The sequence below is a fragment of the Chamaea fasciata genome, unplaced genomic scaffold (genome assembly GCF_029207755.1).
Source record: "Chamaea fasciata isolate MVZ Bird 193981 ecotype frontalis unplaced genomic scaffold, bChaFas1.0.hap1 SCAF_2, whole genome shotgun sequence".
In the NCBI taxonomy this organism is placed as follows: Eukaryota; Metazoa; Chordata; class Aves; order Passeriformes; family Sylviidae; genus Chamaea; species Chamaea fasciata.
The window spans coordinates 29,582,466-29,868,016 of record NW_027094087.1 but is presented as its reverse complement, the minus strand read 5'-3'; the positions used below and the strand labels follow the sequence as shown (position 1 = coordinate 29,868,016).

Genomic DNA, 285,551 nt, shown 5'->3' with positions numbered 1-285,551 from the left:
AAATGTCCCCTGGAAGAGGAGTATTCCTCTCGGTACTAGTGTATAATGAGCTTCTGGAAACAAGGCTGTCAAATTAAACACTCAGATGTTGATGCCGAAATAAATACATGTATAAATCTCTCATCCGGTGTTATGAGACTCTTTCCTGCCAGCTCTATTATTGACTATCTAAACCTGCAACATCATGTATTCCACTAATGCCAGTGCCAGAGACATCAGATTTCACAGGCTACAAAATCTGTTTCCAAGAAATCAAATAAATCTAGCCATTTTGGAAAAGAAGTGGACTCACTTGAACTTGACTCTGTGGGACTCAGGGATGACCTGCTGGTGTTCTCTGATGCAAACCAGATAACCTGGAGAAAAAGGGTTTCCAAATGCTTGACTGCATCTTGCAAGCAGGGTAATATGCTACAGCAAGACAATTCTTACCAAAAATTCCAGTCCCACCAAAACCATGAGATATCAGATACTCTCATGCTGCAGAGTCAAGAAAGTGAGTTCAAGTTGGGTTGACATCATGCAAACTCAATGTCATGGAAAGGACAAAGTGGAGAGGAACTTCTAAAGAATGAAAGGGTGAAGGTTTACTAATGCCAGATCATGAGGCTGCACTGAAAATAAATCTTGTCTGTCAGATTTTATATAACTTCTGTGGTTAAGTCACAATTCTGGCATGTCAATTCAAATGGTGATGCTGTCTTCCCAAATACCTACAAACTGTCATCATACTGAAACGTGATATTGAAGAGAAAATTAGTGTTACACAGTCAATGTGTCTGCATCATAGAAAAAAATTTAAAAAAAGATGAATTGCTATTTTGACATAAAATAGTAGATGAGGACTCTCATTTGTTAGTGTTTTCTAGCAGAGCCTCTGGGATGTGATTTTTTTTCCCCCCAGTGCTGCTCAATAACTCTACCATATTACCTGGAAGAGAGGGAAAAATCACTATTCATATAACTTGCAAATAGGTCTGGACCTCTGATTAAATGGAAATATTGAAAAGCACCTACTAAACCTAAACTAACTAAATGGGTTTGTAAACATCTGGGAAGAATAATTTATACCACACTTCCAAGGCAGATGTTTGTGCTAAGGAGAGCAGAGAAGGGCTTAAAAACAGTGGTTTTGGAACTGTATTCATCCAAGCTATAGAATTAAAGTGGAGAATAATCAAATAGGTGATAAAGGATGCCATGACTCCTATATTCAGCATTAAGGACTGAGGCTTACTAATTGATACTGTTTTTAATTTAGCCAAAAAAAAAAGAAAATTAAAAATGAATGTTAAAAGAACATTGCAAGGATGGAATCCTGAAAGCATGCTCTGTGGCAAAAGTCTTAACGAGCTGTTTATTTATTTTGCCCAGAGAATGACTAGAATGTGAGCCAATTATGGTGTGCAAATGTCTAGAGGGAGGTGATATTTATCATTTTTTCCTGTTTTGTTTTTTTTTCTCAGGCAAAGACAGAGTGAGAGCCAGTTGCAGGAAGCTGAAGCCAGACACCCTAGATATTAAGTGGGTGTTTTTAATGTTGAGGGTAATTAGCTCTTGGAATAACAGACGTAGGAACCTGGTAGATCCTCCAAGGTTGTAGTTTTTAATTAGGGCTCAGAGGACGTGAAGAAAGCCTCATGTGAGTGTTGCTGTACTGCTCTCCCTCAAATTTCTCTATAATCAGTTGAGATATGAGACTTTTCTTTAGGGAGAGCAGAACATGAATCAAATCTTTTCCCTGTCTCTCTCTGCTGACAGTAGAGATTTTCCAGAGAAATCAGCTTTATTCAGCGGCACCCTCTGGCATAATTCATTACAAAGCACGTTTTGTATCCAGAATGCTGGAAGAGCTCAGAGCAGCAGCATCTCCTGAGAGGCTGCTTGGCCAGGCTGATGGAGGAGGTCAGACTGAGAGATTAGAGCACCCTCTCCTGCTCTAAAAATTAAAAGCAAAGCGATACAGCTGTGGCTTAACCATCCCATGGGAAATGTTGTGTCACTTACACACTTCAGTGAGCGACAAAGAGTGTTGGGAATTAATCTGATGGTAAGCAAACAGCTCAGCATTGCAAAGAAATCTTTGCTTTCTAGTGTGGTTGTGGCACTAATGATAAGCTGTAGGTGTGAGGAAAAAAAGCAAGGTTTGGAGATAAAGGCAGGGTTTTAAACTTCAATGTTTATTTCAGCCAGATGGGTTACATAAATAGTTGGGGGCTTTTTTCTTAGCTGCTTGATTTACCTTGTTTGTTTTTTAGTGAAACTAATCAGGCAGTGCCAAGACCTGAGCTTGTTTTGCAAAAGTAGGAGTATTATCCCTAGTCTTGAATACCTTGAGCATGGGGCAGATGTGCTGGAACCATTTAGAAGAACCAGCTTTTCCTGTGGAGGATGGATTACTGCCAGAGTTATTACCTAATGGAAGGAGGATTTTTACATCTGCAAACAAAAGTAGAAGAAAATGGAGACAGTGATAAAGTTCTCAACCTACTTTGCTATGGAAAGGTATGAATTGTTAAAGGCAGAGTAATTATGCTAATGAATAGATTGCCAAGATTATTTTTTCATCTTTCATTGCTGAGATCTGAATGCTATAAACAAACATCCACTAGAAGTGAGTCACTGGAGTTTTGCAGCTTCTCCTGGAGGCTTTGAGTCTGCTGACCTGAAGTGGAATTGAACTGTGCAGCCCCATTGCTGATACATAAAGATATGAGATAGCACTGAGCATATGACATATGAATAGAGATATGGGTTTATCTGTATGTGAATAAATCAGATTTATAAGTTCAAATTAAATAAATAAGACTCCCAACTGAAAAAAACTTTAATGTCATTTTTTGAGTCAAACCTAGTGTCAAAACCTAATGCACTGGTAGCATACAAAGCTGTGTTCTGAGTTCAGGCTTGACATTAGAATGTGTCTTAGGCACTTTCCAAATATGAAGCTATTTTAAAATCCCTGATAACTATCTTGAGATGTAACAGCTTTCAATGAAGTACATGCCCAGGAACTTCCCTGGATCTGGACTGTGCAAGGAAATGAATGAAAGGGAGCAAATGAATGAAAATGAAAAATGAATGAAATTAACAGAGGGAGCTGCTCTCCCCACTGCATCTGAATGACTCTGTGGCTTCCCTCAGTCATTAGTCATGAGGAGCTGCTCCTGAACTCATGCCAGTGAGATGTGTATAATTTATATGATGTAGTTGGAAGTTAATAGTGCTAAAAGGTTGAATTATAAATTATTCCCTCTAGACCACAACTGCTGGGCCTCTGACCGCGGCTAAATTATTGCAAGGGTCTTCCTAGCTAGGACAGGCATGGAGACATTTGAGGCTTTTCCAGGATGATAATTGTATTGCCAGGTCCAGGGGAAGGTGCCTGGGAATGGTTTATTGGAGAGCTCAGCTCTAGAGAGGCACATGCAGGACCCAGAGAAATAACCAAGAATCATTAAATAATGGAATAATTTGTATTGGAAGAAACCATTAAAGGTCATCTAGTACAAGCCCCAAGAAGATTTTGATGCAAGTGTAAAAAGGTCTGTGTGTGCCATGATGAAAAAAAAAAAAAAGAAAAAAAAAGAAAAAAAAGAAAAAAGAAAAAAAAAAGAAAAAAAAAAAGAAAAAAAGAAAAAAGAAAAAAAAAGAAAAAAGAAAAAAAGAGGAAAAAAAAGAAAAAAGAAAAAAAAAGAAAAAAAAAGAAAAAAAAAAAAAAAAAAAAAAAAAAAAAAAAAAGAGGACGAACTGTGAAAAGGGGAACTGAAGCCAAAACTCAAATATTCTGCATACCCCAAACCTAAATCGCTCAAGAAGAGGAGCCATCTCTGCTGTGGTCCAGAGAGATTTAAAGAGCTGTTCTGCAGGGGCTGATCCCAGGAGCTAAATCCCACTAATCCAAGGGCAGATCTTTAGGATGCTATCCCTACAATTACTGGGTTAGATTGGAGTACAGCCTGTACTGAGACAGTTCACTGTGAGGCAGACTTGGACCTTGGCAAGACCTTCAAGGAAATAAGGGCTTGGGAGGTTATAGCCCAAGCTGTGAAACCCTCAGGAGAGGAATGGGTCTCACCAAAAGGGACACAGGAAGCTTTTGACAAGGCACAGAGGATCACAGAGCACCCACCTGGCTGGAATGGCCTGTGCACACAAGAGTTTGAAGGAGGTGGGCACCAAAGCAGGAGAAGCTGACCGTGCATTCCCTATCGTCGTGGTGGTACCCACATCCGAGGACAGTCACTGACACTGGAGAAAGGCTGCTCTGCTGTGGATGGCTCCTTCTGGAGGTGTCCCTCCATCAGGCAGAGGAGCTGCAGGTGCATTTACAGCACCTGCTGCACTGCAGTGCTCTGTGTTGCATGTCCCGGGACCTGAGCATCCTGGATAAAAATGCTTTTCCAGTAATGAACAGGTAAGCTGGAGTAAGGGGCTGCTATTTTTAGAGCACAGACTTGCTGGGGTCAGCAAAGTTTTCTAAGCCATGAGGTGATACTGCAGATGGAGAGGTGCCTGCTATGGCTTTGCTGTTTCTATGTTTGGCTGTGAAGGGGGAGACTGTTATTAAAAAAAAAAAAAAAAAAAACAACAAACAAACCAACAACCAACCAGAAAGCCCTATGGCTCCTAGTACTTAACCAAGAATATTTGAAGTCAAGAGTGTACATAAAGTACGCTTCTTGACCTGACAGATATTTAGCAGTTCTTTATCTAAATTCAAATCATAATCCTCCTTTTCCCTCATTTTCTGATTATCTGTTTATCTACCTTTCAATCTGCCAGATTTAAGAGACTCTGAGTTGCCCTTGAAAAAATTGTCCAGAAAATTTTAAAATTGTATGCACATACATACATACATATCCCTAACTATATGAATATATGGGTCTATATATATGTGTGTGTAGTTTTGTTTTGTATGGGCTCTGATTCATATTTACAACTCTGTGAGGATTTTTGAGGGAAGCTGATGGCCTAGTGCATTTCACCTTTTAATTTTCTTATATGGGTGTTTGTCTGTGTGACATTGAAACTATCTTTCTTAGAAACCAGAGGTACGGTGTATCCATAGGTTGTACTTACTGCTGCAGACCAAGCAGACTCATTCTTCACTGCCTGGTTTCAGAGTATGTTGCAAAGCATATTAAAATGTTAATGTAAGTGTGCATTTAAGGGTTATGGCATGTCTGCCACCGGTTGGGCACTTTTCTGTGTGGTGAGGTGGCTTGTGTGGTGCATGTCCATGTGTCTGTGTGTGGGTTTGGGTCCTCAGAGATTTGTGCCTTGAGAGCTGTTGTGAAGCTTGGGCTGACTCAGCGGTACCTGCATGCACAGAACCAATACATATGGTGAAAGGCAGACATAATCTACTTTCCTTCCAGCATGTGGTAACGCTCTACCTGGCTCCTGAAGAACTTGGTGCAGATCTACCCACCTGCAAAACAATGTCATTTGTCCTGTGGTGTCCTAGCAGCCTCTTCTGGGTGCTGTTGAGGCACATCAGAGTGCATCACTTTAATGCTGGAAATTCGTTCAAGACATTTTTCCAGGCTCCCTGGTGTCTGGTCTTTGGAATAATCCTACTTTGTTCCCCAGCACATTGCTCTGTCTTTAAAATTGGACTGCTTGGACCCTGGAACTGTGACCCCTTCTTTTCCAAAGCCTTTCCCCATGTGGCTGCCAGGTTAGCTGTGGGACGAATAAGCAGAGACCCTTCACTAGATCTTGGCCACCGGCTAGATTATGTGATCCTGCAAGAAGAATGTGAGACACCAAGAGCCCTGCTTAGATTTGTTGACTTTGGAAAGCTTTCCTCAGCATTTATAGGCCCTCTAAACCCTGGCTTCTGTGAAGTGGCTGCACATTTAGGGGAAAACTGGAATAAAGCTATCTTCTCATGGATGTGCATCAATTATAAGCTGGATTCCACCATCCACCATAACACATTTGCAAGAACTCTGCCCTCTCCAACCCAAGTTTTGCTTACAATAATGAAATATTTTAAGTGGGCTCATGTTGGCATCATTGCATCCAGTGAGGATATTTGGATGTACACAGCCAAGGAGTCAGCAACTGCTCTCAGGAACCACGGGCTACCTGTAGCCATTGTTACATCTGTGCATAAGGGAGAAAAAGGCATTGAAGACACTTGGAACAAGATTAAAGAAGTTAATAACATTAAAAGTAAGTGCTTTGAGTCTCAGTCCTTTTTTAATTTTTTTTTCCATGGGGTAGGACTGCATTGTTACCCAATGGACATACTTTAGAGAATGAAAGCTTAAAGCGATTTAAGTCAAGCAGAATTTTCTCTCTGATCTTAATGCAGACAGGGTTTCACATAAAGGAATGTTGGACATTTTGTATGTGATGAAGATAGACCAAAATTGTCTACTACAACCTGAAAGATTGGGTCCAGCTTGTCTGAAAAAAATAGTATTTCATAGATGGTTCTCTGTGCTTGGCTCATATAAAGAAGAGTTTATAGGAAGGTTTTATATTAATGGTGATTTGTATTGTGGAATATCAAAAATCAGTATCAATATCAAAAATCTTGCTTTGATGGTGTGTCCTGTATTTCAGAACTCCCCACCCGACATTAGCCCCATGGCATTTTGCAGGAAAAGGCACAGACTCTGGGACAGTCAAGCATGAACCTGTTGTTTAAACACAGCACAGTGTCCAACCTAAAATCTGTGTATTTGGTGGCAGGGTGAGCGTGTGGAGGTTGGGCACTGCTTACAGCTGTGTGTTGTCTGTCAGCTCAGAGCACACAGAGGGAAAGCTCAAGTCTTGGTCAGTGACAACAATGACCACAACTGCCCATCATCTTGAGCTGTGCCTCGCTTGTGTCAAAACTCCTCTCCATTCCTTCTTTACAGCCCAGAAATGGTTAATACTCACAACATCTTTTATTAGGGGTTACAGACCTCCAGATGTTGAACAAAACGGGTGTAACTTTCAGTTTCCTCAGCACATAACATCAGAATCTGACCTGATAGAGTAGTTCAGGCAGCTCTTTTATTGGGGGGGGAGTGGGGGGGTGGGGGGGTGGGAAGAACCATTTTGTGTTGAAAACCCGAAACAGATTACTAACACTCTCCACTGTCCTTGTGTTCCAGTTATACTCCTGTGCATGCATTCTGTACTCATCGGAGGGCAGGAGCAGGCTGACTTACTCACAAAAGCTCTGGAAATGGGACTAGCAGATGGAAGATATGTCTTTGTTCCATATGACACTTTGCTGTACAGTCTTCCTTACCAAAACAACTCATTCAGTGTCTTTGATAATGACAGCAAGCTCCGGGAAGCTTATGATGCTGTGCTGACCATCACACTGGAGTCTGGAGAAAGGACTTTCTATGATGCGTTCAGGGAAGCTAAAGAAAGTGGTGAAATAATCAGGGATTTAGAAGCCACACAGGTAAATATTCTTTCTCTTGGACTTTTCTGGGATCTGTCAATAGGAAACATGAGCAATAGTTACAGGAATAGTACAGGGAAGAGTCAATCAGGCCTGTACACTTTCATTTTGAGAAAAATACAGAGAAATTTGAATGTAGTCTGCACCCATCTGGAAAGATTACTTTTCCTAGATGTCTAGTAGTATAACTTGCTTAGTACGACTGTAAGACCATGATGGGAATTCAAGAGAAAGGGGCTGTGTCTGAGGCTCTCAGATTTGCTATGTGTTAGCTGCAGTGGACTTGAATTGTAGCAATATCACTTAAGGTGGGTGAAGTCCATGGAGTTTGTAGTGAATCAAAATAAGATGTCCCTACGACTTAGAATTCGAGGGGATGAGACAGACTAAAGAAATACTGGATGCTTCTAGAGGGAAACGTTTAAGACCATTGCTGTTGCATTCTTCTTAGCAGTGTCATCAAAGTTATTCTTTGTCAGCATGATTATCTAAAAGTCCCTGGTAGCCTATGAAAAATCAAATCAGTTTTTACCTTGAGGACATTTACAAGAATTGGAGAATCTTATACTGGTGAAGAGATACAGGATTCAGCTGAGCTATTTTTCAAATCTCTCTATGACATTTAAAAAAATGGCAAGTACTTTTAAGGCATAATTTAACAGATCTGCAGGAGATGAATCATATCTTGAAAGCATTAGTTTCTTTCCCTTCAGTTTAATGAGAGCCCAGGTTAACTGTACTGAGTGTCAGGTTCTTCATTGCAGATATCCACATCTGACCAATTAATCCCACAAATGTCAGATTCTGTGGCTCCCAAGAGCACTCCCCATGTTTCTCACAGGTGTATGGCTGTAATCTCTCTTCACCTACCAGCTGTGAATGACCACGTGATTGCAAAAGTCATCATTTGTGTTAAAGGTTCCTAAATCAAGTCTGGTATGGAAGGGAGCAATTCAAACAGAAAAAGGTGTTGCCCCACAGAACAAGTTTGCTGTGGCTTTGCTGTGGGATTTTTGCATCTTCGGGATAAATAATATTCTGACAGAGAAGACCAATTCTTTGGGCATGACACTTTTCCTCTCTTGGTATGGAGCCTCTGACTTTGATCTTCTATTTGTAGAAGATGTCTTAGTGTAATGTTTTAAGGCAGGATAAATTTCAGCCAAACATCAGGCTCAGAATTTAGGCATTTCCCATCATAATGGAATTTTGTGTGGTTTTAAAAATATTTTGAAATTTTGGGAATCCACCATAAGAAAAGACAGCTATTCAAAGTCATGCATATATCTGGTCTACCTTCAACCTAAGATTCTTTAAACTCATTACTCTGTGAGCCTTATTGTTCCGGTGTCTCAGTGTTTAAATTCACAACATAACCAGGGGGAAAATATTTTTCGCCACCACTCTCAAACTGAAGGTTAGGAGCAGTTTATCCTCAATTTCTCCTGTTTTTTTAGGTGTCTCCACTCTTTGGAACAATCTATGATGCCATTTACTTCATGGCAATGGCAATGGACAGTGCACGGAGGAAAGGAGTAAGAGCATCAGGAGCCAACATGGCTGAACACACAAAAAACTTTAGCTTCCCTGGATTTAGTCACCGGGTAGAGACAGACAGCTGTGGGAAGGGGCTGAACAACTATGTGATACTGGACACAGATGGTCATGGGAACCAACTTTTCCCAACCCACCTGCTGGACATGTCTTCAGGCTCTGTGTTGTCCCTAGGCCAGGCCATCCACTTTCCCAATGAAGTTCCACCCAAACCAGACTCCAGCTGTTGGTTTGATCCAGATGTTCTCTGCACTGAAGGTAAGAAAGAAAAAAAAAAAAGAACCAAAAATAGGGTGAAATGGCATTGAGTTCATGCTTATGTCTTTCATCTTTTCTCTCACTCCAAGTGAGGGGTGAGAAGCTCCCTTTAAATTAGAACTCCCCAGCCAGAAAAGTCTAAATTCAAGAATCTAATATAAAAATGCCCAGTCATCATGCTGTTTGTAATGGGAATCCTGTGCAGGGGTAACACCATCCACCCACAACACTCTTTTATTGCTTGTTATGTCATGGAATAATAGAATCGTTATGGTTGGAAAAGACATGTAGGATCATTGAACCCTTAACCTACCATTGCCAGGCCCACCACTAAACATCACATCTACACAATTTTTTCAAAACTTCCAGAGCCATCAATCCCACTACTCTCCTGGGCCAATGAGGTTGTTCCCACTGTTATGTACTCGAAAAAGTTTTATGAGTCTAACACTCAACGCCTGCCAATATTAATAGTAACCATTTTATAACAGAGGCTCCACCCAGCACTGTGTCCTTCTGGAGGACAGGACAATAAGAAGATTTAACTTGAAGGCAGGCTAAGAGAGCTGCACAAGAGCAGATCCTCTCAGCTTCCTGCCTGTTAACTCCTGCTTCTTTATCCAGGTAGTAACGAGGAGTGAAGGACCATCAGAGCTCCCCTCATTGACAAAAATGATAATCATTACTCAAGATAATTTGAGTTATTGTAGATAACAGAGGTAGTAATCAAAGGCCTGGGGGCAGAGATATCTGCGCTGATTCCTAGGTTTGTCAGACTGGGCACTGGGTTTACCTATTGTTTTTAATTTGGGGCAACTGTGGTGCAGTTCTAAATTTCACAGGGAAGCCAAAACCTCAGGGCAGTGTACTTAAGCTCTTCTTGGCATATTTACTTATAATGCTAAGCATATACACCTATTGCTCCAGGATATGACTTAAACAGATGAAATTAACCACATCTATGGAATATTTTATTCGGTAGCTGAGAAAACCTTTCTTGGCTTAGCCATAACTGACCTGACCCATAATCAGTATCACTCTATGAAAACTGGAGATGTACTGATCTTATAGCAACTGGCAAGCAATAGAAGAGTATAATACTATCATAGATCTAATTTTGCACTGCCCCCAGGAACAATGTAACAATTTAGCATCTCATTGCAGTCTGTGGAAAAATCCCACTGATTTTCTGAGAGATCAGATTTTATGTACATACCTTTATGAAAGCATAAAGCTCTAGGCATCTGTCAATTAAACAGTAATTTATTATGATTGCTAGAATTTCAGAGAGTGAACTTTATGGCTAGAATTAAATACAAGACTCACTCTAGCTTTTGTATGAAGTTAGGCTTGGAAGGGGTGTTGGATGTGAAGTTGTCAGGCTGGTGTGCTTCCTAGCTCCAGGTTCACCAGGAACAGGCTGAGCTGGTGTTCCCAGGACACACACACTCTGCAGACACAGCCAGAGTAACACATATAGTAGAGTTATGGCTTTACAGGCACCACTACCCACAACCAGCACTGCTGGGACATGGACATCAGAAATGGCCTGGTGCTGCTCTTATGCACCTCATAATTAGGCTCCAAGCTTGTTACCAGATCTTACAGCCTCAACTCCAACAGACTCCTAAATGCATCCTCTGGTAGATGGTCCAAACCTAAATTTCCCCATAACCATTCCTCAAACTCTTCAGTCTCTGCAGGAGCTGACTCCGAACTTGTGGTCTCTCATGGGTTACAGGCTCCAGGACTTACCTTCCCTGTTAGTTAGATTGATGTTAAGTCTGTAAATATCATACATAGTCAGAGAGCAAAGTTGCCCAGAAAAAAAATGTAAATGAGGTTAAGAAGGTGGGAATGACGGCACCGATCAAGTGCAGGGTTTGCCTGGAAAAAATGCACAACATGGTTACATGAGACCAGCATCCCCATCCTCTCACGTACTTGAGCATTCCTGACCCATTCTATCTCTCCCTTTACCCATGTTAGCCCTTTGCCCTAAAGATCCTGTAAGAAGTTTCATGTAGCCCCACAGTTCCCTTAAAGCATTCCCTAATGACTTTAACTCAATCCCGTAAGTTGTCTCAAGCATGCCGTAAATTTGCTCTTTCCCATAAGCTCATAATTAGCTTACTTTCACTTCTGGTTAGTTGTGAAGTATGGGATGGGTTGGCAGGGACCTTTCAAGGCCATCCATTCCAATCCCACACTAGAGCAGGTTGTGTAATGTCCCATGGAGCCTGATTTGAGCACTGCCAGGGATGGGGCAGCCACAACTTCCATGGGCGACCTCTTCCTGTGTATGTGTGAGGACAGTCAGGACCTGGGACCCTAGACTGAAGCAGTAAAATTTCAGCTAAAATGCTCTGTATTTTCCTGAAACAAATACCAATTTTCAAAAATGCCTTCAACTTTCACTGGAAAGCTCTAGGTCTCAGTGCTTGCAGATGGGTGCCAGTGTGACATAGAGTCATGAACTTTTTGTCAACCCGAATTTCTGCATGTTTGTTTGTGTTTGTAGATCTCTGGATACAAACAGAATAAAATTTAAAAAATCAGAAAACAGAAGGTACAAACACAGCAAAGAGTTCCCACTGGAATTTAGCTTATGCAGTCACGTCAGCTTCTCTTAGTTCTCTAGTAAACACACTCATGAGCAAAGTATCTGTCTCCAGTACTTTCAGCTGATGGATGTGTTGAGGAGAACATCAACCTTCAGCTGCTCCTCCTCTTCTTCTCTTTTCAGAGTTAGAAATTTGCAGCAGAGAGTGAAAAAGCCCAGATGGGCCAGTGACTCACCCTGGCCATCAGTTTGGTACCACACGATAAAATAAAGATTTTTCAGAATTTTTATTCCTCAAGAGTAAGGGGTCAAATGTTAAAAAGTTATGAACTTTGCTGAAGCTTCCTCTAAAACTTAATACTTTCCTGTGAGTCTATTTCTTTACTTGAAGAAAAACCATTTTTCCACTGGTCTGGAGCTCTAAGTCTGGTTTAGAGAGAAAAAAAAAAAAAGTGCACAGAAAAAAATAATCAGTATAGCTGAAGTCTTAGGTATGTCAAGTTAGTATTTGTGTATTCATAAAAGAACATTGCATTAAAATTGTCTTCTGGCATGCTCCTGGCTGAATATTTGACTTTTTAATCCAATGGCCTAATATTGATGTTTTAATATTATTGCGTAAATCAAAATGATTTTCTCATTCACTGGTTCTTTTCCCATCTTTGTACAGGGATTGAGCCTGCAGTCATTTCATTGGGTGTAATGCTGTTATTTGTCCTGGTGTTGTGTGCTGTGGGCCTGGCTTCTCTCATCAGGTGAGAATTGCAACATATACTTGAGTTGGTGCCTCTTTTAGTTTCTGTGTGAGGCTTGTGCTTAAGCCAGCAGTTTAGACTATGCACAAGGTCTGATTTTGCCCTTGACTCTCCAGCTACATATCGCTTCACATTTGTGGTGTGTTGGCCCTGGCAGCATGCCAGGCATCCACTAAAGCCGTTTTATCTCTCCCTTCCTCAGCTAGACAGGGGAGAGAAAATACAACAAAAGGCTCTTGGGTCAAGATGGGGTCAGGAAGAGGTCATTCACCAATTACCATAACAGCCAAAATGGACTTGACGTAGGGAAATTAAAATTATTACCAATCAAATCAGAGTAAGATAATCAGAAATAAAATCTTAAAAACACTTTATTCCCATCTCTCCCTTCTTCCCAGGCTTACCTTACTCCTAAATTCTCTGCTTCCTCTCCACCAATGGCATCAGGGTCTGAGAATGGGGACTGCAGTCAGTTCATCCCACATTGCCTCTGCTGCCCCTTCCTCCTGAAGCAAAGGGATCCTCACACCCTTCCCCTGCTCCAGTAGTCTGTTGCTGGATGTTTCTGAAGCATTAGGATGGTGGTTATCCCTTTGGAAGTGCAAAGAGTGACATATAAACCAAAGACAGGAATCTGTTATGAGAACATGAGGGTTGAAACTAAGTATTTTTCTTACTCCAGATAATTCTTGCCTGGATTTCTGTCCTTAATATAACCATGTTTCCTGTGAAACACGTGAGGCTGATCCTCTGTATTTTCTCCATGTACTAAAGAGAAAAAAAATACCTCTGGAGAGAATTTAGAGCAAATATTTAGGATACATCTTTTTTATCAAGTTGATTCACTCCCTGTTTTAAACTGGAGTTCAGCTCCCTGGTTATTCCCATTTTATATGTATTGGCCTGGGCATGAGATCTTTGGAGCAAAGGCAGTAGTCTTCTGGGGAAGGAATGATTTCCCATAATTGCATGTCACCTCTGTATCCCAACTCTATAGCCATGGTAGAAATGTGCCTGAATGGATTGGTTGGTCCAAGAGCTATGGATTGCTCTTGGCAAGGTGTCTTGGTTTGGGACCTAACCCCCAACACAAGGTCACTATAGCACCTGTAGTAGTTGGTCTCTAATTATTGATGTCCACATAACTGAATTTAGAGTGAAAATAGACTGAAATTAGAAGGCATATTTACTGAGCAGCAATGAGTTCAGCAGAGTGGAGTTCCTAGATCGTTTCCTCCAGCTTTTCCTCTCAAATAATTCCCAGATGTGTTTTGTCTCCACTCCCAAATCATTCCTCCAGGCCCAGATATAAGGCCACCCAGCAAGCAGCATCCCAAACATCTCCCCCACTTTCAGCACACAGCTGCTTCTTTTAGAACTGCAGACACTGATGAAGTTGCCTCCATTCACCCACACTTTGAAATCCTGCTCTGTTCCCTGGCCACCAGCCTCTACAATTCAGTAAATAAAAGACAATCTTTCTGCCTACTCTATTTGTAAGCTCTTCCACAAGCACCAGGCTGTGCTTGGAAAGGTTTGGTCATGAGAAAAGATGTATGGCCATCTGCAAGAGAAGAAAAATTCCAGCATGACTCAGACAACGATTTATATTAGAAAGGGGCATGTCTGGAACTAAATTTAAACCTCAGCATGGTCTGAGCTGAAATGTGGAAACTCTGGTCTTAGCTTTTTCAGGGATCTGCCGCATGACCCTAAATGAGTCACTCCACTCTCTCTGCTTAGCTTTTGGCAGAAGGTTGCTTTCTTCCCTGCTTAGAGACAGGATGTGATTTATCAAACAAGGTTTTTCAGATGGACTTGTGAGAAGTACATAAGTGATGATTTTTTTCATGAAGATGAGTTGGGTGGCTTGGGATGGTGTGTTTAGTGAAATATTGCAAAATATCATCCTGAGTAAAGCCGGTGGTTATGTGGCCAAGGCTTTGGCTCAGCTTCAAGAAGCTGTCTGTGCTCTTCCAAAATGTCCAGAATGATACATGGAGAGGAAAAGTGAATTGAGGTGATTTGGGGTTGTTTTATGTGGTGGTGTCCTTCTACAGTAGCGTTAGCAAAAGTCATCCTATTGTCCACCTCATCAAGGAAACACTTAGGAGAGTGCAAATCAGTTATCTGCTGTAGTGTTAACAAAGTTCCTTAAGCAAAAGAAGTGACACTGAGGGCAATGGGGGAGCTTTCCTTTCTGTTTTTTGCTCCTGGTTGAGGAGGTTTTGACTGTCTAATAGATACTGCTGCTTTGTGCTCAGTGTTAGACCCTGATGTCCATTGAAACAATGGGATCAAAATTATGAGGTGTGATGTGAGATGTGCCATACTGCTCATCCCATGTAGCTTTTCCCTCTGTATAAACCTGTGACCACAGGGGCACATCTTGCTCTGTGCTTCATAACACACCATGCTACAATATAGACACTTGTGTCCAGGCAGCTCTTATAAATTAACTACAGTTCAGCTTCAGTCCCTAAGAGAGTCTGAAGTGCTTAAATGTGGTTTGCTCATGACCAGACCAGCTGGACTAATGAAATTTGTTTCTGTCTCCTAATGGAGAATGATTTGGGATATGACAAATAAAAGCAAGCAAAACAAAATATGCCTTACATACACACTCAATTAATATTTGTAAGCAGATTAAACCCAATTGTCTATTTGTGATAAGACCCTTTGAGATGATAGCTCTTCTTGCTATCCATGTTGAAATGCGTTATTCATAACTTGGGATTTGAGTCCAAGCCAAGGAATTGTGATTGTCTACTGTTTTCACCAATGCCCATCCTCACTCCCACACCATTTAAGACATTTAAGATCATATAGTTCCAAGAACCCTGCCAGGGGCGAGGACACTTTCAACAACACCAGGCTGCTCAGACCCCCATTCAACCTGGCTTTGAACACTTCCATGAGTGGGGCTGCCACAGCTTCTCTGGGTGACCTGTGCCAGTGCCTCAGCACCTTCACAGAAAATAATTGCTTCCCAATATCTACTCTAAACCTGCACTCTTTCAGCTGGAAGCCATTCCCCCTTGTCTTGTTACTCCATGCCCCTGTCAAAAGTCCCTCTCCAGGTCTCTTGTAGCCCCTCTCCTTAGGCACTGGAAGGTGCTCTAAGGAAACCCCCAAAGCCTTCTCTTCTCCAGGCTGAACAGCCCCACCTCTCTCATCCTGTCTCCATAGCAGAAGTGCTCCAGCTCCCTGATCATCTTCATGGCCTTCTCTGGATCTGCTCCAAACAGGTCCACAACTTTTGTAAGTCTGGGGCCCCAGAGTTGGATGCAGCACTACAGGCAGGGTCTAATACTGCAGGGAAGCCAGATGTGGGGAATTCAGAGGAGGTGTAAACTGGCTACCTACCTGTAGTGGGTTGACTCCTGCTGTCTGCCAGGTGCCCACTCAGTTGCCCCATCACTCCCTTTCCCACTGGGACAGGGGAGGGAATAAGATGGAGAATGACCAGCAGGGTGAGATAAGGCAGTTTTATTCCAGTAAAAAGAAAGAAACAAGCTAAGATCTGTGCATTCAAGAGCTAAAGAGGAAAAAAGGTGAGTCTCTACTTCCCATCAGCAGTGATGTTCAGGCACTTCCTGGGAAGCAGAACTTCAACACACATGACAGTCCCTCCTCCCAGGATCTTGCCCACTCCATTCCCTTTTGGTGAGGAGAAGGAATGTCAGAAGGACACTGCTGCTCAGCAGCAGCCAAAGCACTGGTCTGTTATCAACACCTGCTTAGCTAACAATGCAAAGCACAGCACTGTAAGGGCTGTGAACTTTACCTCGGTCAGACCTAATACACTGCCTAAAATTGATAACCATGACTCTCCAACTCTTGCAGGCAGAGTATCTTGAACAACCAGCTTTTCAGGGGTCCAAACAAGATAATACTGACCTTGGATGACCTCGTCTTCATCAACCCAGAGCTACATAGAAAGGTGACTCCTTCTACTCATGAAAGAAATCTGGTGGAACAGTCTAGAACAGATTTGCTGTGTGGTATTTTCATACTCATGAATGTCGGGAAGGGTCATTTCACTTCTTCATGTCATTTTTCCCTGTATATTAGAAAATGTCCCATATGCTCAGTGCTTTTGAGTCTCAGATGAGATGCCTGAGCTTTTATGATAATGTAAAATCCTAGCCTTGATTGTGTTTCTTCTAGCTGCCAGGGATTATTCCTTGTTCTTGAGGTTGGATGGTGGACCATAGGGCATGTCTGAAAAGGTAAACCATCTTACCCTCTAAAATAAAGTGCCTGCATTCAAATATATTGGAAACCATTCCTGGTTCATTCTGGCTCATACCCAGAGCTGTTGATCTGCTGGGGGCTGATTCCATGATTTCCTTACCTGGAAATCCATGATGCAAGACACAGCTGGAGTGGAGGTTTACACCCAAAGATAGTAGCTGCCTAGCACCTGCTTTCCTTGCCTTCCAGAGGCTGACCTTGGACAGTCTGACTGATGCAAACAGCATAGCAGTCAAGAGCAGAAGCCTGAAATCCGTAACCCGCTCCGCTTCCTTGAAAAGCACAGTTGCCACCCATGAAACCTCCAATGTGGCTTTGTTTGAGGTAGGTAGGGACCTCATGCAGCCTTCTGTCACTGCTTCCATTTACTGGACTGCTCCAGGGGGAAAAGTATTTGGCTGCAGTACTCTAGGTCCCGGGATGGAGATAGTTTGAACTAACACTAAGTATGAAAATAAGTCACTCCCAAGCATGGACTTAGCAGTGTTTAAGGTGACTCTGTGCCAGCCCTCACCCTGACACTTGGATTCATGTGGGATGAGAATATTCAACATACATATGTAACACTGGTCCTGTCAGAGAAGGTAGTGGCACCATGAAAAACCTTTCTTACAAGACAATCTTTATTTGGTGACATCTCAAATAAGGATTTGAATGAATGAATGAACAAGACAGGATCCAAATACACAAATGGAAGCTCAAATTCCTCTTTGTGGCAATAGGACTGTATGGAGCTTAAACAGAGGCAATGACCAAGAAAACTCATCCCATCCATCAGCTCTTTCCTGAAAATGCAGCTTTTGAAAAAAAAGAGCTTCATTTTCAGGAATGCATTTTTTTTTTCCTGTAGAGGAGCAAAATAAATTAAATCAATCATTAATGCCAGAGAGAGCTCTGGCCAGAGTTATTTTCCTTTTTGATCAATTTATTGCTCTTTATCAGGCATTAAGACACTTTCCAGGTATGAAGTTGGGATCCAGGTGAAGGTCCTGCCTCACCCCTTTTTTTGAGAGTTTGCTATGGATATTCATATTTGGGTTCAGCACATAAATAATCTGTTGCCAAGAACACTAAAAATTCCCAGCCACTTTGAAAGTCAAGGATCTGAAATTCAGATCTGGACCCCAATGTTAACTGTTGCTCAGAGATTTGCTCAGTCAGTCACCCACCAAACACTATTGAGATTAGGGGACTGGAGCTTCTCTCTTAAGAGGAAAGTTTGAGGGAGTTGGGCCTTTTCAGCCTCAAGAAGAGACAACTGAGAGAGCACCTCACTGATGTCTATAAATATGTGAAGGGAGAGTGTCAAGAGGACAGAGCCTGGCTCTTCTCAGTGGACAAGAGGCAAAAGGCAGAAACAGATGCACAGGAAGTTCCACTTGAACATGAAGAAGAACCTTGCTGGGCAGGTGACCAAGCACTGAAACAGATTGTCCAGGAAGGATTGTGAAGTCTCCCTCACTGGAGATATTCAAGAACTGCCTGGACACAATTCTGTGCAATGTGCTCTAGGATAACCTTTCTTAAGTAGGGAGGTTGGACTAGATGGTCCGTCACTGGTTTCTTCCAACCTTAACTGTTCTCTGATTCTGTGATTGTGGACAGGGAGACAGGGTGTGGCTGAAAAAATTTGAGACGGGAACAGTCCACAATCTGCGGCAAAGCTCCACCAGCATCTTAAGGAAGGTAGGAATATGGGATGGTGACATGTGGAGGGAAGGTTTCTCAGGGGAGGTTTTTGGCTTCACGGTGTGTTTGTTGTCCTTGTCTCATGTTTGTCCATTAGATCATGCACTGTGGTTGTCAATGAGTCTTGTCTGGTGAAATGTGGTATAGTGGACCATGCATGACTGCATCTGACAAATTTACCATAGATCCATATGTATTCAGCAGCTTGTAAAACCACACCCTGGACCTGCCACTTCCAAGCTGGTGCAGCGTTAAGTGTAAAACCAATCCTTCAAGTGATCTTGCCTGCAAAGGCAGAGTGGTTTGGGGAACTCATCCCTGCACACTGCGAGACACTGGCAGATATTTTCATGTATTATATGCTGACAATGTGACACAGACACAGTCGTGCATTTCTCCAGGGTTTACTTTGTGTCTTCACCTAAGATGCCTCTCAAATGCTTAAGTTTTGTCTTCAATTTTATTGCTACAAATGGCAAGAAAACATACTTGTTTCCAAATTCAAGGCCATTAGTTGCTGACAGCTATTGCTAACATAGCAGTGGCATTTTTATGCATGTAAAAGCAACAGATTTACTAGGACATGTCTCCAAAGACACCATTGATGGATGACTTTGGACTCTCTAGGTATGGTATTGCTTTCCAGTTCAGAGCAAGGTCCTCATGCTGAACTCATTCTACCCCAGCAAGGCTATTCTGGCCTAGTGAAAGATTCTATCCAGTTTGTCTAAACAAAACACAAACTTTTGTTTAGTTTGCTTTTGCTATCTTGCTTTCTTTGTCTTAATGGATAGACAAAGGAAAATAAATCTTGAAAAGAGTGTTGAGTAGCCAAAACTAAGCACTAGAGAGATTGTTTGCATCCTCATCCTTCTGTGGAAGGCTGTTTGTGAGTACAAGTGTGAAAAGGGCTTCTAGTGATACAAAGAAGCTACTAAGCAGATGTCTGGCTGACCTGGTCTGTGATTCACTGTCTTGTTTCAGATGAAAGATCTCCGCCATGAAAATGTGAATCTGTTCCTGGGCTTTTTCTCGGACTGTGGCATCTTTGCCATAGTGACCGAGTACTGCTCACGAGGCAGCCTGGAGGACTTGCTGAGAAATGAGGATATGAAACTGGACTGGATGTTCAAGTCCTCTCTTGTCATGGATCTAATTAAAGTAAATCCATTGCTTCTGCTGAGGCATGATCTGAATGGGACTTTTATGATAACTGAGCTATTTCAATCAGAATATTGGGGTTTTTATAATAACACAGGGAAAACAAATCTGGATATAATTGTATCAGTCTTTAAAGGAGACCTCTTATCCTTATTTTTTTGGCATCTGAGAGAAGCACCCTTTGGGGCAATAGAGCTGCAACCACACAGCAGGACAAGAGGCTAAAACTACAAATCAGGCTGCAACTGTCCACCTAGAACAACAGAATTTTGTGACAAATTTATTTGTTGCAAAGGCCCTTTTTTGTCATAAATCAGAAATGTATCCACCATAGAACCAAACAGTATCCATCCCCTGCCACAGGATGGATGCAATATAGTCCCTTTAGCAGCATTCATACTTACAGTCATGTCCCTTGTTTTTTTGTCTTAATGGTGAACTACTTATCTGGGACAGGTGGATTCCAGAGAGTAAACTGCCAGAACCATTCTTGCAGCCTGTGATCTGCCTTCTGAATCGGCTTGAGGGAGATGGGTAGGGGCACCCAGCTCTTCATTACTTCCTTTGACCTAAGTACTTGGTAGCATTTCTGTCCACTTTCTTATCCGTACCTAAAAGCAGAACTTCCCAGTGCAGTGAGACATAGGGCTACAGAAGAAGTCATCTGACTCTTTCTAAAGTTGTCAGACCTTTCCAATATTACTTGAGTCTCCAGATAAACCTATTTCATGTTCCTAATCCATTTCTAAACTTCTTCCATAGTTATTGCTTCGATCATTACTGCATTTGACATAGAGTCAATGCTGCATTTGATGCCATTTGGGGTGACAAATTGGCTTGGTGTCTCTGAGTGCTGATGGATCAGAAAATTCTTAAGGATCAAGCTGGATTTTGTTCTGTGTTTCATAGGGAATCAGATATTTGCACCACCGAGATTTTGCCCATGGACGTCTCAAGTCTCGTAACTGTGTTGTGGATGGCCGGTTTGTCCTGAAGATCACTGACTATGGTTACAATGAGATCTTAGAGGCACAAAAATGCCCCTATGTTCATCCATCCCCAGAAGGTAGGTGTGATGAGGATTGTTTTTTTTTTTTTTTTTTTTTTTTTTTTTTTTTTTTTATATTTGTCCATTGATTCAACAGATATTTGTCCTAAAATAATTTCCGGCCAGTGGCCACACAAGGATTTTCGTGCTCAATCTCACTACATCTTGTTTCCTCCATATCATGCATTGTTATAAGAAAGGTTTTTTTCAGACTTCCTGAAAGTGAAGTGAATACCAGAGCAACATGGTAAAGAAAACACATTTTACTGTATGCAGGGACAGAACTTCAGCATGTTGCACTTGGAGAAGGACTGAATTGCCCCAGAAATCTTATCAGTACTTAATTTCTGTGACTGGTGGAATGGCTTCACATCCTTAGATCCAATCCTACATTTAGAGTTTTATGTTAGCCCAAATGCAAAGACACTTTTTTTCATTGTTAAAATAAGTCATTTAAACACAAAATTATGTAGGTCTCTTTGACATAGATCCTCTTTACGCCAATCACCAAAGGCTGCCACATGAGTTTCCCACCAAGGAATTAAGGACAGCCCTCATGGGACCAGGTTTAGAGACTTTGACAGGATTTCTTCAGCCATTGCTTTGGGATTCCTCTGGTGTCCCAATTCATTCTTGAAACCTGTTTCCAAGTAGTATGTAGTGTTTTCATCCCTCTGTCGGGGGATTTGATGCCTACCAAGACTTCCAGTGTCTCAAATAGGGCAGTTCTCAGACAGAAAACTTTCTTCTCCTCCCTTACAGAAAATAAACACATTTGCAGTGGCAGAAATGTTCTGTATCCCCATTACTCAGAATGCACAGTTACCACGGTAACAATATCTCAGTTTGAAGATTCATTTCTTGATGAAGCTGGATATGTTTTACAACTGTGTCTTTTGTCACTTGAACTATTGGTTTATAAAGATTGTGCATCAGATTGTCGCAAACTGCTTTTACAGAAACTATTTTCATCTCAAAAGAACTACAGAAAACATGTTGTTAATTGTTGCTTTCTGAAAGAGCAACAACTGTAACAAGAAATTCAAGATTCGTTGCCAACATTTTGACTCAGGAACATTTTAAATCAAAAAAAGGTGTTAAAACTTCTGGCAGTGCTGAGATGACTCCTTATGTTGAAGTTCATGGTTGGTGTTATATGATACAAATTGTTGGTATGGCAATTAAAAAAAAAAGAGTAAAACCTGGAAAACTTTTTTTTTTTTTTTTTGGTCAACATAGAAGTTTAGTATTTCTAACCCACCACAAGAACTAAAAGATTTGATTCTGTAAATAATGTAGTATTTTCCAATCTTTCCTCAAATGACTGAAATAAGGTATTCATTTAAGCACTTACTTTGCAATAGTCTGAGTTCAAGTGTAAGAAGTGTGATGTTCTGGAATTTTTTTAGAATTGTTCTGGACAGCTCCTGAGTTGCTGAGGGACCCAGACATGTGCAGAAAAGGCACAATCAAAGGGGATGTTTACAGCTTTGCAATCATCCTACAAGAAGTGGTTGCTCGGGGTCCACCTTACTGCACAACAGAACTCTCAGCTGAAGGTAGGCAACTATTACAGTATTTTTTTAAGGCTTTGTGCAGAGCACTCATAAAAGGTCTGGCCAAGTCCCCTTACTAATAAGGCAATAATGTATCAGTCTCATGACCTTTCTCAGTGGCACAAGTCTGTTTCCAACAAAACATTCATAATAAGCATTAAAATGTGTAGTTCTCATCACAGCCTTGGTATGTGTGTCATCACTGCTTTCACTAGGATCGGGGTTCTGAGTGCTCCCCAGGATGCTCAGGCCACTGCAGCACCTCCAGTTCCCTGTCCAAACTTGGACTTTTCATCACAGTATGGGGTGAAATCTGATGGCAGAATTTCCCATAGCTTAGAAACTCCTTTGATTCCCATTCATCATCCCTTTTTTATGCATTGTGGTGGCTGAAATTTTTGAGCTGGACCCCTTCCCAGCATCCTATTTTGTCCATCTCCCCATCTATTTTTTCCTTAATCCTTTCCTTTTTAAAGAGACTTTCTCTTCAACAGAGGTCGAAGTGATGCATCATTTTGCTCATGTATATTGGAAACAGGATCTGCTTATGGTGAAACCGTGTTGTGCATCCATGGGAAGACCAAACTCACTGCAGTCAGGGTCAGGTCACAAGCACTTGAACAGGGAGGGCTGACAACAATCTAAAATTAGCTGATTTCAGTGACAGCCCATTCTCAATGCATTTTAAGCTGGACAATCATCAGGTGGGGTATGACAATGCAGTATCTGCCAGTTCAGCTGGAAAAATGGGGCCATGACCATTCTGTGCCTGAAGCTGCTGTCCCAATGCAATGACAATGATGATGACGATGTATCCCACTGTGTAAATCAGAGCTGGACTTATGATGTAGACTATGATGCAATTAGCAGGTTTCTGCAATCTCATCCGCCTGCAGAACCTTCAACAAATGTTGAACACAGTTCAGTCCTGTTTTCTAACTTGATAAAGTGATGAATTTCTACTCATTGTGGCTCAGTCCTAAGGAGCTTTCACTTGCCGTGTGAACTTTAAAACAATCTGGGGAAGGCATTTCCCCTTGGCTGCCCCTGGAAATATTGGGGCCAGATGTTTTTATTAGTTCGTTTGACAGTCTGGGGTGATGAGCCAAAGATCTTTAAAGTAAGCTGTCAGTGCTGAAAAGCTTTGGGTACTCACAGCAACAGCAGGACTCCTGTCAGAGAAAGATGTCTTCACTCCATTTGACTGCTCTGCACTGGGCAAAATAAGATTTCAAATATAATAACTTTGGTGGGTGTTAAAGGACTGACTTCTGAGGGCTTGAAAATCCAAGCCCAGTTCTTTACAAGCCCCATTTCTAGAAAGAGAACTCTAGACAGGGAGTCATTTCCCAGAAATTGTTTTGAACTCAACCTCTCCCCCTTAACATACTTTCCACTGTCACCACTCCCACCAACCTCCTACGTCCTGGCTCCCAGTTAACGATGAAGCATCAGAGGCTGCTATCCTTCCTGTCTGGGCTCAGCCATAAACCTCTGCTGCCTTAGAAGACTGCAAGTCCTAGTGAAGAGAGTCAGAGTCAATTTCATTAAATACAAGCCTGCAGGCTCACACACCCATCTGTCACACATCCTTCCCCCACCCAGCCACTTTATTACTCATAACCTGGTTCTCTAGGGACAAGAAGGCAGATGAATCTTCTTTAAATCCTTCAAGAGACTCCTGGCAGAGAAAAGCAGAAAGCTCTTCATTTGGCACAGATACTGGGTGCTGAGGACTAAGAGGGACAGCTGAAGAAGCAAGCCAGGAGCACATGAAAAGGTCCATGTCCTTTGTCCCTATCAAGGCCCTCCATTTTACAGTGTCCTTCCCATTCTTCTCTTTGCCGCAGAAATTATAAAGAAAGTAAAGAAGCCCCCTCCCCTATGCCGCCCAAACATAGCTCCTGAAGCAGCCCCCTTTACGTGCATCCAGGTAATGAAGCAATGCTGGGCTGAAGCCCCTGAACGACGTCCAACCTTTGAGGAGGTATTTCATAAGGTCAGTAAATAAAGAAGCTGGTGTAATCCCTTTATTTGTTTTGGCAGGGAAGTGTTTTGTTGTTTGGGGTTTGGTGTTTTTGGGTTTTTTGTTTGTTTGTTTGTTGGTTTTTGTTGGGTTTTTTTTTGCTTTAACTCATTTATTAAAGAATGAAGAAGTTGCAGAGCCTAAAGCATGTTCTGACTTAGGGGTGATGAAGCAGCTTGGAACTTGCCTTGATGTCTTCACATTTACAGTGTACCTGCACAGATGGTCTCATGGAGATAAAGGATTTGAAAATTAGGCACCTTTAGATTTTTTTTTTTAATCTTCCAAAGTGTTTAAATGGTGACGATAAGGAAAATTCACCAAAGACTGTTAAAGACAAAGATACAACATTTGGCAGAGGAGGTCTCTCAGTTCCAGATTGGTGGAAGCTTGGAGAATATCCCAGGGAAATGTGACTGTACCTGAGGCCTGTTTAAACAGCTTTCCCAGATATCTGTTACTGATATCTGCGAGTCTCATGGACAGGTACTGGCAAAATATCTCCCCTTTCTGATCAAGCAATGTAGTTCCTGTGTTCTTATAAGGTCATTGAATCATAGACTCAATAAGGTTGGAAAAGATTTTTAAGATCATCAATCATCAACACTGCACCACCACTATGTGCACTGTTAAACTATGTCCTCAAGTGCCACATCCACATGTTTCTTGAGCACTTCAAGGGATGGTGACTCCACCATTATCCTGAGTAGTCTCTTCCAAACAGGCTTTAAAAACCCTTTCTGTGAAAAAAATTCTCAATATGCAATCTAAACCTTCCCTGACACAACTCTAGGGCATTTCCTCAAACCAGGTAAATAAATATCCATAATTTTTACCTTTTGGTTATATGAAGCTGTGAATAATTTTGAACCTGGTGACTGCTGTTGAGTCTAAGGTTGCCTCTGAAGCCACAAATTATCTGAAAATTCCAGTGGTTCAACTTCAGGACAGAAGGAGAAAGCACAACTCAATGAAGAACTGGGAATAGAGTTGGCAGTACACATGCATGTCAATGTGCAAAGATGGATTTAAGTAAAATGTAAAAAGGTTGTTAAGTGTTGCTAACACCCTGAACTTCGTGCCTCTGAATGCAAAATTTTGCCAGTTATCCTAAAGATTGTTCCTGGGATAAATGGGGTTGCAAACCTGCAGCCTGACGAGACTCCATAATATGTACATGTTGACAATTACTATTAGGCTATATTTCATCTAACTCTCACTGATTGATGGAAATTCACCCTCTAATTCACCTTTTCCTTTATCTTTGAACTCTTGCCATTGAAAAAACCAGTCTTTAGCCTTGACACTTCAGAAGAAATGCTTGCTTAACCCCTTTCCAAACTCAGAGTGCTACAGTGCTATAAAGAGACAGACAAGTAACTCTCCAGTTTGATTTTCCAGTTCAGAACTATCAACAAAGGGAAAAAGACCAATATCATTGACTCAATGCTCAGGATGCTTGAGCAGTACTCAAGCAACCTGGAAGATTTAATCAGCGAGCGGACTGAAGAGCTAGAGGTTGAAAAACAGAAGACAGAAAAACTGCTGTCACAAATGCTTCCACCGTAAGTGCTGGTACTCTACATGGCAAAAAATCCCCAGGAAACTAAACCAAAACCACCCCAAAACAAACCCATAGCTAGTGCAGACAAAACTCTTCCCCAGAAGTGAGCAACCTTGTAGACCTGACCATCAGTTTGGAAAAGCACCTTCAAATCAAAGTAGGAAACTCTAACCAATGCTGGTTACAGCCATATAGAACTTTCTATTTAGTGAAAGATCTGAACACAGAAAAACAAGAGTCTGAGCACTTCAGCATGCACTAGAAAAGGGTTTGTTCCCTGTCATCTTTTTTGTGTTGCTATTTCAGATCAGTGGCAGAAGCCCTCAAGACTGGTGGCACTGTGGAACCGGAGTATTTTGACCAGGTGACCATCTACTTCAATGACATTGTGGGCTTCACATCCATTTCTGCCCTCAGTGAACCTATTGAAGTAGTTGACCTTCTGAATGATCTTTACTCTCTGTTTGATGCCGTTCTTGGAAACCATGATGTTTACAAGGTGAGAAGTAGTTATATTCTGTGTTTCCTTTCCATCTTTTCAATTTCTTTATTTATTTCTTAATGTAATGATATTTTCTAGGTGGAGACAATTGGTGATGCCTACATGGTTGCTTCAGGGCTCCCAAAACGGAATGGAAACAAGCACGCAGCTGAAATAGCCAACATGTCCTTGGACATCCTCAGCTCCGTGGGAACATTCAAAATGAGGCACATGCCAGACATTCCCCTCAGGATACGCATTGGGCTGCACACAGGTAGGCAGCAGCACCCACCTGTACCTGAACATCAGAAAACTCCTCAACTCTATTTCCAATTCTGAATACTCTCTTCATGCCTGTCCCACAAAAATATCCTTACAAGACATTTTAAAATCTTCCACATCAACAAGGGAGTTAAAATGAAAAAAACCCAAAACCCCAGAGAGGGTTTGTGGAGGGAAGCGGCTTAGTATCATTTTAAGGAGAGATTTTGTATCCTGTCCCAGCCGGGAACTACACCTGGCATGTTAGTCACAAGGGTTTCACTGCATGGATAGCTCTTTAATGTACCATAGGACTTTCAGAGATGGGATATCGAGACACACAGTGATGTCTTTGCATCTCCATTCTGAAATGAAAAAGCACAGAAACACTGACATATAAAGTGAAAGAATAAAAAGGTTGGAGATATTTATTACAGGTAGGATATACTGGAAGAAAAATGTGATACAGATCTAAAGAAAAAGTTATGTTAGAAAGAAAACATTATCTCTGATGTAGAAGGCATAATATATTCAATCAACAGAAAAGTTGCTCATTTAAAATGAAATGAGGAAGTTCCTTTTATATATATATATATACAAAATGTAATTAAACTCCAAAGTAAAACAAAAAAAGTCCCAAAACAGTAGAACTACATTTATGTAGATGACAGTATTTTAAATGTAGGAAAATACATCTGCTGTTATCATGAATCAGTATTTGTATAGCATGTATAAATCTTCATAATTTTATACATTTTTTTAGTCAACCATAAATATTTTTTTCCCAGCTGTTTGTCACCAGATTTCCTGCCTCTTCCTCTAAAGTACCAGATGTTGCCCACAGGGGGAAGCCAAACAATGACTGAGGATGCCTAGGAGTCTGACCAAATATTACTGGGGTTTTATCCTTCTGCTTATCTGATAATATGCACACTTTTGCTGCTTTAGCATGCAAGCGTTTTGCAGATGTCAGTATCCCGGTCCTTGATGTAAATGTTGGGAGACAGAGGCAGAGTAAAGGAAGTATCTCAGTCAGAATACCCCAAGAACAGAGCTGTGGCTTTAGCAGAGTTAAAATCAATATTATGAATCCTAGACCTTATAAGATCCTCTTTTGGAATTATCTCTAAAACACATCTCCCTACTGTTTTCTTTGAAGTTTGTGATTCTTAGTTGACCCTTCACAGAAGTGTAAAGCATTAAGGAATGATTGCAGGAGCACTGTGGGTTTGTACTCTGTCAGAAATTAGATGAGACTATGGCTGCAGATTGTCTTGCCCAGAGTAAGAGTCTCTGGAGCACCAGAAGCATATTTTCAACATGGAAAGAGTGGAAATTGCTGTGCAACATCTGCTGCTGCCAGTTGACAGCAGTTCTGCGATGTATCTCCCATGCAGTTTGCCAAAAAATACCTCCCTAGGTGATGTCTACAGGGGGTAGTAACCTTTTTTGTTTTGTTTTTATGAACTCTGGATATCTGGAAAGCAGAATTGCTATGAACCATTGTATTGGGTGTGAGAGGAAGAGGGGGAAGGACTCTGTAGGTCTTGTTTTGCACAGATCTGGCAGCGTCATGCTGTCATGGGAGCAGCCACAAACACATGTTCCAAAGCAAAACAGCTCTCTGAGCCATGGAGCTGACAGCAGAGTTTGATTAACCCTAGACCTGAGTTCTCCTGAGAAAAGATGCATGAAGAGGGAATGATCCAGCATCATGAAAGCCTCGGGGAAGCTCTTGAGGAAGAGGAGAACTTGGCTGACACTTTCACTGTACTGGAAAGGAGGGAGAAAGGGTGTGCCCCACAGTCACATACCTCAGCTGCTCTCTGGAAACTGGTGCCAAGAAGAGCTCATGATGCCCTGCCAGAAAAAGCAGTAAATGCATTTTGGACATAGACTGCTCATGTCTTTTCAGTGCCAAGGGAAAACTGCATCTCTGGGAGCTTCTGATGGCCCATGGCCACGGTCTGCTTGTGGCAATGCATGGGTAAGGCAAAGAGGACAAGAAGACCAGTGTTTGGTCTGCACTTTCTCCCCTGCTTTAAACACATCCTGGAATCTTGGCTGTCCTCTCTTGACTTCACTGCAGGTCCAAGATAACCCAGCTGACTCAGCTGTTTCCCTGCTCTCCATGCCTGGGCTGGAGCAGGACAGTCAGCGAGAGCAGTGGTGAGAAGATAAGCTTTTCCACGGAGGCTGAAGATGATTTGTGTATCAGTCAGGCTCTCTGGCAGCCAGCCCTGCACTTTGATCTTGACTTTTAAACTGCAGAACTGCTGATGGTCCTTGCAGAGTCTTAGCCAGAGCCTCTCATGAACTGACCCTTGCATGCCCTGGCAAAGGCACACTTCAAAGCAAACCTATGAACCTGTGTAATTAAACAACTAGGCCATAATGTCCTCATCACAGGGTGTCTGGTTTCCTCTGAAACTTGTAACTGTGGAGGATTTACCATGGGAAATTTTTCTTAGCCTTCTGCTGAAACTGTTTGGAAAAGGGGGAACACACACAGGAGGTGAAGGCAGTGAGCAAATTAAGTCTTAGATGCTTTCAACACAGAGAACGTGTAATTTTGGGAATGCTTATATGGTGGGGTTGGTTTTGAGCTGAGAACTTTCTGCAATGGGACAGGCTTAAAAGCAGTATTCTAGAAAGATAACACCTTGCCCTAAAAATCTTCCTCTCCTATGTCGTGAGTTTTGCAGAAATGGCTGGGTGATTGCATCGACTGAGTAGGGAACCTGAATTCAGGCACCCGCATAGAGGTGTTTGCAGGACTTTTAGGGAGCCTGCACTCATTTTGAGTTCATGTAAATGAACCCTGTAAAGCTGTTCATGTGCAGGAGTGGAAAAGCTCTTACAGCTCAGTTGACCACATTGACTTGGTCTCCACTGACTACAGTAGAAGATCATCTGTCTTTATTTGTGGAATCACAGAATCATGGCATACTCTGAGTTGCAAGGGACCCACAAGGATCATGGAGTCCAATTCTCAAGTGGATGGCCCATACAGGGACCAACCCCACGACCCTGGTGTTATTAGCACCATGCTCTAACCTATGGAGCTCAAATCCACCTCAGTGAGGGCTGTTTTTTCAATAGGAACATACTTTTTGTCTCTTGAAACACCTACTACAGAAGGAGCTTTGGTCCTTAGTCTAGATTTCAGACTGCTGCTGTCAAGCTATCACCACAAAAAGAAGAGAGACAGTGTTTTGTGAGATAGTGTCTGCTCTGGGAAATCTCTTACTGAAGAATGAATAAGAAGTCTCCAACAAGACCTTTTGGTGTATATGTCACATTAGCATGCCCACAATAAAGACCAGTTAGGGAACCATGAGGTCTTCGTTCAAGACTATTAACAGTGCCTTTACAGTTGTGTACAAAAGTGCCTCTACATGAAAACCTGAATTAAACTTCCTCTAGTGGATATAGTTCCCCTCCTGAAAAGCTTGAAACAAATTAGAGGGTACTGATAAGGATGAGAAGTGACTTGTAAGAGATTCTGAGGAACATTTTGTCTGAGGTACATTGACAGTTGGAAAGAAACACCCTTAAATCAGATTTTCATCATCTCCAGCTGTCGCTGCCTGCTGTGTTTTATCCAGTTTGATCCATGCTGTTCAAGTCCTTGTAATATTTTTTGTATGAACCATTCTTCCTCTCTCTTTTTTAAAAACCTTTTATCAAGCAAGGCTTCATCAGGCAGGAATTAATATCTGTCTTACCTCTGAGTTTGCAACCTCATGAACTATTTTAAAATCTGGCAACTTTGGGCAGCAACAACTTCTCAGAGGTCACAGCAAGAGGGGTTCTTGTGAAGTTCCCCCTAGCTTTCAACTATGGACTTTCATTTCCTTGAAATAGATCTGAAAAATGTATGAAGGATTGATTTTTTAAATTAAGGCTATAATCAGCATAAAATTGTATCAGTCCTAAACTAAGTAACTGATCACTTCCAAATTAGGCTACAAATGCTACTATGTATATTATTACTGTTTTAAAACCAACATTTTAACCTATAACTGTTTATATTATGAAAACCCTAATCTATAGCATCATTTCAGGTACTGTTGATGATGTACAATGTTCACATCGCTTGTAAATCTAGCATGGGAAAAGATTTCCTAGATATCAGTTATACTAAATCTTAACTCAGAAGGATCATGACATTGAAAAAGCAGGCAAAGCCTGAAAAGACATATCTCATAAATCCATCTGACGGAAAATACAAAGAGCCCTGCCTTTTGTCTGCAGTAAGCCCCATACTTTATCACATTGCTTTTTATTTTTATTTTTGCACTTATTTTGCAGGCCCAATATTTTCTGTTGTAGGCAATAAAATTTAGCATCTCGTCTTTCAGAGTGCAGTCTAAACATTAACTAAGCCAAATACCCCAGATGAAAATTGTCTGTGCTGCTTGGCTTCCACACATTTTATCTCCCAGTCTGTGCATGTTCATGTGGATCCTGCACATGTATCTCTCCCTGATAACTTGGCAACCATTCTTTGGAAGATACTTAGGAAGTGAATGGATCTTGTATAAATAAGGGGAAAGAGGGAAAAAGCAGGTCTTGACTAGACAGGCTGACTAACAGTGTCTTCTTTTCCAAGGAGGGGACACAGGGTGGTCCAAAGTGCTGCCAGCACCTCTGGACTCCCAAGGCTGATTTTTAATCCTGTTTCAGTGGGTTACAGGGTATGTTACAGTATCTGAAATTTAGTTTTCTCACATGGAAAAAGACCTTTTTAAACTGAAATTATGGTAGTCTTTGAGTTTCCATGAATTATGAACAGATTTCTCCCAGATGATGGTGAACTGAAGGCCTGCCACGCATGACCGTTTTTCAGACATGAAATACCAGCATGAAATCCAGAGCAATGCTTAACTTTTGACAGCTTGTAGCAAGCACCAAGACCAATGAGATCTTTAGAAAACTCGCCTCTGTGTTCCCAGTAGGTTTTTTGAGTATCAGAGGAGAAGATGAGGTTTGTTTGTCAGTGAAGCCCTAGATTTGTGCAGGACCATCCGGGTGATGCAGCTGATGTGTTTTTCAGGGCCTTGCGTGGCCGGCGTGGTGGGCCTGACCATGCCACGGTACTGCCTCTTTGGAGACACAGTGAACACGGCATCAAGGATGGAGTCCACAGGCCTGCGTGAGTATTTGGGACAGCCTAAGAAAGGGGAAAAGTCAAATGACAGAATTCAAAGCAGCCTGAAGGAGATGGCACCAGTCTTGCCATTGTAGGTCGGCCTTTAGGACCCTGCCCTCCAGCTGCAGTCCTCTGACTCCAATCCCATCAACCAAAATCAACATGAATCTTGCCCTACTTTCCTCCAATATGGTTTGGATCTTGCTTTCAGTCAGTGCTAATAGCCCCCAATTCAGAGCTGTTCTTGCACAGTAAAATAATGCATTTACCTTTCATGACCAGTAGAAAGCAAGGGTTGAAGCACATCTAGGCACTGCTTCCATCATACCCATAGAAAGTCCCACTGAGCCTGGAGACAGCAGGAGCACTGCAAGTACAAGAACATTGTTACACATTAATAGAATTGCATATAGATAAATAGGAAAATTGTAGGTTAGTCTCTCAGGATCACTCATAGCTGTGTGATCTTCCTCTACCTATTCAAACTGATGTTTTTCTTTCTTATTATTTTGGGGAAAAAATTAATCAGCTCATACCCCATCCTTCAAAGGGGAAGGCAATGTGATTGACAAAATTGAAATAAAAGCTTAACAACACAAAACAACAACAAAAGCTATTTGTGGGGAAATGTTTTAGAAATATTTCCTGTCTTGTTCAAGCAAGCGGAGCAATAACAAATTTCAGTGAGTTCCAGCAGTGGCTGTAAAACAATCTGGGGAAGATGGGAACTCTATTGAGTTCTCCACCTTTGCCCTTTTTGTTCATAGACTAAATGGCAGCTCTGGGTGGAGTAAATTACTAAAAATTCAGACATATCTACATGCATAGCCACATTTTTTTTATGTTCCCTTGCAAACTTCATCTCTCTGCTCTTCATCCCAGCTTTCAAATTATGTTGGGTGTCTGGAGCAGGACAGTTGGCTATTTTTCATTTCTTTCTCATTCCCTAGTTATACTGTGGCAATAGATAAAACAGCAATCTAGCTGACAATGTTACTGGAAAGCCACTTACCATCTTGATGAAGAGATGGACTTCTACAATGAGTGTGTTTGGTATCCCTCTCCAGGAAGACCCCAGAGTAGATCACCTCTTCCCCTGTGCTCTTTACAGCCCTGCCTGGAAGAATCCATCAGTCAGCATTAAACCCTACACAAAGGAGCACTGCACAGCTACACCAGCCACACACCTGAATTGGAGCACTCCTGCCTTGGAGCACTTTTCCTTGTCAGGATGAAGCAATGGGGAACTCGCAGCATGTGTGCAGTACAGTGATACAGCTGCTTTTCTTTCTGTTCCCAGCTTACAGAATTCATGTCAGCCAAAGTACAGTGGATACACTTCGGAGTCTGAATGAAGGCTATGAAATCATACCCAGGGGAAAAACAGAACTGAGGGTAAGAAGGTCAGGGCTGTGTGAATCACTTCACAGAGGAGTCATCTTGCTTAAGGAATTTTCATATTAGGACCTTTTTTGGCCTTCATGCATCAATCTTCAGCTGAATCCTTCCAAAACTGTCCCTTTCATTTGTTTCAATACATTAGGTGGTTATTGAAGGACTGTGGGATCAAGCAATTGGCTGTATGTGGTCGATATAAGTATTTATATAGTCTATTTAGTCCACCCTTAACAGAAGCTGCTACTTTTCAACATCTGAACAAGACAGTCCTAAATAATTCAAACATCATTTCTATCCTTTCATAGTCAATAGACAGAAGTAGGAGCTTTGATTGCCTTAAGTACCTAGAATAAAGTGTCTGAATATGGCCTCAGGTCCCTCAACAATCTAGCAGGACAAGTGGAATCATCCAAGTTCATATGTCTGCAAGTGGAGATCTGTGGTAAAAATTCCAGGTGTAGTCAATGGAACGAAATCTTTACATAGTTAGTGAAGATAAATTGGCCCTCTAGGAAATTATTGACCTGAAGTGCTTTTAGGGTCTGGTTTATGTGAAGATGAATGTCAGTTTTCCTCCCCTTCTTCAGTCAAGGGTGATTGACTCTCATATAGGTGCTTACTGTTCATCAGATGCATTGCACTTTAAAAACTAAATCATCGGTGGTGGAAGAGGAAGTTATTATTCTGATACTCAGTTCAGAATGAGTTTTAAAATCTCTCAATTAATAATGCTAGTGCTGCCAAATAAGATGATTAGTGATCCTGCAGTTTCCAGTTTCTGTTCAGCTGTGTAGTTTCAATGACCCAGATCAATGAGGGTAATTTGTAAATGACAGTTGGAACAAGGATAATGAATATCCTCTTTCAGGAAAATGAAACTCAAATAATCCCTGAGCTGTTCTGAAGGACAGCCCAAGACTCCCAGGCATGGTCTGCCTCTGGATATGTATGAAGCCAGAGAAATATAGTGAGGAACATTATGTATCAAGCAAAGGCCAGTCAGAAAGCTGCTTTTTATTTGGTTTTTTGTTTTTATTTTAGGGTAAAGGAGTAGAAGAAACATATTGGCTGGTTGGGAAAAAAGGGTTCCAGAAGCCCTTACCTAAACCTCCTGAAATAAAATCAGGGTAAGTGTGACTTCATCACTGCCCAAGACATTCATTAAAAGGTCTTTTTTGGAGCTCACAGGCTGGATATCTGACTGTCCATGTTATCTGTTTGCAAAGTCTGTATCACGTTCCTTAGATGACTTACACATTCAGGCATTGTACTGGGACTCAGAATTTATGTGGTTTCTTCAGCACCTCTCCTTATTCACAGTTCCCAAGAATTGACATGGAAACTTCCTGCTTCTCCCCTATACTCCCTTGGAGACTGAACACCAGGGAGTTCCTCCCTGGATCTCCTTCCTGCTCTGTGTGCACATAGGAGACACACAGGTAGGGACACTTTCACGCCTCTGGTGTCATCAGTGTATGGGAGACACGCAAGATTTTCCTCCCCTTTCATCAAATTCCTGCTGAAAGCATCAACCTCATTCAACATATAAATGCATTTCTTCCCTTTCGTTCTAACAGAAGAATAAGAAAGCTTTGTGCTACAAATCTATGGCACTGTTTTGTAATAGAAGATTTAATGATGTTGCCTCCATACAGATGGTGGTGAGCAAAGACTGAGCACTTGAAATTCATTAAGTCCTTTACTAGCTTTGTAATACCTGACTTTGCAAACAGAGTACTCCCTGTTCAGCTGTCACCTGCTGTATGCCTGGCAAGGATGTTGTTGTCAGGACATAAAAACCAGGAGTTGGATTTGTTTGACAAGAACAGCACGGTCACTGACATTAAAAGCAGTCAGCCTTGACTCCCTTTATAGAAAATAAAGAGAAATACTTGCTAAGGGGTCTGATTCGATTGGCCCTTTCAAGATGCCTGTTTTGTTGAGGTCCTAAAGTAACTACCTTAGAGATCGATGTCTGACAGCAAACAAGGTCTGTTTTAATGTAGCTCTGACTTCTCCTGGTCAATATTGTTCTACCTATGGCCTCATTCCCTCTTAGGGAATAAAAGAAATAAAAAAAAAATCCCCATTTCCCCACATACTCAGGATTAGAGGACCTTGAGCATCCGTGTGCAGCCTCTGAAGAGTCCACCCATAACACTGCAGAGACAGAAGTGATCTGCTCTTGTCCCAAGGCCCAGACCTTCATTGTTCTTTTGCAGTATCTCTGCCCCCACAGGGCATGCAGCAGCTGAGTGATTTTGACAGTAATCAGAGGAAAAAAGTAAAGTTACACAAAACCATATTTGTCCTAGCAACGGGGCAAAATGAAACTTATATGCCATAGAAATCAAATGTCAAGTTACAGAAAGAAGTAACTGGATGTTGAAGCAAAGCAAATATTTGGAGAACTGCCTCATGCATATGCTGTGCTGATACCAGATTGATATCAGACACTATGTCTTGTTTTCCAGCTTTATCTTGATGATTCATGTTTTGGCACAAAATCAAGAGGCTGAAAGTTGTTTCTCCCTAGTTGGCCAATATGGTAGTTTCAGGTCACTGCCTCATATAATTCCATAGGGATTTCCTCATTTGTAGGCTTTTGAGCTGAAGAAGGAAATACTGAATCAATTCCTCTTCTACTCATTTTTTTCACTCTGTTCTGAGGCAACTTGTCTTCTCTCGGCTATTTCCTTGCTATGAGGTCTATGAACACTTTTTTTTATCTCGTGCTTTGTATTGTGACTTGGGTAGCCTAAACATCTACAGCTGGGCAATTGTGGTGGCCATACTGAGAGGTGTTTCCTACTAAGTAAAGGTTAGTGCATCATACTTGGTGTTATGTTCATGCTATGGAATTGCAAACCTGTGGGTCATGGATTTAAGGGTCAGATCCTACGGATGGAAGTTTTTGAAGTTCCTATTCAAAGGATAAGTCCTTTCTTGGTTGGGTCAAATCTCAGTTTTACCTGTTTTTTTTTGTCGGAACTTTGGGTTAACTTTGTATGACATAGAGCAGTGCAGGACAGTTCTATAGCCTCCCTAGACCTTCTCTTGCTTCAAGGCAGATTTCTACACATACACATGGTACTGCCACAGGAAATAATGGCAGATTGGACATAGAGAAGGTGTAACAAAATGAAGAGACAGCAAAACCAAGCATGCCAAGCAGTCAAGCAGCAAACTACCTTTAGGTTAGATACTCTTTTGAGATTTCAGTCAGATAGGTTTTAAAGAAGACTGTGAAGTTTCTTTGAGGGTACACCAGGTGACTATCTGGGGGGTGAATTATCAGACAAGGAAAAAGCACAAAGTTGTGAGTATATAAACATGGGATATTTGAAATTGGCATCCTGTGATGCTTTGGGACAGGCAGCATCTTTCCAACTCCAGTGGTGCATTCATCTGGTCCAAAAAAAAGCAGAAAAGATATGAGGGTATACAAAACTACCAGACACAACCCTTATCTGGACTAAATCTCAGATGCATTTTGGAAAGCACTGAAAAAATATCTAACACTAGGCAAAATTCAATGGCTAATGAAATTCAGAAAGAAAAAAAACCCAACCAAACCAAACCAAACCAAACCAAACCAAACCAAACCAAACCAAATAAAACTCCCAAACTAGAACAAAACCGAGAGCCAGGATGATTGTCATTTGCCATTCCAAGGAGATGAGTGACATTCCTGATCTTCTGAATTTCCAACTTTTACCATCCTGGTTCAGAAATTCTTTTCTCTGGTACTGAATACAGTGTTTGAAAGCATCAGAAGTCCTCTATCCCAGCAGGTAGTTTTATTCAGAAACTTTCCCTTTTAAATATTTATGGAAAGTTAACTGGAGGAAAAAAAATAATACATTTCAGCAAAGATACATATTGTCAATCCTCTAAAAGGCTTTTAACCATTAGCCCAATGCCCAGGTAAAGAGCATTTGAGAGTTTTCGATTTTTGATATAAAACCAGATCCCTTATCTTGTATGAATTCATGCGGTAAGTCTTAACTCCAGAAGGGTTGATAAGTCTTCTAGCCTACTACCACTCACTGTGATAAGTGCAACCTGATATGTGACATCACTGAAAACTGAAGATGCAGCCAGGAATAGGTGAGAGTTTTGGGGCCCTCTCATCCTCACATGCATGAGGATCAGCCCTGGAGGAAGCACTGAGATCCTTGTTTGAGGACAAATGGATGAGAAACGGTGAAGGATGCTCAAAGAATCCATCTCCCAACCCCAAGAGAGAAACACCTTTTTATGAGCCAGGAAAAAGACACTCCTTAGGACAAAATGGTTTTTTCTTCTACCCAGTACAAGGTTGTCTGCTTTGTCTGTGTTCGACCACCCTGGTAGGACAGATCCACAGAGAGTCTCTAGTGTTGCTGTTGCTGCTTATGTCTTTCTGAGGAGAAAAGGGAAAGCATTTCTACTTGGGCTCATATTTGAAGTCTGTTAAATGCACTTTTAAATCAAAAATAAAAGAGCTTGTGGACCAAACAGCAGTGAAAAACTCTTGTTGTCCTCCCATAGCTGGAATTATACAACAGCATAAAAATATTTCCTAAATAAATTTTATGTAACATTTAACAAGAGCTGTTCAGGGAAATCAAAGCATCCTCTGTCTCATAGGCTTGATCATGCAATGTCAGGACAAATGTGTTTTTCTTCACACTCAATCCCTTCTTTAAACATTATTTCTGACCACCTAGCACAACAGCAAAATGAAGACAAAGAACTATTCTGATCATGGCTGTGGCATAATGACAGCGAGAAAGAAGACTTTTTCTCTGAAATCTGATGGAGGATGAGAAGGGGAATGAAAGTTGATGACTCATCTCCCTTTTAACAAGACTGTTTGACTTGTGATGTGATTGCATCAGCTTTTATATTTAAATAAGCTCTTCCTGAGCAAGCTGAAGTTTCTGGGAGAGTTGACTGGAATATTGTACAGAGTTTGTGCTAATAGGAAGAAACAGATGCAGTGTTCAGAAAGGAAGCAAAGTCAGAAGAACTTCACAGATTTGCTCCTGCTGGTTTTGCAAACAAGGTGACAGGAAGAGAGGACCTTGGAAAAATAACAGCTGTCTCCAAAAAGATGGGTTTTGCTCAAGGTTGGGATGGATAATGCAGAACCAGACCACTCCAGTTGCTCAGACATTTGTCAGTTCAGGAGATGTGCAGGCTCTGTTTACACTGGATCTTTCTTTTTGCTGTTGTGCAGTGGATGTCAACTGCATTGTTGGCAAGTCACTGCCAAACTGTTATTTGATACTTGTGTGAGCAGTGTCTGCAGGTGGACCTCAGGCAGTCTAACACCATGCTTGATCACCAAATACCCTGGTCAGGCCTTCACCGTCTGTGGGTCACAACCTGCCGCACTGTTGTGCAGACACAGGCAGCAACCTCCTCCACTCCCCTGTGGGTGAAGTCCTGCTGGGTGGACTCAGAAACCAAACCCCTGATGCTCAGCCATGTATGGCTGAATTTTGTTACTTCTTTCATAACAGGTCTGGACACAAAGATTCCTTTTCTCCCTCCAACAAGCAGGATTTCATCCTATTAGAAGTTATTTACCCCAATCTGATCTGGTCACCTTGTGTGTCTTTTAAGAGTCAATGCAGAGTAACAGACATTTCTTGGTGTTGATCTTCTTCTGCTTCGGGAAAAACTCCTGCTGTGGTCCAGCAACACCAACTTCCCTCCACCGGCTCAGAATAGAACCAGTATTCGGCTGAGAGGGAGACGTCTCTTCTGCAGATAAAAGAACACCAGGGAGCTAAATCTCACCTGAGTTGTAGGTTCCTAGAAGAAGTCATTCCTCATTGAACCCATCAGGATTATATCCTCCTGGCTTCCCTGTCGTTGGGACACGGTGCTAAAGACACCATCACTCATGAGGAAGTTTATAAACAGAAATCAATGTTTCTAAAAGGGAAAAATATGTTCCCAGAGCTGAGGATTTAGATAAGGCATTGGAGGACAACTTGTCTAGGCATTTCCATTTGTAGAGCAGAACTGGCCAAAGACCTGAAACTCGACCCTAATCTCCCTTAGGAAAGGCTGTTAAATTTATGTTCAGCTTTCAGAGACAACTGGCTCTCTCTAGGGACTCTTAAATAAGATTTCTACCAGGAAATGTGCCCACAGATTAGTGAGCTGAGAGCTTCTGAAAGCAACATCCCTGGAAGATCAAAAGGCACTGAAGCAGGAACTGAACTCACCAAATGCAAGGTCTTCACTGCTGTTTTGGTCTATTCCTTCCTTTAATGAATGTGGGGAAGGATCAGTGGAATAATGGAATCATTCTCCCAGGATTCATCTTATTTAATAGATTCTGGAAACAGCCTTGATAAAGATATAGTTTGTACTTCTCAATCAACAAAGTCATTCATCTTGTCCTGGCAGAAGTGTCTAAGAGCGCCAAGAACTCTCTGGACACTTAAAATTTATTTAGCTGACCTCATCCTTTGCAGTAACTTGCGTGGTATAAGAGAAGAGTTAGTAAAGCCAGAACCAGAACCTATATCCGTTTTCCTTTCTCTCACCAGAAGACACCTTTCCCTCGGTCTCCATTACAGTCTGTTTTTTATTTCAGATAAAATTGAACTGATTCTTTCTCTAATGGCCTGCCTGTTCACTGCAGGTATAGAGCTCATGGGTTACTCCCGGAAGAAATTGCAGAATTCAAAAGGAGGAAAGCTGAAAAACTCCTTGGCAAAAGGGCCTAGATCTGAGGTAGTAGCTGAAGGACAGTCCCGATGTAGCTCTGCTCTTTAGTGTCTGCTTGTGTGTTATTTGTCTGCACTTTATTGTTTTTAGTGTCTTTTTTTTTCTTCCTTCTATTTTTCTCCTTTTTTAATTCCTTTTTTTTTTTTTTTTAAATAACATGTGCTATTATTCTAACATGTCTCATTCAAGAGGTGCTTGGAACAGCAGCAAAGCTGCAGCCTTGTTGGGTGATTTCCTAGTGAATTTATAACCTACTATCCTATTAGTTCCTGAAAGACATGGAATATTATTATGTTTATCTGCAGTGTATTATCAATCCACTCTATGTTGATGTTCACAGTGCCAGGAAAAGCCCAGTACATGGTAAACACAGAGATAAAACTGGAGTTCAAGCCTGGAAAAATCCAAATTGCCTACTGTTGTTTTTATGTAATGTATATCTCCTGCCTAGTGTAATTCCATCCCTCATGACAGAAACAGGATGCAGCTTTGGTATTTATTATTATGGTACTGATGGGTACAAGAGATAATGGATCTATGGTTTGGGTGGAATTTGGAAGTCACATGGAATATGACAGCATGACCTGATTAAGTAGGGGTTATCAGAGCAAGGCTGGCATAGAAGCATGCACAGCCACACTTGCACAGGTGTGATGTCCCCTGACAATGATATATGAGCAGGGATTTTTAATAAAATCTCTAAAAACAGAGGTAATGCCTCTGCTCAAGTCCTCTGGACTTAATGTGTATTTCATTTCCACTTCCCTAAACAAGGAGGGGTGGATGAAAGCTCAGAGTGCCCAGATATAGGCTGGTTACAAACCCCTAAGACATGCCATATCAGGCTGATAGATTGCTATGAAGACTAAAGCTCCATCCAATTTTCTCACAAGGATAAAACTCAGCAGGTAACTGTTGGCTGTGTTCCTTTTTCCCAAACACATCTTTTAAAGATTCATGGTGTGTTACCAGGCTGGTTTATCTCTCTTAACTGATATTTAAATTTTTGTCTGAAGTTCTCACTATTGAGGATCTAAGGGCAGAAAATCCTCCTTAAAAAAATAAAATTATTTGACCATGGGACACAATATGAAGAGATCTGCATCAGCACTACCATATGTGAACACCCACTGCTAAATACAAGCTCTGAGGCACAGAAGACCACCCTGCTGGTTTACACCTAGGAGTACCAGCTAATCCTCCGAGGCCACAGACAAAGAGGATCTCACACTTGGGTTAGCCCTGCTTGACGAAAGCTGCACATATACTGATATATAAGTATTTAGTACATATATCACACACAGACACAGACTTCCTCACTGACGCAGACTGATCAGCAGTATATTATGGAGAACAGAAGGTCCTCAGTAGTCCGCTTGGCTTAATCCATTGGAAATAGCAAAAAAATCAATAAAACATTCATACCTGGATCTTTTCAATGGTCCTAGTTCAGTTCTTCTTGTGTGAAGGAAGCTTTCAATGGAGGCAATTAAGTCCTCTACAGCCACTTATTCCCCCATGCCTGCTTGGTGGTTTGGTGATGTTTCCTGTTAATCTATCTTAGATGCTTCTGATGAAAGGGACTATGCTGCAAATAACATTTTTTTTTTCCTAGACGGCAATAAAGGAACATTATAGAAGGATCTCAGTGTAGTGATCTATAGTCCACTCACCCAATTTATGGTCCTATTAGTCTGGGACACTAAAATGCTAACAGTCCCACATGGTACTTGTTGCAGTACAATAGGGATCCCCATCTTGGAGTAATGATATATTTTAGAGTATTCATCTGGCCTGGAGTCTAGAGGAAGGTCAAGACTCTGCTTCTTCTGCTCAGGAGTCAATCCTTTAACCTTGAAAGGGTGGCTGTGGACTGTGCTGGTGTACTCTTGATTTCAGAGAGAAGTGATGGTTCTGACTGGATCTTGATAAAAACACTCAGCAAAGCATGAGGAACACCAGAATGCACCTCCAGTTACTTGAAGATAAACCTCTGGGCTATATCATTAGTGATCCTTATCTTTTGTACCGTGGTGGGGTCCGTGACCTTAACATGGACCTTCTAATCTGCTCATGCAAGTAGGATTCAGCCCAGAGCACCATGGCTGTCACAGATACTTGCGTAAAGGCTTGTAGATGAAACAACAGCTGAAGAAAATGTGGGTTAAACCATAGCATCAAATGCTGCTGGACAATATCCTCAGGCAGATGAATCCCATCTATAGCATCTTAGAATACTTCTGAAAAGGAGAAAGGGATTTCTCTCTTTAGCTTCAAAACACAGACAAGAACTGTGTCGTACAGAGGGCAGTGACTCCCTAGGATCCATGGATAGGTCTCAGTTTGTAGATGAGACTTATACCCCGTGCAAGTCTGTCAGAATTCATTGTGGAGTTCTCAGGGGTGAGATTTCACCCCAGTGTGATCGGGAGGGGCTGTATTTATGGAGGGACCCACTGTATGAGAATCTTAGTACAATCTGTACTGCTCTCTACTGACTTTTAGGTGTGTAAGCATACAGGTGGTGTATCCTGCACAGACAAAAGCACCAGCCTGAGATTACCCAAAAGTACTCAGGTTCAATTTTTCAAGTTGTCTCTGATTTTTCTGCCTTTTTTTTTTTTTTCTCTCTCAAGTATTTCACTCTCCTTGCATTTTATCCCCTCATCCTATGAACTCAACTTAGTGACAAGAGGTCCTTTGACATTCTTTCTTGTTCAGGAAATACAGTAAATACCCAAATAATTGCAGCTTGCTGGACAAACCGTTGGCTAGCAAGGTGCAGCTGACCAGCAGATAAGATCATATAATCAGAGGATAGCTTGGGTAGGAAGGGACCTTTCAAGGTCATTTAGTCCACTCCCCTTTGCAATGAGAACCCTCATCATAAAAACTTTCTTCGTTATATCTAGTCCAAATCTATTCTGTTTAAGTTTAAAAACATTACTCTTTGTATTATTTCTACAGGATTCCTGCTTCACGTAGTTGATTTGTAACATGTATTTCTATTCTAAATTCTAATTCTATTCTTATTTCTATTCTAAAGTAATTGCACATTCATTGCACACAATGATGGTGTGTGCAGTTTAAACCATACATTTATGTATATATACAACTATTTATTAACTATTTCTTTCTAATCTCTATATAATAGCAATGGTGTTATTAGTAGGGATTAGCATTTAGCTCTCTCGGGTTTACAATAGTTGGAATGATATTTTCTTCTATTATACACAGTAAATCTTATTCCATATGATGCTTTATCCATGACAAGGCAGTTGTAGATTTGAGACCTTCCTGAAGCCCTGCTGTTCACTGAGCTTCTGTCCTCTTACAAGTACTCAATATTAATTTTTTCGCTGAGAACTCCATTATGTTGTAGTGAATTTGCACCCACCAACAGATGGTGGCCCAGAACCTGGGCTTGAGGAAAACTTGAAGTATTGCAGAAAAAGGTCCACTTCAACTCCACCATCTAACACTTTTGCTTTGGCTGACACAAAATGATGCTAAATGAAAAGTCATGCCTTGGTGAGCAGAGCTGCTAACTCTTCTTCTCTGTTTTGCAGCCACAACTGGCCAGATGTACTGACCAGGAAATTGAAAAATGTCCTAAGGGACACAAAGATGACACTAAGAAAAGCAAACTCTAAAGAGCTGGGAAGCATGAAGGAGGCTGGAATAAGTTTTGGAGAGGATGAAATCTGAGAAGAACACAGTAAAGAACTAGTAAGATCAGGAGGGACACCTTGAAGCCAATTCAACAGAGCTCACACTTCTCTATTTAGTTCCCAGCCAGCCCAAAGCAGTATAATTAATCAAGCCTCTTAGCATTTGAAGAGTGAAGCTGAGCAGGCAGGTGAATCCTGACCATCATCTCTTGTGAAACTGGGCACCAGCTTAGAGCTGTATATGTGTGTGTTTTTGGGAGGGGTGCACTGGGGAGGAAAGTGAGGGTGATAATGATGGCAGCTCCTGCTCTTCATGATCAATGTCACAAGGATGAACTCACAGAATATTTTAACTAGGTCTGCATGGCAGCACTAACAAGTCCAGCTGCCCTTGGGCCTGGATTCAAACAAAAATGCCAAGTGTTAAAAGGTTCAACTGTTTTATGTTAAGTAGTTGTTTTCCTGTTGTTATTGCGGGAAGGTCTAGTTTCATGAAAATGAGTGCAATTGAGAAGAAAATGTTTTGGACAACAACAAAGAATATTTTTACTCCCCCACAGAAATTTTGAATCAAAATGTTCTGTTCTTCTATGTCAACTTAAGCCGAAATATTTTCTTTCAAATTGACATTTCAGCTGCAAATGCCAGTTTAATGCTATTTTCCAAATGAAATAACAGTTTTGAATTGAAACAGTTTGGTATGAATCAATATTTGTTTCAAATGCCAAAATGAGATTCTGCTCAAAATGTCAAAATATGTCATATTCGCAAATCTAGATCAAAATTGCAAGAACTTATTTTTGCTTTATACACACACATATACAGGATATATAAAACATTTTATGCTTTTCATCCCAAAGTAGGATGAAAATGGAATGCCAGGATATTGCAAAACTGAGATGCAGTTCCATTAGCTGAGTAGTACTAATATAATATGAACCTTTTCCCCTGCAAAAGTGGGGCTGAGGGAATGAAGAGAACATAATTAAAGCAGTGCAAAGCCTAAAACCCATGACTCTTTTTCCCTTCCAATCTCCAAGTGGTCTCTAAGGCACTTGTCTATAAAGTAAGCCTCCCTACGGGTAAAAAGTTTTCAGTAAACGGTCAAAATTTGGCCTCTAGGTACTTCCACCAGAGCACACTTCCTCAAAGTAAAATAATTTTGGTGTTGGGCTCTTCTTCTTCCAAGTTTTTTACTCCTGTTCAACATCTGGCTCCTAACAACCTTCTGGAAATTGTTGTTCTCTCTTCTGCAAGGCTGAAGAGAAGAATGGTGTTGGGGGTTGGGTTTGTTCCTTCTTTCTCTGGGGAATTTTTTTCCCCACGGGTTGCCAAGGGGACCGGGTGTTGGATACTTGAGAGTGCTTGGCTGAAACAAAGAGATGGACAAAAGGTGGAAGGGGGAGATAACGCAGGTAAAAGACACAGCTTGAGGCAGCTGCGTGCTTTTCTGCTTCCGGCGTTCGGGAGACGCGTGTCGGCCGCTCCTCGAGGATCTCAGCCGCCGCAAAGCACGCCGAGCAGAAGCTGGGCCGCTTTTCTGCCTCGCCTTCGGCTCCTTCGGCGCTGCTCCTCTTGCTGCAGCGTGACCCTGCACCCCCTGCGCTGCCGGGACATCCTGCCCCTGCCTGCCGGGACACCCTGCCATCCCAGCTACCAGCCCGGGACTTTTCCACTGTTCCAGCTTGGTGCTCTGAGGATCCTGCAGGGACACCGAAACCAAACTGCCCTGGGTTTTGTGAAACAAAGCCCTCAAGGTTCTTGGTACTGTTGTCGTTTGTCATTAATGCTGTAGTTGTTTGGTGGGGGGGGGAGGTTTTTTTTGTGTTTGTTTGCTTTGTATTACATACTAGTAAAGAACTGCTATTCCTATTTCCCAAATCTTTGCCAAAGAGCCTCTGATTGTAATTTTACCTAGCAGATACCTGTCTTCCTAAACCAAGACAAATGGGTATGGTAATTTAATCAATATTAGCACCAGAAGGTGTTAACTGAGAACACGGAGACCTTTCTCAAGCTCAATTTGAACTCTTCTCATCAGACCAATCAAAACAAATTTTCACCATTCAGACAATAAATAAGAATCCACAAACCCTTGGCAAACTTTCATTAGATAAGGAAAATATGAAACAAGGTGAGTCTGACTTCACAGACTTAAGGGACACAAAATTTTCACAACAAATTCACTGTGTCAAGTATAAAACATGCACTGTCAAAGTAAGATCTGTTTGAAGTATAAATATCTAAAAAGCAAAAACAGAAGGGAAATTCATTAATGCTCTTTAATATGACTTTTTACTCTGTGGCACCTGGTTTTGTAAAAGAAGCTTTTGGTTTTTTAGTGGTGAGTTAATACTCCATGTGGGAGAAGTTGGCCCTTGAAGGACATCTGTCAAAAGGCTCATACAACACTCAAGCTGTCTAACAGGGATTAGGAAAGCCTTCACATTCTGCCCTGAGCTCACCTTATGTTTGAAAATTTATTCAGAAAAAAAGTTCTGTGGAAGAGACATGGGGTAGGTAATTCTGACGCTTTGCACCTCAAAGTACATCTCCAGAGAGGAATGTTATCTGCATTGGTTTGTGCAAACATGGCTTTAAAGTCAAACAACTTCCACATAATTCATGTCTTTTCCATTACTTTCCCATGTTAAAAACTGCCCACCATTGCTATCCTCTTACATGGCAGAGTGGGTTATATCAACCTGAATTTTCCATGAAAATGGTTGAAAGATTTCAACCCACACTTCTGCACACAGTTTTGAATTCTTTCTTCAGCCTGTAGTCTTCTAAAATAAACAACATTCTTTGAATTCCTTTTAAAAATTAAGATAGTAAATCTGTGGGAAAGGATAACAGAGAAGCAAAGTTCTAGTCACGGACGACTTTAGTAATCCCAGGGTAATTCTTTATTCTCTTTGAAACCAGTGGTAATTTTTGCTCTTAGTTTCAACAGGAAGAGACCAAGGATTCATCGCTGAATGTGATTACCTCTGCTGTTAGAAATAAATAAAACATTTTATTATATTATTACTTTGCTCATAAAACTAGTGTTAGGATGTTGTAATGAGGAAGATGTGGGCTGGAAACAGCAAATGGAAATTTTTGTTACTCCACATCAAACTTCTTGGGTGACTGGGGACAAGGCACTTGGACGGATTCTTGGATAGGGAAGCACACATTGAAGTAACCATTATCAACAAGAACCTACCACATGATTGCTAGATGTTTTACCAGTAATGTTATAGAGTGAATTTTAATGTAATCAGGCAAACCCACTGAGAGCTGTAGAAGATGTATTTACATACAATAAACAATATTTGAATATAGTTTGTATTTCATATGGTATTTTTAGCAGTCAATTTATAGCATATGACAATAAAGATCCTTGAAGACCTATCCCTCCACCTGAAAGTCTCATTCTAGTTTGTATATTAACCTTCAGCTGACTTAGCTTACTTTTCATCTCCCTGTGAAGATAAGGCACCTATGGAGACCCCTTTCCACTTACTCACTGGATTATACAGTAACTTAAAAGCAGGTCTCAAGATATACAAACCAGTGGCAGGACAGTCAGACAGAGAAGGTGTGAGATGTAAAAGAATCCAAGGAAAATATGGAGCAGCCACAGCATGGGTGAGTGCCCAAACAGCTGCAATAGCCCAAGTCTGGGAAAATTTCCCTTGACAGGGCATGTAAATGTGAGAAGTGGTCAATACCACTCCCTACAGCACATTTCTCATTTAAAAAAATGTGAAGATGCTCCTCTGGAGTTTGGAAATATAGCCATGTGAATGCAGGAGTAGTGCTGAGGGTAAGTAATCCCGGGATAATTCTATGACTCTGCGATTCCATCCTCCCACCAGCAATGAATCTGTCAAATAGATGCATGAGAGACATCACATCCACTGGTTCCTTTAAATCCAATGGACATGGTCTGGCAAGGACCTGTGCACAGGCAGACTCTTACCTGCCTTTACCTACCCATTCACACAGCAGTCATCAGATGGATGCATCACTGGTGCAGGTGAGGTGGGCTAAGGATTACCTGCTGCTGTAGCCACACATCCTTTCATTCCCCTTCAGCCATGCCTGAAAACCCTAGGTGTGGCGCTCATCATCAGCCTCATCTGTGTTAAAAAATAACAACTTGCATCATATCATGGAATTATGTCATAGAACCATTTAGGTCAGAAAAGACCTCTAATGTCATCAAATCCACCCATTAACCCAACACTGCCCAATCCACCACTGAACCATGTCCCCAAGAGCCACATCTGCGTGTCTTTTAAACACCTCCAGAGATGGTGACTCCACCACTTCCCTGTTCCAATGCTTGACAACCCTTTCAATGAAGCAATATTTCCTAATACCCTAACTGAACCTCTCCTAGTGCAACTTGAGGCCATTTCCTCTTGTCTATTGCTTTCTATCTGGGAGAAAAGGCTGGCCCCCAGCCAGATACACCCTCCTTTGAAGCAGTTGTAAAGAGTGATCAGAATAAAAGAATACGTGGGAGAAGGCAAACTACAGCTCACCACCACAAACTGAAGTTGTGTGAAATGGTAGTGTTAGGGAAAACTCTTACAGGTAAAATCCAGCCTGATGAAGAGCTATGAGATTGCTAGGTCAGCTGTAGGATACAGGGAGTTTTATGTACAGGGAGGTTGGGTTAGCACATAGACAGACCTCCCAAAATGCAGAGAACCATTGCACTAAGGATTATTTCCAGACCCTGGATGACTGCAATCCTCTCCTGCAGCTGCAGTGTGAGCAGCAACACAAAGTGGTCCTAGGCTAGCAACTACCGAGACAAGTGAGCAAGGGGAGCTTTTCTGTATTCATCCCACACCAGGGTACTCCTCCAGCCTTCCTAAAATGACCGCAGGAGAGAGCTCTCTGAAGCAATTGAAACAGATTCCATGTTTTGTGCAGTGCAAGAAGCACATAATGATTTTCCTCTGATGCTTGTTACTTTACAGCTGTTGGTATTAAATTTCATACACCAGCTTTTTCCTTATTCACTAGAATTTCTCACAATCCTTCCCAAGCCTGACTTCACAGTATTTGCAGATGTCAGCATCCCATGGTTCTCCTTCCTTCCCTGAACATCCCTAAATGCTGCTGCACAGCCAGGACCCAGTGGAGGGACTGCGAGGACCACCCACAAAAGTTGTCAGATGATGCATCCTGATAATGCAATTCTCTGCTTTGCTTCCTGACTCCACATCTATCCTGACCCATAATATTTCCCCTTCATTTGTTATTACTTGGTGCAAAGTGTCATCCTTTCCTGCACAGGACCTGTTTAGTCAAGAAAATTTTATCAGATTGTTCTCTTTTATTGAGTGCTTTCACTGAGACATTACAATTCTTTTATTCAAAGGAATTAACCCTCCTTTTGCCATTTTCTGTTCTCAACTTGGAGCCATCCTGGAGCCGGACTTGACAGCACGAACTTCAGACACAGTTGAAAAAACAACAGATGATGAAAGTAAACACATTAATTTTCACTAATCTAGGTTTCTGAATCATGTTCATTAACAGATACAGAGAAGCTCAGGAAAAATTGATCCAGAGCCAAGGACCAGTGCTGAAATATGTTATATCCACATAGGCCCAATGCCCAGATGAAAACTGCAAAACCATGCACGTAATCCCAGTTGGTCTTGAACAGAAGGCATTTATTAAGTGCTGGAGCCTTTTTATTTTCTATTGTTGTTAAAATTTGTCAAATTGAAAACATTCTGCAGTTTTCAAGTGGAAAGTGGCCTGGTTTTCAGAGTTTGTTTGCCAGACACCTCAGCTGCCCATCTGCTGGGCTATTGCAGTCACTGATTCCAAAGCAACCCTGGAGGCAGACATGTCTCAGCTCCATACTCTACATACAATTTCCGCCTTTGTTTTTGTTGGGGTTTTGTTTTGTTTTGTTTTGTTTTTTTCATTCAAAAGCTGGAACTGAAATAGCATTTCAAAATATTGAAATCCTGCAGGAAGCCAACTGACCTTTCTAGTCAGAAAAACGTGGGCAGGAAGAGTAGGCAGCAAAAAGACTCTGCAGGAATAAATGTCCGGCCTCGAGGTCTTTTCTCACCAGAAGAAATGCACTGTCCAAACATCACACAATAATATCTGATGGCAGATGTGCTGCAATTAACTGCTTTAATGCTTTTTGTGTCTCAGGGCTGTTTGCAATAAAAAGCATGACAGGGGCACAGCATTCCCTTCTATTCCTTGTTTTGAGCTGTCTGTGATATCTTGGCACTGTGTCCCAAGAACAAAGTGTGGAAATAAAGCTTTTGTTTAACCTACTTGTGTGGGCTCCCTGAGGAGGTGACTGCCTGCCCAGCCAAATCTGTAACTCTTAGCTTCCCAAACACCATCAGCAAATACAAAGCACTGGAGGGAACAACTGTGGCTTGTTATCCAAATAAAGTGCCAAAGTTTATTCATGGATTCTAAGTGGATTCAAAGTTTATTCATTTATTCATGTAGTCAAGGTTTCTCTGCCTGACTGCACCTGTCAGGACTGCAACACATTCAGAACAAAAGGCAAATACAACCTGATATCCATGGTGGGTCCAAGACTTCAGTCCAATCTGCAGAGTGACCCAGGGAGCTCCATTTCTCGAGCTATGGAAGGATCAGCCCGAAATTCTTCTCCTCTCTATCCCTGTACTTATGTCCTTGTGTTTCATACTGGGATGGATGCGGACTGTCCAGCACTGGTGTGTGGAGAGGAACCAGCCAGCAGAAGGTGGGCAAAAGGAAAGGAACTGAGTGAAGAATCTCCCCAGATGGGGATTCCTCCAGCTCTAGTGGGACAATAGCTTCCATATCCTGTGAAATCACCAAATCATTCCCCATATCTGGAAAAACAGGAAGCCTAAGCATTGAGAAGAACCAGCTATGCACCATCTATCTAGATTTCTGTAAATCTTTTGAAACTGTTTCCCAGAGCATTTCCCTGGAGAAACTGCTCATGGCTTGGACAGGTGTACTCTTCTCTGTGTAGAAAACTGGCTGGACGACCAAGCCCAGAGCGTGGTGGTGAATGGAGTAAAATCCAGTCTGTCACAGGTGTAATTTCCCAGAGCTTGGTATTGTGGCTAGTCCTGCTTAATACCTATGTCAGTGATCTGGACAAGGGGATGGAGGGCACCCTCAGTAAACTCACAGATGGTGCCAAGTTGGATGGGAGTGCTGATCTGCTGGAGGGCAAGAAGGATCTGAACAGGCTGGATCAATGAGTTGAGACCAACTGTTTGAAGTTCAGCTAGGCCAAGTTCTGGGTCCAGAATTTTCGTTGCAGCAACTCCAGGCAGTGCTAAAGGCCAGGGGAAGAGTGGCTGAAAAGCTGCCCAGCAGAAAAAGGTCTGGAGGGGCTGTGGCCACATCCCTGGGGAGCCTGTAACTGCGGACAACATACCCATGCTGCCTAATGCTACAGGGACCCAGAGACACAGTGTGCCCATCCCTGTGCATAGCATCAAAACAAATTCCATGGCAAATGTGTAATTAGGGTAATAATCTATAGAAGGGCTTGCAGATCTCAATGGCTCCAAGGACTGAAGGCTGTTCTCCCTTCCCCTGAGGGAAAATCTGTCATTTCACTTGGAAGCACTGGGTGGTGAATTAAAGTGTCGATGGAAAGTTTTTCTGTTTCACTTCACTCTGGACATAAACAAAGCCCATCAAATGTGAGGATCACCTGTGCTGCCCTTCCCACTGCAATAGGTCATCCAAGGAGACAATGCTGGAACACTATGTTCAGCCAATACCTCTTATATTTTTGTGAGTCCTGAAAGCTGCAGTGCTGAATGCTTTTATCCTCACTATCTTGTGCCCAGGTGCTGGAGTTTTCTAGGAGTTGTGAAGGGCAGCATGGCAAATCCTTCTGCTCTTTGCAGCTACAAGGGAAAATGAGTGGAAATATGATACTGAATCCTTGCTAAACTCAAAAAAACCTCACCAAGGGTGAAGGAATACCGAGATTAGCTCAGTGGGTTAGTGCATGGTGCTAAAAATGCCAAGGCTGTGGATTTGATCCCTGAGTTGTACCAAATGACTTTGTGGATCCTTTCCAACTCTGAATATTTTGTGATTCAGTGAGGATACGTCTTCCAAGTTTTCTCATTTCTCTCTGTGGCCTCCTGCTATCCCAGATTGTCACTGTGTAGGGAAAGGAGCATCCATGCTGCAGCAATTATCTTTTTTGCTGTCCTTTATTTGCTATAAGAACTGGTCCTGGAAAAACCTTTTGCTCTTGATTTTGTACAGCTCACCCAGTTTCTGCAGAGTTTATTTATAGAGAGGAAAAGACCTTGCTTGTCTCTCAAGCTGGAGCAACTATTTCACTATAACTCCTATTATTGTCATTCTGAAATATTTAACTGAACTAAATTTTAACACAATCACAGGAAAATCTTCAGTATTAAAAAGACAAACCACAGCCACTGAGGGCAGTTAACCACTGCTCCCACCTGTAATATTCACATTCAAGGTTCAATTCAGATGTAAGCATTTTATGCTGTATATGTCAATGAATTTGTTCCTACCTGTATACATACATATACGTATGTGTACATATAAATGTATTTGCATGCATTCAATTAAGCAGCATCCATTCACCACCAGAGGGCAGGCAGAGAATACGAAAATTAATTGTTCTGTGTGTCCTGCACACATCAATGAACAAATTGCTCAGTGGGAAGAAGGATATCACCAACTCTTTTTCTGACCATTTCCAAATACTTTCTTATGATAGAATCATAGAATAGTTTGGGCTGGAAGGGAGCATTCAAACTTATCTCGTCCCCTCCTCCCGCAATGAGCGGGGACACATTCAATTGCATCTGGTGGCTCAGAGCCCTGTTCAGCCTGGCCTTGAATGTTTCCAGGGGTAGGGCATCCTGTGACAGTGTTTCACCACCCTCACTGTAAAAAGCCCTTTTCCTACTATCTAAACCAATCACCTTTTAGTTTAAAACCATTATCCCTTGCTCTATAGCAACAGGCCCTGCTAAAATGTTTTTGTCCTGAATCTCAGCCCTTTTAACTACCTCATATTTCACAGTGTGATGGCTAGTTTTTTGGGGGTTTTTGTTTGTCTGAGATCTAAACTAGCAATTTTGATATGAATCAATGTGTCCACTGTCACGGTCCTGAGTCCTAGGAGCTTTTGGAAAGGTGCAATGAGCAAAGAGGACCTTCTCTTTCCACTCATGCTATGGAGAGGATAAAAATATGGAAGTCTTGATGCCAGAAGGCAAATCCTTAAAAGCACATGCCTCCAACCAGGACATGCGTATGATACAGCACAGACAGACCTTCTACATATTATGGATCATGAGATCCATTAGGATCATTGTCTAAAACCTAGTGCCTTTGACCTGGGGAGGAAAAGGGGTGGACAATCTTATCCAGAAGCTTCGTCCCAATTTCATAACAAAAAATCTTTAAAACTGTGGACAAGGAGTTGAAAATTTATGGGGGTACAGAGGCCCCTTAGGGCAGGAATCCTGTTTAGGGCTTTGCTCAATGGGATGGTGGATGTCAGACCCTCAAAAAACAACAGAATGGCAGAATCACTTATAATGTTTGTAGTACATCCTGTAATACCATCCCCCAAGTGGCTTCACTCGAGGAAACCCGGAAAGTATTTTAAGGGATTGCTATATCCAGCCTGGTCTGGAAAGTTGGGGTTTACACCAGCAGGATGTATACTCACAACCATCAGAATGAGCCAGTTATCTATTTCCTGATGACAAGAGGGATTCATTTCCCTTAATTCTGAATCTACGTCTGCAGTAGTCACGCACCAGTCCCTTCATCTTCACAAGAGAAAGTCAGAGCTTGTGACTCATCTGCTGGACAATTAGATGAATCATGAGCAAGACAGGCTTTCATTTCCCTCCTTGAGCTGTGGAGGATATCAAGATTAGTGGTTCATTTGATAGGTCCCAACCTTGCAGCTGTCTGCATTTGATTGAATATAGCTAATCTTTTTCACCTATGACATCATTCTGGAATTACAATTTTTTTATGAGAAAAAGGATACCAGGAGTTTACTCAGCTCTTCAGTGCCATAACTACTTCCACTTGGCTTTGGTAGGGGGCAGGTGGTACATGTTTGAGCATAACTGTGCTTCTGTGTACCTTGTATTTCACTATTCAATGCACTAAACTTTCAGGAATCGTAGCCCATGCATTGGATTCAAAGTTTTATCTGAGGGGCACCTCTGCTCTGAAATCAGGAAGGAGGTGATCAGAAGTAAATTTTGCTTACAGTGTTTTGAAAAATCAGATAGATGAGCAGGATCTCTTTTCCTTCAGATTGTTGCCTTATGTCTGCTTTCTGTCTCCACAGAAATAACTTCATTGTCCCCCTGTGTCTCCCAATGTATCCCTTGCTTCATCATTTGTTTCAGAGGGATTGTTACATGGTACAGGTACCTTTCTCTTCCAGCAGGATCTACCACCTAAAACACTTCACACAGGAGCTCTCATGATGTATGGTTGTAGCTCAGCAAGAACCCTGAAGGAATTAAGTAAGGGTTTCAAAATTTTTTCTTCATTGAAAAAAAAAAAGCCCAGAATACATCATTGGGGGTGGGAGTTAGAATATTCAAGAAAAGCCAACACACTGAGCAGTAAGCAAAGACATTTTGGAAATAACCCAGAATCCCACTGTGGCTATAAAAAAGCCCCATGATTTCAGTAAGTGATGACGTAGTGATGGATCGGGGGGCTGTGGGAAAGATCAAAGTGTGTAAGGAACATGACAAAAATAGAGCATTTCTAACTCATTTCTCTCTCTCTCTCTCTCTGATTCCAACCCTCTTTTTTTTTCAGCATTTGCCTAAAAACAGTCTAGAAGGAGCAAAACACACTGTATATCAAACTCTCCACTAACTGTTGTGAAATACTTTTCTGCAAGAGCTGAAAATTACCTGTATCATGATCAGCTCCAAGGCTTTATAGACATAATGCCAGTAATCCATACACTATAGCTTCACTGCAGTAGAATACCACCTCTCCAAAGAAAACATGGTACAGAGGTGAAAAAAAGGGACAACAAAAAAGGAAAATTCATTATTTAAATGGTGGTTGATAAATAAGAGTCATTTTTGTAAGGTCTGATTCAATAGTAGGGACTGAAAATGCTCATTCTTCATTCCACCAACCTAAAGAAAACAAGAAGAAGGAGGAAGAATGGATGCTATTACAAACTTAAAATTAAGCAGGAGATTTAGAGAGAAACATGATCTTTAAACCCATTAATACAGAAGACAGAGCGAATTGTTCTTCAGCTTATTTCACACCACCTTATCCACTGACCCTTCAGCCATTGCAGTGATAGAGCAGAGATACAGGAAATATTTGCAAGAGAAACCACATCAATCTCATTTGGTTTGTATTTCAAGATAAATCAGATTTGTCACATGCAGCACAGTTTTCTGAACCTGTTGATAAAGCTTTGGGATGTTTCAAGCCCAGGCTGGAAGATGTCCCTGGAGAAGTTAGCAGAGGGCAGGAAAAACCCAGAGACACTTCAAAAATCAGGGTAAGATGCAGACTCCCTTCAACCACTGGAGCAGGGCACATGCAAGGCAGAAAGACTCTGCCCCTTATTTCTGTCTTCTTGAGATGTTCACCTACTGACTTTGCTTGCAAGCCATAGCTCAAAGTCTCACTGAAGGATGGTGCATGTCTGAGGACCACAGGGTTTGGAAAATAAAGCTAGAGTAGCCTGGAGATTGTTTTTGGTTTTGGCCCCCCATAATACAAACACAAATTCCATTTGCACCTTTTCAAACCCCCCAAAATTATGAGACTCTGCAGATCCTGTCGTATCAATTCACTTGTCTGGGAGTTTTTCCCACATGGTTTCTCTCTCTTTTTTCTCTTACTGCCTCACCGCCATAAGCTCCAGCAGCCCCACGCCCATCAGGCTTTGTTTTCTCCCCAAGTTATTTGTGTTATCTTCTCTCAGAAGACTCTGCAGAAGACTCTTATCACCAAAGTCACCCCATCTATATCCTGCGGCAATACCTGCTCATGCTGGGAGTCCCCACCATATCTGCCACTCCAAGTGATGTGCAACATCCCTCAAGGGTTCCGTGAATGTCCTTTTGCACCATTATGTGTGTTTTGCTTTCTTGCTCAATTTTCTGGTGCTGTCTTTCTAGGCCACAATCAGTGTTTGAGGACCCTGGCACCCAAGAGTAATCAGATGAGCCAGGAGTCCATCCTTCAAATCACTCCATCATAACATGGTTGCAGCTAACTCCTTCATAGTTGGCCACATCTGGTTTGGTAAGTGTGGAGAGTCCCTTGGGAACTGGACATGCATTTTTACCCTGCCATGTGGACCTGAGGAAGGTTGTGGTTGGTACCAAAGGGGACTGACACAAATCTTGTCCGGGGAAACGTCAAGAGCAACATCTTCTTTGAGCAGCAAAAATCACAGTTCCTGAGATCTGCAGGAACCATGTGATGAGGGCTGGGATGGGACAGGAATCACAGCTGACCTGATGACCAGGACAACTTCAACTCACCACCTGTATTGGCACCAACGTGTAAAGCATCATCCCAGCAACAAACTTCCCTCAACAACAGCAGCAGAAACAGGAAAAGAGCAGCTAGAGCAAAGCTCTTGGAACCCGTGCTCCTCATGTATTTTTTTTAAGAAGAAGATGCTATAATTAGACCCAGAGATATGGAGCAAAAATATCAAACTTTGTTTAGGCTGGGAAAATATAATTTAAAATTAAAGATGGGCGTCTTGTTGACAAGATACCGCTTATTTTACCTGTGAGGTAAACACATGGTCAACTTCTAATCTTTTACAAGTTATTAAAATCAGTCAATTCTCTTCCTGAATGTTTTGTTGGGAGTTTTTGGGGTTTTTTAGTGTAATTTCTAAAAAGGCTGGGTTAACGTCAGCTTTAGATAATGATGCTTATACTGGCAGTGATGTCCTGGAGCATCTCAGTAGCTGGGAATTTTTCCTTCTGTTCCTACACTGCTTGTCTCCATGCCAGCCCCACCAACCAAGCCTGTTCCTCTCTCCCACGGAAGACTGGGAATCCTGTGACAGGCAGAAGGGAAGGAGAGGGCCCAGGGTTGACTTTGTGTGACCAGAACTGACCTGTGACTTTTTTTTTTTCCAAGTGGGATTTGCTGGTTGCCACATCCTGCCATGCCTCAGTATAGAGGCGTGTAGGATTTGTGCATGGCAGATATCAGCAGAGATTATCACAGGACTGGTGCTTGTAAGCAGTTTTTGTGGCAAGATCCTACAAGTTTTCAGGGTGTGGTGTCCCTCCACGGATCCTCAGGTTCTTTCATGGGGTATGCTTGGGTGCACTGATGCTGTCAGATGAGGCAGGTCCCTAGAGTCAATCTCACTGAGGGTTAGCTCTCCCAAGGGCACCCTTTCCCACAAAAGCAGCTTGTTCCCTCCAAACTGGGTATAGTTCTGTGGTTTCCTTCAGGGTCTGCAGCAGGTTTGGTTGCCTCCATTCCACACAGTCCTCCCACACTATTCCACAGCAGATTAGGACACTGTCCCCACAAATATTCAAGGCATTCTCAAAGAAAGCTAGCAGTGAAACAACAAATTCAGGGCTGTAGGGGAACCATCCAGAGTCAGGTACCTGAGTGCTACACACTGAGAAACAGTCAACATGCTCTAGAGAAGGGACAGGTCTGCATGGGTCCACCCAGATCACTCCCTGGGAGAGATACCTTTACTGGGAGAGGTAACTGGGGAAGAATCAGCATTCCGGTGTCACTGGGTATCAGCCATTGGTTGACCCAAGTTTCTGCAGCCCACACACCAGAGAGACCCATGTAACAACAGCAGCATCTGTGTGAATAGTTTCTTCTGCTTCCATGGAAGTCTGAAACTCATCATCAGGACACTGCCTATCCTTTCTGTGACCGGCCATTTTCCTTTAGCTAGCCATGCACCACCTGGATAATACAACTGACCCCACATCTCTGAGCAGCATGAATGCACTCATCCTGCAGGCTTGGCTGCTGTGGCATCAAGCTGGCCATGAGGTTGTCGTTGTGTCATTACAGCAAGGGAGACAACATCTTCTTGGTGACCTCCCTCTGTCAGTCCTAGCCAAATAAGATAGCGTGGACCACGAGGGGAGGTGTAGCTTGGGTGGGAGATGGACATCTACACATCAGTGTCCAGCTGATGCCAAACTAAATAGCACTGCCACAGTCATGAGGCACAGTGCCACAAGATAGAGCTATAGCGGACTCCTACTTTAGGCAGAGCACAGGGTTGTTGGGGCTTTCAGACCACATGCTCACCCATTGATACTGTGGCTTTTGGGCCACCTATGCCCCATATAAGCGCTATTCTGAGGTTCTCAATAAGGTTTTGGAGCTGCTGTACACAAGCCAACTCCTCCAGATCTGCTTCTGTTGCCAAAAGAAGTCAATAAGAAATAGTTCACCTACAAATTGTTAAACCATTTGGCCTTTAAAAATATGCATATACAGCTATACATGTTCATTATCATACATGATATAATTAAGAACATGTATCACTATTATTTACTTATTTGACATGATGCACACATTACTTTAAAAATGATTATCCTTGTTACATTCTTATTGCAGTAACGTGTGCAAAATGTGTTCATTGCAACATTTAACAAACCAAATTTTTCACATCTGTAGACATTTTCATCTTGAATCTTGCAGTATGGTGCAGATCTGAAGTAACCCTGTCAGGAGCTGGTGTGCTAAAGAGAATGAACAGAAACCTGTGGCAGAGGAGCCAGCATATGTTAAGCAGAATCCACAAAGTTGTTTGGCACATGATGTTGAAGGACATGGGTTTTATCTGATTTTAATAAACAGGTCCAGGAAAGTTGGACAGAATTGATGCTGCCCAGTAGAAGGGAGTCAGTACATCCCCTCTTTTTTTGGCCCATCCAAAATTCTTGTCCAAAATGGCAGATGTCAGTGCAAAGAGGGGAAAACACACAGTGCTGAAGGCAAAACTCTCCTCCAGGCAGGAGGTCACTCAATTGAGATACTCTTCATGCATCCAGGCAAGAAGATTTGCAGTGGTCCCTGGGCGAGGCTTGCTTGGGTCTCTGATGCTTGCAGGAGCTCCCTGGTGGGGTGGCCCAGGGAGGGATGCGCTTTTGCTGGTGAACTCAACACTCAGTTTGGTCCTGAGACACCCACTGAGGAGCTGGCCAAACTCTCTCAGAGGTTTGCACTGCTGCAAACTATCATGCAGAGGCCAACACACCCCTTCTCTGGTACCAGGGCATGTCTAAGCAGAAAAAGACAACACAGGCAATGCGCAGGTACCCCACCAGTTTACACAAGTGCATTGCTTTTGGAATAAAAGAGAGGTCCACATCCAAGGAAAAGAAGGAAAAATCCATCCTGCTGCCCTTTCTGGAAGGCATTTACATTATTTCCCATTCGAGCATTAAATTGAATTTATCCTTTCCCCCAAGGGTGTGTTTGGTCATCCCACTGCTGTACCACAGAGACACAACTGAGCTGCTGGGAAACCAAACATATGTGCTGTCCCTACTGTAAAGCTTCCCTCCCATAGACCCTTTTCCTATGCATCCCATTCTGTCTGAACTTGGAGCTTTGGGTTTGCAACTAGCTCAGTCCCCCTGATTCACTCCATCCCCTGGGAATCTGCAAGCTGACAGCTGTGGGACAGGCACGGATGACTTCAGAGACAAGCATGTGTCTGCAAAGACTGCAGAGGGGATCTTTCTGTGGAATTTACAGACTGTTTCATGTGTCAGTACAAGAGGAGTGTAATTACCAGCTGAGAAACTGCAGGAAATAAGCCAAGACTGAATGGACGAAATGGAAAATAAAGAGAAGCGCAGAGGACACACACATTTTAAAACTATTACGGAGGTATGTATTCACATGCTTGTGGGAGCCTGGGAATACATAAGAGATCGTGACTGCAAAGGAATGAATTCACGGACCAGTCTATGGGGAGTATTTTTTTTCCCAGTGACTTCAAACTTCTCTCGGAGCTCACAGAGTTTTAGTCAGCTGGCATGCAATAGAGGTACGACTTCCCTAAGGAAACTCTTCCTCGACTTGCCCTGGAAAAGCTGCTGGGAGAGTCTGTGAGACAGAAGGCTGCAAGCAGAGGTGAATCCTGCTCCTCCTTCTCCTCCAGCCACAGAGCAGGTATGTGGAGATGAATTTGAACTTGGGAGCTGGAAAGTTGAGCTTTTGACTGCAGAAGAGATCGGGGCTCTGGCAACTTACAGCTGCAGCCTTTAAAAGTAACACGGAGGAGGAAGGTACAGTATAAATAAAATATACAGTGTTTGTGGATAGGCTGAGGAACTGGCTAAACACACTGTGTGGATGGCTCTATTCACACAGCTGTATATTTAACCCATCAGGGACTTGCACTGCAGAGACTCAGATCCCTCATGTTAAGGAGGCACCGATTAGTTTACAACAATGCAGTTGTCATACGCCAGGTTTGTTATTGTTCTCTGTGTTTACAGTAGTGAAAGATGGGGACATGTCTGGGTATTTTTTCTTTCTTTACAGGACTTTAGTCTGTCTGTGGAATTGCTGCATTATAGTGCTCTGAACCGGGAGTGCTGCAGAGATCAACCTTGTACACTGATTTAATGCCACTTGCCCAGCTCCCCGACGCTGAATCTTAACACAGCCTTGGGCAAATCACACAGCCACCGGGTAAAATGGGAAAAAGGCTGTTTGGCTCCTCTGCTCTTCTTACTATCAGGACTGTCATTGAGCTCTCCCTGTTGGTGCACGAGGTGTGAGATGGCAGCATTATTGTGCTACTCTTAAGATCCTGACAGCTTGAATGTCACCTTGGGTGAACAGTGACTTACTGAGAGGGCTTTGCTGCATCTGGATTGTTACCACAGGAATTAACACTTAGACAGTATTTGGAACTGTTTTTGGAAAGTTTTAGAAAATCCTTATTTATATAAAAGTCACAGATAAATTTATAAAGCCAAACCCTGTTGTATTTTGATAAAAGTATTTTTGAGGAAAATGCAGATATATTTCCTTAAATAGAATCAAAAGTTAGGTTTTCCACAACAGCGGAAATTTTTTTGTGGTTTTTTTTTACTAAGATGGAATGATTTCAACTTTGAAATCAACCTATTACTCAAAAATGCTGAAATCTTTTCAGTGATAGAAATTTCACAACAAGTAATCCCCTTTTAAAGCAGATATTTCCATTTCAGTGATTGTATCAGTGCTTTACCTTTTACTAATACAATCATGGATGGACTCAAGGCGGGGAGTATCAGTATCATGCAATCAGATCTATCAGAAATAACTATCCTCACCTTATTTTTTCCTCCTCTTGGATCACACAAATTGAATAAATCTTTTCCCAGATACTGATGCCACTGTCAACAAAAACAAATTGCTGAATTAAAAGCCTTCCCCCCCTCCCCCATCTTTTTGCTGCACTACAGTAATAAGAGAAATTATTATGTTTTAGCTCCTGCATTTGAGTTTTCCCAGGAACTGTGTTTTCCAGGGAGATAGTTTGTTTTCATGGTCAGATAGTTTATTCTGAAAATCACTTTCTGCTGATACAAGTGTTTTCATTTTCCCATCTCCTACTGTCCCTTCACCCAGCCCCTCACTCAGCAAGTCTCCAGCCTGGTGAATTTCATGCAATTGTCATTATATTTTCTTTTTCTTTCCTGTAGAGAGGAGCAGGAAAAAAAAAAGTGAATAAAATAGAGAATCTGGCTAACTTCCATCTATCCAATTAATTGAAAATGTTAATTTCCAGTGAGGAAATTCTGTTGGCTAAACACCTGATACAGGTGTAAGTAGAGAGGGGACAGAGTGAGAAATGAGGAAGGCAGCAGCTTCAAAATACAGGAGAAAAGAGCCATGTTGGGGTTAGAGGAGATGCAGGAGTCCTTATTTTGGTATGCAGACTTGACTTGGCTGTGATTTTAATGAAGCAAAGTCCTGAGCAGCAGAATCAGTGCATGCCCTTCCCTCCTGGTTTGGCATTTGTTTCTGTCCAGGCTCTTCTTCACAGTTCACCTGGCACAACTGTTTGGTCACTTGCTAAAACAGCTTGAGGAACTGAGCTGGGTTTTTAAAAAGCACAACCAACAAAATTTCTGTTATTTTTATCCCTGCAAATCCAAACTTCCCAAAGTGCTCTGAACATCCATGTGTAGAAAATACAAAGCTGCAGTCATCCTGGTCGCTTGTTGCTCTTCATTACAGGCATGATATTAGTAGTCCATCTCTAAATTAAATCAAAAGATCCTATTTCTAAAAATATATCTTTTTTCTCATGGAGGCCTCAAATGTTTGAGGTTTTTCTTGCAAAAGTGTCTTGCATTGCAAGTGCTGTTGCACACTGCCGACAAGACAAACTCTAAACACAGAGCGTCTGAAAGGAATTTAAACCTCTGGATACCACAGAAGTCCCCAGCTTCAACACAAGTCCCCCGCTCACCCCAAGAGAGTTGCAGATAGAGAGCTTGAGCCCAGGAAGCATGCCAAAATCAGCACTGCAGCCAGCTCCGGGCAAGGAAAGCTCAAGACACAACGTGCTTGAGGGAAGATGGTCAAAACAAGTCTGAGAAGAGCCCAGTCAAGGGGAACCTCTCTGGGGTTGTGATTATCTCACTGACAGACTGCTCTCTTGAGAGCTGAACATGGATTTTTCTATCCATTGTACCTAATCATGCCCTCTCCTGTTGTCTTTTCATAGCAGTTTCATGCCTGGACCACCAACCTGGTCTGCAGGAAGGTGTCCCTGACCATGGCAGAGGGGTTGGAGCCAGAAGATTATTGAGGTCTCTTCCAACCCAAACCATTCTGTGATTCTCTGATTCTGTGATTTATGCCTCTCATTTCAGGGTGCATTGCAAAGCAAATGAGGTGTTAAGAGCCCAGCTCTTTGGCATATTATTTCAACCATGGGAAAATTGCATTGCAACAGTTTAGGCTTGTGGCTCTGGGAGTAAGCAATGGGAATACCTACGTAAATTTGGGTTTTCCAGCAGCAGTACTCAGCAGAAGGGAGGAAATGAGCAATTAGTTGCTTCAGCCCTAGAGGGCAGCACAAAGTAATAAATACAAACCTGAACTCACAAGCCGTCTGAAATAATCTTCTGCATGACAGAAGAATGTCTATCAGGGTGGTGTTCTGTTGTGGCTAATATCCTCAGCTTAATTTGTTGGATCTAAACAGAAACTATTTCCATTTGAGAGCTCTTTCTACGTGATGCATCTGGACTTCACTGGGTGGCCTGGATATCATCTAGGCAGCATCTGGAACCACACAAACCCATTAAATGCCTTGCATCTTCCTTTTCCCACCAGGCTCAAAGGAATGCAAATCTACGCAGGTAGGTCATAAGTGTAGTAGGCTCAGATGTTAATTTATTGCACTGCTTGTGTCCATCCCCATATTAGATGAAGATCTGGTGCCAGCTTTCACATGTGTTGACCTCTGTGTTCCTCTGTATTGAAATCTAACCGTAATTGCTTTTACCTTCAGAACCATGAAACTGAACATCATCTTCTTGCTGGCAGTGGTGAACACAGGAGCCTCTAACTATCATCCTGTAGAGGGGACATCCTGTGAAATGGTAAGGAGGCATTCCTACTCAGGCGAAGTGGGATCTGCAGTGAGGTTGGGACACCCTTGTTACAGGCACTGAGCAAACAGCCATAGTCTCTGAAAAGGGAAATCCCTCAGGACCAGACTTTCTGTGGTGGCAGAGGTGGGATTTGCAGGGTTGGGGGATGGGTAGCAGGCACTTCTCTGGCTATGTCCTTTTTGTTGTGACAGCACATAAGAAGGGTGGAGGAGGGGTAAGGCAGGAAGAAGGGTCATTATCTCAGGGTTTTGTTGTTGTTGTTGTTTGGTTTTTGGTGTTTTTTTGTTTGTTTGCTTTTTTGGTTTTTGTTTGTTTGTTTGTTTGTTTTTGGTTTTTTTTTCCTAAAGGGGATCTGGTTAAAAGAAATTTGACCTGATTTCCCTAAGACCATAGAGGGGTTCTGGGACTGAGACAGAGAAAAGACTTAGACCTAAAATCGGCTCTTTTCTATCAGGGCTAAGTTCTTTGTGTTTTAAATAAAGAATATTCCCCATACCAGCCCTTTTGTAATAGCAGGGAGACTGACCTCCTCTGCCCTGACACAGCATTGCTGCCAGGGAAGTTGCACCTGACTTCTGCTGGAGGAAAAAGGACTGACAAAGCCTCTTGCTCTAGTACAAAATTTTCTCCTTGGATTTTTGCAAGCACCTAGTACAATATCATAAATGTTATTCAGACCTGAACTTTCTCCCTTCCCTATCAAAGTGTTTCTGACTGTAACAGGCTTTTAAAAAAACCTTTTTTTTTCCCCTGAATATTGAAGCTGCTTAGCACAAATCTTCAAGAATTTCCAAAATAGGAAAAAAGAAGTACTTACTAGCTGTACACAACTCCCTTATGGTACTCAATGCATTCCTGCCCACCTGCTGTGTTGCTGCACTTCCTGAATTCCAAAGAACTTAAAACCTTGTTTATATAGAACGGTCTTGGGAAAGTAACTGAGTAGTTCAGTTCATTGGCTGGAGAGGGAAGACGGATGAAGCTTGGGTCCCATGTACCACCATCAAGTGAAGGCTGGGCAGGACACACAATAATTTGTCCCATCCCAGTTTTTGGATGGGTCACAGACCCGGCTGACTGCTGAGAAGTAAACACATGCTTGTTTCCACCACTTCACCATAAACCGGTTTCCTCAGGCCAATGACTCAAGGCTCCAAGCAGTTAACTGAGATAAATTTAGCTCTGACAGAAAGCTGCAGTCAGAGACTGGGATGCACGTCTCGAATAAATGAACATCTCAGCATTGAGGATGTCAATGCTGTTCATCTTCCTTCACTGGATGTTTGCTCCAATGAAAGGTGCATGTAAATCCAAACACTGTTTAAAGAGAGAAGTAGCTACTGGATTAGCTGCTGGGTTCATTGAAGTCCTACATTACTATTTTCCATCACAGCCTCATTGTTTCACATGGTACTTTCCCTGTGATGACACCTTTAGAACAGCAAGGGCTCAGAATTTAATACTTTCATCCCAAGTCTCCTGGAAGAGGCATGAGTCAGAAACTCGTGCTCATCTCTGACTCACTACTAGTACTCCTGTCATGGAACAAGAACCCCAGAAGAGGTTTTAGGAAGCAAGCAATCCCTACCAGACTCTTGACAAAGGAGTGAGCTGCACTGATTGTACAAGTTATGGCATATCTGCTTGTTTGTAAGACAACAAGGTACAGTATAAATATCAGGAGGTTCTTCCTAACTCATGTTGCCTTCCAAGGACAGGCAAGGCTTCAAGCAGAGCATGTTCTACCTCACAAAGAAAGATGTTTCTGCTCATTCGTGTTTGCAGGCAAAGGATAAACTTTGAAATAATTTACAGAAGGGAAGGGATTATAGGAAATTCTGTCTTATCTTGGATTGAGGGGGTGCAAGAACAAGTGCATGACCAGTTATCACAGGTCAGCTGTTGTGGAGTACCTGGGCAAACTGCTGAGGTTTGATTCTGTAGCTGAGACTGAGGTAACTTCCCACCTGGGAAGCTCTTCTAGGAATGGCCATGGACACCACACAAGTGCAGGTCAGTGCCAAGTGACTGCAGCCCAAATTCTTTGGTACAAATGTTCATGAGTTGACAAAGAAGAACGTGAGTGGAGGCTTAGATCCAGCTGCTTTTTTTGTAGGACTCTTACTAATGTGGATGACAACTTCCTCCCAGTGCTGATCAGTGAAGAGCTGAAACAAGAATCCAAATGATGTTCAGCTTTTGAGTTGTTGGATCATTTTTTTTTCCAGCATGTGAATAGGACCAGATACTGAAGGGACCAAATGCTCCTCACCCTGCAATACTTCTTCACAATGGACTTGAAATAAACTGATGGCAGCACTGGCAAGAAAGATGAAGGAAGAACATGAGACTGGCAAAACCATCTTTTCCAGTCGCAGGCTGCCAACCCATTGGGCTAAGAGGTGGCAGGAGGGGAGATACACCAAAGAGATGGTCCATCCCACTGAGATGTGCTTTATCTTTTCTTCCTATTCCTGATGAGGATGGAATTAATGCAGTTTGAGCCTCAGGGGAGTAAAGAAGGTATAAAAGGAATGATAGTTTTAAAAGAAATATGGGAGGGGAACTATTATAAGAGCAAATGGCAGACAGAGGGAAGTATAGATTTTATCTGTCCTTTTTATCCTTGGGACAGTTCCATGCATGCAGATTAAAGGCCAAATCCTGCAAGATACATGGTGATCTGGGACTGACCTCTCACCCACTGACTTCAGTGAAAACCAGCTGGCTGGCATTTTCAGGAGTTGAATCAGAACTTTGCTAAGATACTTTCTCCCAGGAGGAGTGAAGGGGATTCTATGCTTGCTGAGATTTGGCTCTAAGTGTCTGAAGAAACCTGGCATCTGCCTTAGGCTTCAAAGTACCTGCTGCTTTTTCACTCTGGATTTTTTTTTATCCTTCTGGCTTCTGTTTCTTCCACAAACCAAATAAAAAAGGCTTCCCTCTCATGCCTTGGAGCTAAGCCCAACTCTAGGCATATTTTAGCTCAAAATGAGCAATTCTACGATGGCTTTCCAAGAAAAAAATGTTAGGGAGAGGCCAGAAAATTTCTTGCTTTCTCCCTAATATTTTTAGCTGGGGGAGATTAAAGTGAATTGGAGGGTGGGGGGGGGAAAGGGTTTCAGGGTTTTGTAGTCAATGTACTTAGTATCTTTGGGAAAGATGTATTATAGGCAGGACTGTGAAGCAGTCTGACTACATCTAGGGATTAGATGAGCACTTGTACTTCTCTGACACATTTTTGTGTGGTCTCCAAAATTTAGATTATGCAAAAGAGATTCACAAAAGACTGACTAGTGCCACACTTCTCCAAAGCAGACGTGCCACTTCATCCACCTCAAAGTTCACATGAAACAGATGGGTTTTATTTTTTACTTTTAATGTTTCTTTAATATCTGAAAAGATTTGCATCATGGAATCTGGTCCTGAGTGTCCATGGAAATTAAAATTCAACAGATTTTTTTCTTTATTTATTTCCTTTCTGATCTTTCTACAAATACTATATGGCCCAGACACCCAAATACATTAATGATAAGAGTTTCTCTCCAGTAAATTAAATGCTGCCTAAGCCTTTCACATTCCACTTCCTCACGCTGCTGTATGTTCTCCTTATTAACAAAATATAACTGGATATTCATGCAAGGATGCTCATGTTCGTATTCCCGATCTTTCTTATGAACACACACTCCAAATTTGACATGGACACAGACTCAAGCCTAGCTGCAATTAAAAAGACTTGCTTCTGGAAGATAGATTTGATTTTGACATTTGGGGTTTTTTCTCTGTCTGCTGCTGAGAATTGGCCTGAAAAAGTATGACCCTCACTGCATCTCACAGCGTTTTTCTCTCTCAAGTGAAAGTTCTACAGAATTTGTCTTTTCTGTGCTGTGTCGTGTGTTTTGTCAGAGCCGTTTCACAAAGCACTCTCCCCATGCAAGAGGAAGGGAACTGTTACCTTAGCAAAAGGATAAACATGGATAGTAAAATCAGGAAGGGTTTGGAGATTTGTGTCAGAAATATTTCAGTCATTGAGCTACCCATTTTGGATAAAGGTGCATTACTAAATTAAGCCATGGCTAAAGGAAAACCTGATCAAATATCTGAGGGTGTGACTGTGAAGGAGAGACAAATTTTGTGACATAGGATCCTTACAGGTTCTTCCACCTCCTTGCTCTGGGACCCACACTGCCAACAGAGTGAAGCTTTTTCAGGTACTGCTTACTCTTGCAAGTTGAGTTCGAAAAATCTAATACAGAGATGAAAATGAGAAAATTAAACATGAGAAATAAAGTGAAGAAATGGTGCTTGATTACAATGGAAAAGGGGCAAAACTCCTTCACTTGGGACTATTTAAAAGAGTCCAGGAGAAAGGTATAAAAAGGAGAGCATTCAGTAGGTATCACATAGAGAAAAAACCCTAGTGTTGTAAGTCAGATATGCCTTTAAAATGAAAAGAGTTCTGTTAGCTGCAGAGAGGTGTTAGGATTGTTGCTCTTGCTGTCTGACTGCTCAGACAAAGTGGTGGGATCAGTATTTCAGGAGGAGGTTCGGCCTGGATCTTGAATGTCATTTTCTTATATATATAATGAAAAAAAGTTGTTGTGTGACAACCCCTTTTCTCTCTTTTTCTGGCAGGCAAACTCACAGGTATTTTGCCACAACAAAGACCTCCACCAAATCCCTCACAACCTCCATCTGAATGTAAACAAAATAGATCTGTCTGAAAATATGATTCAAAGCATCCCTGAAATGCCATTATCATTTTACACTTCACTCCAGTATCTGGATTTAAGCTTCAACCAGATAAGCTTCATCACGTCTGGAGTGTTTGCACACATGACGAGTTTGCTGGAAATAAATTTAGCCAACAATCATTTACATGAACTTGCTCAGAATGGGACAGAGGGGATTGGACTATTGCCTAAGGTGGAAATAATGGACTTATCCCACAACAATCTCTACAATGGGATGGCTGAGTATTTCATTAAACAAGCTCCAACACTGCGGTATCTTTCCTTGGCAGACAACAGTATTGTGATGATATCACACAAGATGTTTCAGGGATCTCCCAGTCTTGTGGAAATTGATCTTCAGAGAAATATCATCATGGAAATAGAAGAAGGTGCTTTTGAGACTCTAGCAAACCTTTCCAAACTCAATCTCTCCACAAATTCAATTACTTGCATCTCTGATTTCAACCTCAGGCAGTTGGAGATACTTGACCTTAGCAGGAATAGCATTGAGACTTTCAGCATCACAAAGTCAAATGAGGAATATAGTTTAAGAAGTCTGGATCTTAGTGAAAACAAATTGCTTCACTTTCCATTCTTTCCTCAGGTAAATAAGCTGGTAACTCTGAATTTATCAAATAATTTAATCCAGCTCACTGCTGAATCCCCTTATAATAAAATGGACTACGTGGATAATGAATGGCTAGATGCTTCTTTTCATCTCCTTGATCAGAAGCGAAGCAAAAATACAAGTTCTCTTTATTTATCCCAGCTTGTATATTTAGACTTAAGTTATAATGAAATCAAATCCATTCCAGATGGGTTCTTTGAGTCAATGTTGTCCCTTCACACCCTTAATCTCAGCAGAAACTGTCTTCAGGCATTTGCAGTAAGTTATGACAGCACACTGATCTCCCTAACTGTCCTTGACCTGAGCTACAATGCTTTGCAGAACCTTCTCCTCAATACTGGTGCTTTGCCAAATTTGAGGGAGTTTCATATTCAAAACAACAACCTTCAGACCCTGCAATTTGACATCTTTTCCAGTCTTCCTAGCCTCAGACTTCTTAACCTACAGAGCAATAATATCAGCCTTTGCCACATGTACTCTGGATTAGCCAAGCAAAGACTTGCTGGAGAGGAGAGTGGTTGTGTGTCATTTGTCGATTCTCCTGCTCTGCAGTACTTGTACCTGGCTGACAACATGCTGAGCATCCTACCAGCACACACCTTCTACAAGACTCCACTGCTTGTCCTGGATCTCTCCATGAACCCTGGACTGAAAATAGAACTTAAAGCACTAGCAGGACTGGAGAAGTCTCTGGAATACTTGCATTTACATGGAAATAGCCTGATAGATTTAAATATTGACTTGCCTTGTTTTAGTCACCTTAAACATTTGAACCTCTCTGAAAATCAGCTGAACTGGCTGCCTAAGTGGGGTAGTGACTCTCCACTGGAAGTTCTAGACCTACGGAACAATAGGTTCAGTACATTACAGGACAGCAATATTTTAGCATTAGAAAATTCACTTAAAAACTTGTACCTCTCTGGGAACCCACTCAACTGCTGTGGGAACATCTGGCTTTCATCAATGATCCAGAACAAAAATGTCCAGATCCCCAATGTGGAGGACCTAACGTGCCAGTACGTTCAGAGCTTTGGATATTGGGAAGAACTTCACATTGGGAACATTAGACCAGAAGACTGTGAAAAAGAGGATCTGAAGAAAATCAACATCCTCATTATATTAACATTTGTTCTAGTTTTATCTGTGATCATCATTGGTGTGGGTTCATTTTTTTGTTTCCGAAGGCAAAACTTTAGCCATCAGTTTAAAGCATAGGAACACAAAATGCCTTGAAAACTGAAGAAATCAGGTGCTACCCTGGCACTGTGCAGAAATCAAGGATAAAATTCTCATCTTTGTGTTTTAACTGTGGATTTTAAGATGGTTTTGAAGAGTCCCTGAATTACACCACCGTGGTGGTCTGGGTTGCAGGGACTTGGAAGGAGAATTTGCTCTGTTTTGCACTTGCTTCATTCACATGCAGATCTGTTTAAAAGATTACACGGTGTTAGAAGAGGCCACTGTAAAGTTCTGCTGTTGTTTTGAGGGATGTGTAATTTAAACAGCTCAAAAGAAAAAGGCCTCTGAGGTCTTGAGACCTGAGACTTTTCACTAAGCTCAGATGATATCATCAGCCAATTAGGAAATCCTTTCTCAAAGTTACGTTCCTCCACAAGATGTTTCAGTTTAGTCTGTGCTTTGCTTTTACCTAGCTGGTTAGCTTCTAACCCTTCTTAAACTGAAATCACACAAAGATATGCCAGAGTGGGTCAAAACACAACCTTCATTCAGTACAGTTGGTTGAAAATTCCCCTTGAGTTCCAAAACAATGAGAATTTAACTAAAAACAAAACAAACCCAAATGGAAATTTTAAGTAGCGTCCATTGTGCTCCTGCCTACCATTTAGACAGCTGACCATGGAAACCAAAGACCAGGTGCTCGGAACCTCTTTGGATATCTCATTTTATTTGTTAAGATGTTGCTCCAGTCACTGGGGCATGACACGTAGATGAGGTCAATTAGTTCTGGCACTTAGTACCCACGAGGGATGTAAAAGAAATCTCAAGCATGAAACAACTGCTGATGTTACCCAGACCTGCTCAGAAGGTCACAGGTCCACAGTTTAACTAAAAGAGGAGAAATTTGCCTCTCACGTGCAATACATGTTTAACTGGGTATAATGTGAAGAAAATAATCTCTGGGGTGAATATTTTTCAAAAGAAAAATCTTGGAGAATGAATTTCAACCAGCTAGAATTGGACTGAAATGCTTACATTTCTGAGAAAAGCTAGGGGAAATTCACGGCATACAGTTGCATTTCAATACAGGCGAATAGTATATCTATTTTTAAAGGTCAAGGAAGGTTAGACCGCAAAAAGATACCATTGGGAAATGATACACAGGGAACCTAGTCCTGTGGCATTATTCAGAGCAGATGTTCACTGTGTCACCCTAAAAAGATGTTATAGTCTAGAGGATGGGCTGTAAGAGAAGTTATGTAGATCCTCATTCTGTGATGGGTTTAACACAGCTAACATGCTAGGTTGCTAAAAGTTGAATCTGACATATATTTTGTTCTGTATCCTGACAGAAAATTCACCCTTTTGAAGTGAAGAAAAGCTCACCAACAGTGGGAGCCTGACCTGCTGATGGGGTGCAATGGCTTCAAAAAGGGACTATATCAGGTCTTCTGTTAATGCCACGAACTGTACATTAAGGCATATAACAGAAATAGAGGTCAAACCAAAACCTGTCCAGGTAAATAACTCAGAGTAAAATTGCTGCTTCATTTCTGTTTCTTCAAGCTAGTGAATGAAAAAAATAGCACACTACAAAAAGGTGTGTAATTCTATTTTTAAAGCAGCTATGTAAGAAACTGGCTGGTGGATTCCACTGTGGAATTTTGTATAATAAAAACATATTTGAATTTTGTAAAAAGCACAGGGTTGTGAATATATTAAATCACCAGTTTGAAATGCTCCACAGATGAAAAGAAAAGCCATATTTTTCCTATGGTGTTCAGACTCCACCTTGGACCTTTACCTTCTGGTCCTGCAGAAGGAACAGCTGTTCCATGTCTTAGAGGGCAACCAGTGGGGACCAGGAAGATCTACTGAAGATGTAGGCAAAAATTTGGAATAGGTTTTTCAGAGAACTTATGGATGACTCATCCCAGAAGTGTCTGAGACCAGGTGAAGTGGTGCTTTGAGCAACCTGGTCTAGAAGAAGATGTCCCTACCCATGGCAATGGGGTTGGAACTAGATGGTCTTGCAAGTCCTTTCCAACTCAAACCATGTGATTCCATGATTCTACAAATTTGCACAAACTCTCAGCAGCAATGGGGCCTGATATAACATCTACAAAAGCCCATGCTTGAGCCCATCATTGGCTCAAGCCTTTATTCATGTAGGGAAACAAAGTCTAGTCTCTAGTCTAGTAGATTCCACAAGCAGCAATCCCAGGAACTAGGTGCAAGTCCGATGTTGAAGCTGCTGAGCTTTTCCCTTGGTGTGAAGGCGTGAAGGCAAGGGAAAACACAGGTGCCTAGACACAGGTTAGTCTGCCACACACTGAGTTTACGGATTTTGTGTCAAGCATGACAATCTCATTCTCAGAGACAGTATTAACTTGACTAGCATGACTGAAATTAGTTAATAACCTGAGGACAGAGTCAAACCCGTTTAATTAATATTTTTCACACTGCTTTTGTTTGGCTCTCCCAAAACGAAGTGCTTGTTATTACTACACATCTGGGACTAATTAGATTTCCGTTGACTTCCCCAGGATCAAAAGCAGTTTTCTCAAGGATAAGCCTCAGGAGTAAAATGCTGAATGGCTTGTTTGGATTTTTCTGTTAACTGGATAAGCAGTGACATGACTCTGCTCCAGCCAATTCTATTGTTCTGGATGGGCTGAGGAGCAAGAAGGAAAAAAAAAAAAAAACAAAAAAACAAACAAACCAAGAATAAAACAGCAGAGAGGAAAAACAGGGAGAAATGCGAGCCCTGAATGATATTGTGCATTAAAATAGGGGGTATGTAGCTGACAGCCACAGTTCGTCTGTCCTGTTACTGTGTCTTCAAGAAGCCCAAATGCCAAACAATGATCCTCTATCAAATATAGATAATGCCCACACCTGACTCATCTTCCCACCAGTCAGCTCCATTTTCTTAATAGGTTGGTGTTGTGGTTTAATAAAGAAGAAAATTAACTCTCTCCCAGCTGACACCAGGATAGTAGACATGATACAGGCTGCTTTGACAGGAATTTTGTAAGCAAGAATTTTCACCCTCATTTACCACTTTTTCATAAAGTCCTTGCAACAGACTTACAACCTGGTCTTGAATACTCACAGGAATGACATAACCTGTTCCAGTGTTTCACCATCTTCTGAGTAAAGAATTTCTACATAACATCTAATCTAAACGTGCCTGGCATCAGGTAGATATAAGTACTGGAAACATTAGGAATGCTAGAAAAACTAGAAAAAGAGAGAAGCCCTAAATGCTCAGCAAGTCACGACTCACATTAGCCATCCATGGAAAGTAAGTCTCAGTTTCCGGAAGCATTGGCGCTTTCTTTTTTTTTTTTTTTTCCTTCTCTCCAAAGCACTCTTTTATTTTTCTTCAATATATGCTGTACCCTAACAGAGTACCAGGGCCTCTAGCTACAGACTTCCCTGCAGGGACTCCACTCAGCCCTTGACTAACCACAGTAGGTCAGGATACAGCACAGTGAGCGCCTCCTAATATTTTGGGAGCCCAAAGCATTTGTTTTCCTATTCTATCTAATCCCATGTCATTCAGTACCCTCTTACTTTCCTGGGGAGAAAAAAACCTGCACAACTTGGATCCCCTGAAGCTCCATGGAAAGGAAAACCAGGCGAGGCATCCCCTAGCCATATTATTTTCCATAAACAATTACCTATTCTGTTTGTGCACACATGTGCAAAGGCACAGACTTACAAGGCTAGTTTAAGAAATAGATCATTTCAGGATTAGCTTTGTTTAACCTAAATTAGAACAGCCTGTGCTGAAGGATCATCTGTAATAACAAACAGCCTGTGGTGCTGCTGCTTGTGGATTCCTATTTCATGCCTGACCATGTGAAGCATTTTGATCAAGATCTTCAAAAGTGATCACTGATTCATTTCAGATGCCTAAATTTGCAGCCTGTGTCTTGCCAACCCTGAAACAAGTCACATTTTCCAGAAAACTGGGTCCATTTCCTCTCAAAACCGAGGCTCTGTGGTATGTCTTATACAATCCCCAGGAAAAAAATGAGGTTGTCCAGATGTATATACAATTATTTCACTTAGAGCTTTCTAATGATAGTTTTTGTTCTGCCAGAGTTGTTTGGAACATCTGAAGAGCTGAAAAACAGCAATGTCAACACCTCCTCTGCCCTGTAGTCTGCCCTCAGAAGGACCATATTAACCCAAGTTAACTATCCCCCCACTCTCACTCCATCCTCAGCTATTGTGGGTAAATTTGAGTGAGAAAAGGAAAAATAGACATAAGAAAAGAACAAAAATTAAGTGTAGTGTCTTCAGCTTCCTGTCAATGCTGCAATTATGCAGCCAGAACAGATTTTGGTCCCATGGGTCCTGGAATGGTGAGGGTCCAAATAGATTTTGCCAAGAAAAAAGAGGAATGAGGAATGAGAGTTTATAGCCATCAAAGTGCTCAGTGTGAGTGATGGGAAAAGGAGCAAACAAAGAGTTTTGTGATGTGATTACCTCTGAGAAGTGAAGAAAATACTTTAGAAGAACAGGCAGTGGTAGGTACTTATCCACCTCTCCACAAGAGTTTAGAGAAGATCAGTGAAGCCTCACTCAATCTCATGTAGAGGAAGGGTGAGAAGAGAGCCTAGGAGACAGATAATGGAACAGAAATGAAGGAAGATAGAAGAAGCGAAAGATGGAAGGCAAATGGAATAGAGAAGAGAGTTTTAGTACAATTCATGTCTTCATGAAGGGGAACAAAGGAGTGTAACTGGAAACTGAAGAGCTCCAAATAGGGAGGGATAGGAAAAGATTTGCCAAGAGGTAGTCAGAGATGAGCTGTGCAGAGCAGGAGGAGCAGGAGGTCTCTTGATTTGACCACATGCTGGCTACTTACAAGTGTGTGACGCACAAAAACAGAGGAGGACATCAGTTCATGCAGGGTGGCAAATAAGTGTGCAGTAAACAGGGAAATGGGATGAAGCTGAAATGGGAGGAAAAAGAGACAGGAGAATTTTCTGAGGAGGGTCTGTCAGACTGTACAACACTCTTCCTCCTTCATCTGGAGTCTGATGCAACAGGATACTAATGAAAATTTTGGCAAAAATGAGGGAACAGTCTTGTAACACTGGGAGAGTCGCTTTTCTCCCAAGCTATTGTTCATGGCAGTTCTGCTGCATTGTAGAGCCAAGATAGTTCCACAGATTTCCTCCTCCTGTCCATGTCTAACAGTCATTGCTTCAAAGACACGTTTGGGAGACATATGGGACACTTTATTGTAGCCTTTCAGTACTTAGAAACAAAAAAAAAAAAAGAGAAAGCATCTTTTAAAATGGGTTTTTTAACAGGACATGGGGGAACAGTTTTAAACTAAAAGAGGGGAGATTTGCATTAGACATGACGAAGAATTTCTTTACTGTGACGGGGTGAGGTACTGGCACATGTTGTCAAGAGGCTGTAGATGCCCCATCCATGAAAGCCAGATGGGACAGGACTTTGAGCAGTCGGAGCCTAGTGGGTGGCATCCCTGCCTCTGTCAGGGAGATTGGAACTAATGATCTTTAAAATCTATTCCAGCCCAAAACATTCTGTAATTCTATGATTTTCCAGTTCATAAGCAGTATACTATGTGAAGAAACATTCTGGGGAGTGACTACAGAGGAGATTCCTCTGTGCTGTTCCTGACTTTCCCAGAAAGTGGAAGGGAGAAGGGAGTCCAGGGGTGCCAGTGAGAAGAGCAGAGAAGGGGAGAACTCTATTTTCAGGAAGGAAACCCAAGAAAGAGAGGGAAGTCTGGCACAGAAAACAGAGTAGGTGCTGTGGCATGAGGTGACCAGAAGGGGAGTAAGAATAACTGAACCAGGACTTCGGAGTACAAATCAAAGAATCACAGAATGGTTCGGGCTGAAAGCAACCTCTGCAGATGGTCTACTCCAACCTCCCTGCTAGAGAAGGTTCACCTAGAATATTTCCAGAGAAGAAGACTGGATGGGCAATTACAAAGGAGACAGCACCATCTCCTCCCAGGAGGATGCAGTTGTAGGACAAGATTCAACCACTGCAAGTTGCAACAGCAGAAGATCCCATAAAACATGAGGAAAAATCCTTATTAATGAGAGAGTCTGAACTCTGGAAAATCCTTGTAGGCTTTCAAAACTCCTCAGGGTAAAGCCCTGAACAACAAATTCTGACAGTGAAGTTGGCCCTGCTTTTATCAGCCAGCTGGACTGGGTTTTCCAGAGGCCCCTTCCGATTTGAATTATTCTCCAAACCTTTGCAAAACAGATATGGGTCATGCACTTAGATGAGGAACAGACAGCAGAGAAGTTTTGGAGCAACAGAGCCTGCTCCATGTACTAATGCAGTGAAAGGGATTGACAGCAGAAGTGTTAAGAGAGATGGCAAAAGCAGTTGATGATGTCTCATGCGGGCAGAGCTGTTCAGATTATTGGACCCTATGTTCACATAATCTTTCCTTTTTTTTTTTTTTTTTTTTTTTTTTTTTTTTAATTTGGTTTGGTTTGGGTATTTTTTAGCTAAAAATTAAAAATAATTTTTTCAAAATTTTCCATGTAAGTTCTGAAAAATGTGAGGTTGGGAAATGTGTCCTTTGTAAGGCCAAACCTTCATTTTGAATTCAGATATTCCTACTGCAGCAAGCACATTCTTATATAATAAAATAATCATTGCAACATTGTTTGCTTTTACTATCTTAGTTCAAGAGTAGATAAGGAAATATTTCTATCAGTTAATCCTAAATAACATCCCTCTCAGCTATCACTAAAACAAGCCAACAATAAATAAAGCAAAATAAAACAAAACAAAGTAAAAAAATATATTAGGCTGTTGAAACTACATCATTTTTTTCATATATTTACACTCCAATTAGTGCTAGGGCACAAGAAGGGCATAAAATAAAATAATGATAGCAAACTTATGAAATTCCAGAAGAAATCTATCAGGTTAGATTTTAGTTTAACAATGTTTTTTATTGTAAAACTTTCTTCCATCATGAATACTTATATTGTAATTTGTGCTTTTTATAATACTTACAAGTTTTATAACTCCACTGCCTTTCACTTTAAAATGTTACAAAAAATCCTGGCAAGAGTAGTGGATTGAGGAATTTCAAACCTTCAGCTTCATTAATTGTTGTTTGCTCTTGGAAAAAGCTCCTTGTAACAGACTTTAGCATATGTTTCTTGCCTTACATATGTGATTCAAGACCATATGTTTCCCCTAATCTGCCCCTTGTGTTTTGCCATAGACATCAGGCAAGTTATTGTACTGCTGAACTGGACCAAACACTCCTTAATCAAGCTGTTTGGAGGGAATGATGCCCAGTTAGATGAGGTTCCAGGTGCTTTAATTGACTCTCTAGACATTTTAAGTCCAAAATATAAATCTTTACTGCCCTTCTGCAGTTGCTGATTCTTCCATCTGGTGCCTAGAGTCTGCAGAGGACTGTGTTTAATGTTGAAATTACCGATGAATTTCACAGTCTGTTCATTGGCACATTCAGAAATGCCACAAAGAGCACAAAACCATTTATATCTGTGCAAGCCCCAACAGGGCTGTCATGTTGAGAATCCCTGTACCACATCTCCTAAATGGGTAAACATTGACAAAACATCACTGCTGGAAAAACCTCTGCACAAAGTGCAGCTGGAAATAGACCTGCCATGATAACTCCATGCCTGGATGACCAAACCAGTTCTTTTCCCTACCCTGAGAGGTATTTTCTATTCCCTAAGTGGTGCCTTCCTTGGCAGTCCTTAGGGAATGCTATCTGGATCCTATCAATTTATCCTCTTTTTTGGCTCCATTTATAGAATGTTTTGCTCCTTACGGGGCATTTAAATAATCTCTGGAGAACTGACCACAACAAATTGGCCACTGGGACCACAGAAGCAGAGGGGAAGACCCTGACCAAGACTGTTGGGAAGTACCATCCTCCCATATTTCCTGATGTATTCCTTAAAGCAGTTTCCTTCCTGTAGGGAACACTGACCCACGGTGTGCCATACTCTGCATGGTGCTCTGAACACAAGAGAGAGATGAGAGAAGGGAAAGAAAAGTCACCACAAGTTTCAGTCACCGTGTCTCATGTGGAAGGTCTATGGATGTGAACCACCAGTGGTCAGTTCTGTCTGCCTCTATAGCCCAGATTTTGAGGCACTTAAGTCACTGAGGAAGGATAAATTGAAGGTGCCACTGTGAAGGAATATGACATCAGCAAACCCCAGATTATCTGAAAGGCAACTGAACACCAGTTTGTGTGTATCCAGTTGAGCTTGCTATTGGATAGGAAGTCAGAATTAGTTCAACAGACAGAGGCTCCAAGTGTTTTACCTTGACAGGTTGACATGCTAAACCTGATCTCTGGAGTCCTATGTCAGCTTACTCTCTTAAAAAGTTACCAGTACTAGAAATCAGGATGAACTTTCATCCAAGAAGATTTTGCACAGCTCTCTGCCTGTGAACATCCAATGTCATGTTGTCCCCTTTGTTTATTTTTCCGCCCCCTGCTTCCTTAGACTGCTCTTAAGGAGGCATTCCAGTAGATCCAACAAAAGTGCAATGACATCACATGTTTGTGCACTAGAGAATGTGCCACTTCATTTGGTTTGGACCATGTACTTCCAGCTATTTTTCAGTGGGCCTCTGGATTCACCCACACAAAGCATTTTCAGATGTTTCCTAGCAGACTACCCAACTGATGTACATTTAAATAAATCACTTACTGCTGTCTGTGGAGCAATGTTTTCAGCATCTCATCGACCAAAGGGTGTTTTTTTCTTACCATTTCTTCTTTCACAACTTACTTGTTGCAATTTTGGTCTTGTGCAAGAGTTGTTATGGGAATAAAGTCTTATCTCAAAGAAAGATCTTGCCTTGTTTGGATTAAATAAAATGAGCAGATCTTCTTATCTTTCCTCTTCCAATAATAATAAAAAGCTTTATTCCATTAATAAAGCCTAAAAGACATGCCTAGCACATGGTTAAGTTTTCTAAACAAACATCCAAACATCTCTTGTTTTCCACCGCGCTGTTTCAGACATCCCACAAGTTAGAAATATATCCACAATATGCTATCTGCATTGGAAAGTAATGAAAATTATTTTTCTGGTTAAACCAGTGCAGTTTTTGAAGATGTCTCAACTGTAAATGAACGAGGTCAAGTTACAATCTGTTCACCAGCCAAGAACTCACAGCTCTCTACACCTCTCCTTGCTTGTGAAGTAGTTTAAAACATTTTCATGTTTTACTTGACAGATGGGAGAGGCTAAGACTATCTCCAGTATCATTAACATCCTGACTAGGGATAATTTATTAGGACACAATTCTGTGGCAGCTGCTCCTATCTGCCTTGTGCTGTCTTGCTTTGCAGAGCTCCCAGGTTTGCTCCTCAAGGAACATGGTCTCAAGAGTAAGGTTACAAAACCTGGCAAAGTTTTCCAGCCAGACAGTGTGAGAGAGTTCAGAGAGGATCTAGGAGCAACTGGGAAAAGTGTGAAAAACAGGACCTTTGCAAAAAGGTTGTGAGAGCTGGTTCAGAGAGGAAGGGAAAGAATTAAAGCATATAAACAGAAAAGGGAAATCTGAATCAGAGGGGAGGCAGGAAGAAACACACAAAAAATGTAAGTCAAATGCTGGGTGGATTTTTGCAGTCTTACTGGTGGCACAGATGTAAATGTATGTTGGGATGAATCCTGAGCCTGGGGAATGCAGCATAGCCTGCCTCCTGGAAGAGGCTTTTTTGCATGGGGAAAGGAGTGGATGCTTTCCCATCAGGTTAGACTTAGAGATATTGAAACATAAATTATTCAGGACTTTTAAGACAATTCTAATTATCTTGGATGGCTTTCATACCAGCCTGAGTACCTAAATCCTTCTTGTTTTGTGAATGAAAATTGTCCCAGAACAATTAAACCAACATATGCAGGTTCCTTACCAGGGGGAAAACCTTTGGTAGGATAGCTTCAGTCCCACCTGTGAAGGCACTGCTGCCATTGGTGCTCACTTTTTGTTTTACCAACAACATGTACAGGATAGCTGATGACATCAGGTCAGGTTCTATGTATCCACCAACTTTTTGAACTGTGCTCAGAGGACAAATGAGGTGAAAACTGCTGACACCAAGGTGAAAACCTCAGCAAAAGTAAGGCCTTGCATAAAACATTCATTCTTTTAATGCATTTCTTGCTTTTTCTTCCCCAGCTGTTCTGTATATTCCATCCTGACCACTGACCTCCTCTCCCTCTGTTCTTCACTGGACTTCTCCCATCTGTTTCAGGCCATCTGTCTCAAACAGAACATAAACTCAACAAAATTTAAACCCAAGCTGAACTTTTGAACTGTATCATATTTGAGTGCACCGGAAATTAGGTCAGGGGAATTCATGCACCCATATTTCATTAAGAAGTGAGGCCTCTCTTCCTTGTTTATTACTTCTAGAACATTTAAGTTTTTAGAAATACTATTATTGACTAGAAACAAAACTACTCTAATTGTAACAGTCTTTTCATTGTATCAAAATATTATAGGACCAATAAAGTTTGTGCTGTAAAGGGTGCAGGCAAACATGAATTGTGGGCTGGCACTGTGTCAAAAATGCAGCTGTTCTCAAAAACTTCTGACCAAGGGAAAATGGTGTCTAGTCTTGACTGTTCATAGTGTAGGCATAAAAACACCACCACAGTCCTGTTGAAAAGGTAGAAGGTCAAATCTTCATGGTATTTTTTTTTTCCCTTTTGTAGTATGTTCTTCTGAACCTGTTGATTCCTACAATGTAGGGGTTTGGATCACCAGGAATAGCTGAAAGCATTTTTTCATCCAACATGTCATGGAGTGTGTTATTTGTAGCAAATGTAAAGGACATCAAAGCAGCAATGATAACTTATAAACCTGTGAAGTTCCTTTTAAGGAAGATTTTTCATCAGAAGCAACATAAAATTCACATATAAATCAGTGCACTCTTTGAACCTAGGTAGAGAAAAAGGAATATTTTTTTTGTCATGCTTCAAGTAAGAACCTGTCCATCTTACAGTCCCATTGATTGCAGGAATCCGAACTGTCCTGTGTATCAAAACATGTCTGAAAAGCTTCCTGTCAAACTCAACCAAAAATGGTTGCAGAGGAGCACAACCTGGTGCCTCTCACAGATGGGGAGGGCCTGAATAAGTGTTTCTAAGGACACAAAGAAACTGCACAACGTGACTCCATTTGGAGCATCCAGGTACAGTAATTATTAGCTTGCACATTGTTCTCACCCTGCAGTGTGCATCAGTAGCTCACACATTATATTTGCAGCAAAATGCATTTTGCATTGGCCAAGGATGAAATTGTGCACATGGCAGGGGCACTGCACTAATCTCAATGCATCTTTACTGAGTTTCCTTGTAACAGCCATTCCTCATCTCTCTAGATCTGGAGTAGAAGCTAAACTTGAGGCTCCCAGTTTAGCAATCAGACCTACAATCAGCTACTTGTCCAAAGCTCAGTGGAATGAGGCTTCCCCATACTGTTCTGGTGTCCAGATGGTTGCTTTCATCCCTACCTTAGGTTGGGAAAGTACACATGTGGCTGCCAGAAGACAGCTGAACCCTAGGCTGCTGTGACAGAAAGCACCTTTCTGTTGTTTAGCAATACCTATGTAACACTGACTTTTGGGTACAATAGTAGGGATTAGATCATGGTCTCCCCAGACCCCGCCTCCTTGGTGCCATTGTTTTCCTTTCATGCAGTAAATCATCATAAATGTCATAAATCATGTCTTTATAACTCAACTTTGGATCAGGCTATGAGTACATTCCTCCATTAAGGAAACAGCCCCTTGAGGAGGGTTGCTCCAGACAAATCCTCAGCCAGGGAAAATGCTTCTGGGGAAAAGGCACAGGACAACCCCTCCAGCCAGCAGCTCCCTTTGGCCTCCCCAGGGGCACCCTACATGGATGGGCACAGACAGCTGTATATTTGCTCTACCCTGGTGCTGAGCTGGTCGGCCTCACACCAGCTCTTTTTGGGATCTGGATGGCTTCGTGTGCCTGAGCTCACAGGTTCCACCAAGGAGCTTTCATGGGCACAGCCCCAGACAGGGTCAGTTCATGCCCTACCACGTCTCTACATTGAGAAGCCCAAAGCGAAGCCAAAGGCTGAAGAGCCAGGACGTGATGAAGCTGTCCTACAGCAGTCCACTTTATTAAATTAGGATTTAGCTATGCAACCCTTTGGTCCCCTCTGGCTGGAAGCAAGGACTCAGTAGCCAGGCAGATTGCTCTGATGTCCGGTGGTGCTGTTATCCGGCGTAAGGAAGCTGCCCCAGAACGGGCAGAACAGTGTGCTAGCATGCCTCATAATAAGTGGTTTACAAAATGGTCCAAAGTTTGCTGCTAACATGGCAAACTCAGGACAGCTGGACTGATGGGCAGCTGGGGTGTGAGGAATAAGGACTTGCTATGCGTCACCCGTGATCAGCCAACACAAGCAGCCCCATTTCCCTTTGGGGTTTTGGAGAAAGGTGTGGTACTGGCAGGATAGCAATGCTCCAGAGAAAACTATATTTGGTGCCTGGGGCTGAAGAAGAAAGTAAGGATGGAGCTAGTTTTGCAGCCTAAGGAATGTGTTAGGTGCAGTCCATTCCTTCCCACGGAGGAAGAGAGACCCAGGCCTCAACAGGATTTTGCTTTCTCTGCAATATTGTGGTTACACTCAGCAAAGCAGAGATAGATGGGGCAAGCTTAAGCAGTCCCTGGGGACAGACCACAGCCCTTTGCTCTCTGTGTACTGAGAGGGAAGATAGGCTGGGAGGGATGAAAAGGGGCTATAGAGCAGCCCAGAGGAGGGTTTTTTTGGCTGATTCAGCAATGTAATTTGAGCAGAATCTTTGGCTGCCTGCTCCTGACTGGGATGATTAACAAAGAAGTAGTTCCCTGATTATCAGCTGCAGAAGTGATAATCAATTTAACAAGTCAAATATTACATTCTTCTCACAGTGGGAGGATGGTCCCTGTTGGAATGACCTGGAAAATGCCCATATGGGCATGAGAAATTGGCTGGAGTGCAGGCAAAGATCATGTAAAGTAGGAGACTCTCTTTCCCTGGTGTAGTTTTTGGTCTTCAGCCTCTACTTGAAAAGTTCCAGGCAGTGCAGACTGGCATGCATGTGGACATAGGGCACAGGACATTTTGTTAATTTGTTAATTCTTTTTCCTGTTGTCATCATTTTTTTCTCTACCTATTTATTGGTAGTAATTGCAAGGTAAACTAAGCATCCTTCCTTCAGGCATAGCTTTTCTTCTCCTGTGTCCTCACTCCCTGTTCGGGTGACTCTCACTAGAGATAGAAGGATAGATAGAAGGATCTCTGTTCTTAATTTTTCCCATAAATTCTGGCTTGAATCACAGTTCACATTAATTTTATTGCTGGGAGGGCAGAGGTCTGGAGGAGAGCAAGTAGCTGTCATCACTAGGGAAGAGTAGAAATCAACAACTAATCGACATTTTTCATTTATTTACAGTATTTAAATTAATTATCAGTATCTGAATATCTAAACCCCTTTCTTTTAAGGTTGCCCAAACCATCACACTACTATGTTACTACTGGGCTCTTGTAGAGTATTGAAGATGAGCCTTGGAGGAGTTAATTGAGTGTAGCAGTGTAGGTGGAAACTAAATGTAGAAGCTGTGAGTCACAGTCAATTTCTCATTTCCCTGTATTGTTTGTATTGCTTGTACTGTTTTCAGACCTTCAATTTCTGAAAACTGGCAGCTTTAGTCAGGCCAGTAGAAATAAACAGCAATCTATAATTAACATCAGAGAAGTAAATACCCTAAAGACTAACCAATACATGTAACTAGCATGTAACTATTCAATCCCCAGTTTGAAAGGTTCTGCTTGTTGGAAAAGTTGCTTTTCATGATAAGGTTAACTGATGGCATAACCGAAAAAGGGCCCTGTGGGGTTTTAGTTGGCAGAGGGTGGCAAGGGTCTAGCCAGGGCACAAATGCCAAGTCAGACAGGAAATTTGAGAACATATTGAGGAAGCTAAAGCAGCACAAAGGGAACTCCAAATTTAAACCAGACAATAGAACACTATCGATGCAGATGGGGAAAGAGCAGTGCTTGTACATATACTGTACTTGCCAAAGATCTCTGACAGCACTCATGTTGATAAGGCACAAAAATATACCATAGAATGTTTTGGGTTGAAAGACACCTTAAAGACTATCTAGTTTCAACACCTTCCACTAGATGAGGTTGTTCAAAGCCTCATCCAGCCTGTTCTTAAACACTTCCAGGGATGTACCAGACACTGCTTCTCTGAGAGACACGTGCCAGTGCCTACCACCCTTGCAGGAAAGAATTTCTTCTGAATTTCTAATCCAAACCTTCCCTCTTTAAATATGAAGGCATTGCCCCATGTCCTGTCACTCCACACCTTTGTCAAAAGTCCGTCTCCAGCACTATTGCAGCCTTTAGACACTGGAAGCAGCTCTAAGGTCTCCCCAGAGCCTCCCCATCTCGAGGCTGAAAAATTCCAGCTTTCTGAGCCTATCTTTCTAGCAGAGGTGCTCCAGCCCTCTGAACATCTTCCCGTCCTCCTCTGGACTTGCTTCAGCATGTCCACATCCTTGTGTTGTGAACCCCAGAGCTGGATGCAGCTCTCCAGGTGGGGTCTCATGAGGGCAGAGTAGAGGGGCAGAATCCCCTCCCTTGCCTTGCTGGCCACACTGCTTTGGATGCAGACCAGGATGTGCATGGCTTTCTGGGCTGTGAACGCATGTTGCTGGCTCATGTCATGCTTCTTATTCATCAGTGCCACTAAATCCTTCTGCTCAGGGCTGCTCTCAATCCATTCTCCATCTGGCCTCTGTTTGTGCTGTGGAATTGCCCCCGCCCAAGTCAGGGACCTTGCTCTTGGCCTTGTTGAACTTCACAAGGCCCACGAAAGTCCACCTTCTCAGACTGACCAGGTCCCTTTGGGTGACATCCCTTTCCTCCAGTGTGTTGACAAGCTGTTGTGGGAACCAGGGGAAACATTTATACCCCATTTCACCTGAGATAGAAAATCGCAGTTTCAAAAGATTTCAAAAGCTTATCAGCCTGAACTCCAACTGTGAAGCATAGTTTATGGTGGAACAACCATGGTTACTGTATAGGAGGTTTTTAAACATGATATCCTTTACCACGGAATTGCATATGCTCTTTGTTGGGTAAAATATCAGTTTGTGACAGGTTACCATGGAGATGAAGAAAAATAACAGCCTCAGTCCTCAGTCCTACTGACTTACATGCCAACATGATTCCAGAGCCACTTATGTGGCCTCACATATGTGCCATTTACCAAAATCAAGGGGAAGGTCATTGTGCGTTATCTCACGCAAGTGGGAGAAGAGGAAGCAGAATGGAATTTTGATCACACAACTCGTGGACTTGAGAAACTTCACTGCATAGACACATGGCTCTAACAAGACTGAAGACAGCTTATTTATTTTTTTCTAAAAAAATGCATCGGGTTGCCTTGAAATTATGGCTCCACCTGGGCTGTATGTCCTGCCAAACTTTCACATGAAAATTTGCATGAATAACGAGCATGAAGCTGCTGATATCACTGATGATTGATGATGACTCATGTGACAGCTTTCCAGATGATACTGATGGAGGTGCTGCCATGGGGCAGCCTGGTCCAGGGATCCAGATCTCATGCCAAAGAAGGGCACAGGAAGGCAGACACAACATTTTGATGCCTATCTCTTATATCCAAGCATGAATCCAGACTGCTGTGCACACCAGGAGGAAAAGAAGGATGATCCCGAAGAAGAGCTCTCTGAAAGAGGTTTATGAAGGAAAAACAGGTTTCTGTGTCCCAAATAATATTTAAACTTTGGAGCTGTACTTGCATTCCAGAGGCACTTAACCCATGAGCCTCTTAACCATGGTTAACTGATGGGAAAGAGATTGTGATGCTGCCTGTGTCCTCCATCCAACTCAGCACAGTGAATGGCACAGAGCACTGAGGACACATCCAAAACTTTGGAGTGGGGCTCCCTTCACTAGGAGTGACTTGGAGGCATTTGAACTATTGTTCTCTATTCCAGGGACATTCCTTTTCCCTGGGATTGATATTGAGCTGTTCCTTATCTTCCATTTCATGAATGGCACATAATCCTCACCTTGGTTTCTGCTGATTCATGATCTAGATAGATCAAATTGTACAGTTCAACCCAACTGTTTTATTTGACCACCTCAGCAGAAAATGGCTTAAAAGTTTCATTTCAAGTTGATATAACTTTTCTGCTTAGTTTCTAGTTTGGTAATTGAACCAGTGATATGTGTGATAGGATTAATCTTTATCGACCACAGCTCCACCAGCTCTATTCTAGACAGAAGCAGTCACCATTTAGAGTAGAACAGCCTTAGCCAGACCCAGGAATTATTGGTTTGCTAGTAAGATGCCACTCATGTCTTTCATTTTCAGGGTAAAAAAGTCACTCAAAATTTATAGCAGAAAACAATTTTGCAGTAGTCCCAATTGAGATACAAAGCAGATGCCTTCAAGAAACATCAGCAGAGCAGAGCTGACTGATGCCTCCGTGGTGCAGACAACTTTGATTCATATTTCAAAGACTGAACTGAGAGCGGATCTGTGCTTCCAAACTTGGTTTGTGCTTCTTTCATAAAGGAGACGTCCAAAACATTGTATTTGGGTTTGTTTTCTTATAAATAATAGAAAGCCCATACTCATTGCTCTTTATAAGCTCTTCTCTTTTCTCGTATTCTCTATGCTTGGGAATGCCTGTGCTCAGTTTTGACTACTAGCAGATATTTTCCTGAATTAATTCAGATTTATTGCACTCTAGTTTTGGTATTCCAGTCTCAAGACATGTCATTTTGCACTTGAAGTATCTCATTTACTTCTAAAGCATTTCTTGAGATTTGAAGAAGACCTGAGACTCACCTAAGTTCAAATACAACTGGATGAGAACAGGAGAAGCACCAAGAGTCAATCTTATATGTTTCAGTATAAATCATTTCACCACTTCTGTTGAAGAATGTGTTCAGACTCAGCATTTCCAGACCATGTAGACAGCGTTCTGACACCAAGAGAGATGACAAACTTGTGCTGGGCTTCAACAGAAAATGGGAAATTATCAGGAAACAGTTATTAGGAAAATTAGTTTGGTTCTCAAAATAATACTGTCCATTACAGCAATGTGTTGTGTTGTGCTGGGAAAAACATCCAAAAGGAAAAAATCTTCACAGATCATTAATGAGTGCAATAACAGTAAAAATAGAAAAATCACCAAGCATAATAAAATGGACTATCATCAAAGGAATCTTATATTAGAAAAATATCCAGATTACAAAGGGACACAGTTAATGATATATAGAAACTGAATAATAACGTAATGCTGAACAATCAGTCATCTGAAATCCTGTGTTAGGCACATAAGCAATTCCTTTATTTACACAATGGTTGTCCTCTTATTCCATTCCACAATATTTACTTTCTTATGCACTTTGCATGGTTCGTGACATAACCAGAACTCAGAAGGGCCTTTCAAACACAGAATTCAGCTTACCCAAGTAGTCCCTTCAAGTGCCCATTAAAGCAGCATTTACAATCCTGAGAGTCAAGATAATATCCTGGTGTACACTGCAAATGACAGAAAAGCTCTTCCTGTTGGCATCAGAGTGGAGTGCTGAATTTTTAAGATGCACTTTATCCATCTGATGGAAAAATAATAATAGCAAGTGTGAGAGAAGACTGATGATCTTCTGGTCATTTATCTCTTCCCATTTGCTCTCTACTTTGCAAGAATTTTTATGTCACTCTTGAATCAAACCAACCATTTAAGGAGATCTGATCTTAGTTTTCCACTGGCAGGTATTTTTCCTTACATATAGATAACCTCTTCCACCTAAGCTACAATGGGTTCACATTGTTCAGAAAACACATTTTAAGCCTTTGTTTCGGTAGAGGATACTTTCTTTTTTCTTTTTTTTTTTTTAAGTTTTTTTTATATATATATATTTTAAACTAATTTAGTCTGGAATCTGATCACCTTCAGGGTCCTCTTGTGAAAATCTTTTTTCAGATGTGGGCTCTGAGTTCTGGCCAGATAATGGACAGATTAATCCATCTCACTCCATCATACTTAAAGCTGGGCAGATAATTTGAAGTGTTGGTCTATAACCCACAGAGACAGAGGTACCTCCAGTGGAGTCACATCACTAAGAAATGATTTTACATATTTTGGGGCAGAAAGGATGCTCTTCAGAGATTCTTTTTGCTCTCCATGGCCAATAGTAGAACAACTTAAAGCTGGTACATAACTTTGCAGAAGCTAAAATGAAGTGTCAGATACAAAGAATCATCAGTTATTGAGAGATTAGCTATCTCACCTGGTCTTTTCCTTTCATTAGTAAAAGCTCAAACTTTTTCAATGGAGGATCCAGGAGTATGTGATTCACCCGAGGAGACTGAATGGGGGCTCAGGTAACCTCTTCCAAATCTTCCCAGCCTGTGTCTCTGTAATATTGTATGGAATAAAGGTCAATTACTGCATCAGAGTCCTCTGCTATCAGTCTCTAAAAGTGCCTCTTTCTCTCCAACAACAAAAAAGTGAGCTCAGACACAAACATCACCATCAAATATGTTTATATTTAATCTGGCAAATCCCACCATTACAGTTCAAATAGAAAGCACATCTTGTGCAATTTAGTCTCAAATATTTACAGTTTTGATATTGCAGCTGGGTATCTCCTACTTTCTAGCAAAGGACAAAGATTTCCAAAGGCATTGCAATGCATACAATATTTATTCAAAGTAAAGTCTCTCTGGTATCTGTTATTGAGTGATAATGTGAGAGGTTGAAGAGCAACCTCACAGTTTATATTTCAGAGCAATATCTGGCTGTCTAGAGACCAGATGTTTAAGCAAGAAGACGATTAGCACTGAGTAGGTGGAAAATTTGAGGACAGGATGATAATGTAGAACTGAAGATTAAACATTCTCCAGAACCTTATGTGACTATAAATCAGTGGACTTCCTGAAGCTGCACCAGGGAAGAAATTCCATCTATGCCCTCTGTCAAAATGAAAATTCCTAACAGTGAGAATAGTTATGATCTGGCTTTGACAGACAGTAGTTGATAAACTAGTGGGATGAAAGCAATTTTGTTTGAATTTTAAGGTAGAAGGAATTTAAAAATCAATTGAAGATCACCTTCTACCATATTGTTACAATGAAATTGAATGGATAAACGAGTGCAGCACATAAATGTCTAAGCAATTCCTAGAATTAGTCTTTGGAGAAGGCAAAGGTTTCTTCCTGTGTGTATGGAAAAGGATTTAAATCTTTGACCCATTCACCAAAATGCCAAACCAGTGATTAATACAGCAAACTATTCCTTTCTCTCTCCTTCACAACATTATGTTGAATGGGCCTCTTGAAAAAGAGCAGGGATGAAATAGATCAGTCTCATCAAAAAATGGGTGATCACAGTTCCAGTTGCATGGTATCCCTTGGGTTACAAATCCCTGCCACTTCTAGAAAGAGCACTTCAGCATAGTTCAAGAAGAAATATAACCCTTTTTCCACCTCCTTCCTACATCTGATGACATATTAGCTTTACAATACATGCTGGCAACTTGGCATATATTTTTCTAACAAGTTCAAAACGAAGCGCAGTGGTAAAATTCCAGAACCAGTAAGTTCTAATTTGAATGTCACAAAAGTTTTTCCCAATGTCTGAACTTTGTACACTCTTTCCTTAGTCTGGACATTTTTGACCCAGTTTTAAATGTTGTAGAATGAATTCTACTTAGGACTGACTGGCTCAAGCCCTCAGACTGTGTCCTCTTGCCACAGCAGCAGCAATATTATTGCACAATAGCAAAAAGATATGATGAGTTTTTCATAGAGACTGATTTACAAGACAATAGTTTATTTTCCATCAGAGATATGAAAGATATAAACAGGATCTAAACTTTTTCCTGCAAATGTTTACTTATGTTCTACACTTCATTTTTCAGAGTGGTCTAATTGACATCAGACATTTGTGCACACGAAGTTAAATAAATGCATGACTACTATCACTAGCACAGGGGATCAAACACTAAAGCCCTTATGCAGTTATATATATTCAAGTGAGTAGCTAAGAAGTTACAGCTTGTCAGCTGAGCTCTGGTACTTGGCTTGTGCATGTTCTTACTGTGCAAGAGCACAACTCCACTCTGACACAAGTGGTGGAGGAGAGATCTAAGCACGAGCATCTCCCAGGGCAGCTGATATACATCAAGAGCGGGAACATGCACAGTGGTGACAGCTCAACAGCAAGCAGCATCTCAGCAAAGGTCAGCAGAGACGTGCTGCCAAACCTCTGAACCCTCCTTCTTCAAACCCACCTTTCAAAGGTCACCACTGCAAGTGATGGGAGGACTTGCGCAGGGGTTGAGCAATGTTTTCTATTTTAGCTCAAGGAGCTGCACAAATCTCGTTGTAAGCTTTGGGAATGGACCTGTAGATCCCTTGAAAAATAAATCTTTATTTTATCTCAGCACAGCCTCTTTCAAGAAAGAGCAACACTCAAAAGATTTGCACAGCTGAAGTGATAACTGAAATTCCCCCGAAACATTTACTCAAACAGAGTGAAACCTTGACTAACAGGAAAAAAATTTAAAAGACTATATAAAAACCTTTTTCTTTACAAATGACTTTTTGTTGATTCTCTGCTGACCCAAATTTGAGAAATGCCATGCAAACTAATTTATTTTAGTGTTGAACGTGTTATAGAAATATGTCAGCTTGTCTGCGTATCCTTCATCTATGAAGGCAAAACCAATTCTTCAGAAACAAAGGCATGACATGAGTTTTATTTAACAAGCCATACTGAAGAGGAAGGATGACAGTGTTACTCAGCACTTTGTTGATAAGAGAGGTGTACGTGCTGAAAGAGAAGCTCTTTGTGCCTTCCAACAAAAGGCCTCAAAGGACATAAAACAATAAACAAGCCTGACAGCACTCAGGTCTGACAGAGTGCTGAATAAGCCTGAGTTGTGTGAATCACAATAGCTCATTTGTTAGAAACACAGAGGTGCACTCAGAGAGAGAAAACAAAAAAATTATTCTTGGCACCATCAGGGAGCACACACCAGTCTGTAATAGTATCAATCTCTTAACATATTTGTTTAAAAAAAGGCTTTGCAAAGGACAGGAGATTTGAAGAGAGGTTGCTCCAAAACACTCATCATCGATCCTGGGAAGGACTTACCTTGGTCTGAACTGCACAGGAGGATGTGATATTCTAAGAATCACATGAAACTGAACTGTTCAGTTCTGATGTTCCCGTCAAGAGAAGGATCGGGACCTGCTGGAGTGAGTTCAGAAGAGGACATGATGATGATTAGAGAGGGCTGGAGCACCTCCGCTATAGAGATAGGCTGAGAGATATTGCATTATTCAGCCTGGAGAAGGCTCCAGGGAGACCCTAAGAGTCCCTTTGAGTAGCTAAAGAGGCTCCAAGACAGCTGGAATGGGGTTTTTAACAAGGACATGGAGTGACAGGGCAAGGGGCATCAGCTTCAGACAGACAGAGGGAAGATTTAAATTAGGAATTAGGAAGGAATTCTTTCCTGTGAGGGTGGTGAGACACTGGCACGTGTCTCTCAGAGAAGCTGTGTCTGTTTCATCACTGGACGTGTTTAGGGCCAGGTTGGATGGGGCTTTGAGCAACCCAGTCTAGTCGGTGTCATGTCCACCAAAGGCAAGAGGCTTGGAACTAGATCATCTTTCATGCCCCTTCCAACACAAACCAGTCTGTGATTCTGATTCTATGATTATGCACTGCAGGAACTGAAATGGGGAAATTATTATCATCAGTAATTTTAAGCACCAGACAAAATAATTTTGTTCATCTCTGAACTTATCCCAAATTTTGACAGAATTTTCAAAAAAACCTCAGTGGGAAGGTTTAGGACAGGTGACGAATGTAATGTAATCTAAACCTACCCTTCTTCAGTTGAAGACCATTTCCCCTTGTCCCACCACTATTTGCCCATGTGAAAAGTCTCTCTTCAGCCTTCTTGAAAGTCCCTTTTAGGTACTGGAAGACACTCTAAGGTCTTGTACAGCTGTGTTGTCCTAGCAGGCATGGTGGCTGCTGGAGTGGAAATGGAAACCCTGGCTTTGGAAGGCGTTCCTGGTGTCGCTTGTGCCCGTGCTGCTGTTACGCTCAGGAGCTGCAGCACAGCCCCGGGAAATGTGTCAGGGCGGAAAGCTGGCGCTGGCTTTCACCTTCCCCTCTGCTCTGCTGGGTGTAACCACTAGATGGGGCGTGGCACTCGCCCTACAAACTCCCCGTACCGGGATGCTCCCTTACGGGACCCCAAGGGCAGCTCCAGCACTGAACACATCCCGCGTTGCTCCCGCAGAAAGCATCCAGGCAGAACACAGCGCTGACCTTCACTCTTCCACTGCAGCCTATAAACTGCTCCACCAGCTCTGGGGCTGTGTGCCCTCCTTTCCACCTCAATGTACACAACATTATTTACCCCTGTCAGATTCCAGGTCCAAAACTGAAAATGTCCAGCGGCTGCTCCCACAGAAAAGGTGCCAGGCTAGAAGGCTACTGCTTGCTTTTTCTTTCCTCATGCAGGCTGAAAACCGCACCAGAAACAGTGGGGCCATGCTCTTTCCTTCTCACTTAAATGTGCCATCCTGTCTTTTTAATAGCAAGCAACTAATCTAGAAAACTGTAAATATTTATGGATTACACCCATACAAAAGGTTCCAGGACAGAAAACCCTTGCTGGCCTTCACTCTCCTATTGCAGTCTGTAAATTGCTACAATTTTTGTTCAACTGCACTACCGGCACGGGCTAGGATCCCAGGTGAAATCATCCCGTACCGCGAGTTGCTTGAAACAGTGAAAAAAATGGGATTGTACACTTAAATTAGGAGCGCAAGTACATAGCTCCAGTGTCAGTGCTGCAGTTTGTAAGATGCACAGGGAAAGAGCTGGCTTCAGCAGGCTCTTTCTGATTTGTCACCTATTGCTTTAGAGTTGTCACCAAGTATTTTGAGTATCTGAGTTTATTTGGTGGTGTGATGCATTTAGCTGGCTAGGCAAGTTTATATTCCCATCTGGATGCGCTATTGAAAGGCTGCATGGGGAAGGATACGGCCAGGAACAGCTGTTCTGTCACCTTTTGTGCTGGAGCAGTCACCAGGCATTTTCAGTTTTGGAGTTCTATCTCTGTTGAAGTCAGAGGGTGTGATGGTACACTTAGCTGGCTAAGCAAGCATGTAGCTTTTAGTGTTGGTGCTGTTGCTGAAAAGCTACAGGGGAAAAAGCAAAAGGCAGTAAGACCTTTCTGGGAGCGCTCGCCAGATATTTTCAGTTTTGGCTCTGTATTTAGGAATAGGTGCAGGGTGTCATGGCGCATTTAGGGTCTTCATCTTGACTTTGTAGCCTTACAGCAGGTTCAGGTGATAGTGATGATTAGGTGTTAAGGACAGAGATCTGGTTTGGGTGGAACTAGAAAATGGGCTGTCAATAGCAATAGCCCTCAGGGCTGACCACTTCTTTGGTGTAAGCCTTAGCTGGCAGCTGGCCATTTTCTGGTTGGCTGTGGTCACCTCCATGGTTAGGTGTTAGAGCAGAGACAGAACTCTGGTTTTGTGGCTTCGGATGGGAATGCCGAGGAAAACTGAGACCTAACAGCAGCTTTTGGCCTGGGCAGTTCTGCATGCATTTAGTTTATCTTTGCTTGTCTATGCATTTTCACCACACCCACGGACACCACTCCCAATTCCCAACAGTCCCAGGATGGCTGGGGACATTTCAAGGGCTGTGCATCACTGCTCATTAATTACTAGGTAATCATCCAGACACTATAATCCCAAGATGATAATATTCCAGCACATCTTGTTAGTGTGGTTCACTAGTCCTGGAGAAGACCTTACTGCAGAATCGTCCTCAAACCAGCTCTGCTTTGGTCTGTGGTTGGAGGGCCTCATTCCCACCTGCTCAAGAGAGTACTGAGCTATATAGCTGGGCTCGTTCTTTTATTCACTCAGGAACAGCAATTTTTATTAGTTCTTATGGAGCCTGAACTACAGTCAGAAGGGTGCAACATAACAGTGTGCTCCAGGATTTTAATAAGTGTACATCTGGCATTGACAGAAGCATGTATAAATATTCTCCTTGTACTGCAGCACTAGTACCCAGAAAAACTGGTTGTAGACTGGAAGGTGACATGGGCCACTTCTTGGTGTATTCAGTTTTTCCTTAAGCATCAGTGGCTCAAAGCATTTGCTTTTAGCATTGATTGAACAGTGTTCACTGTTTTAAGAGAGAGATCATTTGTTCCTTTCAGAGTCAGGCACACAGAAAATTAGAGCAATTACTAATATGAGTGAAGGGAATGGATCTTGGTTATACAATTAAAGGCACTTTATTTAAAAATAAATATGCATTTTAAAAAATGCAGGTTTGGACTACACCTAGACTTATCCTCTTATTCCACTTGTCGCTGCAAAGGTTTGATATGTTTCTTGGCTACAAAAATGTAAAGCCCCTATTTAATAATATGCTGCCTCCATAGACATGGTCTTCAGTGTAAGGGCTCCCCACGTTCAGTCATGCAGTTACATTTGAGGATTTCTAAGAACACTGAATACAAATTATATACCAAAGCATTTCTTTGCTAATTTATGGAAATACTTTTTTGCCATGTGGCCTTATTTTTAGGAACTCAGCAGCTAGGAATGCTTAAAAATTTCTGAGATTTACTCAGGCAAATAGAGAGAGACTGGAACACTGCTGCTTCTGCTCATTTTCTTTTCCTCCTAGGAGAAGACCAGAATAATGAGTTTACACAGAAGTCTGCAAATAATGTAATATGGCTTCAAGCTCTGGTCATGTCTTCAACATCCCTTCTACTGAAATGTCCTCCCTCATGAGATAGAAGACAGAGCCCTCTTCTTGTGCTTGAGTCCTTAAATGTCTCTTTTAAAGGACACAGTGCAGAGGAGTGCTAAGGAGAGCAGAATTTGTCAGTCAGCAGAGGTGAAATTCCTGATGCAACTAGTAGTGAGGCTGAGGTTGCTGTTCCTAGTTGGCACATACACACACACACCACAGATACACATAAATGCATGGTCACCACACAGATCTTCTACACAGACACACAGATCACTCCCATGGATCCCAAAAGGCATCAACAACTATCAGGGCTGTGTACCACCTAAAGCGATTCTCCTAGAAATTGCAAGGTCCTTAAGGGAACAACCTGCAGCGTGATCTTACTGGCTGGAAAAAGTGAGATGGGCACACAAAGTGGTATGATCTGCAGAGTCTTTGGTCCCTGGTCACTGGAAGAATGACTGGCTCTTCAGAAAAACGAGGAGGAATACAAAAGACTTATTTGTGCAGCCTGAAGAGTCACTCTTAAAGCCTTCTCCAGCATTCTTTTCCCTCCAGATTATTTAAATCAAGTTCTGCCCCTTGCAGAATTACAGCAGACAACACAGCAGGTGCATGTGACTTGAAACTGCATGTGGCAGTTGCTTCACATCACCAGAACAAAACCTATAAGCCTTTGTTAGATTAAATAACATTCCTGAAAAATGCCTTGTACTAAATGGAAATCTTGAAGTTGCAATGCCTGTCTTGGTGCTATTACTTATACATTGTTAAAAGAGTGGAGGTCTTAACATGCAAAAAGGGATCACCTCACTTTATACAAGATCTCTCCTGTCTTTGAACTACCAATTGTGCTGAATCTCTGGCAGCACATAAGACCATGTTAGCTAGTTCTCAGGTTATCCATTAAGTGATCTGGTCTTTGCAGTGTTTACAGTTTGAAGTTTCATGATCAAGATGCCTGGTTACCTGCATGGTGTAGTCCCCTTGTCTTATTTGTTTCTTAGGACCTTGCAGCTGGGGAACAGTTACCCACAGGTTCTTGTTCCAACTGTTTTCTAGCTGATGGTAGAGAGTGAGCAGATCTTCCCTGGCTCGTGCACCAACTACAGCCTCAGCCTGAGCAGGTCTTGTGAAATATCTTTTGGCAAGGATCACAGGTTCATTAAGGCTGGAAAACACTTCTGAGATCATCGAGTCCAACCTCTGACAGGCCACTACCTTGTCAAATAGAACATAGCATAAAGTGCCACATCAAGTTGTTTCTGGAATACCTCCAGGGATGGTGACTCCACCACTTTCCTGAACAGTTCATTCCAATGTTTAACAATCCTTTGCACAAAGAAATTCCTCTTGATGTCCAGCCTGAATCTCCCCTGGCACAACTTGGGCCATTTCTTCTCATCCCATTGCTGATTGCCTGGGAGAGGAGATCAACCAGGAGATCAACCCCCACTGGCTACAACCTTCTCTCAGGCAGCTGTAGAGAATGAGGAGGTCTCCCATGAGCCTTGTTTGCTCCAGGCTGAACAACCCCAGCTCTCAGCCACTCCTCACAGGACTTACCCTGTAGACCCTTCCCCAGCTCTATTGCCCTTTTCTAGGCATGCTTCAGCAACACAATGTCCTTCCTGAGCTGAGGGGCCCAGAACTGAGTTGACTGAAATAAGTAAAAGCAGCAATATTTTGGGGGTATCAATCTCAGTTTCCTAAGATTGCAAACTCTTGCTTTGACTGGTAGAGTTTGGATGTTTCTGAAAGGGTATAACCAGAGGATTCCATAAATAGGAGGAGGTTTGAGCGTGGGGGCTCCTGTCCTTCTCTCTTTAAAAAACAAAAAAATGTAAAACCCCAGATGAGGGCCTTTAACTACAAGGAGTGGGAAATTATTCAGAACCTCAGTCTGGAGTGAACTGATTAATTTTCTTTGTATCAGAACACAAAATTTGAGATGATAACATTTCAAAAAGGAAGCTCACAAGTAGCTGTCTTTATTTTAACTCCATTACTGTCTGGGTGCTTTAAAGCCTGGTGAGTCAGTCTGCCCATGTTGACCTAAAGTGCAGAACAATATGAATAAAGGAGCAAGGAAAACAGTGAAGACAGGAAAGTTTTCTACTAAAGTAAAAATTAATTTTACTCTTTAAAAGGCTCACTGTCACACATTTTTGTCCTTTGGGATCAAATGGAATACACCTTCATTGTTTCTCATGGTAAAGGTCTGTAACAATCAAATCTTAGCATTGACTATGTCATTTTTTTTCAAGATTTTGAGCTAATTCAGAATGTTAGCAACATAATTACTGCATAAAATTTGCCTTCATCATAGATTATTTGGTATTTTGCTTTATGATAAATGATTTTTTATATCAAGTTGTTCATTTAAATACAGTAATATTCACTAATAATTAGATTAACTAAACCAATAAGTAGCAATAATAATTGTTTGCACTGTTCCTGTACTCTGCTTGACTTTATTTATTCTTCTCGTTTCATGGCCCTTTGGATTCTCTTGCAGGCTTCCTGTTTCTGTCATTTCTGAAGAAAGAATGATGACTGGTTCTGATTGTCTTTGCAGATCTTTTTTAAACCTTCTTTTGTTTAGCCTGCCCTGCTAGATTTACACTCTCTTATTTTCATCATTTAGACACAGTAGGCATTTTTCAAGGATGTCTGTATACATTACATTACTTTATAGATAAAGAAAAATGGTTGGTATTTCAAGCATTTCATGATATATAGGGCTGTAATACTTAATTTTTCAGAAGCAGAACTAAAACGTATTCAATAAATATGGTGCTGAAAGCTCAGCAGTTAATTTACTAACAGTCTTTCTGTAAATGAGGCCTTTCAGGTACTGAATAGTTTATGGTTTGCTCTTCTCAATAGAACAGTGTTACAACATTTAACATTACCTGATCCTTATTACTACAGGAAATGAGTAATATCAGAAAACTCTTCCATCCATTCAACATGAAACGATACAGAATACTCTACCAACCACACTGTGGCCTCTTACCAGAGAACGCTGTGAGAAATACTTTCACTTGCAAACCTAAAAGCTTGCAGAAAAGGATATGCCTTGGAAAAATAGAAGGCTGCATGGGCAAATTTAACCAAAGTATGTAAACTTTAAGACATGCACAACACTTTTCAGAGATATGTTTGGCTTTTCAAAACATAACGTTTCATCACAGTGCATTTGATGAATGTGTTGTGGGAAAGCATACATCAGATTATAATTTCCTGAGAAAATATAGCCTGGGACTGTTGTGAGAGTGTTTGCCTAAGTCAGATGGAAGCTGGGGCTCTACATCCACCTCTCTCAGGTACAGAAATCAGGCAATAAAACAGGCATTGTACTGTGTGGGGTGTGGTGGATTGTCTGTATGTTACCTCAGGTGAAGGCACGAGTTAGAAAGTATTTACAGTCCTTGCTATGCAGTGTTACGCAAATATAAAGTGAAGCCATAGAGCAGAAATGAGTAATTATATATTACTCACTCTTCTGGAAAATCCAAGGCTTCACTGCTATAAGCTGCTCATGTTTCTCATTAACTTCCTGCTGATTCTCTAACAAAAAAGAAAACAGGCATGACTTAGATCTTAGGCCTTAGACTGACCAAGAGTTTGAATGTCTCAGCTCCACATTCAGACTATGCAGCATTCTGCATGCCAGGTGGATATTGTCCAACTGCTTTATTTTCTAATTTGTGACTGTATCTATTGCCTAGACTCTGCACATATAGATATGCTGGGCATTTTTGGACAGTGTAGGAATATTTGACAAGGCCTACACAAGATAATTGGGGTATTGTATATGACTAGTCACAGCTTCACAGAATGCTCTGTTAGAGCAATGTACATGCTAAACACTGAAATACTCATAGAAAATGACTGGATTCAGCTTTGGCTGAAAAACTTCACATTGCCCTGGCCTCTGTGTGTGCCCAGCTGGAAAGAGAAAAGAAGGCAAGTGCATTTAGTCTGATAAAATGGATTAGCAAATTCAATTTTATTTGAAAGAAATTTAACTTGTGAAAAACATGTTTTCAATGCAACTCCAAACATCACTTTGACTCATCTAGAGAAAGAATGGAGAGGGGGGAAGAAGTATGTGTATATAAAATAGCTTAATAACAGAGCTAATGCAGTAACTTTCTGAAGTCTGGATGGTGTGAGTTGAAGACATTGATTTTCTGCTGTCCAAAAGGGACGTGGCATGATTCTACTTAGAGAATCAAGCATAGGTCTGTATTTGCATTGCTGTGGTCTTGAAGCTGACACTGTTCCTCATTTCCTTAAATTTCTAGCCAAACTACAATATCCAGTTACATCTTTCGTTATGCCAATACAAAGTGGGTCCACAGACTGGTTTAAGATTTCCAGTGTCAAGGAATTTTCTGTGTGTCTTTCTTGTAACTGCTGCTTAGTGTGAGGTTCATTATCTCTCCATGTTAAATACTGATCTCTGCACTTCTAGATTTATCTTCTCTGGCTCCTAGTTTCTTAATAATACAACTCAAAATTTCTTCTCTTTCCCTTTCTACCAAAGACACCTGGAATAGTGTCCTCTTTGCACGGGGATCTTAAGAATGATGCCTGTCTTGGTACTGATGTCTTCTTATTGCAACATTGCTTCAATGCAAAGAGGTCCTCTGGGATCAGTAATTACACTGAATTACTTCAATAGCTTGTTTCCAGAGAAACATGTGCTTTTTAATTGTTCGGAACATAGTTTCTTCCAGAGTTTCGGTTTTTCAAATGCTTTATCTTTTTCTTTTCCATGTCTGGTTTTTGACAAGAAAGCTCTCTTACCATCCCTTTGAAGGTACACTGCACTTAAATAAAGAGTGAGCCTCTGGAGCAATTTACACCAGGACCCTGGGATTGTTTGCTATTCCCTCCTCCCTCCTTAATTCTTTTTGCCTGTTACTTAGTACCTGTGCTCTTAAGGTAAGAGATGAGGTCTGAGGCAAATATCTGTGACATACTGTTAACTGTCTTCTGACATCATTTCAACTAATGCAAGCAGCTTCCTTCACAGTGTGACTGCCCTCATGGCACACACACACACACTCACACCACTCAGCATTATCACTGTAAGGCTACGTCATTCTGGGAAGCTTTGTGTCATATTTCTCACTAATAACATAGTGGGAATAGTAGCTCCCATAGCTCCAGCAACATCTGGGGTAGTTTCCTTTGTGTCCCAGCTTGGTCATCAGAAAGGTTTTAGGAAAGATGAGTGAGTAACCTGGTTAGGCATGGGTAGTTTTAAACATCAGCTATGCTGATGGAAAGAATAATTTAATGTATTATTAAATTTATTATTTAGTAATAAATAAGTGTGGCTGAATCATTAGCTAGAAGGTTGAAAGAACTTATTTTACCATTAAAGCTGAAATTGGCAGAATCTGGCTTTTAACAGGTACACATCAATTTCTACACCACATTACTAGTCTTCATTTCCTCCTCATACTCTTTACCACTGAAATAACTTCATGCCCTCTCTGCATTGCTCACACCTTTTTCCTTGCCCCCAGCTCTTTTTCATGTTCCTAATTACTGCTGGAGTATACTCAGCTTGCTCTTCCTATTCAACCTCTGTTTGGTTGAGAAGACAAAGTAGAAAGGACTGTTCCTTCCCTGGGGTTACACTTACAGATTATTGTTCTTTGGCCTACCTTTTTTTTCTTCAGGCTGGCTCTTTTTTCCATTTCCTATGTAAGGTTGTGAATCCGATCCCGAATTACTATGGATTATTTTGTTTCCTTAGTAGTATTATCAAGAGTTTAGCCAACATGTCAAGGGAACTGGTTCTTCCGCTCTGTTCAGTGGTTGGGAGACCACAGTGAAGTTCTGGATCCAGTACAAGAAGGGCATTGACACACTGAAGGGAGTCCCATGGAAGATCACGGGGGGAATCCGGAACTGGGACAAACCTACGGAAGGAAACAATCTAATTTAATTCAGCCTGGAGAAACAGAGGCTATGTTGGGACATAATTTCACTCTTCCACAATGTAAAGTGGGATTATAGAGAAGAAAGAGGAAGATTCTTCCTGGAGGTGCACAGTGAAAGGGCAAGAAAAAATGGACACATGCTATAATTTGGGAAATTCTGATTTATGGAAGTGTTCACAGCATAGATGGTTAAGCATGGGAGCAGATGTCCAGAGATGATGTGGACTCTCCATTCCTCCAGATACTCAAAACATGACTTCTTTTAAGCTAGCCCTGCTTAAAATGAGAGATTTGACACATAATGTTAGTAAGTTCCTTTTTATCTATATTATTTTGTGATTCTATATATTAATTATTCTGAAACTTCTCAGATTTACTAAAATTTCCCAACAGACTTGCAAGTCATTTAAAGGGGGGAGCAGGGATCAGGGGGAAAATGTAGACTGACAGATGAGTGAACAAATGAAGTAATGCTATCAGATTCCTTTCCCTAGAAATATACTTGTCCCGACTGCTGGCAAAAATGGTAGACCACTTGTCAACACCATTCCTTGCCAAATGTTAATGTCTGCAGTAAGAAATCCAGATTACCATTACGAGTTTCCTTTAGTGCCATTTTGAATGCAGCTATAGCTGTACTGGTGTAGTTTTACCCATCCTGGCTCCCATGCAGACATGAAAAAGCAGCGTGTTATGATTATTTCTGTTGCGTGACATGTCTGCAGGACACCTTTGCAGAATAAGGAAATACTTAAGCAGTGGCAAAAACTAGCAAGTTGAAACATTTAGGAAACTTTACCCAATGACACAATAATCAAAGAGGTAAGCTTCAATGAAACATAAAGGGAGGAACCGGTTTGACTTGCAATACATCACAGAGCTATGCGAAATATGAGAGCTTTGCAAAGCTGTTGCTTGGGAGCTCAAGGAGTGTGAGAACACAGTATTGAGGAAATTGAATGTATGCAAATTTTATGCAAATAACTTTTATTAGACTGTGATTGACGCCATGGAGGAGGCGCACATTTTCAGGCCAATTTAAAAACCAGGGACAGGCTGCCAGCTTGAGATCAGCCTCTCTATTTCTTCATGCACAGACATGTGGTCAAGGATTCTTCTCGGTATTCTGTACTTGAACTGGTTTCCTATTGTGTCTTCTGAAACGTAAGTGGTCACGTCTTCTGTGTCTTTATGATAACATATTATATTGTATTTCCCACCAGCTTATTTCTTCTGGGACAATGCTATATAATAAACATGATATTTGAGACATAGGTCCTTAAATGTGTTGGCTTGGAAGTAGATGACATTGAAGGATGGTTTGGAATGGTTCTCTCCATCATAAAACTGCTGTGAAATCTAGTGTGAATGACAGAAACCTGGAACTTGAGTAGCTGAAGTGTGATGTGCATGGGTAAAGTGGCAAGGAGACTCAGGACTAGACTAACAAGTAATACCAATAATTTGGATTGATATGCACCAGCAGCACGGACAGAGCACCATGTATGGGGAGGTGCTAGAGGCCAGACAGTGGCTGGGACTGAGACCATGCTGAATGGCAAACCCAGTACAATTAGTATTCCTGTTAGCACTGTCAGTGTCCATGGCTTTATACAAACAGAAGATTTCAGCCTCAGTATTCAAAAATACACCAACATTAGAGCTTAAATGCTCTTCTCAAAAATTCTAAAGGAAAACACTATGAAAGACAGTTTAGCTTCCTCCAATACACTGTTAATTTTAATGCTTTTAATTTTGGTCTTTGAATTCCATGCAGCCTGAACTGGGCAAGTGAAAATAAAAATAAAGGCAATATGAGCTGGCAAAGGTGTGGGAGAAAAAAAGGGGAAGGATCAGATTAGAAAGAAAAGATTGCATGATTCATGTTGTGCTACAAAACCAACTTGTGAATTCTGTAATACATTGTTTGAAAAGAGTAGTTTGGGTAGCAAACAGGTGGACAGCAACAGAATTTTAGACAAACAGCAAATATGAAGGAATATTTTTCAGAGGACTACTCTGGGGAAGGAAGGCTGCCCTAATTATAGAGAGAAAAAGTATAAATAAAAAACTTCAATGGAAGAAACAAAAGAAAACAACACAGGAGAAGCATGAAAACAGAAGCATGGAAGCAGAATTGAGCATGCAGATTAGATTGAGCATTCCCTGGAATTTTCTGCAAAATGGAAAAGTAACATCACTTCTTGTGCATTTACTGGATTGACTTATGTCAGTTCTTATCCAAGAGATATTCAGAGAATGAGAAATTTAAAGATTGTGGCAACCCTTAACTAGTATTTTTGTCATGGATCCCAAGAAGACGCTAAATGTCGCTCCTCCTTGTGGGAGGCTGTAGAGGTTCAAGTACACACCTAGGTTATGGGAGGACATGCAACTGTGCTGTAGCCACTTCAGTAATTGGAGCTGTGTAAATACCTGAAATAGAGGTGCAATATCATGCTGGGTAAGACACTGCACAGAATGATGCCAGTCCCTCAGCTCAGAAAGAATTGTGAGGGGTTGAAAAGTTGACATTTGTACTTTCTTAACATATTATTTAAAACCCATTGAAAGAAATTGAAATCCTTTCATTGGTTTGAGCAAGCTTTGGATCGTGTCTTCCTTCACACCTGTGGCATTTCTGTGGTGTTTTACTCTCCTGTTTGCTCTGCCTTTCCTGCATAACTGAACTTTCTGATCTGGTCTCACAGGCAGTATGTGCTGCTGGTCCCATCAGTTGTGCGGAGCAACGCTCCACAGACGGCTTGTGTGCAGTTAGTCAATCTCAGCGAGCCTCTGTCTGTGAGTGTTGTCCTGGAATATGGCAGTGTCCAAAAGACTCTCTTCGAGGAACCCATGACAGACAATGACTTCTTCAAGTGCAGCGAGTTCAAGGTATTTCCTCTTTTGAAACTCCTGAAGAGGGGGTAGTATCTGGAAATAGTTCTGATTGCCACTCTCCTTGTCAGTGAGGAAAAGAAGACAAAGTGTTTCAAATAAGATAAACTGTTGGAAAGGCTGACAAAATAGGAAAAAAACCCGATGGATTATAGAAGGGAGCTAGAGAAAGGCTTTCCAGCTCCATTCACAGAGTCAATAGAAAAAAGCTTTATATTGTCATCACAGTTGCATGCTCCTTATGGAACTAAGTATCAAGCAAGAGAATCCGGGTGGGTCACAGTTATTCCCTTTCCCATGACTATGCAAGATCAGTACACACAAGAAAAAGAGTCCCAAGGTGAGGTCTTCCAAAATGGAGCAGGAGAAAACACTTCAGAATTAAAGGTATATGGCAGTGGCAACCTGCATGTAAGCAGGGAAATGCATAGGACAGAGCACAGCTTCAAATCCTGTTACCTGGTGATAGATTACAGGCCTTCCACAGCAGAAATTCCCAGAAATTATCTCACTGACAAAGGTGGGACTTCTCATGACTTTCCTTAAGCTATTTATGACTCAACTGACAGAATCCTACTCTAAACCCCTGGGCATCAGGGAACCTCAGCATGTCTCATTTTCCACTTTTCCTCTGGGTTTTTTTTCCTCTCCAGGTTCCTCCTGCTGCTTCTGATCCCATGGCATTCATTTCCTTCTCAGCCAGAGGTGCCACAGTCGACTTAGCTGAGAGAAGATCAGTGGCAATTCAGAATGTGGATGGTGCTGTCTTTGTCCAGACGGACAAACCCCTCTACAAGCCAGGACAAAAAGGTGAATGAAGGGTTTGAGTCAGCTAGAAAAGTGAGAAACTGAGAGCGAGGGTGGGTCAAGGTTGACAGAAACTCTTGTGGAATAAAAATCTCATCTGAGTTTCGGATCATCAAGGTTAGTGAAAAATAGAACCAATTCACAACAGTGCAACGAAGTAGTAGAATTTATGTGCTTGTACTTAGTTAATTGCATTTACAGGATCTCAGGTTCTGTCAGGTTTACTTGAGGACAGTCACATAAAAAGTATCCTTAAAAATACAGAAAATAATAGCTTAGATTTGGAGCTAATAAAGTTAATATTAAAATGAAGCAAGCACCTCATTTCCTGTCAACAGCTCTTTCTCCTTAACTGTTGATCTATTTCAAAGTGCTGATTCCATCACAACCTTTAAATGACAGTACTAGCTGTGGTGGAGTTAGCTATCTCTTTAGCATAATTATACTTCAATGCTGCACAGAATCTACATTTAGAAGAAAGAAAATCCTTCCTTCTCGATGATTTTCACATTGAACTGGTTTGTATAAACAGGTTTTTTAGGAAATGGTCCAAAGAATGGAGTCCTTCAAGAAGGATTGAAGGCAGTAAATTGCATTTATTACAGAGGTTGCTTTAGTCCAAGTGGGTAATAATTGAAGATATTTCAGCTGACATTTATTTTGGTTTTCTTTTTTCACTGGCTAAGATAATTCTTTCATGTTCTCTGGGCACTCTTTAGTTTTCCAAAAAAAGGCTGAGCAAAGCTGTGTATAGAAAATGATTTATCTCCACTAATAAAATAAATGATCGAGGCATCTACATCTGACACTTGGTGCCAGGTTGATGTTTGGACGAGACAGTCCTGGAGGTTTCTTCCAGCCTTGATTATTCTGTAATCCTTTTTTATCCTGTATCTTTTTCAGTGATGTTTCGTGTGGTCACTTTGGACAGCCAATTCAGACCTGTTCAGGAGACGGTGAGTGATGGCCAAAACTTTTCAAGTACCTTCTTGAGGTACCTCTTCACTGAGACTCTCTCACTTAGATATTGAATAAGAAGGGCCTGGAATAGGCTTCCTGATATTTTTTATATTTTGTATTTTTTGTATTTTTTATATTTGCTGTAACTCCTTACCTTCACACTCCATCATTTCCCTACCTTTGTAGAGGGCAAGGCTCTGAAAGCACTTGGGGAAATATCTCACAGCACACAGATTTTGTTGTCTCAGATATGCAGAAAAAGATAGGATATTTTTGCAGAAAAAATAAATTCACAAACTGGTTATCCTTTTTAAATTATCTCTTTAATTACAGACATGAGTTGCAAATCGTTTCCTTGGCCCAGTCTTCTCTATCCAGAAAAATCTGTTCACAGCTTTCCTTATGTTGTATCAACCTCCATTGTTAGATTACTGTTTTGATAGGTTTTTTTTTCTCCCTTTATTTCCTCTTCCAGTATCCCAGAATCATCATTGAGGTAAGACATGCAACATAAAATTAAAGCATAGGTTCCTTTGGAAAGACTATGCTTCATAATTTCCCATAGAGACAACAGCTGAGGGAGACTCGCCCAGAGCGCACCATTTAAAGCCAATGGATCTGAGGTTCAACAGTGGCAATATCCTCTCTCAAGCACCAGAGGAGCAGAAATCAGCAGAACTGGAGCTGTTAGTCTGAGATGGCATGGGGTTGCTGCTCTGCCTTTCACTGGAGTTCAAACAGGAGCATTCTGTCCAGGCTTACCTTGGGAGGACTACAGCAAATAACTGGTGAAACTGCCTCATTCTCACAGGCATAAAGAGTAGTGACTTTCTGAAATGCCATGTTCTCATGGGGATGGGCCAACAATGAATCACCTTCTACCACATTTCACGTCACTACATCTCCAAGCACTTTCTGAGAGAGGCCGGCATTACATTCCTGTTTTACAAAGGCAGTTGAGTCAGAAAGATTTATGCTACGAGTCTCATAGATAGTCAGCCTGTGTCCCGGACACAACCAATGTCCCAATCAGGAACTGCTTCTGAATGATCTGAGGCCATCTGTCAGTGTAGCTAATTCCCTGTTAAACATAAACCTAGGTTTGTTAAATCCACAAGCAGAGATGGAAAGCAAGCACATGTCATCAGCCCCAAAGCACTCTTAGCCAGTGACGCATTTAGCCATTATGTCAGAAGAGAGGCCGTGAAAGAAGAGAAGAAATGATGATAAAGGTTTCGCTACATCTCTTTCTTCCAGGACCCAGAGCAAAACAAGATCTTCCAGTGGCTGGAGGTGACATCAAAGCGTGGAATTGTCCAGCTCTCCTTTCCACTAATCCCAGAACCTATTCTGGGGTCCTACCAAATTACTGTGGAGACCAAGTCAGGAGAAAAAGAGTACCACTCCTTCAGAGTGGAGGAATACGGTAAGCAAAGGCTCACAAACTACCCTGTGCTAACAGTGAGGCTCTGCCTAAGTCAGATAAAATCTACTAGTGCAGAGTTGAAGTCCTTTGCATTCTCTGCATCATGCCTGGAAAAGAAAGACATGGAAAGAGCTGGGTGGACTGGTGCATGAGAAACAGGCCTTTCCCAGCTATGTTGTCATTATTGCTGGTGTCCTGGGATAAAAGATAAGTTGAAGAGAGCAATCTATTTGATTTTATTATTTCACTTAATCTGCTGCCTTTCTCCTTCGCTGCAACTGGATTGCATAATAATTTTTGTTCTCCAGGGCTTAACCAGTTTGAGATGTTGGCATTACTCATTTTTCTTTAAGAAAAGAGATTAAAGTGATTTATCATGGGTTTTGCTGTGACTGTTATAGTTATTAGTGTGACTATTATTTAATTTTAAAGAAGTTACTCATCTTACCACTGAAGGTTATTTTTTCTATTGCAGTATACTACAGCCAGTTCCTATTTAGGTTCTTCTTTGATCCATTTCCTCTCCCTTGTTCATGAAAATATCTTTGCTAACTGTTTTTTTTTACTGTCTTACACACACACCTGCGTATGGCATGCAATTGCTGATCAGTCATATTCACATTACCTTCTCAGTGCTGCCAAAATTTGAAGTGACAACCACTGGGCCAAAGACAATTTCTTTCTTTGATGAAGAAGTCAGGGTGAAGGTTTGTGCTTCGTAAGTATCTGAGCTGAAGACAACACAATTGTGTGCAACAAATGGTATAGGCTTTGGATGGTGTGCTGTGCTGGGAAGCAGAGATCCTGCTGCTGGTTCAGAATGTGGCTTAGAGAAATTCCTTTAGCTATGACTTTCATGGTATAAAAAAGGATAACTCTTCTCCTGCTACATAGCAGAATTAAAACTGGGGGAGTCTGTGTGTGTCCAAACCAAGCACTTCCTACTTGCTAGCTGTTGTGCTTTATTATTACAGAAAGTGAGAGTTTATCATTAAAATTGCTGGCTGTGATGTGACCCAAGTGCAAGGTGCCAGGAGCTAAAAGGGTGAATAGGGTCTTTCTGCAATATGTTCTGCCTTGTGTAAGGTACTAATGAGAAAAAGCTGCAGGGAGTGGTATCCTGAGTCCAACACCACTTTCCAGCTTCAGACCTTAAAGAATGACTGCACCAAAACAATGGTGAAGGAGGTGTTTTCCAATAAAATGGCAGAAGCAGCCTAAAAATAGTAGAAGGGAATTCTACTAGGGCTGGCTGATTCACAGCTGCTCTTCTGTCTGTGCTCTGGGTACTGTGGAGGGATTTAGAGTCTGCATTGCTCTGCAACTTTTGCAGGTCTCATGTTAAATCCACACGATTGAATTCTCATGTTTCTTCCTCTCTAGGTACACTTATGGCCAGCCAGTGCAAGGGAATGCCCAAATTAATGTGTGTCAGCAGAGATTTTATAGTCCACTGTGTAAACAAAACTGGAAAAAAACCTGTGAAGCTGTCACTGGACTGGTATGATACATAACAAGTCCTTTCTTCCTTGTCAGCTTTACTACCCAACATGTAGCACAGTATTCAGTGGCCTCATTAATTTCCAAGGGAACACCAGAGAGACAATCTCAGTGGTGTGGTTTTTCTCACTATCTCACAGGCAATGTGAAGGACCTCACTGAAAGACTGTTTTTCCCTCAGAAAGAATCAGTTGGAAGGAGGGAAGCTTATGAAACTGTAAATTTGTAATCATTTCTGAAACACTGGAGCTGTGTTCCTAACAAATCTGATCAGCAGACCTCTGCTGGGAGTCTTTGAGGACACTTGATATTAAACAAATGATTAATTTGTCCACTAGCACAGACTCAATGTGCTGTGGTCACAGAGCACAAGCATCATGCAAGATGGGTTTAAGGAGGAGCATGAGCATAGAAAAGACTAGATGGGATAAGGAGAGAAGTTTCCAGGTGCTAGAGTAAATGATATTAAAACATCATCTGGGGTGAGAGCTGGAGAATAAGAAATGTAAGGTAGGTAGGGAGTTCTTCAGAGACTCACTAATACATAATGAGGGGCAATTTTGCAAACCTTGAGAAAAACAGTTTTTCCCCTTTGTGCTACTATTTCAGCTGGGAAAGGATGGCTGCCTCAACACTGTCATCCCCATCAAAAAATTCCAGCTTTACCGCAGCTATGCCATGATGTATGCCAGCCTCAAAGTAGAAAGCATCGTCACTGAAAACGGGACAGGTAACACCAAGTGGATGTTGGGAGTAACTGATTAATGCAGATCCAACTAATGCATGGATCTTCCTGAGAGGAATCCCCTGGATCAACGTCTGTGTGGCAAACAGGCAGCAATTATGGTTCCCTTTGTGTAGCTCTCCCTCCAGAGCAACACCACTCCATACAGTTTTTCAAAAGGAACAGCTTTCTGCCTGTGTTTGATTTCTGTTTCCTGTCCTTTGTACTGGGTGTGTCTCGCAGGTATCCAGATGAAGGCCAATGACTATGTTTCAGTCAGCCAAGAAAATGACCGAGTGATGTTCAGGAATATGGATTCCTATTACAAGAGGGGACTTCCTTATCATGGTGAGGTAGGTACATGAGAGCATAGATGTAGACCCAAACTCCCTGAGGTCCGGCATGACAATCTCTGTGTTGTCCTATTTATGGCTGTCACCTGAATGTGCTCTCTGCTTCCTATGATAATGCTGCATAACAGTGACTGCACAGTTCTCTTGATACTCCTAGAGGAAAAAAGAAAATTGTGTCACACCTGGCTCATCAGGGTCTCTTTTCTGCTATAGTCAGAGGTTGCCTAAAACGTGAGTAAGTGGAAGGTCATATGAGTGGGGAAGAGGAGTCTTCAAGAAAATTCTTCAGGAATGGTTATGTCTAAACTAAAGGTAGAATTCACTCCGTGTTGCATCACACAATCCAGAGATGTTTACTTATAGCAGTATAGATGTTGGAGCACATTCCTACATCTTAGCAATCTACACGTGCAGGATAAACCAGGCACAAAAAAGGACAATGACCTGTACAGCATCATCCTGACAGGCAATGGAGGCAGTGGGTGTGCACAGATGTGTAGGAGTTGAAAGGTGTTACTGAGCTTTACAGGTTGCCTGTGGCCATTAAGTCATCTGGTTGATTTGGGTGTGTTAATCAATGTTCTTCAACAAATATTTCTCCTCCCTTTGTGACACATAGTTTATTCTGTACTGATGGGAATTTCCCACTGATGGGAATTATTCTATCATAGAACTCCTACTCCCTCAAAATACTGGGGAGCATTTGCCTCTTCAGTACATTTCAGCCTTGATTTCTACTCCCTGCAACAGTCCTCAGTGTTTAAGCGAGCATTGTCTCGTAAACAGAGCTTTTCTTTTGTTGTTGTTTTTTGGGTTTTTTCTGAACCCCTTGGGTATTCATTGTGTTCAGGTCACTGTGACAAGTGTGGATGGTGAGCCTGTTGCCAACAGCCCTGTCCTGCTGGAGCTCAATGGAGATTATCTGGCCAACTATACCACTGACAAAAATGGCACTGCTGCTTTTTCCATTGACACGTCCAACTTCTTTGATCCCAGTTTTACACTGACAGTAAGTAAACACAGGCTACAGTCTAATTCATGAATAAATACTTCATGGGAGAGAGGGTTTAGGAGGAATACCTGCAAACTCTGTGAAACTCATATGAGCAAGCACCAGTGCCTGAGAAGAGGCACACTGCACCCCAGCTGTGGTTTTGGGTTGTAGTGATCTTCAGTCCCTCCCTGCTTTTCCCTCCCCTTTTGAAGCTCTTTCTATATTCGTCTTCCTTCTCTCTATTCTGCCTGCTAGAGGACTTTCCTCAGAGACTGCACTACCTTCCCCATCTAGCCTTGGTGCGTGCCAGCAACTTTCACTGCTGCTGACTGCTTCCCTGCATTTCTGCTGGCACAAACTCGTGCCTGTTATCATCACATGGTCTTCTCATATTGTCATTCCTTTGTTCTGATGTGATGGAAAGAGCTGAGAAAAAGTGTGTCATTTAGAACAATGACATTCTAATTCAGTGTTAAGTCCCAGCAGTTTATGCAACTGGTCTTAAGCCTAAAAAAAACCCCAGAAATAACTCCCCTACTGCAATGTGCCACAGGTATTTGGATGCCCAAAGGTGTCTAGAAGGCCACCCAATCTGCATTGGTAAAACACAAATTTTTCACACCAGTTTTTGCTCATGGCTTTAACAGCCTCACAAAATCAGTTTCCCAACAGAATATTTGACAGAAAAGATGCCTTTGCCTCTCACTTGCCTTGCATTTTCTTTTTTTCCACGCTGTTGATTCCACATATATGGTTTTCTGTGCCATAGGTCAAACAGGTACCACATGAATGTGAAGACTTTATCTGGGGGATTGATAATGAGCCCAAAGCCTCGTTCCTCATCCGGCGTTTCTACTCACGGACCAACAGCTTTCTGAAAATTGAGCCAGTGACAGAGGAGCTCAGCTGTGGCCAGCAGAGAACCATCAATGTTCACTATGTCCTGAACAGAGAAGGCTACAACAATGCCACACACACAAACTTCTACTATGTAGTAAGTCCTGATGTTACTCCTGAAACACCTTTTTTCACGTTCTCTCATGCACTATATAAGGCAGAAATCTCGCAATCTGACAGTGGCTATGGATCATGGCTCAGCCTGATGGCCTTCAAGGCTTCTCAGAACAATACTCAAAATCAATGATTTCATGGTGGAAGGGAGAAGGTGCTTTTGATCCCCTTTCATGAGATTTTTCTATTCCCAGGTGATGACACAAGGAAAAATTACTCTCAGTGGCAAAAAGCAAGTCAGCATTTCTGGTGGTAAGTTCCAGACCATATTACTACTTGTACTTCAGAGCATAGTAAGTTTTGCAAGTGATGAAAGCAAAGAACTGTGGCTAAATCAGGTACTAGTTCCTAAATCCCATGACCTGTTACTGCTCACAGGATCATTTTCTTTTGCTGCAGCATCTAGCCAACCTCCCATATCATAATCACTTTTATCTTGTTAATAGAAAGACATTTTGTTGTGATCAAACACAGGGAATGCAACCTTCATCTGTTTTATTATGTTATTTTATAATGCCAAGGAGTATTTATGGTCTCACAGTTATTGTGTGACATCCTAGTCTTCACCAACGAGAATAATAAAACGTTTTAAAGTTTGGAATAATAGATGTCCCATTTGAAAAGGATATTTGGCAGTCAACTCTTGAAATTCATTGCCCTTTCAGAAGTCTCCAAATACCCACAAATGACAGTGATCCTGACCTTCATTCTTTCATTGTTAAAATAACTTTTCTTGCAGAACCTGGTCTATTTGCACACTTCAGGAGGTGGCTTAAGTAAGCTTCTCTCCATATATAGGATTTGTTTCATATTTACCGTCTTTGGTCTTAAGCTTAATTGCCTGTCCATGCACTTGTTGTTTTCATCCATGTAGAGAAGAATTTCATATTTCTTCGTGTTAAGAGAACTCTCCTGTAACTCAGGATATTGCTCTACCTCCTCTGGTGTAGGAGATTCTAGTTTTGAGACCCAAAGGCAATAATATGCACTTCTCATACCAATTGTGTACAGATTTCCATGTTTAACTTCTTCCCAGCGTAGACCTCTCTCTGCAAAGCACCCTGGTCTCAGCATCCTCCAGTTTGTATCTGTTATCTCATTGAAGGGAGCTGTCCCTCAGCCTCTGAGAGACGAAGTTTTCAATATCCAATTCTCTGGGTTTTAAAGGTGCTTGTAGGTTATGAATAAATACGTGGTCCTTCCACCAAAGCTGAGGTTTGTCTAAGCTCTTTTGCTGGCTTGTTCCTCCCTGATCCATGTTCCTTCCACAGCTTCCAGAGGTACATTCTCCATCACACTGACTGTCACTGAGAAACTTGCCCCTAGTGCCAGATTGCTGCTCTACACGGTGCATCCTCATGGAGAAATAGTGGCTGACAGCTCCAGGATACACAGTGATATATGCTTCAAAAACAAGGTGGAAACCTTTGCTTTCTTATTAAGGGATATATCAGGGTTTGGCTGAAAAATGGTCAGGAAATGATCTCATCAAGAGCCCTCGACTGGGGATGGCATTTAGGAATGGAAAAGGTACAGGTATGTCTGGGGTCCTGAGAAGCTGTCCCTGGAATTGACACGTATGATCAGGCTCAGACAAAACTCTCTGCATAGTGGGGAGAGAAGGATGGCTGGGGCGGGGGGTTATGTGAATTTGTACAAACGGATCCAGAAGGGACATCTAGCGGTAGGAGCTTTGTCCTACAGAGAATAGCGAGTGCCGATGAAAGGTGAGATTTAGACCTCTGTGCCAATCCGATTCACCTAATTTCTGGGGTGGTTGTCTTGGATTTGCTAATTTCCAGGTCCAGCTCAAGTTCTCTGAGGAGCAGGGTTTCCCGGGCTCTAAAGTTGGACTCCACCTGGAAGCTGCTGCCAACTCCCACTGTGCCCTGCGAGCAATTCAGAGCGTCCTTCTTCGGTCTGGGCAAGAGTTATCTGCTGAGAGTGTAAGCCACATCCTAAACCCTATGTTCTTTTGAGCTAGGAACAACCGACTTCCCACCTGTGACGTCTCTGCTGCTGACTGTATTTTTATTTTTCCTTTGGAAACAGACATCTGTGATTAAAGGAAGGTCTAAGGCAATTGTACACTTTGAAGACAGAAACTGATAGCACAACACTGCTTTTGGGAAGCATGGCAGTGTAACATATACCCCAAGAATATGCCTTATGTAAATCCTTGACAGCATATTTCCTCACTGTGGAGTGATTATGTCAAAACTGCATTTTTACAGCTCAGATAGACCTTGGGCCCAGAACAAAAGCTGTAGATGACAGCTATGTGACACATGGAGTGTATCTCCATGCTTTCTGCTCAAGTTCACTCCACAAAACCATTGCAGCTCAGACGGAGGAGAGTACAGTTCAGTCCAAATTGCTTATTCATCTCTAGGTTGGCATCACTAGTTAAGCCCACCAAAGTCTACAGGACTGCTCAGGGACCACCATAAGCTTTGAATATCTGTGATTTTGCACCTGCTTGAGACCTTCCTTGTGCTTACACTAGTCATTCTGACTTCCAGGTGTACTACCAGCTTGGTCACGGTGATTTATATGGCTATTACTACAATGGGCTCAACCTGGAAGATGACAGGCCACAGCAGTGTACCCCATCCAAAACCATCTTTTCTGATGGCTTGTACTTTGAACCTGTGAATGTCAGTCGTGATGGAGATGTCTACAGGATTTTCAGGGTATGTGGTCAGTGTGGGAGGGATTCCAGAAGAATTCATCTGCATTAGCATTCAACTTTCTCAGGTGGTGGCTCTTACTGCTGAGAGAAGGCAGCTGATGCCTGAAACTGCCTAAAGCCTCCAATCACACAATTTCTTTCCTTTTTTCCTCATCACTTACTCAGGAGGTCTGAAAATCACTGCTAGAAAATCACTGGGTTGCTGCCCATGGTTCAGTAGACATTTCCAAAGCAGGACCATGGTCTTGGCTTATGACTCCAGGCATTTCTTGTAAAGATCTGCATCTGTGATGCAGGCCACTTGGTCCCTGATACACTGGACTCCGCCGCCCACTGGCCCTGTGCCCTAAGACATGAGGCCAACATCAGACTCATCATCACTGCTCTTTGCAGAACACAAGGTGTCACTGCTCCATAAGAAATACACAGAGGTTGGCGAGGTAGAGCTGAGACATTCAAGGCCGAAAAAATGGGATGAGGGAGGGGAGAAATGAAGAAAAATAATCAGTGATATGCACTAGCAGCTAGTGAATGCCCTGCGTGATCTGATAGATTCTTTCACATTTAGGATATGGGTCTGAAAGTGTTCACCAACTCTGCACTACGGAAACCAGTTCTGTGCAATGAAGAGAGATCAGATATGGAAAATTACCCTTCTCACTATTATGATGCCAATCTCAAGAGCTCAGGTAAAAAAAGTTCATTCTGTATCTCCAGTCGCAGTCTACCCGACCTTTAAAATTGTTGCTTGTTTAAAATAACAGACAGTATATTGGGGGTGTTGGGGAAATAGGCCTGTGAGTCCCAGTTTGCATCCTGTAATCTCCTTCTGGCAGTCCTTGCAGTAGAATCGATTTTGTTTCAGGTGCAGATGCATATAGAAAAGACAGGGAATACTGTGATGCTGCTTCTTTTATAAACTGATATTGGCTTTAAGGGGTTTTCAGGTCAGAACCTTTCATCAAATCATAATTCAATTAAATATTTAAAAGTCAAGACTTCACACAGCATGTGGTACTCTTAGCACATAGTCTCCAAAGCCTTTATAGAACAACAAAAGTTATGATTATCTCACCATCAAGTCAGATAGCTCAGCAAAAGAGCAAAAGTAGCAGTCTTAAGTTGCCACAAAGGAAAGTGTTATTCAACACTAGCAAAAAGTTCTTCCTCATGAGAGTTGTAGTACACTAGAAGGGGATCTCCAGGAGGTTTGGTATCTCCATCACTGCTGGTTTTCAGAACTGAGCTGCACAAGAAGCAACCTGATCTGACTTTGAAGTTAGTCCTACTTCAGGAAGTTGAACTAGACAATTACAGGGGTTGCTCCCAACCTAGATTTTTTTTTTCAATGATTCTGTGATTCTAAATCATTGTAAAACATTTACAAGCTTTGATGACAATACTGGCTGCTGGTGCCCATTTGCAAATCAGAGAGAGCTAGTTGTAGAGGATGGGGAACACATTTTACTAACTGAATGACAAGAACTTTCAGTATGAAGTGAAATATCTTGTAAAACAGCTAATATTTCCAGTATTTTCCCATGGGAAAAGAGAATAGATAAGAAATTGTTTCTTCGCATAGCCCCATATCGCTTGGAATTTTCCCTGTTATATGGGGGGACAGAAAATAAAAAAAGCTCAAACAGGATACTTAGTGTTAATTTGTGGTGGTGAAGCATGTCTGACAGAAGTTCAGATTCTTCTCACATTATGTCTCTAATACTATCCTTTAATAATATCCCCACTTCTAGATGAGTCAAGGATTATTGGTGGGAGTGCTGGTGGTTTCACCAGTGTTCGGAAATACTTCCCCGAGACCTGGATTTGGGAACTGGTTAACACTGAGTAAGTTTGTTCTTCCTTTTTTAGTTGATTCATTCAGTTAAAATGGACTCTGGGAAAGAACTATGGAACCTACTTTTCCCATCTTGATCAATGACAATTGCAGACAAATATTCTGTGCCCTGTTTCCTGTCTTTCTGGTGGGGAGAAATAAATAGGGGCTAAGAGTGATATGAAATTATTATTAAGGAGAGAGAGAAGGAGCTTGTTATTTTTCATCCAATTTTTAATTCAGCAGAAAAAAAACTCAGTTAATTTTATTTTGTTTTCTTTCAGGCTATCATAATATCTACAATGAGAATATTTCCATCTTAACTATGCCTTCAGAAGTTGTTTTAGAACATTAATCTAAATTTATTGATTCTAATCTGTGTGGTTGGGCATTCCGGTTTTTCAGCAATTTGTATTTCTAAATTTAAAAAGTTGAGTGTTTGAGTGCTTAAACATGTAGTTAACCAGCACCTTTATCTTTACTTCAACATTATAACTTTTTTTTTATATATGGAAAAGCATCTTGTAGAAAGTGAGATGAAAACAGAAGTTCTAACTCAAGCAGAAAGCCTATTCTATAACTTGTCTTGAAAAATTCCAAAGATCATTTCTCATTCTGTGTTTCTTACTCTCTTCAGTTCCAGAGGAGAGGTTGATGTCTCTTACACCATTCCTGACACCATCACAGAATGGAAAGCCAGTGCTTTCTGTGTGCACGATGATGCCGGGTTTGGCATCTCCCCACCTGCTTCCGTGACAGCATTCCAACCATTCTTTGTGGACCTCACCCGGCCATACTCTGTCACTAGAGGGGAAAAATTTAATTTAATAGCCAATGTCTTCAACTACCTCAACAAGTGTGTGCAGGTATACCAAGTTCCCTTTCATTTCCTATGTGGTTTGCTTGTTTCCCAGAAATCTTTTTGTTCTTGATGGAGGAACCTCAGCAGAGGGTGTGGGTACTGTGCTGAGCTAAACACGATAAATACTGAGTAATGCAGCCGCCTCCTTTGCTCTGCAGCCTGATTTTGAGGCCATTCTCTTTCATTTGTAATCTTGCTACTTCTTTCCTTGTCTCAGATCAGTGCCATACTGGCACAGTCAAGTGACTATGAGGCAGAGATCCTTTCATCAGGGGGCAACACAGCAACAATGTGTGCCAATGAAAGAAAAACCTATATTTGGACTGTTAGCCCCCAAAAACTGGGTAAGTTTGTCTTTTTACCACCTTGGTATATCCCTGTTTGATCTTTCTACTCCCACCCTTTAGGGCAGCATCAGTAACCCACAAGCAGGCATTTCTGGACAGCTTCATTAATTGCTAATAAATTTCCTAATAATTTTTAATTGGATTGTTAATGGGCAATAAGGACACTGCTCCTTCCCACTTTTATAGCTGTGTTTATCTGCACTGCCTTCAAGTCCACGTTGTCTTTTTTTTTTTTTAAGCAGTTGTAATTACTTGCATGTGTAAGTGCTTCAAAAGTTGAAATATGAATAAAGGCAGAAGAGCTATAATTAAATTATTGCAACACTGCCCTAGGCCAGAGAAAATTCAGTACAAGGCTAAGAAGAGTTGGAAATTTGTACTGAATGTCCATTTTCTGGCCAGGATGACCCCTTTCATTCCTCAAACCAGGGCCCCAGGCAACCACTCTTTTCCACTAACAAACAGATATGGCATCTTGATGAAATTTGATTTTACTGAGCTGTCTTTAGAGGAAACACATTTCTCAGCAGTTCATCAGCCTAGAAGAGGCAGTCAAGACCAGGGGTAGTTGTAGACTTTGAAGATAACTTCATTTTCTTGGGCTGTTGGGTGGCTTTCCAGGTGAGGTGAAATTTGTAATTACTGCTGAGGCCAAAGCGAACACCGAAGGTAGTGGGAACAGCGCATCTCCAGAAGAGGAGACCATTTACAGTGACACCTTGTTTCAAACCCTGCTTGTTGAGGTACAGTAGGAAATCTGCAGGTGCTTTCTGTCTTGTGGAAACTGGAATTCCTGTGGCTGAGGGTTAGAAGCAATTAGGAGGGAGGGAGGGAGGGAGGGAGGGAGGGAGGGAGGTACAGTGAGGAGAGAGTACAGTACCTGTGTACAGTAGGCTTCTCCATATTAAAATAAGAGTGAAAGTCATGGTGGTCACAGTATCCACTGTCCTTCTCCCAGTGTCTCCTTCTTGGGACCATGACCATGCGTCCAGATAGTCCATGTTGCCAGAAGGGAGAAGAATCCATACCTTACTTTTAAGCACCTTTAGAATGTGACTCAAATACTAGGGAGGAGGGTGGAAGGAAGATATAAAAGGAAAAGAGTTTATCTTGAGCATAATAAAGCAACAGCTACATAGGATTAATAGGACAGAGTCCCTCTCAGAGGCTAGAAAGACCTATTTTTTAACTGCTCTTTGAGTAGGAAGGTGCTCTGGAAAGGATGTTGGGTAAGAGAGGAAGCCATAGACCAAGAGATGTTCTAGTGAGGCTAGGGTAGGACTGGGTACAAGAGGTGCATGGTCTGGATAGCCATATTCACATACTGTCTTACACTGCTAAATGTCATGGTTTCATGGTGAAGTTCTGCATTTTTCTTTCTCTCATTTCACTGCAATCAAACAGCCTGAAGGTATTAAAAAGGAGTTGACTCAGAGCTCCCTCGTCTGTGCAAAAGGTAAGGCAAGTTTATTCCTTCATTCATTCATTCATTCAGTCAGTCAGTCAGTCAGTCATTCCAGGGAGTTAACTGGAACTGATTCACTGTCTTGTAGATCTTGTCCTACAAAACCAGAGACCCTTCCAGAGGAGGAGAGAGATAGTCAGGGCGTCCTAGGGTGACTAGGACACAGGTCAGGGTGTTAGACTAAAATTCAGGATTTTCAGATACCTTTGGGTCATTGGGCAACTCTCTATGGTATTTTCCTTACCCAGACTGAAGACTATAACAGCCAAGACTTCTGTAAAAAAAACCCCATAATTTTAACAATTCTTCTTTTCACATTTTCTCATCAGGTAAAAAGATTTCTGAACAAGTGACTCTCAGCTTGCCAAGAAACCTAGTGCAAGGATCAGCCAGAGCTTATTTTTCTGTCATTGGTAAGTTTAATACTTAGACTAAATGCAAAATGGCATTTCTCTTGTGCTGCACCAAGTGCCTTCTTGTATACACACACAAAATTTATGTAAAGTTGAAGAAGTAATTATTCCTGATTTTAGAAGGTAAGTTTTCTACTTTGGAAAATGGCAGTGAGAGGCAAAATTTGATCACAATTCTCTCATACCAAGAGAGGACAAAATGATCCAATAATTTCCATTTATATTGCATTTCAGATTATACTGCATTAACGTATCCAATTCAGTGTAGTAGAACAGCCGATTCAAATGAAAAGCAGCATAAGACAGACTTCTTTGAAAAAAATTATCTTAATTTCTTGGAAAGAAATCTTCAGAACTTTGCTGACTGCATAATTTCAGATTTACCATTTTACATAATGAAAAACATTTGTAAGTCACTAAGTTCCCATAGAATAAAAGTTTCAGGTCCCAATCAACTCTATTAATCTGAAAGTCTTCATTATAAGATTTTAGGGTTCCCTTCAGTGAAAATTTTTTGAGGTCCTGAACCCAGAATGTTTTCTAAACACAGTTGGTTTGGGAGCCTGTGTCTGTGTGAGGTGTGCTGATGCTGTGCAATTACAGCCTCTGCAGCACGTCAGCATCATACCCCACACAGTATTTTCACATGCATGTGCAAAAACAGGAAGCAGGTTGTCAAGAGCAGGGAAATATAACCCTTCCAAGGATTCATAGCTGTTTCTCAGAAGTCATGCCAGCCAGTGTTGGTGCTCATTTTTTTTCTCTCTGATTCTCAGTTTATCCCAGGTGTCTGTCATCCTGATAAGAAATGAAAAATGAGGACAAATCAGCGCTTTTTTCTATTATGTGTCTTTGGATAATATGATTACTCTGTATTAGTCATTGCCCTTGGGTTCCTAATAAGAAAGTATAGGCCAATGTATAATGCTGCGTAATAAAAACCTGTCTGAGCTGAGCTGACTTCATACATTTTTCACTCTTCAGGAGACATTTTGGGTACAGCCCTGCGGAACATGGATAACCTCCTCCATATGCCTTATGGCTGTGGAGAGCAGAACATGGCCTTGTTCACACCCAACATCTACGCCCTGGATTATCTGAATAAGACTGGGCAGCTGACTGAAGAAATTAGACTCAGGGGTACTGGTTATTTATCCACAGGTAAGAGGTTTTCAGATTCTTCCATCTTCCTCCCCAGGGAAACGGTCACGGGACCAAGCCTGACAGAGTTTAAGTGGCATTTGGACAATGCTATCAGGCAGATGGTGTGAATTTTGAGGTTCTTTGCATGGTTAAAAGGTGGACTTGACCGTTGTTGATCCCTTCCATCTCAGAATAAGCTGAGATTCTGTGATCTAGTATTGCGATTGTTTGCCTTGAACTCTTCAGCTCTACATGGTGAGCACTGATCTCTGAATTCCAGTACCATGATAAGTGCATAGGAGCAGGTAATGAGAGCACCCCAAAAGCAACATGGTGTTCTTCCAGGAGCAAAAGCAGCTGGAATTCAGAGTGCTTGGCATTATTCACCAGACACACATTATCTGATACAAAATCCAAAAGTCTTACTGCTTCAGTTGAACAAACAGCAGAACTAATCCTTTTCTGTGGTTAGAAAATGTGTCTTCTTTGCTGTGTTTTCAGGCTACCAGAAACAGCTATCATATAAACACCGGGATGGATCCTACAGCTCCTTTGGGTTACGAGATGGAGAAGGGAGTGTATGGTAAGTGATGACATTTTCCATTTCCCTAGAACAGGATCTTTAGGCTTTGAAAAAAGATCCAAGTATTCAGTGATTCTTATTTTTAATAGATGAATGAATATAGTTCAATTAATTTGAATCTCCTAGTAAAGGAGAAATGAATAACTGGAAAGAGGGCAACAAAAGGATGGTATGATTGTTGGGAGCTGGAGTACATAATGTTCAACAGGAAACTGAAGGATCTGGATTTGTTTAGCCCGTAGAAGAAGATGCTAATGGGAGACCTTGGTAAACTTTTCTGCAGCCTAGATGGGGACTGTGGAAATACAGAGTCAGACTCTTGTTGGAGCTGCACAGAGTAAGGACAAGAGTTTGTCCTTACTCAAGTTGCTACAGAGACAACTCCAGGTGGGTAGAAGGAATAAAAGTCTTTCCCAGGAGAAAGCTGTAGCACTGAGACAAATGCCCAGAGAGGATGTGGATATCTCCTTCCCTAGGGACTTTCACATGACTGGACAAAAGACTGAGCAGCCTGATACAGCTCTTAAGTTTGCCTTAGTTTAAGCAGGTGGTTGAACAGGCTTCCAAAGGTCCCTTCCAACCTGGTTTGTTTCATAATTCAATTAACTAAGACTAGAAATTGCTGACATCAGTCATCAAGCTGTGTCTATACTTTACCACTGCTCTAAAATAATGGTTTCAGCACAGTAATGGAGACATATCAGGTCAATTTTTAGTATTTAATTTATTTAAAACTTAGAAAACACTTTCTTCTTTTACCTCAAGCTTTATGAAGTTCTTTTTATGACATTTTCTATGCACATCCTAGGCACTGGTAAATGTCCTTGGTCTTGTTCACACCATACCTGCTTTCTGTTTCTGGGTCACCTGCAGGCTTACTGCCTTTGTGTACAAGTCACTGGAGCAAGCCAAGCGCTACATCTACATTGATGACAACGTCCAGTCTCAAACTTTGATCTGGCTGGCAAGCAAGCAGAAGTCAGATGGCTGCTTTGAAAATGCTGGATCACATTTCAACAATGCTCTGAAGGTAACTGAGATAAGTATAGCTGCAACCTTCCAGTCCTGCCATTTGGGTTTATTTGGATAAGACACAAGCCTGACACAAGCCTAACTCTTCACCACACCCTTACTCTTCCTAGTACTGTTATCTCGTGTCTCTCCTATACAAGCAGGGCATAATTCTTATGTGTGCTCTTGATGATGAGATAAAAACAAGTAGAACTTTCTGAGTTACAAGTCTTGGGTTTTGTTTTCTGCCACTGCATTGGGTGCTCAGCCACAAGCTATTGTCTGCTTTATTACACGAATACGAAAGTCAAGAAGATGCAGTCAATTACTTTGGCTTTATCCTGCATGAATTTGATCTTTCTTGTTCATGTGCACAAAGGGAGACAGAAATTACTGCTGATCTCAAATCTAAACTCATATATGAACTATGAATAAATTCATATATTGTTTCTTTCTAGGACATTTTTCTTAACCAGCTCTTTGCTTGTTTTTCATCAGGGTGGAGAAGAAGCTGAATACTCCCTCACAGCCTATGTCGTGGCATCATTGCTGGAAGCTGGACACTCTGCTGCAGTAGGTGTTTGGTGCTGTTAGCTCAGTCAGCCATTTGTCAAGCTGCACAAGTCACAGTCCTCACGTCAGTGTTCCTTTAAAATGAGGAACTCTAATACTGATTGTAGGACAGTAGTTGAATGTAGACAGTCATTTTCAGAGCCCTGCAGTACCTTGCAAGTATTTAATGAGTGTTACAAATCAGTTACATATCCAGTGCCAACAGATTCACTTGAAACACCCCTGAGGAATCCAGCTGTTTTAGACAATGGTAGTGTAAGTAGGTGCAAAATCCAGACTGAATTTGCCCACTCCATCCAGAGTGCACTTTGGAATTTTCTCTGAATTTTCCCAGTCCGAAGTTCAAGCTATCCAAATCCTCAGTCTACAAACTCACTTTGCGCATTTAGTTCCAAGCTGTGTTTCCATTTCCCTATGGAAATCTTAGTAATGGAAGGAAACAATGAGCTGCTGGTTGTAGTACTGGGCATTGGGAAATGAGAGTCAAGGTCTGCTCTCTGTAATATATTTCCTGCATATCCTCGTAACCTTGTTTTTATGCTGACTTTGTTCTTCATGTAATGGGGAGGAGGAGAATTGTTCCAAATCTGACAAACATGTTTTAGATGTGCTGATTTTTTGAACATCCCTCAGACATGGGGTATGGGCCATCATCAAGGTACACAAGCCCAATAGGATAAAACACTGTGCAGAATCAAATAGTTCTATAGCAACAAAAATTTAGTTTCCAATAACCTCATAGGAAGTTCCAAAACCTGGTGCCACATGTTTAAGTGAAGCTGCAGAGATACGACATGGTCAGTAGTGTGCTGGTGATGTCTGAGATGAAGAAGAGTTCACAGAGATAGTCAATAAGGCTAAAAGGTGTGAAGAGTTACCTTGGTAGTTATAGCTAGCAAATGAGCAATATCCATTTGGGAGAGCCTGCTTAATCATGAAGAGTCAATACACTTTACATAGTTCTGTAAAAATGGTCCACATTTTATTGCTATAGCAACCAAGGGACAAAGGTTTCACCTGAATAGGGTCATCTCATGAGTCAGGAATAGAAACAGTGCTCCCTTATTCTGGCTGTGCTGCCTCCAAATAAATGCAGAAAGGAGGCAGCATGACTGGAAGAGCATTTTTTTACAGGATACACTCTGTAGGCCCTTGAACATGCCATGGATTGTGTACATTTCTAGTATGAAGAGTCAGAGATTGCAGCTTAAGCAATGATGGAAGTATTTAAAAAGTATTGTGTGGAGACACAAATCCAAGTACCTGACACCCTACTGTGTTTTGCATTACCAGCATCCTGTCATTCGGAGTGGCATGAACTGTTTGGAGACTGCCTTTAACAGTGGGGTCCACAACCTGTATAACCAGGCCCTCCTTGCCTATGTTTATGGCTTAGCTGGCAGAGAGGAAAGACGCCAGTTCTTCCTCGAGCAGCTGGACGGGGCAGCTGTCAGGGCTGGTAAGTGCAGCATGGCCATGGCAGAGGCAATGCAGCTGATGGAATAGCCTATCGTATCATGTAAGCTGTTCTGATGCACAGCTTTGTCATGAATGCTCTCCCTTCCCAGTTCATGCCTGCTGTGCTACTGAATTTATCTCTAGGAGTTTTTCTGTCTCTTTTGGCTTCACAAAAGTTTGAGCTTTGGCCTGATCTATGAAATTTTGAAATAATTTAGGGGGAGAGAGAGTCCCCTGCATGTCTCAGCCCAAGGTATTGAAAGATTGTACCTAATTTTCCAGTTAGTTTCCTCTTGTAATGCTGAACAAACCCACTTCCCTTGGCTATGTCATGTGCTCCTGCTTGCAACTGCCTTAGCATCCTTCTACTACATTGCCTTCACTTCAATCCCTCTTTGTCTTATACAGCCTGCTTTTATTAATTCCCTTTCCATCCCTTCCTGTTTTCTTTTCCGACTCAGAAGTAAAACTTACCCAGTTCAGGACACCAAGATCTGAAAAAACTTTCTTTTTTTTCCCATGCTTTTTACACTCTACTTCTCTGTTTTCAGGTGGATCGGTTTACTGGCAGAGAGAAAACAAGCCACCAGCAGAACGTTTCTCTGACTTCTATTTCCGCGCCCCTTCTGCTGAGATCGAAATGACCAGCTACGTGCTCCTGGCTTGGCTCAACAGAACCAAGCACACTCCAGAAGACTTATCTTATATTTCCCGCATTGTGTACTGGCTTATCAAACAACAGAACCCATATGGTGGCTTTTCCTCCACCCAGGTAACAACTGAGGGTGGTAAAAAGAAAGTGTCTTGGAGCAGTACAGTCTACAAGCTGAATCTTGACAAATGACAAATCCTTCTGACTGCATAAGGATTTGAATAATACTGGATAACTGGCGCTTGCATGGGTTGCCTTCTCAAAGACACACCATGATCTTTAAGGCTTTGCACATAATTTGGCTTTAAGCAATGAGAATTTACCTGAGTTCCAAGTTAGCCACAGACAGCAGTCACTGCTGACACAACATTATCCCAGGTCTTCTGTGATAATTAAAATCTGTTGCTCCAGAATCACAGAATCCAGAATGGGTCAGGCTGGAAGGGACCACAGGGGGTCATTTGGTCCAGTCTCCCTGCTCAAGCAGCGTCATCCTAGAACACATGGCACAGGATTTTGTCCAGACAGTTCTTGAACATCTCCAGTGAGGGAGACACCACAACCTCTCTGGACAGGCTGTTCTGGTGTGCGGTCACCTGCGCAGTGAGGAATCTCTTCCTCATGTTCAGGTGGAACGCAGTGAGGAATCTCTTCCTCATGTTCAGGTGGAACTTCCTGTGCATCCGTTTCTGCCCATTGCCTCTTCTCCTATTGCTTAACACCTCCAAGAGGAGCATGGATCCATCCTCTGGACATCCTCCCTTCAGATATTTGTGAGATTCTCTTTCAATTGTCTCTTCTCAAGGCTGAACAGGCCCAGTTGTGTCAGCCTTTCTTTGTAAGACATGATCTAGTCCCTTAATCATTCTTGTCATGAGGCTCCTCTTGACCTACTCCAGGAGTTCCATGTCTCTGCTGTACTAAGGAGCCCAGACTGGACACAGCACTCCAGATACATCTCCCTAGGGCTGAGTAGAGAGGCCAAAACCCTTCTTAATGCCCCACAGATAGACTTACTTCTCACCAGAGCACACTGGTGGCTCAGGCACAGCTTTTTGTCCACCAGGACAAGTTCTACAAGAAGTTGTGTCTTGTCTGCTTGGCTCTTTGCAAAGTAAGTTTCCCTGCAACTGAGTACTGACAAAGCATCAGGGAAATAGGAGCTGTGTTAATCTCATGCATCATCTTACACCTAGGTATCTAACTGGGGATTCTGTTTTACTTTTCAGGACACTGTGGTTGCTCTCCAAGCTTTATCCCAGTATGGATATCTCACCTTCTCCAAAAAAAGTCTCAATACAGTCGAAGTCCACTTCATGGAGACCCCCAGTAAGATTTTCCAGGTGAATGACAAGAACCGCTTCTTACTGCAGCAGGCTTCCTTACCCACCATTCCAGGGAGTTACAGTGTGGAGGTGAATGGCAGTGGCTGCGTCTATCTGCAGGTAAGCAAGCTGGGAACTCAGCACAGCCCTCTGGGAACTAAGCAGGGGGCTCTCCATGCTTTATTCCTCTCCATATGTCATGCTCTCCTTTAAGTCTGTGACTATCTCACACTTTCTATCTCTTTCAGACCACCCTGAGATACAATATCCATTTGCCAAAAAAAGCTGCAGGATTCTCTCTGTCCGTAAGGGCAGCAAATGTGTCTTGCACAGGCAGCCATCCACCAAAGTTTGACCTTGTCCTCTCTGCCAGGTAACTTCCTTTTACTGACCTACCCCCTTGCTTTCACAGTTTGGTAAAGCATCCAAGAAAGGATCTAAGTACAGGCAGTTAACTGCTGCTCTGCAGCTGTAGGAAGAAAAACAGGATTACTGGGAGCCAAAAATGTCATTCACTGGTCTCCTTTCCATTTGCAGACCAGACTAACAGAACTTTTCTCATTATAGTTACACAGGAGACCGCAATGTCTCCAACATGGCTATTATCGATGTGAAAATGCTCTCAGGATTTGTTCCTGAAGAATCTTCCCTGAAAAAGGTAAAAATTTGGTCCAAGGTGAATGATAAAGCTTAAAAACATAGGAAGTTTATAAACATAGTCTGTAACCTGCAAATTGGAGCCCTAGGAATGCTGCAAAGTCCCTGGGCATAGACTTTTCTCACATGCTCTGTGTTTCAAATTTGTAGCTGTTTATGTGTTGAAGACAAATCTGTCAGGACTTGCCAAATCCAGTAGGCCAGGAGAGCTAAGACTTCATATCCTCAGGTCCAACCAAGAGCAAAGTTCAGTGTATATGCCCAAAAAAGCAGACATGCACACTACACATGTATATATCCATATATACATAATATATGTGCCACACAGATCAGTAGACAGGAAAGACAGCACTTCCACAAACACAGACAGCACAATTGGCCTTATCCTGTTCCCTTTTCTGCCTGATCAGATTAAAATCTCATTTGCAGAAAAGAGAAATAAATAAATGCATAATTATACACAAGCACATATATACATGCAAATACATGATGTGGCACCTTATGGTAGCTGTCCTCAGGCACTCAGTCTGCCCAGCAGCTGCCCCTGGACCCTTGTTCTGTTGAGTTGCTGGCACCTGGACATGTTCCCCCTTCAAGGCCTGAGCCCCACTTCAGTGCCTGGAACTGAGGTGCCCATCACCCACAGGTATGCACAGTGAGGGCCTCTATAAGCACTCCTAAACATGCAGCAGATGAGCTGGGGTCCCCTGGTTTCACAGTGATGTCAAACAGACACATCCACACAGAGATATGCAAGTAAGTCTCCACTAGATGCTCTAGACCTCCAAGACTTCATGGTTTCTGCAGAAATAGGCTCAGACATCCTGGTCCCTTGGTAGCTGTCTTGGATCCTCTGGTGTCTCCAGACAGGTTTATGCCTGACTCAGTAGGTGGCTGCTATTCCAGTTCATCACTAGTGACCACATGCTGACATACATACCCCCACCACTACAATCCTGAAGTCTGGTGTCTCAGGATGCTGGCACTCCAGGCACACTGTCCCTGTGATCTCTGATCCTCTCTTCAGTGACTTGCACTCCCTACACACACATTCACACGGAATAGAGAGCCTTTCTCCCTGGAAAATTGCCAGGAGCAGAAATTATTAAGAAGGCAGGAGAGGCTGTGGTGACCAGTTGCAGGGCAGACAAATGTGCTGACCACCAACCTGTTAATATGCAACAGACCTCTTTTATCTTGTTTTCCACCCATTTTCCTTCCAATTAGATTTTATCCCTCTCTTTGTTACTTCTGGTTCTTCCCCCAAAAACCCTGCAATAACCTCTTATTGAGTCTCAGCACCCTATACTCAGCCCCATGGTCTGTAGGCAGCATTCCCTTTCAGTCTTCAAGGCAAACTGGGGATATTCTGCTGTAGACTCACCTGGTGGGTCTCACACTGACAATGGGCTGGTCACTGGCCCAAGGGGAAGCGGGTCAGAGTGCCCCAGTGGCTCTGCTCAGGTTTCTGGGGTTTCCCTACGCTCCTTATTGTCTGTGTGTATGAGTCTGTAGTCACACAGCCTAACAGAATCGGTGTGAGAAATACTTCTGCCATTGTTAAATTGCTTTAATTGGAATTTTGCATTATTATCCCTTTGGCAAGAGTTATTTCTTCCTCTCCAGTACAGTTTAACAAACAACCAAAAAAAAAAGAGGTTATTTATCCTCCTCCTTTGCTATCCAGAAATTTGGTCATGATGATGACAATTCTGGGGACAACACTGACAAGCACCTTGCTTAGGTTCCTAGTACAATTTAGGTTCACAACAGATGAGTTACCTTCAAGCCATGATCTATAATTTTCAAGTAGATAAAAAAGAAGAATGAAATTCTTTGTAGAGTCTGCTCATACCTTTGTGTGTTTATAATTTTGGCTAGAACTACATAAGATTGATAAATTTTCTTTGGAAGATTTTTTTTTATGTTGAGATGCTATTCTGTTTGGCATCCTACGCCTCTTCATATACACTTGGGCAAAAACAGCTATTTTTTAAAGTTTGGAATATTTTACGTTTGTATGTTTTGATATTAAAATAATTTTGTTCACATTCTTTTCTAAATGTTTTTAAACTTTTATTTAAAACATACAGTGGACGAGAAAGTGAGTCAACTTGAGCTACAGAAATTAATTCTAAATTCCCTTTGAAATGAGAGAATTCTTAGGTTGATGGTGAAAGTCAGAAGTATCAAAGCTGACTGGTGGAACTGTTCACCACTGTAACTGCTCTGCACACATCAGGTTATAAAAACATCCAGCTTGCATTTCTTTTTTTGGCGACTAGATGGCGGGGTGGGATAAAAGGAGCACGGCAGTCGCTTTAAATGCGTTTTGCTGTGGCATCTGTAAGTCCCCTTGGCTAGTCTCCCGTGCTGACATTGCTGTATTTTGCCTTATTTAAAGCTTCGGTACGAGAATTCTGTTGTGGACCGTGTAGACATCAAGAACAACCACATACTCTTCTACCTTCAGAAGGTAAGTTTGGGAGGTTTCCTTTCAGTTTTATTAAACTGGAAGTTTCAAACAGGCTCCCAGATAAAAATCTTATTAATAGCATATTAACAATACCCATGCCTTTAAGATGTAAAGGTACTTCACTCAATCCTACATCACAGGGGATAATGGAGATATTGCAATCAAAGTAATAAAGGGAGAAAAGTAGGGAGAAGATTCTTAGGAGTATTGAAGGTAATTTTAATTGGGAGAAGGCAAGGAAAGAAACTAATAGGAATTTTTGATTACAGGATGAATGCTGATGTGCTAAAACCCGCACTAACAGGGAAAAAGGTCGGGGCAAATGGCAATGAAAATAGGAAGAGGAAGAAAGAAAAGAGCACACAATTTTAGCCACAAAACATATATAGCAACAGCTTTTAAACAATTATCTGATTTAACATCAAGTTTACAAACTGGAGGGAATTGTAGAATGGCACATTGTCCCACAGTCTGTTTCAGAAATGAATCTGTTCAACCTTAGCCTAAGGGATAGTTACGAGAATTTCTGATGCATCTGCTTGTTTTGCCATTTCCAGGTCTCCCAGAAGGAAATCAGCTTCTCCTTCCCTGTGGAGCAAAGCCTGCCTGTCTCAGACATCAAACCAGTGCCTGTACATATATATGATTACTATGAAACAGGTAGGTGACCCAGCTGGCCTCGGTAACACCTGTGACAATGGAGAGACAAGGAGAGACCCACTTGGCAATTCTGCTGGTTTTGATTGCTAGACTGTAAAGGTTTTGCAGAGCATAAACAGTTCCTGCCCTCCTGTGTTTACATTTCTTGCTTCATTTCAACATAAAGCAGATAAGAAATTGATACATGAGAGATTCTGTCTTACCAAACACATACAAAAAGACACTTTCCGCTTTCTTTCCACAGTTTGGACATGATGGTTAAAATCAATAACTCAAAAGCAGCAGTGTTCCTGACTTCCCTGAACTGCATTAGTTAATTTTTTTTTACTTAATATTGTCATAGTAGGCTGCAGCAAACATATCTTCCTTAGTGGAATTTAGATACTTAAGTAGGAATGACAGTCCCACTCAACAAAAGAGGAGTTTAAGTAACTAGAACAAGAAAAATAAGTGCCTGACCACCTTTCTTGAACTGAATCCTAGCAGATTAGGAGCAGCAGCAGTAGTCAGAGAATTGACCCTGGAGTGCCTTTTGTGCCACCTGATCCACATGTTACATGATGACAGCAATAATGTGTCCTGACAAACATGGTCAGTGCACTGGTCTCTGACTATGCAGCCCTGCAACTGCGTGCCTTGACAATTGGAAGTCTACCACAAAATTTAGCAAGTGTCTTCTGTTTTGTAGCATGGTAATGACAGGTGCAGATAGACTGGGGTCAGAATGATTTCTCACTCTCATACAAATGTCTTCTTCCTTTCTTCTTTCCAGATGAATATGCCCTTTCAGAGTACAACACACCCTGCTCCTCATCTTCCAACTGAAATCAGATGTGTGCCAGAAGAGGTAATGATTCAGAAAGTATCAGGCAAGAAGTTGTAGAACAAGAAGAGGATAAGAGATTTTTTTTTTTTCAGGAAGCACAATGTAAAACATGTAGAATAATGAGGAATAAGCAAATCCTGTATTGCTGTAGATCAGAATGACCCATTCTGGCCCACACTTTAAAAAGAACTGAGTGCAATGTGGATTAGAAACTGCAGATCAAGTCCTTTTCCTGACAAGGGAGATACTGTGCAATTGTTGACTCTTACCATCCATCTTGTTTTGAAACTTACTACATATTCCAGTGGGAGATTTGTGTAAAGGTAAAGGCTTGAAATGTGTTCTGGGCCATAGATTCCCCTTAAGAAATCCTAATCACAGAGAATAATGGGCTGCTGTTGTTTCTGTAGATTTTACTTGTTTTGGTCTTTCCACTATCCAGAAGGAAAATCCTGAAGAAATTTCTTTGATCCTCACCTTTTTCAGCAATTGAACTGAATCATCTGCAGATGACAGAATTCTAACCACAGGAAGACAACTTTTGTGGAAGTTCTGCCTCCATCTAGAAAGAAATGTTTTCTTCAAATTAGCATCTCATATTTTACTGCCCTTTGTAATAAAACATTCTGATTGGCAATGGTATTTGTCCCAGTCTCCACTCCTCGGTCTGTCTAGAACAGGGTGAACACAACAGCCCAGGGTGTGGTAGGAGAGGAGCAGTCCAGTGCACACCCTGAGAGCACTGTTCAGTAGGATGTCAGGCTTGCCCAGAGATAGTTCAAGTGAAACCAATCCTAGCTAACAGTGCAGAACCACTGTGACGGGGAAGTCACAACAGAGACCTTCAGGCTCAGTGTAATCCCAGAAACATGCAAAAGAAATCTGGAAGCTGTGGGAGAACCTAAATGTTGGTTTGGAAGGACTTGGGGAAGACACCAATTGCAGTCTCCTGTTCTAAGACCGACCCAGCAGAACCTAACCAGCACAGGGGTGTTCAGCTTGAGAGTGGCACTGGAGTCCAGTGCCAGCAGAAAAAGCCGACTTCAGCAATTCAGCAACACCAGGACCTAGGAGACCTTGGGAAGCAGCTAAGGAGTTGCTCGAAGCAGATGAGGAATTTGACATAGGAACCCAAGGCTCTTTGGGAGTTTAGATTCTGGCTGATGAGAACCAAGTGCCTCAACACCCTTGAGAACCTGGCCCCATGCCCTGATTCTCTCAGATCTGTACACACACCACCTGGCATGTGAAAGCATCAGGCACAGAGCAGCTTTTCATGTGGTAGCACTGTGCATGCAGGCGAGCCTGAAGGGGCACTTTGATGCATGAAGCAACATTTATGAGCACATGTGCCTATATTTCTATAGAATATAGGTTCTATAGAACCTATATTTCTGGTTATTTCTGGTTATTCTCCTTAGGATGGACAGAAATATGGGAATGGAGTTATCTGGATTAGTTTTTTCCTTTTTTTTTTTTTTTTTTTTTCTTTTTTTTTTTTTCTTTTTTTTTTTTTGTGTGTGTGTGTGTGTGTATAAGCTTGATTTATCAAGAAACAAGAATAGTTTCTTCCCTGACAATTCTGGGGAAATTTCTACCTTGCGAAAAAAATAATGACCTTGTGAAAAAAATAATAATAAGAAAAAAGATATTGTTAGGTGAGTGGCTTTCAAGTCTTTCAATTCTGCTCAAGACATTGAGTTTCTATCCCCAGCATTTCTCTTCCCATCCAAAGCAACCCCTGGGCACAACCCTTGACCCAAAAAGTCACACTGAAAGCAATGTTTTCATGTTTGCATGAGACCTGTGGTGACTTTTGCTACAGACAGACACATGCTGAGAAGTAAGTTATGACTCTGGAGAGGTTAAGGGGCCAACTGACCCCAAACTCCCCCTTGCTCTCCCATCTCTGTCAGCAAAAAAGATTGTGTGAGCTTCAAGAGGGGTCAGTCAGGCTTACTTCAATCCACCTTCCTCAGCTGTGTAAACTCGGCCTGCTGCTAAACAAAAGCTTTTGTTTAATGCCTTTCCAGTGAATGGCCACTGCAAGCCTGGTCAGATGGAAACTGATATGAAATGCAGATGCTTTCAAAAGCACAGCATTTAAACTTCACTACAAATTTCCAAAACACTGGGCTGAGAGAGAGTGGATGGAACAATGCCAGCAGTACCTAGCAAAATCTGCATTTTACAGCCTTCTTTTACCTCTTTATCTCTTTTAACTGCAGTGCAACTAGTGACCCAATTTTTGTTCTCATGGAGTTTGCATCTTGTGAAGTCAGATGTGAAGATGTAGCAATTGAAAGGAACTTCAGATGCTGAGCTTGTAGGACCATGTGAATCAATCAGAAAATGGCAAGGGCCATATCCCATCTCCAAAAATGGCAAATACTTTTACACTGTTTTCTTTGATTGCAATAGTTAGAAAGATGCTCTAGAACTCTAAAATTACCATGAATCAATCTTCCCTTTCACTTTCAGTGTGCAAAAAGGTACAGTTCCTATGGGACCCATCTGCTGTAGTCCACGGAAATGTGCCAGGACAGGCACTGGAAGTTTTTCCCAGAGGTATAAACTGCCAGGACTCTGACACTATTTTGTGTAATAGCAACACACTTGTGCTATGAGCAACTATGAGTAACACTAGACATGGATGTGATGCTCCAGTCACTCCCTCATTTCCACACAGTGCTCTCCAGCAGACAGTTTTGCCTAGTGCTGTTCATTTATGGGTCAATAACAACAACAAAAAAATCCTAGTTCTTCGAAAGAGAACAATCAGGACTTTCTCTTATCCTGTTTGCCTGAGGCCAGCTTCTTTGCTCTGAGACAACTTGGAAACCTCAGCTGTTTAGGAAGATAATAAAAGATAATAAAGACTGACAAGTCTTCACCAAGGACAGATCCTCCAGCTTGTTCTGTACAGTGCTCAGCAGTTCAATATATAGCTGCAGAATATATTTTCACCGGAGACAAAGCAGAAATAACCTTTATGTGAGGGGAATGAATCAAAAACTTTTCAGGCATAAGGTCAGGGGTTGAAGGCACAAACAGGCTCTCCCTGGGGGGCATCCTTAAAGTGGTGCAATTAATATATCAGGTAACACAAGAGTATTGTTTTGCTGCCAAGCAGATAATAACAGATAAAGGGAGAGAAAGCTGCAGGCTCTGAATAGCATTTGCACGCCTTCCATAGTGTGTCTGGAACAAGTTCAATTTCTGGGATGTCATAGTGGAAAGAAAAATTATTTGTAGCAACAAAAAAATGGATTTAGAAGCAAGATGTTGGTCAATGGCAAAAAGATCAAAGTACTCAAAAAGAGACTGAGCCTCCAACATTTAGTGTTATCAGACAGTTGTGAGAGACTCCTAACCCCAAGTTCTCTTTCCCATTCAAGTCCTAGCAGTATCATGCCTACACTGAAGACAGACTTCAAAGAAATGAGAAGAGGTAGTCCCTGCTCTAAAAGACGTAGTTCTGATGTCTTGCATTCCTCTCCTATGAACTCTTGGTTCTGATAATATCATTTTACAGCCTTGAAGTGAGATCCACCCTTCCTTTCTAAGAGCACTTGGATTAGACATGTAGCATTTCCCCAGAAAATATGTCCAATAAATTTCCTTTGGCCCACAAAGCTGCATCCAAAGACACATGTAAAAACATTGCTCCTCTGTAGTTCCCTTCTCACAGACCAACCTGCACTTCAGACAGAACTTATGTCAACAGTGCCTGAAACTGCAGGAAAAGACTTCAGGAGTATGATTACCTAAGTAAAACCCTTGTAGGACCTGTAGGCTGATGGCTGAATTCCTAAGGGAAAGCAGAACTCTATGACCCCTCTCAAGTCAGTCTAGAGAAGAAGGACAACCAGCCAGGGAAGGCTGTTCCACTCTAAACTGATGGAGGGAAGGAGAAGAAAATAAGAGGGACTAATGGGGCCTCAAACACTTACAAATCTGTCATTACAATGCATTTATGAGTAATTTCTGCAGAATGAAATTTAGAACAGGCATTCCATAAAGCAGAGAAAAGCCATTGCAATAGGAAAGCCTCAGAGAGCTACTTTTTCTACATACGCCTGTCACAAATTGTCACCTGAAATGAAAGCAAATGCTTCTATCTTCAGAGTGCAGAAGTTGCAGCTATGAAGAGAGGATAGTTGTGCACAGCTGAGAAATAGAAACAAAGGGTAAGGGGTTTGATCAGAGGTGAAAAGGTCAGAGAATAGTTTGGGCATCCCTCAGCATGCTAGAAAAGCCAATGCATGACAACACCATGTGCAGCTTGCATCAGCTCCTGGTACACAAGATGATTTCTCAGTACCAGTCTCAGGCAGGGGAGATTTAGGGGGGAACATGCAGCCAGACTAGTTGTCCCACCTTAACTAGTTACATTTTACGGATTGCATGTCATATGTTCCCTACTTGGTGCTCATTGTTAAGTATTTTCTTTTCCCCCTTTAATAAAAACCTGATTTATATTTGCAAGTGTGAAGAATGAATTACTAAATACCAGAGATTTTTTGAGTGGCTTATTCAGATATTTTATTGGTGAGCTCTTCTCATTTGAGCTGAACCCTTGATGCTGCCTATAAAGACCACAAAGAAAAGAGGCCTGAAAAACTCTTGTTCCTGTCCATGCAAGGAGAGTAAAACTGCAAAGCACTCCCAAAAGAAATGCAGACTCTCTTTTTAGCCTAACTATAGCACTGCATTCGTAGTTTAGCCTGAAAGCTGCCAGGTAATCTGTGTATAACTAGGAAAGGTAATTCCATTTGTATATCCATTAGTATCCATTCTGAGGCCTGTGCAGGTGCTGTGACAGTAGTCAGATTCCAGCTTCACTCACCTTTCACTGGCATTTGTCACCAAAAATGCACAGCAAAGACAGGCTTAATACTTCAACTCACAGTTATTCCTGCTCAGAACTCAGCCTCTACATGTATGTGGAGAAAGGTCTCCTTTTTGAAAGCAGGTTATGGATGACACATCCACATCCACACTCAACAGAGTCACTGAAGCCTTGCAACAGGCTGACCTTCAACTACCTTCATCTTTTATAAGGCTGCCTTTTCCAGGCATCATAGACCCCTGAAATAAACTGCAGCCCTCCCCACCACCACGTATTGTTGAAAAAAATCCCATCACTCATCAAAATCAAGCTGTGACTATTCTACTAGGGATATATGTATTTTCTTTTATGACCTCACCATCCTTTTAGGAGCTAGAGGACTTTGCCAAGGCACACATATCTTAGAACAATAAAGAAATCTTGCATGCTTGACTGGAGACCCTATTGACCAAGCAGAACCTTATCTGTAGTTACCATGTTTCAGTATTGTTCCCCAAACACCTGGGCCAAACCAAGCATTTCGACCTTTACCATGTCTGAACAAATCGTTACAATCTAATCTTCTTAAAGCTGTTTTTATAGGAAGCAGTCATAGCCAAAATCACAGGTAGATTCAGTGCTTTTCAACTAATTTTTCTGTCTGTGATGACCAAGTTTCTTTGCACTGATCTTTTTCTGAGTGAAGCAATTAACCCATTCACAAGAAAGCTGACAGTGTCTACATCACAAATATATGGTTACAGATCTTGCAGAGACATCCAAACTGGGTTTATGCTGCATGAGTGAGAAGGAGTACTAGAATTATATGAAATGTTAGCAACCACAAATGCTTCAAAAACAGGAAAAAAACATGGAGCTCCAGAGACTGGTGTAATTATCCTAAAGCCATTTGATGATTCCCACAGGAAAGAAATACAGCTCCTTTCAGTAATAGTGAGTGACTTCTGAGGTCAAGAAATCACACAGAAAGGCACAGAAATTACTGTGTCTAAGCACCCCTGTATGAAAAAATTAATTGCAGTTGAGTAGTATTACTATAGCTTTTCACAGCAAGATAGATTTTATTTGTGAAGATAATCTTGTACTGGTAGAACATATCTAGTGCCTCAAGTAAACCAAACCACAACCATAAAGGCACAATTTTTGGTGTCGAACTATGGCTGCAGCAGAACTGTTTCAGTGGCAGAAAGACATCTGTACTTAGCTGGTGGGACATTTTTTAACAAAGATAACTAAATCAAATTTAACTAAATCAGACAGCTCATTCTTCTGTTGCCAAGGTTCAGTCTCATTGCTCTTCATCTACAAACACACAGATGTCTCTGTGTGTGCTACAGCCAAGCACAAGTAACTGAGGTCTGAAGTTATGGCTTGGGTAACATCCAAAGTTAGGCTGGCAAAAACGTCTTTTTGAGTCAAGAATGCAAGATAAACTGTCTGTACGCTGACATTTCTCCAACATTATCCAAAACCAAGAACCTCTTCCAGTACCTGAAGCTACAAGAAGTATGGAGAGAGACTACTTAAAAGCCCATCTAGTGACAGGACAAGGGGGAATTGATTCAAACTGAAAGAGAGCAGGTTTAGATTAGCTATTAGCAAGGAATTCCTGACTGTGAACTTGGTGAGGCACTGGCACAGGTTGCCCAGAGAAGCTGTGGATGTCCCACTCCTGGCAGCGTTCAAGGCCAGGCTGGATGTGTCCCTGAGCAGCCTGGTCTAATGGAAGATGTCCCTGCCCATGGCAGAGGGGTTGGAACGCGATGATATTTAAGGTCCATTTCAACCCAAACCATTCCATCATTCTATGAAATACAGACCTGGTGATGAAGTATCATCTCTCTAACTTCCCCACAGAGCAATCTTCACAAACTTCTTGAACGTATGCAGTTGAGTTAAAAAGAATGGGTAGGATCTGAAAAGCAAAGACATGTACCCAGCAAATAACAATCATAAAAAACAAATGTCAATGGTTTAGTAAATATTTGCCCTGAAAACAACATTTTTGTTGCATCCAGTGGAATGTTGTTTGATTCTCCTGTGAAAGAAAAGTTATTATATGTTATAGCCAAGAAAATGGTATGACCTCCATTTTCCTTTGTTGTGATAAGGTTACAGTGGCTTTATTTTCACCCAGGGGACTTGTTTCATTGCAAAACTATTAATTCAATGACTTCTCTATTACAGATTAATGCATCATTTGTTTATTTCCTTCTCAGATGCACCTTCTTCATTGTGATTAGTGGAGGTTTTAAACTAGTACAGTGAATTAATTGGAAATAGGATGCATGGGTAATCTCTGTCTTTCTTTTGGTTACTGTTCAGAAGGTATATTCGCACAGAAGACTCTGTGACTAGTGCCAGTTCTTAGAGATACAACAGTGAACTTTCTGGCCAAATCCAGCCTACATTTGGGGCAAAACACCTGCTTGTTATAACAGTAAGTTATACACAACTACTCTTCTCTACCTCTACAACCTTTGAATGTCACCTAATCCACTGAATCCTCTGATTAAATGTTCAAAAGTAGACTCAGGAAGCTTCTGGGCTGTGCTGATTATCAAATTGACTTGTTTGGAATGAACACTTTATTATGTTACAATAAATTTATAACTCCCTGAAAAAAGCCAAGAAAAGCAAGAACCTGCAGTACTGGTCATCTCATTTTTCCACAATGTCAGCTCAAGTTCAAGCCCTTGTCAATGAATTTCTGTTCTTGGCAGCTCCTGGTATGGGTATCCCATTGCAGAGAAAATAAAGCCTGATCCTTAGGGAAGCTCCTTAACTGTAGAATCTGTAGAGATCCTCTGCAACAGAAACGACAGTGAGGTGGGCTTTCAGAACAGAACCTCAGTCTGCTGTCTGTGTCCTAAGCACTCACACCATGTCACAGGGAGACCTCTGGGGAACCACCTGCTCCTTTCACCATATTCCATTTCCATATGGTTTGATATTTCTGTGAAAAATTTGAAGGCATAAGGGAAAACATTTCATAGCCACCCTATGTGCACTATGTTTCTATTGAAGGAAGCTTCACAGACTAGCAAGAAACTAGAAGAGACAATCATAAAACATATCAGGATATTAGAGAAAATCATGCTCCTATACAGGTACTCTGCCCTTGGATCCATATCTCTCTGGCAGCCAAGCAGCCACCCAATCTTTCACTCACTCCCATTTTCCAGGAAGGATGTCAGAGAGACTAGTGAGTTGAAATAACAACAGTTTAAAAAGCAAAGCAGAAGGTGCAAATGAAAAAGAAGCTAAAAGAGGGACTTATTCACTGCTTCCCATTGGCAGGCAGATGTCCAGCCACTCCCTGAGAAGTAAGACCTCAGTAAAGGCAGTGGTTGCTTTGGAAGATAAATCTGTTACCAGAAATGTCCCTCCTTATCCTTTCCCCCACCTGTTATTGCTAAGCATGGTATCATATAGTAGGTACATATGACCTTTGGCCTCTTTGGGTCATCTGTCCTGGCTGTGGCCCCTCACAGTCCCTTGCCCACCCCAAGCCTCCTGGCTTTTGGCTGGGAGGTGGGGGAGGTAAAAAGCCCTGACACTCAGCAAGCACTCTTCATGCTGGTGAGTTATGAAACCTGTTCTAGCCTCAAATGCAAAGCACAGCAGGCTACTGTGGAGAAAGCTGAGTTCATAACCTCATGCCAGACAGACTCAGTACCAACATTAATGGAAGAAATTATTTACAGTTCTCAAATAACTGCTTTCCAGCATTGTTTTTCCTGTGGGGAGCAGCCCACCTGAGTGCTTTGTTTTCTCTTCAGAGTACAAAAGAACAAAAGAACTTTCTTCTCCCTAATACTAAACTCCATTAGCTTCCACACAGGTGTGAAAACTGGAAACCTGGGGAACTAACAAATTCCCATAGATTCACTGACTGGCTAATTCTGAGCTGAAATGAATCAAGCAATGCTGTCATGTGCTCAATGGCTAAGGTAGAAGTATTTAAGGCTTTTTAGATCTCTCTGTTTCTAGGTTTTCTATTTTTCCATTTTGTCAATTTTCAAAATACCTATGAAGCAAGGGAAAAGAAAGGTCAGTGTATTATTTAAGCCAGAATCTGGTGACAAAGTATAGAAAATTGGACTACTTCACCCAGACTGTCAATCCAGTAGGTAAATTCCAAGAAAAATGAGGAAAACTCTCAAATATTAATCTGGTTTGATAGACTTACTCAGGTTTAGGTCATTTTGTGATTTTCAGTACTGTGATAAGTCTCAGTGTAAAACCCAAAGCCCCTTCCCTTGAAAACAAGACCACTAAATGTATTTTGTGCAGACATTCTGCACAAGAGAAGTGCAGTGAAATGTTGCAGTCTGGAGATGGTGGGTTGATTTTAGTTGCAGTAGTGTTAGGGGAGGTTCTTGCAAGAAGTAGAATAGACTGGGATCTCCACCCCTTGCTGCTGTTATAAAGGCACTAACATCAAAGGAAGGAGCCAGGGAGGAGTTGAAGAGCAAACTCCTTTCCTCTGGAGCACTGGGTGAGGAATGCTGCAGAGCTGTTAAACTAGTAGTCAAGGAATTGTTTCATGGGAAGAGAACTTATCTCTTTCTTCTGTTTCCCAGTGAGAAAAATGTGGCTGAAGTTTCTTTTGGCTATTCTTCTCTGGCATGTAACAGCTGCAAAGGAACCTGAGCCGTAAGAACTACCCTATTACTACTATTAGCATTTGTGAAAAGGCTTTAAAGACAGTGCTAATCAATGTTATCAGTTTTTCTCTAAAAATTAAATACTGCCAGGGCTCATCTTTTATACCTGGAGAGCTAAAGCAGAATGGGGATGGCAAGAATCGTTCTCATTTAATCTGATCAGACTTTCCACCTATTGCGGAACTTCCATGGAAGTTGACATGTTTCAACAAAAGGCAATAGCAATAATGACAGCAGGGTGCTTTGCTAAAACCAGGTGGGCCCAGGGCTCAGATAAAGGGCAAAATGACAAGAGCTGGGGGCAATACCAGAGCTGTAGGCAATACTGGACTGGGCTAGTTCAGAGCTGCAGGACAGAGTGAGGAGCACTGGCAGTGTGTCCTATTTAATCTAAAGTAATTGGTGGGTACTGAATAATAACGGTGTTATGTGTTTTCTGTATCCTGTTGAGGCTGTTTCTCCCTTACATATGAATGTGATCACTTTGATGTTTGGATTTTACAGGCAGTATGTCCTGATGGTGCCTGCTGTCCTCCAAAATGACTCTCCAGGTCAAGTTTGCCTGCAGTTCCTTCACCTCAATGAGACAGTATCCGTCAGAGTAATCCTAGAATACAGCTCTGTTAATACCACTATTTTTAATGAAACTGTGACAGCAAGCAGTGGTCTACAATGCTTCAAGTTCAAGGTAAGTTAATTTCAATTTATGTCCCCATGGAAAAGAAATGTACACAGGGACAAGAAAATTAAAGCAGAGAGCACAGGAAAGGAACAAACAGGGAAAGAAATAAGACTTGTTAAAGGGAAAAGGAAACAAAGGAGAGTAACATAGTAACAGACAAGGAGGCATTTTTTTGTAGACATAAGTAATAAGAAAAAGACCAAAAAGGTGATGAAGTTGGTAGAAGTGAGATTGTGTCTCATTGTAGGAGCCCAGGCCACAGGTATTGCTGTTCAACAGGTCCTGGAGCAAATTACTTCAAGACTAACGACCTCCCCATGTTTTCCTGCCTCTTCACAGATTCCTCCTGTCCACTCTGCACCACTGGCTTTCATTTCCTTCTCTGCCAAGGGCAGCACCATCAGCCTAGAGGAGCGGCAGTCAGTGATGATCTGGAACACAGACAGCATTGTCTTTGTGCAGACAGACAAACCCATGTACACACCAGGACAGACTGGTGAATGTCCACTTTGTCTATAACGTGGCTCTTAGGACGCAATTTCTTCAGATAGAATTTCAGTGTTTTTCAGGCTGAGCTACATTCTAGGCAGTTTCTTCAGAGTTTCTGTTAAAACTATTACAGTTATTTGCTGTGGAGTTTAGGGAATCATCTTCAGGACATCAGGAGACTGTCATCCCATGATCTCTATTATTTTTTTCATCCCTTCCTCCCAGGTGACAGAAGCCGTCACTGCTTCTGTTTCATTACTGATGACAGGCCAGGATAGTGGGAAGAGGTGATTAGATCAATACGTGGTGTAAAACAATGCTTCCCTCTGTGGTTCTGGGCAGCATCAAAATAGTCCAAACAACAAGAGTGAAATGTGTTGCTTTAAAATTGATTATAAGTTGCTAAAGACAAAATCATGCTATTTACCTTCTGGCCTCCAATGTGTTTGGAGTTTAGATTTTCATGTTGCATTGCTGCACTTATCCCCTTATCCATGCTTCTCACATGGCCATCAAGCAGAGCTCCATCTTTCTAGATCCATTCCTCAACTCATTTCCAGACTTTAAGGTTTCTAGCACACACTATAGGAAACAAAAGGAGACTTCTTCCCAGAGATTAGTGACATAATGCAACCATTAGACTAGATTATTTTTACTTTAATTAGGATGAGTTCTATCTACATAGACACATAGTATGAAGAAAAGTTTACCAGTTGGACTTTGGTGCCACCAGAGTGTCCAATATGGGTTGTTTATTGGTCAAGTGGCTTGGTTTTGAGCTGGGGCAAGCAGGAGACAAAATCAAATTATGAAAAGGTAATGCAGTTCTTATTTGTTCAGTCATTCCTTTCTGTGGGGTTAAACTTTAATGAAAGTAAACTTGTCATTACTAACATTAAAGGAAATTTTATGAAAGAGTACAAACCCTTGATGCTAGGGAAAAGACCCTTAATCAAAGTCTGTGTAGGGTTCTTCTACCTTAAGTTGCATTTTATTATGTGCATCCTGTGCAAGCAGGACTGTTGGAAGATCCTGGGAAAGTGGGAATACTAATGAATGCAAAACATCATGCTCATCCAAATAAACTATCTTCAAAGTTAACACCTGTTCCTTGCCTTTCCAGTGAGGTTTCGTGTTGTTGCCCTGGATTTAAATTTTAAACCCGTTCAGGAGAAGGTGAGTGACCAGTAATATTCCCCTGTATTTAAAATTGCTGGGAGACAACTTCTTCTCAAATTTTGCATAAATGATTGCTGTGGATAAAATGACATGTTGCAGAGACTAAATGCCAAAAAATTAACCTGATTTCCTAAACACATGCTGTAATCCACACTTTAATTAGAGTCACAGGGGAGGAGGCAAGTGTGTAGCAGTTTGAATTCCTGACACAACACCTTCTGTTATGACTGGGAAAGAGGGTCACAACCCCCTCCACTTTGTTGTCACAGACATTATCTTAGCCCTGACCAGAAAGCCCACGGTTCAGTCTCCCGGTCTTACAGTTCACCAAATGTTGCTTGCAGGCATCAGTAAATCATCCACCTGGCACTTTACCCATTTTAGAAATGGGAGAAATGAAAGAGGAAGCTGCTTCCACAATTATTTATCTCCTCAGAGGTATTTTTTCTACTGCCAGCAGTCTCTCTTCATGCTTACAGTGCATAAGGAAATTAATGGAAGGGTCATCACTGGCCTCCTCTCCTGTGCTTGTAATGCAGGAGACAGCACAGTGGTAGCAAAAGAGCTGGTGCTCACAAGAAGCCCAAATCATGGTTTGTGTGTATCTCTATAACTCTGCTCACTCCAATGCTCTGAGATTGCACTAAAACCAGGGTGACCAGAAACGACCCCACCATTCTCATTTCATCTCTCTCCTTTATGCAAGCTTCTAATTGAAGTAAGATTGCTGTTAAACTGATTAAAATAAGAGATAGGGGCCTCTGATTAATGGTATTATACTGCATATTGATGATATACTTCTCACAGTCCTGAGAAAAAAGAATTTGTGTTTGATCAGCCACCTAATGTCTCTTCCATTCTGTTTTTTCCTCTTTCAGTACCCCTTGATTGCAATTCAGGTAAGAAATTTTTGTCTTTGTACTGCATTACTCCAGGCACATGTCCTTTCATGGGTTTGAATGTGTCCATACACAGACAAATCTTATTGCTGATTACACCAGCAGAAATTAACAGAAACTCCACAAAAAACAAGGATGCTTTTTGAGCTTGACATGGAAAGCAAATCTATAATCATTACAGCAGTCAAAATTAGTAGTGTTCTTATGTCTGCCTTGTGTTCCCCTCCCCTTCCCCCAGTTTGCTCAACTTATTTTGGGGTATATTTTTTGTAACTCTAGTGCTGCTAAAAACTGTGAACAAATATAGGTTCTGAATGCAACTACTAACTATGTCAGTACTTTCATGGCATTTTCTGATGATTTTTAAAACAATTGCAGTTCATGTCTAGACAGTACACTTACAAATTTTCATGTTACACTGTGAAGTCAGGGGACTTTATTTTCCTTGCAGTGAGAACATACATCTTTTGAGCCCTTCACTTGTTTTTCTTCCAGTCGTTGCTGTAAAGAGCCAAGGAAACGGTGTGAATGAGTTTTCTTTAGTCTAGCTAGCATAACATATACTGAGAGGAAAATGCCACCCCAGTGAATGCAGAAAAAAGGTTTCCTTCCTTCTTCTGGCAGCTGGAAAAAAAAAGCTGGGGTTGCTAAAGGCCAAGATTTGTGTGGGATAAACTTGCCTGAAGGGAAAGCACAAAGAAGATTTTCTTTCTCTTCCCTCTTGACACAAATCTAGAGCAACATATACTAAAGAGCAGGAAAGAGCAGCATTGTGCAACTTTCCCTGATGATTGAGACTAATAAGTAGGCTGGCAGAGAATGCCTAAATCGGGAACAATAGATGAGAATCTAACAACATTAATAATAACATGAATAATCAGAGTACAAAGGTGCAATTTAAATCAATGCACGTGCATTAAGCAGCTTCTCTAGTGAGTTAAAGCAACCTGCTCTGTTTTCTTCTTTGTTGCTGGTTTTGTGTGCTAGTAGCAAAAGATTTCCAAGGCAAAAAAAAACCTGTGAGTCTGCATTCTTTTTTTCTTCAGGATCCAAGGGGCAACAGGATCTTGCAGTGGCAAAATGTGAAGTCTGAGATGAATATTATTCAGCTAGAATTCCCACTCACTGAAGAGCCTATCCTGGGGGACTACAAAATTATTGTAGCAAAGAAGTCAGGAGATAAAACAAATCACTCATTCCTTGTGGAGGAATACGGTAAATGACACCCCCTTTTTTTTTTTTTTGTTTTGTTTTGTTTTGTTTTGTTTTGTTCAGCATAGGAAACGTTATTAGAAATGAGCTCATATCAAACAACATTTCTTGACTGCTAAAACTTCGAACAGCTTCCTGGCAAATGCAACTTCAATTAGTTGTCATTAAGAACTGGGGAAATTAAAAAAGAAAGAGAAAAGTCTAAAAACAAAACAAGAAAAATTTACTATTTCTCACACACTCAGCCAGCAAAATAATCTGCGTAAGAAATCAGCAAGTTGATTGCAAATTTCAGAGAGACAAACTAAATTTTTCCCAGCTATGTTCATGAATTCTCTTCACCAAAACTCTGCAAGGCATCTGGACATCACAGGACTCACTTCAGAAGTCCTGTCTTCTCTTCAAAGTGTTGCAGAAATGCTTTAGTAAGCCTTTTCAGATCAGGCCAGTTCTTAATCATATTGCCACCCCAGTTCTGAGATCCCATTCCCTCAGTGACTAACAATAAGATATATCCTCATTTTTGTTTTCATCTTAGGAGGGTCTGCAAATTCACATTATGCCAGTGCTGGTTTTTTATCTTTTTGTTCTTTGTCCTAGTGTTGCCAAAGTTTGATGTCACAGTCACTGCACCAGAAAGCCTTACAGTCCTGGATTCGGAATTCACAGTGAAAGTCTGTGGGTTGTAAGTACCACGTGCAGGGTTGTTAGGGAATACACTGAAGTGGAAGAACTTCTGAAAGACTGGGGAAAGAGCCAGGGCTTAGAGAAGAAGACAAAATGCGTAGGGCCCCATAAGACATTGGTGAGGGTTGACTTGGTCATTGGAGCTTTCATTTATTTGCGTGTTCATTTTATTGTGTAAGTATTTGGTTCCACAAAGTGTTCTACGATGTGGATAAATCTTTTGAGAGGGACAAATCTTTCGGTAAAGTAGGATGTGTCCACTCCCAACAACCCACTCCAGAGGGAGACCTTCATAAAGCAGAGCACCATTAAATTCTAGAGGAGATGTTATGGTTCCAGCTGTCTAACTCCCCCTCCAAGCTTGGTCCTTCAGAAGAACCTTGTTTACACCAACACCGAGATCTTGCAATTTGGAACCCAGAGTTGAAATCCCGATCCCCTAGCAGATATGAGGAGTTTTTCTTTGATTTCAGTGAACCTGGAACTCCAGTTTAAGCTGAAGATTGGAGACAACAGTCTTAATTTGGTCAATAGCCATGTCTGTTCATTATGTTCATAAAGGTATTTGTTTTTACATTCAAGGTGTAGCTTTGTTTCATAGGTTTAGGTGTGAAAAAGAACTAATTTTGATTTCTGAGTTGTGTTTTCTATTTTGTTAAAGCAGGACAGTTAGGGAAAACCTGTGAAACTATTCCATGCTCTGGCTTCCCAGCTCACTTCTTGTTCTGGATCTATTCCTGCACACATTAGCTTAAGATTATTTTTCAAGCATTTGCTAATAGACCTCCTCAGATCTTATTTCCTCTTCCCCTAGGTACACCTATGGCCAGCCTGTTGAAGGGAAAGTCAAGCTCAGTGTGTGCAGGGATTTTGATTCATACGGGAGGTGCAAGAAAAGCCCAGTTTGTCAATCATTTACCAAAAATGTATGATATATAATTATTATTCCTCTTCATGCTTGTCCTCTATGCTGTGTTCTTGTTTCCCTCCCTTTGCCCACTTCGCTTTCTCTCTTTGATGCTTCTCTTTGCCCTACTCATGTCTTTGCTTGTATGACTAGCTAGGAGGTCAGGGTACCTCTTTTCTTGGCTTCCTGCAGGCCTGAAGGATCGACATGTTTCTTCTTCATGACTCAGTTTCCCATAAACATGTATAAACCATGTTAAAAGTACTGGGAAAAGACTCCACTCACTAAAGAAGGGTCCTGTGTATAGTCAACACCCTTTGCAAGCTACAATCCTTGACAACAGGATTTGTTTTCTTCCCTGACAAGCTGGAGACAGATGGTTGCCTCTCCCAGGTCTTCAGCTCCAACATCTTTGAGCTACATCGCACTGGTTACATGAGGAACCTTGATGTGAAAGCCACTGTGACAGAGAAAGGAACAGGTAATCTCTTCCAGACAGACAGAAACAGCAAAAGTGGTGTGGTCAAGAAGAGTAAGAGATAGCCTCTGCTCACTGAGTACGAGAATGTCTCCCCGAGGAAAGTCATTTTTACAAGTACAGTGACCATCTCCAGGCAAAGTCTGATGATGCTCTGTGCAGGAGAAAGTATCTTTTCTCATGTCTCTGGGCATGTTTTCCAGGCCTGCAATTTACAGCTGCTCAGGTTATTTCCATAACTCGGGTGATGAGCACCATACAGTTTGAGAACATGGATCTCCACTACAGAAGAGGAATTCCTTACTTTGGACAGGTAAGCAAAAGGTTGGAGGGCTTGTATTGAAGATGATTGACAGGCAACCACATAAGAATCACATAAGATGGCAACATCTAGGAGACTGTTTGGAGTGGAGGGGTTCTCCCCAATCTTCTCTGGTTACATGCAGGGCCCTACTGGTAATTCTGAATACTGAAGACTATTAGCATATTTTGAGTTTGATTCTGCCAGAAATACTTCAAATCAGAACAACTCATTAACTAGCATTTCTCTAACTTGCATTTTAAGCTTGCTATAAGTCACTGCCTCTCCCTTTGCAACTGACTAGCACATGCCAGCCAGACATGAATAAAAACACTGGTGGATGAAGGAGGAAAGAGGGAAAGGAATTTAAAACACACACAAAAAATCAAGGAAATAACAACAGTTTCTGTCTCAAAGGTTTTTCACTATTTTGTTTCATGACAATACCCACATAAGTCTGTCAGTGGTTTAAAGGGTAAGGATAAACCTCTCTCCTTCAGTTCAGCTTTTATCAATGAGGAAAGGATGAGGGGCACCAGAAGCACTGAAAGGAGACAAGATTGTCTTTCAAGAGTGGGGTTTTTTCCCTTCTGTAAAATCTATATAACTTTATTATTTGGTTCCCATTCCCACTCTGTTCTTTTTCTTTAAAAAATCAAAATGAATGCTCATTTCTAGCAACATAGCATTTACTTAATGGGATCTGTTATTTTCTGTTTGCTTGTTTGTTTGTTTAACACCTAAACAGCTGAGACAGTGTAGACACAATCAGAAAAATGTTGAGAACAAAGATATGGAGAAAAGGTTTTCAGACAATGAAAAGAGCAGCAGCAGACTCTCAAGACTAAGCAAGGAAAAAAGGAAGGGAGAAAAGAAAATATATTTTTAAACTGGAAATGTATAGTCACAAGGGACTGATCAGGAAAGAGACGAGATATGAAAGTTCTTGCTCCACAGAAGGACATTATCAATGGTGTGGCAGATGCTGAGGAAACTCCTGCTCCAAACCTTGTAAGATGGCTCCGATAGTTGCCAGAAAGTGAAGAGAGAGATTTCAGTTGTCAAGTATTGCTTTGAAGGAAGATGAAAAAGTAATTCTGATGTTTGGAGAGTGAAGGAATGCAAAATATCAGTATCTACATACAGAAAGACAATACGCTCAACTTGTTTCTCATTCCCTTTTACAGATCAAGCTGGTAGACAAAGACAACTCTCCAATTTCCAATGAGATTATTCAGCTATTTGTCAATAACAAGAATACAGACAACTTCACCACAGATCATAACGGTGTTGCTGAGTTTAGCATTGACACATCTGAAATGTTTGATTCCGAGATCAGTCTGAAAGTGAGTACAAAACAAGGCTGAATAGAGACACAGAGATGGCTGCTCTCAAACTGAACCCAAAAAAAGATGGGATGAGGTTTTAATTCTGATAATAAAAATATGCTTTCTTCATCTTTCTTCATGGTCTAGAGCTCCCAAAAACTACCATAAGAGGAGTGAGGAAAACATCTGAGTTGTTGCAATGCAATGACTTGCTGCAAGGCTGCTCTTTCCTTACCAGTTTGGCTTTAGATGCAGTTCCTATCTATATGCATTACATGAACTAATCATTCTGATGTCAGAACATGATGACGACTTCCCTAGTGATATATCTTTGTTTTCCTTTTCTTCCCCACTCCGTCTCCTGTCCAGGCAGTTTATAAAACCAGTGACCACTGCCACTATGAGGGCTGGATAGAGCCTTACTACCCAGAAGCGTCTCTCTCCGTCCAGCGCTTCTACTCTTGGACTAGCAGTTTTGTGAGGATTGAGCGCTTGTGGAAAGATCTGAAATGTGGGCAGAAGAGGAAGATCACTGTGCACTATGCCTTAAACACAGAAGGATTCAAGAGAATCAACACCATGAACTTCTACTATGTGGTGAGTGTGATGTCGTGGGTTGGTTTGCTGAAAGGGCAGTTATCTGGCAATCCATCCACAGGAATTACAGCAGTAAGTGCTCTTAATGGTATTCTCTGTCCCCCTTTTCCCCTCCTTTTTTTCTGCTTTGTGACCACCAACAAGGTCCCCAGCAGCAGCAGTGGGAGCATTCATCATGCCCTAAGGCTTACGTTTCAGCTTTTAAGATCTCATTGCAGATTGTCCTGTCGGTGCACAATGAGCCTGATTGCTGTTTTCTCCCTCCAACTTCTGCCAACCCATACATGTCTTAATCTTCTTTGCACAGGGCATGGCAAAAGGCAAGATTGTCCTTACAGGGGAAGTTAAAGTTAATATCCAAGCTGGTAAGTTAAGTTGCCAATCCATATTTTTGCATTCAAACAAACAAACAAACAAACACCCAGATGGTTGAATACAGCAGCTATAGGGAGGGCCGTATCTCTCTCCACCCATGTATGCGTGCATGGTAGTAGCACTACCACTAAGATCACTATAAAGTCAGGTTTAGTCCAGCAATTACTTAATTTGATATTAGTCAAATGGTGTTCTCTAAAGATCTTCCCAAAGGATGACATAGGGAATGCAGAGTGTCTGCTTTAGGGTCCTATCTGACTATGACCACATGTTCAAATCTACAATAAATCTGACACCACCTGGATTAAACCCAGGCCCATCACCTCCTGGAAAATTGTTCAATTTAAGTCCAGATCACTCCACTGACTGGTACAGTTGCATACCTGTTGATCTTGGCTACTACTACAGTAAATCTTTGAGATTCCTTCCTTATTGGTGCCTTTATTTCTTCTAACAGGCCAAAATGGCACTTTCACCATTCCACTTGTGGTCCGTGAGAAGATGGCTCCAGCCCTTCGGCTGCTGGTGTACACCTTACACCCTGACAAGGAGCTGGTGGCAGACAGTGTTCAATTGCCAGTTGAGAAGTGTTTCAAACACAAGGTGAGAGGCACTAAGATACAGCAAGCTTTACCTGCTGTCAGATAAATACAAATGCTTTGTGTACACATCCACAAGAGACTTCCAGCTCTGTTTCTTGTTCCCTTCCACTTCTCTCTACATTACTCCTTTCATTTTTCTTTTTTCACTTTGGCCTTGTATCTTTCCTCTTCCACTACCTCCTGGCCTTATTGTCAAAAGATATATCTTCTTTTAACCTTAACAACTTTTCAGGAGACCCACATAAGTTCCAAATGATTCTTGCCTCTCCTAAACTCTACTAGGGCTCCATTCAGTTTTTAGACTTTCTGGTCTTCAGCATTGTGGACACACTTTAGACTTATCCCACTTCATCATTCAATCTAATTTTTTACACTTTTTTGTTGAGAAATGCAGTTTAGGTTTACCAGAACTAAATACACATAAAAAAGAAAGCCAAAATAGAAGTCTGGGGTTTAAGTATATCTTCCTCTTTTTTTTTTTTCTTTTTTTTTTCCTTTTTTTTTCCCAATGGTACATTTTTACTCATCATTATAAACTCAGATTTTACCAGTAAGATCGTTCTAATATTTAGCTCCTGAAAGCTAAAATGCATGAAACTATAGAACAAGACAAACCAAGTGACATTAAACAAAATGTTTCTAGTTACCCCTCCTATTTTTTTCCTCTTATCTAAAACAAATGTGAAAAAGATTTTGTTCCAAATAGATGCAAAATCTGTTTTATATATTTGCTAACATGGGCAATGGACCTCAGAAAAATATGATTTGTTCACTGTAGGGATCATTGCATCTAGTCAAGTCATAATAAGGTTTGATTTGATTCGATAATGACAGCAAAAGAATCACACTTTGTTTTAAATCACTTGAGGTAGGCTTCGTTTAAGCTATCACAGGAATCTAAGTGTTCTTATTGCCTAAGTCCATGTCATAACAGAGGCCTGGCCAACAGCTACAGTGGAGACCAGACATCCTCCTCCAGGCAGATCTTCTGTGTTTTAACAGAAAATCCTTCCACTCTCCTTCCTGCCCTCCACTCACACACAGAGCACCAGCAGCATGGGTTAGCCATGCCAACATTTATTTGATGAATTTTAGGTCCACTTGGAATTCTCTGAAAAGCAGATGCACCCAGCTTCTAATGTCAGTTTGATCATTGAAGCTGCTGCCAACTCCTTCTGTGCTGTGAGGGCAGTGGATCAGAGTGTGCTGCTCCTGAAGCCAGAGACAGAGCTGTCCATGGAAATGGTAAGCTGCCAAATCCTTTGCCTCCTTCCACTGCTTCTTCCTCCTCCACTACAGTGTCTCTCCACTTGAGACCATTAGACTGAGTTAGAGTTCTACAGCTTCTGGCATGTGCTGGTCGCAAGCCATCTTTACTAGGCAATAAACAGATTTTTTTCCTGTGGATTGTAAATCCTCTTTCATGTGGGACTTAGTTTAACCTGTGACTGGTCTCTGGTAGCACAACCCTCCAGCAAATCCACTACTTCCAGTTTTGTGCCATCAGCAAACTTGTTGAGGGTAGGCCGTTTCTGCAACATCTAGATGATCAAGGAAGATATTGAGCAAGATCAGACCCAGTACTGGATTACCCTGTGGTACATTGCTGGTTACTGGCCTCCAACTAGACTTTGTGCCACTGATCACTGCCCTCTAATCCCAGCCATTCAGCCATTTCTCAGCCCAGGAAATAGTGCATGGTTTCAAACAGGCTGTCATCTCAGTTTTGGCGATTTGCAGTATTTGTCAGTGTAAGTAAGATTGATGTTTACATACCCACAGTTCCTGTTTCCTTACCCCTCACAGGTATACAGCCTGCATCCCCTACAAGACTTTCAAGGCTATGTCTTCCATGGGTTCAATCTAGAAGAAGACTCCCAAGAGCCCTGTGTCTCACCTGACCACATCTTTTACGAAGGCTTGTATTACACACCTGTAATGTCTGGATTAGGCCCAGATGTGTATCAATTCCTCAGGGTAAATGTTCAGTATGTTACTTAAATACGTTGAAGTGAGTTTCTACTTATATAGTGTTAGATTCTGAAAACAACCCTATTAGTAAAACTCATCCATGACAAACTCTCCTCTTAAACCTCTATTCTCAATTGATTCTGGTGCCTACTGTGATTTTCCAGCACACAAAGCTCCCAAAAGTCTCTGCATACATGTCTCTGGGCAGCTCTGTGGTGGAAACACAGTAATGGGAAAGAGGGAAGAATGGAACAAACCTCAGCTACAGTGTGGTTACAGCTAATGCTCAAATGTGTTTTTTACAGGATTTGGGAATTAAATTTTTTACCAACTCAAAGGTTCGACAGCCAGTTGTATGCACTGGTGAGACTGTAAGGCGTCAACCATATGTAGTGGATGCAGGACATGTGGCTTCTGCACACCATATCAAATCATCAGGTAATGCAGAGGACAGGAAAGAGATTTTCTCCTTAAAGGAAGAGGTATTCTTATACAGACATATACAGTACTCATCAACCACTTTGGTTTTGATATTAAACATTGGCCTGGCATAGAACGAAATAGTTTAAGCTAATGACCAATGCCCAAAAGAGTCTTTCAGGTCCACACTTCTGATCCATGTCCAGTTTCACGCTGGGAATTGTTGGCAATTGGCAGGGTCACACAAAACTAACACTGTTGACATTGATTCCCTTCTCACCAGAGCTAGTTGGGAAAGACTGTGTGACAGTGTGAACAGGAATCAGAGCTAAGAGCCAAGTGACCTGAATTCTAACCCTAGGTCTCATGCTCATGAGAGACTGAAACACTTCAAGTAATATTTTCTTTTTCCTCTGACACCAGATTATACCTAACTGAGGGATACATAAGTAACATTTAATAATATTTGTGTGGCATTATGTATAGTCTCAGTAAGATTGGAAATAGCAAAACTGTTACTTCATACTGGCCCATGCACATTCAAACCTGTCCTTTCTGGGTATCCCCATTATATGAGACAGGTTTTACCAAATTCTCATTATCTCTTGCCAGCTGAAGCAGGGAGGGAGGAACGAGAGAGGAGACTCATCCTTGAGACTATTCGGGAATTCTTTCCTGAAGCTTGGATTTGGGATATAGTTCCAATTAAGTGAGTACTGTTTCTTTCATATCTTTACCTTTCTCTAGGAATTACTAAATATGTTCTCTGATGTCCTGCAAGGTGGCAATCCCTTGACAACTCTTCTTCCTTTTTGGCCCAGAAGACCTAGTTTTTCAACCACCAGCTGCCCATCTGCCCTTCTTTTTCCCATGATCAAATTAGCAAAGATGTCGACACCTGTTCCCACAATGTGTGTACCATGAGTCATATTCCCTTCCTCAGAAGAAGGACACCTCTATTTAAAATACAGCTTTGCAGAACAAAAACTCTGAGTTTTCTTTCCAAACTCAAGGATATTATGGACAGAAGAACTTTCAAATGGACTTTTTCTTTTTAGTGATAAATTCCAGGGATTGATGGGATTTCTGTAGATAGAATAAGAGTAGTTCTGGTTTTCAAAACTTGTTGTCTCTACTGAGAAGCAAGTTATTTGAAATTTACCCTTTCTAAAACTTTCATCATTTCTCCATTCCCATCAGCTCTACTGGAAAAGCCAGCATCTCATACACCATCCCTGACACCATCACCAAATGGAAAGCCAGTGCTTTCTGTGTGGAAGAGTTGGCTGGATTTGGCATGTCAGTGCCTGCCTCCCTGACGGCCTTGCAGCCTTTCTTTGTTGACTTGACCTTGCCATACTCTATCATACGAGGAGAAGATTTCCTGCTTAGAGCCACTGTCTTCAACTACCTTGACCACTGCATTAAGGTGTGTACTTCTGCCCACATTCTTAGACCTTACCCCCCATCTCCAAAGAGGCTGCAGCAAAATGGTGCAGGTGGTTGGATCTGCTCTTGACTGAGGTACTGCTCATTCTAGCAGGACAACGGATTATCCAGACTTGATTTGTCCTCAGAAACCTGTATAGAGCAAAGGAAGATCTTGTGAACTGTGACTAGGGCAGGTCTATCTCAAGATCCATAGAGAAAATAAATAAGTGCTTTGCAGAGAATCATTCACCATCCAGAGTTATGAAAGCCATCAATGATTTCACAGGGCCTTTTTATTAAGAATCAGGTGTGCAGAGAATGCTTAACATCCGTTAAGACTGTTGAGAGAAGCAAGAGGGAAAACTGTTCAGGTTACATCTGATGGATGATGAATCAAACATCATCATCCAAGGCCTTAAATCTACTCTACACTAAATTCTAGATGTAAGCAGATAGTGTCTCACCCCCTCTAACAATAAAGCACCAACTGCAATATGGAACAAAACCTTCCTGCCATTACACCACTCTTTCTGTTCTCAGATTAATGTTTCACTGTCAGATTCCCTTGATTATCAAGCCAAACTCATCTCCCCAGAGGATGATGGATGCGTATGTGCCAAAAAAAGAAAGACCTATATCTGGAATATTTTCCCCAAAGAAATAGGTAAGTGCTTTGAATCTACTTGGTTTTCTGTTCCAAAATTGATACTAATGTATCTCTTACCTGAAAAATCTTAATCTTTTTCCAGCCTGGAGAGCTTGGTTCACCACTGTTCTTTCCAGTTGTCTGGGTTAAAGAGCTTCTCCAGAGCTTCAGTGTGTTTATCATTGCCGTTTTTAGAGTGCAGTTCTCTTCCCATATGTCTCACCTACAATGACTGACTATTCACTATGTTGAACTACTTAATCTTATTCATCAGATGAAATTTCTTACTTTGTCAATCATCCTGCATGGTAGAGGTCCATTTTTTTTCCTTTTTTTGCTGCTATTTTAGGTAATGTAGTGGTCAGCATTACTGCAGAGACCAAGGATGATGAAGCTTGTGGAGACAAATCTCCCAGGAACATCAATATTGACTACAGGGACACCCAGATCAGAACACTGCTGGTTGAGGTACTGCTGACAGCTCTTACTGTTTGTCTTGTACTCTTTTTCATGAGGAAACTAAAACACAGCAGAAGTACCAAAAGCAAGTAAAAGTTTTTCAGGCTCCCCAGAGATCTCCTGGTATGGCTGCACCTTCATTTGGCTGGACAGGGTCTGGCTGTTCAATCTAAGACCAAGTCCACTCCCACCTGATGTTCTCTCCCATGAGAACCAGTGGATGTTGACAAGTGCATTATCTTCCTCGTGCAGAGGAGAAACTGGAAATGAGGGACTCCATCTCATGCCAACTCCCTTTTAGGAGCAGCCACATCATACATAAACTTTTAAACTGTTGCTTCAGTACACCTGTTTTATGATGTAGGAGGTTGGGGAAGGGGGTGTCTTTTTTGCCACTGAATTTCTTCTGATTGCTTTTGTCCCATCCACTGCTTATGTCTCTTCTTTTCCATCTCCATGCAGCCTGAAGGAATCAGAAGGGAAAAGACTCAAAACTCCTTAATTTGTATAGACGGTAAGGGTCTTATATACCACTGTCTTCAGAAGAACTGAAATGAAGGTTGAAGTCTGCACTTTTTCCTGCAGTGTTTGTAGATATTTTCCTTTCCCTTTTTCCCAGAGTTGTCTGTGTGATAGCTAGTATGAGTGTAATAGTTCGGTTCCTTGCAACTAAATTCCTGTGTCGTCTGGTGCCTATCACTGAGGCAGCATCTGTGCCTTGGTCAGATGTGCTCAAATGCTGCAGAAAGGCTGCTATGAAACTCTCAAAGGGACACAACCTTTCTGTGCAAATTATGTCCTGTGTTTCATTCACTCATGTTGACTGCTGTCCTCTATTCCATGGATCCCTGTAGCTTACAGCTTTCCACCTCTGGTGGGAATGGGAGAGGGAGTGTGATGTTTCTTTCCACACCATCATAGTGCTGACAGCAAACAGCTCCTAAGGTTTCCTGACCGGCCTGAAAGAGGCAAAAAATCTCTTCTCACCCTCACCAACTCCAGCTCTGCTAATTGTGTCACTGAAGGAATCCCCAAGGGTCACAGATACTACAACCTGTGAGCACCAACCTTTTCCTGTTTTACTGTTTTCTCTTGGGCAATGACAGAGACTATACCACTTGATCTGTTTTTTTACAATTTTGATTTTTGCTGTGTCTGCTTCTTCTTGGTGAATGCTGTAAGTTTCACTTTATTGCTGTCTCTTATGTGCAATTTTGTGCTGTGCAATTTGTGCCAGGAGCATTTCCCTGTTATAATTAGTATTCCTATATAAATGACAAATGTTTTTTCTCCACAGATGATGTAGTTACTCAAGATATAGCTCTAGAGTTACCTACAAATGTTTCAGAAGGATCAACCAGAGCCTTCTTTTCTGTTGTTGGTAAATATATAATTAATGAAACATTTAAAAAAGAAAATATAGAAAATGTAACATGAAAGCTCTTTTAGGATTCAAAATTTGTGTTTCCACTCCTAGTGTGGGAAACTTTTGAGAAAAGAGACTGATTCTCATATTATCCAGCAGTGCTCTCCATCAGCAAGATGAAGTTTAAATATCAGTTGTATCACTCTTCACTATTCTGTTAAAATTTAATGTATTTAAAAGTCTTTCTCTGAAGTAGCAGCACAGTTCTGACTTATGGCCTCAGCCAGATTCATGCCAGTATGGCATTCTCCTACACACCCACCTACAAATCAGAGGTGCCAGTAGAGTCTATTCAGTCTTTTCAGGACATGGATTTGGTTACATGACTCACTAGCCATAAATCCTTGTTTTGTAATGTTGGTGACTTTTAGAAGCTCATTCCAGAAATCCCTTGCTGGGTCTCTGCTACCTTTCCTAGAAATAACAGTTAAGAGGTGCTCTGTGATACATCTGCATTATCAATGTCCCTTTGCAGCATTAGCTGTTAATTCTGCAATAAATGTTTGTAACAAATAGCTCTGGCTATTCCCTTCCATCCTCTGGAAACTGAAGTTTCCTGTAAGCTTCTTTCATTTCCAACAAGAAGTATCTGCTTGAAGTGGCACCAAAATAAGGAGTGTTTCTGGTAAGGGCAATTTAGACAATGTAAGGAGAGGCAGGGAAGGGATTCTTTGTTGGCTGCAAAGCAGAACAGAACGCGGCCCTGAGAACTTCAAGTTTGTTCAGAAGGCTCCCAACCCCTGCTAGGCTTTTAGGACTCTGCCTGTGGAGTGGATTACTGGTAATTTTAGTGGCCATGAGTTGTGCTAATACCCCCCTCTCATCCCCTCTTCCCTAGGTGACATCATGGGCACTGCCATGCAGAACCTGCACCAGCTCCTCCAGATGCCCTTTGGCTGTGGGGAGCAGAACATGGCCCTCTTTGCACCCAACATCTATGTCCTGGACTATCTGAACAAGACAGGGCAGCTGAGTGAAGAGGTCAAATCCAAGGCCACTGGATACTTAGTGAGCGGTGAGAGCTTTGTGGTTCCCTTACAATGTGTGCTGAAATTCCTGTTGAGGGCCAGCGAGCGGAAGCAGCAGCAGCAGCATGGCTACCCTAGCTGATGGCATCACAGTTGTAGCACAGCCCAGTGACCCAAGAATTTGCCCTGAACAAGACATTGTTTTACTTTCCTTTTTCTTCTTATCTTATGCCTTTTTGCTGACATTCAACTGCCATGTTTCTTTTAAGGTTTTGTCTTTCAGTCCTCTTCTCTTTTCCCACTCAGGCACAGCATGTATCCTGGTCCTGTATGCTTAGTTGGAGCATAGAACTGAGAGAGCTTGCTTAGTCTCTCAGTGTTTTCTGCAAGACAAGGTGTTCCACACCTCCATTTACAGGATCCCTTAGAGCTCCCCTCCTGCTTGCTAGATAGACATTGCCTTTCCATTCTTTCCCCCTGTGGTTTCAGGCAAATATGTTAGCAAACAAAATAGGGTTTTGTTTTACATCCAAGAATACTTCCTTTTCCATGTTCTTGCAGGCTACCAGAAGCAGCTGTCATACAAACATCCTGATGGGTCCTACAGCATCTTTGGCCCCAGAGATAAAGAAGGGAACACCTGGTGAGTGACAGGGAGCAGAACTGGCTTGGAGATTAATTTGCTCAGAGATTACCCAATTATTATGGTGCAGGTAAGAGGCAGCTTTACTGGCTGAATCAGATGTACAGAGCTGTCTAGGACTGGGGGTTGGAAAATACTAAAGAAAATGTTTCTCCATCCTCTGCCAGGTCAGGTGCCTGAAAATAAGTTGATCCCTAAAGACCCAGCTGACTTTCTGACTCATACTCCTGCTGTCTCCTATGAAGCCCATTGCACTGTGGTGCTCTGTAGACAGGATCAGCCACAGAGTGTGCTGGACATCCTTCCCGTGTCCCATCTAGCTACTGCTCCTTTAACTATTCTCTCTCTGAGGAGCACACAAAGAGAAAGCAAGCCACCAACACGCTGGCTGTAACTCTTCATGCTCTTCAATAGCACAAGTGGGAGGGCTGTTTTCATCTGTTTCTTCCAGTGCTCATCTCACAACTTCCTCTTTCCCTTGCAGGCTCACTGCCTTTGTGTACAGGTCATTTGCACGAGCTGGTCGCTTAATCTATATTGATGACCATGTCCAGTCCCAAACCCTGCTGTGGCTGTCAAGCAAACAGAAGCTGGATGGCTGTTTCCGGAGTGTTGGGACACTCTTCAACAATGCCTTGAAGGTAGCAGAGTATTACTACTTGGTCAAATTTATACCTTTTCATTAAGAATATGTTTTCCTATTACTGCCAAAAACTGTATTTCACTCCAAATGCCTGTTTTCTTCCAAGGGCTAATTCTCCACATCTTATAATGACTATTTTCAGCTCAGTCAGCTTTTGTACACCTGCTATACATGTTATGTGCACCTGAGATGGGGTTACAGGACTGCAAGCTTGAAGGAGCGATGTTTTTTGACTTAAAAGCAAAGAGCTTCTCTGGATTTGTGAGCTATTCAAGAGTTATGCAAATGGTCTCCTTCCCTTTGGGCTACCTCCAGAATGATCCACACTCTCTCACCTGGGACATGGCAATTCCTATTTAAAGGCTCTCATCTGTGGCATTCACTGATTATTCCTCTCTCCATGTTGTTTTCAGGGAGGAGTAGATGACGAGCTGTCGCTTTCTGCCTACATCACCATTGCCATGCTGGAAGCTGGGCACTCCAGTTTGGTAAGGACACTTACCTGACATTCAGATGGAACTGGTCCCCAGTTGTTCCCATGAGTCCAGCATCTGCTATATTGTCTAAGTAGTAAAGAGAAAGTGAGGGAGAGAGCTCCCAGAGTAGGTGACCCTGCTTTGCATCTGCACTGGTTGCTGTGATAGAGAAAATCCCCATCTCTATACCTCTTCAACCACCAGTCTTTGAGAAGAAACTGTACAAACCTCAGTGGAATTAGATCTTCTATTTGCGATGCACAAAACATTTAGTGACACCCTTTAGTTTCCAATAAAAATACTTGACATGTAGTAACCCACACACTATGGCTTAGCCTCAAAGATAGCCCAGTCAAGAAAGTAAGTTGTTGCGGGTAAATCTATAAAATCTACAAATGGAACTAAAAGATATGTCAGAAAAACAAATGTCCATCAGAGCAAAAGCTAGTCTGTCCTTTTCAAAAAGTTGGCAGTACAAAGGTGACTACAGAGCAGATGTTAGACTTCAATACATGAGTTAGATTCCACTTTTTCATATCCTTTCTGAGGACACAGAGTCAAGCTGTACATTTTTTTGTGGGCGTAAACATAGTACAACATCACAGAATTAAAGTTACACCAGAGTCAGTGAGGACAGAAACCACTAAGTTAGATTTGTTCAAGACAACAAACTCTTGACTACAGAAATGCAGAGCAAATGATTATCAGGGAGGTAATCAGACGGAATTATTTGTGAAATATATAGATCAACCGCAGCAAGAACACCATTGAAAGCTACTTGATTTGTTTAATGTTTCCTGCGAAGGATCCCTCCTTGAGGAATTCTGTATTTTCTCCCCTGAAGTCATTATACAAACTGAAGTCCCACTCTCATTGCTGTGATAGTGACAGGATGAGGAACAAGTTTAAAGAAAAAAAATTTTAAGCAGTTGAAGACTACTGTCCTGAAAAAAAAAAATATGCTTTTTTGTTTTTAAGTACCCTGTAATCCGAAATGCCTTTTTTTGTCTGGAGACTGCATCTGAGAAGAGTATCAGTGAAGTTTACACTCAGGCACTCATGGCCTATGCTTTCTGCTTAGCTGGCAAGGCAGAAAAATGTGAATCATTCCTTGAAGAGTTACAGAAATCAGCAAAGGAAGTTGGTGAGTTTCAGTCATTTGGGGAATTTGGAAAGTGGGAGGACAGAACAGATCTTACTGATGGTCTAACCTTGACAATACTGAGAGTGTGGGCACATGAACCAAACTGCACGAATAATCTGTGGAGTTGATCTGCAGTGCTTTCATTGATCTGCAGGGAGTCCTTCTGAGGAAGAGGCGTGGACACAGTGAGACTCCAAGGCAGCACAGAGCAGTGACACCTGTAATCAATACTGGTTCCTCTCTCTGTTTATTCAGATGGCTCACAGCACTGGGAGCAGGAGGAGAGGTCTCCATCAGACAAATCTCCCTCCTTCCTTGACCATGCCCCTTCAGCTGCAGTTGAGATCACCAGTTATGCACTGTTGGCATTGCTCTACAAACCCAACAGGAATAAAGAGGATCTCACAAAGGCCTCAGGGATTGTGCAGTGGATCATCAGGCAGCAGAATCCCTACGGAGGTTTCTCTTCTACCCAGGTGCCAAAACTACCTTCCACTCCACAGCTAGTCCTTGGAATCGAGCCACTGTTTCAGGGTTCCAGCAGGGCTCTGACTACCTAGTCCTGTTTCTCTTTTCTACTTGCTGTCTCTGAGAGAAGCCAAACCTTTATATTAGGATATCAAAACACTTTTTTCCCCTCTCTTCTTAACTATAGAAAGATTAAAACCATACAAGAGTAATTTGACTAGCAATAAATACAGATATTTGTGTTGGGGATGAGCCTAGAAAACACCAAGTCCCATCAGTTAGATGACCCATGAGTTCTGTGTAGCTCCTCAGAAAACACAGGTTTCATCACTTTGAAAAGCTCTGGAAGTGCACTCTGCTGCTCAGATTTTATGTTCTGAGATCCTCGTATTAGGAGAGAAATTCTTCTATCCTAAAGCATACATGAGAGAATGAAATGGTTCCTTTTGTATGGGAACCCTGGAATTAAACACAAATTCAGGAAGAAGCAACTGTGATTGGTATTGCAACAGTGACTTTGATCTCCTCTGCACTGGTCACGCTGTGTGGCCAATTGTCTTTTTTTTATTTTCTTTTTCTTCAGGACACAGTCATTGCACTTCAAGCACTTGCTGCTTATGGTGAGGCCACCTACAACTCTGCCTCACAAAACAGAGTCAAGATCACTTCCAAAAAGCCTTTTGAGAAGGTGTTTATTGTCAACAACGAGAACAGGCTCCTGCTGCAACAAACTGCCCTTCCAGAGGTCCCCGGGAAATACAGCCTGACAATGAATGGCAGTGGATGTGTATTTATGCAAGTAAATGTCTGCTTTCTTCTTCATTGTGTCTCACATTTTGCACACAGGATAGCCATTGTTTTGATGATTTTCTAGCTGACTTCTCTTTTTTCCTAATTGCTTGCCTAAGCCATTTAAACACTCTTTTCCCCATCCCACATTCTGAGTCCTGGGGAACTCTGGCATGGAAAAAGAGTCCTTTCTGATCAACATCTGGTTTCTTTCTGGGAGGTGACTCTGGGTACAAGCATCTTCATTGTTAAAGAGTGGAAGTCTTATGTGTTCATCACTGATGTAAGCAAGGATCTTCCCCATAAAACCAAGTGCAGCATTGCCAGAAAAATTCACTAAGTCTAACACTTCTTTTTTTGGAATGCAAAGAAAACCTTTGGCATTCTTGAACAAAAGGGTTTTTTCCTCTTCCAGACAGCACTGAGATACAACATTCACCTTTCAGAAGGGTCCTTTGGATTTCTGCTTTCAGTACAGACGTCAAATGCTTCCTGCCCACAGGACAGACCAGCAAAATTTGATATTGTCCTCATAAGCAGGTAATGTGCATCAGCAAACCAGCTGCACAGATGACAAGACACGCAGACAACACTGCTGTGTGTTTTCACTTCAGCTGATGAAGTCAAGAACCACAAGCTGATCAATATGCTGATGACAGCAGCCTGTAAGACACAATATCCCAAAAGACCACTGACAAGGCCCTCTGTTGTTTCAGTTACACGGGGAAACGCAGCAGCTCCAACATGGTCATTATTGATGTGAAGATGCTCTCTGGCTTTGTTCCTGTTAAGTCTTCCCTTGACAAGGTAAACTTAGAGGAGCAGGGCTAAATTACCCCCCACAGGGACAGAGGAGAAACCAGAGGCATGGTTAAGAGCCATTCAGCCAGATGTGAGGCACTTGCATGGCTGCACTGTTCATTGCTGGGTGGAGGGAATGCCCTCCAGGGAGCTTTGAACACACAGACACTCCTGTATTTAAAACTAGGAAGGGTTTTAGCTCAAGCCTAAGCAGCTGGCAGCTGCAACTGAGAGGTGGCACTGCCCAGGTAGGGGAAGGGTGGGAAGCCTCTCAGACTGGCTCTGAAACATAGATCACACCAGCGTCAGGCAGAATTCCCCAAGTGAATTGCTATGATGTGTGCATTTGAGCTCATACACCTAACTAAGACAAGTGGTAGGTTTTCGTCCATCCTTTCAGCAACATTCGGACTCTAAAAGTCAACTACCAGCCCTTGAAACTTGACTAAGAGAAGAATGAATACCTCAGACATGGAGGAGTAGGGTCTGAGGCAGCACTTGTTTTGTAATGTTTTACAAATATATTTATCTCCATTTTCTTGTTTCAAAGCTCATTAACAGTCATACAGTCATGCAAGTAGAAAACAAGAAAAATCACGTCCTCCTTTATCTGCAAAATGTAAGTTCTGGTCACTTTCTATTTGATTTTCACAAAGGATGGAATCAGCATGTAATAGGTATAACCACAATATGGATATACTCTATATGGTGCATTTATCATGTTCTCTTCCTCAACAGTTTCCTGCTGTAATCACTAAGATGCTTACTTCCCAAACTGCATGTAACTTCCCAACCTTCTAAATAGCTTCAGACTGACACCTGTCCTACCAGCAACTAAAAAAATCAAAAAATAGTTAATTTTAAAAAGAACCACATTGAAATTAATCAAAGTTCTTCCTCCTTTCAGCAAAAAGCAGTTAATCACCAGAAAAGAGGTTCTCTTGAGTGTGTGTCTCTTTGGTAGGCTTGTTATAAACCTTGGTCTTTCCAATGGGACAGGGAACACTGTTTTCCTTCTCCTCTGGAAAGATTTTCTTTGCTTCTCTTATACTAGATCATTGCAAAATTTTACTTGTAATCTAATCCCTGAAACAGAATTTACTTAGCAAATAATTTTCTCAGGGCACTGTAGAAATAACAGAAACCAATACCCCAGTGATGGACAGTGTAAATTGATTCCCAGTTTCTTGGTGGCACATAATGTCCATGTCTGAAATGGGAGGGATTAGAATACCAGACTTTATTGTCCTGACCATTGGGAGATCCTGGAAAATTAAACTCAGTCTCTTTGGACAATTTTCCCAGCTTTGGCAATAAGAGATGTAATAATTACAGAATAAGGTGATACAAGCAGGACAGAAAATCTATTAACTTTTCAGTTCAGTTTCACTTTGGACTGTCCAAACATGTTTAGATAATGGCTGTCCTACATCTGTAGGTGTGGCATCAGTGGGATTTGGAATATGCAACCTGTCAGTTACCACCCTTGTCTGCTTTAGATGGTGTTGTACAAATAAAAAGACTGAGATGATCTCTGACCTTCCATTCCAGATCTCACAGAAGAAAAGGAAAGAAATCACTTTCTCAGTTGAGCAGGACTTTATAGTGACTCACCCCAAGCCAGCTCCTGTGCAGATCTATGATTACTATGAAACAGGTATGTCTTTGATTTTAACCAGCACTCCTCTGAATTCCATCAGTACCTGAATCTAGGGCCAGGGGAGAGACTCATTTCACTTCACTGACCTTGGTCTCATGCCCAAGGTGACCAATAGGCATGACCAGAAAGTTATGAAAATAAATGCACCAGAATAAAGGACATTTCAAGGATCTCCAGTTTAAGCATGCACAGGTTATATCCACCTCCAGGGAAAGGCACATAAAGTGTTCTTCAGGGTAACAGGAACATTTCTATTCTTCTCCAGAAGAGTATGCTGTTGCTCAATACTCATCACCTTGCAAAGAGGCTGTGGCAGAAATGGACTAAGGATTTGAAAAGGTAAGTGAAAGCCAGAAAATAACCAAACAGGCAGATAAAAAAGTGAAGTATAAAGCAGCAAAAGCAGAGTGAGTAGAATAGTAACCCTTGTTGAAGAAATGAACTCTCCATGAGACTTCTCAGAGAGTGGGCAGAGACAATGGCCATATCCTGTCCTGTGACACCAGTGGAATCCAAGTGGGGACCACGTTGCTGTCCATGGAAAGAACTTAGCATGTAGAATGAAAGCCAAAGAGCAGAATAATGGAAAGGCTGGGAAATACCTTCAAAGTTCCTTCAAAAGCACAGATAAGTACCAAAGAACCATTTGCCTATGGCCATCCTTGAAAGTCTTCCCTCTGGAGCCTATGCTTCTCAGATCCAAGCAAGGTTTTCCACATGGACTAACAGAAACTTTTCCTTGGACAATTAATACATTATCTGAGGAGAACACGAGGTGACGTGAAACATGGAGGCAGTGTAAGAACTAGTCAGAGGTACAGAGGTACGATGTTGCCTGGCTGTAGAGGAGGTCAGGTCTGCATCCTGCTCTGCTGGCTCCTATCTGATGAGCAGTTTCTGAGGAGTCCAGGCATAGCTTGCTGCAAGACTTTGGTACAGCCTTTTTCTGTTTCACACAGAAAGAACTGACTACCCTGTATTTTGAAAACAAAAACAAAAACATGTTTTGTAACCTGCAGCTATTGCTGTGTTCTCATTGAGGTTATTTTCTTTTGGATTTTCACCTGCAGGAGTACCATAAATGTTGAACAAATGGTCAAGCACCCTATTTTCTTCTGTCTTGAAGTCCTGGAAAGGACCACTGCACCTTAGGAATCCCAGTGGGACTCTGGCGTTGATTGAGCTAGTGTCTGATTCTCTGTTTCCTTTCACAGCACATCTCTCCAGTTCTGTAACAAAATCATGTGTACCTTTCCACCAATAAACATTTTTACACTGGGCATTGGCTTTTTTTCAGTGTCACAAAACAGGCATTTTGATGATAGTCCACGTGTCATGACTGCGGGCTGGGGGAGGATGAGGAGAGGAACACTCCTGTCCTGCCTGCAGCACTCTGCTGCATCCCTCAGTTCCAGCTGATAACCACTGGCCACCACTGCAATGCCATCGTGTTCAGTCCCCCCCCACATCCAGAGATGGCACCCACTGCTCATGGCTGCTGGACAGCCCCTCCTCACCTTTCCCAGCCCTGTTGGGTCACTGCCTTTGCCCCTGTGGCATAGGAGTAGGGGTTAGGTGTGGACATCATGGAGTGACTCTGCATCATGCTTAGCAGGGGACAGGGTGAGGAAAGGGGCAGCTTGCCGTGGGCTCAAATACTGGATCTCAGCCTGCCAGACCCTCCAGTCCACTACTCTGGCCAGATTTGTGCAAACCAGGCACGATGGATCCTGGTACCAGCTACCAGAAGCAAAGCCTCCCCGTTTTCCCGCACCTTTTGTCATCCCCTACTTCGTTACGCTTGGAGCCGTGCTGGGTTCTGCAAACACTAACACGCTAGGAAAGCAGCAGCGGGGGGGCTCGGGAAAGAAACACGGATGCTGCTCCTCTTACCGGGAGAAGCGGCGGCGCGGGCAGCCCTCTCCCATCCCAGTGCCGCGGGTCCCCGCTCGCCGGCGCCCTTGCTCCGCTCCGCCGCATCCCGGGAGCGGGGATGGGGCGAGGCGGGCACCGGGCCTGGAGTCGGGGCACAATGGGACCCGCCGCGCAGGGGCCTGAGCAGGAATTTAAGTGCAAACTGCTCAAGTGCCGAGGGCTAGATGTGTTTTGACAGGATCCATTCCACCAGGAGATTTGCTAAAAGCTGCGTGCGGGCTTGCATTTTTTTTTTCTCCGATGAAAATTAATCATCTGGCCAATGAAGAATATTCCTCTCCCCAAATAATTGCTTGTTTTGGGTTTTTTTTTTCAAAATGGGCTAAGCAATTTGAGTTTTAGAACTCCACAGGGTTGACCATGCAGGATATGCATGATACTGGTCTTATAAAAAGACATTTTCTTAAGTTCCACAGACAAGGAATTTGTGGGACATGAAAAAGCTTTGGGTACATTTCTGATCTCCATGCAGAATTCCAAAATTAAAACACCACTGGCAGTAGGAGGAAAAGGAGGAAAGCAAGAAAGGCTGTGGATTTTGCATTCCTGACACAGCCCAGATTGTAGCAACTGACTTGATTTACATGAGCATCAGGCTGGACTAAAGCAAGAGAAATCAATAGTTACAGTAACAAGGTTAAAAAGGAGAGCAGACTGAGTCGATGTGGATACAGGGTGTATATCTTCCTGAGGAATATAAGACCAATTAAGGCTTCAGCATCTTACACGGAACTCATAAAACTCCCCTCAGGTCTGGCCAAATATTTTATTCTGTTCTGCAGTACAGTTTCCTGGGAAGAAACAAAATCCTGGTAAAAGAAGAAGAAAGAAGAAAGAAAGAAAAAAAAAAGGCATTTTTATCATACTTTTGAAATCTTCCTGCTAGGCCAAACCTGACTATAGAACATGAAATGCTCATTTCCCACTGCAATCTCTTCCTTTGCATGCTGAAAATGTAATGTTTGTGCCAAATTTCATCCTTCGACTCAAACAGATAATTGCTGTCTGCAGTCAGATCTAATAAATATCCCACGGTCAGACTCTGCCTCCAGATTTTACATCTAGATCATGTCTCCCTGGCTTCCACTCCCACAGGGAACAGCAATATTCTTAAAACACATTCCAACACCTCCAAGATGTCTGGAAGCTTGGTGTCGTGTTTCAGCTCTAGGTTTTGTGCCACACACCTGAAACTGAAACAAGTATATTAATTGTGGACTGTGGACAACACCCACTGTAGACTCAATGTCATTTCTTCCTCTGTCACCTGATAATCCTGAGGTGCCAGGGATCTGGGGAGTGTTCCAATGTGGGAATACAGTTTGGAAGCAGGACTCAAAGTACTGCTGAACTCATTACAGAAGTAGATGTGCTAAAGGGCTGCAAGCCCTGGCAGGTCGAGGCAAGACCTTGGAGGAGGAAGAGATCAGGGTGTACCTTTGTGTGCAAGACACTACAGGTCTGTACAAGTCTGTACTAGCCCACAGTTTGGCAATGTTACTGAGAAACATAGATATGGTTGTTGTATAGATATTCCAGGTCTCAGGAGGTAGAATTACTGTAATTTTTTAGACATACAGACTAAGGAAACTGTCTTGTCCAAATGTGATAAGATCAGGCTCACTGGCCCAAGGGGTACCATGCTGCTGCCAACTCAAAGGCACATGCACTGGCTTACTGCTCTTGGTATTGCACATCTCAGTCTAAAACAGCTGAAATTGTTGTGCAGGACATTGGGCTGAGTCAGCAACACAATAGATGGGAAACTCCCAGCTTCACTGTGGGTGTCTGCCAGTATCTTTGTACCTGCTCTGAAGCTTTTGGATCTCCTATGGGTCCATGCATGCCTCTGCTGGAAGTACATTAAAACCTGTTCTGAAATGCAATTCTTCTTAATAAAAAAGAGTTACCAAAATATAATGACATCATAGTGTCTTTGACTAAAATGCTCTGTCAAGCTTACTTCCCTTTTGTGTTAAATAATTCTTTCTAGAGTTTATTTGTACTATGGGAATTGATTTGCAGCTCATATGGAGTCCACACTCCAGGGTCTGCAAAAGGCTGATGTTATGCCCTAGTTAAGAAGAGGACTTATAATGACCATACTTGCTTTGAAAAGTGAACAGAAACTTTTTTACAGTAGAAGATAAGTGTCATCCACAATGCAGGCAGCAGAATGCAAAATCTAGAGAAAAAAAATGGGTCTCTCCAGAAACATGAGCTTTAGTGTAGAAGCGTTCTCTTTCTTAGGCCTCTCAAATGCTTAGCTAGGGTCAGACAAAGGAGTACCTGGTCCAGGGAGTTTGGTTGCTCCATCTTTTGACTCAAATCCTCTGTGACCCCTGCAGTGCCACAGGTAATAGTGCCAAGCTATTAAAAATGGCACAGCAAGATCCCACCTGAATGGTTCAGATGTTCAGATCTTCTTTTCAGCACCTGTGTCAAATATGAAGTGTGAGTAATGGCCAACCAATTCAGTGATGAGAGAAGACCAGAAATGTGACAGAAGACCCTTCAGTTAACAAATGACAAAGTCAAATTGTTCTGAGGAAACAACTCAGCCTTGTTCCCTGATTATTCCTTTGTTGAATTCACTTGTACCTGGTGGACAATTAGGGAGGTAGGGCTTTGTCTGCACTGAAGTGACCCCCACCATCTGATTCATCAGCCAGGTGACACAGAAGTGTGGTCACATCTCTGGCACCACTGGCTGTGAAACACTGAGCTTCAGAGAAGGACTTCCTGAGGAACATCACTCATACATTTGAATTTTTTAGTCAGAGCAACAATGAAAACTTTCCTCAAGGATTTTTCAATTGGAAAAGCAATATCATGTCAGCTAATCCTGTAGCTCACAGCAAGAGATAGTTTCTTTCTGCTTGACCTTGTAAAGAGTCCCCTTTTTAGGGTCAAGAGAATCCTAAAAGTAGGGCAACACATTGCATACAGGCCCTAACAGCCTTCTTCAAGGGAATGTCTCACTCTTCCTCTTTCTGACACTCTGCAGCTCAGCACACTGATCTTCTTTCTGGCACATCACTGTTCCTGCTGGGCAAACCAGGATCTCCCTTAAGAACATGATTTCAGCAGGGCTTCTGGACCCCATGTTGTCATACTGTGCATATATAACCCGGCAGTGGGGAGATTTAAAAAGTCCTGCTTGAGTGAGAAGAGAGGGTACGCACGAACAAGGCAGTCAGAGGTAGAGGGAATAACAAGCACCACTGGCTATTGACAGGACTCTGTGCATGCTGCTAAAGTGCTAACCTCACACATTTTTTCAGCCTCCTACCCTTTGACTCACTACCCATAGGGAGGTTAAGGCTGGGTTATTACTGGAAGCAATTGCATAACTGTGCCAGATGTTTTCTACTTCTCTTCTCTAGCAGTGATAAGCTCTAGGTCCCACTGGTTCCCCTTGCTGTCCTTGCTGTCAAGGCAAGGTGTGTCCCCAGGGTCTGTGCCAAGGTAAAGCACATCTGGAAACTCCTGTACATTGACTGTGGGATGCACAGCTGGCTCTCTCTTCAGAGCCCATGGCTGCTCAGGACAGGTCTTGTCCTGTTCCCAGGACAGGCTTCATAGCAGGACTCTGTGTTCAAAAGAGTCCTGATAAATGCTGTGTTCTTCATCTGTGTTACACTGTCATGGCTCATGCACCTTCCCCTGACCTGAAATGTCAGCTCTGCCCTGCCTAAGAAGTTGAAACAGAACAGAGGTGCAAAGGGAAGGATTAAATGCGTCAATATCTGATTTCCTTGCCTTGTACTCCACTAGGACTTTCTTGTTTGGCTTTCCTGTAGCATCCTCTATCTCAAAAACCTGGACAAACACACCAGCTGAGCCCCAGCTCATCTCTGCACTGGGAAGAGGCTCATGTGTTGGGTACCAAACATCTGGCTTAGGTGTAGCACAGAGAGAGCCCAACGGCCTTGTGTTGTTACCCAGGAAGTCGGGAAAGGAGCTAAGCACAAAGCCCTTCCCCTTGGCCACCTCAGCTCAGACAGGAGGCTCAGGGAGGCAGGGCTGAGGAGTGAGAGCCCCTGCACCCCTCTGCAGCAGGTGGATGTTCCACCAGGTGGGTAGAGCATGGGCCATGCCTCAGGGAGGTGGCATTGGCACAGCCTTCTGCTGCCTTCTTCCAGCAGCCTTCCAGAGGGAGGCAGTGATTTGGAGTTTCACTGTTTTATAGCTAAGTGAGCTTTAAATCTAAATAGGAGAAATCTCTGAAATGCCTACACACTGTGAGTATGGGGTTTTTTTCCACACTGGCACTTCTGCTCATGGCCTTGTGCTATGAAGTGTGGATGGTCTCTGGGGATGGATGTCTCATGGCACCAGTGGGTGCCTGTTCTGTTGTTACACAGTCCTTGGGAGAAACATTTTTTTTTTTTCCACATGCTCATCGTTTCTCTGTATGAAGCTTGGCCCATTGCCTTTGCTCCTGCCACTGTGCACCTCTGAGGAAAGCCTGGCTCCAACACTGTGCAACCTGACTTGAACATAACCTCAGGGCCAGCAGAAGAACCTCAATGAGATGCCTGTACCTGAAGAGAAAGGTAGCCCAGACAATAATTTAACAGCCAAAGCTAAACGGAAAGTCTATATGCCTTAAATGTATCTTTTTATATGGTAAATTTTTATCTGAGGACTCATATGTCTCAAAAAGAGTATAGTTGATTGTCCTGAGTGCTGTTCTGAGACACGTTTGTAAATGTTTTGGTTTTTTCTACCCCCTCTCCTCGGCAAAATTCTGAGTAGTACAAATGCATAAATTAAAATAGCTTGTCATTCATTACTACATCAGGGATTATCTTCAATTCTCTGTAATATCCAAAAATATCTGCTAACATGCAAGCAGTTTCCTGTTTATGCGTTTTTAAATTATTAGATATCGTTCACTGGTTACCTTAGATGGATTTTATAATGGAATTTCAACAATTTATCCTACTCTGTGTGTGCTATGTATTGTAAGTATCAAACAGACACACTATAGATTTCTCATGCCTGAGGGTAAACAACCTTGTTCATAGCCTTTTTTACAACAAACTGTATAAATTTATTCTAAGGCAAGACCAAGTTTATACACAAAGTGAATGTTTGTATATAATATAGCTGAGAAAGACAGAAAACCCCTACTTTGTATAGGGCTTACCCTACAGATGGCCACCTCACATCACGCAAAATATGGTCACAGGACCATTTATAAAATTCAGCTACCAATCTGGTTTGCAATTTAATCTACAAAGTGCATTAAAATGAAAATAATTCATTGATGGTTTTGCCATGCCTGAATTTACTCATTTGTTCATTTGACACCACAGAAAAATGAGTTATATTTGACAGCCCAGCTGCCCACGTCTGGGAAAGGCAGTTAATCTGCTGTCAGGCCCTTCTCCCAGGTTAAATTATTCAACAAGCAACTAAAGTGGATAATCTTTATTCATTCTAACATTTTCAGTTTCATTCAAAGTTTAGCTGATGAAGCCATTGTATGGAATTTCATTTCATTGTGTATCTTCCTGTTCCTGCTTGTTGCAAGTTGTAAAATGTTCGTATTGTCTGAAATTTTATAATAGATGACCTTCCCTTCACTGTGGTCTGTGAAATATTTTGTCTCCTCTACAATGACAAAGCCCTTTTCATGTCTTTGGGTATTGCTGTTATTCCTATTGATTTATTCAACTACTTTTTCCTGTCATGCTTTTTTGTCATACAAAATAAATTGCTTTGGGTTTGTTTGCTTTAAATTCACAGGCTGGGAAAAGTAATATCATCATTTGGATTTCCTTTAAAATAACAATACTATTTTTTTTCCTCTGTAGTATTTTTTCTGCCTTTAACTGAACAGCTAACGCAATTTGTTAACTGGAGCTGTTAATATAGGTCTTGGGTTTTACAGTGAGTTTTTTCTCACCTGTCACCACACAAAGCTGATGTAGGCACTGAGAGACATTCCTTTGCTACAGCTGCTGGTTTCCAACAGGAGCTCTTAGGTGAAAGTGCATGGACCACCTCAGGCATGATATCAGTGTCTTCAAGAAATGTTTCCACAGCTTTTTCTTTTCACACATGCCTGTTCTTCAAAGCCAAAGGTTAAAGTTCAACTTATTGCTTTGCTTTGGCCTTTGAGGGTTGAGCATTGTGCTACAGTCCTTGAGGAAACTGAACAGGAACATATTAGAGAAACAAGCGTCTTTCTTGCGATTATTTACCTTTGGTGGCAGAGGTTCCAAAATTGCTTAGGACTTCTGTAGCAGACAAGGATTCGCAGGTATACTACTTTTATGATAGCACAGAGAATATTTACACCCAACCACAGATACCTTTTCTTCCTGCAATTGCAGTCAGTAGCAAACCACTCTGTTTTTGGACAATTGGCAGTCACCTACAAAGCTAAAAAATAGAAACTGAAAAGAAATCAGAGGAAACTATACCAGAACTGGGTTAAGGTGATTGAAATTACACAGCTCAATATCTTACTTTATTCTCAAGGGAAAAAAGTGTTTTCTGCAGTGGCCATAAACTTGGAGGTGTAGGGGACATCAAATTTTTGTGTCATCTTTGCCAGGCAAAGCACTGTGGACTGTACGGCTCAGAAGAAACTTTGCAGAAAGAGGCATGCTGCGACTGGAATTTATCAATATTCATGATGGCCTGTATTAACTTATTAATTTAATCTTTTGTGTCAGTCATTCCAACTCAAAACAATATATTTTAAAGTGCTGACGAAGAGGAACTGTGAAGGAAATACTGTGGAAATTTACATCAGATCGCTGTGATGGGGTGCTGCCCACAGGGAATATTACCATGTGCTGCACACAGTTCATGTCCCCACCACCGCAGATATCAGATGGGTTAAAGAAAGCAGGGGATGAATCATTCAAAGATTTCTAATATAAGCATTATCCAAACAAATACCCTTCCCCCACTTGCAGAGTCCCTGGCCAAATAGTGTCCCTCTGTTCCAGCTCCTCCTTACCGCCTCTCCCCGTTTCCGGATGGGCCCTGGCCCCCAGCCCTTACCTCCTCCAGCCCCTGGGCTGTTTGCAGAGAGCAGCTATAAAGAGGCTGACAGAGCACAGAGTGCAGGAGAATTACAAGGTGCAGGAAAACAGCAGCACTGCTTGCTTGGCTCACCACGACCTGCCCTGCACCATGGGGAAGGACAAGCTTCCCAGCAAACCAAACATCTTCCTCCTCCTTCTCTTCTTCCTTCCTGGGAATACTCCTCTCAACACAGAACCGTAAGCTACACGTGCGGAGGGGGGAGGGAAGTCTGAGTGCTCCCTTTTTCCTTCAGTTTTCCTTCCATTAATAACCGAGCCCTGAGTTTCCTGCACAGCTCTGACAGTGCTCCCCACTCCCATCCTGTAATCCCCCGGCTGCCCAGCCCCGGGACCCCTCCCCACCACTATCTCTGCCAGTGGTCTCCTTCCCCCTGCCCCCAGTCTCTGCCCACAGTCCTGTCCTGCAGCTGCCTGACAGTGCAGACCTGGATCCTCCCAACATCTTTGCCTAAGTATGTTTCTACCTAGAAACCTCTCAGGGCCTGGGATTTTGTGGGCACGATGCAAGAATCCGGGTGCTCACCTTTCCCGGAGTATCCTAGTTTCAGTCACTGAGTTACTTCTCTCCATTCCCCTGTTGCTTTCGAGCCAGTTTGTTCCCCTTTCTCCTGCCAGTTTGTTTCCCTTGGCAGCATCAGATGTACTTGGTCTCGGACAGGATCTGTGACCTAGATTCTCTTCCTCCAGCGCGGAGGCTGGTGCCAGCGCCCTCCCTGGACATCCATCCCCGCCAGGGCTGTGCAGGGTGGCAGGCAGCACGGCTGCGGCTTGGGCTCCGCCGATGGCCCGGGGACAGGGGCAGCCCGGCACGGCACTGGCGGGCTGGAGGCTGGCGTGCCCACCCCTGCCTTGCCCAGTGTTGCTCTAAAGCCTCTTGTCTGGATGGGAGCAGGGTCCCTCTGCAGACCTCGGCTGCCATTCCTCTTGCTGTGCTGACAGAGGGGCAGTTCTCACCGACACGGGTCTTGTAATGCTTGCTGCAGAGATTTTATGTCCACGAGCACTGCCACAATGCTGGCAGAAGGTGCAGCATTACAGCTGCCACTTGCTGGGTGTCAGAGGTAAAGTTGTAACTGGGTCAGCCTGAAGGACCTTTGACTCACACTGTGCCGTCAGCCCCTCATTCATCTGCCCTGTTTGGGTGCTTCTGGGGTAGATCGGCCAACCAAGTCTGCTTTGGGGTCAGGGAGAGCTCTCTGGTCCCCCTACAGTAATCCCATGTAACCAGGTAATTAAGATTAAGTAATCTTAATTCATTCTTGCCCAACGTGGGGGGAAAGCGAATGAAACCGTACTGTTCAGACCAATGGGCAACATAGAATCGTAGAACCACAGAATGGCCTTAAAGGGACCTTAAAGATCACTAGTTCCAAAACGCCTGCCATGGACAGGGACACCTTTCTCTAGACCAGGTTGCTCAGAGCTCCATTCAACCTGGCTTTAAACACTTCAGAATGGGGTAGTCACAGCTTCCCTGGGCAACCTGTGCCAGTGCCTCACCACCTTCACAGTGAAGAAATTTTCTCCCTAGTATCTAATCTAAACCTACTGTCTTTCAGTTTGAATCCATACCCACTTGTCCTGTCCCTTGGCAATAGTCTCTGTCCATCTTTCTTGTAGGCTACTTTTTTGTCACCTATCTGAGCCTTATTCTGGGAGAGAAAAACAAAGGAAGGCTGAGAGGTGGGAGAGAGAGGGTTGTTGGGGTCCACAGAAGGAGGACAGGAGCCCAGTAGGGAGGCAGTTCTGTGCAGTGAACTGCTAGGTAACATAAGGGTAGTGGTTTTGTTGTGAGTGCAGGATAGATCAGATGCTGTATGCAACACAGAAAGGAAGCGACCCTTGGACTGAAGACAAAAATTAAACTTCCAACTAAGACTTGGTTTCTGTGCCCTATGCAAGTAACCAAGTCTTGGTTGGAAGTTTAATTAGTATCATTTCTTTGGGCAGAAATAGCTGCTGCTATTTCTGTTTCAATGGTGGCCAGCTGGACAGGAGACACAATTAAGGCTCAGATTACATATTAGAAAAAAACATATTTATCAAGTTAGTGCAGCACCAGAGCAGGTGACCCAGATAGATGGCAGAAATATCTATGGTGTCCTTTGTAAAAGTCCTGTTCCAGGAGGGAAGGTGGGCTCGAGACTTCCAGAGGTCCTTTTTAACCAAAACTTGTGTGATTTTGGAAGAATGCAGCCAAAGGTATTGTTCTCCTACTCTGGTTGTGCATGTAAGCTGTTTTACAGTGCAGTGGACCTACTTGGGAGTACTCTGCATTTGGTCATATGTGTGAGGTCAAAATGACACTTGGATTGGCAGGTGTGGATTTGGGCTGATGAAACTCACTGCCTTCTTTGGCTGGGTGCTTCTTCTAGTAAGTAGCTGAGAGTCAATACACAGACAGACATTATTCCACCTTAAGCTACAACATTACCTTCTCTGTATAGACAAACTCATAATTTTTGCCTCGGCCTCCATCTCCTATTCCTCCTTGATACCTGTCTCTGACAGAGTCACCACCTCTCTTGTCAGAACAGCTCATTGCATGCTGAGATCTCTTTTGTCAGCCCAGGTGTTTTTTGTTCTGGAATGTCTACTCATGGATTTTGTGACCAAAGTTAGTTAAAAGCCTCATGGTAACTTAATTCACCTGTCTCTTCTCAACAACACATCCCAAAACACCTAAAGAGAGGTCTATAAACAGCATGGTTTATATCCTTGTTTCAAGGCAGGGAAGACAGCCTAAGGGGAAGTTCTGCAAGTTGGCCAAAATTTCAGCAGAACAGTGAACAGGAAGAGAAATGAGGCCAAATTCCCCACAAACTAGGTCATGCTGTGCTTTCTGTAGACTGGATGTTATTGTCACATTGCCAGTGCCACTGATGGGGGACGGGGGAATGGCATTAGGGGAAGCAGCATGGGCTGAAGCTGTGGTAAGGAGGTTGTGGAAGAAGGGAAATGCTGGAGAAAGTAGAGAATCACAAGTTGTAACTCACTTTCTGGGAGGCTGGAGTTCCCTGTTTCACAGCTCCTGCAGCAGCACTGGCTGTGCAGAGTTGCCAGCAGGGTCCTCGCTACATTTCATCCTCAAAGTGAAGGAAATGCAGGTACTGCCTGGATCCTACTGCATCCACAATAGCTTTAGGACTCCCCAGAAAGCTCAGAGCCCAGGCAAAAATGTAGCTCTGGATGGATGCATGTGTATTTGTCCTCTGTTCCTTTCTGAGCACTTCCCGACAGTCTGTTTGTTACTTATTACTGGTTGAGAATTTTCCAAGACTGACCAACAATTCTCAAGACTGAGTGGCAGGAGCTGGCTTATTTTTTTCCTGTATGAACAGTTCATTTGCTATTTTTACTAATCAGTTCTATCACACAAAAAATCTTTTCCACAAACATGTAAGTCAGTTTTTAGAATTTTCTTATCCTGCACAATTATGAAAAAATTATACTTCCGCGATCATTTAGGTATGTACTGAAGAACAGGGTTCTCAACACAAACTCTGGGGATTTTCACTGGTTCCTACCCCTGCTGTCCTGTCTTTCAACCAATCCAGGATAGAATTAATAATTTGATTTATTAGTAAAATGATCCCTTTTATTGAATGGCAGCTTAGTTTAAGGGTCCTTTGTGAGGGACCTTTGTCAAAAGCTCTTTGAAGATGCAAGTACACTTGAGTTGCAATAAAACACTACAAGCTGAAATCCTTTGTGTGGTCATCTTAATAAGGTCCCAAAATGCAAGCACTCCCATCTTTGCTCAGCATGTGAAGGATCTGGAAACCTGGATAGGCAAAGACAGGAGCAACCAGACAAGTGGGTGGGTTTTTTTTCCTCAGCTGTTTTTAGCTAATGTCTTTGAGTCTCAAAAGGAGATTGTGGGATATACAAAATTCAATTAACAGCCTGAAACCTTTCAAACCGTCCTTACTCCCTGCTGTGAAGCCAAACAAAACATCCTTTGTAAGGCACTCTCTATTAGCATAGAAATTGTTCCTTCTACTGCAAGCATTTTCCTGCTTTTAGGCTAATTAGTTAGACCGTTTAATATGTATAAACCCAAAATAAAATGAATGCTCATGTTATATGCACTGCAGTTCGCCGGGATGGCAATGGATTTGGCATGCTAATTTGTTAATTTCCCTTCACTTAGTACTGTTGCCTTAAAACTGTTTCACATTTCTGATCTTACTCGCTTCCCTCTCTTCACAGGCAGTACATGGTGCTAGTGCCCTTTTTGATACACACGAATTCTCATGAGAAAATCTGCATTCAGCTGACCTACCTGAACGAGTCTGTGACACTGAGTGCCACATTGGAGTACCAAGGGGAGAACAGGAGCTTGATTGATGACGTGGTGTCAGAGAAAGATGTGTTCACCTGCATCCCTTTCTCTGTGAGTATCTCGTCCTCATGGGATGATCTCTTGTGTTTATTGATGTGGCATAGTAGATCCAAACAGTCCAGAAATGACAAATAAGATGCGCTGCAATCAGAGACCCCTAAGCTAATTCAAACAAAAGAATTAACACAATCTGGAGAACTGACTGTGGTAGTCTTACGAGGACTTATTTTCCCCCATTGTCAAATTCTGTGTCCCACATAATACTTCTCTGCATGCTTGTCGTAGAGAAGTCTTTTGGAACTTTGACTGATAGAATGTGCCCCATGTTTATTTGATATGTGTAAGCCTGAGATGAAAAATATCAGCGTGGAGTGAGAACTGTAGAAGCTAGGGATTTGTTAAAGGCAGTGAGGTCCATGAAGTCACATGGCTGCTTCTGGAGTTTTTTCACAATTTTTTACTGCAGAAGGCTCGTTGGTGAGTAATGTAAGCAACAGGTTCCATACCCTAATTAATGAATCTGGGTTAATTTTCTTTTTGATAAATGATGTGATGATAAGATCAGATTCAATACTTCTCTAAGAAAAGTATATACATGAAGGAAGGTAATCATGTTTTTTTCTTGCTCCCTTCACTGAGTCGTTTTTGTCTCTTTAGGGAACTTTCTGACCCAGCCAGCACTGGTCTTCCTTCAACACTCAGTGCACTGGGGTGAATCAGTAAAGCAGTTATCCTCTTCATTCTCCTTAGCTTCCAAAATCCAACAGCACATCCATGGCATTTCTCACTGTGAGGGTGACAGGGGACACACTGCAGTTCAAGAGCCGCAAGTCAGTGCTGGTCAAGAATTCGGAAAGCTTGGTCTTCATCCAGACAGACAAACCCATCTACAAGCCTGGACAGACAGGTACTGGGAATCGGGCTGGTGTTGACTCTGACAGCATAAAATCTTAAGGGCTCCATTCTCCAGAGGTGCCATACTTGCATTAAAGTTTTCAGATTTCTCTATTGGGGGATATAAGGTACTCAGTAAATCTTTTTTTCTGTCAGCTGAGGTCTAGTTCACGCCACTTTCATCATTCCTAGTCTTCATTCTCCAGGCACAGCATCTCAACCAGATGTAGGCACAGGCTCTGATGCATTCTACTCAAGTGGAGGCACAAAACTGGAATGACTGCAAAGCATAGTCTCCCTTGGCTGCACCAGAATCAACAAAGCAGGACAGGCACTCCCAAGAGATAATTCAGTTCAGCCAAGACCTGATTATCCTTCTAAATTTATCTGCCCCTCACTATCTGCAAGAGAAAGAGCCTGAAATAATTGTTTCTATTACTTAGAGATCTCAATTCAGAGCCTGTTGATCTGTGGCATGAATCTGAGTTATAAATTACTGAAACATTGACATTTCCTGGTGATGGCTACAAATTTAACAGTGGAATTTCCTTTTCTTCTGTTACACCCTTCAGTTCAGTTTCGGATCGTCTCTCTGGACAAAGACTTCTACCCGCTGAATGAGAAGGTAGAGCCTTAATTCCTTGTTGTTAGCCAGGAGATTTAATTCTTAATTAACACCATTGTTGTCATCATCGAGAACCACTGAAGCCAGCCTTTAAAGCAAATTATACTTTCTCACACCACGCTTCACCTGTTCCACATTCTATCCTAGGACACACTCTACATGTCTCTATTGGCTGAAAAAAAAATCCCCCTTTTCAGAGGCATATAGATGTTTAAAACCCGATTTGAAAATCAATGCATGTGGCTAAGCATGTGGGCAGGGATGTCATCACTGAAAAAAATGTGTGGGACAAGTTTCCATTGGTAGTGACAGGTGTGCAGTTGTTTCTGGCAGTGGGTGAAATCCCACACTTAGAGAGCAGCATGACAAGAACTTGGTTTTATGGAACTGGTCAGGGATGCAAGCCCACCTTTTATTTTATTTGACAATCAGTTCCTCATGCAGACAAGTTCTTTGAAAACTTATGCTTCATCACATCTTCATACTGTGGTAAGACAAAAGATCAGGGCCCTAAAATATTATAGAAAAGACTCCCTTAGCCATCAAGAACCAAGGAAAAAGAGTAAGTACTGAAAGGGAACAACTCAAAGGACTTCTTAGAAGTTTGTTCTTCTGCCTTTCAGTCCAAATCTGGAAATTACTTCCGTGTGATTAATATTTCTAACATTGATTTTCTTTTGCTCTTTCCCCACAGTTTCCCTTTGTCTACGTTCAGGTGAGTGGATAGCTATATTGTTATTTGCAGAGGAATGTGCAGGCACAGAGGTACCTGTCCCCAGAAGTGGTGTTATTAGGCTGAGGGGCAAGAGAAAAATCACAGACAAGTGACCTTTTCCCTTTGGTTAAAGGCAGGCTGAGTAGCTGGGCATCAAAATAAGTTCCAACAATGGTTCTTTGATCACAGAATGATCTGTAGGAGAAAACTAATTAACCATTACAAGTCATGCTGTGAACAAAACTGCACTTGGCTAGAGGTCATCAAAATGGCTTATCCCTCTTCCCAGTCAGAACTGAGAGTTTCTGTCTGCCAAGTGTGGTTGAAATTAGAGACCAGTGTTAAATAAGCTATCAAAACCAAAGAAGCAAAATTAGGTCAGAAGATATCCCATCTTCCTAAGCATCTTCTTTTTGTTTGTTGTTTTTTTTTTTAATGGTTGAACTTCAGTGTCAGGCAAAATTTAATAGGAAGGATGTTTCAATGATTCAAGCACTCCCTTTTTCAGATGAGAACCCAAAATTTTACAATTATTATTTGGGTTAACTTCTTTTGAAAAAGCTAATGATGAGGGCTCATGGACAGACTCTGGAATTAGTGTGCATAAATTTTATTTTGGTTTACATGTTTAATGAGCCCTGTATAGTCAGTCCTTTTACTGTTCCTTCCTGTGTGTGGTTGCTGTATCCACTCTGCAACCTCTCTGTCTAGAGCTGGAGAGTCATTACAACAGCAGAGGCATAAGGCAGGCCAAAACCAGGCTGTGCCTCTTTTTTGTATCCTCTTTTCAGAGTGCTGTCATTCTTTCTTCCCATCAATAAACTTCCAAAAAAGAGCTGCAGAGCTGGTGGGCTGCTGACGATTTGTAATATTGGAGAAAGAAGAGTAAGAGAGTGGGAGGAGTGGATTAGCAGGCTGAGGAGAGCATCTCAGAACTACCTTTTGCCAGGGCTGTCCCATGGGCTCCCTTCCCTTTCAATGAGATGATACTTCACTGAGTGCAGGAATTTCATGAAAGGAGCAAGAACAAACACATCTTCTCCACTGCCTCCAGAAATGTATCTTTGCCTAACAAGCTGAATAATTTCGTAGCCTTTGTGTGTATGTGTCAATACCATGAAAGCCTTCAATTTTAAATCCCTAGGAAGGCCATCTGTGTTTTCAGCTCTAGCCTGTAAAGCATGGTGTTTGTCCGTGCTGTTCAAGCCTGTTTATTTAGGCCTTCTCCTTCATCCTTGTCATCACCTCTCCCTTCCTCAATGCTCCTTCTCAGTCCAGTACTGTCCTTTGTTTGGACTTCACAGCTCTCTACAAGGCACTCTTTTAAAGTGGGAAGCTCCCACATCAGAAAACTCCCCGGTTTACTCTAGGGTACTTCCTTCAGCCAGAGCAGATCTGTCAGTGCAGTTTACCACATGACTGCATGAAATTTGGACTGGACCAAAGGAAGGAGAGACAGGAGAGAAGAAAGGGCACAGCCCAGGAGTCAGCACTTCTAAGGAAATAAATGTCCATCAATCTACACTCTGGATGTCACTAATTTATCTCAGTGAAGCACAAAGGTAGAAGTTAGTATGAGTCTGCTGCTTCTGAACTATTATCCTGCCCTATTGCTTGTGTAATTTAAAAAAATAGAACACCTTTCTGAGGAAGAAAACCAACTGGCTTTCAGGCTTTCCCTATAGATACATCACAGAAATGGCAACAACTTCACAAGACCAGTTTGAAATGTAAACATTTATGTAAACATTTTCTTGAATTCCTCCTCTGAGGAAGCCCAGTGGTGTCCCTCACAATAAGTGGTGAGCTTTTCAGCAGGGTTGAAACAGGATTTGGAAGAGGATTTGGTCAGAGCCATGGGATGCATTTTACTGACTGTGCCACCCTCCCAGGTGGCTTCTTGGGAACACAGCCCCCTCTTCTGACCCCTGACTGATGACCTCCAGCTGGGAGATGTCATTCACATCTCCATTTTTCCTAAGCCCTGAGATAATATCTCAGTGAAGTAAATGCACATAGTCACGTACTTTGAGTCACACACCTATCTAGAGTAAATAAACTTCTGGTGACAGCCAAGCTACAACGCAAAGAGAAGGCAGAAAATGAAAGACTGTAAACATTAAACATCCTGCTGAAGAGCCTGAAAAGGATGCATTAAACTGTGCAGAACCACTGTGCTGTTTCAGTGACTTCTACAAGAAATTGGGGGCTGAGGGGATTCGTTATTGATAGTCAATTAATAATGAGCAATACACATATGTGTGGTGGTGAGACTTCAGCTCCAGCATTAGGAGCATGGAAACACGAGGGAGGGCTCTCAGCTGGCTGCCTGTATGTGGAAGTATACTTTTCTCTGTTCCTGTCACCATTCTGCCACCCGATCACTAGCTTAGGACTCTTACACATGTACATTTCTCAGTCCCATAGATAAGTCAGGTGTCTGATTCCTCAGACACCTTGTGTACTGGTACTTCAGCAGTCTTCATTCCAGCAGGAGAAAAACAAAACTTTTGCATGCTGTATGGCCAGTCAAGGAAGCTGAAACTTCTCTCTTTTCTCCGTGTTTTCCACTAACTTCTGATATAATTTCTGTTCCCTTCTGTTACCCCGCCAATCAGTCTTGCCTTGCTTCCTGGCCTCACCCTTTGCAGGTAGAGCTGAGGGGGAGACAACATCCCTGGGCATAAGAAGTGTTTAAAAACTTTCTTGCATGCAAGTTATGCAGAATTGACAGGTAAGCACTTTCAGAACCTCATAGACTGTTGAACAGTTACAGATAGATATTTCCCAGTTGGGATGTGCATACAGTGGGCATTGCACTGCTCTGTCCCTGGCACTCTTCTGTACTGTCTTGTGACACTGTTACCCTCACCTGCAGGATCCCCAGAGGAACCGTGTGTACCAGTGGCAAGGGGTGGAACTAGAAACAGGCTTTACACAGCTCTCCTTCCCCCTCACCTCGGATCCCATCCAAGGCTCCTACAAAATAGTTGTGCAGAAAAGCTTCTCATCCCATGTGGAGCACTCCTTCAGTGTGGAGGAATTTGGTAAGGAGAGGGATTTGGTAGTAATGCCTTTTACTGTGACCCTTCAATTTGGAATTTCCTGGGAACGACATGGAGAATGGAGGGACTGAATATAACAGGCAGTGAGGTTCGTGGGGGCTGAGCCAGAAAGTGCCAAGTTTTAGAAGTGGTTGCTTCGTGTGTAAAAGTGTAAAAGTGACTTTACTTTTACTCTGCAACCTTCCTGAGTTTGTACTTGCTCATAGTGCTCTTGGGAGCACAGGACATACCAGAAGTCCTGTACATGGCTTGTGGCACCAATTGCAGCTGACTTTGTCTTAGTTGATTCCAGTCCAGCAGTTTGTTGCAAGTAGCACTAAATATGAAGTAAGAGATGACAATATTTTGGTGACTTTATTTTTCTTCTCTCATCATCTGCTTAAGTTCTCTTTCTCCATTCATAATCCTCTCTATTTTGCTCTTCCTTGTTTCTGTGAAAGCTTAGAAAACATGTTTGGTAGAAAACTTGTGATTGAAGAACAATCCATGAATGTTACAAACAGACTGCAAGGAGAGACTGAGTAAGGAGAAATATGCTGCTGCAGGGGGCCTTTTAAACCCCAGTTCTTTAACAAAACTCAGGTGATGATAGATGTGTATTCTGACTGCAGTGTACATTTGAGAAGGGTGATTGGCCAGTGCTTCACAGTCCCAGGCTCTCCACTGACTCTGCCTGAAGACCAAATATTAATCAGGACCTCCTGTTTCTGGAATATGCAGATCATAGAAGCCAAATAAGCCATGGAAGATGGCTTATTTGGCTTCAAGTCAGGCATGGTGAATAATTTGACCACAAACCAGGTTATAGGCTTCGACCTGCCATGGTGACAGATGGCCTGTTCCTCCTCCCACAAAGACTATTCTGAATGCCCCAAAAAAATCAAAGATGTTATGTCCTTTTGTTAGCCTCCTATTAAACAGATTTTTCTTTCCTTTGTTCTTTAGGTTTTTTCCTGTGAAGCTCTCCAATTGCTATTTTTCTTACAGTCTTTTGAGGAAATGTGCCCTGGGGTTGAAATGTTGAGCCTTGCCTCCCATCTTAGAGGCAAATTTATGTCTAAACTGTATTACCCAGGGTTATTTTCCATTTCCCGGATGTGCACTCTGCTGTTATTTCCTTGCACTGTGAAAAATCCCTCAGCTGCACCACCTGGAAGCAGGACATTACATGCTTCAGTCCAGTCCTGGGCATGAGGAGGTGGAGGCATGAAGGATGCAATACGGGAAGAGGGATGTAACTTAATACTCAGGAGCAAAATATGTATTTTATTTATGCCACTTTATATTGGGCTTTAGTGCTGCCTCTTCCACTTGAAAATATAGATCTGAGGGTCTGTGACTAGATTAACTTGAACTCTCTGGGTACACAGGACGATATCCCATGGTGCATCTTAGTGAGCCTAGGAGCACCTCTGGGTCTCCAGAACAGTAAGAATCAGCCAAGAGAATCAATGATTTGGGGCATTTCAATGTGGTAAATTACAAAGGTGATGAATGTCCCACCTGCAAATTATGCATTGTGAACACACAGGACCAGTGTGTCCTTCTGAAGGATCACTTCAGAAGTGAGGGATCTGCTCAGCTGTCTGGTGCCACATAAGCCTGTGCTGCAAATAAAGGAAGGTAGGGACTACAAACATCCTGAATTGCCTTTGATCCCAAACAGTGGTGAAGGCTGAGAAAACCTATGGAAGGGGTGGAGATCTATACTGAAGACCACAGAGAGGTTGATATGAAGATGATCCTGGCTCTATGCTTGGGTTGCTGTGTAGTACACAGCTCTCATTCACTCTTCTCACACCAGACTTTCTCTCTTCCATCTAGTGCTGCCCAGGTTCGAGGTCCTGGTGAAGGTCCCAAAGATGATCACTATTAAGGACAACGAGCTTCCAGTGTCTGTCTGTGGTCTGTGAGTCACAGAGCTCCAGTAAATCTCTCTTGCTTATCCTTCGCTCTGCCTTTTTGCTGAGGACCAAAAGATGTGCTTGCGGAGGGTTTTTAAACTTTTCCCAGGCATTTAGTGAACACTAATTTCACTCTGTCAGTCCTGAGCCTGCTGCTTGGCCTGAACAGTCAAAGTGAAGGGTCTTCCCTGTGTTCCTTAAAAGATTTTGTCAAACAAATCTGCATCTTTCTCTTCCCAGCTTATTTCACATTTTCTCTTTCTGTCTTTACATTTCTTCAGTTAGAGATTCTCTGCCAGTACTGAACCCTCAAATGATGTCAGATCAGACATCATTTAAATTCGTGATGCAAACCCAGTGTTCTCATTTTTAACTCATAAATGGCTTCTTCTGAGTACCTGGTTGCCTTTCCATTTCTTCATTGAACCCTGAGCAGTTTTTAATACAGGAAGGCTCCTGGCTGAAATAATTTTCTGAAGTCAACCTTTTTCTACAGAGACATCCCACCTAGAACAGGATGAATGTATCTTCCATGGATGATGGAAGAATCTCACTATGGAAATGATGGAAAACATTAAAATGTCAGATTAGTCAGCCTTTAAGAAGTATTAGGAAATCATCCACAGAGGTCTCTAAGGACATGTGTCTGAGTGTCACTGTGCCTGATTGTCTCCTTATCTGATACATTGTTTGACACATTGTGATTAGGTACACCTATGGGAAGCCTGTTCCTGGTTTGGTGAATGTCCAAGTATGCCGGAAATTTTCCCAGTCTGCTTCAAGTTGTTACGGAAAAGAAGCAGAATCTGTGTGTGAAGAATTCACTAGACGGGTGAGTCCCAAGATCAAAATGTAGTGGTTTTTCTGAAGGTTAATGGGCAGTGTTGTCTCAAGAGAGATCAAATAGGTTGGGAGATGGAAGGGCATCAGAGATAGAATTCTCTCCAGGGAAAAACAGAGAATCTCAGAGGAAGGCATTCTCAACAGAGGGATCATTAAACTGGAAACAGAGCTGATGATGAAAACCTGACCCCGTTGAAACCAGTGACAAACCTCCACTGCCAGCCATGAGATCTTCGGTACTGTTCCACAAACTGAGAAAAGAATCTTTGAAGGAATTTTCTAACTGCGAGAGGGATTGACTGTGAGCAAGGAGCAAAGATAAGGAGAAAACAAGAAGGCTGTACAGAGAACAAGGAACAAAGAAGAGGTGGTATTGTATATGGGTCAAATACAGGAGAAAGAGCAACAAGATAAAGAGGGAAGACAATGGAAGAAACAGGAAGAAAACTAGAACTAAGGCAGGAGGGAATTAATAAGAAAACCAGTGTGGCCCTTGGAAAACTGTGTGTCAGATACCTCACAGAATACAGAAAATGTGTGGATGAAACACCAGGAAACAGGCTGCACACAATTCTGGTCTTGGAGACAGCCCTTGAAGAAATTCTGGAATTTCATGAACAGAAGTTATGCATGTTGGGTTTGGGATATCTATTCTCATTCCTCAAGGCACAAACTTTGTTCACAGAATTTCAATTTTCTCTCCAATCCCTTGCTTAGGCAGATGCTCGTGGGTGTGTTTCTGGTGTGGTGAGGACCAAGGTGTTTCAACTCCTACGCAAGGGATATGAGATGAGCATCGAGGTACAAGGCAAAATCACAGAAGATGGCACAGGTATGTAGGCATGAAGATGGCAAAGTGATGGCAGGCCATAACAGGAGGAACTGGCAAACACAAGGAAGGTGGAGTAATATGACTAGAAATTCATTAATAATCCCTCTTTACTGTGCTCTGTCTCAGGAATAGAGATGACTGGAACAGGCTCCTGTGGTATCACATCCACCATGAGCAGAATCCGCTTTGACCTGTTGGACCATGTGTACAAACCAGGGATCCCACTCTTTGGGACGGTAGGGAACTTCTGAGACCATGGGTAATGAATGGCACAGCAAACACACAAGTGTACAATCCCATCAGATGGAGTAGTGGGGTGTGCTGGTGACATGGTTCAAGAGGCAGATGATACATGGTGGAGGTCCCAAATGAAGCTGGCCAGGGGAGTTAAAACTACTGAGGAACTTGGGATTCTAATAGATGATGTCCATGGGCTTACTGGGTTGTTTTGCTGAGAATTTTCTCAGTTGGTCCCTCAGACAACTCAGGCCATGCCTCGCACATTTCCTCATTCTTTTCCTTTGTTCTTCTCTACCAAGAAATACCCTGCCTGGCAAGGAAGAAAAGAGGAAAGAGGATGTATTACTTGGGAATTGTTTTTTGTTGCTAGTCTAAAACCTGAAGTTTGTTATTGCTTTGTTAGGTGAAGCTGGTTGATGGCACTGATGCTCCACTTGCCAATGAAACCATCACAGTTACTGTGGGTGGAAACAAATACAAAGGGAATTACACTACAGATGAGCTGGGACAATCCTGGTTTTCCATAGACACTACCAGCTTCACAGAACTCTCCCTGGAAATCCGAGTGAGTGGCAGAGACAGGGGTAAGCCTCTGTCTTTCTCTTTGACAGAAGAAATGTCTATCCATGGGTTATCAGGCTTTTCTGCCAATTGGAACATAAGGCAAGTTTCTTGGTGGGTCACCTCACTTCTCAGTGTCTTCCCTGCATGTTATCCACAATCTCCTAAGAATGCGAAATACAGAACATATCCAGAGTGTTTCTGTGGACTTTATACCTGATTTTGTTTTGCTATAAACCTTTTATTCTTCCTTCTCAGGTAGATCATAAACCTGAACTGAACTGTTATGACAGTGACTGGATGACACCATCCTATGAGCATACCACGCGCAGAGTAACTCGCTCTTACTCCCTCAGTAAGAGCTTCCTCAAAATTGAGCCAAAGCCTGAGACATTAAGTTGTGGCTCCTCAGCAGAGGTCCAGGTGCACTATATCTTCAAGCCAGAGGCCATAGGGGAGCAGAAGAAAATTGTCATTTATTATTTGGTAAGACATATTTGGGGTTACCTTGATCTGTGTTCACAGAAGGTACTGTGTCACCTCTAGCTGTGTTCCATGACGAGCAACCAGAGAACTGCCAGATGGAAAGCATTTGAAATGGAAAGTGTGCAACAGTGCAATCTAAATACACTTCCCTCATGTTTCTCTTTTCTCTGTCTTCTGTGTGCAGAATTTTGGGAGACCACAGTAATTAGAACAGACTGTAACAGGCTGCCATTAAGAACTGTAAATTTGTTCATTTTGGGAATCAGAGAAGAGAGACTAATTGAACTGTGAGCAGTGACATGTCAGTCTCTCCCAGGAGAACAGGAAGAATCAAATGAATACCCAAATAGGATGTCTTTCTCCCTAAATTTGTTTTTCTGGTTATCCCATTTAATGACACTAGCAGAGAAGAGGAGAGTAGCTTTGGAGAACAGTAAAAGTATCAGTAGAACAGACACTTCAGTTCTGGTGGACTGCACAGAACATCAGGGGACTTAGGCCGATAGTCAAAAAAGAAAATAGAAACCTGTGTCAAAGATGTCTATGTGCTTATTTTCAGGCTGCTAACAATAAATGGAAGGACAAGATACCTGTTTATCCCAGTTGCCTGGGAAAATTGATTTTATGTACATACAGCACATAAACAAACAGTGAGAGAACTTCCATTTTTACAGATGTGGATCCCACATCTTGAAATTCAAATACGGTGTTATGGAATAAATATTCCATATCAAAAGTAACTGAATAAAAAGCATTTTTGACTGTGCAAAAGGAATCTGATTCTAGAAATGAGGGAATTACAGGAAGCATTTAGAGTATTGCTTACTGCCTGAGTCCAAGTATATTGTTCACGCTCTTCTTCTTTGCAGCCTGTGGTCTTCTTTTCTAATCCTGTGCAGTTATACAACTAATCCTGGTGAAATTTTTCTTCATACTGTTTCATGATGCAACTGAGAGAGGAATGAAGAGACTTTTTGACCTCCAGTCTGTTCCAAATCATTATAAATGTGCAGATGACTCCAAAACTTACATGTGGTTGGAGGCAAAATGCATTTGAACCTCATATATATATGTAATATGTACAAAAGCAAAGACAAGAATAATCAAAGTGGTCCTCCTAGGAGCAAATGTTTCTGTCTCCAAAGACCCAGTAAATTCCCACCTGGCACTTGTTTAGCATCTTCTTGGTGTTGCTCACACTCTTACAGTTAACCCAGTGAGCATTCCTTCTCCTGCCTTTCAACACTGCCAACAACAATTCCAGGAAGATTTCTCTGTTACACAGGTGATGGCCAAGGGACAAATTGTATTAGCTGACACCCATGATCTCACTGTGAATCCTGGAGATGGTGAGCAGATCTATGCCTTTTTAGTATTTCTGTTAGTAATTTGGGGCAGGGGGGAGTGTAGATAAATTACTTCAATTCAAACACTGAATTTAACATTTCATTCAAAACTTTGCACTTATGGTTTGAATTTTCAAAATTAAGCCTTTTCTGATGAAGTGGCTTTGGTTAGTTTTGTTTTCTCTGAGTTCCAACAGGTGCTATTTTTTTGATGACAAAATGTTAGAAAATTCAGCCAAAAATAAGTATAATGTTTTGGCCATTTCCTTAAACCACCACTTTCTGATGGACACTCTGCCCTATTCTGATTGTGGATGCTTACCAGCATTGTGAGACTCACATGTACAGCAAGCAGGAAGAGTGTGCCTCCATTTCTTTGTGTCTATCGCTTTCCCAAATTTTTTGTAAGCATGCCTTGTAAGCATGCAAACACATGCATCCATATATTCTAAGCAACAGATTTAAATTTATTCACGTGAATGTCCAAGGATTACACATTTCAGTAACAGAGACAGGCTGTAATGCAACTTTAAATGTCTTTTGAAAATGAGAAGAAGGAGGAATTTTGTAAGTCTGTGAGAAGGAGTTGCACTGCAGTGGATATTAACAGATTACGGCAGTAAAAGATTTTGTGTGCTGTACAAAATTCTGTATCCTCACTAGTAGCAGTGACTAAACTCCCACTCGGGCTGGTACGAAGGGATGTTCTGTCACCTTGTCTAGATTGTGACATAAAGCTCAGGCCCAGATAGAAAGAGTTTTCCAGCACAGAGGAGCATTTTCTACCGTGTTTGGAGCAATAGTTTGGTGTTCCAGGTAAGTACTTGCCTAGCAGTAACCTTGCCAAGTTATTCTTTCAGCCACTCTGCAACCTTGACTGCCTGTCACCCTTGCAACAGTCATGTTACTTTTTTTTGCCTCATCTGTTTTTTTGTAAATCTTGGGGCTTAAGGGCAAAAAAGGGTTGGGAGCATCAGGAAGATATGCCACATGTTAACTGAGGAGAATCTAGAAGGCGGGTTGAGGCCCTCCAGACTCATGTTTTTTGTCAGTTCATAATCAGCCTTTGAGTGCGTCTTCAGCAGCAGCCGAAAATTTTAGTCATGTGTCAGTTTTCCGGGCCTTGATAACTAAAAATGTTCAGCATGAGTGAACTTGACTTCTTTTGTCTGGGGAAGGCAAATGCATTTACTGGAACCTCTTGCATACTGAATAGCCTTTTGCTCTCTCTGTTAGCTTATGGGACATTTCGGCTGAGCTTCTCTGTGGAGGCAGCAATTGCTCCTGTGGCACAGATGCTTGTGTACACCACTTCACCCAGTGGGGAAGTCATTGCCAGCTCAGAAGATTTCCAGGTTGAAATGTGCCTCCCCAATAAAGTGAGTATATATCATGGTTTATGCAACCTGTGTTTGTCTTGTGGACTCACAAGCACCTCAGTTTAGATTTCTGGAATGAAGGCAGAATTCACAATGGGTGCATGAAAGGTTCTGACCAGATGTTGAAGGATCTGGTGACCAGAATAAGCTACAAAACTGTAATAAAGCATCCCTCACACCCCCAGCAGGTGTTTCGAAATAAGGAAAGAGTTCCAGTTTACCTTTAGACATTTTAGGGAATTTAACTAGGAAGTTCTGTGGTTTTTTTTCACAGTAACTGCCTCAGTGCCAACACAGGAGCATGGTTTGGGCTCTAAGAGTGTAACTCAAAGTCTACTGTTAATTTCATTGGGCCAAGAGCGAAATTGTCCCTCCTAAAACATTCAGTATTTAGGAAGGAGCACAAAGGAAGTAAAGGCATTTTGGGAGTGTCTCAAGCAGGGTGTCAGAGGTTTTCTCAGACACCTGTGCACAGCTTTTCTTTTGTTTTCTGTAACGTTTGTTATTTTGATATTTTTCATTTATTAAACCTTTTACTTTACAAAACATCTCTGAAGAGCAGTCTCGCTAAAATTATTTTAAGCCAATTTGCAAGGGCTGGACCCTCAGACATTGAAACATTTACATGTGGTTTATAAGACTCTGGCCATGTGTTAACCTGTATCACAAAATTGTGAAAATAAAAGGTGGAGCAAGGCAGAAACAAAAAGAGAATCACTCATCCTTGTTAATTACATTGATCAAAGGTGAATATATGTTAGACACTACCAGAGCTCAGTTCACAAGGCTAGAAGTGTCAGAATGATTATGTAACAGTGTCTGGTAAAGTGGTTGCTTGAACTTCCCTTTGGATTTTCAGGTGAAATTGAGTTTTGCACCCAAGGAAGGTCTTCCTGCTTCCAACACACATCTGCAGCTCCACACCTCTCCAAGATCCCTGTGTGCCCTCCGTGCAGTGGACAAGAGTGTTCTCCTTATGAAGCCTGAAAATGAGCTTTCTGCCAGCTCTGTAAGTCTTGACTACTTTAGGTAATGGGCAAGTACAAGAATCAAGCAAGTACCCACTAACAACACTATAGACATGGGGCTATGTATTTTTACAGTTGCATTCCTTACACTTGCGTTTTACAAGCTGGCGTTTACCAATGGAGTGTTAGGTTGTGTCTGTGCCTGTAAGCGGTGAGCTGCTGCATTGTTCCCTGTTATTTGCATTTCCCCAGGTGTATCAGCTTCTCCCACTGAAGGAAAGCCACGGTTATAGCTTCAGGGACTACTACTTGGAAGAAGACAATGTAAATCCATGTGTGTCACTTGACAATCTGTCATTAAATGGATTTCTCTACATACCCATTTCTGCTGACGGCGAAGGGGATACCTACGAAATTCTCAAAGTAAGCACTAGCCTTTCATTTTTCTCCTTTTTCCCTTTTTGAATTCAGACTCCTCTCTTCTTCTCACCTGCCCCAAAGGGCTTTTTCGTAAAAAAAAATAAGCTCATTTTCTGTAAACTTGTTCATGTTTTATGCAAGAAAATAACCAGGCCCAGTTCCCACATCTACTTAGCCCATAAATAGTAACTGAGTGCTTCTCTAAACTAATAAAACTTTGAAAGGTCTCCTCATAGTAGAGATACCTGCAAATGAGCTTAGGTAAGGAAACAGTCCTAAGAAGTTACCTCTAGTGCCATAATATTAGAAACTCCTCATTCACTCATGTTTTCTTTCTCTGGTTTAAATAGGTCTTTATCAAAGCATCAGTTAATTTGATAACCCACAAATCCATGTGTACCCATCCAAAGTGTCCTGCACAAAGTATTTTGGGTACCCTCACTCCAGTTTATTTCACACACGCCATTTTCACCCAGGCAGCTGTCCCCAGGGTAGGCCTGTGGCCTTACCTTTCTACCTGATCATGCCGGGATTTAGCCTGAGTATGAGAATAACATGATAGAGACTCCACATCTGTGTCAAACCAGCCTATCTGGGATTTACATACAAACCTTTCTTATTCTGATCAATACCAGACTTAGGTACATCCATTCTTGACATACTAAATAAAGTTTATTTTCAAACCATTTTTTTGCATATTTTTTGTTCTTCTTTCTCTTTGTTTACTAGGAATTGGGCTTAAAAGTCTTCACTAGCAGCAAGATCCATAAGCCTGAACTCTGCGAGCATTACCCTGAACACATGATGGAAAGGAGTTACACTGGTTCTAGTACCTTTTTGGTTTTACCTCTCACGCAACCTCCTAAAAATTACCACCCTGCTTCTTTCCTTCCCTCTTTGAATCTTTGAATATTAATTACACAGGCAGATCTGATTGTGTTCAAATATGCTGACCTAATTCAGGATCCCTCCCTTCTGGACCCAGTCCTGAAATAGGAAACTGATCCACTTCTGCCTGCATCTTTCCAGGCAGTCAGATGTGCCTGGCTGGAACTGTGTGTGCTTGGTAACTCCCATGCCAGTCCCTACAACAGCAGAGGGCTTGTAGGCACTGAAAGAATCTTTCAGCACAAAGCAGTGGGGTTTTTTTCCCATCAGATCTGAGTCCGGCTATGAAAACCTGAAAGTGGAGCACCTGCTTCTATGCAGCCACATTCCAGCAACAGCTAGAGGAACAAGTAGGGCAAAAGTGGGCCAAGACAAATGAGAAGGTGGTACAATCCTGTGGGTCGATATTTTACCACTGGGGGCTGAGATATTTGGTTCTGTTTTCAGTTTCCCCATTTACATGACTGTAATGGGCTAGGTAGGTCATGTCACTTCTCTGCAGGTTCAGTGACTGTGAAGATAGGAGATTGATATTGCTTGTTTTCTTAAAGAGATCTGAGATTAGAAGGACTATATAAAAGACTCACCTATATCACTTCCAATTACTAACTTTTATGGTGCAGTACCCCAGCTCCAATTAAACAATTGTAGCTTTTGGTCCAGTGACAGCTTCTAGCCTCCTACTCATAGAAGATCAGATCTTTGGTTTTGAAATGGAGGATTTGTCATCAGAGCATGGCTCAAGACAGCTGTCTGCTTTGAGAAGATGTAAAGTCTTCTAAGGCTGTTGAAAAAGCCTTTCATGAGGCACAAAAGTATGCAAGCACTGTGAGGAAAGCATCTTCCTGTATATTTGCTAAAGGTCAGAGGTGTAAAGACTCAGGGTCACTTTTAAAAAATTCCTACACAGAGGGCTAAGTGTGGCTTCTGTTTCTGGTCATGCATAAATGCAATCAGTTCTTCAACCAGATCATTAAATTGTGTGTCATGGTAACATCTGGGGACAGTAAATTTCACATTTATTTCTGTATTGCTATAGAAATATACCCTTAACAGCATCATCATGCATGGGTTTTTTGGCACTGAGGGGGCATGCTGGCAGTGGGGGAAGAATACTCAACTCCATCCAATCTCTGTAAGAAGAGCAGCAACATTAAGAAAAATTAAATACTGAGATGGCAGCAGAGAGATTAATGTTTCCAGTGGCCAAGAGGTCAAAGCTATTCTTTCAATTTTAAAACTTAAGAATAACAGCTACCTGGAGGGAAAGTATGTTTCTGGTTTAGAATGGAGTTTGACATATCTTTTCCTTTCTCCCTGTCCTTGAATAAATTTACTAGTCTCTTCAATGAATCTGCATGGAGAATTGAGTTACGACATGGCAGAAGATATGGTTGATGGTAATCCTATGGAGACTGTCAGGAAGTACTTCCCTGAGACATGGATCTGGGACATAGTTTCAGTGAAGTAAGTGTTCAGGGGAATGTAGAGTGTGGTCACTAGGCAAAGACCTTGGACTAGGTTAAAGCCTCAGTGGATGCATGGGTATTTCAGTGAGAGGAGTATTTTTGCTAGACAAAGGGATCTTCTAAGGACATTAAGTATAGAATGCCTTAGAGGAACATGCAAAAGACAATGCCTATATCCCAGCTGGCCAGGGATTTGCTATCAGCAGATGTTGTTCAGTAGGCTGAGAGGAGAATAGATGAACACCAGAATATAACTGAAATCCTGTTTTCTGTCCCTCACCAGCTCTGAGGGAAAAGCTGATCTAGAAGTGACCATCCCTGACACAATCACTGAGTGGAAAGCCAATGCATTCTGCACTTCAGCAGACACGGGCTTTGGTCTGTCCCCAACAGTGTCCCTCAGAGCCTTCCAGCCCTTCTTTGTCGAGCTCACCATGCCCTACTCTGTAGTGCGTGGGGAGTCCTTCACGCTGAAGGCCACCGTTTTCAACTACCTGCCTGCCTGCGTCAGGGTAAGAGATGTTCACAGCTTTGCTCGGTCTAACAGCCATGGGGAGACTGGAATGGGCCATTTTTATCAAGGTGTTCCAAGCCAGATGACTGATCTCTAAACGTAATTTCATATAGGTGTACATATATACGAATCCTTGTTGTATTCAATGAAGAGGGAATGTGTTTTCCTGCCAAAGTTTTGAAAGCTGCATTTGATTCAGAGCCTGAAGCTCTGCTACTGAGACCCCTAGCCTTGTCATCACAAATTTATGTCATTGTTCCACAGAAATAGAGAGCTTGGGTTCTTCACAGACGGCAGAATCATTGCGCACCCAAATGGAAATTCCAGGTTCACCAGGGTGGATATTTTTGTTCAGCCTTTAGTCTCATCTCACAAAACTTCACTGAAGATTTGCTGGAGTGTGCAGACTCCCTGTAATTTGTTGCATCTGTTCCTAAAACACTGAGGAGATCTATATAGCTTCACCATTCTTACTCGTACTTTTTCTAACAAAAAAAGACAAGAGAAGATTTGGGAAGGGATTAGTACAGAATCTCAATCACCCTTGTTCAGTTTTGTTTGTTTTTGTGGTTTTTTGTTTGTTTTGGTTTTGGTTTTGGTTTTGTTTTTGTAAATACAGATTTTTATGCTAAATGGAATGAAGCTGAAACAAGGCGGGGGGGGGGGGAGGGGGGCACTTATCCAGTCATTCCAATGCACTCTCATTTATGTCCCTGTAGTTCCTATTTTTTTTGCTATTTTCAGGCTCTTTATTCCACTTTTCCTTGTTCCCTTATTCTACTTTTCTTTGTTCCCTTACTAGCTTTCCCACTGCTGGTGTTTCATCTCTTCACCTAACTAATCATGAGGGAGATCTTTAATTCATGGCACTGGTCTGTGCTATTCATTTTCCCAGAATTGATTTCCTTTCCAAAGACCCTGTTCTCTACACTTACCTCCCTGATCTCCCACAAGTGTACAAATTTCAGTCATTTCCTCCTTTATCAGGCAGCTCTTGCTCTGCAATACCCATAATGCCCTAAGTGCCACGGTATAACCAGCTCCATTACCTATTTCCATGTACTGCATTGTCTGCAGTAACTCCAGGTTCTCTGCAAGTCCAAACCTCATGACCCCTCTCTACACCTGGCAGGTCAGTGTGTCTCTGGCTGAATCTACTCATTTCCTGGCTGTACCTGTGGGGAGACAGGAAGAATCCTACTGCATCTGTGTGAATCAAAGGAAAACTATTGCTTGGGCGTTAACACCAAGATCTCTAGGTAAGAGACCAGATGACTAGCAGATGCTGGGATCAGATATCAGCGTATAGCACCAGACCTTTAGTGTGAGGAGGTAGGTGACTCCAAACCTGTTTGGGAGGATCTTCTCTACGTCAGAAGTCCAACCCTGAGGTTGAGACACTACACTGGGTATAGTGTTTCCAGGTCCTAAACAAACGTGTTCCAGGCCATGACTTCCCCAACATTTTAATAGAAATCACAAATTCCCTTAATGCATGCGAAGAACTGAGACGTTCCAGTTCTGGAGCTAAGAATGTCTTGTCTTAGTGGGTTTGGGTCTGAAATTTTTAATCAAAGCTTGCTTTCTCTGAAGCCTCCCAGAATAAGACCATCTGATTAATGAGACCTTCCCCATCACTACTCTTCATGCTGATGGATTAACACCTGCTTGGGTGGCCATCACAAAGGAGGTGATCTGGAAGGCTGCATCTGAATCAAGATAAAACCCTATCTCAGATTAGTTCTCCTCTTGGAAAAGCTCCTCTGTTATGCATCACAGAGTTCCCAGCACAAACACAAACCTGTATTTCCCTGGCTCTGCCTGGCAGGGCTGACTGACCCCTGTTTCCTCCAGGGCAGGTGGAGTTCTCAGTGACCACTGAGGCCCTACAGAACCAGCAGCCCTGTGGGAACTACGTTGTGGAGACCCCTGAGAAAGGGCGCAAGGACACGGTCATCAGACAGCTGCTGGTGGAGGTACGTGGGCTGGAGGTATTTTGGTGGCACAGAAAAGTAGCAATAGTAACAGTAAGAGGCGCTGTGTGATAAAGGTTTTCTGCTTCAGCCATAAGAGCAGCAATAATGGCTTGTGGGACTCTAATTCTGCAGGCTTTTACAGAAGAAGAGCTGATAAATCTAACACAGGCCAAGAGAGCCCATAACTCATAATGTTGCCATCTCACAGTCAAAGCAGAGTCTTACATTACATAGAGGGACAGGAATAATAAGGCAGGCAATAATGACAGGCTTTTCCGAGACACATCATATCAGAGATAAATGAGAAATCCTTGGGTTTGCCTGTAATAAATCACGGGGATAGGCTGTGAATAAAACACTAGCTAGAAAGCTTATGCTTCTCCTCCAGTCCATGGCCGGTACTCTGGAATATGAAACAGGCACTACAATATACAAATATTTCTAAACAAAACTACCACCACTGTTTTGAATTGTTTTTATTACACTTCTAAGAATGTTCAAAACACTGTAACTAACCTTTCATTTTTACGTTCTTTTGCACACTTTTTTTCTTAAGCTGTGTTTTGCAATGATAAAGACATAGCTTTTCACATGATAAGTTGCCAGTCATAAATTAATCCTCAGTATAAGATTCCCAGTGATGCTATTAGCAAACAAAAAGTACCAGCTTGTTGTATAGGGAAATCTATATAATGATAAGTTCTCCTTACCTTGCAGACATTCCAGTTTTCAGTAGGACAGGGGATTCATTTAGCTTCAGGAAATGTTTTGCTAATCGGAATGTAATAATAGAGCAACAGTCCTTTCTGCTAGACTTTTTTTTTTTTTAATTATTTAAAAATGGATTTGAATGTATAATACATGAACAACTGTTTAACATTTCAGGAAATTTTCCTAATTTCATATACCCCTTCAGGAAAAAGACTTTTTTGTTCTTTGAGAATACAGGAAGATAGAGTACTGTAAAGTCTTTTCTCGCAGATGGCAGGGGAATATAAATTACTGAACAAGTACTAGAGTTACTTCTGTCAGGGTGTGTGAGAAATTGCTCATCCTATCCTGTTATTGTAATGTGGTAATTAATCTACAGCAAGCCCTGATGGGATGGAATGGGAGATTAGCATCCAAAGCTGAACAATTAATTAGCAGGGATGGATACAGTGTAACATGCTTGGGGTGAAGCTGCATTGTCTTGGGCACATGGATGACAATATTCCCTGCAGCAGGCAGTGCATCCCAGAGAGAGAAGTGAGTGTGCCAGAAGCCCCAGGGATTCTTCCTGTCCCTTGAGAAACCAAGCTTCATTGAGAGCTCTTTGGGGAAAGGGATTTTTTTCACCCAGGAATTTCTCATCTGGAAAGGAAAATCTTTCAAACAATTACAGTTTGCATGTTTTCATTTCCTGTTGAAAGTCAAACAAAACAATGAATTTCTCATTTAATTGCATATCAGAACAGCATACTGAAACACAAAAGAAGGTACCTTTTCAAACAGAAGCATTTAACACTGTCACAGTTTATCCAAAAATCTTTTTCTTTTTTCTTTTTTTTTTTTTCCTACTCTTTTGATACTTTTCTGTCTTTTCATACTGAAGAATGAGAGAAAATGTATTCTGGCTGTGAGAAAGTGAAGACGATAACTCCGTTGTTTACATGCTGGGAAAAAAAATCAGCTGTCAAAAGCTGGAAACCAGTGGTGAAACAATGGGAGCTCTCCTATTTAGAGGTTAAAAAATTGGTGCAGGGATCTCACTAAAATAAATTCTGACAAAAAAAAGTTTTCTAGTAAACATTTCATTCCTGAGTTGTCTGCAAAATATTTTCACCCATCTCAACAGAAAAGAGGGATTCTTTTCTGACTTCAAAGACTAAACTAAAACTTATAAACCACTTGACTATGGCACACATTTAAATTTTGTTTGTTGTAGCATGTCACTTGTAGGTGCATTGGAGTGCTCTAGCTGCCACCATTCAAAGTTCTTGCATACATATCCTCCCAGTGTGCCAGGCACTCAGCCATCACCACAGCCTGGAGAGCTTTTCTGGGCTGGGCCACAGTGAGTGGCAGCTTGGATGATCTGGTCCCATGTCTCTGTTGATAAAATCACCTTGTATGTTATCTCCATCACAACCTGTGAAGCTGCAGGGCTTCTCTCAGTAATAAAAAAGAAAAGAAAATGTATTACATTTCATACTTGTAATTAGCCAGTATGTTACAGTCTTCAATTATCCTCAGTTTAGCACATGAATGAGAAAAATTTCTAGGCAACTTTCAAAGAGTGCCTTTTACTTTCCCTTTTGATATTTCTTCCTTTTCTGTGTTGCTGTTTGTAGCCCTGGTTCGTGCCTGAAATGTTTTGGTTTTCTGAAATTCTTTTCCCAAAGAATTTTCTGTAAACAAAAGACATGTTTTTATAACTGTACTATGTTTACATTCTTTCCCTAGGAGGGACTTCTTCTTGATGTCCCTCTGGTCTGAACAATGTGATTTAAAATGTTTATCTTTGTTTCACCAATCGAATTGGTCCGTGTAGAATAGTATAAAAAAAGAGACACATCCCAAAAATAAAAAAGTCATTTTCAGCCTTCGGAAGTCAGAGTCTTGTGTCGCTGTAGTGTACAACAGCGTCAGCTGTTGTTTCTCATTTTTTGCCTTTTTTTTTCCTTGCCTTTTTCCCCAAGCCGGAAGGGATTGAAGTGGAAACCACGTACAACTCTGTGCTCTGTGCATCTGGTAAGAGTCATTTGTGTTCCAAAACTTTCTTTGCTGAGGTAGAAACTCAAGACAAAGGTGTGCTAAAAGGTTTGTGAGTGCTCCACTCTCCAAAGAAAGATGTAGGGATCTGGTAAAATTGAACAAACTAGATGTATGTCCAACTGTTAGTGAAAACAATTCTTCCTATAAAAGAAGACCTGAGTATATAATAATGCCTACAATTAGAGAGGGTGAAGCACATCTTTCAGGAAATGAGGCTGGCCAGGTCAATGCAAGGAGAGAGTATTTGGAATTAGACACTGTTATCTCTAATGCCTTTCATTTACCAGATGTAAAATCACAAAACAGATTTTGCAGTAAGCCAGGCCTGCCCACCAAAGCAGAAAAGGCCAGGAAAATAGGCTGGAAAAGGTGTATTTGTCTGTCAAGGCTGTTTGATGGTGCCATGTGGAAGTCCATGACAATCTGTGTGTGAGGGTATTGCAGGCCCAATACAAAAGTTGCAGGATAGGAAACTTCAGCAACAAAATTACAGATGAATGAATTTGTTGAAGTCAGGAAACCCTTCTTCAGGGGATAGTGTCTCATGGATAACTCATGGATAGCTGCTATCCATGCACTGTAGATACATCCAGAATTGTAACCAAATTAATCTGCTTTTTATCCCAGAAGAGTCAGTGTCGGAGACAGTCTCCTTGGTTCTCCCAGAGACTGTGGTGGATGGCTCAGCCAGAGCATATTTCTCAGTGCTAGGTAAGTGAAACCTCCTCAAAGTGTCACATGCTGTTTTGAAACACTGCCAATTCAGGCTGTGCTCAGTCTAATGGCCAATTTACGCTGTGAATTTTCCCATTGCCCAGGTGACATCATGGGCACTGCCATGCAGAACCTGCACAAGCTCCTCCAGATGCCCTTTGGCTGTGGGGAGCAGAACATGGTCCTGTTTGCACCCAACATCTATGTCCTGGACTATCTGAACAAGACAGGGCAGCTGAGTGAAGAGGTCAAATCCAAGGCCATTGGATACTTAGTGAGCGGTGAGCTTTTGCCTTTGTTCATCCCTTCCCTTGGCTACTGGATAAGAACACTGTTGGCCACTGGCCTGGATGATCTGTTGGAAGCTGTCTCTAGAAAAGAACAGGGTGCTGGCAGGTTAGGAGTATACAATACAGTATCTTTAAGAAGGAATCCTACACTGAGTTGAAGGTAGAGGGTGAGAGAAAACAGCATCCAAATAGGAACATAGAAAAAGTCCAGGGCTGGCATAATTTAGCATTTCCCTCCATAAGAAAAGGGTTATATGAAATATATAAATCAGACTATAACCATTAATCATGGCAGCTGCTTATGTAGATCTTGAATTCTCCTTAGGAGTGAGGTGTAGAAAGTACTGTTCATCTTTGACCAGGGCAGAATTTTACCACATTAGCTAGGGCATGATGACAGACACAACATCAGTACATATCTACGTGGTGGACACCTGCCATCCAGCAAGGGGCTGTTGTGACACAATTATTTTTGCAGGAAAATTGCATTTCTGCCAAATAAAATTATCCTGTTTTCTTCATTCCTATCCTGCACAGAACTCGTATTTTTTATTGGTTCTCCTCTGGGAACCATTCTCCAATTTCCCTCAAGTCTGGAATGCATTTACCTCTTCTCATGAAGTCTTGGGCAGAGAGCAGCATCCAGGTGTTTTTGGAGAGAGGAAGAGCACAAGAATAGAGATATTCCGAGCTGGGGGTTTCCCTGAACTTCCTTTGTAATACTGAGCAGCATAGGTCACATCTGTGCCATAGCCGAGGGGGACAGTGTGTCCCATGTCTGCTGGATTTCCTTTGCATAGCTCCTGGAAAAGCACTGCGGCAAATGAAATGTATTTTCACTCTTCACTTCAGGGTATCAAAGGCAACTGAAGTACAAACACCGGGATGGTTCTTATAGCACCTTTGGGCCTCATTATGGGCAAGCTGGAAATACCTGGTAAGAGTTCAGTACCTCTGGCTTTTCATTTCCACTTTTCATGCCCTCTCATTCCTCAGTGTTCTCTTGTATTTGACCATTGTGAAGTTTGGAATGGAGGTGGAGATCAAGTTAAATGGACCCTATGACCTCTGATGGATACAGGGCCTACTCAGAGTGTCTTGATTCCCTCTATTACTTTCAGGCTCACAGCCTTTGTCCTCAAGTCCTTTGCCCAGGCCCGGCCTCATATCTTCATAGAGGAGAAGCACATCCAGGATGCTTTGAACTGGCTTACTCAAAAGCAGAAGGAGAACGGCTGTTTCCGCAGTTCTGGGACTCTCCTGAACAATGCTATGAAGGTAACGTGTCTCCTGGCTGGCTCCACATGGGTTTTGGTAGGCTGGAACTTGACCAAAAGTCACTCTGGCATCAACAGTTATTTTAGCACTTGGGGTGTGGGAAGGAGTGAGGAGTTTTATATGTGGGCTATCACAGAAGCAGGAAGAAGTCAGCAGCAGCATCTGAAGAATACAGCATGAAAAGGAGGCCAGGGAGAATTTGTCCCTGCAGGTTGTAGATATGTAGCACAGGGAGAAGTCAGTGGAGCTGTGTGGGATCAACAAGTACTTTTGTGTTTCCCTGCAGGGTGGAGTGAATGATGAGGTCACACTGGCAGCCTACATCACTATTGCTCTGCTGGAGATTCCTCTGCCTGTAACTGTACGTGTCTGCACCCCAACCTGAACCACAGATGGTACTAACCTGCCCTACTAGTGTCCCCACACCCAGATTATAAGGTCCCTTTACCTTTGGAAAGAAAAAAATCCTGTCTGAATGGTCTTTCCATTTAAGCCTAGACTGAAGGAACATCTTCCTCTGTTTTCCTCCCCTGTCCTATCCTATAAACACATTTCACTTAACATTTTTCTGAGTTCTTCTGTGGATGATAATGGATTTGCTCCATACAGCTTGGATTGACAGTGAGTTAAATAATATTTAATTCTCTGAAGTGAGCCAAATAGGTTTCCTACACCTACAGGAATCTCCTTTCATTTCTTAGACTAGTACAATCCTGTTGAACCACTCTTGGGTCTATTGGGCAGATACAACACCACAGGTCTGCAAAAAAGGATGGCACACTCAGGCATTCATTGTCATTTTCTCTAGATGCCACTGTCACTTCTTCTAGATGGCTTTATGGGAAATCCCTATCCTTAATGCTTGAAGAATAAGGTATACCTATAGGGAATACTATCATGGCACTCTGAAAAGCCTGAGGCATACTTGAGAACCATGTGGGTTTGGTCGTTCTGATCCCCTCACTTAGAGACAAGGTGGTAGTGCAGGTAAAACTGGGATATGAATCACAGCAGAAGGACTGCTGAGCCAGTGTGGTTTCCAGGCTGTTCCAATCCCTCTGCTCCAAATGTAGTAGGGAATGTTCTGTGTCTTAAGTTTTTCCTGTGTAGCAAGAGAAGCAGAAGGAATTATTTTGTCAGTAAGGTGACATGGATGGCACTAACTTCACCAGAAGAGCATTTTTTCTTTTTTACATGTTGTGTTTAGAAGCTAAACTCTCAGGCAGAGCCATATTGGATAACAAGGATGTTTTCCAGTTCACTATCTGAGTCCAAAACTGCCACTGAATGTGAAGAAAGGGGTTTGTCACAATCTGAGTGGGATATGGGGGCATTTCAAGTTAGAATGCGTGAACTAAGATAAGCACAGTCCTTAAGTAATTAAGGCTCATACAGAGTATTTCTGTAAGTAAAATAAGCCATATTAAACCCTCATAAAAACCTTAATGGCACTGTTCTTAGCATGTGTGTCTACTGTCACATCCTGTCATTAGACTGCACTTCTTCCCAGAATTTACCTTACAAACAGTAGTAGGCACAGACACAAGCAATTTTGGTTTTATTCTATGCTTTCTTAAAACCAGCCACTAAACTGCTTCTCCAAAAGGAATAACAAAAGATTTCATCTTCCAGTACACACATAGTGAAAGTCAAAGAACAAAGCAACAGAAAAATGTGTCTTGTCCTTCTAGACCCTTTATTAAGCTGTAAATGTGCTGTTAGCTTTCAGGTCATGGCACGCTCTCCCTGCAGAGCTACTTTTTCAATTTTATAGCAGCTTTTCCATCACAAATGAAGGGTAGTCATGTCTTACTGAAAGGTTGTGGCATAACAGTGTCTGTCAGTCATAACATCATGTAAAGCAGCTACATTTTACTTTGCTGTAGTGACTGCACTCTTATACCAATACATGCATTGCTAATGTGAATATCACAAAAAACATTCTAGAAAATACAAAAAACCACACTTTCTTGTGCAGAGACAGAGTTCACCACCAAATTAGAATCTATACTACTTCCAGCAAGCGATTTTTTTATCAAAAAGCCCTGGAAAAGGAAAAGCAAACAAAAAGGAAAGGATAGAACAGAGGGTGAGAGCACCGAACAGTATCAGGATGATAGCAGCAGGAGAAAAGCAAGTTTTCAGTACACCTAAAGCAAGGAAGTATTTCAGAGAACTCCTCTTTTACAAGAACACAACCAGGCCAGTAATTATTCTCAAGGAAGAAGGATTGGAGCCCTGCTTCACAGTCTTTAAATCAAACTGGGAAAAACCATTACAACAAGACATGTTTAAAGAAAAGTGGATTCAAGATAAGGAACAGCGTTTGGCTGCCCATTTGTTCTAAGAATTATCAGGCCTGCAGGGAAGGGATACACAATGGTAAAATCTTTGTCAGGCCAGAGAGTGGGATTCTAAGGGTCCACAGGTACCATCCCTAATCCTGTTGTCCCAAGATGGAGCACAGTATGACCACCTCTAGTTCAGTCTCTCTCTCCTTCCAGCACTCGGTGGTGCGGAATGCTCTGTTCTGCCTGGAAACAGCAGCAAATCAGAAAGAAAACCATGTGTACACCAAGGCACTGCTGGCATACGCCTTTGCCCTGGCAGGGAACAGGGAGAAGCAGAAGGCATTGCTTGACTCACTTGAGAAGGAAGCTGTGAGAAAGGGTGAGTGTTGCGGGTGGGACGTGGCTTTCACCAGCCTTACACCTTCCCTTGGTAAAATGGCTTTTGTTGGTGGGGCAGTGGCTGCAGGCACTGGCCTCTGTGGGTGGGGAAAGGTGGGGGGAAAGGAAAGACTTGTGCAAAGGGATTACTTTTTTGGGAAGTCCCTCTCAGGGCCTTGTCCTTCTCCACCTGCAGGTGACTGGTAAGCCCTGGTCACATTCTGTGCGCCATTTGGCCTCACAGAGTTTGTCACTGCCTGACCCTGGCATTTCTACTCACAAGCAGAAGGAGTGGCATTCTCCTGAGGTCTCTGGTACCCTGCAGTGTCCAATTCCATAGATATCCCCGTGAATGTGCAGTCTAGAACAAAGTGGAGTCTAGGCCTGAGGCTCAGCAGTCTCATACTCACTGTATACCTGCAAAATGTGTAAACCTGACCCTTCCCACTTCAGCCTGTATGACAGACATATCCTAGAGGCTCTGTCCTCCCAGCTGGAGCGGCAACAGATCAGGAAGTCCCTGGTAATGTTTAATAGTAACAATTGCTTGTTGTCTCTCTCTCTCTCTCTGTGCCTCCTGTGAAGATGGGTCTGTTCACTGGCAGCGGCCTGGGAAGGAGCCCGAGGCCAATCTCCCATTCCATCGCTCCCGAGCCCCCTCTGCGGAAGTGGAGGTGACGGCCTACGTGCTCCTGGCCCACCTCACCTCGCAGCCAGCCCCTGCCCAGGAGGAGCTGTCCTCTGCAGCCCTTATTGCAAAGTGGATCAGCAGCCAGCAGAATCCCAATGGAGGCTTCTCCTCCACCCAGGTGAGCTGCTTCTCTCCGGCCACCCCACTCATCCGTGTCAGAAGATGGGACATGGCAGAGAGCCAGGTGGGAGCACAGGAAGTTTTGTCAGGAGGGTGGGAACTGTAGCCCCGCAATAGATCCATGCAGTACCTGCCATGGTTTCCAAGTTCTCCAGAGGCTACAGACAAATATGTCAGGTAGTGGCCCTGGGAAGAGAAATATGCTAAAGCTGCACTTTCCCTCTGTCTTTTCTTGTGAACACTGGAGAAAGGGAGGGTGGAGGGGAGGGTGCCAGCTGACAGAACGGGAAGGCTGTAGGAGGACAGGCTGTGAAGAGGCTAATTGCATCCCCTGTGTGCTGGGACTCATCTCTTGCAGGACACAGTGGTGGCTCTCCAGGCCTTGTCCCTGTACGGAGCTGCCACCTATGCCAAGAGTGGGGCAGCTTCCAAAGTGGTCCTGCAATCTGGAGGGGATTTCCAGCAAGACTTCCAAGTGGATCCCAGCAACCGGCTGCTGCTCCAGCGTGTGCCCCTTCCCCAGGTGCCAGGGGAGTACAACGTGGAGGTGTCTGGTGAAGGATGCGTCTACCTGCAGGTGAGGGGGATGGGGACTGCTGGCATCCTGGCAGAGGACATCCTGGAGAGGACAGAATCATAGGATCATCCAGGTCGGAAAAGACCCTGAGATCATTGAGTCCTTCCATTGAGGTTAGAGGAGAGTGAAAAACAGGAGACAGGGGAGAAGGCTGTGGGTGAAAGGAAGAGGATAGAAAGAGTCGAGGAATGCGGAAGAGAGAGTGGGAGAGAAGGAGGGAAGACTCTGCAGTGTGGAGGAGCTGTGAGCAGTGGGGCAGCTGGGTGGGGAGGGGGTCCCCTCTCTGCCACACTGGGCACACACTGGCTCACACAGAGCTGCTGGCTGTCCCCTAGACAAGCCTGAGGTACAACGTGCAGCCCACGCAGGAGGAGGCGCCCTTCATGCTCCATGTGCACACAATCCCAGAGGCATGTGTGGACTCCAAGGCTCACAAGGTCTTTGACATTGGCATAAATGTCAGGTGAGTCTGCATTTCAGTCTGAGCTTTCCTGTTGAGCCATGGGAGCTGGGGGAGGTCTGGTTGTCCCCAGGGTGAGCCAGTCTGGAAGCCCTGGGGGTGCAGCACATTCCTGGGAAGGTGGGCAGGAGGCAGCTGTTCTGTGAGGAGAGGCTCTGGAGGAAGGACTTGTCCTGCTCTGCACATATTCCAGGGCGGGGCTAGTGGGAGGCTGCGTAGATGACTAGGAGAACCTGGCACAGCTGGAGAAGAATTTGCTGGACTTCCAGGACTTAGCAGGTTTCAAAATGTTATGTAAATGCTGGAAGTGTGCCCAGCTCTGAGTTGAGGTGCACTGAATCTGTTTCTTGGTTCCTCAGTTACACAGGCGAGCGCAATGTTTCCAACATGGTGATTGTTGATGTGAAGATGCTGTCAGGATTTGTCCCCTTGAAGTCCTCAGTGAGGAAGGTAGAGTGCTGTGTGAAGCATTTCTTTGAGTATATTTGTTTTTAATCTGGGGGATCAACTTCTTTATTTAAAGTCACATTTAATTATTTTCCTGGTATCTTCTCCACTCTTAAACCTCTCCATCTATTTCTCCAGGTCTTCCACCCCTCAGCTCTGGAGTAGGGGTGAATGAAGGCTGCCAGCAGCAGCATTCCCTTCCCACTCCTCAGGCTCTTGTGGTAGCTTGCAGTTATGTGTGGTTTAGCCCCAGATTGAAAGCTGGAAGGAGATCCTCAGGTCTAATATAGGGACTCAGGAGCCTTGGGAGATATATGACAGCCGTGACTGTGCTGGTCCCTCATTCCATTCTTGTGTCAAGAAGGTGAAAGAGCCTGAGATGGTGGGAGCTGGGGGTAGTCTGAGTATGCAGGGCTTCATACAAGAGTGTTTGACAAATCCCCTGGGAAGCACAACTTCCTGTGCTTAACTTCTCAGCACATACATGGTGAGATTTTAGTGGTGGGGAGAAACTGAGGAGGATTGACTAACTTCCCTTCAGATCATCAGCCTCCTCCACATCTCCTTTTTCCAGCTCTCAAACACACGGTTTCACCAGATCCAGCGAACAGAAGTGAACACAAACCATGTTTTGCTGTACATTGAGCAGGTGAGGACAAACCCAGGGCTGTGCTGTGGGGCACACGTTGAGCTCTGCAGCACAATGGCAACAGCACACATGGAGATGGACAGCACTGCTAACATCTCCGGGCTTGTAAACACAGAACATAAACAAGTCACTCACCTTGTCTGTCTAATAGAAGACAACTCTATCCCAGCTCTCAGCCGGCATTCCCTCCACCCTGTGCACAGATCAGGCCCTGATTTCCCCAGGGTGGGGAACGGTCCCAGGGTTTGGCCCTGCCCCTCAGCCAGTCCTACAACCCTCTGTCCCCCCAGAGCATGGGTGGCTGGGGAGACCACGGGGGCCTGGGGTCAGTGCATGGGCACAGGGCAGCCCCTGCAGTGCACAACCCCCCCCCTGAGCCTCTACTGCTTCCCTTCCCCAGCTGGGCAGGGAGACCCTCAGCTTCTCCTTCACGGTGGAGCGGGACATCCCTGTGCGGGGCCTGAAGCCAGCCCAGGTGAAGGTCTATGACTACTACGAGACAGGTGAGTGCCAGGAGTGCCCGTGGCAGCCAGGAGGGGCACGGGAGCTGTGGGGACCCACAGCTGGCACAGCCACCCCAGCCCTGCCTGAGCTCTGGCAGTGCAGAGGGGTGGGCTAGAGCCATGCATGCTGCAGGTCCCGTGTTCATTTCTGGCCCTGGGGTGTGGCCGTGCCTGTGCTGCCAGGCAGACCTGCTGCTCCTTGTCCTTCTGCTGTCCTGCCTGCTGTGCCAGGCTGGCAGTGACAGAGCTGTTTGTCCCCACCTCAGCCCAGTGTGCTGGGAGGAGGTGTCTGAGCAGCGCTTGGGAGCACTGGGGTGGAGATCTGCTGGGGCTGCCTGTGCAGGGTGGCTCTGCCTTGCTGCCACTGCCCCGAGACAGGGCTGGGACTGGGACTGCCTCCAGCCCAACTGGGATCTCAGGGGGAAAGTGGGCATGGTGGCACCAGCCTGCTCTGGCGGCCCAGGAAAGGCCTCTCTCTGGCACCCATCCCTCTGCCAGCAGTGCCAGGGGTCATGAGACCTCACTCTCTGCCTTCCCTTCTGTTTTCCAGATGAGTTTGCCACACAGGAATACAGTGCTCCCTGCACCACAGGTAGGCTACTGCTTCCTTCACTGCTCTCTACATCTTCTTCACTCTATTTTTGGTCTTCCTGCCAGCGCTTGTCTTTTCCTGTTTGAATTTGGATGACATTGGCCCAACTTACAGGCACAGATCTTGCATATAACACAGCATGGAAGTTCCAGAGATGGCAAGTTTGCCTTTGGTTGCTACTGCCTGGAGGAACAGCTGCATCCTGCTCATGTTCCTGCTGCCCCAGGATCTCTCAGGAGGCAGCTGTGCCTCATGACCCTGGGCAGCCAGCCCTCAGTCTTGATTTGGAGTCTGCGCTAGCAGGACAGAATATTATCATCTTTGGGGGATTCTCTGCAATGCAAGGCCATGTGTGTTTGGCTTAGAAGCACAGGTAATTTAGGAGCTTATCTAAAAGCTCCTAAATGACCAAGGTTATTTCTCCTGTCCTTTATGGAGTCTTCCAATATGAAGACTGTCATGTCTTCCTTTCCATAAATTGCCCAGTTTCAGGTGTTTGGAATATGGAGGCTTCTGGAAAGCAGAATTCCTGGGAAATGGTTTTTCATGGGACCTGACTCTGACACCTGAGAACAGAGAAAAAGAGATTATGACCTGGAGAAGTCAAAAGCTTTGCCTTTTGCTGGTGGTAAAAGGTGGCACTTATCTCCTTTAGTGTTTTTATCTGAAAAAGTAGAAAAGAGTCTGAACTCCCACACTTCGATTCCATACTGCTTGTTAATCTGGGCTGTGTCCACAGGTACAGGTGTTTTCTGCTGATTCTGGATCTACAGCCTCCTTTCATGGAAAAATGTGCATAAGTCCAAACATTGAGTGGACAGTAAAACATTTCCAAAGGGTATTTTGGTGTGGTCTGGTTGTCCAGTGTGAGACTCCTGGGGAGATCTTAGATTTTAGGCTACTTGTCCCCAGTTCTGTTAAAAGGCAGAGATTTTATCTTCCTTGGAAAGGCTGATCGGAAATTGCTACCTAATGGGCTTATCCACTAGTCTAAATGTTCAAAGGTGGCCTGCGCTGACTAAAAGGCAGATTTCAGTTGCCAAGCTTCCTTCTCTGCCCCTGCAACACCAACCAGCCTTGTCTGTTTTCACTGTGCTCCTGTCTACATCTCAGTTGTGACAAATCCCACTCTGCTTATCTTTCCTGGTGGGGCAGGGAGAATTTCAGCCCTCTCTCAGTGCCTTGAAGGTGACACAAGTAGTGAGTGCTGTGGATGACCCTCCGCTCTGGTAAAACAGCAACTCTCTCTCCTGTACTGTCCTTCACACACAACCTGGCTTCCACATCCACATCATGCTCCCTCTGTCTCTCAACCTTAGAAAGCAGATGGACATATGTCTCTGACTCCTGTTCCCTCCCATCTTCTTTCATCCTTGCAGAGGAAGTAGACCAAGGAAATGATTGAAGAACCCTCCCAGATGCTGGAACCCGCCTGCCTCACCACCACAGCATGACAGATTAATAGTGCCTGCATGGAATGGAAAGTGAACTTTAAAATAAATTAACTCTACTGACCAATGATTTTTGAACAGTTTGTTCCCAATTCTGATTTTTCAGAAATCAGATTTCTGATTTTTCTTTCAGTCACAGCTTTAATCTCCCTGGTTTCTTAGGTTAACAGGTCACCCATCTAACAATGCCTGTGTACAGGGAAAAAAGGCTAACAAGTGAGAAAAAAAAAAAAAAAAAAAAAAAGAGGACAGAATGATCTAAGTGGGAGTCAGCTTTTCAAATGAATCTATCTCTGTGTTATGTTCCTTGAACTTATCATCTGAGATGCAGTCTAATCAATGGAGAAGAATAGGTAGTTCTTGGGAACTATTTCTCTCCCCTGGCTTACAAACCATAACCTCAATTGAATTTGTCTCTGCAGAGGCCAATCCATGTCTCCCACCATTAGGCAGCCTGGAAGATCAACTAATGTTACATGAAATTTGGCCTCTGTGATCTTCCCTGTAGACACCCCTCCTGGGATTGTTTCTTGTTTGTAGAAGAGTGGGAGGAGACAGTCCGCCCTCTTCAATGATGAGAGAGTGCCAGGGGGGCAGGAGGAATTTGTGCATTCATTATGCCTTTGGCTGCTAACTTACAATGGCCTGTTCTCCAGTTGAAGCTTGAGCTTTCTTGTGGAAGTTTTCATTATCTCATGTCTGCTACTTCTGGGAGATTTCCAAGGAGAAGCTAATGGCATTTGCCACTAACCTACCTGCCTAAGTCTAGTTTAAATGGTACATTCATTTAAATCATATAGTTGCTTTGATTAAACTGTCTATAGGCCTCTTAGACACCTCCAGGAATGATCCCCCTTTCTTCGTTTAGTCTCATGAATTTGTGGTTTTAACTTTTGAATGCAAAAAAAATCTTATGTGACTTTTTATTCTCATGAAATGCTTATTGTTAGGTATTATGGCATGTTGTGCATCCAAAGAATGCACAAGTTGGCTGTTCCATTCAATTTTTGGTTTAGTGTGCCTGTACAAACAGTGTCTTGGGAACAAATAAAATTCTTCATCTATTTTGCTAGGTAATAATATTATGTCACTTTGTCGTCTGTGGTGTTTGAGGTTTACACACTCAAGGCCTTTTGACACCTCATATTCAGAGGAGTTTGTGGAATGAACCAGCTCCAGTGACAGCTGAGCAAAATTTCTAATACAGCTAATTGCATTTTCTTTTGAATTAGAAATAATATAGCCATCTATTTTTTCTACCATGAGGAAATTGCTTTTCCAGAGAAAGGAGGGTCTGTATTTGTGAAATAAGCTACCTGAGGAACTCCTATAGGTGGGTTTGCTTAGGCTTACACTGGCAGGGTGAAAGGCACCTTTGCGCATAGAAGCATGCATGTGAAACACACATGGTGCCATATGATCTCTTGAACTGAGGCTGACTGCCTCTGCACCCCTGTGAGACATCTAGACCAGAGAAAAAATATAACCATTTGGAAAAGTGACATGAAAAATGTTAACCCAAATTACAAAATGTGAATCCAGGTCCTCCCTGTTGAAATCTGCTGAAGCATTGTAAGCCTAGTTGTGAAGGAGGAAATAAAAAGTATTAAAACTTACTCAGAAAACCCAGAGGAGATCTATGGCCCCCCACTGAGGGTAAGAGAATAAGATTCTTATGAAAAATGCAAGGGATTTCTGCTCATAAAGTGGTTCTTGAAATTTTGCCTAAGATTATCTTGAGTACCATCATGTGTCACATACAGGAGAACCAGGTGATCAGTCCCAGCTAGCACAGGTTTAGGAAATGCAGGTCCTGCTTGATCTCCTTTTATGACAAGGTTACCCACTCAATGGATAAGGGAAAAGCCATGGATGTAGTTTACCCAGACTTCAGTAAAGCCTTTGCACAATTTCCCACAGCATTCTCCTGGTGAAATTGACTGCCCACTGCTTGTACAGGTGCACTCTTTTCTGGATAAAAAACTGTCTGGATAGCCAGGCCCAGGGAGAGGTGGTGGATGGAGTTACATCCAGATAGTCACAAGTGGGGTCCCCCAGGGCTCAGTGTTGGGGCCAGTCCTGCTTAATTATCAGTGACCTGAGGGGATCAAGGGCACCCTCAGTAAGTGTGAAGGAAACACCAAGCTGGGTGGGAGTGTAGATCTGCTGGAGGGTAGGAGGGCCCTGCAGAGGGATCTGGACAGGCTGGATCCATGGGTCAAGGCCAGTGGTATGAGGCCAAGTGCAGGGTCCTACACTTGGGTCACAACAAGCCTATGCAACCCCATGTGGTTTAGACATTGACTGAATAATGCTGGGTTAATGGTAGGACTTGACTGTAAAGCTTTTTCCAATGTAAAAAATTCTATAAATGACATTGTTAAGGTCCCAATCCCTCTCTGATTTCACTTCAGCTGTTTAAGAACAAGCAGACACTGCTAGAATGGGAAAGTCCATAGGATTTCCTTTCACTTCTATCTGGGTTGATGCAAAAGATCAGATTGGACAGGTTCACACTGTCCTTGCACCTCACAGCAGTGATTTCACAGTGCAATCAAAGACAGTATGTGATCAGAGGTTTATGTCCAAGGATCACCTTGCAGAAAACACCCTCTGTAGAGGCAGAGAGGCAAATTTCCAGTGCATGATGGATGAGATACAATGTCCTCTCTCCTTAGAGAACTGGCAAGTATGGAGAAAAATCTCCCAACTACTAAAAGCTGTCTGCCTTTTGGTATTCCTGAGGAGTTCCCAAACACCACCTTGCCATGGATGGCTATGGATTGAAATCTCAGGCCATGATATGGATAGGAAGAGAGACAAGCGCAACAGTAACACAAAACAAGGTCAGAGACATCTGATGAGAATCAAGAATTAATTTATTTATAGTGTTGCTTCCTTTTTGCTTTTGAGGTGTCCTCCTCTAACATTTCAATATCCCTCCCTTAACAAGATCTTCTAGAGGCAGAGACATATGAGCTGATACAGCAAGGCTCCAACAAGATGCATTCTTCAGGAATTTCCTTGTTCAGCCTGGACTGGAGGTGGGAAAAGGACAAAGATAAGTACTCTGGTGAGTGGTATCCAGAGCCCTGGATATCTCTGTGTTCTGGTGGCTATGTGAGTTCAAGCCCTGTTAAACTATGAGAAACTGCATCATCTAAAAATGCCCAGTTGTAGACAGATAACAGAATGGGAATGGACACATTCAAAATATCTACGCTACAGAGAGGGGAGGCAGATTCATTCTGGAGATACATAAACTATTCAAGCACACATTCTCTCTCAGCAGCTGCATTTCCCATGGGAAAGCAAAATTAACTCAGGGAAGAGTTTGAAAAGTCCTCATTAAAGAGATGTGAGTAACATCAACATTTCACCAAGGTATTTGGGAGACGATTCCTCAGTACCTTTCAGTGTCTGCAGCATACCAGATGTGGCCCTAAAAAGGGCAGAGACACAAAAGGCTGAGGGCGATGTTCCATCCCAAGGGAAAATTAATCTTATTTGTATAAGATTACACTGACACAAAGGAAAAGACAACTGCCTCTGTACAAACAAAGGCCGTAACACACAAAGATTACTATACTCAAGGAAGGAAAATGAAAGCTGTATCCAGTCTTACAGAGGAAGTTGGGTGGCAGCATTGCTTTTAGTCTCTGTACTGAGATGGGGACCGCAGTAGGCACAGAGAAGAAAATGCTAAGAGTAGACACAGGCCAAGGAAAGACAAAGTCTACAATGACTCTAGTTCAAGACAACTTGCAACAGCCCCTGCTGGAGCATCTCACTTGTTCGTGTGCACCTACCTGTGGTGCAGGGAGCACTGTATTCCTGTGTGGCAAACTCATCTGGAAAACAGAAGGGAAGGCAGAGAGTGAGGTCTCATGACCCCTGGCACTGCTGGCAGAGGGATGGGTGCCAGAGAGAGGCCTTTCCTGGGCCGCCAGAGCAGGCTGGTGCCACCATGCCCACTTTCCCCCTGAGATCCCAGTTGGGCTGGAGGCAGTCCCAGTCCCAGCCCTGTCTCGGGGCAGTGGCAGCAAGGCAGAGCCACCCTGCACAGGCAGCCCCAGCAGATCTCCACCCCAGTGCTCCCAAGCGCTGCTCAGACACCTCCTCCCAGCACACTGGGCTGAGGTGGGGACAAACAGCTCTGTCACTGCCAGCCTGGCACAGCAGGCAGGACAGCAGAAGGACAAGGAGCAGCAGGTCTGCCTGGCAGCACAGGCACGGCCACACCCCAGGGCCAGAAATGAACACGGGACCTGCAGCATGCATGGCTCTAGCCCACCCCTCTGCACTGCCAGAGCTCAGGCAGGGCTGGGGTGGCTGTGCCAGCTGTGGGTCCCCACAGCTCCCGTGCCCCTCCTGGCTGCCACGGGCACTCCTGGCACTCACCTGTCTCGTAGTAGTCATAGACCTTCACCTGGGCTGGCTTCAGGCCCCGCACGGGGATGTCCCGCTCCACCGTGAAGGAGAAGCTGAGGGTCTCCCTGCCCAGCTGGGGAAGGGAAGCAGTAGAGGCTCAGGGGGGGGTTGTGCACTGCAGGGGCTGCCCTGTGCCCATGCACTGACCCCAGGCCCCCGTGGTCTCCCCAGCCACCCATGCTCTGGGGGGACAGAGGGTTGTAGGACTGGCTGAGGGGCAGGGCCAAACCCTGGGACCGTTCCCCACCCTGGGGGAGGCTCTGCTGGTGGGGAAATCAGGGCCTGATCTGTGCACAGGGTGGAGGGAATGCCTGTTGAGGCTGGGAGAGAAGTAGCATTAAGTCTAAAAACTTAAGAGTTTGTAGTCGGAAAAAGACAGTAAAATATTCAGTCCCAATCTTTGCAGAGCCATGGTTGTTTTGTGTTCAGATTTTTTGCTCTATGCAGCCAAAAGTCCCAATGCCTGTGTTTCTGCCCCATTCTCACCTTTTCCAGATATAGTAGAACATGATTGGTATTCAGCTCTGTGCGCTCAATAACAGGGTGGCTTTTCAGCTGAAGAAACAAGACCAAGGTGTTACTGCATTGATGGTGGTCTCTCTGTGCCCCTTGCACAGCCCTGTGAGTGGGATGTACTCTGGATGAAATAGTGGAGTACTCAGAGATCTGAGTGAGCAGCACAGAGCTGCCTCCTGGGCGTGCCACACAAGTGTCACGGTCTCCAGCCCTCCCCTTCACCAGGCTGGCTGAAGAAGAACAACTGGGCTCCAGAAGAGCCCTAGCACTGGATCAAGCACAGTGATGGAACAATTAAATGAAAATGCATTCCTTCTGGCTTGCTAGTTCTGCACCACATTATTATAGCCTCTATTTTCCAGTTCATGCACCTACTCAGCATCTCATACACTTCCCCAACACCTAAAGAGTCACAACGTTATAAGATGTTTTGAGATCAGCAGAGGGAAAAAGGAAACAACACTATTTTTGACTGTACTATGCACAGACAATATTTATGGGGAACTGTTGGGACACAGTGAAAATAAAAGTGCCCATCATCAGTCTAAGGAAAAAATTACTTACTCTATTTTTTCCTAGACTGATCATATCATCTCCCCTTGTGTTGGCCTTAAGCCATGTATGAAAAGAGAACACTGTACATGTCAAATGTGCAAATGGCAGTTACAAAACCAAGCTGACACTTTGCCGTTTGGTACAGCCATTGGAAAGGTGCCTTGAATATAAGAAAGTGGATGTTTTCTCTTTGTATTCAGTACTGGTGATGCTGCACATTGAATTCTGCAGTCAGTTTTGGACCCCTCACTTCAGATCTGGGAGCAACTCCTAAGAAAGACAATGATCCTGGAAAAAGGACTGGAATGTATGTCTCAGGAGGAGCAGCTGAGGGTACTGAGATTGCACTGAAGAAAAGGAGGCACAGGGGAACCTTATTGCTCTCTACAATTCTCTGAAAAGAGGTTGCAGTCAGGCAAGGGACAGTCTCTGCTCCCATGCAAATAGTAATAGAACAAGAGGAAATGTCCTCGAGTTGGAGAAGGGGAGCTCGATGTTGAATATTACGAGAAATTGCTTCACTGAAAGAGGGATTAAGCATTGAAACAGGCTTTGTGGTAAAGTGGTGAAGTCACTATCCCTGGAAAAGTCAAAAAAAAGAGTACACAGGACACTTTGTGATACGGTAATCAGTGGCTATGGTGGCATTTGGTGGAAGGTTGGACATGGAGATGTTTTCCAGCCATATTGACTCTATGATTCAATGTTGTTTATATAACAACCAGGCTCCTACCTTCCTCACTGAGGACTTCAAGGGGACAAATCCTGACAGCATCTTCACATCAACAATCACCATGTTGGAAACATTGCGCTCGCCTGTGTAACTGAGGAACCAAGAAACAGATTCAGTGCACCTCAACTCAGAGCTGGGCACACTTCCAGCATTTACATAACATTTTGAAACCTGCTAAGTCCTGGAAGTCCAGCAAATTCTTCTCCAGCTGTGCCAGGTTCTCCTAGTCATCTACGCAGCCTCCCACTAGCCCCGCCCTGGAATATGTGCAGAGCAGGACAAGTCCTTCCTCCAGAGCCTCTCCTCACAGAACAGCTGCCTCCTGCCCACCTTCCCAGGAATGTGCTGCACCCCCAGGGCTTCCAGACTGGCTCACCCTGGGGACAACCAGACCTCCCCCAGCTCCCATGGCTCAACAGGAAAGCTCAGACTGAAATGCAGACTCACCTGACATTTATGCCAATGTCAAAAACCTTGTGAGCCTTGGAGTCCACACATGCCTCTGGGATTGTGTGCACATGGAGCATGAAGGGCGCCTTCTCCTGCGTGGGCTGCACGTTGTACCTCAGGCTTGTCTAGGGGACAGCCAGCAGCTCTGCGTGAGCCAGTGTGTGCCCAGTGTGGCAGAGAGGGGACCCCCTCCCCACCCAGCTGCCCCACTGCTCACAGCTCCTCCACACTGCAGAGTCTTCCCTCCTTCTCCCCCACTCTCTCTTCCACATTCCTCAACTCTTTCTATCTTCTTCCCTTCACCCACAGCCTTCTCCCCTGTCTCCTGTTTTTCACTCTCCTCTAACCTCAATGGAAGGACTCAATGATCTCAGGGTCTTTTCCGACCTGGATGATCCTATGATTCTGTCCTCTCCAGGATGTCCTCTGCCAGGATGCCAGCTGTCCCCATCCCCCTCACCTGCAGGTAGACGCATCCTTCACCAGACACCTCCACGTTGTACTCCCCTGGCACCTGGGGAAGGGGCACACGCTGGAGCAGCAGCCGGTTGCTGGGATCCACTTGGAAGTCTTGCTGGAAATCCCCTCCAGATTGCAGGACCACTTTGGAAGCTGCCCCACTCTTGGCATAGGTGGCAGCTCCGTACAGGGACAAGGCCTGGAGAGCCACCACTGTGTCCTGCAAGAGATGAGTCCCAGCACACAGGGGATGCAATTAGCCTCTTCACAGCCTGTCCTCCTACAGCCTTCCCGTTCTGTCAGCTGGCACCCTCCCCTCCACCCTCCCTTTCTCCAGTGTTCACAAGAAAAGACAGAGGGAAAGTGCAGCTTTAGCATATTTCTCTTCCCAGGGCCACTACCTGACATATTTGTCTGTAGCCTCTGGAGAACTTGGAAACCATGGCAGGTACTGCATGGATCTATTGCGGGGCTACAGTTCCCACCCTCCTGACAAAACTTCCTGTGCTCCCACCTGACTCTCTGCCATGTCCCATCTTCTGACACGGATGAGTGGGGTGGCCGGAGAGAAGCAGCTCACCTGGGTGGAGGAGAAGCCTCCATTGGGATTCTGCTGGCTGCTGATCCACTTTGCAATAAGGGCTGCAGAGGACAGCTCCTCCTGGGCAGGGGCTGGCTGCGAGGTGAGGTGGGCCAGGAGCACGTAGGCCGTCACCTCCACTTCCGCAGAGGGGGCTCGGGAGCGATGGAATGGGAGATTGGCCTCGGGCTCCTTCCCAGGCCGCTGCCAGTGAACAGACCCATCTTCACAGGAGGCACAGAGAGAGAGAGACAACAAGCAATTGTTACTATTAAACATTACCAGGGACTTCCTGATCTGTTGCCGCTCCAGCTGGGAGGACAGAGCCTCTAGGATATGTCTGTCATACAGGCTGAAGTGGGAAGGGTCAGGTTTACACATTTTGCAGGTATACAGTGAGTATGAGACTGCTGAGCCTCAGGCCTAGACTCCACTTTGTTCTAGACTGCACATTCATGGGGATATCTATGGAATTCGACACTGCAGGGTACCACAGACCTCAGGAGAATGCCACTCCTTCTGCTTGTGAGTAGAAATGCCAGGGTCAGGCAGTGACAAACTCTGTGAGGCCAAATGGCGCACAGAATGTGACCAGGGCTTACCAGTCACCTGCAGGTGAAGGCAAAAGGTGTGGGGGATACTCGCATCACAGTCTCACTACCCACTGCTTGGCCAAACCCTCTGTCCAGCCTGACTTAGCCAGATTAGTGTCAAGCGATTACAGGATTTCCCCTGATGACTCAGAACTTATGCTGTGGCCTCCCTGCATGCTCATTTTCTCTCTCAGCACACCCATCTCTTCTCTGCCTGACATGCCTTGTGCTGTGCAAGGCCACCTTTGTTCTATGTTGAGCTCATGCCCTGGAAGGAAGGAATGTCCCTGAGCATTGCTAAGCCTTTGCTAAGCAGTGCCTGGTGTGGCCAGAGGAGTGGGCTGAGGAGAGGTGGGAGCAGAGCCACCCAAGGGCTCAGCACAGAGGGGATGGTGCCTGCTGTTCCTGGTGAGCTCCCTCGGTGCAGAGAAGAAGGACAAGGCCCTGAGAGGAACTTCTCAAAAGAATAATCCCTTTGCACAAGTCTTTCCTCTCCCTCCACCTTTCCCCACCCACAGAGGCCAGTGCCTGCAGCCACTGCCCCACCAACAAAAGCCATTTTACCAAGGGAAGTTGTAAGGCTGGTGAAAGCCACGTCCCACCTGCAACACTCACCCTTTCTCACAGCTTCCTTTTCAAGTGAGTCAAGCAATGCCTTCCGCTTCTCCCTGTTCCCTGCCAGGGCAAAAGCGTATGCCAGCAGTGCCTTGGTGTACACATGGTTTTCTTTCTGATTTGCTGCTGTTTCCAGGCAGAACAGAGCATTCCGCACCACTGAGTACTGGGGAGAGAAATCCAGTGATTAGAAGCGGGGGGGAGAAATGAGGCTTTTGCCTTACTAAATGCACATCATCCTACTGAACCTTTAGGAGAAGACTGCTGGAAGGCCTTCTAGAAACACATAGGATACAATGTCTCCCAGATTCAGCAAAAATGACAGTTTTTGTACCACAGGGCTCAACAACCAAATCATTTTTCCAATCTGGAGCAAATTTTGGTCAATACTGTGTTGCCATAGACTGACGCAGCACAACTGGCTCAAGTTGGGATGCAGACACCTACAGTCATGGGCAGCGGAATCTCCAGCAACGCGATGGTGATGTAGGCTGTCAGTGTGACCTCGTTGTCCACTCCACCCTGCAGGGAAACACAAAGGTAGATGCTGAGCCCATCCAGCTTCATATCTTCAGTCTTTCCTCCCACTCCAGTTGGAGCAATGCACTATTCTGCATTGCAGACCTCTAGCTTGCCTCCTTCCTCTTGCAGCTGATGAGAAGGTATCACCACTGAGTACAGAATTGTGCATGGCTCCCTTCCCAGTGTTTGTCACTGGCATGGAGATATCCCATCTCCCTGTGTGCTCAACAAGGTCAACTGGCCCCATCTGACCTATGGCCAAGTTCTAGCCTCACAAAGAAACAACCAGGCAGACTTGTTACCTTCATAGCATTGTTCAGGAGTGTCCCAGAACTCTGGAAACAGCCGTTCTCCTTCTGTTTGTAGGACAGCCAGTGCAAAGCATCCTGGATGTGCTTCTCCTCTATGAAGATGTGATGCCGGGCCTGGGCAAAGGACTTGAGAACAAAGGCTGTGAGCCTGAAAGGAAGAAACAGAAAGGGCCTGAGCAGGCCTGTTGTCCATTTCAATTTACAGGGCCCATGTGCACTTCATCTATCTGGGAATAGGCAAGAAGGCCAGGGGAACTGTGGGCCAATTAGTCAGACTATATGTATATTATATCCTCACCTCCAAAAATTCTGTCAAAAACTCCTTTCCACTTTGATTTTTGTCTCTCATTTTTGTCTCTCACCTGGCTCAAAAAACCCTGTGATCCCTTTGTGTTGAGGCTACAGTTTGAAGGACTGATCTGTTTGAAGGTTGATCTGTCTTTGAAAAAAACTTTGAAAAATATAGGCAACTCCATGCCAATTAGCTAAATATACATAACAGAAGTTCTCAAAATTACAAGGAAGAATAATTAAATTCCTGCAAGCTCATGGTAGAACTCTTAAATTGCAAATCCATGCTTCATGCATTTCCCAGAACTGCCCTAGAATTTTAAAGTAAAGCAGAACATGTTGAAAGAGTTTTTGTTAAGAGTTGTTGCAAGCAGTTATGGAAAAAAAGCAGGCATGTGGTAAGAAGCCAATATGCTGTCAAAAGCAAATTACCATTTCAGAAACTAAAGACAAACTGAGGGTGATGAGTTCTTCCATTATTATCCTTACTTATAATGGAAAACACATGACAATGATATACAGGAGCAAGTCAAACTTTTCAATAAGTCAAAATGGCAACACACATGTTCCTCCAGCCTGTCTTTGCTTAGTAGCATACAAACACTTGAAAAAAAATATATTCAGCATTGCTCTTGGATTATCAGCCTTTCTACTTGTGTTTCCTTATATGTTTCCATATGGAACCAACTTTTCCAGCAGACTTCTCAGCAGGTGCTAGTCTAGAAGTGCTGCCACTGCAGCTCTTCAGCCTTCTTCAGTCAGGGTGTTAAATCCCTGCTCCCTTCTTCCCCAATTTATCTCTATTTCCTTTTTTTCTGTAACGTTCCTCAGACCTGCTGGTGGGAGGAAGTACTTCAGCCAGATAGCTGGCTGATGTAGCCTATTTATTAAGAAAGAAGCAGCATAGGGACCACACCAGCTCTGGAAAACCTGCTGGTCTACAACAGCATTTCCTACTTACTGTCAGGCAGTATTTATTGTAAAATGTGTGGGTGAGAAAGAGGAGCATATCAGAGAGGCATAGGTGGCATTGAAATCTCACCAGGTATTCCCTGGTTGGCCATAACGTTGTCCAAAGGTACTGTAAGAGCCATCTTGGTGCTTGTAGTTCAGCTGCCTCTGATAACCTGCAATGGAAAGATAAGGCAAAATTCAGATGCAAGAAAGAGTCTGCTGAGGGATGGGGAAATAGAAAAATAGCTCCATCAGCAAAAGCAAATGAGAGAGGCATAGGTCAATCCTTTCCTAACCAATATGAAGTGCTGGTACATCCCCACCTCCATGCATTGCTTGTCATGCATGAGGAAAAGCAACACCTGACTTTCTTCAGAAGGATGGCAGGACCTATAAATGACAATGAATGCGTCACTGTAGCAGTGACAACTCTGCACTGCATTGCCACCCCATGAGAAAAGTGCTTGCAATGACCAGGTATTGTAATGCTTAAGCAACAGAAAATAATAAAGAAAAAAGCAGCAAAGGGCCCTGTCAGGCATACAGCAAATATCATCTGTGTATGAGAGAAAACCTCTTTCAACATATGGCCAGCATTTGACAGACCCACCCCAGGCAGGATCCAGAGGAAAGCCAAAGCAGGAACAAAAGCCATGTCCCAGCTCACCGCTCACTAAGTATCCAATGGCCTTGGATTTGATCTCCTCATTCAGCTGCCCTGTCTTGTTCAGATAATCCAGGACGTAGATGTTGGGTGCAAACAGGACCATGTTCTGCTCCCCACAGCCAAACGGCATCTGGAGGAGCTGGTGCAGGTTCTGCATGGCAGTACCCATGATGTCACCTGAGGAGCAGGAGATACCAGAGGGATGTTAACAATATTTAGGGCTGGCTATCAGAATCAGAGGAAGCTACTGAATGACAGATGCAGGAGATATCAGAGAAGAACAAAAGATAATCTGGATTGATAAAGATCCTGGAACAAAACACAGAATAGCAGAGAAAAGGAAAAAAGGGAAATGAGAGAAAGGTTAGGGCATTGTGAGAAGACTGAGAAAAAATGTTTGAAGAAAGGGAAAAGGAATAGCACAAACAGAAGGGAAAGTGCTCAGGGCAGTAGAGTTTAAAGACAAGAATGAGCTTTCCTAGAAAGAGAAAAAGCTATGGGGTAGGAGGTCAACACAAGAAGTCAGAAACAGCCCATGGTTTTTCTGTCAGGCTGTTAACTCACCTAGCACTGAGAAATATGCTCTGCCTGAGTCTGGTACCACATTTTCAGGTAGCAACAGGGAAAACTCCTCTTTCACAGGCACTCCTGAGAAAGAAACAAGACCCAAACAGCTTCAGTGCAGTTCTAAGAAATGGGTAATGGAAGGGGAGGGGGCCTCAATGAAACAAAAGGAACTCTTCCAATTAGAAATGCCCTGATTTCAGTTACTTCATATTTCCCTGGCTGTAACACAATCTCTGCATGAAACTACCCCCAGCCACTTCTAGGCACTGCAGATCATTTGTCTAGAGCTTCCTCCTGAGTGTACAAGAAAGCAAGAGCGCTTGTAACTCCAGTGCCAGAACTAAAGAGACAGGGATGCAAACACCCATGCAAAATCTGTCCCAGCTCATACCCTAATGCTTAGGCAGAATGGTCAATTCTTTAGAACTTTCTTCTGTCTTACGTCTCAAACTCCCTGCCAATGGGCGTGTTTTGACTACCCAAAAATGTCAGACTACATGGAATATGATAAAGGCAGGCCTCCAACATCCCACCTATCAAACCACACGGGAACAAACAGAAGAGTGTACCAAGAGTGGGCTTTACCTTTTACACAGAGCACAGAATTCTGGGTTGTTTCCTTCTCAACTCCTTCAGGCTTGGATGGGACAAAGGAAAACAAGAGAGGTGAGAAATTAGTGAGACAGGAAATATAGACAGGAATCCTTACAAGGACAGACGGATATGTAAAAAGAAAAGTGAGGGAACTGAAGAAGGAGAAGCAGTCACAAACATTCCCTGAAAGGCAGAGCTCTGAAATAATTTAAGCAAATAAAAGAAATGTGATCCTAAGTGACTGGTGTTGTATGTGGAGGAAGGACAGGAAAAGGAGAGGAGAACACTTGCAGGACCATCAAATGGATGACCTGCAACTACTGCACACAGTAAGAGACACTTAACATCCTTGTGACAAAGGGACTGCAGCACTACAGAGAGCTATGCTGAAAAGAAGTCTGCAATGCTTTTTATTGTAATGCTGCAGATGCTTTAGGGAAAAAAAATGTGTATGTTAACAATAGAAATGGAGGATGTAATACACTGTAGTATCTGGTGACACTCCTGAGAGCACATGACATGGTGGGCAAACATTAGGGGGTTTTATGATACAGAGGAAAGCTCAGAACATAGAACCTAACTGCCAGATTACCACCCTCAGTATATAATGAACTAACAATTTGCTATAAAGGCTATCCAACACTGCCACACAGTACTTCCTTGTGTTCCACATCACATCAGCCACTCTTCCTGCCACAGGAAATGGGTAAGCTATAAAATTTCAACATGTTTTCATGTGTAGTTTTAAGGGGATTTCTCTACAGTCATCAAATTCCTATAGGTGCTTGTAAATCCCTCACCTTCATCCTGGTGCCAGTCTATCTTACCAAACCATAATTGCAAAATACTCAGCTCAAGAGGCAGTTTGCTTGGCCACTCAATTAGCTGAGAGGTAGCATGTGCTGGCTGGCACATTTACTGGGGGTGTGTCAAAGAAGGTGAGAGGCTATAAAGACAGTGTATTGAAATAGCAAATAACAGATGGGAGCTAAAGGGAAGATGGATTGCAGTAGGAGTCCTGTTACAGTAGAAGAAAGGGAAAGTTTATTGTGCCAGGAGACACAAAGCACATTATTAAGCTGAAGTCTTTATGCAGCCCTATCAAAGTACAAAGATGATGTAAAACCATCATACTGCCATGCTGCATAGTGATCCCATAAAACCATAGACCAGACCAGGTTAGGAGGGATCTCAAAAGACCATCTGGTCTAACCTTTAACAAGGAAGGGACCTAGATGAGATTATCTAGCATCCCATCCAGTTGTATCACTGTGTAAGGTACAGCCCACAGGAAAGCTCAGTCCTCCCCCCCACAGCCCACGTACCTCCACCAGCAGCTGTCTGATGACCGTGTCCTTGCGCCCTTTCTCAGGGGTCTCCACAATGTAGTTCCCACAGGGCTGCTGGTTCTGTAGGGCCTCAGTGGTCACTGAGAACTCCACCTGCCCTGGAGGAAACAGGGGTCAGTCAGCCCTGCCAGACAGAATGGGGCAAGGGCATTCACTGCTACTTTCAGGAGTTTCAACTTGCAGGCTCATGGATGGAGATTTCTCTCACAGCTGCGCCCTGCTTCTTTCCCACAGAAATCAAGCTCTCTACACGAGCTGTGCTGTCATTGAAAGGTGACTCTATTTTGGGGACTCTTTTACAAAACCTAGGACACCACAGTGCTGAGTGTGACCAGCCCCACTGCTGTTCAGCACACTACTGCCCTGCACACCAACAGTGAAAACAAAGTGTGAAGATCCCATGGGGAAGACATCTAATCTCTGGGAGGAATGGAGCTAACAGAACATCTCTGCTGGTCAGCAATGTCTCTGGCCTCAAGAGATGATGTTCAAGGGCTATAAGGCTTGGTACTGCATGTGATGCCGGACACACAGTTGGACCCTATGAATCCTCCAGTCTTTGCCTCCCAAATATCAATCTTTGCCCCCCAGATCAGACACAGTCAATTCAAGTGCTTCCCAGGAAAATGTGTTACTCTAATATCCAATACTGAACAGGGAAAACAGCATGAATAAACCCTTTCTGCAGTTTTCAGCACCCTGAGACCTTTACCTAGAGATTTGGGAGTCACCAGCCAAGCCACGGTTTTCCTCACATTCTCACAGAGACAATGAGATTCTGTCTCCTTTTCCACCAGAGCAGCCAGGAAATGAGTAGACTGAGCCAGAGTCACGCTGACCTGCCAGTTGTAGAGAGAGGTGCAATTAAGAAAGGGTGATCATGAGCGACAGGGAGCTAGGGAGCCATAGCAATAGCTATTTCTTCAGTAGCAAAGGAGCAGGGAACTGGAGTTGTGGGTTTCTGCATTTGGAGTATATAGGAGAAATAATATAAAATGTCAGGGGCAAAGGGTCTAGAGCTAATGAGAGATAAGGTAAGAAGGCTAGGGGAAGGCAAGGGGTGCACAAGAAGGTACACAGCTACAGAGAATAATTTAAACATCTCTTACCCTGATGCAGGCAGGCAGGTAGTTGAAAACGGTGGCCTTCAGCGTGAAGGACTCCCCACGCACTACAGAGTAGGGCATGGTGAGCTCGACAAAGAAGGGCTGGAAGGCTCTGAGAGACACTGTTGGGGACAGGCCAAAGCCCGTGTCTGCTGAAGTGCAGAATGCATTGGCTTTCCACTCAGTGATGGTGTCAGGGATGGTCACTTCTAGATCAGCTTTTCCCTCAGATCTGGTAAGGCACAGACACCAAGGACAGAGGGATCAATTTTACAGCATTTTGGTGACTACCTGTACCCATTTTGGCCTACTGAATAGTATTTTCTGCGTGAATGGTGGGGCACAGTACATTTGCTACTGTAGGACCACTAAATCTTCTTCCAGTCCACTCTTTGGACAAACCTAACTATGGCTGAAAGTAAATTCATCTCAGAGGATTGCCAAATGGTCTCTGCAAACAATGAAGGACAAACATTTTGGGATTCATGTTTTTACCTTATAAACCCAGTTTTATTAAAAAGGAATGAGCTAGCCCAAGGTACTCACCTTATAGGTACTAAGCTCCAAATCCAGGTTTCTGGGAAATACTTTCGGACTGTCTCTGTCACCTCTTCAGGAGTACTTAACTGCCCAGAAGATCTCTCTGACATCACGTCTGAATGTGGTGAGATGAAAAAGAAATCAACTATTGATAATTCCAAACAAGTAAGACTTATATCAGTATCATACTTCAGTCAGAGAAAGTGTCAAACAGAAGCAGATGCTTGTGGCTGAAGTGAGCTATGGTACCAACAGCAGTGGAGTTTTAGGGCTAGGGCTTATTGGCAAGAAGAGCCAGCCTTCCATTGTTTTCTGCAGGTCCCAGCAGACCTCAAAGTTTGGAAGCCAGCACATTACAAACTAAAAAAAAAAGGATTTAGAGCAAAAACGTATTTAGGACCTTCTATACAAGCAGGCTTTTCTCTTTCAGGTGCAGCCTTGATATGATGTTCTTCCCCATCCTAATCAGGCCAGCCAGCAACAGAACATCCTTCTATTGAAGTGGTTTTTGTAGGGTCATTGTGACTCAAGAGTACCATCTTCCTGTCAAAGCTATAGCCTCCTCAAGAACTAGGTTGGAAATGTTCAAAATAAAAACATGCAGCTGGAATATGGGAAGGGTAAAAAGAGCCATTTTGACTCAAACAAAGTTTTCATATAAAAAATTTATTCCCAATATAATATTCTGTTTGGGATGAAACTTGCTTAAATATTTTGCTTTACTTTACTTTTCAATAACTGGAAAAAAGATGGGGTGGGTGGGACTTGGTTTGCTTGGCTTTCACAAACAGAAAGGGAAATGTTTCACAAAGAGAAAAGAGAAATCCAAGCAGAAAAAGAAGAAAAGTTCTTAAAGAAATTCTAATTTTTGTCATCTTTATTTTGGCTAATTGAATTTCTGTATTTGGATGACAATTGAGTAGCTAACAAGTATTCATACTAACTGTGCAACAGGCATCTCCAGAGCCTGAGAAGGTCTCACGGGCATGTGAAAGATGCTATCAGAGCTATATCACAGTGCTCCTGGCAAAAGTGATAGGCAGCTTGCTTGTGTTTTTCTATTGTGGTGATTCAGTCTTCTTACTGCTGCTTATTTCAGTTTAAAATAATTAAAAGGCATCTATCCTGCATCTTAGCAACTTCTGCCAGAAATTGTTTTTAAACTTAACACATTCAAAAGCACAGGTTCTAGTGCCAAAGGAAAACTCACTGAACCAACTATGCAGCTAGAATAATTTATAATTTCTAAGACTTTTTTTTTTCTTAAAATAAGACTCAAGAATGATAGGGCCAATTCTGTTGCCCAAACTGCTACAGTATAAGAGTTGAGACAGCCCTTAGAAACAGAATAATAGGAATGGGTCCATTTTAGACTGGACTTCTACCATTTATGTCTTATCATGCTAGCTCCCAAAGTCTACCAACTCATCACCGAAAAATTTGTCCCCCACTTCATGCTTTTGAGCATACGTAAGACTGGCTGAGTCAATGAGAACAGCCTGAGAATGGTATTGGAGACTCTGTAAGCAATAATCTAGGAATAGATGTCTACTGTAAAAGCCTAATGAATAGAGAATTTATCAGCGGGATAATATTCTCTGCTCTGCCAGTCTTTGAACAGTCTGGTTCTAATGATTTCTAGTGTAGAGTTACCAAAGCTCGTCTGTAGACCTACTCAACCCATCCAGAAGCTGAAATCTGCACACCCATGAGCTCAGGACTGCTTCCAAGGTTTCAATTCACAACCCCAGCTCTTGTTTAAGTATTCACCCCAAAACACAAACAGGATCTCTGTTCAGAACAGAGGCAGTAACAAAACAGAGTTCCCTTACTGCTTGTCCTCATTGCATACATGGGCGGTGCAGCCATGGCCGCAGGTGCTCCTCTGCCAGCAGACAGATGGGCAGAATAGACGTGGTTAGGGCCGCAAAACCAAGGTTTCCTCACGTTGGTGTTGGTGAAAACCTTTAAACCCATCTCCTACGGGAGAAAAACCAAACATGTTTTGTTATTACTGAATCCTGTTGAGGTTTACACAGCAGATTTGACATCGGCATTTTACTGCCTCAAAATGGAGAAGCTGGTACTGTGTGGTGATTGGACCTTGAGATGACCCCCCGATCCTTGGGTGTGAGTGCCTGGGTGGCTCAGAGACACCAAAGGATATATCCCCTCTTTTTCTAGGACACTGGTTCCACTCCAATTTCAGCCTAGGGGTCAGGATTAGCCAGGAAGTAGACAATACAGTTTTCTCTCTGGAATGAAATGTCTGTGGCTACAATGCAGCTCTAGGACATACTGATTTATTCAAGGCAACCACAATGGCATGGGATCCTTTACCTCCAATTAGAACCTCAGTTAAGTCAACCTCAAACCTTTTCCTGTAAGCAAACTTTGAGACCTTTTCCACCAAGTGTGAAACATATCTGGCAAGATAAATTAAAGCTTATCTGGATAAAAAGAAGTGTCAGATCATTCAGATGCACAAACCCTTCCCTTGTTAAATTTCATGATGCCACAGAAGGCTTAAGCATTCTCAGTCATTCTCCCACTCACTCCCTAAACAGGCCAGGTGGGCCATACCTTTAGGATGCTGTAAGCGTCCTCTTCATCCACCCCCGTTACTGGAACATAGGTGATCCCATCCCGAACTATTGGCTCCACAGTCATGCAATTCCACGTGGGCTCCTCCAAGGCTATGTTTGAACCATAGACATAGCCATGGAATTCCTTCACTGGAAGTAAGTCATACACCTTGGCAGAAAGAGACAGAGTATTAGGCATTTTAATGTCCGCTGTTACGAAACACAACTGAGGGAATTGGATGCAAGCACTGTAACAGTCACATCACCAGCACATGCATCGACCTTGCCATGGTCCTCCCTGTTCTGAGAGCAATAAGAGTTTGGGAATCAAAAAAAGGGTCAAAATTTGGAGATATTGCCTCTTTTTTTTTATGCTCTGTATGTTACTCTGGTTATTATGGCTCAAATACGTAAAAGATAACATTGGCCCAACCATCTGTAATACCTTGTCCTTAATCAGGGATTGTCATTTTCTGCTTGGCAAAAGGCAAATAAACTTTGACGCTTCCAGATGCTACCCCAAGAAAATTAATCCATGCATGAGGAGAATAACTGAAAAATTATCATCAAACACACAACAGCATTTGGCTCTGGCCAAGACAAGCAGACCCCTTAAAAGGGCTTTCTATTTGCCATCCCTAAAATCACACAAAACCCCTGAGAAAACTGCTGCCCAGTTCTCATCTTCTTGCCCACTGGAGGAAGATGAGAAGCAGCACAGGGGAGCTTCCCTGTGCCAGCTCTGACTAGAGTGACTGTTCTTTGTTTCAACTCCAGCACTGGCTGCTCTTGCTCTGTCCAGGCTCTGACTTTTTCTACAGACCAAGAACGTACAGAGGTGGGTGACAGGTCAGCTTCTGGCTTCATGAGGAGAACACTCTTGTCCACAGCACGCACAGCACACAGGGAGTTCGGGGAGGCTTGGAACTGCAAGTGAGCATCCGAGGAAGGCAGGCCTTCCGAAGGGGAGAAGCTTAAGTCCACCTGTAACCACAGGAAAAGCTATGTCATGGATGCCCTACTCCCACAGGACTTTTCCTTCCAGTTGAGTGCATTCAGTTCTAACTTTACAAGGTCCCCATACACACGCACACTTCCCTCTCGACTTCCTCTATGCTACTGTTCCCTTCTGGCAGTGCCAGGGGATCAGCATCAAGAGCTCTTGGTAACTTCAAGCATCACAACTGCTCATAAAATTTTTAAGGTGTTTTTGGGTTTTGTGGTCATTGTGAATGTGATGAGGCATAGATGTGACATAGGGGCTAGATGTGATCAGACAGTGGAGCATGTCCTTGAACTAGGACCAGTCACTGTACTACACCCAGAAACTATATGTGGACAGAAAACCAGCTTGCAAAGACCTTGCTCTTCTCTTTTTCTAAGCCAGGACCATCTGCAGGATCAGCAGCTTTGACCAGCTGCTAAAGGGGGTTTTATCAGTGTAGCCCCTGCTAGCACTGTTTTTCCAGCAGTTGATCTCCTCCAGGTTAACACAAACCAGTAAGCAGTGAAGCTACCTACAACAACTGATATGTTGCTTGTCCAGTGTTAGTGTATCTAAAGAAAATAGCTTAACCAGGCTAAATCTAAATAAGTGAGCTTGAACACACTGCAGTCTTGTTCCTGGGTTGAAGTATATTCTATCACCATCTTCATGAACTGTTGAAACCAGGTGAGGCAGTGCTCCCTGCCTCCTCCACTCTGGCTTATCTTCTGTTAATGGGCCCATCAGCACCTTGGCTGCACAGCTCACAGATGATCCCCTCCTGGACTATCTCCTGTTAATGGGCCCATCAGGCCTTATCACATGACTCACCATCCCATTGTGAGATGCTCCGCCCAGAGGGAGGAACCAAGCATTCCAGCCTGGATATAAGCTGAAACTCTGAACACCAGAGGGGTGCTTACCCACTGGATTCCCAGAGGACTTGAGCTACCAGACTTTTCTACAGGATCACTGCTTCAGGAAGACCACCTCATCTGGACTGCTTCCATCACTCCGCTCAGGTTGTATTCTGACACTGTCAGTGGTCTTTTGTATTATTGCATCTATTTTATTTTACTTTCTTTCCTTTTTTTCCTACTAAATTGTATCTGTGACTTGAAGCCTCCCATTTGTTTTGCTTTCAAACCACTACAAGTCTGACGGCTGCTCCCTCAGGAAGTGGACACTTACCTTATTGTTGAAACATAATTCTGTGTGGAACTTGGCTGAATCAGCAATCACCTCCCTGCTGGTGACCGTGGTGTAGACAAGCACTTGGACCACTGGAGCAATATCAGCTTGTACAGACAGCTGTAGTGGGAAGACACCATTGTCTAGCAAACAAAACAATGGCAAAAAGTTAAGGTGTAAAAAACTTTCTCTTGAAGCAGCCAAAATTCTAGGTTTGACTTTATGCTGAACTTTATCCTAGCCATTATGAAATTCCAGGCATCCAAGTGGGATGAACTGGTGCTCACAGAGATGTGTAAGTCGCCCTGTCTGACTGAAAAGGCCTGTTTTCCAGTGTATAAGTATGCTGAATTTTGCTTCAGCTTCTAAAAACAGACTATCAGATGTATCTCCAAGGAGCACTGAAGCCCCAGAAAGTGCAGTGTCAGGAGAAAGATAGTGGCACAGGGGATTAGAGCAAATCTATGAAAAGCCTAAAGGCAGAGAAAATAAAGGTCGAACTCTTCCCAGATCTTAGAGGACATGCAGATGTGGATCCCTGACACAGAAGCAGAATGTATGTCTGCCACAGTTGTCTGGCCCCTCAAAAGAGTGACAATTTGGTGAGGGAGAGGAACTCACCACTTTCCTGGTCCAAATCCAGAATGTGAGTGCCTCCCCGCTTAATGTTTCCCTTGGCCATCACCTGAATGGAAGGAGAAACTTTGTTGTGATCATGGTTTTGCATTAGTCAAACCTGAAAGTGAGGGACCCTGCAAGGAGAGCAACTGAGTTGTACGTCTGTTGCTCACACCCAGCTCCCTGCCTCCCTGTAGCAGAATCCCTGTGCTCACACAGAGGGCACAGGGACATTCTTTTTTACTCCCAACTCAGACCCTCTTTTTTGTTTCCAAAGAACATATGAAGGACGACAAGAAAGTGTTTAAAGACTGCAGCCACAAACCACAGCTTTTATTTCTAATCTCCCTATAATTGCCAGTGACAACCTCACTGTATGGCAGCTGCAAACTTACCAGGTAGTAAAAGGTGATTTTCTTCTGCTCTCCTACAGCCTCTGGAGTAAGGATATAATGCACCTGGATCTCTGTGAAGGAGCCACAGCTTAGTGGCTTGGACTTGGGCTCAATTTTGAGGAAGCTATTACTGGGAGAGTAAAAGCGCTTCAGTTGAAGATAACTTTCTCCATAATATGGAACAACCCAGGAACGTTCATAGCAGAAGACATTTGTTTTATGAACTGCCTGGAAATGGAGCAAATACATAAATAAATCCTCAAACAGAGGTGGCCAAACTGGAGATAAAAATTCATGGCTGAATATTAAAGCTTTAGTAATTTTTTGGTACTGAACTAACAAGGAAATCTACAAAATAAAAAAAAACAAAACAAAAGCAAAAACAAAAAAAAAAAAAATCAACACATGACTTTGGAAAGTGCAAGACATGTTGCTGGTACCTTTAGCAAATTATTGGGAATGATCTCACTGCCAGAGAAGCTGGAGTTTGTGTCAAACAAGCTGAATCATATCAGATTTTTTTTACTATCAGTGTCACTTTAAGGGCCTTTTACATTAATGCCTTGCTCTCTCTAATATTCTGGTTAGTCTAAAGGGGAAAAAAGCTTATTTTCATTTTTTCCTTATCATCGGCACTGAGGAAGGGATAGTGCTGTTCACTTCAGATATTACCAGTCCCAAGATCAAGCTACAGATGCTATAGAAAAGGAGGACAATCTCCAACTAATAATTCAAAACCTAAACCAAATAAAAGTTGACAAGCTGAGAGAGTCCAGGTCCTCTTAAAAATGTGAGCAAGGGGAAGATATATCACATTTAGAAGGGTGCTATTTCAGCATTTGATGTGCCTCATGTGCCCTTTTTTCTTTATCTTTCTCATTATAATTGAGAACTCTTGCCTTTTCTTAATGCCTCAAAAATCTGAAAACTTCAAGCATCTAGTAGTAACTTCCAGAAAATTTTTAATGGTTTTAGTCTGTGACAAAGGAATTGTATGGAGAAGAGCAAATATAATTCTAGACACAAATATTCTTCCCTACTCCAGGATGTGATATTACAAAATATGCATATTGTGCGACAAATAGCATTTCCCACTAACAAAAAGATGCTCAGCAGCACATGTTTTTCCCAGAAAAACAAATCCCACAACAAACCAAAACAAAGCAAAAACAAATGAACACACAAAAAAACCCCCAACCTCCCCCCCAAAAAAAACAGGAGCTGTACTTAGAAACTTGAAATGCTAAATTAAACCCTGAGATGTGCAGATGGGAGATAGACCCATCCTTGACTAGGTAGGGCTGGTGATCCCTTGGAGCAGAATGGGCTATTATGATCTCTTGATGTTCCTTCTAACCCTGTATTGCAATTGCCAAGCAGAAATTATATATTTACAAGATTAAGGGCAATTGTGACCTGGAACCTCAGTCTGCTGTATGACTATTTCCACCAAACTGGAGTCAAGGTTCACACAAACAATAAGGAACAATAATCTAACTACTTTTGCATCTATAGAAGAAACTTTATAGCTCCCCCTCCAGCCCTCTGGGGGGCTTCATTACCTTCTCTGCCCAAAGGACTTACCCTAATTCCAACATTTTCAAAGGTCAATGAGGAAGTGTTTAGGGCAAACTCTGCCATGCCCTCTTCATTTGTTGTATAATTTTGTTCCTGTCCTCCTTGAAGAGAAATTCTCACAGTTTCATTGGCAATTGGAGTGTTAGACCCATCCACTAGTTTCACCTGGAGGAGCAAAACCAGTACAGTTTAGAAGGAGAGAGATGGCTGCCACCTGAAGAAGACTGCTAGAACACCAAGGTAAAGATGTTGAGCCCATGTCAGACAAGGAAGCCTAAACAACACTTTACATGTTTCACTTTCAGAGACAGCTGAAACTTTCTGAACACTTTTTCCCTGTCTCTTTCTATCTCTGCCTCTGAGTCAGAGGAGTGGATGTGGAGAATGACATGTACTCACACCCCTGAGGCCTCCAATAAACAGGTGACTGTAGAAGGAGAATTTCAGTGGACTAGAGAGGCAGAAGCACAAGGACAGAATGAGGGCTGTGCTGTCAGCTGCTGTTCCCTAGTTTGAGAGCCTTCAGAGGAAAGGAGACCCACAGCCATTAGCAGCACTGAGGTCCAGCACCCTTGCAGAATTGGAGCATATATCTGAGCAGAAGGTTCAGTAGCATCATTGCTTGGCACTCATGGTATTCCATTCTCATGGTTTCCCTACCTGCCCAAAGAAGGGGACTCCTCGCTTGTAGTAAGTATCTGAAAGCACGAACGTGACTCTGCTAATGGTGGTGGTGATCTCAGAGAAGCTTGTTCCAGTCAACTCCACTCCTGCAGAAAGAAGCATGAAGAACTAATTTGCCTCTACCTGACCAGACTTCCTTTTGCTCTAAGCCAACCCTCCTCTGCTGGACAAACTCTTTTCTTGATGGTCCTGGACTAGACGCAGGAAAACTCTTAAGACTCCAGAAAAGCACAAGTCTGCTTTTATTCCTCATTCCTACTGGGCAGGCCCCTCTGCTGGTCTCTCCTGGGCCCATTGCAAGGCTCTTTCATCCAGATGATCCATACCTGTACCCTCCTCTTTAATCTTAGCCTCTACATGGAGCTTATTCTCATATCCACTTCTCTTGAGCTGGAATAACTTGGTCTTTACCACTTCAGAAATGCAGCCATAGATGTCTGTCTGTTGGAGGAAAACAAGCAAGACCATTATATTCTCATTTATATGATGCTTATTCAACTTAATGAATCCATCACTGTGTGTTGCTCTGAACTGAAAGAGAAGCCCATCACCTCACAGATAATCTATCTCTGTTGTTCTTATCAAAACTGGAAAAAGACATAAATAACTTAGCAAAAAGCATACTGAGGTACTTATAGCAACATTAGAGTAAAATGCTTGCAAACTACACAATTTTTGTGTATGTTTGTGAAGTCTGAAGCTGCCAACACTTGGTACGAGTGCATAGGGAATTAGTCAATGTATGCCACATAAGAAATGTTTGTCAGCCATCAGGCTCATTAGAAAATAAAGCTGCTTACTTAAAATGTGTAAGCCATATGAGTGATACATAAACCAAAGCCTGTGTATTTGTAGAAAGCAGATGACAGCTGGAAAAGTATTTCCAAAGCTTGCCACCTCTCTTCAGCAAATTCATGTACAAGGCAAGTCTCCACAGAAGAGATGCCTGGAACAGAGGCTAGCACCACAGTATTTATATTTTCTTTTTACATGGGTAACAACAGTAGTGGCAGAGGTAGCCAGGGACTCATGTGGCTCATGCTGTAGCAGAGCCCAGGGACCACAAGAACATCTTCTACATGCTTTCTTCTCCTGGCATATTTCCACAATTGCTATTACTCCACCTTCTGTCAATTAACCCAGTATTGTTGCACCTGTCTGTGCTCCAAACACCTTTCAGTTTCGCTCTTGCCAGTTAAGAGGTGAAAGAAGTGGGAGCTTTTTCTGTCTGTCTTAACCACTGCTGCTAAACCCATATTTATTTCCCTCTTGCTCAAAATGCATCAGCCTCTCTCCTGGTTTCTGTTCCTTTCTTTCCTCTAACACCAGCTTCTGTCCCCATACACTATCTCCAGTGTAAGCTAGCTCCAACTCTGTTCTCATTGTTCATGGCTTTTCTATCCCATTTTGTTCTTATAATTTCTACACTCCATCTGACCTTTCTGTTATTTGTTTCATCTCTTCATTCTCCATCACATTCTGGCATTTACACACATTGCTCTTACTGCTCAGACCTTCCCCCTTATTTTTACCTTTAACATTTCATCTTGCACCCAATCTCTTGCACCTTCTCTCTTCCTTCAGTCTTCCTTAAAATACATGGATTTTCACAGAATCATAGAATCACAGAATGGTCTTGGTTGGAATGGGGGTTAAAGGCCATCTGAGTTCCCTAAATTCCCCTGCCACAGGAAGGCTCATCTCCCAGTAGGCCAGGTTGCTCAAAACCCCATCCAGCCTGGGCTTGAACACTTCCAGGGATGGGCCATCCACAACTTCCCTGAGCAACCTGTGCCAGTGCCTCACCACACGTGAACACTGTGTTTGCACATACTCAAAGCAAGGCTGTGCCTACAAGGCATGCTCAGTAACACTTTCTCCAATCACTCTACCCACTAGAGTAATCCTGGCTCACCTGTCCAGAGAACTCCTCACAGACTGCTCTGGCCTCTTCACCATAGCAGGACACGGCTGCATGTTCGTACTTTCGGCAGACACGGAAGCTCACGAGGCCAGGAACAGGCTTCCCAAATGTGTATCTACCAGCAGAGAGGATTGAAAGGAAAACAGAGACATTAAGAATGTAAAAGGGATGTAGAAAAATTGCAGGATCATCCCCATTGACACCAGCTTTCTTCCCTAGAGTTGCCTCCATGGTCACACAAGAAATAAAAAGCAGAAAGAAATCTGGTACCATATGTTAATGCTGATTTGTTGAGAGTCCCCCTCATCCAGGAGAACACATTGCAAACATTTACCCAACCACCCAGTTGTGATAGAACTGGCTTTTATATGTATGAGCACTGGCTCTTTACTCTCGCTCTTCAGCCCAAGACATGGCTCTCCCTACAGGGCGCATGGAACACTACAAGGTGGAATCCAGTGAGGTGGCCCAAAGGAAAGAGGGCAGCTGCATCCCTCAGGGTTTCCTCTCCACAATAACAAGCAGAAGATACAGTTAAAATATCATTCCTGGGTAAACTGAACTAAAGACTTCATCCCTAGCACTGTAGCTGGTGTGAAATCCTCAATGACTCAAAAAATAGGCAAGAAACACTCTCACACAAAAAAACCCCAACAAACCAGATCAAAATTATGTTTCTCTATATTACCTACAAAGTGCATCAAACAGTAATTGTTGCCTTTTGTCTAATAGTAGATGTAGTCTGCTTGGTCCCGGGACCCCAAAAGTATTGAGAAATATAATAAAGTCTCATCTCTCAGCCTCCCAACTGAACTTTCATCAGCAACTCAAGAAAACACTGAAACCAATCAGAACTTGAAAGAATAACACTCACAGTCCACAAACTGTGACCTTCAGCTCCTCATCAAGAATGCTGATCACCTTGGGCATTTTCACTGTCACTTCGAATTTTGGCAGCACTGCAGCAGAACAAAAGGAAAACAGTCTACGTGGTAGAAAGTAACATCAGAATGACACACGAAGGTGCTAAGAGGCTGTTCTTAAAAATTACCTAAAAACCTTTTATATCTAACCAGTCAGATTTTAGAGGCTTCTGTCACCTGCACATCCCACTGAAGTCATTGAAAACCCCTCAGCCAAGCATTGTGCCAGGTAGGAAGACAAGATTATTACACCAGCTACTAAAATACAGCAGCTTCATAGGTTATCAGTCTCACAGCAATAGAATACAGTAAAACAGAGAGATAAATCAGTAAAAGTTTCCCACAAAAATACAGACTGAAGCCTGATCTCTGCATTTTCAAAGCATGTAGATCGTATCAGTGTTCGAAACAGGAAGACACCCTGGCTTCCCCAGTGAAACTGCACAGGGTGACCTCCCGTCCACACCCTCCTGCAGGAGGGGAAGTGGATGGTGACTGTCTTGGGAGAACTAGGAGGGGATTCAGAGCACAGGACAGAGCATAGTCTTGCAACTGCAAAAGGTCAAAGTACTTTGAGACCCATCTGCCAGGACACCTCTCTGCTGCATGAGCAGGGTCATGTCAGACCATGTAACAAGGGCTGCAGCTGGCTTCCTGGGGTGGAAGGTATGCTGGTTGTGATCATATGCTAGTGTGTACTGGGATACCATTTCTCTAGCCAAGAAGATGGAACTGGCATGGAGGTGAGAGCACCAAAGGGAGATTAAGGCACTACAGCACCACTCAAGCTAAGGGTTTAGATGGTGGGGCAGAAAAGGCAAGATCTTAATTTACAGCCTAGACAGCCCCAGCCTAGGCCCAGACTTCTGGTGTGACATTTGACAAGTATGTAGCCAACTAGAGATGAGGCTGTGGCCTAAAAGCACCTCTGAAAGGAGGTAAGGCTTGTGGCTGTCAGCACAGACTGATCCAAGCACTTTGCTCCTCCTGACAGGAGCTTGCTGAGGTGGGCATTCTGAAGAGCTGCACTCCACGGTCTGGGGCTTAGGGAAGAGTGGAGATAGGTCACTCAAGTCCTTCAGTATTCTCCTCCTAAAGAGATGATTCTTGGGAGGGAAAGGACACAGAAACAAATTTCCAGTGATGCTGGACATCCTGGTCAGATCCGCTACACTGTTCAATTAAGATTTCATGTCCCCTGAGACTAGCTGTTAGGAACTTAAAATTGCAGTGACAGTTACCATACTCCTCCACAGAGAAAGAATGCTGAACTGTCATCCCAGCAGCCTTCTGTGCCACGACTGTGTAGGTCCCTTGGATAGGTTCAGAGGTAAGGTTGAAGAACAGCTGTACAAATCCCATCTCTAACTCTACGTTTGTCCACTGATAGAGACGATTTTTCTTTGGGTCCTGCAGATTATGTAATCACAAGGAGATTGTGAGAACAATGGGAGTTTGCAATGAGGTCTAGAAAAAGCAGTGAAGAGAGGGACAGCCCCTGTGTTTCAGGAGACTGCAGGCCAGGAGTGGAGGGCACTAGCAGAGTTTTGGGGGAACTACATAGCAGGATGACAGAGGAGCTGTAACCTGGGCCCAGGTACATGGTAGCCACCATATGAGTTAAAATTCTGTATAGTTGAATTAATGTAATGGACCGGCTTAATACAAAAAAATAAACAAGAATCAGGTTGAAGCAACTGTTTACTCTGCCCAGGTTGAGGTGCAATAGATGTGAATAGATGTGAATGTGAATTAAATGTTTGTACATACCTCAATATACACCAGTGGAATCTAGAAAAAGAAGAAAGGAAGCAGCATGTTTAGAGAGAGTGCAAGCAACACAGTGAAATGACTAGGGCTATGACCACATTTCAGGGTAAAACCTAATCATTCAATGGGGTAAGGAAAAAAGTTCCTGGTATGGATCATCAGAGTATTTTGGGTGCGAGAAGAGGGGGACAATCCTTTGTCTCAGGCACAAAAGACAGTCAAAATTACTAACTCTGGATGATCTGCAGTGCTAGTAAGATCAGCTGCACACTGTGGTAATGGCAGATTGCTCACTGTTTACATCAGCACTGTGCATTTGCAGTTTGTCAAACCTTTCCAAGAATGCAGAAGGCAGCCTAGTGCAGAAATTTGACAAAAGATCCTGTTAAAACATCTGAGGTGACCCAGAATTTTCACAGTTATCTCAGTGTACTGAGAGCTCTCCCCAACAGAGACTATTTTTCCTCCCTTTAGTCACATTTGACTGAAGGCCAAATAAGTTGAAAAACAAGTATTATCCTTACCATTTCATTCACAGGTCGGAACTCTTCATCCAGAGAAACAATTCTGAACAGGACTGATGGAGAAAGACAGTGGGGTTTCACAGTGCAATCAGTAACCAGAAAAATCAGTTGCAAAAACAAATGGTATAACAGAAAACAGGACTGTTCTCTTCAAAGGAAATTCCATTTACTAGAATGCGAGATCATGCTAGAAGGTTATCCATCTACTACGGATACATGAATAAGAGGATGTTAAGAGCAAATCCAGGGCAGTGGGAACATCTTACTGATCATGGGCATCAGAATCTTATTAATTGGGACCAAAGTTAAATTTAAGTGGCCTTTGTCTACTTTGCAATGAAGCATTTTTAAGCCAGAATTCACATGGGTCTTCTAACTTTGTTATAGCTAGACTGACTTCCTAGGAAGGATGAATGCAAGCAAATTACTTGTCTGCAAGTTTGTGTCGGCTCTGGATGGAGAGAGAATTCAGTACCTCTTTTAGGACATTTGTTTTTATCCAGGCCAAATTTAGGAGATCACTGACCCAGAAGAAATAAATAGCTTACATAATTCTTTCTATCTTCATTGAGCAAAATCAGATGCTGCTTTGGAAGCTATTTCATGACTTAGTCTGAGTTTTGGCCCTGTTCTCTATAGGATAAATATCCAGTCTTTCTCTGATTTTAATCCAGACCTCTTAACTGCATGGACCACAACAACAGAGCCCACAGTGACAGAGGGAGAGTGTGCAGGTGCCTCAAATATGTGCATGCACCTTAAGATTCCCCAAATTTCTCCTATATGGAGTAATAAAACATAAGTCTCACCCATGAGGTTGCAGTTCTGACCCCCACTGAAAGCATCCCATATCCAGCCAGAATGATCCAACGGTTTTAGTACAAATGTTTGTTTCAAATGCAAATCTCCACCCCTTTCCTGTACCTACCTGTCTGTCCAGGCTTGTAGATGGGTTTGTCCGTCTGGATGAAGACCAAGCTCTCAGAGTTCTGGACCACCACTAATTTTCGGCTGCTGAACTGCAGCGTGGCCCCCTTCACCGTCACAGTGAGAAACATGGCTGGTAATGGGAGTCTTGATTTTGGAAGCTGGAAAGTAAGAAGGAAATTATGTAACAGACCACCTTTAAAGGCTTCCTGAACTGGACTAGCCTTCATGAAATAAGAGATCTAATGTAATCCTGATGGACCCAACACAGAGGTGAGAGGAACTATAATCAGGAAAAAGAGACTGATTTTTATTTGTCCCAGATTCCTACCCATTCCTCCTGCTGTGCAGTGATTGTGCAAGTATTGAGCAGCAAAGGAACTCCTAGCTCTAGCACCAAAATTTTTAAAATTCTTACTGCCCTGACCAAACCTTTCCTTCCTTTTCCCTTCGACATTCACAACCAGAATGAAATAGTCTGTCTTCTCTTTCAGGTCTCTCACCTACATATCATGATAATAGTCCTTGCAGAACATTTCCTTTTCCAAACCAGACATGGCAGACATCTGTACCTCTGTTTCACAAGTGACCAAGTCAGTCTTCAGTCTTCATTTGACAAACCAACACAAAAATGCCAACCTTTTCAGCGTCCTGAAGACCAATTCTTCACTCTTCAGGCCAAGGACATAATCTAGGCTCTGAGCTCAATGATCAGGTTTCCTAGTTGCCTACAACTCATTATAGTCCCTGGGGCTTTCAATTGCATTAAATTATAAATTTCCTGCTTTGCTTTTTTTTGTTGGTTTGTTTTTTTTTGGGGGGGGGGGGGGGTTTGTTTTGTTTTGGTTTTTTTTTTGAGAAACAGGCAATCACAGCTCTATGTTCTCACATTAATTCAGTATACACCAGGTGAAAAGTATCTGAGGTCCAAAAGCTCTACCACAATTTGAAAGCACTCAAGTGACAAATTGAGGATGTTGAAGGATGGTGTGGAAAGCCATTTCACCAAACAGCCATCAGGAGTGTCAGTATATGAAACCCACTTTCTTCTCCTGTCCTAGAAAGCGGATGGCTTTCCAGGATTCAGCATCTCACAGTCATTTAGGATACCGAGGAGATCTCAGCAGTAAGAGGGTGTTGAGGATGGCCATGAACACACTTTTAGCCAAGAGGTAAGTGACCGTAGTATTACTCTGGTGATTACTTCTCAGTGCCTTTACATTTTATGCCTGGCAAAAAGGATCATCCGGCAAGGATGAGATACTCACAGAGAAAGGGATGCAGGTGAACATATCTTTCTCTGACACCACGTCATCAATCAAGCTCCTGTTCTCCCCTTGGTACTCCAATGTGGCACTCAGAGTCACAGACTCGTTCAGGTGGGTCAGTTGAACGCAGACTTTCTCTTGAGAATCTGTGTGTATCATAAAGGGCACCAGCACCAGGTACTGCCTAGGAGCAAGGGGGAGTGATAGGTCAGAGGAGCAGCAACAGGTAAGAGGAGCTGTGTATAAAGAACAAATAAACCAATCTGATGACTACAGCTTTCACCACACAGGGAGAAGGGTGCATTTTCTAAGAGTGTAACAAGATTTCCAGCACGTGTGTAGCAGCAGGGGAAAGCAGAGAGGCTAGTCTCAAATATAAAATACCAGAGGAAATCCTACACACAAACACCTGGAAAGAATATGTTTTTCTAGATTCTGGCACACTAGCAGCACTTCTTCCTGGGATCCTGAATAAAGGCAGGGGGGAACTCAATTGTCACCTTTGCTAGACACTGTTGGTAGCATTCAGGAGTCACACAAATGCCAGTACCCAGTGAAAAAATTCCATTGACTATACACTGCGAAGCATCTGTAGCATTACTCTCATTCCTCGCAGAGATTCAAAACTGCCACAGCGTGGTGCCAGATCTTAAGCAAAAACACAAACAAGTTTCAGGTTTTCAGGAAAGCAAGTCCTTCTGTCTCAGCTCAACATGGGATCCCTGCTCAGCTCTCCGCAGCCTCCTCCTCATGGCAACTTGGCGGTGGTGTCCCGGTGCCCAGCACTGCACCTGGGAACCAAGCCCGATCCACCTAATGCTAACTGCGCTCCCATTTTGGTGGATGAGGACTGGCCTCCAGTGGGCATACTCAGAGCAGCGAGCAGATGGTAGGAGAGCCCTCAATACCTCAACAGTAAGGCAAGGCATTCCCTTTAGCAGTAGCAGAAGCTCTGGCACCTTTTTGTCCATCAGTTGGTCTGCAGGGATCAAGCTCTGGCCCCTCAGATCCCACTGTTTCCCCTGCATTTGATGAAAGCACGACAGTACAGCCTTGCTCAGAAATTCCCCTGCACCCCTTGAGGTTCTGTGATGGGTGAGGTGCCCTGTGCTTTGCAGAGGAGGAAGAGACATTGCCAAAAAGCCAAAGGAAAATGTCTTTGAGATGTCAGGACCTCCATGTGCTTCTCCTACCACAAAGGTACACACATGCACACAATACAAATGCCCTTTACATACAAACAGGGATGAAGAAGGGAGGCAGGACAATATACCCTCACAGACCTGGACAGTCACTGTCTTACAGTGTCAAATTACCCTGTGTGAGAAGGGAATTTTCATTTGTTGTCTCAGCTGAATTAAAAAACAATGCAATTTCCGAGCATGCCAGATAAGCTATTTGTTCCTTTTCTTCTCATTATCGTCTAAAAAAGCCACTCCCAACTCCTGAACATTTCAATTTGGGAGGAGGACAGTCAATCCAAAATAAAACTTTTATTGTCCTTTCAAAACAGTTTCTCTTAGGAAGACTTCATTGCACAAACATTTATGAAAAGTTGTCTTTCAAAAGAACTAATTTTGTACATAAGATTTTGTTGAAATCCTGTCAATCCCCTAAAGTTTTACTGATGTCTCAGTTTCACAACTTGTTTTGCATCTCTCTCAAGCACTAGAGCTCCTGTTTGCAGAAGGCACTTTACCCAGTCCTCGTGTCTTTATTCCTGGAGAAAAGAAGTTAGAATAGAAGACAAGGGACAAAGAAATAGACACAGGAATACAGCCAAGGTCTCCTGCCTGCCCAGAGACCCCCCAGCATAGCTTACGGCTCTGTGATGGGTGAGGTGTCTCCCTGAAGGAAGAAGAGGAGGAGGAAGATGCTTGATTTGATAAGCAGCCCGTTCTTCCCCATGGTACACAGCAGGATGTGGTGAGCCAAGCAGACACTCAGTGTGGTCCAGTGCTGCTTTTACTCCCCTTCTGCTCTCCCAGTCAACCCCTTTATACTCTCCTCTGCAAACAGCCCAGGGGCTGGAGAAGATAAGGCTGGGGGCCAGGGCCCATCCGGAAACAGGGAGAGGCGGTAAGGAGGAGCTGGAACCAGCAGCTCCAAGTCTGGGCAGAAAGCCAGTGCTGGGGGGGAGAGGGAGGGGAGGGATCCGGGCAGGCCAGAGCTGTGTCCCTTTTGGGGCAGGACAGAGGCAGTGGAAAAGGAAAGGTTGTAGCTAAGGAAAGAACGGCTAGCAGCAGAGCATGAGGGGAAGCCTCCATTTCTGCCAGGGCCCTCTGTATGGAGCTGGACATGGCACTGGTCCTGGAGGTTGCTAGAAGAGCAGGAGCTGTTTGATTTCCTTCAAACTGGGAGCAGGAGATTGAGCTACGATTTGGGAAACAAGCATGGGTTTGTCTAACTCCCCTTAACAGGTTGCGAAAACAGGGAATGGGAACTGAAAAAACCTTCCCTCTCCACCCACACTGTTCCCTTTTGCTCTCTGTTCCTGGGCCCATCAAAGCTAATGCCAGGAAAAGAGGCCAGAAATTGCCTGGAAAATCAAGTCAACTAAAATGATCTGGCCTTCACCCTGACAGAAACAGGGACAGTGACATGATGGGAAGCTGCCAAAAGTTCAACCCATTAACAGCGTGTAACACATTAACCAACTGCCCAGAGCAGCAGCTACCCTCACACAGCAGAACATTAGTGGCCTGGGTCTTACTTTCCTTCTACTGGTTCTTGTTCCAAGTTATTGGTACATCTAGATCAAATTATTGCTGTTTGATGGAGTCATCCTGGTTTAATTAAGTGCAAATTCATGTAATGCACTGTGATGGGCAATATTGTACCATAGAGGAAAATAGGGTTTTTAGACCACTGTCTTTACTTGGTCTGCAGCAGAAGGATCAATAGCTCTGGTAATTATTACCCTTGCAAGTGGAAGTAGAATATCTTACTTATAGTTCTTATGCAAACTCCAAAAAAGATCTGTGTTAGAGGATGTAAAGCATAATTTTCAGATTAAAAAGTGTGCAGCATAAAATGATTTTCTGTCCGTCCTACCCTTCTCCTAATATAATCATGAAAACTTTGGTAAATTCAGGAACACCAATTTTCTAGTTAAGAGATCCAGGTGCAGTGCAATAACAAACCTTCATTACAGACCTCATTTTGCCCTGCAGTGACCTGCATAGGAAAAAAGAGGATAGTAGTGCATGTGCAATTTCCTTGGGGACTGCACAAAAGAGAGCCCAGATTTGTGCTCTTCTTTCTGCAACTGATACCTAAAGATGGCTTTGATTGCCCAAAAGAAATGTAACCCAGCAAAGTGTGCCTCACCTACAGAGAAGAGGATTTGTACATATGAGCTGGTCAAAGCCTTTTTGAAGATGACAATTTACAGTGGCAATGATCAGGAGCTGGACTGATGGAACACAAACCCGACAGGATGAGATGCAGAACTGCACGTGGCAGAGGGAGCTGGATCTACCCTTTTTGTCAAATAGCCAAACAGCTCACACAGGTCCCAAGCTAGCTCCTGATCATTAGGACATTGGTCAAAAACGTGCTCTGTAGCCAAAAACTGAAGAGAAATATTTTCAATCCATTCAGGCAAGGTAAACTATGCTCATCTCATGCTGCATATCATGATAATATGAGAAGTTGTTTCTTCCGTGGTGTTCTCTGGTAAGGTAACTGGTAGGTTCCCTTCTACAGATGCTACCACCATGTTGACAAAGTAAGCAAAGTGTTCAGTATTATTTCATAGTGTCTGGCAACTTTCTAGGAGTCAGGAACAACTATTTTTTGATAATTGAATGGACTCTGGCACAGATAAAATGACTCATCCAAAGACAACCCAAGATGAAAACTCTAAAGTTTTCACCTCCTACTACACTGCAGTTTCCCCAGGTCTGCCTGTTGCAGTCATGGTTATTGAAAAGCAGACCTGCCCTTGCTGTAAAACATTCTTGCCTGAGACCCTCATCTCAGTGAACTCTGTATGAGGCTCAGCAGATATCCACTTAGCTAAGTATGCTAACATCTGTAAATTTGTCTTTATCCACCTTGACACCTTCATGTGTGACATCCTGTTAAGCAGGTGGAAGATAATGCCACTGGTAGCTGGTAAGGATTTCCTGCAATTATAAGAATATGAACCAAATATATGTAGTCTGAATTGAAATGCTGAAGTTGGTTGTTGTGCTTCTGTGACTGTAGGAATAAGATCTCTCCTCAGCCTTCTCTGCTTTAGAATAAACCATCCCAGCTGTCTCAGCCTCTCTGCATAGAGGAGATGGTCCAGTCCTTTCATCATATTTGTGGCCATGTGCTGGACTCTCCAGTCAGTCTCTCTTGTACTGAGCAGCCCAGAACTGAAGACAGTGCTACCAAACATTCTTTGTGTTTTTATGGCATTCAAACTCAACTCTGAGCCTGTCTCTGCTCTGTTTGAACTGAAAGACCATCACATTAAGGATTTGTCCACTGCTTCCTCTATCTGCAGAATGAAAAGGCAGAGGAGGGAGGAAAACAGGTTCTTGGTGAATTAAATAATTACACAGAATTAGCTGTATTACTTTGATACCAGAAGTCCAGTCTCTTGACTAGTTTGGTTAAACCTGCCTAATTCCTTCCAACAGAGAAAAGAAATGGCACAGGTACACACTTTTAGTCCAGTGCAGTCCTGGAGATTTATTTTCACTGCTGGATTTACAGAAGCTGTAGTTTCATTTCACCCTCTTCTCTCCCACTCATACCACTGGGATGCAAAAGGAGAAGCTGCCACTGGGAGAAATATGTTTATATGTTTCTGTCAATGAGCAGCAGGCCTCATTTCCCTTTATTAGACAATGGAGATGCAGGGAATGGAAATGAAATCTGATACTTAAAAGTGAGGGAAAATTATTAGGTCCCCCTCAGAGGTCTGAAGACACCTGTTGTGACAAAGCTTTTATTTGCCCTTATAGGATAAATAAGGGAAAGGGTAGGCCAGGGAATGTGTCCCAGGTCTCACCTGCTCACAAACAGCAGTAACCAAACACTTGTGGACTGAGAATAGATCTATTGCTAAGAGTAACTCACCCTTATGGACAACAAACCTGTCCTTGTAAAACACTTAAGTGAGGGTACGGAAAAGGCAAGTCCTTGCTCTTGTGTGAAGCTTCATTTTGCAGGACAGTGATCAACACATACCACTGAGGAGGTCGATGTGAGATTAAAAAGCACGTGGGATTTATCTAAGCGTTTTCTCACAGATCCATTGAGCTAGAACTTCACAGCTGGAGGCATGAAAATGATCTTTCATCAGGACAGCACAATTTTGCACAGGGCTGTTAGAGCGGACCCTGCAAGAAACATGGAACAGAAGTGAGAACGAAAGAAAATACTGAGATTGTCTCCTGGAGACAAGAAATTAAAAACATCTGATTTTGGAGGGTGTAGCCCAGAGGAAGAGAAACAACCTGACCTCCAATTGGCAGCTGTTAGAAAATAAAATGTATCCCAAAGAATTCGGCCACAGCTAAGTAATTTTGCCATCATAGAACCAAATTCAGAACCAAACATAGACACAATTCCCTGCAGTGGCAGTGATATCCACCAGCGTGTGAGTGGCAGTGGTGAAAATCTGATGGAATGACCACCGCCTGTAAGGAGATTGTAGGAACAGAAAGCTGGATTTATTCAGGGAACTAAGCCAAGTGCTCAGAGTACTGACCTGTTGACAATGAGAACCTGGGCAAGTTTTCCTTGCTGGAGAGGCTTTAGAAACTAACTCATTGCCTTAACTGCTATAAAAGGAAAGGGCCAGGCAAAGTCACTGGATAAAAACATGTTTTCTCTCATGGAAAACAATTAATTTTGTCCAAGTAAAGACTGAGATAAAATTAAGGTTCTGACTTAGGCTGGCACCAGTAAAGCAGGAAAGGGCTGGGTCCTTGCACTCGGTGACACCAGCATTCAACAGAATGGGTGCAAGGTGGCTAAATCCAGTGAAGCCATATGCCTTTCTGACCAAGTGTCTGTGTGCTGGTGCAGGTAAAAAAGTTCTTAGTCTGAGCAGCTGGAGGGAAGTAGAGAGTGAAACAGTAATACTCGATCTGCTTTTCACAGGTGCATGCCCTTACAAGGTGCAGGACAGTGAAAAATGGACCCTGCTGACCTTAGTGCAGTAGAGGTGACAGGAAGAAGAAAATATGCCCAGGAAGAAAGCTCCTGACATCTGGAGGAGGAACTCTGGGTGTTCTGGAACACCAGGCAATCTAAATAAGCACTATTGTTTTTAAAACAGAATGAAACTCACTTGGCATCACTTAATACAGAGCCATCCTCCCAAATCCATCCAGAGCTTGTACTGTTCCTCAGTCCAATCCAGAAAGATTCTTCAATATGCTTGAACAGATCCTAGAAATGATGATGAATTACAAAGTGACTAATGAAAGCCAGCCTGAAAATGGAGATAAGGATAAGTAAAGAGAACAGAGAGCAAGATACAATCCCCACTCAATGTTCCTTAAGTGACTGACAGTACTGCTTCCCCACACCTTCTAATGACAGGGCCAGGAGTTGGACTCAATGATCCTGCTGGGTCCCTTCCTACTCTGCATATTCTGTGATTCTATGATTCTATGAACTGCATCCCAGTTTCCTGGAGTTTCCTGCACAGAGCTTTATGTAAGAAGGTATGCTATGAATATTAACACCCTACTATACAGCTAACTAGCAAGCTAATAAGAAATATTAACAATTAAAGGTAAAATCAGGGCAGGGTAGGGCAGGAAGTGCAAGCACTGACAGATATGTGTAACAAACCCAGTACTAAAGCTCTTTCAATTTCATACACATTTTCCTCCTATGTGTTTTCAATGTTCATTTCCTTTTAGCTAACTTTTAACCTCTGATTATTGTTGAAAGGTGATGCCTGCAACAGAAATTCAGCCCTGAAGTAAATTCCCCATCCCCAACCCTCCTCCCCACAAAAAAAGACAAAGCAAGAAGAGGTAAGTTTGTCTTGTCCACCTTTGCAACCAAAGAATAGCAACCTTTCAGGGTTATGGCTGGCCTCCATCCTTATCTCCTGCTGCCATAAACAAAGCTTCAGAGAAGACATCTTCAGAGAGCATTAACAAAGCTGGCTTGGTAAAGTTGTGGGAATAGGAGCAGCTTGAGGAAATCACTGGAGAACACTCCAAACACTGGTGGTTTGGAGATGAATGTGCTTCTCTAGCACTTGGAGGTGGAGCAATCACAGCCTTTGCAGTACAAGGCAACGACAGCTAGGAAAGTCTTGTTTAGATGGGTGAGTCTGAGCAGGGAAAATGAATGACACTCTAGCAGCAGAGATGGCAGTAAGAAAGAAACAGGAAGGTTTTCTTTATGCTGAGAAATGGGTAGTCTGGGGAAGATGCCTATTTCTCAAGGAGTCAGGATTTGTCTAAGGAAATGTGAGAGCCTGTGGGTACAAATTTGAGAGTATGTGGGTACATACTTCCAGTCAGAGACCTGGCTTTGTAATCCTCCAGAGAACATCACACAATGCAACTTCTGTCCAGGGACTGGAAGCTGTCCACGTTCATTGGACCTGAGCTAATAAGCCCTGACTTGAGCAAAACCAGATCAAGATTTCTGCTCTACTTAAGTAGATGTGCCTCAGCGCCCCAATGATCAGCACTACCCATTTCTCTAGTGACCACACATGCCCCTGCCCCCAGAGAGCACCTGCAGTGGAACACATGGTTCCTTATTTCACCAGCACAATTGAGGTACTTCAGCAGAGAGAGGAAGTAAGCATTGAAAAGAGACTGAGAAAGAAATATCTAGGCATGAACACAGGGAATGGCATGGGTCACTGAGCAGGAGGAGCTGGAGCAGTCACAGAGAGGAGAAGTATTGCTTTTGCAAAGGAAGCATACCTTGAGAATGGGGATGTATCAATTTGTAGGCAATGAATACGACAGTTCAGTCCCACAGTCATTTCCTGTAATCATTCATATCAGCCTTATTGGGAATAGGAGATGAGGTGGAGAGGAGCAGTGGAGAAGGCTGTCTCCTACCATCCTTCATAGGATGAATCTGAGCACCTGACAGGGACCCTCATCTCTCCCTTCTCCCCTTTGCTTCTCTGCAAACTTCGTGATGTGTAACATCACAGCTGTAAATCCTTCCTCTCCTTTATAACCAAAATATTGCTGAAATGACAGCACTGCTTGTATGTCAGTCACTTGGGTATCTGCAAGGAAATGGGAGATCCTCAAAGCCAAAGAAAACCATTACCATCTCCCAGGTATCACGGATCACCAAGAGGTGAGCTCCCTGTGCCCTGCAGGATTCCCGGCTGGAATTCCAGTCCTTCTTCTCCGTGGAGAAAGAGTAGCAGCTCCCTCTGTAGGCCACCCACTGTTGAGGGCAAGGTGGGTGGCAGTCACCTGTAAAGAAGTCAAAATACTCGTACTCTTCTCTACCATTAACCAACAGAAACACTTGTCAGCAAGGACCTACTGAGAAACAACTCATTTAGATAGTTGAAATGCAGAAAACTCAAATCAGGACAAGAGTCCGAAAATACCAGTGTAATTTCAGAATCTTAAAATAGTCACATGCACTCTGATGGTGGTGGCAAGCATTCACACACTCACTCCGCCCCCAGGTTTCCACTGAACCACTGAGATACCCAGTAATATCTAATTGGCTGTCTGAAAACAGATCACACTCTGTGGGTAAGGTGCGATCATGCCCCAAATTAGGTGGATGGATTTTGAGCAACTAACAGTAAGCTCCTCCACAAGGTCTAGCACCATCTGCATGTGTGCAAATATACTACTATTTGTTCTACAGTTTACCACTATATTCACCAGGCAAGTCTACAGAGGCTTTTCAATATGTTTAACTGTTCTTTGCCAAAGGATCTGAAATGGGTTTCATGGAGTCTTCATGAGGAATATATTCTTCAAAATATTCTGGATAGGCAGCGGGTACGTAAGGCTGGTAGTAACCTAGAATGGCTTCTGGTTTTAATGCCATATAATGGAGTTCCTGTGGTTAGATGTGTCGCTGGCCGTTTGCTGTTGGTTGCTCATGCTCAGCAGCCCTTTGTGCACTTACTCATCTTCCAAATCAAAGCAATTGCTAGGGAGATGCTCAGTATCCCAAAGCCTATGGCCAAGCCCTTCAGAACTGCTGATGACAGACAGAGAGCTGTAAAAGAGAAAAGAAACCATAGTGAACAGAAGCCACATGAAAACTGACTGTGGTTTTATACAGTTTGCTTGTGTCCTGGGCATTTCCACAAGGAACTGCACTATTTAGAGCATCATGTCTGCACACGGCAAACATCACTGTCCCTGCCTAGCCAAACTGGGGCCCCCCATGGCCCTGCCCATCAGCCCAGGGTCTCATTTCAGCTGGGTTTGGGGTCATCGGTTCCTGTCTGAACTTCCCAGGGGTTATCTTTCTCCACATCAGCCACAGCTCTGCCCCTGCCTGGCCACAGAGCCTGCTGGTCCAGCCTCTGTGGTGGTTGACCCCAGCAGTGGAAGCACCGACCACAAGTAAGCTGGAGCCACCTAGGCACCATGTGACACCTCGTGCTGGCAGGAGCCTCCCAACAAATCCACTCCTGCCTCAGCATTGAAGATTGGGGTGGAAACCAGAGAGCTGCATTGCTACAGCCACCATGTTCCAGCTTACATGTAAAAAGAAATCCAAAGTTTTTCCCCCAGCTTCTCCACCAACAACAGCAGGTTTAATCTCAGCATCCTGTTCACAGGCTTAGACACATGGTCATGGTACATCTTCCCAGGATACTCCCAAGGCAGTTCTACATTTTCATCTTTCATGGTGGGGTGGCAGAATGGGAAAACCAGCATGGAAGACCTTGGGACATCTCCCCCTTGGGACATCTCCACACTTTCACCACCACTGTTTGCTGTTCACTGGCTGCCCGTGGCAGAGGGTGAGTCCTTGGGGCAACTTCCACTGTAGCCCAACACAGCTTACTTTCAAAGGGCTGGTCAGGACTGGCCTGTAGAGGTCTGCTTATGTACAGCACAACATGCTAACAACCTCCAGGCTGTATGTTGCTTTTCCATTGCCATCTCCTGGAGCTGTGTTTGACCTGAGAGGCATTCGCTTTGCATAAAACATTTGAAATCTCAGCACTAAAATCTCTTCTCTCCCAGACAGAAGAGAGGATGACCCTTGCTGGCACGGATGAGCACCAGGAGAGTTTGATTTGCTTGTTTTATTAACCTGAGTTTGATAGCTGCAGAGACAACAGCACTTTCTAAGAAGCAGTAAATGTGCAGCTAACTTATGTACCACATCCTGCTTTTGTGATGTTCCAGAGCCTTCTGTCCAAATCTAGCAATGAAATCCCCATGGATCTCATGAAATTTGAGGTGCTTCTCTCTTGGTCATGTCACGAGACCCAAAGAAACACATTTGATCTCTTGATGGAGGTTGAAAACAAATGCAGATCACATATGAAGAATATTGTGAGAAAGACGAAAGCCAGTGCCAAAACAGAAGATGAAGGGATTCCACTTATAAACAAGAACACACCCTTTAAACATTGGCATCTTTGTCCAAATACAGAAAGTATACCAGATCAGTAAATTAATAAAAATTAATTTCTTTTGATCTTGAGCAGTCTGCAGGCTCACTTATGTTAAGGCCAGTTTCTCATCTATAGCAACACACTTAGGCCTGTGGTTTTACCTAGAAGTTTCTAAGGTAACAAGGGAGATCATGAGAGGGTGCTGTTGTAAGCATCATTCTTCTAGTAGAAAGATCTTTACTAAGATAGAGGTTTTCTCACGTTTCCTGGAGCTTGTAGGATCTTCTAGCTGTCCCAAACATAGTTTAAAAATAGTAACATTTCTTATTTTTTAAAAATCTTTATTATATAACAAAATCCCATCTCTTTTCAGAGACAAAATACAGAAAACAGACTTTTCAGTTACAACCTACTGCTCAGCTTCACACAAAGGGACAGCGGGAGAACTGAAGGACTTGGACTGGGTCTGGAACTCCAACTTGACTCTGCTTTATTCCTCTTGTTTGTATTGCTGGCAGCTTGGGTTTTGTCATCAGAGTAGGCCTCAAGAGAATGAAATCAGCCCGAGGTTAAGGGGTAGGGTGGAGGTTTTTCTCTGCAGATTACAACTGAAAACTTGGCAAAAGGGGATAAAGGATAAACATCTGACGAAACATAACTCCTGGTTCTGAGATCACATTTGTATTTTTGTTTTCCTTCCTCTCTTGCCTCTCCAAAGAAGCTGTCTCCTGCATCCTTCAGATCACTGTTAATGTTTTAGGGAAAACTGTCAGGACAAGGCAATCAGGATGGCAGTCTTCGAAAGGGTTAATCCTTAAATGTCAGTACCGGGCACGGAGCTGGTGCCTCCTGGCAATGAATAGAGCAGTTCACTCTCTATTGTTTCAAACCAACTGCAGAAAAAAGGGAATGATTCATCAATCATCAAAACAAAATCCCAGGGCACCTCCACAACCCCAGCAGTGGGAGAGTCATTACAGTTCATAAAAATGAAAAAAATATGGCATTAGATAATTTTGGAAGGGAAAAAAAACCCAAAAACAGAAGTGAAGTGGGAAAACAGGAAGTGTTTGAGGTGAATTTAAACTGCAGTCGAACTGCAGAGATCAATCCAGAGAAGTGGAATAAAGTATTTCACAAATCAGGATTTTTACCTGCTGGAAAAAAGAGTCCCTGCAGTTCACACTTTTTAAAACAGGTTCAAGGGTTTCTGTTTGATCCTCAGCCCCTGAACTACATGTGAGGCTCTTGCAGAAGTAGATGGGAGTAGTACCTAAGATGAGTTTGAAACACGAGCAAAATCTGAATGGAGCATCCAGAAATATTTCCATGTTGCCTGATGAACTCTGGAAAGTCTGTCCAAGGGGGGAAGTGAACTGCTAGACATTTAATGTTAATATCCAGTGTTATCACTTTCTGTGTACAAAACACCCCAGTAGGTCTCTCGGTGCTCTGGAGAAATGACTCTGATACTCTCCATTCATTTGCAGGCAACATGACCCAATATTTTTAGGTTTGTGAGTCCAGATTCAGTTAAAAAAGTGAAAGCTGTTAGCATTTTACAATTCACCTCATCTAGGACAATCTGAAGAGTGTCATGGCACTGTCCCAAAAAAGCTCCTCTCAGCTTCTGCCTACCTCAGTATGGGAGCAGCATGAGTACCTAGAGCCAAGGAGGAGAATTTGAGGTACAAGGATTCTGTCCTTGGCTGTGGCACAGACCTGGTTAGCACTGTTACTGCAAGCAGACTACACAGGCTAACACTGCCTTAAGTGACTGCTGTACTGACATTCTGGTAGAGCAGCATTTCTAAATCTCTCTGGAAGCCAAACAGGGCAACTCTTCATTTTTGAGGAGTCCATAAGCACCAAAACCTGTTGGTTTGACCAGAGGACTGATCTACACACCCGTGGTGCTGTGCCTACAAGGTCTACAGGGTGTGTGCATTTGAACAGAGGGAAAAGTACCTGAGAGCACATCTCTCAGAAGTGATGAAGACAGGGACAGAGTTGAACATAAAGACCTTCAAAAGAAAAATACTTAAAGTGAGCTCCTTAGGGATCTCTCTCATGCTGAAGAGAGCTGAGAAATAATCAAATAATATGCACAAAAAGTGTGTTCAAGTATCAGCTTCCTTATCTTCAGCTGTCGACCATAGCTCAAAAAGGTGAGGTTCCATAAAAGATTGTGGAGAGATATTAAAAAAAATGCAAACATCTCAAGAGGGCATCGGCTAATCCCCTTTCATCAGGGTGGAGGTGAACAGGAATGGCAGGGAATAAAAGGATGTTACTGTGTCTTCTGATGTGACAGAAAACATAATTTCTGGTGAAAAAATATGCAAAAGTAAGACTGCCTTCCAAACAGGTGGAGTGTGAGTACCAGATAGGAACTGGGGAGTTTCTGTGCTGGCTTTGTTTCCATAATGAAGCAAGTGACCAGGCAGCAGTAAACACCACAGGTACACAAAATTATTCTGATCAGGGTACAGAAATCTTGTATCCCACAGGGCAAGTCCCCTTTGCTGCAACACCTCTGAAAATTTAAGGTCAACCATTAGTGTTCCAGTCAATGCAACAGAACTCATCTAAAGCACACTAACATTTCATAGAACAGTAGAATGATCTGGGTTAGAAAGGACCCAAAACTCATCTAGTTCCAACCCCTCCACCATTTTGCATGAAGGAAATATTTACAAAAAATAATCACCAATGCAAAGTTTGACTCTTTGAAGGTGGTATTTCTCAACTAAGCTGCCAGAGGAATTATACAGTGTGACATTTGCAGGTCTAATCAGGAGTAATGGAGAGGAAATAAAGAAAGAAAAAATCTAAGGAAAGCACTAAAAGAAAATCTTCCTGATAGTAAAGTGCTCTGAAGAGCTGTTTCGTGGCAAAAGCTGCAGATTTGCTCACTGGGAGGTATGTAACACTAGAACACAGAAAACAGGAAAAAAATCACAAAAGAATTCTACATAGTCCCACAGGAGGGAGGCTGGATGATCTCATGTGCTTTCTCTATCTCTGATCTCTGATTAGCATGTGCCTCCAATTTATCTGTATTCGCATCTTGCCTGCCCTTCAAGGAACTGTTGCTCACAACCTCTTGCTGCTGACAAGCAGACAACTTTAAACTGTTTTGAAGAAAAGGATGCATGGGTTAAATGCCCAGGAGTACACACTGAAGGAGGTCGGTGAGAGGGAAGGGGAAAATGCTGGGTCTTTAAGTCGTCAGCTTTTGTCACATTAAAATATCCACGGTAATTTTAGAACCAAAGCAACAGCTCTCTAAGCTGGCACTCAGAGTCCGTGGCCAGTTCAGAGTGTTTCTGTTAAATCTTGCTCTCACTCAAAGTAAAATTTTTGGTTGACCTACCTCATCCATCTTTCCTCACCTCTTTTTTCCTGTGGAGCTTCAGCCCTTGGCGGACAAGTCTGAGAGAATTTGATAGTAGCATATGTTACTTCCTCGCACTCATCAGCTGCAGAAATTTCTGATCTGCTTGCCTCCATGCCAAAGCAAGGAGTGTGCACAAAAAGATGATTCGATCAGGCTGTTGAACAACAGGGCTCAACGCATATGAAACAGGAAATCTGAGGCTATATTCAGAAGACAAGAAATGTGAAGCTGCTACCTCAATCTCCAGCTGCTAAAGATAACCAAATTTACAACGGAATGGAGAGCAGGGGAACTGCAGCAACTTTCATTTTCTAACCTGATGGAGGATGTCTCAAGAAGAGCTGCTAATAGAAAAGATGATCCATCACAAAGTCCACAGGTATTCTAATTGTTGCCAATGCAAGAGGGTGTAGTTACACCGATGCAGCAAGCAGGAGGATTCCTGCTGCTCTGAGGAGCTCCCTTCAGGGGCCGAAGCAGCGAGATAGAGACAGCACAAGGTAAAAAAGGTGAATAGTGAGAGTACAAGGCGAAAAGTGGGATAAGCAATAGCTACAGCAAACTGGCAGCCCAGCTGCTGTCAAACAGGAAGTAGAGGTGGACAGCACGTGTTTGAAAAGGAAGCCTTGTAAGCTTTGGACAATGCCACTTTGGACTGGGAACTCTGCACCCAATACTGGTGTGACTGTGCTTGAGACACAAGGCAGGCACTGAGAGCTGGCATTCCTCAAGTCTCTCCAAGCCAACATCTCAACAGCACCAGCACAAAGGAGACAGGGGCATACTGAGGAGAATCTACTAAAGGGTCACAAACAGTATAAAGGGACCAGACCTTCTAGTCCTGGGAAGAAAGACTGAGAGGTCTGAGACTGGCCTGGAGAAAAGATTTCTTGGTTAGGATTCAATTAATGTGTATAAATACCTGAAGGGAGGGTACAAGAAGAGTCAAACTCTTCAGTGGTACCCAGAGATGGGACAAGAGGCCATGGGCACAAATTGAAAGACAGAAGGTGTTGCCTCTGAACATCAGGAAACACTTTTTTACTGTGAGGGTGACTGAAAACCAATAGAGGCTGGCCAGAGAGGTTGTGGTGTGTCCCTCAATGGAGAGAGGCCTGGACACAGTCCTGGGCTGTAGGAGGACCAGGTTGTAGGAAGCCTGGTTTGAGCAGCAGGTTGGACCAGATGACCTTGAAAGGTCCCCTTCCAACTCAACCATTTAGTGATTCTATGGTCAGCAACAACAGGAAAGGCTACTTTTCTTTTGAACTATTGACCATTGATGAGAAGAGTTCAAGTTGTGCCTGGGGAGGTTTAGATTGGATATTGGCAAAAATTTCTTCACCAAAAGGGTTATCAAGCACTGGGACAGGCTGCACATGGAAGTGGTTGAGTCACCATTCCTGAAAGTATTTTAAAAAGATGCAGATGTGGAGCTTAGGGACATGGTTTAGTGCTGGGCTTGCCAGTGTCAGGTTAATGGTTGAACTCAATGATCTTCTGGGTCTTTTCCAACCTAAAAGATTCTATGACTCTATGGTGGGCAGTACTGATGCTTCCAGCACCCCAAGAAATCTCTTAGCTGCACGACTGGCTGGTTTTTGTTTTAATCCACATTCTGATCCCTTCTGTTTCATGCTCAGAATGGAGATATTGGTCAGGCTCAGGCTGCACCTTCAGCACAGTACACTACATTTAATTTCCAGTAATTGTTTGGGCATGCTCAACAAAGGAGTTGGAATGATTGCTACCTCCAACAGGGATGACTGTTCCCCCTTCTGGTGACACATTCTAAATTCAAGAAATTATTGCCTGGGAGGATGCTTACCTGACACAGAGTGGCCATTTTTTTACAATGCACATGTCAGGGAAGGGATCGTATATTTCTGCAAATTTCTCCACTTGCCTATAAGGGTGGCATATTTCACCCACAAGATTCCTTCCAATCCTACCTAGGGCCTGTGGCAAGATAGGGAGTGTGTGCTTGAAAGGAAGGGGAAGGCATAGGGCAGCAGAGCAAGACAAGAGGCAGAAAATCTCTCCTAAATGCTTCAAATGAACCATAGAGAAGTCTAAAGAGAACTCTCAAGCTCAGAGAGAATTTGCTATACTTACAAGGGAGAGTTTAGCTGGGAACACAATCTGTAGAGCTGAAAAGTAAAAGGATTCAGACACAGCTTAAATGTCCAGATCTGATTTTGTCCCTGTTTTGTTTTTCTTTGGTAGATTCTCTCCAATATGTCCATGTTCTGTCATACTTTGGAATAAAGGTGTCTCTCCCAGCTCCTGCCAGTTTTGTCATTTTTTTAAGTGCCCAGGCTGCCTGCTGGCCCAGAGAGACCACAAAGTGGTCACTTTTTGTGAAGAACTGGAGAAGTGAAAGCTGGTAAGAAAGAATTAAGGGCTCTATTCTCATGTAGTTTACCTTTTTTTTTTTTTTCCCCTAGTATCAGCAGTAAGTTGAGTCCTTTGGACAGGAAGTAGAGAAGGAGGGATCACACTGTAGAAGGTGTGAGGGCAACTCTCAGTTATTATGTAAGTGTGAATGAAGAAATCTGACTTCTGCAGCTGTGCCCTACTGACAGTATGGAGTCACAGCAGGAGTAAACCAATCAGTTTTCCAGGAGCCAGCAGCACATCTTCCCCAGTTCTTCAGTACTGAAGCAGCGTAGCGTGGGGAAACCTCCCAAATTTCTCTCAAAAAAGTACCTTTTCCAGCATGTTGGTATGTTCACTAAATGCAGTATTTCTTTCTTAACTAGAGGATGCAAAAGCCTCAGAACTCTGGCAAAGAACATCTATCCCTTCCAGTAACATACTCCCAGAAAGAGGATGTGTTCTGGGAGCACTTCATACGGAGAGAGATGTCCCTTGAACAGGCCAGTCTCACATCTCACATTTATAGCTTTATTAATGACATCCAGGATGCTCAAGCACACTAACCTTGTGTGCTGAACTTGGAATTCCTCTGTAGTGGCAAAACCTGCAGAAGCCCCGGGAGGCACCTTTATTCCAAAGTATAAGAACAAAACATGGAGACAATCCACCGGAGACACAGAGTGGGGACAAAATCAGAAAGATCAAGGCCACAAAGCAGTTTTGTGAAGTGGTCGAGACCCCTTGTTCGTGCAACACAGGTCACTCTGGATGCACCTGGTGGGGATGGCAAAGCCCAGTGACAGAGGGACTGCTACCGCCTACGGCAGCGGGAGCGAGGGGAAGGGCGATGGCGAGAAGCCTTTCATTCCTCCTGCTGCTGCTCCAAACCCCTGCGGGGCACACGAGAGGGGAGAGCGCAACTTCAGCGAGGGACAGTCACAGAGCACTTGGGCGAGCTGATTTACAGCCGGGAGCCCGGCGATGCCCATCCCGCGGGGCTCTTTCCCGCCGCCACTGCACTGGACGCACTGATCCCTCGGGCACCGCGCTCGGCGGCGACTCCGCGCCGTGACGGCTCCTCCTCTCTGCCCGCCCTCGTCGTTCATTGGCAGAAAGGCCAGTGGAGGCGGGGCCACCGCGCTAAATCTCATCGCCCATTGGCTTACGGAGAGGATGTGGGCGCGGCCCAGGGCGCCCCCGGCTGTGCCCGCCTTTCTCCCGCAGCGGATCATTCGCTGCGAAGCGCTCCTGGGCGGGCGATCCCGGCCGTTCCCGCGCTCCCATTGGCGCCGGGCGCCAGTTCCGCCACGCTCTTCCCGGCTTCCGGCTGGCGGGGCGGGCGAGGGAGCCGGTCGGGAAGCGGAGGAGGCCGGTGCCGCCCGTGCCTGTGGTCCCCGGGCCGCCCAGCATGGGATGCGCATGAGGCGCGGGTCTCTCTTCCGTATGGGCGGCGGCGCCTGGTGCCGGGGCGGCCGCAGGTGGGTGCGCGGGCTGGGGAGGTGGAGAGTGGGGCACAGCGAGGCCGCGGGGCGAAGCCGTCCCGGGCGGGTCTGGGGCAGCGGCCCCCGGCTGGAGGAGCCGGGCCGCTCCGGGCGCCGCGCAGCAAGTTTCCGGGAGAAGCCGTGTCTAGGGCTGAGGGCAGGTCCTGCTTTTGGCCTCGGGAGAGAGCAGTCACGAGCCCTCGTGTCACGGGCTTCCTCATTTCAGTGACCGCGCACTGGAACAGATTGCCCGTGGAGGTTGTGGAGACTCCCTCACTGGAGATATTCCAGAACCGTCTGGACACAGTCCTGTGCCACGTGCTCTAGGATGACCCTGCTTGAGCAGGGAAGTTGGACCAAGTGACCCACTGTGGTCCCTTCCAGCCTTACCCATTCTGTGATTTCTGCATTCCTGACCTTTTGGTGCCCCATGGCGATCAGAGCCCCCACTCAGCAGCTGTGAGCTGTCGCCGTGGACTCTGCGGGCTGTGGGGAAATGATTAGGGTCAGTCATACAGGTTCTGTGTCCGCCTAAAGCCACGTGCTTGGTTAATGGAGGGTCTGCCTTCTACTTGCGACTGGAGCTTTACCAAAATCTGCAGCACGAGAAGCAGAGGGGGATATGTTGCACTGCTCTGTTTGGCTGGTGCCGTCATTGACTGTTTTGTCTGTGATTTAAGCATGAACCTGAAAACCCAATTTTATAGATTATTGTTATTGTTGATGTTATTGTTGTTGTTATTATTATTATTACTGTTATTATCATCTTCTTTACGGCTTGGTTGGTTGGATCTTACATCGGATACCTTGCTTTCCTCCTTCCCTGGTGTACACTGGGAAGGGAAAGAAGGGAAAGGAAGAAACTGTTCTGTGAAGTTGCAGTTTAGCATTATAAATGTCTTTCAGATTTTCAGCTAAAGGAGTACTGGCAAGATCATTATAAAGATTAAGGCACTTGAACAAACAGAGTCTGACTAATCAGAGTGGCTCTTCCCTGCGAGCTCTTTACATGAGAGCTGTGAAGATGATTGATTAGAGGCCTCATAAATAATTTTCTGCTGACTGGCTTCTCAGTGCAACGCCATAACAAGCAGTGGATTATGACTGAAATTTACTCCAGCGTTCAGCCTTCTGGACTCTGGTCTGGCAGTTAATTAAGATGCTCAGCAGCAAAACTTTTTGTGGTCTCAAGGCAAGTTCAGAAAAGAGTCCCAAATCAGCCCACTGAATTGTCTTTGGTGGCAGTGCAAGAGATTCAGATTTAGTGTCTCTTGTGAACTGTGAGTTGTTTCTAGATTTCAACTTCTCCTTTTTGCAGTCAGGACTGAGGAAGTGGCTAATCATTGACTCCGTGACCCTGAAGTTAGTTTGCGGGGGGCTGAAGCTAATCCTTTGCGAAGTTAATCCTCTGTGTTCTCTGTGGCATGTGTCCAGGATGTCACCACCTTGCCATACCTCTGCCTTGCTGCTGGTCTTTATGGCCCTGGCTGTAGTGGGGGCCGAGCAGTCAGAAGAGAGGAGCTGTGATGTGGTTGGTGATGAGAGCAGTGAGTCGCAGATGGAGAGAGCCCTGCTGAAGAAACTGGAGCCCCTGAGCCACATGAGGTACAGCACAACACCCTGCAGGCCTCGGGGCTACACAGTGGGCCAGAGGGAAGGGAGGATTTGGGTCAGACTGCAGAATGGACTCCCCCTGTTAGTATGGTCTCTGTTTGGCTTCCAGGTCTGAAGTGCCCCCTATTCTGAGTGTTCTTGGTAATCCAATGGGCTGTCTCTTCTGTCCTCTCCCTGTTGCAGGTTTAACGTGACTGTGGAGAAAGGCAAAACAGAAAACTACGTCTACCATTTCAGGGTGTGCAGGGAGGTCAACAGCACCTCGCACGACTTTGGTGGCCTGGTGCAAACAGACAGACAGAATGGAAAGACCACGGTGATAGGAAGAATCAATGAAACCCAGGTCTTCAATGGAAGTACGATTCCACTCAATACTTTGCTGACTCAGTAGCTGCTTTTCACCTCCTGATCTGGATTTGTAGCCTGTATTGTTTCTCTCCTGGCAGGTGACTGGATCATGCTGATTTATAAAGGTGGTGATTCATATGGCAGGCACTGCAGTGGTGAGAAGAGGCGAGCTGTGATAATGATTTCTTGCAAGCGGGGAGTTACAGCGGTGAGTGGCACCTAGGGTGAGAGAGCATCAGGAGGCTGCCAGACCAATGGCTGATTGTGAGCAGAGGGGTTTTGGAGGGACAGTGAGCTGGCCTCCAGTGTCTGGTGCCCAGCTCCACCAACAGTGATAAAACTGTCTCCTAGTGAAGTTCAGTGTGCGTGGGTGTGTTTTCACATGACTTCACTTTTCCCAAATTGCAGAGTTCATTCAGCATTATTTCCGAAGAGCGGGAAAAGGAGCAGGAGTGTTTCTACCTCTTTGAAATGGACAGCAGTGTGGCATGTCCAGCTGAGAATTCCCACCTCAGCGTTGGCTCCATTCTACTGATCACGTGAGTCATTTGAAGAGCTGTTTGTGCCTGAGTCATAATCTCCAGTGCTGTTTAGAAATGTAGCAAATGCTATAGTAAGACTAAATTACTGCAGTGTACTTTCCCACAGCCAGCAGTAGATGTTACTATGCCTCTGAGCTTTTTGGACTAAAGCTCCTGCTTCAGGGCTGGTCTGTTCCCAGTAAACATTTTATTTCACATCTTACAGACTGAAACATGGGAGATTTGACTTCCTAAAATTGTATGATGGCTCTTTGCCAGAGCTGGGAAGTCAGACCAGGAGTCTTGGCTCATTTTCTGTGTTTGTGCTTAGAGGCACTACTTCACATGATGCTGCTAAAAGATTTATACAAGCAGATTGATAACTTGGGGACCGTTTATGGTGTGGTTTCTGTTTACAGCTCCATTCTTGAGTGGTGCTAGCATTGTTCCAGTGCTAATGTGAGGCAGGTAGCTGGCTCGGAAGATACTTTCTATAGGATTTCCTCAGCTTTGATTTTCCTTTTATTTTTTTTCTTTTAATTCTGCCTTTTAGGTTTGTGTCACTAATTGCAGTCTACATCATTGGTGGGTTCCTCTACCAGCGCCTCATTGTGGGAGCAAAGGGCATGGAGCAGATTCCTCACTTTGCCTTCTGGCAAGATCTGGGCAATCTGGTGGCAGTGAGTAAAAATTCTTACATATTCTCAGCCTGGCCCATGTTGGGAGAAAATGGCATTGACTCTGTGTTTTGGGTATACCTACCAGCAGGGGGGAGTACCTTGAAGCAGAAGAGGAGGGTATCTGTTTCCTTTTTCTTGAATATGCCATTTTTTAATCCTTGCTGAGATCAATTCCCTGCCTGTCCTGCAACTGCTACATAACAGACTAGAACATGTGCTCCTCAAGAGTTAAAACTTTCCAGGTAGAAATATTGACCTGGGGACTGTGAAATGCTTACCTCTGACTAGGTGAAATCCTTCCTTGGTCATTGTAGGCAGTGCTGTTTATCCTTCATACTTGCCTTGGCCTGATGTTGCTGCATAACTGTCCAGAGCTTTTAAGACTGGGTAGGATGTTTTTATGTCAGGTTTCAGGGGAGATGTTTCAGGTAGCACAGGGATAGGCATAATCCCCTAGCAAAAGAGAACTGGCAGGAGCTGCTGTGGTTTGGATGCTGAGTAAACTGCACATAGTCTGATGCTGGTGCTGTGTCCTGTGCTTGTAGGATGGCTGTGACTTTGTGTGCCGGTCCAAGCCTCGGAACGCACCAGCCGCGTACCGTGGCGTGGGGGACGACCAGCTGGGAGAGGAGTCAGAAGAACGGGATGACCACTTGCTGCCCATGTGATAAGGCTTTCCACACCAAGCTCCCCCATCTCCCCAGTGCTTCTTTAGCCAGGTGCCTCCCAGCCAGTTCTCCTTCTCTCACTTCTGATTTTCTTTTCACTGTTTGCTTCCGCTGTCTCCAGTGTGTCAAGTCCTATGGATGCCTTTGGATGTGAACAGCACTGGTTCCTAATGGCATGTCTTATAAATATAATGCTGGCTTAGGTTTTAAAAGTGCAGCAGAGCTCAGGGGAGAAGTGTTGACAGTTGGGCAGAAAACAGCAATATGAGTGTTCAGCACTGAGCAGGAATGGGAGATGAATCACTAAGAGGAAAAAAGGGGCATGGATGGGTGCAGAAAGGGAAAAAGGCTATGGGTTAAAACAGCTGACACTGTAAAAGGGATATTTTGTGTCGTCTTTTTTTTTTTTTTCCCCCTAGGGTTTACAGGATCTGTATGACACTGGAATTATTTTTCTTTGAATGCATTTTCAGCTTTTCTAGCTTCTGCACTGTTATACGATTTCTGCCAGCATAACTGGCATGGAGTGCCCTATGCCAGACTCTGGGGGTGAAGGGGGTGAAGAGGCATTAGCACCTCTGCAATTTTTTGTTTCCCTAATGGCAGAGTGGTGTGTACTTCTCAACAGTTTCCTTCAACAGCTGTAAAAGGATGCATGCCATCCTCTCAGACTAGAGAGGGGCAATGCTAAAAAACCATAGGAGTTAAATGGAGTCTCATGACTTCAGTCAAAATATTGACACAGTCTTCTCAACGAGTGAGAAGCAAAAGGAAAAGATGTGCTGCTAAGGAAAATGAACATTTGCTGAAACTGAAAGTGACATCAAGACAAAATGAGACAGGTAGCTGCCACTTGAGTTCTGACACAAGCTTCCTGAGGTGACTGCCCACACACCTCAGTCATTGTCAGCATTGTGATTTTATGCTCCCCAGAAGTTCCTTGTTTTGCAGAGGGTTTTCCTACAAAGCCATCAGAATTTATTTTTATATCAAAGGAACCATGGAAGCCCAGGCTAAGAATGCTAACACATTGAGAACTGCATGAGGGACTCTTACATGGTCAGCTTTCATAAATCACTGTCCCCTTAAGCATGGTGCAGGCCAGTCTTGAAACACTAGCCCTTTGCAGATGGTACTTAACATACTGCCACTGGCTGGGAGTGACAGAGACCTCCTCTTTGGGTCCTGGTGAAAAGCAGGTACAGTTGAGTTGTCGATTTAATGGGAACCTTCAGGAACTTTGCACCTTGATTCTAAATTGCTTTTTATTTGAGAGGCTAGACTGAGCAATCCCATTCTACCCTACTGTGGACTGGCAGAGAACTGCCCTCAGTGTGGGGGGCAGAGACTGTGAATAAGCAAGCCACTACTATGTTAACAGCAGAGTACAGACAAGGTTCATGTATTTTTAAGACATTGAGAAAAATGGGGTGGCCACGCTTGCTTTCTGGGTTTAGAGTGGGCAAGCAATTCCTGCTTTCTTTGACTTTGGTTACAGTCTCAATCTTTCTCATAACATGGGAAAAATAGGAAGTCAGTAAGTCTGTTACTGTTCTCATGGTGGTGTCTAAGGTAATTTTTTTTGTACAAAACACAACTTTCAAAAATAAAGTGACCAAAAAACCTGGTGAAGTGTTGTGCTAATGCAGCAAGAGCATCTTTCTCACCCAGAAGCGTCCTTAGTGTGTGGTGGTGTCTTGTGCCTGAACTCTTGCCAGTAATGAACATGTTCATGGCTTTTGCTGCCACCTTGTTTCACTCCAGGTCCTCCCAGGCCTATGAGGGAAGGCTGTCAAAATCTTTCAAAACTGAAACTTTAGAGGCTCAGGTAGTTATGGATGGGCGGATTATGCTCTGTATTTTTCTGCAGCAGTGACAGTCAAAAATAACTTGGTGATGAAGTTTTCCAAACACTTTGGGGTTAAAAAGCACCTAGACCTGCAAAGCCTGATCAAGCATTTTTTTATTAAGAACATTGAACATGAAATGAAGAAGTGAAGCCTTCCCATTTGACTGAAATAAAATCCAGTCCTCAGGAGTAGCTGGTAACAGTGGCAGGCCACCTGCCTGCCTACCCTGCCAAGGGTCAAACTAAACAGGAGTTTATCACACCCAGCCCACTAAAAATAAAATGGTTTAAGGGCAGCCTTCCTCTGCTCACTGTTGATTCTAACCTCCCCCTCCCCTGTCCCCAGATTACATCAGACCAAACCATGGTACCAGGGTGCAAGCAAGCATGGGCAGCTTCCTTTGGGCGTATTTGCATTCACAAAGCCTCAGAAGTCTTCTCACATGAACAAGGATGTCACAAAAGTGAGATGCAGCAGCACAGTTTAAACTAGGAAGCTGCTGCCACATTTTATCCATCGACTTGAGCACTTTCCTTCCTCCTTTTCTAACATGGGTCAATAAAGAGCCCATTTCAAAGATCTCTAATATTTTCCTACCTATGCTACTAGGCTTTCTCCCATGCCACTACAGCTTTTCTGCAACAGTAGGTGCTTAGCACAGGGAACAGTCTTATGTTTCACTCAAATACTCATGTGAAACTTCTGAGAACAGAAAAGCTGAGATACATGGTTTATAACACCCATCCTGCTTTCAGGTATTTGGCTCTAGAGGGCACTTACCTCTTCACAGTTTGTGCAACTCCTTCAGGTATTTTGCCTGTTTGAAGCAGAGGTGCTTGTGGAAGAGAATAACTCTGCCCAGGTTTTCACCTTTGGCAATTTGGCTACAAACCACATTTGGTCCTTAAAAAAAAAAAAAAAAAAGAAAAAAAACCCCCAAAAAACCACCAAAGAACCCCTAACCAAACCTGGAGGGGCTGAGTAGGAGAAAATCAGCCTATATAACATAAACTCTACCCTTCTGAAATGAGAAGTCACATTAAAAGCTTAGTATGCAGTTCTTGTAGGGTTTGTGTTTGGTTTCTGGTAACTGAGAAATACTTGTTTTACAACACTCCCCACCCAAAAACAAAAAAACCAAAACCAAAAAAACAAACAAAAAAAACCTGAGGCAAGCAGTACAATCCTGCCAGCCTAAATTTTGTCCCGTAAGCTCTCCTGAGGATAATGAAGACAGACACAAAATGAAAAGAATACAAACTGGTAGGAAAACACACAAAACCCCAGCCCGTTTCATGAAGAGCCTTGGTGCTTCTGGAGACTGCTTTGGATCTGTAAATTATGCTCTAGACAATGGGAAGACAAACCTAATGCTGCAAGGTTCCCTAATGTAAAACAATCCCCTCCCCTTTGAGTTTCCCATCACTTTGTCATAAGTACTCAGGAAAAATCCTCTGACTGGTTCTGAGAGGAGCACCTGAAGTGAATAGCTGCCACAACACTTTAGCTTTACTGTCTCCTGTAGACATGCAGAGTGAAGACAAGACAGCTCCTATTGCCACAGGCCTTCATGTTTGGTATGCATGCTGGAATGGCTATTAAACCCAGTTCATGAGCAGCCTAGGTTATTTTTAAAAGTGGAAAAGCAGCAGCCCCTTTTGCTCAAATTCTTGTTTGTCACCTCTGTCACTTGCAATTTGCTAGTTCCCCTTCATAAAAGCCCCAAGCACAGGTGCTCCCAGTGTCAATGTGGGGCCAGCTCTTCCTATGCCTTGAATTCTGGCAATGATATTCAAAGCTAAGATCTAGCAGACCTGCTGTGGCAAAAAGGGTTGAGGGCAGTTCCCTTTCAGAAGTATTTTAAGACAGAAAGAGATCCCTCAACATCTTTACGTGGTGTATAAAGGGGAGGCATATTCAAAATCAGGAAGAAGGAAAGTTGTTTAAAGGCCCCAGGTGGCAGTTTTCCTCAACCTTGTAGCACCATTAAGAGAGCAAGAGATGGGCTTGTGCATGGCAGTTTCAATCAGTTAAATTCCTTCTCATTCTTCTTGAATGCAAGACCACAGGGGACTGTCCCATTCTTCCCCACCCCAGCAGGATGCTCCAAAACTGGCAGCAGCCCTGGGATTAGAGCAAAAGTGAGACCTCTGGCTTCAGAGTTCTTAGGTCTCCTTGAGGACATTGATCTTGGCACAGATCTTGAGAGCTGGTCCCAGCTTGATGTTCATGGCACTCATGAGATGTTCCTCCTTCAGAAGCAACAGGGCCTGACCATCAATTTCCTGTGATCGAAATTCCTCAGCAATTTCCTGGCACCCTGTGAAGCAAACAAAAAAAGCAGTAAGAAACACATGTGCATTGGGCACTCCCCTCATTCCTACTCTTTGCCCTCTGGCAGGTACAGAAAAACAAGCTAGGAATCTAACCAACCCCTTTCCCCACTCTACTCCACACCCTCCTTAAGCACACAGGCTACTTGAGAAATAAATCTTGAGAATCCACCTCTATGATCTCTACTCCAATTCAGAAACCTGTTCAAAAACAGTAGGCACCACTGACACCATTTTCCTTCCAGAAAGAGAGCCCAATCTCTCCATGCTACTGGATCACAGGAGTGGATCTTAACTTCACCTTGCAATGATGCAATGAACTCGTACACTTCCTCCACACTCCAACGACTAGGATTGCTGGACAGGAAGACTGGGTTGATGCCATGTAGATCTGGGGGAGGGGGGGCCATATTAGAGTTTGCCAGGTCCCTCTCTCCATGACTGGCCCTTACTGATAGGGGTCCTGGAGATGTAGGGGACAAAGCTTCATCATAGCTGGAGTTATCAGAGCCTCGACTTGAGTCTTCCTGGCCCTACAAGCCCATAGGAAAGAAAGAAAAGAAATTTCACAATTACAAGCTGAAAAACAAGTCATTGGATGCAGTAGCAACAGTCTGGAACAACTGTCTCAGGCTGTTGGTCCAGGGGCAGCTGACACAAGAGCTTCCTCTCTTCTTCACACCAGGACTGAGGCTCATTTGATTCTTCTATGGCCCAATTCAAGTCATTCATGTGAAAGACTGCTTATTAAATAGGAAAAGTGGATTGTTTTCTGCCAAGGCTCTCAGTTGATCTCACTCACTGAGACCTTCAAGATGCACATGGGAGCGAACACAGAGTGCACAGAACAAGTACAAACATGAGTACACTTCATGCAGTCCATGAGGGATTAGAACAGCTCCCCGTGCCTTGTGTAACAAGTGTGTCAGCATGCCATAGGCATATCCTGCACGACTTCATCCACTGTGACAACGTGGGACAGCCAGCAGGGACAAATCCCACACAGACCTGGCCCTGACAGGTGTGTGTCCTTACCCTGTGGCGCTTGCCCTGGATCTTTGTTCGAGCGATTTCAGAGCTGCTGCGCCGTGGTCCCCGTCGGCGCACACGGGCGTAGTTGGCTTCCTGGAATTCCTTCATCTTCTTTCTCTGTAGCCGGAACTGATGGCTGCAGCTGACGTTGTACCTCAAGTAAGCAGAAGCAGAGCAGCAGTTAGAAAGCAGTAGCTTTCTACACCTACTACTTCTCCTTGCTCTGGATGGGGATAAGACTCCTCTTTACCATCAAGTTCTCTTCCTCCTCCTTCTAAGACTTCCCCTTGGAAGGAACCAGTCCCAACTTCTGACACAAGCAATATTTGGACACCAGAGTCTTGGTCTAACATCTGAAGGGTCAGTTAAGTCATTCCCCTAAGGGAAAAAAGACCCATAACAAGCACTCTGCTATCAACAGGAGGCAGCAATGGCTAGTCTAACTTCTCCCAAGATTTTTCCCCAATGCTCCCTTCTTTGTCTAATACCAATGCAGACAGCTACCAGTATGCATTGATTTAGTCAGTCAAATGCACATTTCTCTGAAGAGAGGTTGTTTATAGTCCCAGAATTTCCCCCTCCCCACTTCATTTTCTGAGCAACCCAGAAATCCTGTTTATACTCAGCATCACATCCACCTCTCCAGACCTAGACGCATTTACAAATCATTTAGAGTGCCAAAGGATCACTGTGGCCAGTACACACCACAGAGGGAGGCTCAATTGTACTGAAAGGTGGTACACTACTTGGAGAAGGGGCACATGCCCAGTTCCAGCAAACATGTAGTCAGAGAAAAGGAATATTAATTACATCTTTGTATTATTACCTTTTAGCACAGGTCATGGAACAAAACCTCTTGGAGCCACGGAACTGGGATGCTGGGGCATACTTCCCACAATATTCACACTTCAGCAAGTTTGCCTTCTTGTCAAGCTCTAGTGAGATACAGAGATACACCAGTTGGTGATTTGAACTGAAGGACATCACACACCCAATGATTCCCCCTTCCATAGCTCTTCTTCTGAGCAGACAGATTCCAAGCACTATTTTCTACTGAATGTAGTAAGTAGTTAGCTTGGGGAAGCCACTGGGAAAAAGAGAAGCACAAGCTCCACTAATTAGGACCCCAGGATATCAAACAGCAGGGTTTTTTTTTCTCCTGGTCAGTACCACTTCATGAAACAAGCAAAAAATAGCATATTTCTCACATCCTACAAGGCTGTTAAAGTGCATCATTGCACTCTCTGCCCTGTCCACACATGCTTCACAGCCTACAGTCATTAAAGACAGGTACAGTTCAGAATCTCCTCCTTACTACTGACACAGGATGTGTTGGATCATATTTACAACAACAGAAAAAGTGAGATCCTAGTTCCACAGCTCCAGTCTTTAAGAAGCTGGCAGGAAGAGATACAAGTCTGTAATGCATTAAGTTAGTAATACAGAGCAGAAACTTTCAGTAACACTAGCTAATCCTCCTGGTCCTGAAACTCACCCATGGAAGCACTATCCTCTCCCAGAGAATTGCTGGACAGGTTTTCATTCTGGCCAGAAGGAGCCTCTCCCTGCAGTGGTTTCTCAGATTCTTTCAGCAGCTGAGAACAACCCACCTGGATAGAGAGAGAATGAGTTGGACCCACTAGTAAAGGATTCCCTGTGTCCACTACCCAAGGTACATGCAGTTCAAAATTCAACTCAGAAGAATCTCTCTGCCTAATAGGGAAGGAAAGATGCTGAAAGAAGTCATTACTGCCTCCTGACTCACAGGCTTGGTTGTTCATTTAAAGATCCCCAAGCACTATCTGCCTTGAATAATATCCAACTCCATGTAACTCCATTTCCCCTTATTTACTACAACTTCACTTGCTGCCTGTTCAAAATGCATCTTTCCCTCACAGGGAGGAGAGCCTCCTTACAGTTCCTGCATAATTTATTGCTTTGGTGACTACTGGAGTAAGCAGTTGCTGCAACACTTGTTTTTGTCCTTCAAACTCCTTCTCTTTAATGACACTTCTTAATGCCTTGCTTCACTCCCTTGTGACATCTCCCTCCCTTCCTCTTTATTTTCCACGTCCCAGGCTGTAAGTGCTGAATTGGAATATGGGGAAAGATACTCCTATGCAAAGATGGAAGCCCACCACCCTCCCAAGAAAGTGCTACACCTCCTTCCCCCACAACAAAAAAAATCCCTACTGGAAAGGGCTCTGCTCCCTCCTGGATGACAAAGCCTTCAATGATGTGTGTGAGGATCTGGGGCTTGACGATGGCTTGAGGAGGTTTGGAGTCTCCCATCTGACGTGACACCAGTGCCAGGTTTGGGGTGGAAGCAGAGGTGGGGGTGGCTGAGGCCCCTTCACTTGATGTGGCATTTGGGGTTGCAATGGCAGCAGTATCAGAATTATCTGGAAAGTTAACAGCGCAGGAGTCAGATACCTTTGCTCCAGCTACTTCAGGTCATTAGGACACACGAGCAGAGCTCTCCCTTCTACTTTACCTCCAAGGCCACTCTTCTCCTCCACATTTTTGGGGCTGTCTGTTACGGGAGAGGACCTGGGAGGCAGGAGTGCGGTGACACTGGGCGGCTCCTCCTTCTCCTCCTCTGACTCTGCCTTGCGCTTCACTGCCAAGGTCTGAGATTTGCCCTGCATGAATAAACAGGAACACGTAAGCAGACAGAAAAACTCCAAAGCAAAGAACAAGCCAGATCAAAACAAAAATAAAATCAAAACAAAACAAAAAAAAGCATCCTGCTCCATCATACTTGATTTCCAGCCTGGTTTCTTCTGGAAATGGTACATACCTCTAATTGGGAGCATTGGCCTAGCAAGGAACAAAGCTTGAGAAGACTCACTACCATGCCACAGACTAGATCTGGTGTCCCATGTCATGTTGATACCCTGGTATAAGACCAAGACACTGTGTGAACCTCAAAGGATTATTGCAGGAAGAAATGGAATGCCATTCACCCAGCAGTTTCCAAACAGGTTTCTTGGATAAACCAGATCAGTTTCAATGAAGAGTCAAAAGAGTAGGGGACACACATTCATCAGGAGCAGAATTGTCCCCCTGCTCTAAAAATCAAGATAATTCCTGTGACACCTTCCTGAAGAAGCAGACAGAGTTTAGAGAGTCTCAGCAACTGGCTAAGGAGGTGTTCACGACAAGGTTGATGGAGTAACCTAGTCTACTGAAAGGTGTCCCTGCCCATGGTAGGGGTGTTGGAATTATATGATCTTTAGGGTTCTTTTGAACTCCAATTATTGACGATTCCATAATCTGAGCTGGCAAAGTGCTATTGTCTCAGGGATTTAGGTAGGGCCGAGTTGGACAATTCACAACAGCATGGACAAGGCCTATGGAATTTGAGTTTTCCTCTGCATAGCCTGTTGCTAGGGGATCCTTTGAGGGCTAGAGTCAGTGGCTGGTACCACACACCAAGGGATCTGTAACCCAGAAATATCCATGAATAACTGCAGCCTGTGGGAAAAACCCACATTGGAGAAGGACTTTATGAAGGACTGCATCCTTTGTGAAGGACTGTATACCATGGGAGGGATTCCCCCATCCTAAAGCAAGGGAAAACCATGAGGGAGAGACAAAACCTTATGAGCTGACCACAAATGCCATTTCTTGCCCACCTCAAGAATCATTCAGGGGGAGGAGGTAGAAGACTCAGGAGTGAAGCTGAGCCTGTGAAGAAGGGGGGAGGTGTTTTTTGCATTTGTTCTTATTTCCAATTATTCTACTCAAATTGGTAGTAAAATAAATAATTTCCATAAACTGAGTTTGTTTTGCCCATGATGGTAATTGGCAAGTGATCTCCACATCCTTATCTCAACGCACAAGCTTTTCACTGTATTTTTCTTCTCCTGTCGTGTTGTGAAGGGGGAGTGATAGAGCAGCAACTTGGTGGTCATCCAGCAGCCAGCCAAGGTCCACCAAACCCCACTGTTGAATGGGATACTCAGTAAGTGATGTGGACACCCACCCCACCGAAGGCAGGCTCTGAGCCTCACCTATTAACTTCATGCAAGCCCTTGAATGATAATGTGGAAGAGAAACGCTTGTAGTCAATAACCCCAGGCGTTGGATTGGAATTAGTGTTTTTGAGAGGAAAAAAGTCTCCATATCCCTTTCCCCAAACCCCTTCCCCATCCCATCCCACTGACCTGGGCCTGGACTGCGATTGGTGTCCTAGGAATGAACAAAGAGAATCCATATGCTATTCTCCTTCTCAATGGTATCACTTACTGGCAACTGGACAGACTGCATGTAGAATGCTGCTGGCATCTGAGCCACAACTGGAGAGGAAGCTGGGCTCTTCACCATGTGGGCTGTGCCTTGAACTTGTGCCAAATTCACCCCTGTGGTGAGAGGGGGAGCGTCCTGTGAGGATGCTGGAGCTGAAGATGATGATGGGGAAGCAGCATGGGTTTGAGAAACAGGCTGGACTACAGCTGGCATTCCCCGGGACGTGGGCATTGCTGCAGCAATCTGAGCCAAGCCCAGTGCCTGGGCTTGGCCTGAGCCCTGCTGCCGAGTGCCCACGACCTGCACTGGGATGTGTGGTGGAGGCTGCTGTGTTGCTGACATTTTGGCAGGCCCAAGCTGAGGGGGTTTGATGGGGGTGACCAGAGATTTTGACTGAATGGGAACAGGTGACTTGGTGGCTGGCTGGCACGGACTGTCCTGCTGGAGCTGTAAATGCTGTGGCTGGGACTGCAACATAGGTTGTACCACAAGGGTCTGTGCCTGCTGCTGGTTTTGGGGTGGAGCCTGCTGCTGCGGAGGCGGAGCCTGCTGCTGCTGCTGGGTCAGAGATGCTGCTTGCTGCTGTTGCTGCTGTTGAGCCAGCTGGAGATGGGTGGCTGTGTGGAGGAGCTGGGACTGGCGGTGCTGGAACTGCTGCTGGTGATGAATGGCTATCTGCTGCTGGATCACCACCTGCTTCTGCAGATGGATCTGCTGCTGCTGCTGGATCAGTGAGTGTGGCTGGATCTGCGTATATGTTGCTATGCAAAAACAGAGTAGGAAAAAACAGAGCACAAAAGTTAGCAACAGTGCAGCTGGGAACAACAACAAAAATAAGGCAGCCATTGCACTGGCTTGAGACATTAAATTCCAAAATGACCGACAGCTTTCTTGCAAGGACATGAGGGATTAAATCAATTTCTTGTGCTAACAGAAAGGGATAACCCCTTGAGACAAGTCTCTGGGAGGACAGAAGCTGGGAGATGTGCTGGAAAACCTTTTATCTCCAGGCTTCCAAATGTCATTCTTGTGAAGGCCCAATGATTTTGAAGAGAAAAAAACCAGATGAGTGCTCACCTGAGCTGATCAGCGTCTGGCTGGGTGCGGGTGTAGCGGTCCTGGTGAGGTTCATGCCCACCGTTTGCTGTCCACCACTGTCTGTGTCACCCTTCTTTGCAGCCGCATTCTCTGTCTCTGTCTGGCTGCCCTGGCTGACAGTCACGGCCTGGGCAGCCGCCACCGGCAGCGGCTGAACCACCCCGGTGCCTTTCCTCTGGCAGCTGCCAGCAACACCTGCCGAGGAGCTCTGGCTCAGTCCCATGGAGGGCTGGCTGCCACCACTGGCCACCACGCCCCCGGGGACACCATTGCTGCCCGCTGCTCCCTGGCTCAGGTTGAGGGACTGCCCCGCCCCGCTGGAGGAGGCCTGGGCCACTGCCATGGCCTGGCCCGTGCCAGCGGCCTGCGGCAAGCCCGAAGCCTGGGAGCTTCCTGGCAGGGCTGTCTTCTGAGCAGAGCCTTGGAGCTGGGCGTTGGTGGCAGAGGTCTGCTGGCTCCTCACAGCCAAGTTCTGCACCTAGAGACACACACACCAAACACAATCCATTCACTTTACACACAGTACCTGCCACGAGCGTGACGGAGTACGCGTAAGCGACATACTCTTCTGGGATGCAGGCTGGGTTGGTGCCTCAGGTCTCATGTGAGGAGCTGCTCACACTGCAGGGCAAAGCCCAGCACGGCCCTCCCCAGGAAGCACATTATCTGAACTTTATCCTGCTCAATCCCTGGTGGAAATTAAAGATCTCATGGCACTTTGTAAAAGGACAGTCTGGGGACAGTCTTCAAGGCATGGGACAGACTTCAGACCTGCCTGCCTGCCATACCCTGGCATTGGCAGGACCCAGTTCAGCACAGCTCTAGAAGCACCGAGATACCCCTTTAAAGACCGGTCATTCATTTTCAATTTTTGTGCCACCGGCTGCCCCCAGGGCCACAGACCTACTCATGGCCTACACCCTTTCCAATTTCACCAGTTCTCTGCCTTTTGGTGCTGCCAATCCTCTGCATCCAATCCCCCTCCAAATGCAATGTTATCTCTAAAGTTTGATCACAGCTGACTTTTGTTCAAAAAAATTGCTTCACACAAGCCTTTGGCATCTTTACAACAATGAACCACCTGGATGGAGGAATACTACCTCTGGCAAAGACTCTTAATTGCAGAGTGACTGAAAACTGTACATAGAATTCAAGAGTTCTTTTCATACAATCACAACCAACAAACTGCAAAGGTGGGGCTGATCCAGCCTTTGCTCACCACAGAAATTTTAAGCAGAAATTAACATCATCTCTGGAGGCAAAAAGCAAACTTGATGGCAAAATCTGCCTGCCTGCACAGGGACATAGGCTGGCGATCTAACAGCCCTAATCCGCTATACAGAGACAGCTTGAGACAGACACCAGAGTGTGGTGTGGCAGAAGCAGGGGAAAGGGAGGACTCTGGGAGGGAGGTCACTGACCTGGTCTGTGTCTGCGTGGACCCCAGGAGACTGAGTGGGTGGTACCTCCTGCTGGACAGCAGCCACAGCCCCGTTGGGCATCAGGATGAGCTGGGAGGCGAGTGGCACATTGCGGCCCAAGGTCCGGTTCACCTGCAACAGGTTCCCCAGCTGAGGCTGTTGAGGATGAGGGGATGTGGAATGGAAGGAATGGAGGCCAGAGAGAGAAAGGAAGATAAAAAAAACCGCAAGCAAACAGATTATAAAGGAACACTAGGCTGCAATGTCACACATTACAAAACCACCAACCCTCCCTGCACTATAACACTGAACATAAGCCTCCAAAGCAGGAAACTGGGAACAGTTTCCTTATTGGAAGCAAGCATTCCTCTATCAAACATAGGTCTGGGCTAACTCCCACAGACTGCCCAAGGCTGTTTATCTAGAACTGGTTAAACAGTGATAAAAAACATACATCCAATATTAGTGCTGCTTGAAATGAAGGGGATTAAAATCTGTATCTGAAGTCAGCTGAAAAACAGAAAATATTTTGCAAGTAGGTAACCAAACCCCAGACTAACTCCACAGTCAAGCCTAATGCTTTCGACCTAGCTGCACTTCAAAGCAATTAAAAGGATGACATTTGTTCACATTGATTTATTTGTCTAGGCTTCCTTGAATTCTGACTTACATCCCTGAGCTCAGCCAGCAGTAGAAGAGTAATTTACCATGTATCTGTTCCAGCACTGAACCAGAAGAGTAGCTTTATTTCTGTGAGCTACATTCAAGTCTAGAACATATATTTCACATTTACACTCTAGCGAGAAGTGCTATGGAACCTTTAACATCTATGCAGAGCAGAGACACAGTTGTTAACATTCTCACCTGAGCCACACAATACAAAGCTCATCTATCTCAAAGGCTGAGCCCAGAATCAAACTTGTGGTTTCAGGGATGAGAGCTTCCCCATGCAATTTCAAAATATACTGCAACATCCTTAAAGCTAGCCTAATCTGTAAGTGTTGGTAATCCCAAGCACTGAAACTCTGCATTGGTTGGTAATGCAGCCAATTACCAGCCTGGAAATTGGCTCATTGCTCATGCTCAGGACCCATTTTGGTGCACATCTCTTACCCGAAGGTACATCTGTGCCTGTGACTGGTTGAGGGGTGGTGAGGTGGTGTTCCCAAGGAGCACAGACTGGGTCAGCGTTGTGGCACTCGGAGAGCTCACGCTCTGGGACCGACTGATCAGCTGAGCAGCTGAGGTGGTGGCAAGGTTGATCTTAGAAGAGAAAAGAAAAGCTTCAAATCACGTACAAAAAGATGGAGGCCAAGAAATAAATACAAATATGCTTAGCGGGGTACAGTCAGAACAGACATTTTACTGTTTTTTCCTGTATCCCACAGGGGACCAAGAAGAAAGTTCTTGTCTTAGAGGGCTCGTCCTACAGGCTACACAATCTAAATTAGCCAAAGCCCTGGATACTGACCTCATTTGTATGCTGAGCTTGAGAATCACTGTTAGCATGCAACTGCAATAAGAGATCCAAAAAAACACATCATTTTCTCCAGCCTCCCAAGTAAAGGTAAAACCCACAAAACCTTCTCTACCAACTCATTTACTCTCTGAGCAAATCCAAGCTCCTGAACACTCACTACAAAACCAAACATCCTCTCATTCAACTAACTACTGCTCTGCCTAAGACAAAAGCTGCTCAAGACTCCTCCTTCTCATCAGAGCTTTACCCTTTTCTAATCCATGACAATGTATCCCCAAAGCCTCAGCAAACAGAGATCCATGTCTACCTTTCCAGCTGAGGCCTCTCCCACCCAAAAACCTTATCTGGTTTCCTCAAGCCCCACCAATAACAACAGCACCCCAAATCCTCAAAGTTGCCTGCATCTTGCTGATTCCCAGCATTTTTAGAATGCCGTGTGCATCCTAAAAGAAAAGGAGGAGACAGAACAAGGCAGGGAGTGCAAGGGAGGCTTCAATATGTGTGTGAGGGAGCAGTTTTACTTACAGAAGCCTGGGTGGTGGTGGTCTGTTGTGAGGTGCTAGTGTTGGGGGAGCTGGCCTGTCTACTGGCTGCAATTGTAGCCTGCAAGAGAGATTGGCAGAGAAATGAGTGCCCGAAGAAACTTTTCAATCCAGTACAATTATCTGCCTCTGTCAGAACACCTAGTCCCTTACCCCCACAGTGTATGCCCTCCAATCCTTCCACCCACGGGTACATGCACTACTCTTGCCCAGCTTATCATACTACACACTGCAACTCTCACCCCAATGCTGAAATCCACTGTTAACACCCAGACATTCCCTGCAATATTAACAATTTGTTGGGCTAATTAGGCAGTTTAGTAGCAATGCAATGATAGCACTCCAAGTAAGAAAATTCAGATTAGAGAGCATATGGTTTGTGGAAGAACATAAATATTGATAGATTTATTTCCCCCTCTCTGATGCCACAGGAATTCGCCTGCATGAGCTAGTTAGTTTTGTAACTAAGATTTGTGCAAAACTGATGAGAGGATTCTATTTCTTCTATACTACAAGACTACAGCAAGGGATTTCGAGAGCAATGACATTCTGGACTAACTGCCAAGGAGCACAGCTACTGAGATACTGTTACACAAACAGAATGTATTCACGTCACACGTAATCCCTTCTGAACTGATGATTAAATTTAGTAGGTGAACAAAGTTGATAAAGAAAAAAAAACACTCAACAATTATACATCATAAAATATATAGATTTGTATTGATCTGTATTTGTCTCAATTAGAGACAGCTTCCTGGTTGGACAGGTTTACCCTCCTGCTGGTAAAAACATGGCTACTAAGTTCCAAGACAGGAATTTCAGAGGATGCTGCCTGAAATTTCATGCAAACACAAACGTTCATTCTCAGAGAAGTATCAACCCACTGATCCTTTTAATACAGTTTTTAAACACTACTGCATCCACTGCTGATTTAACCACCCATCTTTTATTTAAAGAAGGTGCAGGGGGTAGTCATAGGCCTCTGAAGTGGCAAGTTGCTTGATGGGGATGCCAAATTTTATCTTCCTCTGTTCTGTACCCAGAAAAGAAATTAATCTTTGCTTCAGGCTTCCAGTTGACTGGCTGTTTGTATTAACTCTAAACAATGTGTTTAGGGACTTATTGTCTCATCAGGGATCATGATAACTCGGTGCACAAGGCACTGTATAAATTATAAACAGAACCTCTGGATCTTCCCCAGAGAATGTTCCAACTCCTCTCCTTCTGCCTCTTGGCAACTCACCTGCTGGACAGCAGCCAGGCTGTGAAGCTGGGCACTGTTAAACTGCTGCTGGAGCATAAACTGATGGAAGTACTGGGCTGCATTGGGCTGTCTCTGGAGTGCCTGCAGGGCCTAGATAAAGAAGAAAACCCAATTGTCAAAAATTGCATGCTGTTAAAATGTGATTGAAGAGAGCAGTGAAGAAGTTAGTAACAGCCATAAGAACATCCCTAGACCACACGAAAAAGCAGGCACTAGATTAGCACATCCAAATCTGTAGTACAGTTACAAATTTGGTAACGCACTGAATCACAAGTGTATTCCAGGACAGTGGGAATCACACTTGCAAGACTTTAATAAACTTCAGAAATCTGTGGATGTGCACGCTCACACAGGCAGACAAGTGTTCCTGTGTAGTTTGTGTATGGAGGGCATAGAGGAACTGGGATGGCAAACTAATTTTCTCTAGAACAGCAGGCTAAAACCAATCTATTGGATCACAGTACAGATTAAATCTAGGAGGCTGGACAGCGAAGGAATAACCTATAGAACATGAAGCTTCAGGCTACAAGAACTAAACATCAGGCCTAGCATAAGAATTTCTAAATCTGAAAAGATGAGAGTGCTCTGAGTACAGTCCCACCTTGACAGCCAACAATGCAGAGGAATACAAAAGGGCTCACCACCACCTTCCAGTGATGCCCTGCCATCCCAGAGCATACCCGTGCCTTACCTGTACTGCCTGTCGCTCATAGAGAGACATCTGCGAGATCTGAGGACGGGTGCTTCCTCCAGAACTGGAGCTCCCGCTGGTGGAGTTGGAGTTCTGCTCACTTTCGGTCTCCATGGCGACAGGATCCCAGGAGCTCAGGCTGAGATGGACTCCAGATCTACATTGAAAGAATTGGAAACTAAGTCAGGCTACAGAAAGAACCAAACTGTATTTCACTACATTACACAGCTTTTGTACTAGAATATCTCAATACCGGCTCCCTGCACAGCTCTGATATGCCACAGAGACCAGGGAAGCCAGGATTCTAAAATCACCCAGAAATCATACTCTCAGTTTAAAACTTTTATTACCACCATCAGAAACATAATGTGCATGTTCTCGTATTTTTATTGCCATGCTACAGTTGCAAGCTACAGTATCCTGACCTCTTAAAAAGGTAGTGGAGTGAAGGAGCAGCTGCAGCTCATTTAAACAATTCTGGTTACAGACCTGACCGTCTCTCCTTTCAAGAGAGACCAGCAAACTGAGACAAACTGCCCTGTGCCTTCAGTCCTCCAATGCACTTTGGCAATTTCTGATCCTCTCTTCCTCCAGCCCTTCAGCTCCAATGCCCTACTGATACCAACTCGGTCCCTCTTCCTCCCAGTTTAGCCCCAGCCCTCAACTCTTTCTTCTTCTGATCCCACAAACTTTCCAGCTACTTGTTGCTCCCAACAGATCTTAACTTGAATGTTAGATTAGAAACTGGTATCTGTGGTGGCAAGTTCCTTTCAGGAGGAACAGAGTCAGAAGCAGAGTGGATGAACTGATAACTCCTAACACTCGTGAGGCAAAAGCTGCTGAAGAGGTCATGCAGAACCACTGAGATCTTCCAGCAGCAGAAAGATGAGCTGCAGTGAACTGCAGGACTGAGAAAGGACTGGAGAAGGCTTTCATCAGCCAAGAGGAAGAGAAGTGAACCTGAAGAGAGTGCTTAGCAGAAGAGTAGCCCATTGAGATGATCAGGGAGTTTCCTGCAGCAAGAAATATGAGCTACACAGGGAGTAGTAGCAGGAGGGGCTAGAGTCTGAAAAGGGAGCAAAAGTGATTATTCAACAGAATTTCACTGGAAAAAATAAAACCAACTTGACTTTTTAGAAGGTTAAAACTCCATGCAAGATTTTTAAAAAACTGTTTCTGGTAAGTCTTATTATCACCAACAGCCTGTTTGTTTCCAAAGTACTGGCTGATTCCTCCGTAGCATATCTGAGCTGTAAATGAGCTTCCAAGAGCCAGAGCACCAGCATAGCCCCTTTATCTAGCCCTTTTTAAATCTAGAGATTCTGAGCATTATAACCTTCACCAAACACTTTCCTGGTGTATAAGCAAACAGACCAGTGCAGCAGAAAAGAAGGTGCAACGATAGTCTCAGCCAGACAACTTTTTAAATTCTGAAATGGTGTTAAGGGCAGCAAATGACTTTAAAGTAGGGCAACAGCATTAACACTGCAGAGGATGGGTGGCTAAATCAGGGAACTGGTGCTTCAAACCTGCTCCTCAAAATCAGGAAAATTCTTTAACTGGCAAGCAGAGTGCTGCTGCTCCAATCTGGTCTTCCAAATACATCTTCACCTCTGCCCTCAAGCCCTGCCCAGGCATCTCTCTGCTGACCCAAAACTGGCGTCCTGCACTGTTTCAGTAGTGGCCACCTTCTCCTCAACTGAGACACACCTCCTCCTAACTGGCCGCTGCTGTCTTCAGGCACAACCCTATTTCAGCTAGAAACACCTGGTCAATAAACCTACCTAGAATATAAAGGCTCTTGGGGAAGCAACTGCCTTAAAGATCTTCCCCGGAGGGAAAAAATTAAATGAAGCCTGAAAATAAACACTGCAAAGGGAGAGAATACAGATTTTTTTTTTTAAAGAATGAGACTGTGGTGGATAAAAAAAGTACTTTGAGTGGGGTTAAAATGCACATGAAGCTACATACATTGCACCAACTTCTCTAGTAGCTCAGATGCCATTAGGAGACCAATTTATGTTCCCTTGCCCACCCTTAACTTCCCCAGGCAGATCCTCTTCATTCACCTTGCTTCTGGTGCTCATTAGATCAACTTGCTAACTGCAGAAAAGGTGCCTTAAAACTCTGTTTTCTGCCAAATCACTGAGTTGAATTATCTTACTTGTGATGCCACACGTGCTCATGAGAGAGAAAAGGGTGTAACTAATGTTCACCTTAGCTACAGCAAGTACCCTTAGCCTCCACAGCTTCACCAGGAGAAACCAGGTTTCTGCCTTGGTGCTCTGCTCCACCAGTCAATCTGTGTTTCCCCAGTAAGCAGCACCACTGATTCCTAAGATTTCCAGCATTTTTGAGAGTTGATCTAGATCTTATTAAAATCGGGTCCTAGCATAAACAGAATCTTACTGAAACACCTCTGGCATGAGGCACAGAAAACTTCTGGTTTCTGCGTAGGCAGATGTGGATAGAGAGGCAAACACTCCCTTTGCAGAAGGGCAGTAAGAATTTTAAGTCACACACAGCAAGGAGAGTTATCTAGCAAAACCCCTTCCAACCACAAAAGTGAAAAGGCACAGCCTTTCCCCAAGCAAGTTCATCTAAGGATGCAGCTCCGTGTTAGTGTAATCCGATCCAAACACAGGCCATTTCCACACAAAATAGGAGAATTACACCCTCACCCCTTCTCCAACTGCATCTCCAAGCACCTTCCTCTTAAAAAAAAAACTAGTGATCACTGGGCTGTCACATCACTTGACTCAGTTAATTGCTCCATGAGATGGATAACCTCCTAAAAATTATTAAACCATGGATTTTCCAAACAAACAAACAAACAAAACCAACGCACAGTTACAATGTGGCCATTACTGGAAATTAACCTTTGAACGACAGCTAGAACTGCACCCCTAAAAGGCAGACACAGAAAGATATAAAAGCTTTTTAGCACCATGGCAGGGATAACCACATAGCAGAAAGGATGGGAAGGAGAAGGGAGAAAACTGGCTCAGGCAGCAGTATAAGCATGAGAACATGGTCCACTCCAGAGCCTAACCCACACTTCCTGATCTCAGCACACACCGAGAACACCACAGGTGGCCCATCTACAAGTTCCTGACCTTTCTCAAGCACAAGGGCAGACAAAAGTCAAGGCAAACAATACTCCAATCACTGAGCACAAGGTAGAAGGTAGAAAAGTTTTACTTGCTCAGCCCATCCTTTCCCCCCGGGACATGACTGCTGCCCGCAGAACATTTTCTAAGTGGTTTTGTCACTTCATCCTTGAGAAACTAAGTTAGGAAACACATTTGACGGGCTTACACCACAGGTTTGGGGGAGAAAAATCAGCACCCAGGACTACAGCATACTCGCTGCTGTTACTATGTTTCTACTATAGTTTCCAAGCCAAACAAGGAGAGGTGTGGAACTGCCGGGACCCGCCGACTCTGCTCTGGGATGCTCTGGAAGCAGCAGCGGGTACGACGCTCCAGCACTGCAGGACCCTCGCACCACCTGGTCCCCATCCCTCGGTGCCCAGCCCGCCTTTCGCCGCCAAGCGCCCCGCCCGGCCGGCGGCGGGAGAGAAGGAGCGAAGGAAGGATGGAAGGAGGGGATGATGGAAGGGGACAGCGCTGCGGCAGCCACCCAGGCCGCCGGCAACTCCGGCAGCAAAGTTCATCCGACACGGCGAGCGGGAGCCCTGCCCGACCGTGCCGTGCCCGCAGCCCCGCCGCGGCGGGAGGCGGGATGCGCCGCAGGATGCCCGAAGCCGGGCGGCGGCTGCCCGGGGGCGGGAGCGGGGCTGCGCAGCGGAGCTGCCCGGGGCCGGGCCGGACAGACAATGGCTGCTCCGCCGCCGCTGTCAACTTCCATCCCGCGCCGGCCCCGGGGAACTCTCCCCGCCGCGGCCACCCGCGCCCCGGGCCCCGCCTCACCTGCAGCCGCCGCGGCTCTGCCCCGCTCCGCTCCGCTCCGCCGCCCCCCGCCCGCCCGCCCGCGGGACCCGCGCCGCCGCCGCCGCCGCACCGGAGCCCCCGCGCCGCCGCCGCCGCCGCCGCCGCGCCCGACACGCCCCCCGCGCGCGGGCAGCCGGGCCCGGCCGAGCGGGCGGGGCGGGGCGGCAGCTCCGGTGTCGGGGCGGGCGGGGCCGGGGGCGGGACCCGGCGGCGGCTCCGGCGGGGCCGCGGTCTGGCGGGGCCGCCCCGGGGTGGGCGGGACCCGCGCCCGCTCCGCCCGCCCCTCTCCCTGTATCCCTTTTTTAATCCCTTTTATTCATTTTTTTTGTTTTTGTCTTTTTGTTGGGTTTTTTCCTTTTTTTTTTTTTTTTTTTTTTTTTTTTTAAATCTCGGCCTCTGGGGCTCCCCCGGCGCTCCGTCACTTCCTCCCTCGAGGCGCTTCCGGGCACGTGGTGCCTTCCCTGGGCGCCGCTTGCCCGTTGCCCGGGTGACGGGAGCGGGAGCTCGGCGGGACGCGGTCCGGCGGCGGCGGGAACGGCGGGAGCAGCGCCCGGCCCGGCCTCGAGCCGGCCCCGCTCCCCGCCCGCGGCTGCCTGCTGTGCCTGCGGGGCTGGCACCGAGGCACCGCGGTGCTGATGAGAGTCACAGCCCGGGTGTTCGCGGGGCGCCCAGCGCTCTTAGCCAGCTCCCCTCTGCTGCGGCTCGCTTTACCGTCCGCCCTTCTGGAGGCTGATCAACCTTGTTGAACGCTGGTCGTTTTATGTATCACAGAATCAATTCGGTTGGAAAAGACTTCTAAGATCAACGAGTCCAAACCTGGTGACCGAACACAACCGTGGCAATAGATCATGGCACTGAATGCCACATCCAGTCTTTCCTTAAACACTTCCAGGAACAGTGACTCTACCACCTCCCTGGGCAGCCCATACCAGTGTGTAATCACCCTTTCTAGGAAGAAATTCCTCCTGTTGTACAGCCTACACCTCCCCTGGCGCAGCTGAAGACTATGTCCTTTCATCCTGTTGCTAGTTTCCTGGGAGAAGAATGCAGGTTGTAAACTGTTTGTGTTGGTACCTGCAACAAGCTTTGATGAGCAAACAGGACATAGCAAGAGGTTTTCTGCCTTCTACATGTGTAGAGCAAGCACACGTGGAGGCGCACAGTGGAAACTTGCATGAACAGGATAGAAAAACCACAATGCCAGAGCTTGCTGGCAGCTTATAAGAAGAGAAGCTGCACTGTGCAGCAAGGCACTTGGACCTTGCTTCTCTTGATTGCTCTCAAAGAGCATCAGTTTGTTGCCTGTCAGTTGCCTGGCTTAGGGTATGAGTGGTTGATCAGGGTAAACTTACGAATTTTTAATGTTGTCATGTTTAGATGGTAAGTGGAGAGGAAGTATGTATGCATGTAGTGACAGGACAAGGGGCAGTGGCTCCTAAATGAAGAAGAGCAGGTGTAGATTAGCTATTAGGAAGAAATTCTTTCCTGTGAGGGTAGTGAGGCACTGGCACAGGTTGCCCCATGCCTGGAAGTGTTCAAGTCCAGGTTGGAAGGGACTTTGGTCAACCTGGTCTAGTGCAAGGTGTCCCTGCCCATGTCCTACTGTTTGGAACTAGATGATCTTTAATATCCCTTCCAACCCAAAGCATTCTATGATTTTATGATCAATATATTTGTTTCTAAGAAAGTAAATGCCCATCGGGTCAGACCAGTGGCTCATCTTGATGAGAGCTGGTGAGTTTCCTTTCAGAATGCCATCACGTGCATTAAGGACAAGCGGGATGCAGCAAAAGGCAAACAGGAATGAGTCATGCTCCATCTACTTGTACAAGGTGCAGACGCTCAAGCACCACTGAGGCTATAAGCAGCATAAATTCTCCTGCAAATGGCATCTTTGAGCTTCATGTTGCAGGAAAGTTGCATCTGGCACTGTAATGACAGTGCTGGGATATGATAGTTCACCGGGAAAAAAATCCCATTATGAATTGCAGTCAATTCCCATTGACTTAGAATCACAAAATAATATTTGCTGCTGCTGCCTGAAATGCAGCAAAACACACTGTACAGGAGGGCATTTGGGCTGTTACCAAACATACTTGCTCTAAATGCTGAGGGTTCTTTTTCAATTCAGATGGAAAACTGTCTGGCTGATTTTCAAGGAGATATTTAAGGTTATTCAAAACAAAAGGTCAGACAGTGAACAAAGAAACAATGACAAGGCAGGAAACCCAGCAAACAGTAATCCCTGTGAATCAACCACGCCTAAAAGCCCCAACAACTGGATGAACGACTAAGCCATTTGTCCCGGTTGCAAAACCCACTGAAGTGGATTCAAAGGAGGAAACTCTCTGGAATGTATGCAAACGAAGGGCAGTTACTGCAATAGGACTGGAGGAAAACACTGCAATAAAGAGGCTTTAAGACTTACGGGAGGAGTACTTAGCAGCTGTGGGAGAATGTTGGAACCCATAAAGAGAATTTTAGGGGTTTCAAAACTGCAGTGGTATGCTTGGGGTAAAAATCACAGGAAGGGAAAGGGAGGGATCAAGATGGATCAAATGGAGAGAAAGTAGGGATAAACAAAGCCAGTCAAATGCAGTCAGTATCTTTGTCGGCACAAGTTTTGTATCTGATCACCAGAGCCTGTTTACTTTTTTAATAAATTATTTTAATTGTTTCACGTCTTATTGTGCTCTTTGTTGTGTGCGTGTGGTCTGTCTAGTCAGCAAGTAGGATGAAAGGTTTATAGGGCCAAAAATCTGTGACCTATGAAAATGCATTTCTCTGAGTGCTGATCCTTAGGAACAGGATCAGGCCAGTGACACTGTGCTGATATGGGTGTCTCTGAAGTATTGTCTACTGTCAGCGTTAACCTATGTGTGCATGTCTTTTGTGGACTTGCACACTACTCTGTGACTGCTGGGGTGTGAAACAAGTACGCTCTCACTCACCTCCTCTGACCCAACAAAAAAGGAAGCCACTGGACCTTTCAGTCCACCAGGTTCAGCTGCCCCTATATACTTTTCAGGGAATGCAGAAGCACCTGGCCAATATTTACAGTCCATTTCCCTTGTTCTACTCCCACATCCAAGCATGGTAGTAGAAATAGTGGAGAATACCCCACAGCCTGTTACCTTTGGTATAGACTGGCTTTCCGTTAGTTTGTCTATGAGCTTTTTGAACCTGATGATATTTTGGGCTTCCATAACTCCTGTAGCAGTAGGTTCTTATAGCGTAAGGTATCTTTTTTATTTATTTTAAATTGATTACCTACTAGTTTTATCACATGCGCCCGGTCTGCCATGGAAAAATTTGCTGAAGGGCAGTTTTCCATTCACTTTATCCATCACCTTCATTATTTTTGTAAATATCAATACTTCATCTTCTCAACAAATTCTGCTCATTCTGCTCACCAAATGATGAGATCCCAGCCTTTTTAGTATCCCTCGACAAAGTACTTGTTCAGTCCCATTATTGTTGTCACTGAATATCATCCTGAGAATTGTAAAACTGGCTTAGAGCTCTGGCTGGAAACCTGTCAAATGCCTTGCCTACATATAAGGCGGAATTCATTTCATAGATAGCTCACATTTTAGGTGCAGCTCTTCCCATCTCCGGGAAGAAGCGAGAAG

The 285,551-nt window shown here is 43.3% G+C and overlaps 9 protein-coding genes and 1 long non-coding RNA gene across 14 annotated transcripts; 6 read left to right on the top strand and 4 right to left on the bottom strand.

Annotated features, from left to right (window-relative positions):
• Nucleotides 1-5,444: 5,444 nt before the first annotated feature.
• GUCY2F (guanylate cyclase 2F, retinal) lies at nt 5,445-43,586 on the top strand. Its single transcript, XM_066177382.1, has 18 exons — nt 5,445-6,183; nt 7,119-7,420; nt 8,878-9,232; nt 12,466-12,550; nt 16,397-16,493; nt 16,997-17,131; nt 18,413-18,493; nt 19,481-19,657; nt 20,567-20,723; nt 22,115-22,264; nt 24,112-24,260; nt 25,689-25,852; nt 26,158-26,350; nt 26,432-26,606; nt 31,653-31,751; nt 33,049-33,143; nt 34,188-34,273; nt 43,448-43,586. Exons 1-18 carry the CDS (start codon nt 5,445-5,447, stop codon nt 43,584-43,586), a joined length of 3,378 nt encoding a protein of 1,125 aa, XP_066033479.1.
• Nucleotides 43,587-59,673: 16,087 nt separating this feature from the next.
• LRRC32 (leucine rich repeat containing 32) lies at nt 59,674-71,452 on the top strand. Of its 3 annotated transcripts, XM_066175553.1 has the most exons (4): nt 62,392-62,403; nt 62,802-62,958; nt 63,111-63,201; nt 67,849-71,452. In XM_066175553.1, exons 3-4 carry the CDS (start codon nt 63,115-63,117, stop codon nt 69,787-69,789), a joined length of 2,028 nt encoding a protein of 675 aa, XP_066031650.1. In that variant the 5' UTR covers nt 62,392-62,403; nt 62,802-62,958; nt 63,111-63,114; the 3' UTR covers nt 69,790-71,452. The 3 variants fall into 3 exon arrangements, with proteins under 3 accessions (XP_066031651.1, XP_066031650.1, XP_066031652.1); XM_066175554.1 differs by lacking the exons at nt 62,392-62,403; nt 62,802-62,958 and adding an exon at nt 59,674-59,761; XM_066175555.1 differs by lacking the exons at nt 62,392-62,403; nt 62,802-62,958 and adding an exon at nt 65,442-65,736 and having other exon boundaries at nt 63,121-63,201.
• A 30,268-nt stretch (nt 71,453-101,720) lies between these two features.
• Nucleotides 101,721-130,923, top strand: LOC136284991 (ovostatin-like). The gene is made up of 36 exons (XM_066175552.1): nt 101,721-101,800; nt 103,348-103,531; nt 104,188-104,344; nt 105,245-105,297; nt 105,777-105,797; nt 106,559-106,727; nt 107,361-107,445; nt 108,111-108,228; nt 108,837-108,957; nt 109,195-109,304; nt 110,155-110,313; nt 111,068-111,292; nt 111,504-111,561; nt 112,581-112,726; nt 113,112-113,255; nt 113,832-114,002; nt 114,570-114,699; nt 115,753-115,846; nt 116,473-116,701; nt 116,915-117,041; nt 117,666-117,787; nt 118,449-118,500; nt 118,839-118,922; nt 119,907-120,083; nt 120,567-120,648; nt 121,522-121,678; nt 122,158-122,232; nt 123,526-123,691; nt 124,242-124,462; nt 125,572-125,787; nt 125,916-126,040; nt 126,235-126,325; nt 128,729-128,800; nt 129,358-129,460; nt 130,233-130,307; nt 130,773-130,923. The coding sequence occupies exons 1-35, from the start codon at nt 101,736-101,738 to the stop codon at nt 130,283-130,285; spliced, it is 4,362 nt and encodes a 1,453-aa protein (XP_066031649.1). The 5' UTR covers nt 101,721-101,735; the 3' UTR covers nt 130,286-130,307; nt 130,773-130,923.
• An 8,761-nt stretch (nt 130,924-139,684) lies between these two features.
• LOC136284990 (ovostatin-like) lies at nt 139,685-163,816 on the top strand. Its single transcript, XM_066175551.1, has 35 exons — nt 139,685-139,797; nt 140,313-140,496; nt 140,830-140,986; nt 142,103-142,155; nt 143,037-143,057; nt 144,104-144,272; nt 144,870-144,954; nt 145,771-145,882; nt 146,230-146,344; nt 146,545-146,654; nt 147,830-147,988; nt 148,340-148,567; nt 148,875-148,932; nt 149,400-149,545; nt 150,640-150,789; nt 151,351-151,521; nt 151,821-151,953; nt 152,548-152,644; nt 153,136-153,364; nt 153,907-154,030; nt 154,362-154,480; nt 154,934-154,985; nt 155,769-155,852; nt 156,736-156,912; nt 157,427-157,508; nt 157,993-158,149; nt 158,565-158,639; nt 159,606-159,771; nt 160,027-160,247; nt 160,823-161,038; nt 161,444-161,568; nt 161,745-161,835; nt 162,380-162,448; nt 163,381-163,486; nt 163,755-163,816. The coding sequence occupies exons 1-35, from the start codon at nt 139,688-139,690 to the stop codon at nt 163,814-163,816; spliced, it is 4,413 nt and encodes a 1,470-aa protein (XP_066031648.1). The 5' UTR covers nt 139,685-139,687.
• A 2,351-nt stretch (nt 163,817-166,167) lies between these two features.
• On the bottom strand, nt 166,168-171,544 carry LOC136284992 (uncharacterized). The gene is made up of 3 exons (XR_010719339.1): nt 171,342-171,544; nt 167,714-167,860; nt 166,168-166,233 (listed from the first exon to the last, which is right to left on the bottom strand). It is a non-coding gene; the product is annotated as an uncharacterized lncRNA (long non-coding RNA).
• Nucleotides 171,545-172,478: 934 nt separating this feature from the next.
• LOC136284989 (alpha-2-macroglobulin-like) lies at nt 172,479-210,247 on the top strand. Of its 2 annotated transcripts, none has more exons than XM_066175550.1 (36): nt 172,479-172,671; nt 176,707-176,890; nt 177,590-177,746; nt 178,306-178,358; nt 179,053-179,073; nt 181,952-182,120; nt 183,963-184,047; nt 184,751-184,874; nt 185,603-185,717; nt 185,844-185,953; nt 186,361-186,522; nt 186,777-187,004; nt 188,290-188,353; nt 189,587-189,729; nt 190,589-190,738; nt 190,950-191,120; nt 191,847-191,946; nt 193,346-193,472; nt 193,758-193,986; nt 195,121-195,247; nt 195,843-195,964; nt 198,646-198,697; nt 199,349-199,432; nt 199,540-199,716; nt 200,578-200,662; nt 200,847-201,003; nt 201,290-201,364; nt 203,508-203,673; nt 204,258-204,481; nt 204,842-205,060; nt 205,396-205,523; nt 205,880-205,970; nt 206,542-206,616; nt 207,017-207,119; nt 207,670-207,711; nt 209,091-210,247. In XM_066175550.1, exons 1-36 carry the CDS (start codon nt 172,583-172,585, stop codon nt 209,114-209,116), a joined length of 4,434 nt encoding a protein of 1,477 aa, XP_066031647.1. In that variant the 5' UTR covers nt 172,479-172,582; the 3' UTR covers nt 209,117-210,247. The 2 variants fall into 2 exon arrangements, with proteins under 2 accessions (XP_066031647.1, XP_066031645.1); XM_066175548.1 differs by having other exon boundaries at nt 172,508-172,671; nt 191,847-191,940.
• A 1,776-nt stretch (nt 210,248-212,023) lies between these two features.
• A2M (alpha-2-macroglobulin) lies at nt 212,024-242,378 on the bottom strand. Its single transcript, XM_066175546.1, has 36 exons — nt 242,190-242,378; nt 240,368-240,551; nt 239,101-239,260; nt 238,173-238,225; nt 237,649-237,669; nt 237,120-237,288; nt 235,830-235,914; nt 234,947-235,070; nt 233,358-233,472; nt 233,008-233,117; nt 232,354-232,512; nt 230,770-230,997; nt 230,378-230,441; nt 229,757-229,899; nt 228,415-228,564; nt 227,579-227,749; nt 226,828-226,975; nt 225,002-225,110; nt 224,459-224,687; nt 224,062-224,188; nt 223,326-223,447; nt 221,992-222,043; nt 221,404-221,487; nt 220,840-221,016; nt 220,261-220,345; nt 218,919-219,075; nt 218,542-218,616; nt 218,095-218,260; nt 216,887-217,110; nt 216,308-216,526; nt 215,845-215,972; nt 215,398-215,488; nt 214,080-214,148; nt 213,564-213,666; nt 212,972-213,013; nt 212,024-212,200 (listed from the first exon to the last, which is right to left on the bottom strand). The coding sequence occupies exons 1-36, from the start codon at nt 242,273-242,275 to the stop codon at nt 212,175-212,177; spliced, it is 4,455 nt and encodes a 1,484-aa protein (XP_066031643.1). The 5' UTR covers nt 242,276-242,378; the 3' UTR covers nt 212,024-212,174.
• A 3,111-nt stretch (nt 242,379-245,489) lies between these two features.
• Nucleotides 245,490-254,533, bottom strand: KLRG1 (killer cell lectin like receptor G1). Its single transcript, XM_066177381.1, has 5 exons — nt 254,309-254,533; nt 249,461-249,553; nt 248,633-248,784; nt 246,663-246,763; nt 245,490-245,706 (listed from the first exon to the last, which is right to left on the bottom strand). Exons 1-5 carry the CDS (start codon nt 254,424-254,426, stop codon nt 245,595-245,597), a joined length of 576 nt encoding a protein of 191 aa, XP_066033478.1. The 5' UTR covers nt 254,427-254,533; the 3' UTR covers nt 245,490-245,594.
• A 3,469-nt stretch (nt 254,534-258,002) lies between these two features.
• On the top strand, nt 258,003-263,632 carry M6PR (mannose-6-phosphate receptor, cation dependent). Its single transcript, XM_066175545.1, has 7 exons — nt 258,003-258,170; nt 259,608-259,778; nt 259,971-260,143; nt 260,234-260,343; nt 260,544-260,674; nt 261,210-261,336; nt 261,882-263,632. Exons 1-7 carry the CDS (start codon nt 258,106-258,108, stop codon nt 262,002-262,004), a joined length of 900 nt encoding a protein of 299 aa, XP_066031642.1. The 5' UTR covers nt 258,003-258,105; the 3' UTR covers nt 262,005-263,632.
• PHC1 (polyhomeotic homolog 1) lies at nt 263,628-281,908 on the bottom strand. Of its 2 annotated transcripts, XM_066175543.1 has the most exons (16): nt 281,899-281,908; nt 277,967-278,123; nt 277,255-277,365; nt 275,995-276,072; nt 275,461-275,502; nt 275,103-275,252; nt 273,990-274,145; nt 272,548-273,046; nt 271,471-272,231; nt 269,714-269,861; nt 269,413-269,621; nt 268,715-268,829; nt 268,046-268,154; nt 267,223-267,373; nt 266,489-266,720; nt 263,628-266,174 (listed from the first exon to the last, which is right to left on the bottom strand). In XM_066175543.1, exons 2-16 carry the CDS (start codon nt 278,078-278,080, stop codon nt 266,020-266,022), a joined length of 3,030 nt encoding a protein of 1,009 aa, XP_066031640.1. In that variant the 5' UTR covers nt 278,081-278,123; nt 281,899-281,908; the 3' UTR covers nt 263,628-266,019. The 2 variants fall into 2 exon arrangements, with proteins under 2 accessions (XP_066031640.1, XP_066031641.1); XM_066175544.1 differs by lacking the exon at nt 275,461-275,502.
• Nucleotides 281,909-285,551: the final 3,643 nt, after the last annotated feature.

Bases quoted from the DNA above. Each gene is read 5' to 3' on its own strand.
- GUCY2F (XM_066177382.1), top strand. From the start codon at position 5,445: ATGTCATTTGTCCTGTGGTGTCCTAGCAGCCTCTTCTGGGTGCTGTTG. The intron at 17,132-18,412 runs GTAGGTAGGGAC...GATTGTGGACAG, and splicing joins CCAATGTGGCTTTGTTTGAG to GGAGACAGGGTGTGGCTGAA. The intron at 22,265-24,111 runs GTAGGCAACTAT...TCTTTGCCGCAG, and splicing joins AACAGAACTCTCAGCTGAAG to AAATTATAAAGAAAGTAAAG.
- LRRC32 (XM_066175554.1), top strand. From the start codon at position 63,115: ATGAAACTGAACATCATCTTCTTGCTGGCAGTGGTGAACACAGGAGCC. The intron at 63,202-67,848 runs GTAAGGAGGCAT...TTTTTCTGGCAG, and splicing joins AGGGGACATCCTGTGAAATG to GCAAACTCACAGGTATTTTG.
- LOC136284991 (XM_066175552.1), top strand. From the start codon at position 101,736: ATGTGGTCAAGGATTCTTCTCGGTATTCTGTACTTGAACTGGTTTCCT. The intron at 103,532-104,187 runs GTATTTCCTCTT...TTTCCTCTCCAG, and splicing joins TCAAGTGCAGCGAGTTCAAG to GTTCCTCCTGCTGCTTCTGA. The intron at 125,788-125,915 runs GTAAGCAAGCTG...TATCTCTTTCAG, and splicing joins GTGGCTGCGTCTATCTGCAG to ACCACCCTGAGATACAATAT.
- LOC136284990 (XM_066175551.1), top strand. From the start codon at position 139,688: ATGGGAAGAGAACTTATCTCTTTCTTCTGTTTCCCAGTGAGAAAAATG. The intron at 147,989-148,339 runs GTGAGTACAAAA...TCTCCTGTCCAG, and splicing joins ATTCCGAGATCAGTCTGAAA to GCAGTTTATAAAACCAGTGA. The intron at 161,836-162,379 runs GTAAACTTAGAG...CTTGTTTCAAAG, and splicing joins TTAAGTCTTCCCTTGACAAG to CTCATTAACAGTCATACAGT.
- LOC136284989 (XM_066175550.1), top strand. From the start codon at position 172,583: ATGGGGAAGGACAAGCTTCCCAGCAAACCAAACATCTTCCTCCTCCTT. The intron at 199,433-199,539 runs GTAAGTGAAACC...CCCATTGCCCAG, and splicing joins AGCATATTTCTCAGTGCTAG to GTGACATCATGGGCACTGCC. The intron at 201,365-203,507 runs GTACGTGTCTGC...CTCTCCTTCCAG, and splicing joins AGATTCCTCTGCCTGTAACT to CACTCGGTGGTGCGGAATGC.
- A2M (XM_066175546.1), bottom strand. From the start codon at position 242,275: ATGGGGAAGAACGGGCTGCTTATCAAATCAAGCATCTTCCTCCTCCTC. The intron at 224,688-225,001 runs GTGAGTACCTTG...GTGCCTTACCAG, and splicing joins TGGAGCTTAGTACCTATAAG to ATCTGAGGGAAAAGCTGATC. The intron at 221,488-221,991 runs GTAAAGCCCACT...TTTCTTTCTCAG, and splicing joins TTCTGTGCTCTGTGTAAAAG to GAGTGCCTGTGAAAGAGGAG.
- KLRG1 (XM_066177381.1), bottom strand. From the start codon at position 254,426: ATGGAGGCAAGCAGATCAGAAATTTCTGCAGCTGATGAGTGCGAGGAA. The intron at 249,554-254,308 runs GTGAGGAAAGAT...TCTCTTTTACAG, and splicing joins AGCTCCACAGGAAAAAAGAG to CTCTCTGTCTGTCATCAGCA. The intron at 246,764-248,632 runs GTAATGGTTTTC...CATCATTTCTAG, and splicing joins TCCGTGATACCTGGGAGATG to GATCTGTTCAAGCATATTGA.
- M6PR (XM_066175545.1), top strand. From the start codon at position 258,106: ATGCGCATGAGGCGCGGGTCTCTCTTCCGTATGGGCGGCGGCGCCTGG. The intron at 258,171-259,607 runs GTGGGTGCGCGG...GCATGTGTCCAG, and splicing joins TGGTGCCGGGGCGGCCGCAG to GATGTCACCACCTTGCCATA. The intron at 260,144-260,233 runs GTACGATTCCAC...CTCTCCTGGCAG, and splicing joins AACCCAGGTCTTCAATGGAA to GTGACTGGATCATGCTGATT.
- PHC1 (XM_066175543.1), bottom strand. From the start codon at position 278,080: ATGGAGACCGAAAGTGAGCAGAACTCCAACTCCACCAGCGGGAGCTCC. The intron at 272,232-272,547 runs GTGAGCACTCAT...GTTTTTGCATAG, and splicing joins CCAGACGCTGATCAGCTCAG to CAACATATACGCAGATCCAG. The intron at 269,622-269,713 runs GTAAAGTAGAAG...TTAACTTTCCAG, and splicing joins GGAGAAGAGTGGCCTTGGAG to ATAATTCTGATACTGCTGCC.